The sequence below is a fragment of the Meleagris gallopavo genome, chromosome 4 (assembly GCF_905368555.1).
Source record: "Meleagris gallopavo chromosome 4, MGAL_WU_HG_1.1, whole genome shotgun sequence".
Lineage (NCBI taxonomy): Eukaryota > Metazoa > Chordata > Aves > Galliformes > Phasianidae > Meleagris > Meleagris gallopavo.
The window spans coordinates 24,011,848-24,300,205 of record NC_139407.1 but is presented as its reverse complement, the minus strand read 5'-3'; the positions used below and the strand labels follow the sequence as shown (position 1 = coordinate 24,300,205).

Below are 288,358 nucleotides of genomic sequence, written 5' to 3'. Positions count from 1 at the left end.
AGTCTTCATTTATATTCTTGTTATTGCTTTTTAAATAAGAGACTTAGCAAGGTTGTAGAAGAGCAGAAGGCAGCAATCTCGATACAATATTTTAAAACAAATCTGACGTTTATTAATGCTGCATGTTTATTTGAACATATTTTCATCTCTGCAGTATTTCATGGTTAGTTATTATGTTTACCAATAAATCAGTAGGAATGTGGAAGCTTTTCCCAAGCTTGATTTGCACAATTTTCTTCTGCAGTATTTTGCTTAAAGATTTTTATTCTAATGGAGATGGTACAAGCATTTAGATTTGAATGGTTTTAGCAGCTAGCTGCTGATGTCTCTGTGTGAGGGTAGGGAGATAAGGTGGGTGGAGATGCAATACAGACTTCAGAGTGGGATCTGGCATCACTGAATTTCAGATGTCACTTTAATAATTATTTTAACAGATGTTCTTCAGAGCATTCTATGGGGGAAGGAGAAGATGGAATGAAAGGTGGAAACAAAGTTGATTTCACATTCTGTCTGCATCTTTGTTCTGATAGTTACACATGGACACACACACAAAGTCCAAAGTACATTTATATTTAATGGGTGTAAAGAATTAATTGTTATTTACAATATTACTAGATGTTTTTCTATACAATAGTTAAGTGTCAGGGTTTTCGTTTGTTTTCCTCCTGTTAATTTATGAGTAGGCCAAACCACTGAGAAAAAATCTCATCTATGGAGATAAGGAAGAAAGTTCAAAGGGAACCTTTAATGCAGTCTTCAATAACTTTTTAGGAATTCTGCAACTGCCAGCAGGAGAACTTAATGAATCTTATTTTATTTGAATTAGAGCAACATGAGTACTGGTTCTATAGTAGATAGCGGTGAAAAACTATTGTTATTTTGTAAAAATCAGGTCACTATGATTTCTGAACTCAGTTACTGTTGTACAAAATCCTGTAAAATTCCAAACAATTTGTATATGTTTTTTTAACTTAGTTATTCTCACTAGAAATAAAAACCATAGGGAACAATGTTTGTGAGAATGCACAGAGTGCACATACACACAGAGATTATCAGAGCTTAGCACAAATCATTCTGAAAAAAATATTAGAAGAACAGAGAAAAAAAATGGTGTAAGAAAAAGAACTGAGTGTGAATCATACTATTTAGCACATTTTGTATGATTTCAACATAACAGTAATAGCAAAATAAGTCCTAGACCAAGCCTTAGCATTCATTCCAGACAGAATAAAATCTCTGTCAGTGTCAGAAAGATTCAGAGAGCTACAGGTTTCACGTGAGTAATTGAATTAGCTTCTTTACATTCCCAGTAATTTCTTCTTATGGGTATAAATATCAGTAATTCATAACATACTTAGAAGATGATTCTTTTTTACACGGTCTCAAAACTTAATTTGCAAAATTAATACAAAAAATGGGTATCAGCTTTGCCTGTGATCCTATCAGCAGCAAGTCGTCTATAGGAAAGGCCAGGATCTTCAACAGAAACCACTGGCTGACTCTGGGATTGGGTTGGAGTTAGGGGTTGGGGATAGCATGAGGTAGAGAGATCACTGTGAGTGTTCTTTGTTATTGTTTTTGTCTTTTCTTGAGGGTGGCGAGTCCTGACAATAAATACAAGCTTTTGCATTAAGGACAACTACTTATTCCTAGTGCTAGTAGCCTATCAAGATGAGAACATAATATCCTTTTTCTTCTATAGCAACCTTTTGTACTATGATTCTCTCTGTATTTCTCTTGTGTATGTGTAGCAGCTTGAAATTAATCTGGTTGTATGTAGAGATAATTGAATTTCATATTCTTCAGTTTTATCAGCACTTTTTCAGGCAGGTTTATATCTGTTTTTGGTTTAAATATCAATTTGTTGAAGCCTGTAAACTTACTTGCCAGCTGCTAAAATAAATTGTAAGATATTTAAAAATAAATAATGAAAAAGAGAAAAATATTGAAAATATGGTGAGATGCATCTGTTGCATCATATTATTAAAATCAATATATCAATATTTTGTTCTTTGTGCTATGTAATCATTTATTATAGATGCTTACAGTTAATAATATAACAGCTTTATCTGTAAACAAATCAACTGAAATACAGTCTCTACAGGGGAAGAAGTATTTTCACAGGACATTTCACTTCATTCTGTGCATTATGTTTCTTGCTTTGCTCTATGCATTCCAAAAGCATTCTTATTCACATGGTTTACTCAATAAATGTTGTTATTACATAGGTTCTTGGGCAGATCGCTCACCTCTGCATGAGGCAGCCAGTCAAGGACGTCTTCTTTCTCTAAAGACTTTATTGTCACAGGTGAAGGCTGTGTTCTTAAAATTGCTTAACTTTTTAATGCTACTTAATCTCTCAGCATAGATTATTAATGCAGATTTAGTATGTTTTGAGTTCTTTCTTTTCACCAGAATTTTTGAGAACAATACACATTTACTAATTTTTGTTACAATAAGATATAAATTGATATTTAAAGTATTTTATCTGTATGTTTTAAACTTCATAAAATCAACCTTTATCAAAGCTGTAACTATATGTCTGTCAGTGTTCTCCTGTGAATCAATATACATAAAATCATGGAACATCCTGAGTCAGAAGGGACCCACAGAGATCATTTAGTCCAAATCTCTGCTTCACTCAGAAAAGATAGCTAGCCAGGAAGATACTTGTTTAGAGGGAAGGCACTGAAAAATTCCAGTTCTTTGCATAGTTGTGATTAAAAAAAATTGTTCTGTTAACAGCAAAGGGAGAGACTATAAACCATTGTGTGTTAATATTAGTTTTGTCATATTAGCTCCTACAATAAAGAATAAAATTGATGAATACAATTTTTGAATTGAAACAATACCTACTGCAAAAAAATCCAGTGTTTGATGTTTTTATCAATCCAAGAAGTATTCTCCTTGCTAATATTAAGCTGATGTCTCTAGATATTTCAGCCCCTAAGTCAGAGAACTCTAAGCTTTGGAATCACAGTGCCATTTAAACCCAGAAGCCTTGTTGGATTTTAAAGATTACCAAGCATAAAGATTCCCAAACTTCTCTGCAGACCTGTTCCAGGGTTTCACCATCCCCATACTGAATGATTATATTTTCCCATACAACTAATTGGATTTCACCACATTCCAACTTGTTTCTGTTGCCTTTGTCTGATTATGGTGCATCTCAGGAGTCAGGCTCCATTGTCTTTATATCCTCTTTTGCCCTACTCCAGGATCTAATATTTCTGATTCTTAAAAAAGAAGAACTGACAACTTTGATTCTGCTATCTGTGTTGACTGATGAAAGATTTTTTTTATATGCTCACTAAAGATTTACTTATTCCAAGTAGAGTTTTAAGCCTATTTAGAGTGTTTTGAATTATTCCTTTGAATAGTAAATACTGTGACCTAACAGCTTTCATATGATCTTCATATGTCATTCATATCTTGTTTAGGGTTACAATGTAGACACACTAACTATTGACCAAGTGACTCCACTTCATGAAGCCTGCCTGGGAGATCATGTAGGATGTGCAAGGATCCTTCTTGAAGCAGGAGCAAATGTAAGGGTGTTTTTGTATACGAAGTCCAATGCTAACTTTGGTTTAACTAAAAAGGATATATTCCTTGATTTATTTTTTTACATTAGTATTTCTCTGTACTCTGTTGATGACATTGACTTAATTACAATAAGCTGTCATCTGAAAGCTAGCAAAGGAAAGTTATGGCTCAAAGAAGCATCAGTATAGAGATGCTAGGTTAAATGAAAAAATGAAGTGTGTATGTAAGAGTAGATCTGAAACAGGACAGTAACAGGGAAAACAGATGGGAGTTGGGAAGGAACTGAGATAGCGTAGTCAACTGGAGAGAATCTGCTAGTAGTGTTACCAGAACTTCATTATATTATTTATCTTTTAAACTTCTGAATGCATCTCTCCTTTACTGATTTCCTCTTCCATTGAGTGGCTTCCAGGAGTCTGTTCTTTTAATCTCTGGAATAACTTTTGTCACATTGTGCTAAATGCTCTTAAGATTCTTTGGTCTGAGTACAAAAGAGCACTGACTCTTTTCTGTATTCATGACACAGACTCTCTACCTGTTATCCCAAACAGAAAGTGAGAATTTACAGACCATTTTTACTACAATTTGCGCTGACATCAGATTCACCAACAGTTACAGTTTCCCAGTTATAATTGGTGATATTCCATCTTGGTGATGGAATATTTATTGTCCTTACAATTTACTTTTGGGAAACATCTGGAATATGTGTAAGTAACAGAAAAGAAAAACACAGATGTGTTCCAAACAGCAGTCTCTGTCCACTTTGGCTAGTGCAAGGATTCTATAGATACTACTTACAAATCTACAAGAACAAATTTTATTTTTATATTTCAATTTTTATAGTGCTTTTCATGGTTGGAGTGAGTTTAGAGGATGAACGTAAGAGCATAGGTGAGATTCCCCTCTCCAAATACCTGTGTTCCTTCCTTTAGCATCATCACAATTTTTGCTTCTCATCATTCTCCCTATTAGCCTTGTCTCATTCCATGACTCCATGAGACAACCACTCCAACAGAGAGATTAAAAACACAGAAGGGCAAATAATTCCCGCATTTAATATGAAGCTTGCAGTCTGATAAAGCTACAGAAAGTTCCCATTACTACAATAGATGTGGATTTTTTGTATCGGTGAAAAGAGCCAAGTGCAATTACTTCTGAAAATTAAGTCATTTACTGCCCGATTGATAATATGTGGTCTTCAGCATACCAAGTGCATTTTCTTTCATTCAACATACTTTAATAAGAGCAACAATAAACTGAGGAGTGTGGTGACGGGAGAACAGTAGTGCAAGGACTGAACAGCTAAGCTATTTTATTCTAACCAGTAAGTTTATCACTATTTTCATGCATTTTCTAGCTATATTCTGTTTAAAATTACTTTTCTTTCAATTTTTTTGTTACCTCGATTTTATATATTTTAGGTAAATGCTACAACAATTGATGGAGTGACACCTTTATTTAACGCATGTTCGAGAGGCAGCGCAGCATGCGCTGAGCTCTTGTTAGAGTATGGTGCCAAAGCTCAGTGGGAGTCCTGTCTTCCATCACCAACTCATGAAGCAGCCAGCAGAGGTAAGAAATTACATGCTCAGCAGACAAGCAGTTGACAAATATCTCAATAATGTAGTGTGAGGAAATGAGTCCCATTTCGTCTGAGCCAACTTACTGAAGTCAACCAACTATTATGCTTTGTACTGACAGGACACAGTGAATGTCTGGAGGTACTGATATCCTGGGGTATAGATGTTGACCAAGACCTTCCTCATTTAGGAACACCTCTGTACGTGGCATGTGTGTCACAGCAGATCCATTGTATTCGAAAGCTTCTTTATGCAGGTATGTCATTATTTAAATAAAAGTATTGCTAATTTGTCTAATTAAGCATACTGAGCTTTGAAATAATCTATGCTCAGTTAACAAAACTAGAACCCTTGCTTGCAGGACGCTTGTAACTTTACTGTGATGCATGTTTTCTTACATCAACTTACTGCATCTTTTTTTTTTTTAATTTTTTTGGCATAACAAACATATGAGTAGAAAAGGGATCAAGACTAAAAGGAATGGGCCTTCAAAATATTCAGCACTTACCTCAGCTTAGTAGATACTCATTTTCTGTAGGAAAAAAAAAAAGAAAGTTAAAATTAGCTTTGAGAAAGGTGTTGTTTTTAAAAGTTTTTTATACAGTATGCTTTCAACAGATTTTTTTTTGGAAATCTAGTCCCATTCTTTTTAATCTTCAGTGTACTCTTATCTCAATTTTTTTACAAAGGACAGAGGCTGATTTGCAAAGAAAAGCAGTAAGGTAAAAGGTACTTTATCCTAAACCTTGTTTTATTTAGTTAATCAACAAAAATAGAAGTTAGACATTCAGTCTGTGTCAGCATGAGTCCAGTGACACTATCTGCATAAAGGATTGTTTGCTGTGTTTCAGGTAATGAGATACAGGACTTTGGTGTCCTGCAGAAAAATAAATGAAAAACTATATTTGAATAATTACCACTTTGTTATCATTGCACTTCAGTTGTTTTTCTAGTTAATTGCAGGTTATCAAGAATATAAACAAGCAATTAAAATATTTCTCTTGAAGTCAGTTTTCTAGTTCATAGTTTCTATGTTTAAGGAACCTAGAAATATAACTGGCATGTTTTGAGATTCATAAGCTGGCATAGATTAAAGGCAGTAACAGGATATTCTACATTTGTGATAAAGCAGAGAAGTAAATTGAGAACAGAGGTAGCGACTTACGTCAATCTGAATTTTTTATTTAGAGTTATTTAGAGCTTATTGGAGGTTAAAAGGTAACAGAGAATGAAATAGGCCAGAGAATGACACTGTGGAAGCATTTTTAAAATGCTTGTGCTGGTAAAAGTGACCTATTTAGACTCTGAATCAAATTGCTAGGCCTCTGATATTAAAAAGTCCTTTAACTCAAGTGGGAATTTAAAAGGCAAATAACATTTATTCAGTGCCAAAATATGGTACAGAAACCAATTTTTGGTCTCAAAAGATCAGTATAGTTCTTTTAATAAGTTTCTTTTTTAATAGGATGACTGTTGGAGAAATCCTGTTTGAGGGGAAAGGTTAACAGCTTGCTTATAAAAGTTCTCCTATACTAGCTATTTTTGTTTAACTCCTGTATGAACTTTATTTTATGAATATAAATGCAGCACTGCAAATTAGTTCAGTCCGTTTTAATTTAAAAACTCTATTTTAGCAATTGTTTTTAAAGACTTCAGTAATGGAAGTGTAGTTTACCTGTAGCAATTTTTTTAAACCTATTTTTTTTTTTTTTATAATTAGGGCAACTATAATGCTCACATTACTTAGTTTGCTTTTTTTTTTCCTTCTTCTTCTTCTTTTTATACAGTATTTTCCTTTAAAATCTTGTTGTGCTTTGTAAGAACATCTAGGATAACTATATGATCAAAAGGTTCAGTGACAGGATAAGCTATATTGGTATGTAATAAAATCAATAAAGTGGCTAAATTCACTGTTGCATTCCCAGACAGTGTGGATTTTTACTCAATGTAAAATTACAATTGTAATTAATCTCTTCTTTACATCTCTTTGCCTGCATACCAGGTGCCAATGTGCAGAAAGGAAAGCATTTGGAAACTCCACTGCATGCTGCTGCCCAGCATTCAAGTACAGAGATTGTAAACTTACTCCTTGAATTTGGGGCAGACATAAATGCCAAAAACACAGATTTTGAGAGGCCTGTTGATTTAGCTGCTCCTCGCAGTTTAGTAGAGAGACTGCTGCTCCTCCACGAAGGTAAGCTTTACATATGTTTTTGCAAGTGTATTTTTGTAAACAAACATGCAACAAAAAACCCCCAACAACTGAATATGTTTACTTTCAGTCAAGTTGCTTTTTAACTATAAAAGTAACTAGTAATATTTACTCTCAGGCCACAGCCAGTGCATAGCCAAGCAGCATCAGAATTTATTCAAGCTGAAAAAACATCTTCTTATGTTTATTAAGTGTTAAACTACAATAAAACTTCATTTTTTATTGGCTACATCAGATCATGCAATAAAAAAAAACAGGATACTTCAATTTCAGATTAAAAATGTTTTTAGTTTTTGCCAGCCATCCCAAAATTAAAAAATACATGTGTTCCTAATAAACATGTAAAGCATTTATTTTGAGTGTAGACAAAAAATATGTAAATATTGGAAGTATAATTTTTTTGTTTGAAAGTCTTGTCATACTTCACAAGGTAACGTTATAAACTGTTTCAGCCTATTCCCAGTTAGGCATATGATGTACAAAGAATTTTTAAGATCAAATAATAATGAGTTGTCCGATATGAAATGCTTTATAATGATATACAGTGAAAGACCATAGAGTTTTTTACTTTAGTTGGAATTTAGAAAACATTGCTTACTTTGTAATTACCTGAGAAATAGCAGTTGATACAAATAGTCTCTTATAACTTTTAAAGTCTGAGAGAGGGAGGAAATGAATATATCCCAAAGGGATCTGAATTTGTTCAGGCTGTCTTATGGAAGGGTAAAAATAAGCTATAAGATACAAAGGCCACAAGACGCAGGTGAAGACACAGGTGGAAAGCAAAGAAGTTACTGTCACAGCCAATTGTCATCTCTTTAGAGGTGAGCTGGCATTGTTTCAATGTTTCACTCAAAACAGTCTACTGTTAACAACAACAACAACAAAAAAAGGCAAAAAAAACCAAACCAAAACAAAACAAAACCAATCCACACTAAAACCAACTGGTTTTGTGAACTGGCTATCTAGAGGCCATCAAAGACTAGAGGATTTTTAGAAGCCATAGCAAATATGTCATTTTTTTTTTTTATTGGCTTGAAACTCACCCTTATGTAATTAAACTCCTGTTTTTTTTTTTCTTTTGCAGCCACACCATCTTCTCTTTGTCAGCTTTGTCGACTACGTATCCGAAATTACATAGGAAGGGCTAGACTGCATCTTGTCCCACAACTCCAGTTGCCAACAATACTGAAGAATTTCTTACAGTACAGATAACATAATAATTAACCTTTAGAAAGCTGAATAGCAAGTCTTCTGTTTATTGTAAATTTTACCTAAAGAACTGCTGGGTGGAAAATAAAGCCTTCTGCATATTACTTTAAAAAGACACAAATCTTTGACACTTGGTGTTGGCATGTAATCACAATTGGGAGCCATTCAGCAACTGGTACCAAGGTGCTAACAAGGCTGAATTGAATAAGTGTGCTGATACTCTGGGAAATTATTGTATAGGTTTAGCTTAACACTTACTAATTAGCTTTAGTGCTGTTAATTTTATTTGTATTTATACTTTAAAATCTGTTTGGCACATGGGAACTGCAGCATTTCTTCATTTATATTTGTTAACTTTGTCCATTTGGAGTCATTATTTTATGTGTTTTTAAATTTCTGTTGTTTGTGTACCGAAAAATACTTCGTGGTAGGTGCACTACAAATGATTAAAAAAAAAAATAAATGAATAGATAGCCATTTCTTCTTCCTTTTCTTTATATAGACACTTAATTAATGACAGTGAGAAACTTGCTTCACTCTTCCTCACTGCCTGTGCTGTGAACTGGAGTTTTGTGTTTTGAGCTTTTCTTTTTTTTAGCCATACCTAGTTTACAGATTTTCTGATTAAAAAGTTACAAATAATTTATAAAGATAAAAGTTTACAAATTATAGGGAAGCCTTAATGCTGAAATACTTTCTGATGCCCTCTTGTAACAGAGCATTCTTGGAATCTGTCCTTATAATATATATATTTCTTGGAATCTTTCCTTAACAGTGCTGTATCATAACTTAGGGACATATAAATTATCTATCTCAGAGAAAATTATTGCATGGTACCCACAAGGTTTTTGAAGGCTATTGCATTGTATCATACAACAGCTTGGGTTAGGAGGGACCACAAAGATCCAAACCTCTGCTGTGGGCATGGTTGCCGACCACAGGATAAAGTTGCCCAGAGCCCATCCAACCTGGCCTTGGATGTCTCCAGAGATAGGACGGTCACTGCCTCTCTGGGCAGTCTGTGCCAGGACCTCACCACTCTCTGAGTAAATAATTTCTGCCTAACATCTAACTTAAATCTATCATCTTTTAGTTTAAAGCCATTCCCCCTTGTCCTATCACTATCTACTCATGTAAAAAGTCAGTCCCCCTCCTACTTACAAGCCTAATACTCAGTTGCTAATTTATGTCCACCTAATAAAATCCAGTTTCTGACTTTTATCCTTGTTTAAAGGAATCTTAGTTTATTCTTCTCCTTGCAAAAACTCTAGTGAGAGCCCCTTCTGGAGTCCCTCTAAAGGAAGATCAGATGCAGGTAGGAGAGACTGCTTAGGATTCCATGCTGTGCATAGTCTAAGGATTTAGAGTATGTACTAAGCAAGTTAGGTAGAGTACGGTCTAGACTTTTTTGTTTGATTTTTTTTTTTCCCCACTCAGAAAGAATATGAAAAGAATTTTTTGTTTTCTGTACAATGCCATTACCATTATTACTTCAAGAAACACAGTAGTGCCGAGCCAACGCTGCACAACTGCACTTGTATACACAGAGTAAAATCACTTGGACTCTTACCTTCAGGTGTGCAGAGTGCTTTTCAAACTTGACTTGGGAAAAGCTGCATGAGAAAAAAAGAGGATGTTGGTTTAGCTTTAGACATTAGAGTCCCTGCTGTCTTACATCATCTATGTGGATTTGCACTGTCATGCCATTTGCACTATCTATTCCCACTAATTCGGGCAGTCATCCAAAGAGCAAACAAGATCCTCTTAAGTGGTGCGAGCTACCGGGTACTACTTTCTCCTTAATTCTATGGAGCAGTAGACAAGCAGATTAACCCAGATCCAGCTTGCAGGGGTATTTTTGTGACTTGAATCTTGGGTAATACTTACTTTTAAATCTTAAATCTTTTGCTAACAGATGATAATATGAAAATAGGATCCCTTCAGCAAACTGAGAGAGGTTGGATGGGAACAAACAAAACTGGGAACTCAGGCAGTTGCTGTGGAAGACCACTGTGGAACAGGCCTTCAGATCAGCCCATTCGCATGCCATGTACCAGAAATACTACTAACCAAATAGACAACTTGAGCATTTGGTAAAGCTCTTCCAAAAAACACAATGCCACGCTTAGTCAGAAATTAAAGAACAGATGCTCTGAAAGCAATGCCTCCTATTTACGATGCTGGCACATGAGGTCAGAGACGGATGTTGGTGGTACGGCAGCAGAGGTTGAACCTCCCCACCAATATTCCATGATACATTGTTGCTGCGTGACAGACGGCAGCAGAGGGGCAGCCTGGCACGAGGTGCGACACGGCCATGACTCAGAAGCGTGTCACCAAATTCCTTCATGCGGAAAAGATGGCACCCACTGACATTCATCATCAGAAGGCATTTCTTTTGGAGCAACCTACGATTTCTAAAAGACATAATATATCGCGTAACATCTCCATTTCGCGCTGGAATCCAACTGTGACATCACGCGGGCTTGCCATAAGGCACTGCGGACAAACACAGCCGCTACCACGCGGCGCCTCACACAACCCGCACCACACACGCGCTCCGCCTCCTGCGTGGGCCGCCTCGTGACGGCCGCGCCCGGCAGGAGTGCAGCCCCGCTACGCTATGGCCCTCCGGCAGCCGGAGCTGCCTCGTCCCGTGCTCCGCTGGCTGCTGAGCCTCGGCCTCTCCGTCAGCCCACGGAACTACCGCAGGTCCGCCATGCCGGGCCGGGCCGGGCCGGGCCGGGGAAAGGGAGGGGGGCGTGAGCGGGAGGCGGTGCCAGCGCTTTTCGCGTTGTCTCGACAGGGATTTCTCCAACGGGTACCTGGTGGCGGAGATCCTGTCTCGCCGCTTCCCCGCCCACGTCCAGCCCGACGCCTACAGGAATGGCTGCTCGCTGGCCACCAAACTGAGCAACTGGTCCCGGCTGCGGCGGGTGAGGGCGCCTCGGCGCGCGGGAGCGTCGGTGCGGCTCTGGGGCGGCTGCTGCCCCCCTCAGCGGCCCCGCTCAGCCACGGACCGTGCTCCTTCCTTCATCTTCTAATTTGTAATTGCTTTTTTTTTTTTTTTTTTTTTTCCTTCCTGATGTGTCAAGTTTTTGGTAAAGCAAGAGTTCGACATCGCGCAGGAGCTGATAGACGGAACGATTCACTGTAAGCCCGGAGCGGCAGAGAGCCTGCTGCGAGAGCTCTGCTCCGCGCTGACCAGCAGCCGGTGAGTGGGCGGTGCCCACAGGTGGCCCCTCCTACCCTGCCCCGGCTTGGCAAGTGAAAAAGGTGTTTTGGAGTGAATTTTGAACACGAACAAAAGTTTAGGAAGCTCCAGGTCAGCGGGCTGAACTCAGCCCTGTGTAACAGGTGCTCCTTCCCGCCATCAGCTCGTCCATTGCCTCTCTGCATCACTTTCCCTGAGCTATTTGAGTGCATATGGGCTCCTCTGTTTTCAATATGAAAATAACTATAAAACCATACAAATAGACAGGTACTTAGCTGTTTTTTTTGTTGTTGTTGTTGTAATTAATTCCCAAACAATTTTTTTTTTTTTTAAGAATTGAAGGTCTTCAAGGCAGGCAGGTTGACTTTACAGACTGCTGTTATCAGACACAGTTACCAGTGGCTGCCAGAGCAACAGCTTCCACAGCCATCAAGAGTAACATCAGGTTGACAGAAGTGCTGGTAGAACCCAGCATCTGCATCAATAGACAGAAGGCCGTTGCCATCATTAACATGCACATGGGAATGAGGATGCAAGAGAGGGCAGAGAATCCACGTGAGTGTATTAAATAACTTTCACCATTAACGTTACCAATAAACATTCCCTTCTATTGCTCCTTACCACTGAAAGAAGCCACCCAGTTCCTTAGCTCTTCTAGGCTGAGGCACTCAGCAGGGATGCTAATTTGCCCCCGATGCTCTTGGAAGAAATGCTCGTGGCACACAGGCCCACGGTATTCTTGAACTATCAAGATACAGAGTGAGTGGCTAAGTGATTGATGAGCTGGAGGGAAGATGGTCTGGACCATCGGATCAAATGGACTCTGATCAAAGGGCTGTTCTATACAGTCCAGCTGCGGCCAGTTACAAGTGACCTCCCTCAGCTATCAGTTCTTAGGGCTGCTTAACGTCTTCATTAATGATGTGTACATGGAGAGGGAGGACACTGAGCAAATGGAGGAGTGACTGACACACTGGAGGTCCCTTCAAGTTCAGAGAGATCTCAGCAGGCTGGAAAAAATGACAGGACACAACGCTGAACAAAGAGAAGTCCTGTCCTGGCAACAGAGTAACACACGCACTGCTACGAACTGCAAGCAGCTGGCTGAGAAAGAGCTTTAAACTACCCAGTACAAATTCAATGATTAACATAATACAAGGAGGGCCACCAAGGTAGCTAGAGGGCTAGTGTATATGATGTATGAGGAGTGGAAAAGAACTGAGTTGCTTCAGCTTTAAGAAAAGGTGAAAGGACAATACAAAAGCTGATTATTTCCTCTTTCTGCTTATTAGGATAATTTAACTTATGTGAATACTAGGAGTTGGATCAGTTATCCTCTGTCATTGATACTATCAAAGGATCTTCAACAGTGAAAGACATTTTTAAAATCAATTAGTGACTATAACTCTGTTCATTTTAACATTTGTTACTCTTCTCCAAAATACACTATATGACTTTTACAAGTCCCTCAGTCTTGCAGGCACAACATGCTTTTACATGTATCAGTTCCACTGCAACCAGTTTGCATGTTTTTGAGTCTGAAGAGATCATGAGCCTGTCTACTTTGATCTCAGTTTTGCAAGCCACAGCATTTCACTTGAATTTCTTTATATTCAGCTTTATAACCAACATTACCTAAAGCACGCCCTTTCATGGAGGATGATGCTTCATCTGCAGTAAAAACATGCTGTGGTTTCCAAAATTAAAGTGAGTTCTCTGGTTTGTTTCCATCTTGGAGCCTTTTGCTGCACTCCTGTGAGTTTTCTGTATCCTTCTGAAAATTCTGGCACCAAATTTAAACCTAACATTCCAGTGTCAATCTCTTCTATACCACAGACCAAAGCAAAATATCTTAGATTCTTTACGTATCATGTATTACGCATACTAGGAGTGTATCAACGGTAGTTGTAGGAGTAAATAAAGCTTAAGCAAAGAGAAATTAGATATCTGACTTGATGAAGTTAAAAGACATACTTCTTGATATCAAATGAAAAATTTGCTCTGGATCACCATCAAGATACAAACAGTCAATTTGTGGGGCTTTTTTTTTTTTGCTGTTTAGTTTCATGTTTTCTCCAGTTGAAGACTTTCTTTGCCAAGTAGTAGGTTTAACTGCAGTGACTTGATGATTAGTCTTGAAATATTTTGAAGTTGTTAAAATTGAGCATGTGTGGTTAAGACATACTGTGCTACTGTGCAATCTCAAACATTTTCTTTAATGCTTATTTACAATCTCACGCATTTTAAATAATAAAAAAAATTCATCTTTTTAAACATACAAAAAATATCCTGTTTGAAAAGAAGATATAGTGTACTTTTACCTTACAATATGTTTAATGTTTCCCCTTTGCTTCTGAGTGTATTATTTTTATGCAGCTGCCATATCATCTTAGTATTTAAGTAAAATGGGGGGGCAGGGTAGTAACAGTTTACAGATAAACTGGAGAAGTAAACAACTAACTGATTAGATGCTCAACATACTACTGAAATGAGCAGTGTGGTATTTTTGTCTTAAAGGACGGTTTAACATTAAACCAAGTTTTGGACAGCGTGTGGTTCACCATTTGGATTGCATCACGCCCTCTATGAATACAGCTAGTATCCCAAAGAAGCATTTGTTACCTCATGTAAGTTTGTTTTTTCAGATCGTGTAGGTGTTGTTACAAATTTTTTTTACTTTTGCTATATAAGCAGCCAAGAGATGTGTTTAAAAACTTGGAAGCTACATCTTCTTACAAAATAGGAAACTTGGAGAGGGTTAGCAATGTTAAATTAATTTTTTTTTTTTTTTTTTTTAAGATCAAAGGAGTTTTTCCCTAATATAGCAGCAGTAGCAACTATTCTAATACTTAAAAATGCCTTCCCTTACCTTTCTCAGCACTTTGATTTAGATTGGGTACATTTACTGTGCTGAAATCCTGTTTGGTTCTTCTGCCAATAGTCACAAATTGATCTGATTAATTAGCTTTTGGCCTGTTTGTATATATTCTTCCTTTTTTGCCATCAAGGATAATCTGTGTTGGTTTAAATATAACACCCTCAAAAATGGTACTGCATTGTCTTTATAACGTAAGGCTAAAATGATTTCTTCATAAGGGAAGATGAGATACTTTCAGAGTTTAAACTCAGTCTAGATTTTTATGGTTAAATCTGATTAAAACAACTTTATTAACAGCCATGATTTTTTCCCCACCTGTTTGCATATAGATTCATCAGAAACCAGAGACAAAATATGTTCATTCTAAAGAACTTCAGGGAAAACAGCTGACAACTAGCACCTCACGATAGATATTTAGAACCATCTGGATACTGCTGAAAGGATTAAGCAGAGAGATATGGAACTTTTAAATACAAACACTCTCTCAATCACAATTGTGTTGACTGCATAATCAACAAAGAGAAATCTAAGTTGACCATTAGTTAGCCAAATTAAAAAAAACTAGTTGATATCATGTTCTACAACACAGATTTGTACTGTACAGTACTGTAACTTACTTGTTCATATAATATTGCCTAGCATCCATTTCAGCTTCATTTCTTACTAGAATTGATACGCATCAGTGAAGGTTTCTGACACAGATGGTACTGATAGAAGATCGGAGTCTACAAAGTTAAATATTGTACATGAAATAGATTAAGATATAAAAGATACAGTCTTCACAAGTGCCTTTTTTGGTTCCTTTGTTTTCAGTCATCTTAAGAGCAAAGATTCTGGATTTTCATTCCTACATAACAGCACCCACTGCCTGGCAGTAAGAGACCGCCCCATCCGGAAGGGCCAGATCCCATGACTTCTGTAATGTATAGGGATAGGTGCCTGGAATTGGAGCATTAACATTTTAACTCCCAGTACACTACATGATGTTTTGATGTGGAATACTGAGAACCAAAAACAAAAAAAACATAAAACCATGACACCATGAAAGCTTCAAATTAAAAAAAAAAAAGTAATATCTATTCTGAAAAAGATATCTAAGCTTGTTAGTTTAACTTCATTCATTAGAGAAGTCAAGTACTTTCTTGCATTAGTGTAATGTTAAATTGTTGTAATTCTGGATTTAATATTTTTCACCTATGAAAAATCCATGTTGTTAAACTTCAAGGTATCATATCTCATTTTAAAGGCAGAGTTCATAGCATTACTTTTTTTTCCATATTGTCTTTTAAGCCATCTAGGAAAGTGTGCTTTGAGGATCTCACATTTGGCTACCATCTGTGAAGCTTAAAGATGTCTGCAGTGGTCAGATTCTTTCAACAGAACAAGTTTGATTTTGTATGGATAAAATGACATTAACACCTCAGGCTGAGATTTATAGTTATTAGAAAACACTATTATAGAGCTTGCTAAATTTCTTCATTAAAACAGAAATACTCATTATTACAGAAAAATTGAACAGTGACTTGAAGACAAAAGATTCTTAAATATTAAGGGAAAATACCTGTATTTGACTAGCTGTGCTGGATAATGAAGAACATTTCTTTCCGTCACCACATATGGTTAAAACTGCAGTAGACAAAACACAACCATTTTATTCACAATGACTTATTTTATTTCAACAGTGAAACAATAAGTAACCCTCCCTCTCTAGTTTGAAGAGGGAGTAAAATCTGCCTAAGATTATGTGTTAAGGCACAACTTACTTGCAACAAATTGATGCAATTAAACTACATATTTTTAAGATACTTAAGCTATGAAGTATTGGTAAAAATCCTTACAATGCAAAAAAAATTAGAAATAGAGCAAAGTGCCAGTTGAGCCAGTTCTTCAGATCCTGTCATCAGACATGAGACTGAAATTCAATTCTTAGTTTCGCTCACCAATTTTGTATGAACAGATGTCACACACAAAATTGTATGATTTACGTGGTAAAAGGAAATAATCTTTCATCTTTGAAGCAACCCATCAGATAATGCTGGAAAATTCTGCTACCAACTATGAATTTTTAGTTCTGAAATCTAACTTTGATTCTCCAAACTCCACAAGGTTGAACAAGGGAAAACAATATTCAAACAATACCTGCAAGAAGTAAAATATTATGTTCTAACACATACATATGAACAAACATTTTTGTACACGTAACAAAGCAGCTAATTTTCTTCCCAATAAATTCCTATCCCAGGAATTCTGTAATACAATTCTAGAACAGACAATGAAAAATTATTTTAAAAGAGAAAGAAAAAAATTGAGAATTGTTGATTTTTAACCTCCATAGTACATTTCTGGCATGTTGACATTGTTATCCTTAACTAGATGAGGGCAGTGCTAACAGACCTATTGATAACTGGCTACAGTGTACTAAAAAACACCCTGTGTTACTGCTGGTTTTAAAAGGATTGCTCTAGACATAGTTCTGCCAGTTTCTAATGATAACTTATTGTATTTTAAGTAGCTAGCAGGATTTTCATATTTATTTTAAAGCAGCTGTCAAAACTGTAATGAAGGTCAGGTAAATTTCTGCTTGTGTGCCATCAAGCTGAAAAATAATATAACCAAAGTATGCTTTCTACAGATTAGTAATTCCAATCATAAGACTTCTATGGTTAAATTGCATACAATACACAACTTTAAATAATCTTGGTATTCTATTGCCATAACTTTCTTCCTGTTTGAGCACAGAAATAGTGCCATGATTCCAGCCCTGGTCTGGCCTCATTCTGTGACTAATGGGGTGGAGCTTCCCAATGTGTTGCTGTCCGAAACCCATGGACCATGCTCTGGGAAAAGGGAAGGGAACAAGTATGGAGATGGGCCTAGTTGAGGGGAAAAAAAAACGAAACAGTAACAGTGGTAACAATCTAAGGGAGAAAACTAATTTACTAAATATGATAATGGAATGCAAAACACAAAATAATTGGAATCAAAGCTAATAAAATAAATGAGGGAGTATCTAAAAACTGAATGCCTTACTCTAATCCTGTAGGTGAGACAGCCAGTGAGCACATGGAGCCACCAAGGCAGGCAAAAAGAAAGACAATCTCATGACTTACATTAAGTTTTAGCTTTCCCTCTTAATGGAAAACAGAAATGAAAAAAAGTGAAGTCTTCTGCAAATTGTGGTTCATTCTTCTCTTCCGAGACCAGATCTGCAGCAATAACTCTTTAATTCCCAGTGCACTGCATGATCTTATGATGCAGAATACCAAAAACAAATCACAAAACCATGAGAATCAGTAAATAAAAATCTATGCAGAGTGTTTGTTTCTGGTCCATCACATTACATTTATAACTAATATAAAATGTAAAAAGAATGCATTTGAAGTATACATAAAGAATTTTAATAACATCACTATATTTTCTGTTTGTTCCTTACAAAGGCTGTGTTAAAAAAAAGGTTTTATAAATACATCTTAGCTTTCAGTGAGAGTATACGGGGGGACAAAGTGCCAAAGATGAACTTCTTAGAGAATGTACTATTATAATCTAGACATTCAAACCTCTCTTAACAAAACATTAATAAACATCTTTGAATTACTATTAATGATGCATGTAACTAATGAATGCAAAAGTCACCTATGCACTTTTGAAATTTTACTTTTGCTCTAGAATCCTGTTTAAAAACTAACTAAAAAAGTAGTCACTGTGTGATTACAGTCATTCTAAAACAAGTTGCAGTGGCTATTCATGAAGTCATTAATCCTTTGAAAGTGTTTATGAGTTTCACAGTTTATCTGTATTTTGATAATATCTAAGGTTGCCTATGAGCTTTAAAGGCATTTGTTTATGCAAGTTTAGCTGAAATATGTCTGCGCTAACAACAATTTGTATTAAAAAAAGACATGGCTGTCAATTAAGTTAGGATTTTTTTCTTTGGATTCTCAATAACTACTTCTTTGGATAATCAACAAACATTTCTATAGAAATCTTTTTTTGTTGTTTTCATTTTACAATTTTAAAAGTCCAAGTGCTTGTCTCCCAAGAGAGTTTGACTACCATCTTTCTGTCCTTTCACAATCAGTGTTATTTTAAGAGGAAAATGCTGCATCAAAATGGGTTAAGTCGTATTCCAGTTCCTAGTGGTGAAAATGGATTCACTTTGGCCCACATCAAAGCATCATTCAGTGAAACTGCAGATTTTCCATCCTCAAGGAAGAACACTGGACCCTGGAACATTTGGAGAGAAAGAAAAAGTCAGTCCATGTGCATTGTGTAAAGACTACCACATTTATATCTGAGAAGGGCGTGAAGAACAAGTTTTGGTCTATCATCTAAATTCATATGAAAATATTACCTGGTCAGCTCAAAGCTTTAGTAATACGCACTGTTAAGTGAATAGCCTCTACAATCCAGAAGCTGAAAATTTTGTAGTCATCACATTTTTTATTTCAATAATTGCTGTATTCTGTACATTTGTCAGTTATTTGACAGTTAAATTTTGCCTGATGTCATGTTTTGGATTTCTCCATCTTAAAAACAAAATGAAACCAAAACGGCTCCATGAATAGTTTTAAAACGTGGAGTCCACTACGCAGTATCCAGTACTCACTATGAGAAACATAAAGCACAAAGCACTGATTTACATGATGAGAGAAAGTATCTGCCAGTTTTTTTAATTTGATGAAACACAGTCTCAAAGCTGTAACTCAATTTTAAGTGCATTTTTACAGTGGTGTGCTCTATGAACTTGCCACTTAAAAAACTGTAAAACCAAGTAATTAGGTTACTATACCTTAGTACTTAATGATTTCTGAGCCAATCTGCATGCCTAAAGCAAAGACTCCTAACATTCACTAATCCAGGGAATTAGGATATTATTCATTAATCCAGAGATTAAGATATTGTAGATGACAAATTGGTGACACCATATTTGCTATTCTTGTCAAATGGAGTATAACAGCAGCAGCTTCCTGTAGTTGTTAGCAACCACTAACATGTGGCACATTTTTTTCCACTGAGCCACAGCAGAGATCACTGGTCTCATGCAGAAGTACTGGCAGCAAGTCCTATAGACTTGAGATGGTTGTTAATTCTGTTTACCTGAAAGATCTTACTAGTATTTTGTGATCTCCAGTTCCCAATGCAAAACCATCCCTCTTAATCCCTGAACAACCCCATTACTCTTTGGCCTGGCATCTGGCACTGCACACAGAAAACAGATAGCCTCATATAAAAGAGTAATTTCACACTGAGGCAGTACTTGGAGAAAGTAGCCATACAGAGTAGAATTTTCAAGACCCATCTAGTTTTCCTAGAAATACCAAAAAAGGCATTATAAGTGCAAGCATATTTTGATCTTTAAATCCTATGGAAGTGAAACAAAAATATTTGAATATTCAATTTTTAATATCTGGCTTTAATTAATGAATTTTAACTATTCTGTTGTTATTATTAATCACAATGGAGACACAATGTCAGTATGTGACAAACATGACATTTTTTAATCAAGCTGCAATGAGATAATGATATATGAGATAATTTACAATAAGTATGTGAAAAGACAAAATTTGGCAAAATAAATGCAGCTTTTTTTCCATGAAAACTAAGAAGTTTCAGATTGGTAAACTGGGCAATTATTTGGCTGGACAACTCTTTACATAGCCTTATATAAATAAGGCTATGTATAAATAGCAGATCTCAGCATTTGTCCTTACCTTTAACTTTTGCTACTGTGACAATAAGGAAAATATTTGTCTTTGTACATTATGTTATAGTACTTCAGACTTATGGTAATCTCATCAATACTCACTGCTAACACCATGAGTTACCTTGGCTCTCTGAAACTGTACCTGTATCCTTAGCCCTGTCAAACAAGAGATGTGAACATCTGAATGGCTAGGAAGATTTGATCCAGCGACATAGTCAGGTCCAATCATTCCTTTCAGAGGCTCCTCTTGTATCCGTGATACCAGTATTGAATACACCTTTTTCTGTGACTCAGATGGTGGAGTGGATGGCAATTCATTGGTAGGTCTGTGAAAAAAGAAATTTTTTTTTTTTCCAGCCATACATCCATTTGTTTTGGAAACTAACATCCATAAAATATTATTTTTTTTAAACATTAATATAAAAATTTTATGAAGGAGATAATATTGTATTCATAACAAAACATTTAAATGCTAGTAGAATCTGCATACTAATTTTTTATTTTCCACATACTTGGTTGATTGAGTGAAGGCTCTCCACGCATCTAATTCCTCAGAGAGCTGTTCAATTTTCAACGGTACAGATACTTTCCGTCTTTTTAAAAGCTGGCTGAAAAGGAATGGAATGAAAATAAAGTCCAAATTAATTCTAACAATGCATATTTTCTTGAAAGAAAAAAACACATAATATTCAACTATTTTTGATACAACTTTATCATTTCATCCTTCATGATAGTCACCAACATGAAGCCACAGAAATATTAAATTACTAGATATAAGAAATACCTTTTCTTTTAAACTTGTCTTTAGGCATCTCAATTTATACTTTATTTAAGCTTATCTTTAATTATTTTATTTTCCTACAGCCCCCACCCCCCCTCAAGAGTCCCTTTGATACTTTACGACTTTTATTTCCTAATAATAACAAGCTGATTGAAACTAAGTGTATATAATTGATGTAAAGCAATATCATATCTAGCAAAGGCAAAACAAGCTGCATTGTGAAATCAGTGACATCTTGGACATAGCTTTGTTACCCAACAAGAATAAAATCAAAAAGGTTTGACTGTGCCAAACTGTGAGGGAGATGTTATTGCTAGAAACGGCAATTAGTCAGATGGACAGCAGAGAGGAAGACTAAATAATAGTGGCTACACTTTTGAAGGAGTACCGAAGTACTGAATATAAGCATTTTATTTAGCAGCAGATTAACAGAGATTATTGATCTGAATCCATTCAAGTCAAGTGGATTGACTTAATTCAGTCAAGTCTAAATGAGTCAAGTGAAGACAATTTAGGCTGGGTTAAGTGGTTCAGGCCAAGTGGGGTCTTATCAGGTCAAGCAAGTCAAGTGGTATCAAGTGGGTGAAGTCAAACGGGCCATGTCAGTTAGGGTCAGGTAGGTGGGGCCACGTCAGTGAGGTTAAGCCAAGTCACATCAGATCAAATGCACCAAGTCAAGTCAGCCCAGGTCAACTTGATGAGGTCAAGACAAGCAGGCAAGGCTAAGACAAGTCAAGCTGTGACTGGGTTGGGCAGGACCAAGTGGAGTCAAGTGTGCTAGACCAAGCAAAAAGCTTGCAGATAGGGAATATTAGCTCACTGAGTACCAGAAGGTTTCATGGTGGGAAAGGAAGCAAGTGCACAGATACAAGCTCTGAAGTCACAGCTTGCCCTTCATGCTACTGAGCAAGTCTTCACAAGAGGCCTACACAAGTATGAAATTAGAACAACATACAATCATGCATGGAAGTAATGCTGAATGCTCATCTAAAAAACTAGTTTTTCTTACACAACCAAGTGTTTTACTGAAATCATTAATTCAGAACTTATTTAATTAACTAAAAAACCTGCATTTTCATAATGCACAAGAAGAGTACAGAAGGTTCCACAGCAGGCAAAGGTACACCACTACGTCTTTAACACAGAACAGGGACCTCATGTTTTTTGGTGGAGAAACATGATCTACCTACAGCATATACCATAAAAGGAATTGAGATTTTGACGTGTTACATAAAAGCATAATATTACCTTGTATATTCATAAAGTGCAGGTACAATGCTATTGTACTGTCTTCTGATAGCAAGTAAAGCACCGATGTAACCACACAAAATTAGCAACTCATTCCGAAATCTATAAATGAACAAGTATTAATTATGAACAATAATGATTTCAAGCATTTAAAAAAAACAAAGTCATATACAAATACATAATTTTAAAGCCTATCAGTCCATATTCTGTGAGGAATACGTCTGCTAATTATGTTTAGTTTCTGTGTGATGTAACTCATTACATTTCATCTGCTTTATACTGATATAAAAATCACAGAATCGTGGAATCACCAAGGTTGGAACAGATTTCTACGATCACCCAGTCCAACCATACACCTATTACCTGTATTTCTCACTAAACCAAACCATTATATTTTAGCATATATACATTAATAAGTCCAGTCACATAACGTTACAAAAACAACGGTACTCAAACCTTTCAGTACAATAAAACTTTAAATAAAATTACACCATATTTGTATGGTCTTCAGGACTGTCAATTTTCCCCACAGACAAGAGTTAAGCTTTCTGCTCATTTTAGTTTTTCATATACATCTGTGCAACCATCCAGGCCTAATTTAAACCATCTTTTAATGAATGGTGAAACACAGCAATCTAACTATTTTAGAGTTAATTTTAAGACTGATCGCTTGAATTTCCTTAACACTTTGACACAAAAACACATTGTGTGTGATATCACTGCTCTTCTTTAAAAAACTGAAACAAAAACTAATCAAAGTGAGCTTCTCCAAATAAGACCAATATTGACACACCCACTGTAAATGCCTGAGAAATTAGCAGGCAAATCTCTTTCATTCTTTTTGCAAAACCTTGAAAATTTAGGAGAATTCCACATTCAGTTATCCAGGCTGGAAATTAACCTATTGATTGCAATCTATTTGTACCATTGTTCTTGTCAACTAAAGTGATATCTATAGGTACAAACTGTTAGCATTTTTTTAATTCCAGAATTTTCTTTAAGTGAAACTTCCACTTTTATAAATACGGAAAACATACTCACTGTGTACAGTTACTCAACATTAATTGTTCAGTGCGAATGTAACTTAGAAGGTCAAGGTATGGACATATTGAATCTAAAGTCCAATCTGAGTCACGGAGTTGTTCTGTTCAAAAATAGAAAAAATAATTGAAGAGACAAGCTATACAAATTAATTATGCTTTAAAAAGTTTCTTTATTCAAGTACCTTTCACATACTGAATGCCAATAGGGAGAGCTTTTTCTGGTTCATTGCTTAGCAGATAGTACTTTATTGTTTCAAATATATCACCGAGTGCCTCAGTTGTTTCTGCCAATCGCATACACTCTTCTACATCAGGAAGATTACACTAGAAAACAATGATTTTGCTAAAGGATTATTGTAATATTTAAAGAATTATCTAAAGATGCACAAGAATACATAACATTAAGATCAATCTCTCTCTGAAGAGATGTTGTTTGAAATATATGCCTCCATACACTAGGCATTAGACCAGAGAACAGAAGAGGTGGTTCTCTAACTTTAACACAATTAACATCTGTTTCCGTTGCTAACAATTGTGAACTTGTTACTACTACTTAATAGATGTTGAACATTAAGGAAGTTAGTGGAGTAGACTCCTTCACTACTGAAAAGAGGGGAGGGAGGATTTAAGGAAGTTACAGATCTAAGAAGTAAAACAATTCAGGGCAGTAGATAAAGGTGCCCTACCAAGATCTGGTTAGGCTACACGTAAGTGATGAGGAGGCTATGAACCCTACAGACAAGTAATTCTGATGATCACAAGCTACTTGTGGAAGTAACCTGTGCCATGGAAACAGTGCACAAAATAGAAAGCAAGATTAAGTATACAACATATAAGCCTGTTAGTGACAAAATAATAGAATTTTAATTTGGCCATGGCCTTAAATATTCTGAAATTAAGAAACAAATGAACAAATAAGCTCTCCTAGCATTCAGGTGAATTCTTTTTCAATGTACCTTTTCATGTAGGTCATTTCTTTCAGCTGTGCATCCAGGATAAAAAGCACAAAGTTTTATCAACTGCAGCTTATTATCAGGAATCATCATAAGAAGATCAGCTGCTAAGTCCCTGCATAAGCAACAAGACAACATACAGTTACTCTTAACTGTTTGTAATAAGAGGAAACTCTTTCACATTCTTTCTACTTTACAGAAAAAAACAAACAACACAGCTACTTTCAGATGAGATAGAAACAACAAAGCAACTACATCTGATCTATTTTTGGTGCAATAAACAATAAACAAAGTTACTCTTTCTAGAAAGAAGCAATATACCTGTATCCAAGTGATGGAAAGCTAAAAAGAAGACATTTAAACAGTAATGAACAAATCTTGAACAAATTTGTTTTATTTTCTTACTTTGAATACAGAGAAAATTTTGAATAGGAAATAACTAAATAACAACAGCAAATCCAAGAATCAGGTAAGCCTACTTGAATAACAGAAGAAATTTTTCCAGTGCCTTTATACAACCTAAAAAATCTAATGCCAAAAGATCTTTGGAAGATGCGTTATACTATTGCTATGAAATAGCCATTTTTCCAAGATACAAGAAGGTGTGAGATTATAGCACATTTCACAAATTCAAGATCTCAGAGGGCAGTGAGGTACCGGAACAGGTTGCCAGCAGAAGCTGTGAATGCCCCATCACTAGTGGCATTCAAGGCTGGGTTCAATGGGACCCTGGGCAGTTAGACCTAGTGAGTGGCAACCCTGCTTATGGCAGGGTGACTGGAAAAAATAATCACTTTTATAACAATAACTATTCTAATCAATTTTTTAAAATAGGAATAGCTCAGCTGAAAACTAAAATCAAGTTGTTTGTTAAAAAAATTTCAAGAAACACTCATATAATGGCCTCGAATTGTGTTAGTAGAATATTTTTTAAGAATCAAATTGAGAAGATATTTAGTATGAAGAAAAAAATAAGGTAGCTCTATCAGGTTACACAGAATTCACAGTATTTCAAGTAACATATTGCTTGCCTTCTGAAGAAAGTTCATTTTAACTGTATTTAGGTGCTAAACAAAGTAAAATAAAATGGTATTCATAAACTCTCACTCATTTTCTCTGAACAGTTGCATGTTTTTCCTGTTGCCACAGATTGGGAACGGGCATTCATGTTTAGTTTTGATTTTTTTGTTTGGATTTCATATTTTCAAGCATTTCTAGAAAAAGCATTCCATCAGAAATTGATTTCATTAGCATCAACCTTTTGATATTCCTTGAGGTCTCTACAGTGTTTCTCTGAAATGTTTCCAGCTGGTGGATATCCTTAAAAACAAGAACCTGTGTAAAGAAGTAATCCTCTCAAATAAGCTCAGAGGCTCCCAAGATCCATCTTCCCCATGCACGATCACATGTATACAGAAAACCAAAGGATACTAACCTATGCTGTCAGTATCTCTACTACAAAATATGAAGAGGGTCATGAATCTCTATCTTTTTATTTGCCTGAGCAAATTGTAAGTTTAGAAGCAAAACTGAGGCCCGATTATCTGTTTAAATACATGGTCTATGGAATGTAAATTCTGAAATAACTGTACAGCTGCCAAATTATCTTAGCAACATTTTGTTTTATTGGTAAAGAATAAACAGACCAAAACCACCTTTCCAAGTAAAGCCACTACAAGTAAGAAAAAAATCTAGCAGAGAAATGAAGTTTCCCTGTATGTAACAGAGAAATAACCCACTCTTCCAGCTTAAACATTAATCCTGTTTCATCTTCAAATCTTGTCAGGTACCCTGTATATCCAATATCAGTATATAGTAATTCCTCAGTCTCTTGCGATTTTAAGTTGTCAAACAAGAACTTAGAATCACTTTGCAGATCCTGCTTAAATTTCAGTGTCTTTTGACTTTGTCATTCAATACTAGCCTCACTCTATCCAAAGCAATCACTTTTACTCAGTACAGACTAGGACTTACTACACTAATTAGTGCCCAAATAGATATCTAGCTTTTTCAGTGTTATTTATACTGTAAATGACAACGACTCTTCTCTTGCTGAAAGTTCACACAATGTATTTTGAGGTTAAGGTAGAATGTTTGCATTCTCTGTGCTTCATGGGTGCAATTTTTGTTCTAGCAGAAACCTATCTACTCACAGTGGCCTGGTATATGTAAGTTTCAGTATGAGACACACCATTATTTTTTCCAGGGGAGGGGAATAAACAAATCTTCTTTGGAGTAAAAAATTCTTACCATGTTGTTACTGTCATACATTTTCTTGCTAGTAATTCTAGGGCATAATGTGTTGCTTGCGCTGCACTTTCTCCTAAGACAGTACCCACACTGATTGCCAACTCCAGTTCATTTCCACGAATCAGGTTTGCCATTGCAAGCTTGCTCAATGAAAAAATCGTATAATTAAAGGACACAATCATTTTTGAAGATTCACCATGTTCAGCACATGACATTCATTTACAAGACTGCCTTTTTTCAAAAAGAAATTTTAAAAAATGCATTAATTAAATAAAATTTTTAACATAAAATTTAGGCCTCTTGAATGAGTCAGGAATTACGTACCATGTTTTAATCAGTTTTCAAATAATCTAATAGATTTCATTTTGCAGATACTTCCTTCATTTGATCAAAGAGATTTAACTTCATACGTAAAGGAATCACTATCACGTTAGTTAAGTTCTAGATAAGGACAGGAGTATTTGGAATAAATATTTCACCACCCTTCTTGGTGAAATGGGTCTCAAAAAAAAAAAAACAACAACCCAGGAACGTCTCTCTTGTACATATCCTCTGGGTAACTGGAATTGCTGATAGGGATAGTAGAACATTAAACAGTAAGACAATACAAAACTTCAAACGTGTAATTTGAAATACAGACATTAACTGACAACTCTCTCTTCAGAGAAAGAAGATAAAATTTTACTCATTTGAAGGAACAGAAAAGTTAGCACAAGTTGGATCAGAACCAAAAAAGACAAGAGACCAAGGAAGAGGTAATTTATAAAAATTATAAGAGAACAAAAATCTTACATGTTGCCATTTTTAGGGGCCAAGATTTTTTTTTTTCTATAGACTTTGCTTATATCAAATTTAGTGGAGATCACATTCTTCACAGTACAATGAAGTTTCAGTTCTGAATAGGTATTTTGCATCACAAAAACAGTAAACAATAATGCTGTGAATATGTATATACGCAAGATAACTAGGCACAGTGTATTCTGTTATAAAAAATACACTGCCTTTACTAAAATTCAGTTAAATAACATACTACGAGGGCTGTTTTGAAAGCAATGTCATCTATTTTATTATGCTGTCCCATGACGTCAGAGGCAGATGTTGGTGATACAGCAGTATGAATTTACCATTCCTGCCAATATCCCATGAAACATTTTTGTTGTGTATCAGATGGCAGCAGAGGGGTTGTCTGACAAAATAGCATTTGACATGGAATTGCACGTGAAGCAAAGATGTACAATTTAATTCCTCTATGTGGAAAAAAAAAAAGTGCACCTACTGACATTCTTTGATACTTGCTGCATGTTTATGGAAACCAAACAGCAGATATTAGCACAGTGAAGAGCTGTGTGGGGCTTTTCAGCAGTGGCAACAGCAGGTCACCTCCACTAGTCCAGACTGTTACAAGCATGGCATGCAGGCTCTTGTACATCACTGGAGAAAATGCATAGCTAATGGTAATGACAAATAGTGTTCTGTAGCTGAGAATTCGTTCTATCAAAGTGTTATTGTGCTCTTTGTATCTGTTGTTGTTTCCATAGAAATAAACAGAAAGCATTACTTTTGGAGAAACCTTTGTGTTCATTAGAGAAATCCAGAATTTAAAAAATAAATTAAAAAAAAAAAAAAAAAAATCGGGATTTTGCCACTACTTTCAATATTGTAAAGATCAAGCCTACATATAAAGAAATATAAAGGAAAAACCAAATTTAACTAGTAGAATTTAGAATGCAGCACACACATTTGGAAAAAAAAACAAACAAACCAGATCATTAATATGTGGTGATATAAAAGTCACTGTTGGCCTTTCTGCAAATAAAGAGTTAAAAAAAACAAAGGAGAAATGAGAAGTTACCTCTATGTTTTCAACAGCCAGATGGCAACACGCGGCAAGCACTGCACGGCCATCTTGGAAATACCATTCTGCCAGTTCTTCACTGACTTTCTGAAGAAGCCTGCAGTTAACAATATATGAACTCAGCAAAATCACTTTAAGGTCAGAGTTGTTTGGCTTTAAATTTAAATACAAGTTTGCTTATGTATCCTGAAATTTCTATATCTGAATTACAAATAATGACACTGAAGTCAAACAAGCTACTAGTTTGAACTGAATCCATCTATGCTAATGCACGTTCAAGTGGATTAGTTTCACAAAGTCAACAAAGTACAGAAATGCCTCAGACTGCGGAAAGAGAAATACAGTACATGGATATTCCTCCTGCACTAGTGAATACTGTATAAGTTTCTCTCCAATTGCTTAAAACCTATGAAGGTACATGAAGTAACTACACAGACTCCAAGCTCCTTTTGTTAGCAAACATACAGCTTGATAATGTCATAGAGACTTTTGAGCATTGTTCTGAACAAGGAAAGAAATGTGGCTTGAGGAAAAACACCAAAGCTTTCAGGAGAAGATGCATAAAATACACGGTCTCTCAGATACTACTTAATAATAAAACTTTCTCCACACTTACCAATAGTTCTAATGAAATAAAGCTAAATGTTTAAGGACATATTTAAGCGTGTAAGAATGCTCCTTGCAATAGTAGTACATGTACAATAAAAGATAGCCAGAAAGGGGCAATACACGGGAGATTATACAGTATAGCATCCGTTGGAGGACAACTGGCTTCACGAGATAAATACTAGAAGATGTAATATTTTTTTGTCAAATTCTGTATTGCTGGTTCCAAATTAAACTACTAAGGTTTATTCCACTTGATGATTTTAGTTATAAACTACAACTTACACATTATAATCATCTGTATTGTTTAAATCAGAATTTGAAGATCCACTCATTGTGGAGAACGGTGTATTTCCTTCACAAGCTGCCTAGAAGAGCATAAAGTGACAGATTCATTAAAATGTGAACTATATAACCAATAATGTGATTTTCAATAAGAATAAATCAGAGCTCTCTAAAAATTCTCCTAAAGCCCAAGTATAGCAAAAGAAATGTTTAAATCAACAAACCTATTCATAGCAAAATTTTAGCCTGGTTTTATTCAGCTACACAAGAAATTCTACAGAAGCAAGACATCTTTTCTATGAATTCGTAGACAATTTTTTCAGGTTTTGAATCAGCTTCAAATGGACAGTGAGGGCTGCTAGCTTGGCCCCTAGGAACAAATGGCTGTGACTGGAAGATGAAATTGAAGGACATACTTCAGTAGGTGTACCAGCAAATCCAGAAAAGCCAAAGCAGCAAAAGCAAAGCCTTTTTTGTTTCTTCACAGTTTAAGAACCTGACAGTTTAAGAAGATGTATTAAGCAGGCAAAAATTACTCAGAAAATAAAGGAACAAGGATAAATGGAAATGAATTACCAGTCTCGCATGTTCGCATATCCTTTAACTGGCATTTACACACGTAATTGTGCTGTTTTATTGCATTAATTTAAAAGGTTACCGGAATACAAGTGCTGATTTCCTACATTTATTACTACCGCAGCTGAACAATTCCACCCTAAGATTCTGGAGGAAGAAGTATAACTAAGGCTTTGATGGAAAAACAGGAGAAACTCTAAAAGACTTGAAAGACCAGACTAATAAAAATCAAATTATATATATATTTTTTACTTTAACCTAGCACTAATCATCAGTTTTTATTATAGCTGCCCCTTTGCAATTTAGAAGAATCAGGTTTAAAACCAGTATGAGATACATTTTTTCTGACCTCTTAGTAAAAAGTGGCCAATAGAATACGAAAGTAAAAAGCAGGGTTTCATTATTTAACAATTTTATAAATTGAACAGAGCTAGTCTTAAATATGCTTGTCATCTTCAGAGTCAGAAATGAATAGCTAAATGCTATTACATACACTGGTATATGTAATAATACCTGAGCAACAAGCAGAGCCTCTTTCAGCTGCCCTCTTGAAGTAAAGAAGGCAACTAGTTTCTTCACATCTCCAGTAGCCATACAGTATGGGATGACATCATCACTTTCTTCCTGAATTAACTGATCAGCTCTCCTAATTAAACAAATGAATAAATAATCAAGAAAGATCTACGTATAAAATTGACCACTAAACTTCACAGTATAGGTGTTAGATGAAGTTATATAAAGTTCACTGAAACCCATCTGCATTTACCAATCTCTGAAGATGCAAGCTTTAAGGATACTGCATTCTACCAGACAAAGATTCGAGTTAAACTTGTAGTTTATGCTTAATTTTTAAACTCAATATCCACAAGCACATTTGTTGTTAAAGTCTGACAGTTTCAGGCCAAAGCTTACTGAAATAAATGTAACATTGCTAGAGTGTTGTAAGAGAAGCAAATTAATGCTAATACTAGTATTTCATCTTACTACTTGTTTGTGTTACTTTAAATACAGAAGCTACAACTCAGCACTTTATTTTCATCACTTTACCTTTGCATTAACTTCCTCCAATACTGCATCGATACACCAGGTGCAACTGACAGTGCTTTATCCCACTAGAAGAAAGCAGCAATATGTTTTTCCTGATGACCGTACGTCGGGAAAGTGCAGTATCTTTAATTTTTTTTATATTTCTTCCATTACAATAAATTTGTCAAAATGTTAAAAATATAACGAGCTACGGATTAGTCTTTGTATGTGAAAAACAATGTAACTGCAGCAAGATCGCTTTAAGATTTATTTTGCCTTTTGTTACTATACCAGATGGTTTTCACAAATCTTCTGTATTTCTTTTCAGTAATTTTCTGATATTTTACCTCTCCAAGCTCTACCATCAGTTCACAATATCGCTGAACTTGTCCTAATCTTAAATGTATTTCTGCAGCTTCTTTAAGCGTTTCCTTTTTACTTGGTGCACCAATACCACCTCCAAACTTGGACATTTTTACTGCTGTCAGTTCATGCGCTTCAGACTGATGAAAAAAATAAATTAAGGAAAAGAAGAAATAATCCAGTTAGTTTGCTATGATGAAAACAAGTTTTCTTAAGAATGCATTATAGTCAAACATTACAATGGAATACAAAAGCTATAATTTAAGATAAAAATTCTTCTCAGAATAGCATAGACTTTCCTTGTTATGTCCTTCAATCTTTTACATATTTGTTTCATTCTCCATTCTCTCATACATAACACTACCTCACCTAAATGCCCATTACAAGCATCTCTCTATTTTGAATCTGAAATGTTCCTGGAAGTCATACTTATTATTCTTCCACTGATTTCCATATAAAGAAAGAATAAAGACAGTGGGTTTAATGTTCTGTCACACCCACACAACCAATAAATAACTGGTATTTCTAACAACTGCAATTTGTATTCTGGTTTAAGAGGTAAGAGCAAATCTCTCCATCTGGCAGAGTCTGAGAAAAAAGGATCACAACTAACATTAAAAAGCAAAAATAAACTTCACATTTTATGAATTCTCAATTCTTGAACTCTACCATAAATGCACACGAAAGCACATTTAGCTCTTTATATGCTTATATTTCAACAGTATTGAATGAACTGTGGCCATTCTTTGTAGTTGCAGTTTTTTGTCTACATTACAGTTTACTTTGGCAACGTCAGCTGCTGAGAAAGGCAAACTACCTTGTTTGTTGTTTTGTTTTCAAACCAAACTATCTTACTTTTTGTTACTATGTAGCTGCTATAATTGCAGTTAACATCTGCAATAAAACATTTCTATCACCACAGCCTTATTAAGGAGTAGCCTTACGTATCTTAAGAGCCTTGTGACTTACACACAAGAAACGGCATACAATAGCAAACATCACATAATACCCAGTAGGTATTTAGTCCTTTGAGGTGGCAGTTAAGCATGACCTGATTCGCACAATTAAATCACTTTCCTCTATTTCCAACTCAGTCTTTAGAACATGGGATTGCTTAGTTTCCCTGAGAAGTCCCTGAAAGAACCACATATCTCCATATTCTGTACAAATTGTACGTCTGATTGCATATTCATATATGCACCTACAAATAATTCCTGGTACTGGAATTCCTCATTCATATCTGAATCAGTCTAAAGCTGTGTATCTCCATTAATGACAGGTTCTTGCTTTTCCACTCCTTCCAGACAGCTTACTTCTGCTGCCCCTCCTCTATTTTCACACATGAATATCCCTGTCCCTCATCTGGACACATATAAACTTTGGGTCTATATAACAAAAAAATTTTACTTGACTGAGTATAGAATATAGCTTAGAATTTTAATATAGTATTTATCAAATCACTACAGACTCACCTAGAAGCCCCTGTTCTAACAGATCAGTACTGCATAGAGAACAAATGTTGCAAAATAATATTCAGACATGAAATAAGTTGTGATCCTTTTACAAAACATCACACGCTATTTTAAGAGTGAAATAATAAATTAATTATTAACAATCTTCACATAATATTTGTTTCACTTACCATTCTAAATCTAACAAGATGTTTGACATGCATAATTCCTTTGGAGTAATTTTGTGGAAGCAGACTATCATCCTGTCCTTTTATTACAGCAACTAAATTCCACAAATTTTTGCTGCCTCCTGGAGGCTAAAATTGTTATGGGTGAAAAAGAAAGTTGTATTACAGTAATATTCAAGAAAACGAAACTTGTAAAGACCTTGAAAAAAATGCTTTCCAGTCAATTCCAAGGAATAAAATTCCAGACTTTAATATTAGAATATTTACTATGAAGACAACATTCAAGATAATAAAACTCCTTCATTTCTGAAGACAGAAGATACCATAAGATTAATGAATTTAAGTATTTGCTTATGTGTAGCCTCAGCTGAAAGCTCACCATCAGAGCTTCCTCTTTTGTTTCCAAGTGGATACAAGCTATGTTGTAATTAATGCAGGCATAAAACACTATCTGCTGGATTGCAACAGATATCAAAGAAATTGTTTACTATCTTTTGTGGAAGAAAAGCATGAGCTAGGTAAAAAAAAAAATAAAGTTCACAAAATCAAGTTTACTACACAAAATCCAGTTTACTACATTAAAAAAAAGAGAAGTCTGGAGCATCAGATCACGAATTCTTACAGGCTACAGTGATATTTTTTGATTTTTTTTTTTCCCTAAGATTTTAAACATTTATACTGGTCTAGTATTTCAATATTTCCCTCTGTAAAATAAGGATGTTGGCTTTATATTGAATTAAAACCTGAAGGGAATAAGTAATTAAAAAAGCTTACAAAAAAAAAATCATTAAGCCTTTGACATGAAGGAACTTTTCTAAGAATAACAAAATGACATGTTTAGAAGCCCTGTTATTTCTGAGCCGGTAAAAACCAGAGGAATCTACTCTAGATTCTCTACACTAGTTTAAGCAGGTGCTGGACTCAAAAACTACTGAACACAGCTGATGAGAAATAATTGTTCCCTAAAAATTGTAATACTCTAGAATTAACATAGGACATCAAAATGTATTATTTTCATCAAACAAGGAACTGTATAAGAACATTTTAAAGGAACGGTCAGGAAACTTCAGGATTTGTAATTGAGGAAGTGTGTTTCAGCATCACATCTTAAAATTTAGCCAGAAATCAAAGCATACAAATATTTTGCATGAACTAGGTCTTTGTAGATCAGCGTATTCATTTAAAGAACATCAACACCTCATACAAACTGTAATCCTAAGATATTTTTGCCCTTTTTCTACCTCAATTTCAGCTCCCATGCAGGTTAAGTGCTCACAGGGATTGAAGAGTTGATAATTTTAACTCAACTGCACCAAAAAGCTACAGTGATTTAAAGGAAATTCTACTCTGCAACAAATCAAAATCAACAGATGGACACTGAAGCAAAAATGGTTCACATCTACAGCTACTAGAAGGTAATACAGCAGTTTGGTATTACACAGACTTCAATAGTTTAAACCTTATCCAGCAACCCTATGGTAGATAAAAAAATTCAACGTAGTTTGATATAAAATGTATTTTCATTTTCTTCAACAGAAAATTTTAATTTCTATCCTTATGAAAAATTAACCTATTCCATCTATTTTCCTTTAAGAAAGCTCAGTCTTCACAAATGACAGTTTTTTGAGTTCCCTTCAAGAAAGAGAGCAAAGAACGGTAGAAGAAGAAAACACTTGTTTTGGAAGTTGACTTCAGAGGAGAAAGCAGGACAAACTGCCAACTTTATGTTGTCTAACATCCTTAAGGTGTCGCGATGATCCTTAAGTTTGTAGAATACTTACGGAAAAACATTCTGAAAACCACCTTAGTTTTTCTCCTCGAGGATTTCCTATCGTGTTTTCCACTACTTGCTTAATATCTCTGGAAACTTTACCGCACAGCAAAGGAGGAGCACCAGATTCTACAGCACGATCTAATAAGCATAAAGATTCACAAGTTATATATGCATACATAATTTTAAGTACAGTAACGTGTATAACATCAAAACAATTATACATGCAATTTACTTACCTATATTACCAATAACCTCATCCCAACATCTATCTGCTAAGATATTTATCGGTAGAGGATTTATAAGAGGTGTCAGTGACCAAAGTCTCACAGTAGAGTCACGAGAACAAGATGCCATAGTAAACGGTCGACTAGGATGACATGTTAATCCTAGTAGAGACAGAATTTAAAAGTGTGGTCAAATATTTAAAATTCGTTGCAATACAGAAAATATATTTTAAATATTACCATATACATCCGCTCCATGATCATAAACAGTGTCCAAGCATGTTCCGTCTCTTGTGTCCCAGATTTGAATTGAATAGTCCCAACTGCCAGATACCAGAAGGTATGGAATTTCAGGATTCCACATCAGTCCTCGTACTGGAGCTCTATGTCCACTAAGAATATTTATACAAGCATCCTGTGTATAATCCCATATTCGAACAGTACTGAAACAGGATACAAAAGACCTATGCTCATTAAATCATCTACTGAAATGACTCTCTCTACTTCAGCAATATTCTAAGCTTCAGAATATTTACTTGTAAAATCTTTACAAAAGTAATTATAAAAGAGGCTGGAGTTAATGCCCAGCATTCTGAATCTGACCTACAGAGAGATCTGAATGACTGTGTTATTCCAAGTGGTTCTTGAAGTGCCAGTGGCACCAAGAGTACAGAGCTTAAAAGTCATTTTGACAGCCTTATGCTTGAGATCTTCTAATAGTTCAGAAATACATACCCATCATCAGAGCCACTGCAGAGGATTCCTTCTCTCAGAGGAGACCACCGTACATGAAACACCTTTGCAGTATGTCCAGTAAAAACTTTCAGTGGCTGATCAGAGCTAGTTGCCAAGTAATAAACACGAACATTTTTATCCTCACAACCAGTAGCTATCATATCTCTACAAAAAAAAAATTGTAAATCATTAGTCACTGGAATCATAAGTCTTTATGGTTTTGAGTTTAAATAAATACGATGCATATTTTGCAACTTACTTTTAAAAATAAGTCATTTTGGTGTTTTGTCTCTTTATAATGCCATTACTGATAACCCCATGAAATAGATGAAATCAGAAAAAAAAAAAAAAAGATGAAGACTAGTGTTTGTACAGGAGTCTAATCAAACATATCTGAATATAGCAAGTATATTGTATTCAGAACTCAGAATATAATTATTACGAGATTTAATTACTGCTGCTTTATGATTTAATGAAATACAGAGAAAAAAGAATATGAAAGAAATTTACAAACTGTGAGAGTTCATATTTATCTCAAAACTCAGGTTTCAACTGGGTTTTTATTTCTATATAAAAAGTAGGGGAGAGTGAAACAAGTATTCAAGGAAGGTAAGGCCTAAAACCTTAAGGCAAGAAGAGCCTTTTCTTGCCTCTTCTCCTTTCAGATTTCTTACACACTATTAGAACAAACCTCACATTGGGAAACTCACCAAGAAACAATCTGACAAAATTCAGGGGAGTAGCAAAGAACAGCCTTACTACAGCATTATTTTAAAAATCACTCATGAGAATTCCAACATTAATTAGAACTCAAGTATTCGCAAAGAATTACCAAGTTATTTTTAAAGTCTTATACCAATATATTCAGTTTTTCAAATACAATTTTTTTTTGTCACTGGGGTAAATACTTCCATACATTGTTTATCAATGCTTATTATCAGCTTATAATATTGCATGATGTACAAACATTTAAAATTTTAATAGAAAAGTTTCTTCATGTTCTGCTTTGATTCACCTTCATGCAGTTGCTTTCAAATTGAATATGTAAATCCTTAATTTAAGACCTCGAATAGATACATGGCTCTCATTCAGCTATATTTATTATTTATAATCATAGAATCATTATCAACTATTCTTCAAAGCGTAGACACATTGGGCTCTTTCTAATGACACTTTATAGAATGGCCACAATTCTCTAGATGCTAATTTGTTTGTAACTGCTTATGGATATTTATCTCTATCAAAGTAGCATAAAGTATTCTCAGAACTGGACAGTTGGCAATAATTAGACATGTGTCAGAAATGTATCAAATTTGTTAAATATTAAGTTTTTTTGTGAGAAGGATCTAACAGCATGATTCTACTATATAATGCAGTACCATAGAAGCTGCCAGAACTGAAAGATATTTTGCATTGTAATGGTTTTCCTAGAAATAGTTACCATCTGAGAGACGGAAACTTATTGGCTTAGGTATAATAGTTAGGCATAGTTAGGTGCCCTAGTGGATGTCTAGGGTGTTAAACAGTAGTTTAAGAGATCCTCATGCCTTGTCTAATTGCAATATATACATTTCCCAAACAGGTTACATAATACCTTGTCATACAGGTCTGCCATTAAATAGCATCATACTCAGAGTTTGTTTTTCCTTCTTCTAGTTTAAAGATAGCTTTTTTTAGGAATCTATTAAGGAATCTTTGTAAAAAAAAAAAAAAAAAAAGCATTCTGGGCATTGTTGGTAATCCATTTCAATAGTAAATAATATTAATTATCAGGGTTATTTTCCACTCACTTGTTGTTTTGACTCCAGTCACAGCCAAACACTGCAGCTGGATGTTTGTACTTGTGAAGAACATTGCCATCAATGGTTCGAATAATACTGAAACCAATTACAATAGAATATTATGAGTAGGCTATTCAGAAGTCAACTTTTATTCTATGCAAATAAGCCAGACAGCAACAAAAGCATAAAGAAGCTTTTACTCCTACCCTTCAGCTACAGTACTATAGATTTCCCAGCAAAACATTTAATTGGACTCCATCAACTATGAAACATTCCTCCAGAGGAGCTATAAAATTTTTACACTGTGGTATCTCCATCCCTATAGAATTCTTACAGCCCAGAATCTAAGTCATGGTGATAAAACAGGTACGAACACATCTTTTTAAAAGATTCATTTATTTTTGTATAAAATATGAAGTTTCTCCTCTTCTTGTTAGACTAGAATTGAAAGAAAAAGATTAGAAAGAGCTGAAAGGAAGATTTTTAAAAGTACTGAAACACATTACACACAAAATTCTTCCCTTGCATTTGATAATTTTTTTGCAAATAAACTATTATCCTTCTATAATAATAAAATTGGAAATACTGTTTTGTTCTATAATAGTGATTCCTAATAAAATTAAACAAAAAAAATGAAGACAAAGAGCAATAGCTTTTGAGCAAATCTGCTCTATCTACAGATAGAAAAAAAAAAAAAGAATACACTTAGCTAAATAAAATTTATGGACAGGTTTCAGCATCAAAATGTCAGACACCATTCCTTTTGGAAACAGTTCCTTTATCATATTTTTTTTAGATCATAAAAATATATATCCTAACAAATATAGGAGTTTAGTATATTCCAGATTTTGTCCAGTGAGTATAGTTTTAAAATTAATCACTGATGATGTTGTCAAAGTCTACTGGCTTGAGATGTGCAGTTGTTTTTTTTTTTTCTTCCAGTAACACTCACCAAAATCCATCATCGCTGCAGGTTGCTATTCTTTTGGAATCTTTATGACTCCAGGCAATGCAGAAGATTCCATTCCTTCCATGCTTCAAAAAATGCAAAATACCTATCAATAAGAAATAACTCACCCTTTTCTCTTATCTATTGACTTGTGCTTTTTTTCTTCTCCTATGGGCTTCAGCCCTTTTCTCCCACTGAAGTGTAATGTACAAAACCATATGAAGTCCCAAGTGTGTGAAGTTGTAGTGGGAGACACAGACAGTAGTAAAACTGTCCTAGTCTCCAGGACATGAGACAAAATTGGATTAAGAGAAAGAATAAGCAGTTCGTGAATCTGAAGCTTGAATAAATGCTAGCTACTTTATCAAATATTGAAATTAGTGAGAATGAATAACTGTGAAAACTTAAGTGAGATGTGCATCAGGACCAGAGGTCAAAAACAGTTGTTTAGTAGTAGCAATGTGCGAATCTTCTGATGTGTTAGAATTCTTGAATGGTTGTTTGCTTTATTTTATTAAAGATGTTCTTTTCTACATTTGTCTTCTTAAACAGCAGCCCTTTCCTCTGACACAGATGTAGCCACAGGTAACTATGTCTAACACAAAGACTAGAGCTATATACTGAGAATACAAAAAATAGAGAAAACTACAAAACATTGCATGACGCTTGCATGCTCTTTCAGTCAATAGTAATTATGCTAATGCCCCAGGACACACACAAGCCTGAACAGATTACTGGTAATGTAAGGCAAGATTCCAAATAAGCCATATGTTTCAGCATGTTTCAAAAGGGAGTTTTATTAGTCTAAACTTCAGAGAGTGAAGTTCTTCTCTAGATCTAATGTTTGAAAATCTGGAACACCATCTCACTATTTTATGTTTTGATCCTCAGTTTTGAAGTCTACGTCCATATACATTTACACTTTTAAGAAAGAAACCACATTGCTTTTGCTGTATATCACTATAGAGCCACTTCTAAGATACTAGAGACTATCTGGTTCTTCATTATTCTCAGGCCACAAACATTCTCAGTGGAAGTAAAAAAGACTTCATCGGTCTCACAAATAAGCTAGCACTCACACCTTTCTTTCTACAGGTTTTTGTTATAGGCTATTGTTCACGTGTTTTTTTTTTTTTTTTAAATTGCTACATTTATTTGGTACTAGAGGTAACAGCTAGTTTACATTCAATAGACAAAAAAGAAATAATCTTACTTCACTGAATCGTGTTATTATTTTGCCTCTTGGGACATCCCAGATGAAGCCACCATTTCTGGATGTTGCACCTGCTATGCAGTTCAGATCTCCTTTAGAGAAAGACATTTTTAAGCTATCACAACTAATGTGAAATCAACAATGACACAAAACCAGTAGTTCTTCCACACCTTCAGGCCATTATTTGATATTAAGTAGTAAATATCTGTTTCACGCTTTTTCCTACATTCCTGTTTTGAACAAAGAGTAAACTAAAAGTTGTGTAGTTGAAAAAAGAATTCTCAATGCCTACTGAAAGCTTTGCCATTGAAGTAACAAGAAAATAACGTTCAGTAAAAGCATATGACTCAAACTGAGAAACACATACAACTTCAATGCTTCAAGCTTGAAGTAGATCATTTGCTGTTAAAGTTCCCTGCATACCAATACAAGCAGAATGCTACACTACTTTTGTTTTCCTAAATCTTGCACCAGGCAGCACCTGATGTAACAAGTCTGTACTTGAGTCTGTACTCATACTCTATGAAGTGGGAAATAGGAACATAAGACTCTAATGTGAGAATCTGGAAATCAAGATTCTCCTCACCACAGTGAATGTCTATGCCTGATGTAGCTATAATTTAATTTTACAGATGTGTGTTTTGACTTGCTTTATACTGCAAATACAAGCAAAAAAGGCAATTTCTACAAGGGGAGTATAGATAAAAGGTGCATATGCAGAATGAAAAGAAATTCTGGTGGGACAAAGATGGAAACAGAGTAAGTTCTTTTGAGACCAAAGTTAAGTAATGACAAATACAAGAGTATATTTTATGAATGAAGCTAAAACAAATGTACAAAGCTTGGAAGGCACTTGCTGGGAGTAAGGGATGTGAAAGAAGTTCTGAGATGGACAGCAATGAAGTGTAAGGAACTAAAGTTAGAAGTACACAAGCTAAAGGACATGCTTTCAATTAACCTAAATTTACTAATTTTCATTTTTAATCATACAGAATTCAAATCTTGGAAAAACACCAATTCTACTCCTCCTCACAAACAAGTTATTCTCTTTATTTGAGGTGCTAGTACAAACTAAAATTAGATTTTTAAACAAAGCAACCAAAAAAATGGAACATGTATTTCATACTGTCATAATTTGCACACAGCAATTCAAATCATCTGCGAAGAAGAAAAAGTGTGCAAGAGATGCTCTGATATGAAGTGCCAATTCATTTCATTTATACAGGCTACATTCAACTTCCCATAAAAATATTTCTTGTTAAGAGTTTAAATTCATAGGGAAGTCTGTTAAATTTAAACTTGAGGAAAAAAAAAAATCAATAAAATTGTATCCGCTATTTATCTGCTATTCAGTCACATGAACCCTACTTAACAAGTACTGACATCAGTACCTGTTATCATAAACGTACTCTCAAAATCAGCTAAATAGGTTGCAGACCAGTTCCAACATCAAAATTTCCCACCAACTTCAGTGTCTAAAAAAGAGTAGACATTTAACAAAAAAAAGTCTTTAATATACAGCTCAGTGATTAGAATATCACATAAGGATGAGCCAGAACTAAAAACACATATTCAACTTTTTCAGCATAAAATACAATTCAAACTCTTCTAAACAATTGCCTCCCATGCAAAGGAAGCCTTTTCATCACCTCTATAATGTAACGTTAGAAAAACTGGAGTTTCCTTCCTACAGACTCGGTATGAAATACACAGATCATTCCTCACACAGGTAAATCTCAACAGGTGCTGAAGCACTGTATTCTACAAGACTTAAATGTTACTTTGATTACATTTCAGAACTTTTAAAGATACCCTTCTGTCTAAAATGAATATTTTTGTCACACAAAGTGCTGATAGTCAAGCTGACTCAAGAACTTTTATTCCTTAAGCAAAATATTCTTACCTGGAGCCCATGAAATGGAATAAATAACCCCCTCATTACCAGGAGATGTGTAAACCGCTGTTAAAGTATTTATGTCCCAAACTTTTATTGTACCATCAAATGAAGCTGTAGCAAGAAGATCAGGATTATCAGGTTTGAATTCACAATCAAAGATGGTCTCAATATGTCCCTTAAAAGAAAAAATTGAATCCATTTTTATTACACTTAATGTTTTTTCCCCAGAAGTCCATCTCTAAGTAAACTCTAAAATCAGCTCTATTAAAAAGCAATTAGACCAATTATGAGTTCAAAAACCTCTGCACATTTTGACTATTCAGTTGAAATAACAAGGCATTAAAATAGCTTAGACTGTAATACTTTATCCTTTGAAGAACATTCTTAAGAACAAAAAAATGTTGCCCTAAAACAATAGGATGATGCAATGCCAGGGATGCATTGTCCATTGGAATTGAATTGTTAATAATAATAATTAAAAAAATCTAAACCTAAACAAAAGCAAACAAAAGAAAACTGTAAAACAAATTAATGTTACCTTTCAGGTAAAGAGTATCTGACTGAATTAGTCAAGTTCTGTAGATTATATTCTAAAACATTTTTTAGAATTCCAGCGATTTCTGTGTTCTAAAACCAGATGTTTCTATATTGCAGTTTATACTTCAAACCTTCAGAACTTTCTCATCTTAACTGATTAAAACACTCTTGTGGAACTTAATTTGACAGAAACACGAGAAGCAAATAATATACAAAAAAGTTTTTAAGCCTCATTTGATATACATAAAAAAAAATCAATTAAAAATGAAAACAACATAAGCCTCTATTCAAACACATACTGGAGTACACCTGCAAACTATTTAAGGTTTTCAAGGAAAATTGAATGGAGAAAAGTCCTTTTGAATAACTAACCAATCAGGAAAAAGAGGTTCACTTAGTACGTAATAAACCCAATCACAAACTTCTCCCTCAAAACAAGCCGATACAAGGGCAGCTCCAAAAGTATTATTTCTTAGAAAATCATGAAGTATCAATAAAATTTCAGTTAGAACAAGCAAACAAACTTCATCACCACCAACCAGAAAACTCCTAAATCTTTATTTCTGAATGACAACGAATTTACTGTTATAAGAACAAGCTAGGTAAGCCAAGACATCATTTCAAAACAGAAAAAAAAAAAACCTACCAAATCTCTGAGGAAATTCCACTTTCTGGCTCCCATATCATAAAGGCCAACACCACCATCCATGAAACAACAGACAATATGGCCAGGAGGAAGAGAAAACGCTTGTTTTTGTGATAAAGTCGGAGGAGGAACAGCCTCACTTGTCGAGGATGTATGAGGATATTTAGTAGGAGATGGAAACGAGAATGCTTAATAAAAGAAAAATAGACAAGTGTTTCTATTTTTTATGTAATAATAATTAACAGTTATATAGAGGAAATTGCTTTGTATTCCAGACAGTTTATTTATACATATACACATATGCATGCACACACACACATTATATATAAAGGGGAGTACAAAGCCTGATCTGCTAAAGGACAGCATAAAGGGCTTTATCCCTTACACATGTTTAACTTAGAACCACAGAACAACAAGATTTCAGAGATTGACTTGACTATGCCAAGATGCACAAAAAATATTCTCTTAACTTGCTTGCATCATAATGAATAACAATCAAAAGTATTCTTACACTTCTTCTTTGGAGGAGAACTTAGCACGTGCAAACTATGGAAGCCAGAATTCTTCAATTTTAAATTATCGATAGGCGCTGTACGCGAAACATTCCAAATACGTAACACACCAACTTGAGAATCTGAAGTTACAAATATAAAAATATGTTTTTATTTACTCGGTTTTACTGTATGTATGTTATTTTCATATGCCATGTGCAGAGGGACTTGGGGTCCTGGTGGATGAGAAGCTAGACATGAGCCAGCAGTGTACGCTTGCAGCCTGGAAGGCCAACTGTGTTCTGAGCTGCATTAAAAGAGGAGTGGCCAGCAGGGGAGGGAGGTGATTGCCTCTACTCAGCTCTTATGAGTCCCCATCTGCTGTACTGTGTCCAGGGCCCCCAGCAAAAGAAGGACATGGAGCTCTTGGAACAGGTCCAGCGGAGGACCACTAAGATGACAGAGGGCTGGAGCACCTCTCCTGTCAAGAATGGTTGAGGGAGCTGGGCTTGTTTAACTTAGAGAAGGCTCCAGGGAGACCTCATTGTGGCCTTCCAATACTTTAAAGGAGCATATAAATAGGAGGGGAAACAACTGTTTACAAGGGTGGATAGTGATAGGACAAGGGGGAATGGTTTTAAACTAAGACAGGAGAGGTTTAGGTTAGATATTAGGAGGAAGTTTTTTCACACAGAGGATGGTGACACTGTGGAACAGGTTGCCCAGGGAGGTTGTGGATGCCCCATCCCTGGAGGCATTCAAGGCCAGGCCTGGTCTAGTGATTGGCAACCCCGCACATAACAAGGGCATTGAAATTAGGTGATCACTGGTCCTTTTCAACCCAGGTCAGCCTATGATTCTATTTAAGGACTAAGCGAAGCAAAGAAAACCAAAACCAAAGATGACCCAAGGAATTAAAACTTAGAATCCTAAAAGACCTTGTAGGCAAGCACAGACACCTCTACCATAATTTCACTATTAAAAACAGTAATTAGTCATATTAATTATTTAAAATACAGCAAATATACTCTACAGAATTCCTGTTATAAAGTGTTCTCAAAGTTTAGCTTTCCTTACTCACTGGTTCTTCAACCTTGACGCTAATTTTTAAGGTATAAGAAAGAGGCAGGAAATAGTTTAAAGAACTATAAGCTCCCCAAAAATAGAGAAAGCAGAGGAGAAAGCGATGTGCACTAGCACAACACTTTTTATTCTTATTTCCAAGTAACTTCAGTATTATTGCTGAAGTCTGCATAAGGAAAATATTATTTAGCAGCAATAGTTAGAAGTCACTTCCATGTAAATACATATGCTGTTCAGCATAGTTTTCTATTCTTTTCCATATACATACTTGAGGGGGCTTTTTTGTATAATATATACTCTTCTGTTTGTAGAAATGTTAAGAAGCAGAGATCAAATCTTTGATATCAGTTTTGAAGACTTAAATGTTACATTTATCACTTCTCCATAAATTGGGAAATAAAAGGCTTACCTCCAGTTATAAACATTCCAGGTGCACTAGGAACCCAGGCTAAACACCGAACAGATGCTGCTGCATTGGGAAAATTAAATTTTACAAGACAGAATGCAGATTCTGAATCAACTAGTTGAATGCCATTATGTAAATTTGCAACAAGAAGATAGTTATTTGACAAAGGGTCCCACTCCAGTGCTGTAACTGGATCTTCTTCATCTGCTCCTTTTAGAGATTCTGGTCTTAAGACATGCTTCTGGTTTCGAAAACCTTTAAGAGCACAAGAATACAAGTTATTTCAAAGTGATAACAAATATGTCCTCTGAATACTTTTTCAAATTTCACTTTTGTCTCCCCTGAAATTGTTTGTAGTCTGTTCTTTTGTTTGCTGCACTGAACTCAAGAAAGCTGACTTTGCAATATCTAACCTAAAGTAGTCCTGCAGATGACTTTTTTTAATACAGCAGAAAACAGAAACAGTTGTCAGTTTGATTAATCAATTTATAATGAAAGAAAATATACATTGTCCCAATGACTTCCATGAGTAAAGTGGTATAGATGGCTTATAGAAAGCCTGACAATAAAACAGAACTCTAGAACAATACAGAAGCAAAGTAAGAGACTTGAAAAATTCAAACTAGTCTATGCAGAATAAAAAAAAATTACTGGGAAATACAGTTCAGTAAAATTTTGTGTCTGCTCTCATTCTGTAGCTGGTCAAAAATCTCAGTATTATCACAAAAGAAAGAAGCAACAAAGAAAATGCTGTGCGCTTTTCATTTAAGTAATTTTTGTGATATACAAGAAGTAGATATAGTATAAGTATTGAATGCATGCATGCATTCATAAAAATCTGAATGAAAAAAGTGCAGAACTACATGCATATACAAAAAAAAACATACATACACAACAAAACCATATACGTTGTTTTACCATATCAGTTTTTACCTGGCTGAAAAATAGACAGACTTCCATCAGAGTGTCCAAAGACTACTTTCCCTTTTCTTGTTGGATGCCACCTAAACAGACAGATATCCGACAAGAAACTATGTGCTCCTTCATGTGCCGTTACCACATTGAAAGGTCCTGAGATAGTCCAAATGTACAAGGGACCTCTGTGGGAAACAAACGCAACTGTGTCATCTTCATTCCAGCACCAGCTAAGTGACACAGGAATTCCTGAAACACAGAATAAGGATTTGAAGGACAGTACGTTACTGTCAGGCCCAGTATCAGCAATTGTCTTGAACACCTGTACAAACAATTATACACAAGTGATTAGACTGAAATTTAAAAAACCGTAGGAATACCTTATGGTGTGAAAATAAACTACATATATCCAGAAAGTAGAAATATTTCTCAAATTATCTTAATGCTACTTTGATAGGCTGTAATTTATGATAGCTGTACTTGATTTCATTAGTGCCAAGGACAATCACACACGAGGAAGGAGGATAAGCTTGATCCTATAAAGCATTCCTTTTTTTCCATTCACAATTCCATTCTCTACTATGATTTTTTTTTTAAGCAATTTGCAAAAGTTAATAGCAATATAGTAAATACTAGCTTACAATTTGTATTTTTGCAAAACACAATGAAATTTAAAGATAAGAGACATTACTGTGACTAAACTGAAATAAAAGCAGTCTCTTAATAGTTTACCTTTGTATATCTGGCAGTTTTAATTCAATCACATAACATCTACCAATAGGGTCAGCAGGTTAAGGATTTCAAACTTAGCAACTCCAACACTAATTATCCTTGTAATTTAATGTGTGTCTGAAGGGGTAAACAACAAGACAAACTCCTCAAGCTGAAAATTCGTAACTTCAATAGAGAGTGCGAGTCTGAAAGTATCCTGGAAGAACTTGAGATACTGACTGTTCACAGGCAGCATCTATTTTCCAAGAATGTAAACGTAAAAGACAAACATGGCCAACAAACTGTGTTTCGTAATGAAAATATAAGCAGTTGGCTTTGACTGAATGAATCAGAATTGAGCAAGAAAAGTTGACAGTCTAGACATTTAACACTCTAGATGTCTACTGCACTCTCCTAATCAGTAGTTTTAAGTTCTGAGATATTATGCAGTTGGGCAAGCATTAGAATATTTCAATAAAAACTGTTTTTCAAATTCATGGATATTTTCTATTTGGATCTGTTGACTGCTACATTATTTGCTTTCATTTTCATAAGGTTACCATGAAAACACACGATCTAAGGATTAAATCTTAACTATTAATCCTTTTTATAAGGATAAAAATGTTTGTTTCTGCTCAACAAGAATTCAATGGCAACATAAATTCCTGAATTTGTCAAGTACTTCATTCTTTCTTTTTGAACTGTTTTGAATTTTTGTTCACTTTTACTTTTTTTTTTCCCCCCCACTTTTTGTTGAGAAAAGCTGTATGGAACAAGCAGATCTCCACATCTGAAATACCTTTTGTATCATCCAGTTTGGCCACAACTTTCTGTTCAGTCACATTCCAAATAATTACTAAACTATCTGCGCTGGAACTCGCAAACATGTCAGGATTGTGTGGACACCAAGATATGGCTGTGATTGTCCTCTTATGCTCAGACATAATAGCTCGGAGCTTGAATTCATTGTATTGGTGATCCAGCTAAATGAAAAGTAAAAATTCATCTTAGAAATAAATATTTTGAAAATTCACCTTAAATACTATTGAGTAGGAGAACAGTTCAGGCTTATAGATGGAACTACGATGGATTTAACAATTGACTACTTGATATCTCAATAAGTTAAATTTTTATGTATTTAACTTACACTGAAAATTTATCAAACATTCAATCAGCTCAAACAGTATTAACATACGTTATTATTTTCATTTACAATTACATTCCCTTAGTAACTGCACTCAATTTTTGCATTGTAACTCTAAAGTACATTCTTTATTGGTAATCTGCAAGTGACAGAATACAAAAATGAGTATGAAATTTTTCCTAAACTCAACACAAATTTTTATTCTAATTCCATCAGCAGTTTAACTAACAGAGTTAAAATTAGCTTATCCTGCAGTATTTTTCAGTCTGAACATTCCAAATGACAGCATTTACATTTTTTATTTGCTGGTGTACAGCAACTGGGAATTTTAAAAGACCACACTGCTCTGCAGTTTAGAAACAGTGAAAGTAATAGCTTGTACCAAACAAAAGAAAGGCGGGCCAAGGAATTCACAACTCTGCAGATCCATGTCCAAAGTTCCCCAGAACAGGTTAAAGCTACCTTAAAAGATTACTTTTACATTTCAAATGACATCATATAATTTCTTCATTTCCCTCTCAAAACCTATTCTATTAATGCACTTCATTCATCTCAGGCATTTGCCTGAGTTTGTTTTTTTTATGCAAATAATTCTGGACACATACAACTTGAAATACAACATTCAAATAAGTTTTTTACACCTATTCTAACTAGGAGAAAAAATAATTTGGAAAAGGTATCTTGAATAGGAGGTTGAGTACTACATAGGTACCTTCTCAGCAGCAATCATACTTCCAAACAAAAATATACTGAAAGGGCTCAGTGATATAGACAGTAATGTTAAAAAAAAAAAAAACAAACAACAACTGGTCTGTTAAATAAGAAGTCTTACCTGATATATATAAATAGCAAGTGTAGCACAGTAGGCAAATCTATCCCCACTAGCAGCACAAACATCCTTGTTCCATGGCTGACATCCAGCAGCTAGAAGACCCACTTGCCTAACATGTGACATTTTTGCCTTTAAGACAGAAAATCATTAAAATACAACATGAAAACATGTTACAGAATAGATCAGCACCTTTCTGTTTCCATAAGTAATCCATTCATTTTGTTCACAGGCTCCCTCAGCATTACAAAAGGATGGGATTTCAATGCCCGTCGTAAGAATGTCTTAGAGCTGTGGGATGCAGGGAAGTTGGAAACAGGGAATGAAAACGTGAATTGTTCTTGATTTGCACGAGTTGAAGCTGTTCTTCACTTTCCTCTGTAGTCAGATTTTAACACTTTCAAACTGAACACCTACTGTGTTTGGGTGCCTCATTGCAAGAAAGACATTGAAACCTGCACCAGAATGACTAGAGAAGGGCAGTGGAGCAATGAGGTGTCTGGAGCACAAGTCTTGCAGGGAATGGCTGAGGGAGCTGGGATGGTTTACTCTGGAGAAAGGAGGCATGGGAATACTTTATCACACTCTACAACTATCTGAAAGGAAGTTGTGCTGAGCCTCTTCTCCCACATAACTACAGACCAGACAAGAGGTAATAGCCATAAATTGTTCTTCCAGGGGAGGTTCAGTTTGGATACAAGAAAAAATTTTTCTCAGAAAGCACAGTAATATATTGAAACAGTCTGCTCGGCTCAAGGAGGTGTTCAAGAAATGTGTAGATGTGGCACTGAGGGACATGGTTTAGTGGGCATGGGCTGGACTGGATGATCCTAAGGGGTCTTTTCCAACCTACGTGATTCTATACCACTAGCTTAGTACGAGTATGAATTACTTAACATCACCATCCTTTCAGGAGAAGATAAGTTTCCTTAACTACTGTGAGTTGAGGAAAATAAAAAGCAAAGTTCACTACAGCATTGCTGTATTACTGTTTAGCAATCTATGACTCCAGTGTCTAAAACAAGATTTTCCCCAGATCACCTCTGCTAACTAGCATTAAGTGTCTGCACAAAATCAGTCACTCTAGCTACACATTTTCTCTACTGTGTATGAGGGAAATAATCATTTGCGCAGAATTTAAAAGCTGTAGCAGAAAAGATCCTTGGAAAGGAAATATATATGCATATATATGAGAAACAATATTACCAAAGGAATCTCAAACTACTTGCTCCTCTCTGATTGAGAGGCTAGCTGACTTTAACATAAAAACAGAAGAAATGCTCTGCTGAGCCAGATCAATTACACATCTAGCTCAATATTTGATTAATAATTATATATTAAAAGGCTTCCTAGATTGAGTAAGAGCCTGGTCATTTTTCTATAATCCATTTACACACCAAGAATGCAAACATCTGCAAAGGTAGTGTTTGCTAAAATTTACTTCTCCCTGAAAATTAATTACTTTAACATATTCTCAATTTTATGTTATAACGCACTTCATTCTCACTTGTAAGAGTACAGATTGTTAAAGTGCAGCACCACCCTTAAAACACTTGTTCATCAGTGCAAACATTCAACATATTGAGTACTACTAAGACAAAATATAACAAATTGATACAAACACTTTCAACAAAAACTAACAACATATTAGGATGGATTACCTATCAATAGTCACTTTGCATTAAGACTCAGTTATTTGGCTTAAAAAAAAATAGGGCTTGTGAATATTTTTTTTAATTTCTCTCGTAGAAAACAAAACCTGGCCAGTCATTTAGAAGCTTCACATGCATCTATTTATGGGTAGTTGGGCTATAGTTATCAACAGAAAAGCTACAAGGTACTCCAAGCACATATCCTAACGTCAGAATAGGCACTAGCCTCACACTTTTGAGGAAGTGACAGTTACTAGTAATCTAAGGTTAGTTCACCTTCAGATTTTTATTTATACATATGATTCAGAAATGCAACCATGTCACTGTGGATGAACTATTTTCTGGCATAATTTCAACCACAATTACCTTTATGTACCAAAGCAAATTTGAAGAAGTCATTATGAAACAAAAATTCCAAAGTTCTCTTTTACTACATATGAGGGTACTCATATAATTTAGGCACAAGTTTTGTTATTTATTAAGCACAACCACTTGCTTACTGAATAAAGTTAAAAAATTTCAAATAGGAAGATCAAGACGTATCACTAAGGAGAATTCACTTGAAGTATAAATCCTTATTTAACATATCAACAGAATTTTAGAACTCTCCTTGTATATATGTCAATGAAATGAATTAATACTAAGACCAGGCCCTTCTGGCTAAAAGGAGGCAAAAAGGTATCCTAGAGTGCATCAGAAGTGCTACCAGCAGCTCAAAGGAAGTGATCCTTCCTCTCCACCCAGCATTGGTGAAGCCACACACCTTGACAACTGCATTCTGTTCTGGGCTCCCCATTTCAAGAGAGACCTGGACATAGGACTATTAAGATGACTAAGTGACTGGAGCATCTCGCGTACGAGTGATCATGTACTTTTCTTCTTAAGGTCTGATACTCAAATAAAAGTATCCTCTAAATAAGATTACCATGTGAATGAAAAGGGTTGTGTTGTGATATTCTATCATTGCACAATTTATGCCTAAGAAGCACTAATAAACTTCAATTTCTAGTACAGTTTTTTCCTAGTGTAAAAACACCAACCCACAGAAAAACAAACTACATTACGTATGTAATAAGATATTCTAAGCTGCATTGTAGAAAGCACTCTGAACTCCTTTTAAGTAATTCCACAATCCTTTACAATTATATTTCTTTTCAAAGCATGCGTATCTTGTTAATTCTATTGTTTTTGTATTTGGGAGAAGAAATTGCAATTGTGACATTGACTGCTATGTCTCTCACAAGCATCATGCACCAAAGATCATTTACTACAGATTGTTTTTCAGACATTAGATTTCTGCTGAACATGCTTGTAACACGAGGGAAAAAAAAGCAGTATTCACCTTAGCAATCTGGTGAAAACTACTGAATGCAACTTAAATTAATATTATGTATTACTTCATATGATACAAATTTTTTTTTACACTGTTGAAAAATGCATCCTTTGTTAAAAAATACATTTTATATCAAAATAAATGATATTCAAGTAGTTATATTGGACCCTGAAGTGTATACACTGAAAAAAAACTGTGCATGTAAAAATACATATACTGCCCACAGATATCTAATAAAGGATGCCCAGTTTCCAAGGAGATGAGGGAAAGAGGGAGGACAACAACAACAACAAAAAAACAACCTTCTTTTCCCTCCCAATTGCTATGAGCAGCAACAACATTTCAAGTTGCTAAATACAGGGGGAAAACCACTAAACTGCAATTCTGATCATCACAGAATTAATATTATTTAAAAATAATATTTGGATGGACTAGATACATAGACATGGTTATATAAGGTAATTCCTACCTTAGCCTAAGAACCCTATTTTGTAAACCACTTAAGAGTTTACACGATCATTCCAAGATCTTGCTGCTGTCAAAATGCACAATCTTGTTCTGGTTGTAGAATAAAATGACTTCACTTGACCATGAAGGAACTAAACCTTGACGTTCACGTAACAATGCAGTTACTAAGGAATGCAGGAGAAAAGACTGAGCATTTTGTTGTACAACACTCACACAATGGCAGTGTCAGTAGCCTAGCAACTGCAGGTCTTTAACAGGGACAAATTCAATTTCAGCATTATCCATCTTTTTCTGCTTCTGTCCCCTGCTTCTATTCTTACTGTCTTCCAGTTAAGTTTGTACATTTTCTTATGAGAAAAGCTTGCTGCCACAGCTGTAGGTTTCATATAGAGATATTGTCTTTCATCCATACTATTGCTCCAAGGTCAATGACAACATAACAATTAAAGACCTACTTTAAGATGACTTACCTCAAGGAGACTAAGTCTCCTTAAGAACACTGGGCATATTTCTGGGAAAAGCTGCTGGAGATGAAATGTGACCTGCAAGCTTTAGAGCTTCACTTCTACTACCCTATTTAATCAGACCAGTTTGAAGCATCAGAGAACAAAGAATTCTTCTGGTTAAAAACACGGAGATTTTCAAAACAAGAAGTCTCCATCCTTGCAGATACTGTGCTTGCTTAATATTAAGCAGCACTCTTTCAAAGTGGCTAGAAAACACCAAGCACAGCATAGTCACATTAAGAAATTAAGTTACAGCTGGTAATCTGCCCAGTCCCATCAAATAAAGCATAATTGGAAATATTCCATTATAGACGCAACTTAAAAGTAAATAGACAAATTAAATCTAAGACTAAACAGAGCAATAAAATCTCCCCAAAACTTAAATGATCCTTTCTGAAACATTTAAGCCAGCACATTTTCTAAATTTTATACCATGTTCATAAAGTAGGGAAATACTTCTGAACGCTTACCTGCATGAATAAGTATTTTGCACAATTTTATATCCCTAAGATTAAAATTTAATTGGTGTCTGTTAATTTATACATTTGAAGAACTTCAAAAGTAAAATAAAGCACACAGAAGAAATCTTACACTATGAAAAATGACAAACTGATGAATATTATCTAAGATCACTTGCCATGGATTTAGGCAGATTCGTAAAAAAAGTTAGAAACAAAGAATAGAGGGTCATGTTATTGATCAGAGCTAAGTGCTTAAGACTAGAACTGATACTGATGTCATTTGAGCTGTTACCTTCAAATGAAAATCCTTCCTGCTTTGGAAGGAGTACCACAAAAATCCTGAAAAACTTCTAATTCTTGATACAATCAAAGTGCAGTTGCTAATGTAGGTCTTTAAACAGTCTTACTGAGGATGTATGTGCACTGCTTCAAAGTGAAAGCTTCTCAGCAAAAAGTGAGCTAAAAATGTCTACACAATCACAACAGTGACAAAAGCAGTATAATTATGTAGGTTTATGCATGTACTGCTGTTAAAAGAAATTAAGCATTTCACACTTCTCAGCAGGATTTAACCTAGCTAGTTGACTACTCCTTAAAACGGCAGGTTGATTGCTAGCTTACCACTGACCAGCGTAGACAGCTTGTATGCTTCTCTAAAAAAAAAAAAAAAAAGTTTCTTCTTTCTACTACTTTCTACTTCTGTACACAATAGAACACGTTACCTGCTGCTCCTGGAGTACCAGAAGAATACCCAGAGGTAGAGTGCCACCTTCAGTGTACCAATTTCAGTTGAAAAAGGCTTCCAATTTCAGCACCACTCTTCAAGAACAGCAGAAACCTTGACTAGATTCATCAGCTGCAAACACTGACTGCAAGTTTTCTAACTTATGATTAACTAACAAGTTTAAAATGAGTGCATTTGATTATATGGACACTAACTAGGGAAAAAACACTTACAGAAAAAAATATTTTAAAAGAACAGTATTCTCCTAGTTTTCATAGCTATTTTAAACCTCCACAATACACCCAAAGCTGAAGTACTAGCAGAACTGATTTAACTACAGCACATCTGACTTCACATGGGAAGAAGTCCTAGAAACATTCTGCATCAGGCTGATGTTTGGTTAAGTCTGGATTTAAATCAGATTGAAAGTGCGTAACATTGGACTTTATGGTACAAGCTGTGACTTTAGGACATAAGGCAAAGGAATCAGAAGCCCCACTTAAATACAACCAACCAAGCCTCCTCACAAAGCTCATTTTCATTTCCTGGAAAACATTACGATAGAAAGCAGGGAGGAAAGGAAAAAAAAATATTACCGTCCTTAATGGTTTTAGCTCAGCAAATACACAGAGATTGTTCCATTCACTTGCTCCCCTAATTCCTCGTTTACAGGCAATTACATAATAATCTGTGTAACTTTTGTTAAAATTATCCTTCTGCAGGCTGGTATTTTTGCTCATCTCTGATGACACAATTCTAAGGATATGCAGTAAATACAAAAGAATCTTTGAAACAATTTTAATCAAATGCTTCTCTTTATAAGTATATAATGATATTCAAGGTAACCTACAGTAACAGAATGCTAATTTCAAGGCAAGACATTCAGAAATTAGATAGGAGTTGTTACATTTTTAATTCAGTCACCTTGACTATTTATGAAAGCATCTCTAAGGATAATATTTTTATAAATAAAATTTGAAATTATAATTGCAATCTTCCACAATACAGAAAAACTTCTCAGGAACACAATCATAAGAATATTAAAGCAGGAACAAACTCTTATTTGAAACTGAAAACAAAAACATTAAGATACTATGTTGAAAATGTAACAATAATAATTAACATTACAAAAACCTAAGCTGGAGGGAAATCTTGCAAAGAAGCGTTCTTGACTTCCTTAATACACTACTAGTACAGCTTCACTAAAATATCTTTGAAAGTATGATTTCAACAAGGCAAACTAAATAGAAATACTACAGTTTGAAGCAGACTAAGTCTGGTACTTCTGACAATACATCATCAAGAACCTTGAAGTACATACAATCAACCTGAGACATCATACATAACTGGCAGCAAAACTGAAGGTATTGACCGTTCATCTAGTGCCAGAACTTGAATTTTCAGATACATTATATAGTATGGGGTTGTACGTACTACTTATTACCTCAGCATAAAACATTTAACATCCTCCATTAGAATCTCAGTTTGCAATCCAAAGTTCCCAAAAATCAAAGATAGCTTTTGTGCTGGCTAAGTGCCAAGGTGTTACCTTTAGTACATCTCATCAGTGAATCTCTGATGAACAACTATTAAAAGATTATTCCACTTCTAAGACAGTCTAAGGCAAAAGTCACATGTAATGCTAGAATAGTGCAAGTAGGATTAGGATCCACCTTTTTTTAATATTCATGAGCATATAAGTGATATTACCAGCATGATAAAATTTTAAAAGCTGCTGCCGTTTGCGTTTCAGTAGCATCACCTACACTGTGATTCAATAGCTGAGAATACACTATTAAAATGAGAAATAGAAATTACACATAATTATGTAAAACAACTTGATACAGCGAAAGAAAGCTGATATTCATTTCTCACCCTAAATCTATGAAACATGTAGATCAAGCTTGCCCAAGGCATGCAGTTATAAAAAAAATTCCAGGCTACCCAGCAGATGTTGCTATAGTAACCACACCTTCTCTTCAGAAAAATGCCAGGAAAAAAAAAGCACTGATATCCAAAGTAAAACTTGGAAATGACAGTAGGTGAATTTCTTATCTCCCAAATTTTTTGCTGTTTTATTAAATTAAAATCTCTAATTAGTTTATTCCATGCACAGTATTGTATCACAAGGAATTAATTTAAGTTTGAATACTCAATTTCTATCTTATTAAATATTAAAGAATTCTAGCAATTAAATTATGCAAACTAAAAATGGAAACAGCTGTCTTAACTTCTAATATCATTTATCCATCTAGAAACATTGATTTTCAAATAAAAATCAATTTAGATGTTATATACTATATAGAATCCCATTCAAACTTGCACCATAGAAACATTGATACTAGTTACGTAATAAACAGAAGCTTAAAGAGAAACAAAACTAAAAGGAGAAAAATATTAATTTAAGCAATTCTTACTCGTTGCTGTCCTGCATACCAATCATCTTCATCAAACCAGTGGGAAATGTAAGTCATCCAAGCCATGACTCAATGTGGAAATTAAAAATACAGAATCTGAACACCTGCAAGTACAACGGGTTCCGTGCTAAAATTGACTGAAAACTACAAGCTAATGAAAGATCAGAACTCTCACATGATTCCCTGATAACAAAACTTTAAATTCATATATATAGTCTGAAATACTTTTAGCAGCAATATAAATGTTATCCATATATTGGATTCTGAACTGAAAAAGAAATCAGCATTAAAACTATCAGCAGATTGTGTCCTCCAGTATGTTAAACTAAAGCAGGTTTGTGCTTCAAGATTGCTTTTAGGGTGCTTCTTCCAAGCTCTGGAAATGAGGTACTGTTTGAATCATTCTTATTTGTCTCCAATAATGATTTCTCTTTTTCCCCTAAATATACTGTCTGTAAGAAGAGTGGTTCAGTGCACTAGCTAGCATTAAAATATAAATTAAGTCATGTGGTGTGACGTGCTTTGGTTACATAGGGGGTGCTTTCAGCTGGCAGAGGGAGGAGCAGCTGCAATGACTGTAAATGCTGAACATCTTTTGCTTAACAACATTAAAACAAAAAATAAGCAAACACTGGATCTTCACAGCAGTGTACAGAGCCTGAAGGGCTCAGCTATAGTCACCAGCAGTGGCTGGGAAATTTAGGAAGCCTAATTTTCACTAATTCATCAAAATTCATCTGCTGCTTTCCTCTCCCTCAGGATAGCTTCATATTTTTGACTATTCCTTCTACAGTAAATTTCACATCAGACTTTACAATAAAGAAAAAGAAGTTGAAGTTGTATTATTCATATCATAATGAGAGATCCTTGAGAACCACACAATCCCAATTTATTAATACAGAACCCAGACCACCTGTATCTTTCTAGTCTGAATTGTTTCTCCAAAGCTATTAATAGAATAATTGCAATAGCCTGAACTGTTCTATCAAGGGGAAAAAAAAAACAAAAAAACCCACGACAATAAGTCTGAAATGCCAAATATTAACTTGGAGTTTGTGGTCAACATTATCTATTGTCTCAAAAAAGCTGAATTCCCTCCTCACACCAGTATGCAACTCACTGTCATTACCAGTTCTACTCGAGCATGCTGTTTTCATGAAGACAATCAGGTAAGCAAGTTAAGTCCTCAGACACAGCAGGGAAGAGAAACAGCAACACTTCTACTTTCCAACCTCTTACTGGGGAACTATGATAGTCAAGGGCACAGAAAAATACTCAACCATAGAAAAATTAACATCAAGACACCCAATGCATTTATGGAAAATAGCATTCCCAGATTAACAAAAGATTACTTGGAGTTATATAGCCCTCCAGCTCAACAGATACATACATAAGAACAAAAAGGAGCTTCCCACCACACTGCTGACATTCTTCCAGACTTTAAAGACTTCACGTCAACCATAAACAATGTAAAGCGTGCAATTCTATGCAATATCAAACTACATCAGAAATACAGGTTTATATCAGATGCATCAATTCAAACAACTGAATGAAATGTTCAACAATATCCTTGGTCTATGACTAAATGATAAAGAAGTGCATATGATTCATTAAACATTATTACTGCTTTTCACAACCTAAAAACCAGAGTTCTGAGTATATTAATACCAGCAATTTAGGAAAGCCTGTTTCAGGCTGCTCTGCCTCTTGATAAGGGCACATTGTTCAAGATTTCATATGGCATATAGCTTTATTAGTTCAGCAGTAACTGAGGTATGTTGCTGTTCAAAGCCTACATCAGTTATTTACATTTCATAAATAGCACATAACATGCAGTCAACCAAAAATCCACCTGGCACACTGTAACGCCACAACACAATGGAAAGCACAGTAATGGTAGTAGAGTAGCAAAATCCCAGGCTGCAGCAAGTGAGGATATACCCAAATGTGGCAGCGATGCACACAGAAACAAAGGAAAAAACTTGCTTACCCTTAAGAGGTACACAGGGATCTCCAACAAGATCCCCTTGCCTCCCCTGCCAACCCTTAAATGAAGTCTGGGAAGGGTGGATCCTGGCTCCATCCCTTCTGGTCACTCAAATACATTGCATGCACCTGAGCCCCCCTGGATTGGCCCTGCCTTCCCACTAGGTGCTCAATCACTGGTTCAAGCCATGACTTAGCTACCATGATATCAAAGTACTAATAAAGCATACTGAATTTTTTTCAAGCATTGGATATTAATAAGGCATTTGAGTAGATCAGACCAAAAGAGATATTTTTAAGGCATATATAAAATGTTTTATTTGCATTACTGGAGATGAATTTAGCCTTTAGCCTTGAGAAAAGACGACTGAGAGGGGACCTGATCCAGGTTCATAAATATCTGAGGTGTGGTGGCCATAGCGGTGAGGCCAGTCTCTTTTCAGTGGTACGTGGAGACAGGACGAGGGGAAATGGACATAAGCTGCAGCACAGGAAGTTTCGCACGAATGTGCGTAAGAACTTCTTCACGGTGAGGGTGACGGAGCACTGGAACAGGCTGCCCAGGGAGGTTGTGGAGTCTCCTTCTCTGGAGATATTCAAGTCTCGCCTGGACGCCTACCTGTGCGACCTGGTGTAGGGAACCTGCTTTGGCAGGGGGGTTGGTCTCAATGATCTCTAGAGGTCTCTTCCAACCCCTACAATTCTGTGATTCTGTGAATTACTGGCGCCAGTGTTTAACTGACTAGACATAAATACAAAAAGAAAAACCAGCTAAGAGATAAATGAAGTGATAGTAAATTGTGATCCTAGCACAAAACCACTGTAATGTGTCACTGAAGTTCACAGCTACAAAATTCAAGATCTACAAAACAAATGTTTTTCTTGCAGTGATATCAATGTTGATCTTACTTCTGGTCACTTTACTGCAGGTAACTTTTCACTATGAGACTAAGTTCTTTACAAAGACATATCCTCAAAAGAATCTGAAAGGATAAACTGAAGAGTATTGTGGCCTCAATCTCCAAACACTAAAACATATCCCTAAATATAATATTCCTATATACTTTATCTAAAACACACAGGACAGAATATTACATCCGAAAATCAAGATCTAAATGACATTGAAATTAACAAGCTGACACTATTCTCCCATATTATCTGACAGCTGTTGAAGCCAGCAATTCATTTCAGTTCTGACAAAATATCTTCAAAAACAGATAAGCAGTTACAACTTCTGTATCTTGATTTATCACTTCTCTGATCAGATATTCTATTTTTTAATACACTATGTCAAATCAACTACGTATTACTATTTTTCTCCAAACGCATTTCTAATAACTGCTTGTTTCTGTTTAAAATCTTACTCAGAAATTTTTAGGTATTTGACTATTTAAGAAACAATATGGCCAAGTTTGATGTACTCTTGCTCTAAATCAACATTAAGCAGATTTTGAAAAGAATGATTTTCAAATAACTGGACTTCAGAAATTGGTATTTTCTAAGTTCACTTGGAACTTTTTCACAGAATTATTCTCTGTCAATCCACGTCATAGATATTATTTCATAATATATTCCATAGTATTACTATAAACTATCGGCTAACAATATTTTAAAGTTTGCATTAGTTTGCATTAGTTTTTTTTCCCCCATATATTCTGAAACCACAATATTAACGATAGAAATTAATGATAAAAAGACAAAAAAAAAAAAACTAAAGAACACTAAAAATCCTTAGTTACTAGAGTATAGAAAGCCACTGTTTTTCTTTCATAATATGTATGACATTATGTAAATTCATTATATCAGTATCTGTAGTAAAAAAAACCATCTGATTTTACTTACTAATTTGTGCTTTAGTAACTTTTATAGTGAGAACATGAAATATGTAATGATTATTAATATTCTAAATTAAATCAAAAAATAGGATGCCTACAGCTAGTAGGCAGTAGCTAGTAGTAAAGCTACGCAATAAGCCATAATCAACCTAGGTCTCATGGAGCCTATTATATGAGGTCAGCCAGGAATTAAGTTTTTCCCCCCACTCCTCCCAGACTACTGATAGCACAGAAGCAAGCATGTTGTCTCTCCTTCCCTTCTCCCTTCTCTGCATTTGCTCTTTCCAACAAGTTATATAGATTTATCAAGACAAGATAGCATATAGGATAGCCAGCCACCTCACAGTGATCAGAACAAGCTGTTAGTAACACCCGTGAAACATCATAATCATCACCACCACCACTAGAACAGTGTTGGCACGAGACCTTAGAACAACCTTCCTGTAAGAGTACAAGGACAAAAATGTGGCTAATTTTAAGACTAAGCATTATCAGGTTAAGGAGGAGATTAGGCTTTAGCTGCCAACAATAGCAGTGGATTGGACTTGATCACACATCTTCCTAAGATTATTCTGTGACTGGAGTTTGAAAAACAAATTCAATGAAACTTTCAGTTATATTTTTTTTTCTAAGAAAATAACTTCAACATCTATTAAGAAAAAAAATATGAGTATAATTATGTATGCAGTATCACTGTTACTACTGCTTAGCAGACTTTTCTATTCAAATTCAATGAAGAATTGTTACAACATCGAAGAAAAAGGAAAATTACATATCTTTGATTTTTAAGTTTCTTAATAAAGCAAAAATAGGAAGGCACACTGCTTATGCGTGGAGAAAAATTATAACCTTATCCAAAGCTAATTATATGCTGCAATACTGGTGTCCATTTCATAAGCACAACACATAAATCAAACCTGGATGTAATCAAAACTTTAGTATCCCAGTTTCTGACAGTCAGAAAATAGATAATACGGCAAGAAACATGCTACGTCTGTTTGTTATACCATGCCCATAGAATTTGTCCTGGTGTAGACAGCATGCAAGTTATTTCATTCTAATATGTTTTTCAAAGAAAAAGAAAATAAAAACAACAAGTGAAACTATAAAAATGCAAATCCGTGAAGTGATAAAGAACATCTTTCAAAGAAAATACTTAAATAATCCGTTTTTAAACTGTATTTTGCTGATTTGGATGTTAAGACAATTCCACTTCTTATTCTATATCTGCCATACAAATGCACTGAAATAAAAATTAGATGAGTGTATTTATCTCAACATGTTAAGAATGTAGCAAAAACCAAACAATTTTCAGCATCAGAAGCACAAGTAGGCCCCCAAAGAACATATCTTACAAGTTGGAGAGAAAACTATGACAAAAAGAAATAACCCTGTCTGCTTGTGAAACTCGAGGCAAGTATCTTACACCCCTCAGAGTCCAGCTGCGTCCCTGTGCAATTCATCATTACTGTTGTTATCAGATTTTGGTTAGCTGAGTGAGGTTAAATAGAAAAAAATATGGATGGCTAACTGATAACCCAAATTTGGAAAATAATTAAAGCTGGAAACAGATAAGATAAAAATGACTTTATTAGGAAGAAACAACAGAACACTGCAGCACCTGTCTCCAGCATAATTTTCTGAAACATGGAGATCTTTTGCCCTAAGAATTTTTACAGAACAGTTCGCAGAGTTAACAGTTCACAGGTGGGGCCACATGCTTTAACCACCACAGTATCAACAGAAAATTCCCAAAACAACCCTATTATCAGAAAAGAAAACACTTCATCTGCAACAATATTGCACTCTGTTCTCTGGAAATCTGAACAAGGTACAGCTACTAACCAGCAAGTTAAGAACAAAAAAGATATAGGTTAATAACAAATGACTATGGAGCTCTGCTCAACACTAACCACACACTTCAATATGGTAAGTCTTAATTTGTATAGCTAAGCATATGAACTTATTTATTAAATTTATCTCAGGAATCTCACATATCCTCTTTCATTCCATCATCAGTCTCCCATCACAGCTATTTTGAAAGATTTGGTAGCAACTAAAAAAAGGAATTGAAGAGAGAGAGAGATTAGAGCCCAGGCTACAGTAAGACAGTTCATGTCTCATTAAGAAGCTACAAAATAAGAGGCATGTTGTCTAATGGGAGCAAACAATGCAAACAATTATACCCAAGACAGAAATAAAATTGAGGATCTTAAAACAAAAATCAAAAAGATGAGATAAACTCCATCTCCAAAACTGCAAGAAGAGGTTAGTTTCAGGTAGGGTATTATGAAAAATTTCTTCTCTGTGGTCAAGTACTGGAATGGGCTGCCCAGGGAGGCAGTTGAAACATCGTCCCTGGAGGTGTTCAAGAAACACTTTGATGTTGTACTAAGGGACTTGGTTTAGTGGGGAAATATTGGTGGTAGATGGACAGTTAGACTGGGTGATTTTGGTCTTTTCCAATCCATCATTTTCCAATGATTCACAGGAAATCTTTACTGAGAGGTGGTGAGGCACAGGAACAGGCTGCCCACAGAAGTTGTGTATGCTCCATCCCTGGAGGTATTCAAGGCCAAGCTTGGGTGGGGCCCTGGGCAGCCTGATCTGGTGAGTGGCAACTCTACCCCCAGCAGGGCAATTCAGGGTCCCTTTCAAGCCATTCTATGATTCTAAGACCTTGTCAAGGAAAGCAACTACGACATACATTAACAATAAATCAAAAAGTTAGACAATGCCTGCAAGTTGCCTTCATGTTTTATATTGCTTAAGTTTCTTCATAAGTTCTTTATCATCTTTCCCCCGTATAGGTTACAATTGGCCAGAGTTGACTATGATCTTAACTACATATTTGAACAATTCTGATTTGCAAAACATAAATTAATGTAAACAGAAAAGTTTACATATCTGATTTATGCAAGAAATTTTTTCTCTAACACAGACCTTCGACTACATCTGTAACCTATACAGCTACACTTCCAGCAAAAAAGGAAGCAGGTGAAAAGATATTTGCACACAACCTAATGGTATTTCCATTATTTTAGTGCTATCAAGAATAGGGAGTGCAAAGGTCACCAACTTTAATTTAAAACAACGGAAATTGTAATTTATCATGAATAACAGACAAAATAATACTGTGCTAAATTTGAAGAACATCTGATTGCTTGCCATACATGCTCATTATCAGAAATCTCCACCTTGAATGCCTCTGCTAAAAGCAGGAAGCTGCAGGAGGTCACGACAAAATTTTTAAATGAGGTATTTATAACCAGAAAGCTCTACACTTGTAATAATGAAGAGATTTAAACCCTAGACATAATTATAAAGAGACACAATGGATTCTCTATGATGTCTTTTAGGAACAAATGGATGTCATTCAAAAAATGTATTCTTCAAACAACTGGTTTGGGGGCTGAACACAAGTTTTCAGCTATTTATATTTTATATTATGCTATAGTTAGGACAACTATTAAGAATATGAAGCTCCTTACTGATTTTAAAATCCAGGTTAATGAAGCTTACTACTGCATTCCAAAAAACCCAGACTTGGATTCTACACTTGCTATTTTCAAGCCTTCCAAAGCAGTCTCACAAATCGCACACAGTCATTTCTACATAAAGCAGCATCCCTAAGACAGCAGAGGAATTTATTTAACAGGACTAATTTTAAACACACTTTTTTTTTTTTTCCACAGTGTCAACTGTCTCAAGCTTATCTTCATGAGCTTGTTTGCTCAGACTGTACGTTGCCTTTTTTGTTTGAAAAAAATGGTTAGGGTAGATTTAGACTAGATATTAGAAAGAAATTCTTTACTGTGAGGATGGTGAGACACTGGAACAGGTTGCCCAGAGAGGCTGTGGATGCCTCCTCCCTGGAAGCACTCAAGGCCAGGCTAGATGGGGCTTTGAGCAACCTGTTCTATGGGAGGCGTCCCTGCCTGTAGCAGGGGGTTGGAACAAGATGATCTTCAGGGTCCTTTCCAACCCAAACTATTCTATGATTCTCCGCACTTGTTTTTGTTCCCACTCACCCAGCACGGTAGGCACCTGAAGCACAAACAAGCCCAAAGCTCTCTTCCTGCGGACGACGAGTACTTTCCAGATATACTAGTACTTCTACTCCTACCCCCATATTTAAATACTTACAAGTGCCCATTTCCATATGAGAACGCCTGTAGAGAGGCATAAAACAGAACACTGCCAAACACCACGCCAAAGCCCAGCACCACCCCCCAACACGACCCTACGCACCTCCGCCAGCCGCCCAGCACCCCGGCAGCTCCCCCGGGCGAGGCCGCAGGTAGGAGACAGAACACCGCACACAGACAAACGAGCTCAACCGCCGCTCGCGGCGGGGCAGCGAACACCGAGACGAGGACCAGTCTAACGGCCGTCAGTCCTCACCTGCCTTCCTTCAGCGCAGGGGCAAAGCAACCCCGTCGCCCGAGCAACCCGACGGGCCCGCCCCGCCGCGCGCCGATTGGAGCCACTGATGGCAGCTCGGGAAGAGCCACCGAGGGGCGCGCGGGAGCCTGGCTGTGCCGCTCCGCGTCAGTTGCTCGGCGCGGGTTAGGGGCTTTCCGCTCTTCCTTTATGGCGGCGGTGAGGCACCGCTAGTGTCAGAAGGGAAAGGCAGACTGTGAGCGCTCCCACGATCTCAGGGGAGTGCTGGCCTCACACCCTCAGGCGAAAGAGCCTACAGGTGTTCATTTGTAAGATGACATGAATCTTGAGCCACTGAGCTATCTGTGTTTCGTTTGTGGACACCAAGTTACACACTGAATAGAATCATAGAATCTCTCAGGTTGGAAAAGATCTTAAAGATCACCGAGTCCAACCACAACCTAACCATACCACCCTAACTTTAACAACCCTCCGCTAAATCATGTCTCTGAGCACCACATCCAAGCAGTTTTTAAACACATCCAGGGATGGCAACTCAACCACTTCCCTGGGCAGCCTATTCCAGTGTTTCACAACCTCTTTCTGTAAAGAACCTTTTCCTGATATCCAACCTAAACTTACCCCGGCACAACTTAAGGCCATTTCCCCTCATCCTGTCACCAGTGAGAAGAGACCAACCCCGTTCTCACTGCAATCACCTTTCAGATATTTGAGAGAGATATAAGTTCTCCCCTCAATTTCCTATTTCCATCAGCGAGTCAAAAAATTTGTTCAGCACCTCCTTCCACCACCATGACATCATCAGGTATTTCACATGAACTTTTAAACCACAGATCTTTGCTAGACACTCATTTAATTACACCCCTTTGCATCTGCTCGTTTTTTTCCCCCTCTCCTACTCTTTACTTTCTTCACTTGTTTGTGCAGCTGGATGGTGGCTTTGCAGACTTGTTTACTGAACAAGATACAATTTTCCTCAAATTATTTTTCAGACCAAACTATTTCCTGATTCAATTTACTATATCACCATTACAGTTATTTATATTAGTGCAGTACAAATGATGAGGCAGTAGCCCACAGATTATGAACTACAGCTTCATTCATAGGATCACCGAGGTTGGAAAAGACCTCAGCTCATTCTTCTCCTTACTAGAACTCTGTATTTTCTCCTTCCCCTGTTGTTAAACCAGAACATAAGTTATTCATCCTATATATGAATAACAATAAAAAATATAAATAAAACTTTAAATTGATTCAAGAATGGAATGTCATTTTCCACCACTTGTAGAATCAATCACTTAAAACTTTGGTGACTTTCACTTCATTTCTGTGATGTGACTGACCTCCAGTGAGAGTCAGCAAACAATATTTTACTTTAGTTTTTCACTAGGAATGTTCTATTTCTATGAATGATCATTTGATACCATTATACTGCTGCTTAGCAGTGGTCATGCATTTTTCTTCCTCATGTAGGACTCTGACTGATGATTATTTTTCTGCATTGTTGCTGAGAATTGCATACTGAAAGGTGTCAGAAAAAGAAAATGCTTGAAAGATATTATATTCATTACACCTAGTTTATGCATTTGTTTTGTTAGATGCATAAAGTCTTTGCTATGTCTAAAATAAATAGTTTTAAATAACACAGAATAAGCTCCTTGATAAGAGGTGCCACCTTGGTAGTTACAGCATTATGTCTGCCTGGAATTAGTTCATGGATATTGAGTATTTGTCACAGAATCCAACATTTGTAAACGAGATCAGACCAAGTCAGAAAGCCCCACTTTTCTTAAAGACTTGTACTGGCTAGATTTTGAAAATAGAGGTTCTGCATGACCTAAGGGAGTTCCAAGATGACAGATTCCTTCTGGCTGGTGATTATCAGTAGTTTTCCAATCCTTCCCTCCTTAAAACCATACTCCCTTGTCCTATCACTGTCTACTGTCACAAAAAAATTGGTTCTCCTCCTGTTTATAATCTCCTTTTAAATACTGGAAGGCTACAATGAGATTTCCTCCCAGCCTTCTCTTCTCCAGGCTGAACAAGCCCACCTCCCCTCAGCCTGTTTTATTAATTGGGGAGGTGCTCCAGACCTCTGATCACCTGCCTCTGCAGCTGGAGAAAGGCCTCATCAGTAGGCTTCCTTTGATCAGATGGTCTGTAGTAGATCCCTACCACCAGGTACCCTTTAGTAGTCCTCTGTCCCTAATTCTAACCCACAGGCTCTCAAGCTGCTCCTCAGCATTTCTCAGAGGGAGTTGCTCACAGTCTACCTACTCTTTAAAATAGGGTAACTCCCCTACCCTTCCTACATAGCATATCCTTTCTAAAAAGGTGATACCCCTCCACAGCAGTATTCCAGCAATGGAACCGCATTTCTGTGATAGCAACCAGATCATAATTTTCCAAGTACCTCACTGTTTCCAATTCCCCCTGCTTTTTTCTCCTGCTGCACGCACTGGTGTAAAAGCACTTCAGTTGGGCTTTCTGACACATCATCTTTTTAGAAGAACCCTCCATCAAACTTCCAGGAGAAATATGAAGTTTTCTCTCGCTGCTTCCAAGAGGGGCATGAGAAGGTTAGAGTGACATGAAAAGGTATCTAAACTGCCATTGCAGTGAGTCTCTCACCAGAGTTCCACAAGATCTTTTGCAGTCTCTCACAGAGAACCTGTTTGCTAGGTCCCTTCAGGCTACGCTGTGATGCACTACCCTTTGGCAGAAAGATAAACTCTGCCAGCTTATTTTAACAGGCAGCCTCCACTTGGTACTAGTAGTTATGGCACCTTCATGGCCTTGTTTTCATTAAAATTGCAATGGATATCTTTTCTGTTTAACAGTGGAAATAATTGAGTTGTTTTCTTGTAAGAAAAATCCTATGGTAGCTCAAATAACCAACATGGAGAAACTCTTTCTACAGACAGACTCTGCACAGTGTATTGCTTTGCTGATGGAGACTCATTTGATGAAACTTGGGTTTTGTAGCATCTAAAGGGAGGTAAGATGATCTCTACTATTATTTCTTTATTTTTATTATCTCTAATAAATAACCTTTTAAATGATTCTTTACATACTCTTGGTGCAGATCTTACTGGGATCAATTGAGAAGAAATTCCTCACGTAGAACACCTCTTTTTTGTTGTTCCTCCCCGCCCCTCTTTTTAATTATTAATTTATTGCTCAGAAATATGCGTGGAGTATCTAGCCTATTAGGAAAAAAAAAAAAAAAAAAAGGTAATTTCAGTGTTATGTCGATGCTAATTAAAATGCCTTCAAAACCAAAAAGTGCTGAGGCTGACTTTGTTCCCTTCCCAGTATGGCAGATATGCTGACCCAATTAAGCCTACCTAGCCAGGGCTTCTATGTTAGGCTAAGTGGCTACTGAATGACTCTCCCTCCATATCCTCTGTTACACTGGCATGCAGGTATTGTGGAGGATGTGCAGATGGTCCTATCTGATGTTTTGACCTGTCCTTGTGGACATTTTACACATTTTAGATAACAAATTAGTGGTCGTATTGCGAGGAAAGAGATGAACTTTAGCTGAGAGAGATGTGGTTTATGGGAGAAAAAGGATACAAAAGCACGATAGGCAGCAATGTATGCTGAACCTCTCCATGGATTGGAACTCTTTGCAGCATACCATAGCCACCTTGAAGAGGACTGTCTGATGCTGGCACACTTCAACCATCATTATTCTTACGTTCTAATTATTCAGTAAATAGCATATGACCTCCTATACATATTGAGCCACATTTCTTATTGAGATCCAGAAAGAACATTACAACTGACTTAAAAATTGTTGTGAAGTTGTTCTGAAATATTAGCAGCCATAAGCCATTGTACTGCTGCGAAGCAAAGGAAAGCACAGCAATGACAGCATAGTAACAAAGTCCTAGGCTGCATCAAGTGAGGATATGCTCAAACACATCAGCTGTGGAAAGAAAAAACAAAGAATCTACTTACCCTTGGAAGGCCTCAGGTACACAGGAATCTCCAACAAAATCATAGAATCGCTCAGGTTGGAAAAGACCTTAAAGATCATCAAGTCCAACCGCAACGTAACCATACTACCCTAACTCTAACAACCCTCTGCTAAGTCATGTCCCTGAGCACCACATCCAAATGGTTTTTAAACACATCCAGGACGGTGTCTCAACCACCTCCTTGGGGAACCTATTCCAGTGCTTAATAACCCTTTCTGTAAAGAAGTGTTTTCTGACATCCAACCTAAACTTACCCCGGCACAACTTAAGGCCATTTCCCCTTGTCCTGTCACTAATGAGAAGAGACCAACTGCACTCTTGCTGTAAGTGGTTTTCAGATATTGGAAGAGAGGAAGGTCTCCCCTTAGTCTCCTTTACCCCATACCAAACAGCCCCAATTCCTTCAGTTACTCCTCACAAGACATATTTTTCCAACCTCTTCATAAACTTTGTTGCCCTTGTCCTTGCCTCCCTTGCCAACCCTTAAATAAGGTCTGGGAAGGGGTGGCTCCTGGCTCCACCCCTTCAAGTAACTCAGATGCATTGTATGCACCTGAGCTCTCCAGCATTGGCCCTGCCTTTCTATCAGGTGTTCAGTCACTAGCTCAAGCATTTCTGCTACAACTGTAACCTTCTGTAACCTTCCATCAGTATTCTACAGACTTCAGAATCAGAATTTGTTTAAAAGTAGAAAAAAAAATAAAAAAATAAAAATCATATATACAGAACACTTTTTTCCTATCTTGGAGCTAGTATGAATTCATAGATAAAGAAATCTATGAAGTATCCATTCACTCAGAAGATTTGTTCTGAGTTGTTTATATTTTATAACAACTAAACCCTGATTTTTTTTGGTCTTAGATAATGGCAGAAAACAGGAATAATTTTAGGTCTTTAACAATGCACATTTTTTTTTCTATTCATTCTCAGTAATTCTTTGTAGCTAGAAAGAATGAAAACATATTGTCAGCTCTACTACAATTATCATGCCTTGGCTTAGATTTATCTTTGAGCTGCAAACTCTTATCACTTACAATGAATTTGGGTAACCCCATGATGAGGTCACAAGAAATGAGGGTTGAGGTGCCATGAGACAGGATGAGATGCCAGGGGGCAATATAAGGTGAAGTGCAGTGAGTCTGAACACTGGTGTAGAAGACTGGGGGAAGAGACAGCAAGCCTGGCTGTGCCCTTACAGTCTGTAACCATGGCTACACTCAGATGGCTGTGGGAGGCCACGCCAGCATGGTAGTGACACGTCTTTTCTCAGAACCAGTTTTCAGCTCAAGATAAAATGTCTGGCTGTTATTGCAATTGCTACAGAGGCATTTGCTTGCATTTTAAATCTTGCTTGTATCATGCATTCATATAAGGCAATATTTGAGTGATTATTTAAACATATTTGTACAGGCTGAAGCTACAAATGTTTGAATGTCAGGAATGCACAGGAATGTAATCCGGGCTAAGGCCCAGATCTATCAGTCCGGAGACATAAAGACTGAAGTTACTGCTTTTGCTAGCAAAGTCTTTCTGTCTTGCTCTAACAACCCCAACTGGATCCAAACAGGGTTCATTTAGTGAGCACAGATTCAGTGCCATGGCTAACACTGATTTGTGTGCTCCCTGGGGTGTATAGTGTGTGCAGGGGACACGCAGTGGTGGTGCATTCTTCCATTGCAGAGCTTGTAGCATGTGCAGGGGCAGACCTCACTGCTTCATGAGATTGGAAATTAGCTAGAGTCTGCTTTCCATTTGTTCTAGAGCTTCGTTTTTGAGATAGCCCTATGAGTTCACTGACTGTATATGAGGGAGAGCTAAAGTCTGATCTCTGTCTTGGATCTTGAAGTCATCACTTTACTGTTCCATGTCCTTCCTTATACTTCAGCTATCCCCTACTTTTCTGTTTTCTTGCTAATTCTTTCCTGCCCTATTCTGTTTGTTTTGAGTAGCCTTTCAGGGACCAGGCACACATTCATTTCCAGCCTTCTTGCCTTGCTGTGCTATTTCTAGTGTTTAAATCTAACTTACTGTAGCCCCTCTGGCAGCAGTTCTCTTACTTGATTTATTTTTTTTCCACTTCTATTGTTTTCTCTTAATCACAGGTTGAAACCTGGCAGCTTGGAAATATGGGATAATATTCAACCTGAAGTAATGCAATATCAGGCTATTACAGTTTGATTGAAGAGTCAGAAAAGGAGCTGGAGTTCACACATTCTTCTTATGCGTAGTGCAGTGTTCTAAGAATTAATCCTTCATATGCAGAGAACAAAGTATTAAACAACAATTTCATTTGATACTCATCTCTTTCCAATTTCATTCTTGCTCTCTTTCCCACCACACGTCACCTTAGTGCCACTCAAATCCTTCAGTATTCATTGAATAAAATAGGATATTATATTTCTTGTCAAGTGCTTTCATGCAGGTGTAATTTTTTCATGCTCACTTAATCATTTCTGGAGGCTAAATCAGTGTTTTTCAGGAGAGCAACGCGGTGAGTATAACTGAAACTGAACTAAGTTCGAACGAAGATGTTGTTTTCAAACTGGTAAAATTATGATATCTATATTAAATAAAATGTACTATAACAGTCCTTATAAAGGCATTGCACCTTAAATCTTGCGTTTTAGAAAGCATTATAGTATTTTGATATTGGGTTAATGAATTCTGGCTTTCATTATATCAAGCAAAAGTTTTTTCATTTTCAGTGGGGACAGGACTTCACTTGGAGGTGACTGAAACAGAGATAAATATCAAGGTCAGTTTTGAAGGCACTGTGACTTCAAAGTTTACTGAAACCTCAAATGTACTGTTAGGGAAGCACAGCAGAACTACTGTGGTAGATAAATGCATCATACCATTTCAATTTTAAGTTTTGGAAATTATGTTTTTGAGCTCCAATTAATGAACTCTACTTTTGAGAACTGTCGCAGTAGTTCAGTTTTACTATAATCTAGACATATATATCTGGTTATATCACTGTTTTTATCTATCATGTAATCTTTCATATCTTAAAGCAGAGCAAGGAAAAGGCAAAATTTGTTCAAAACTTGTCTGATATAAGCTAGTTACAGTATTTATGTGCGCAGTTTCTTACCTTTTGAAAGCTTTCGTTTGTGCACAAGCATATCTTAGGTTGATGTATGGCAAACCTAGAATAATAGCTAGTATATTGTGTTTTATATAGCTATATTAATTTTCTTTATATAGTCATCACAAGTTTTTTTTAACTGCAGTGCCAAACTACAGAAGAGTGTGATTCTAAATTACTTAAGTAAAAAGCAAAAGAGAAATTAATGATGAATATTAGAATTGACATGTTAATCATCAACATTAAAGATCAACTGTTAACTTCCCATTAGCTCTTACAAAAAGCCTGAAACCTTAAAAAGCATAGGAAGAATAGCTTCCTTCTTATACGTACAATTTTATAAGAGTAGAAATAATCGATCTGCTTTTGGACTTCTGTGCTGTTGCAGGGAAATGTTGCTTTCATCTGAGCAATTTTAAATGTGGAACCAAAAACCAAGTGACCACAGATCTTATGTATTCTACCTAATCGTATCTACAAACTCAGTCTTATTCATGCATTGGTATTAGTGCAGTTGTGTACTATTTTCCTTCCCCCCCCCCCCCGCCTTTCCCCCCCTTTCTTCCTCCTTCCTTCCCTCCACCCATTCCTTTCTTTCTTCCTCCTTTCCTTCTCTCCCCCCCCTTCCTTTCCTTTCTTATTCCTTGCTACTTTTACTTGTAGCTCTGGAAAAGATAAGCCAAGTGAGTTTTCATTTCAGACTGCAAATCTTGCAGCTTGCAGAATATTATTTTCCAGTAACAAATTCCAAGCTTTTGCCTTGCTGTTGAGAGATCCCATCTCCGAGCCTTATCAGCTCTGCTTCCTGAGGCTAGCTACTTCATTTGGCAGTAAATTTGGCAGTACTGAGAAATGTAGCAAGCAGCAAGATTAATTTGGAGGATGGAGAAACGATTTTTCAGTGCTTTTGGAATCTTAAAGATCAACATAGAAGTTGTTGACTTTGTCTTCTTGTTCCCAGAGGAATAAGTGCACCAGCAAGAGCTATGGGCTGGTTCTGCTTTATTTGTTTTTTTCCTTGATAGATTTTGTTTTCCTGTAAGCTGCCTATGTTACCTCCTCAACAGGATGGTAGTTGGTCCTGTAAAAACATACAAGGTTGATAATATTACTGGCTGCCTATAAGCACCTGTATACCTCATTCTTGTTCATTTATTAGACTGCTGCCCAGTGGGGAGAGTTTCTTTCAGGCCTCCTTTACAGTTTTGTAATGTTCTGTAGCATGGAAATGGAGAATAACAATTGATCTGAGCAGTATTTCAAATCTGTACAAAAAGAAAAAGCTTGCTGAAGCAGTTGATCATTTTCAAAGATAGCTGATGGAAGCTTCTATGCTGTAAGTGCTGTGTAAAGCTGCGGAAAAAAAAAAAATAGTCCCTGAGAGTAGGGGAGTGCTGCAAATGCTCCTTTCTGCTGTCTTTCCCTCTAAGGTTTTGAGACGCCTCCATTTCTTTAGCAAACTCTAGAGGACAGACTGGAGTTCTGCGGTCCCAGGAACTGCCTATTTTGGTATCCTGTAGAGCAGAAGGGAAGCATGGATAGTAGGTTTGTGGCAAGCTCCCCTTTTACAGCAAGAGCTGACAAAATATAATAGAAAGTGTGGCTCTTTGATGCCACTCATTACTAAAAAAATAAAAATAAAAAAAAATACAACCAGCAACAACAGAAAAAAAACCCCACACAACACACAAAAAACGCTCTATTTTCTCTATAACAGCTGACTTTATATTTAAAGCACTAAAAAATAAACACCTACATCCTGCAAGTCCCAGCGTTCTCATCGCCTGTATCCAGGAGACGCGGCTCAGGTTTCCCAGAGCCTCAGCGGGCGGTGCACCCAGCAGAGGGCAATGCGCCTCTGCAAGCCGCTGCGAGCCTTCTGCTGCAGGGTCGGAAGTCTGCCCTTTCGGTTCCAGTTGTACAGATTTTCATAACCTGCTTCCTATTTGTTCATATCTCCCCTTAACTAAGGGGAGCTTTCTCTCACTTAGAATTCATAACAGAGTGCAATTTTCTAGATAGAAAGCATTTAAAAACAGCAGAACAAAATGAAAATGAGAACATTATCTAGAATATTTTTGTTTCTTACCATCCTGCTTTTTCTTCATTACTTTTATTTCTTTCACTTTCCTTAACCTATGGTAGTTACTATTCAAAAAAACAACATAGAAACCAACAATGACTACAACATGTGTTTTTTAGGTGAGTGGAAATACTTTTTCTATGGGGATTTCTTTGAATGAAGCCAGGCTGATTACTGTTTTTCTGAGGACATGGCTGCATGTCCTTGCATCTACCTGCCCACTGTTAAAGAAATGGAGAATAAGATAAATATCTTATAGAGAGCACATTATGGAGATGTTTTTCAAAGGTGCTTTGTCTTAACTTCCACAAACTGAAACATTGTGCTAACTGCTGACTTAAAGTACAGCTTGGTTATACAAATACTCCAAATATTGTGAAATGCATTATTGTTTCTTGATAAGACAAGATCTTTTGTCTTGATACCAGTGCCATCTTACGTGCTTCTTCTACTGAGCTTCCCTTATTTTCTAGCAAGTCTTTTCAAGAGCTTCAGAGCTTTCTCAATCTCATTCTCTCCAAAAACCTCAAGGATGGATTGCTCTTCTCCCCAGTCCTTGGGTCAGCAAGTTTATATACAGTACAGGCTTAGAAAAAGTTTATAGTGTCATAGCTGGCATAAAAAATTAAAACGAAAAGGATGTATGCCACATCATTTTTATTACAGGAGATTTTGACTGTGATGTAATGTGAGACTGTAGTACCGATTACAGTGTACTGAATCAACTTGGGTAAAAATACAAAGTTCTGATAAATGACTGAAGATTGCTTGTAGTGTTAATGACCAGATTTTCAATCAAGGTACAGCTGATTCTGGTTTATTTAGAAATGCTGCGTTGTAAGCTGGGATTTGGGAACTGTAGTCTCTTATTTTCTGAGGACTAGCTCATACATATACCTGTTCTAGGAGACAGTGAAAAAAAAATTGACTTTCCTGTTTGTCAGAGCCTTCAAATCCCAGTTTTGTGTCAAAAATACTGTGTAATAGGGCATTAAATTAGTATCAGTGGGGGAATTCTCTCTCTTCAGTTGGGGAAGAATAACAATTTTCACAAACTAGTAGCTTACCACTCTGTTATTCATTCCTAGACATGCATATAGTTGAAAATTTTGAAGTGGGTTTATCTTCAACTCCACAATAAAGCAACAAAATATTCTCTAACTTTCCAAGCTACCTCTATGGGAATTACTTTCTCTTTTAAATATATTCTGTGAGATGAATTGTTTTCTTAACATCTTTTAGAAGACATGAATTAAAAGTTTTCTCAGATAGTGTTCTGCCAGAAAAATATATTGTCATCAGGAAAATGTAAGCAACTGTAATTACAATGTTGTTCTTACAAGGCCTGTCAGCGATTCTATTTTAAATACAGAATCAGCAATACCCAGAAGAAAAACACAAGTGTAACTCATTAATTTAAGAATTTTCATTTGATTTTTTCTTCTAATTAGAATATTTGTAATTCTTCATTGTGAAGTATGTGGGGAACCTCAAGTACTCAACTATTTCTTTTCATCAGCTAGAAAATAATATCTGTGCACTTGAAAATCATTAATATAACAACACAATCTGGTGTAGCTGCCAAAAATAGAAACTCCTTTTAGATGTAGTAGTGGTTTAAGGTACTGTTGCTGTCATCTCCAAGAGCAGAACCCTAAAAAAAAACAGCTTAAATATTCTCATGCTTATTCTTTATTTTCTGAAATTGTTTCCTTGTAATAAAAGAAATGCACATGTGTTATTGATGTCACATCTGGACTCTTTCCAGTTTCAAGAACGATCTTCTCATGCTGTATTCTGTGCTTCTCAGCCTACATGGAATGATTTCTCTCATGTAGATAAGCTGCTGCTAGTCAGCATACATTGGAAATTGCAAAATGCTAATGTATGCTCTGTACATTTGGTAGAAACAGATTTAAAAAAATGCAGAGGTGATTTGTACAGTGCTTTGAACTTGCACATACTTCCATTAGTATGTACATATTTCTATTATCAGTCATCATAGTCTACATATTCTACATATAGAGCAATAATCCAGTATAAGAGCACATTTTAAACTGCCACTGTGCAGTATTAGAATTGTGCTCAGTAGAGGTAGAGCCATGGTAGAGCGTTCAAATATCACTGTTGATGCTGACTGTTGTGGTCCAGGACTTGCTACAGGTAAGTAGTACTGACTGATACTATGTGCCAGTGGCATTATGCCAACGTATCCTGATTCTTGCCAAGGTTTTTTTTTTTTCCTTAGTTCTGGTAGATAGCTGTTTCTGTTTACTAAGCATGTGAAGCAGTGCAGCATTGCTTCAGACGTTGTTAAGGTGAGTAAGCAGTTACCCAAACTAGCATTAATCATTTTTCAGTTAAAAAAAATAGCGTATCTTACTAGCAGCAAGTGAGAGGGAGTATGTTGGAGTAGAGTGATTCCATAGCGTTGCTTGTGGAATAAGCAGCACTTCAGTTATCTCTGAAAAGATAAATGCTCTGGAATGTGACAAAAAATCCTTTTCATGGTATATTCTTTGACTTCTGTTGAGAAACCTGTTGCTAATAGTGAAACTGGTCAGAGAATTGTCAGAGAATTATCAGATATTCTTTGATACTGAATGAAACAGCTCAGGCAATCATTGAAGTTATTACTGTGGGGAATAGGATAATAAAAACATGAATGAATGAAGGATACTTGTGTAGGAAAAAGTAAATATTTTTGCTAGTGACACTTCTGTTTAGGAGTTCTTTTGATAACCAAGCTGCTAAAATTTTTCAGGTATTCTAGCCAGCTGTAATTTCTTTAACTTAAGTACTAATGCATTTTAGTAATGCATTTTTGTTTCCTTACCTTCCCACATATAAAATTCAGTAGCAACAAACCTGAACTCTGTGAGACAAAATTTTCCCAGTGGCTTCTAAAACTAAAATAATTCCAATATCATTAAAAAAAGAAAAAAAAAAAAAGCAATTTGAGAGATTTCCCATCTTTCAGAGCAAATGATGTATTAGCTATAAGAAACAAATGTGGCTAAACTTTGCACAGATAAAGACTTATCTTCTTCAGTTGTCAAAATACTGTTGCAAAACCAATGGAATTTTATGTTTGTAAGCATCCCCTAAATTGGGAATATGACTGGAGAGTTGGACAGGGAAGAACCTAACAAGGTTTAATCAAGAGCAAGCATAGAGTCTTACACCATGAGAAGAATAACCGAATACATCAATACAGGTTAGGAGATTATCTGCTGGAGATGAGCTCTGCAGAGAAGGACATTGGGGTCCTAGTGGACAACAGGCTGGCCATGAACAACAATGTGCCCTTGTGGCCAAGAATGCCAATGGTATGTTGGGGTGCATTAAAAGGAGCATGGCCAGCAGGTCAAAGGAGGTAATCCTCTCCCTCTATTTTACCCTGATCAGGCCACATTTAGACTACCATATCCAGTTCCGGGTTCCCTAGTTCAAAAAAAGACAAGAATCTCTTAGAAGGTGTGCAGCAAAGGGCCACAGAAATGATGGGCCTGAATTACCTCCCATATGAGGAAAAGCTGAGTGACCTGGGTCTTTTCAGCCTGGAGAAAAGAAAACCAAGAGAGAATCTAATAAATGTTTATGAATATCTAAAGGATGATAGGAGGCTAATCATAGAGTAAATGAGACCAGGCTCTTCTCAGTGGTGCATAGCAATAGGACAAGGAGCAATGGCCTAAAACTCAAACATAGGAAGTTCCATACAAACACGTGGAAGAATTTCTTTACAGTAAAGGTGACAGAACACTGGAATAGGTTGTCTCAAGTCTCCGTAGTCTCCTTCTATGGAGATATCCAAGACCTATCTGGGTGCTTACCAGTGTGACTTATTGCAAGGGATCTGCATTAGCAAGGGAGGTTGGACTTGACAATATCAAGGTCCCTTCCAGCCCCAGCAATTCTGTGAAATTATTACCTACTATTACTGAGAAGGGTATGACTTCAAACGTAGAAAAAACGTTCAGCGTAGTCACTGTGTAGATCACAGAGGTTGAATTTAAAGATGTGTAAGGAAAACTGCTACGATACCAAACTGATATTTTTATGATGGGATACTATGAGATATGGGTTACAGGCTTGTGGTAGCAATGATAATAGGAGGAAGGTTGGACTAGATGATCTTGCAGGTTGTTTCCAACCTTGCAATTCTATGATTCCATGATTGTTGATGAGATTCCACTGAAGTTGCTAGTTCCACCTCCTAGCACAGAGATGCAGCACTGTTAGGTCCTACAGTTGAGGGGAGTTTTGGTAGTTGGAGAAGCACTTTTTGAAGCTAAAAACACAGGCCAAAGCAACAGGAAAGATAAAGATTGAAAAGGCTATGTCCTTTGAAGTGTTACTCTGCATATATTGTTTTATCAAAATTTGCTTTGATGAGGAAAGATGTTTTGGGAGAATGAAGAAACAAACTGATTTCTTGAAAAGTTCTCAGGTCAGTAGATGCCCAGACCTCTATTCCTAGTGTGATAGTTTAAGGGAGAAAAATATTACCTTTCATAGAGGAAAAAAGAGCCAAAAAAAATCAGATAAGTAACATGGGAGAGGCTATTCCCATTTTTTTCTGAAAACATGTGATCACTATGAGGTCTCTAGCAAATGGATAAAGCAAATTGCATACCCACCTTCAAAAAAGGTTGGGAAGGAAGGCTGGGGAACAACATAAAAGCCATCCTCAATTCTTGGTAAGATTATGGAATAAATTTTCCTGGAAACCATTCTTAGGCATAAGGATTTAAAGAAGGAAATTGAGAACAGCCAGCATGGATTACCACGAACAAATCATGCCTGACTAACCTGATTACATTCCATGATGAAAGAGCTGGCTCTGTGGAAAAAGGGAGAACAGCATAGGAAGTTTACCTTGACTTAATCAGATATTTTGACATGATTTCTTGTAGCGCTTTGGTAGCCAGATTGGAGAGAGACAGGCTGGAGGCCCAATGGTTGAGAAAGCCACTGCACTGTATTTTTTAAGTAAACAGCTTGAAGCCTAATTTATGGTTGGTTAAAAATGATGTTCTTCAAGGTTTGCTACTGGTGCAAATATTGCTTAATTGCTTTGGCATTGATGATGGGATGGAAAGTACCATGCTTATGAATGACAGTAAAGTGGGTGAGGAAGAGAGGTGGTCTATACATTGGACTCTATGCAGGGCTACTATTCAGAAGAACCTTGACTAGCTGTAGGATTGAACCAAAAAGGTATTTGGTGACATCTTATGAATACAGGAGCAAAGTCCTGAATCCAGACTGGAATAAACTCATTCAATGGCACAAGCTGGTGAATGACTGCCTAAGGAACAATGCTGTGAAAAATAATCTGAGAGCCCTGATGAGTGGTAGTATTAAATATGAGCCAGTATTTGGTAGTGAAAGCTATCTCTATTCCTAGAAGCCATAGTAACTGTAGCCAGCATAGCAAGGTGGTCCTACTTCCATAAGGAGATTAGTAAACTAGAGAAAGATCAGTAGACGGCTACCAGAATGGCTAACGGGATGGAGTACAATGGAGATTTATGTTCTTGGAACTGTAGATCTCTTACTTTGTAAAGGGATAACTATATAATTAGTTAATACAAAATGATCATTAAAATTATGTGCTTTTAACACCCAAGGCTGTGTGGGCTAAGAAACTAACATGAAAACAGAATCTATGCATTTGATAAGAAGCAGTATTCTTTCCACACATAGAAAGGTTAAGAAAAAGGTAGTATCTACCCTTTGCATTATGGCAAAGATGAAAAATAAACAGATTAGGGGAGTTTTATGATTGGTATAATCAGTATTCTCATTTTAGATGTGTTCTCATGTGCCTTGGTTTCCATAGCTACTAGTTTAATCATGATGCACAGAGCTATTTCTAATTACAGTATATGCCAGCATAAAATTAATTCTTTGAGTATCTTAAGTAACAAACCGCTTACAGCTCGTTCCTCAGCATTCTATTACCACATATACTGAAGTAGCACATTAGCATATTTGACCCATTCAATTTTATTAGAAATAAAATTTTTTAAATATATATCTGCTTTGATCTGTGTCAATGGAGTGTATTTGATGAAGAAATGGAGTGTATCCAAGGCTGATGTATTAATTTTATATGGTATGATTGAGCATCCATTACAATCCATCTAGCTTTCAAACAGTTTTTAATCAATGTGAAGTCTGTAATGTCTTCGTATTCTTTCTATTTTTTCCTGGATGTTAGGAAAAACTTCTCTTAAGAAGTGGCTGGTCACTAGAACAGGCTACCCAAGAAAGTGGTGGAGTCACCATCCCTGAAGACATTCAAGAAACATAGAGATGTAGTACTTCAGCACATAGTTTAGTGGGCAAAATTAGTGATAGGCCGATGGTTGGACTCAGTGATCTTAGAAGTTTTCTTTGATCTTAATGACCCTAATAATTTTTAAGGGAGTACTGGAGAAAAAAAAAAAAAAACACTAACAAAAAATTGAGGAGTCCTAAGCAGGTTCCTGTTGAAAGTTGAATACAATTTTCACACTCAAAAACAGCGTATCTAGTAGAGAAAAGCACAAAAGCTCAATAATATTGTATTTTGTTTAAGACAAGAGAAGAGAGATATAAGCAGTAAGTTCCCATAGACATGAACTCCCCCAACAAACTTGCTTAAGTCATAAAGAAACTATTAAAGTGGGAACTGATAGACTACTGAGGTACAAAATTTGTGTTCAGGAAAAATACAACCATGAAATGTAAAGCTAAATTATTGTGATGTTATTTATTGGACTGTTAATTAATATAGATGAGTAAGAGTCCCCCAATGGGGGACAGAACCAAAACATTACATAGAGTAGAAGAGATTTTTAATCAGTGACTAATTGCAAGAATCAAGTAGAATTCATCTGAGATTACTGAAAGAAACCTGAAAGTGCTTAATTGATAGCAGTAGCATTTAATCTGCAACTAGCTTTGGTACTTTAGCAGCGATACATAACAAAGAATGTACTTTCAAAGTTATCAAAAGGGACTGTAGATATTTTAATATTTTTTTAACATGACAAGAGAGAAATTGTAATATACTTTTTTGTTGTTGTTGTTGTTGTTTCCCCACACAAAGGAGCAGTACTATTTCTGACAAATTCTTAGCAATATCAGGTAAAGCATTGTAGGTAGACTAATAGTCACATATAGAAAAAAAGTCAAACTCACCCAACTGGTAAAGGGTCTCTCTAGCAATGCAGCCTAGGTCCAAAAAACATCTCACTATCTGTGGCTGGCCCTTATATGAACCCAGGTTGTCTCCACACTGGATTCACTCCTTCTGGTCATGCGGGGAGCACAGGTGTGAACAATGTGCCTGTGCTTCCTGGGCCAAGCCATAGCCCTTCACCAGGTGCTCCATCACCAGTTCAAGCACTGACTTAACAGTTCCCATATATGTACCATGCAGAGAATTATGCTTTATTAAGGACTTGTTTGAATCTTTTCTGACAGAGAATAGAGTGAATTTGTATCCTCTATTTCGAGTGAGTACTCCTCAATTGGACTTCAGTGAAAAATATATTTTATATCTTATGTCTTTTGCAGTGAGATCATTATTTCCTGATTTCTGAACAAAAAGTAGTTGGGACAGTTGTATCTGTGGTGTTCCCTGCATAGTCTCAGTATTGTCTATGTATTAGGTGTTCTGTGAGTCTGAGCTACAAAATGTGCCAAATCATTATAGTCCTGTGATACAAAGCATGCCTTTTGTTACAGAAATAGATTGCTCAACAGGAGAGTAGCGTACCCTGACCTTATCTTTTCTTATCTATTCCTTGTGTTAACAGGATGTAGTGGAAATGCTAAGTCATAGCTTGAACCAGTGATAAAGCACCTGATGGGAAGTCAGGGCCAACACAGGGGAGCTCAGGTGCATGTAATGCATCTGAGTGGCCAGAAGGTGTGGAGCCAGGATCCACCCCTTCCGAGATCTTATTTAAGAGCTGGCAGTGGAGGTAAGGGGATTTTGCTGGAGCACTCTACGTACTTGGGGTAATACATTTCTGGAGGTAAGTGTTTCTTTTTCTTTATTTCTGAGCCTTCTGCTGTTGTGTTGAAGCAAGTCCTTATGCACTGTAGTTTCTGGCTTTGTTTTGGTGTTGTTGAGTTTTTCATCATGTTATATGGGGATGCTGTTCTCTGTACTTAGCTCAGCTGTGCCTTAGAGTTTAGATACTTGAAGGGGAGTGTAGACAGTAACTACTAAATATCACTACTTGTAACTAAAGAGAATTCTGTAACAATAATATGATTAAGTAATTCTTTTTAAAAGTCCTTTTTCTGTGGTTTTTTTTTTTTCAGGACTAACAAATTTTAAAATCTCAACAAGTCCTTTATTCTTTAAAGAGAAGTTTTTAGGAATTAATATTACTAATTACTAGAACAGTACCGTAAACAGACTAGTCATTGGTAAGCGATAATGAATGCAAGAATTGCTTTTAAATTACTAAATGAAGTTCTCTTGGTGTATTATGTGTTGTGGAATGTTCTGAGTTTTAATGTAGTTTTCTGTGGTATGTGAGAGGAAATAAGTGCATATGTCAAAACATAATGCTTTAATATCCAAGATAAAGTGTCATGTTTATTTGCATAATTTATTTTGAATGTCTCAAAGTACGAACACTCTTTTCTTTGAGTGGAATTCAGTAAACTGTTGCACTGAAATTGCATTTACATTAGAAATTCTGTTTCAGAGACTACTTGCCTTGAAAGAGTAAGTGTGTTAATTCTAAGTAGTGGGAGTCTGCTAAGTTTATTCCAGGAGTAAAATAGAACTTATTCTTGACTTATTAATATAGTACATGCTGCCTTCCAGGCAATCTAAAATAATCATGTTCTTTCCCAGTGAATCTATTTTTTAATTGTTCCTGCTGTTGCATTCTGAATCCTAAGAAATTCTGTGAAGAGATTTACTCTAAATGTGGTTTAGAGTATCGTCTAGTATTTGAAAATGGATTCGTTTATTTATAAACGTGTATTATGCTGTTTCAAAGGGAGAAAACCATATGGTTTTCAGCATATAGTAGTTCATCTTATAATATCTGTGTATATGCATTTGATATCTCTGTACTGATTTAAAAGAATAATAGATGTACCTGTCTGGAAATATGTGACAGCTGAGACTTTCCTGTTTAAAAACGTGTTGCAAATTCTTTGGAGTACAAAAACTGATATGAATGCTATCAAAAAATTTTTTTTGTCCCTTGCTGGAGACCTTTCCTGGATGCTGTACCTGTTAAAATTATGAATGTCAGTTATTTATCTTACTTTTACACCTGTGCTTAGAACTTTTTCTTTCAGTGTTGTCTGAGAACCTAAAAACTTTGTCCAAAATCTCACTGGACTTATAGTCTGAGTGTCAAAAGCCTAGATTTTGGAACTTAATGGGTTATACAGGCCGGACAGTCTGTTGCTAGGGGGTAGAACTCAGGCTGTGCTCTGTTGCCATTACTCGGTTGTATGTGGTTAGGACAGTTTAAGATCATCAATAGATAAATCTAATGCTAAATGCTACTTGCAAGAGTAGCATGGAGAAGGCACTGGTTGCTGGTAGGTGTTCAATAGTGGTGGAAGGAAAAGGATGGTGGTTGCGAGAAAGTGAAGCTACGTGATCTGCTGAAGCTCACACTATATCATGAGAAAGCCCAATGGTATTCTGGGGTGCGTTAAAAAGAATGTGGCTGGGAGGTGGAATGAGGTTATCCTTACCCTCTCATCTGCCTTGGGAAGGCTAAGTCTAGAGTACTGTGTCTAGAAAGGCAAGAGAGCTGAGGCTGTTCAGTCTGGAGAAGAAAAGACTGAGGGGAGATCTCATCGGTGCTTAATGGATGGAGCAAGGCTCTTTTCAGTGGTGTCCAGTGTCAGAGCAGGGGTTTGTGGTCATGAACTGTAACATAGGAAATTCTATACAAACATGATGATAAAGTTCCATACTTTGAGAGTTACAGAGCACTGGAATATTCTGTCCAGTGAGGTATGTGGAATCTCCTCCTCTCGAGATGTACAAAACCTGACTGGTCACTTTTGTGTGTAACCTGCAGTAAAGAGCCTGTGTTAGCATGGGAGTTGGACTTGATGATCTCCTGACGATCTCTCTTCCAACCCCTGTGATTCTGTGATTATTTTTTTGACAGTATTTATCTTGTTGAATGCTGTCCTTGCTTTGGATTGTGCCTAATTATGGTTTTGTTAAAGAAGGGCAGCCTTCACACTGAGCTTTGTTTCTGTTTGGGTATTTTGCTTTTGCCTAATGTTAATGGTTTGGCTACTTTTTTTTCTTTTCCCTTGAGGTAGGGTACCATGTGTTCTCTTGTGAAATCTCCTAATTTCTAGGTGTATGCAGTAGTATTGAGACATGAACCAGCCCTAGGCATATCAGTCTCCTTAACTTCCTCATAAATCTGAGATGCAGATACTTACTGGAACAAGGTATCAAAATTATTCATTTGTAGGAAATATATTAGATGGAATTTACTGATTAAAAATCATAAGTAAACATGAAAGCTGCCTAATTCCAAATCCCTTTTGCTAAATAAATGTTCTTTTTAACATATGCCAGGGTAACTTCTAGTCTTCATGGCTTGACTAGAGTTCTTGTGTCTGTATCATAGGCCTGTAGGCCTTATCCTTTCCAGGAACAGTCTTCAGACTACAGCTGCTTTATGTAGCTGGATTATGAGGAAACAGATGGCTGATTGCAAAAGGAAAATATAAGAATGCATAGAAATATTTGAGATGTTCTACTGCTGCTTAACACAAGATCATTCCATGCTTTTCTTATCCAGATCTTTGCTGAAGATATGCTGTGTGTTGTAAAATTCTTAATTCTCCACCCTTAATGTCTGATGAATGACTGAATAATGCTTGTGAAAGTTAGAATTCTATCATGAAGTGTGCAGAGGCAGAAGGGAACTGGGGAAGCCTAAAAAAGGAAGATCAACTTCAGATTAAGCAATGTTATTTTAATTCTGTCTTGATTCAGTGGGTCAGTTCAAACCAGTGGATTTTAAAGAAAATCTCTGCCACACAGTTCATGAAGTGCATCTGATGCAACATAATATTGAGCAGAGGTTTATCATTCCAGGAAGCTGTTTACTAGTTGGGAGTAACCCAGCTTTGTTGATTCTTAAGGGATAGAGTTCTTACTTTTAATGAGCTTGAAGATCTTTGTGCTTAATTGATTAGGCAGACTTTAAAGTAGTAGCACATGACTTACGTAGCTTGGGAAGTTATTTCTGTCAAGGATGTTATCTTTGCATCTCCTGCTGTGTTCAGTTGAGGATACTTTTCATTATATGGAATTCCACAATATTAATATTTTGTCTTGAAGACCATTGTAATTTGAATTAGTGGTTTGAATTAGACTTCAACTATTCCAAACATCAGCAGATGGCAAATAGGGTAAAATGAGGGTCTTTCACTGTGGCTGATATCACTTGATGTTGAATATCAGCTGGCTCTCAAATTGGAATTCTGCATTTGACATCAAGGGTAGTCAATATTGATATCTTGTTCTGTGGTCTATGGGAATAAAGTGAAATGGCTGGTTTTTTTTTTTTCTGACTTGCTCCAATTTAGTCATGACTAGCTCTCCTAAAATCAGATAGAAGATAGACAACGATAAAAATCAGTGGTGCATGTGTGCCAGAGTAAAGAACAACACCATTTATGACTGTGAATTTCCAGTGTTATTTCTGCAGCCCAGTACTTCAAATTTTATTGTCACCTGGAGCATCACTGTGGTGTCAGTAAAACTCTCTGTAGCAGCTCCATGCCTGGCTAGATTATAATAATCAAATAATTTTGAGAAGTAGTCAACAGAAGGCCTTGTTATGGCCCCTATCCCAGCATGCATAACCAAAACTAATCTGTCTCCTCTGTCTGCCTGCTGCAATGATTGTCTTCCAAGATTCTTGGTATCTGCTCAAGGTCATGTGTTTTATTTATTTTCTTATTTTAGACATTAAAAAGCCCAGTTTACTAAGAGATTCTTGAGTACCTGAATTAGTAGATTCAATGCCAATGTAAGCAAAAGCTTCCATGAAGTCTCAAGGAATGTGTAACACTTATTTCATTTTATGTATGTGAGACTGTTGTTTGAGTTTATGGTTTCCTTGGCCTAATATTGCTGGGGAATATAGTCATCTGGTTTAGCAGAGAAAAATAGATGATTTTCTAAGATGCTGTGGCCAATTGTTGCAAAATATATTTTCCACTTGAAGATCTGCTAGATCCTTTGGAAATAGTAGTTTGTAGATTTTGAGTCTTCAAAGCAGCTATACTTTAGGACTGAATTTTTGAAAGTTCCTCAATATATCTAATGTACTTTAGAGAAACAGCTGGTTTTCAGTTCCATAAATCTGTGCATTCTCTATATACTATATCTAGTTTAATCTTAATCCCAATGCTCTAATTTTTTGAGCAAGTATAATGAAGGAATGTGAACTTTTTATTTTTGTGAAGTTTATAGTTAAACACACAACTTTAAATTTTGAATATAACAAACATTGTGTTTTCCTTAAAAATGTTGTCATGATGAAAATATCTTTCAGATACTCCGTGAGAAGAGAATGATAGTAAAGGCCTTGAAGTGTAATCAAGTCTTTTATTTTCAGTGTCGTTATCAAGTAGCTCAGGTTCTTTCCAAATGATGTTGATGTGGTTGAGGTTGAGTTTAAAAAAAAAAAAAAGAGGTTCACAGTGAGGGAGAGATGCTCATGTATAACAGTTAGGTTCCTGAGATGGAGGAAGATGGAGTGTAGTTCCCCTTAATGAAAGAACAAGGAGATTTTTTGGCATTTTTTAAAAGGAAGCTCCATCACAAACGTATGGGTAAAGTTCGATGTCCTCCCTGTACATTTTGGAAACAAGAAATCTTACTGGTAAGTAACTCTTTCAGGCACAATTGCTTATTCACAAGTTATTATAGGAACATGATTTTAGACAGTCGAGGAGAAAATAAAAAGAGAACTTGCTGTATGTTACTTTCTGACTGATGTCCTTTAATGCTTTGCATCTTGATGTCATCTGGACATTATTATTCCGCTAAACTATATAGGTCTCTTCTAAAATATGTTTTTAAACTATCTTCAGAAATAAACGCTGAGTACAATAAACTAATGCAATGCTGAATGAAGTGGTACTCTGCAGGGAGTGGGTCATTCACAACAATAACTAAAGGCATAATAATGGATCTCTCATCATGCTTTTATGTATGTTAAAAATATGCTTGTAAAAAATCCTGCATGCAATTAAGGTAAATTGTCAAATAACAATTCTGGAAATTAACTGTACCAAATTTTATTTTAAGTGTAATAGTGGCTTTAATTTAGACTTCTGATTGGAGATGGTGTTTGACTCTGTTTTCAAAGTTAATGGATATTTGCTTAGGTTATATTGATTATCAAATGGATAGTAGTACTGAGTCTGGTTCCTGGTGTTCAGGTATGAGGACTGGTACTGAGAAATGTTGAACTGTTTAATCATCAAGAGGATGATATATTTAAGTATTAAAAGTAGAGGGGGAAAAAATAAGCCAAAGCCTGTGTCAGTGAGAGATGTACAGGGAAAGTAATGATAGATTAATGGGAAATGAAAATTTAATGGACCTTAAAAAACAAAGTGAAAACACAAGTGAAGTATACCAGAGAACTTAATTTGTTAGTAGGAAGCATTCTCTAGGTATTATAGACTTCATATTAATTTGCTCTTAATGCTGTTGTCCAGCTGTGACCTGAAACAGAAATCCAGCAGCTTCAAAAGAGATCTGTTCTTCCTGTTGGGTAACTACTGCCTTTTTACATGTTATATGTCAGACAAACTGTACTCTGTTACGCTTTGAATGATCTCCTGCTTTGTGTGTGTCTGTATTGCAGATTCTAGTATGGTACTTTCTTGATCAGGACTCTTGAGACCTGATCCTTCCTCTTCTGTGCATCTCAGACTTCCACCCTGACTGTCATCATTTTGAGACTTAATAAAAGTACAAGGCTTTTCAGTTAAAGAAATGTTATAAATTGTTCATAACATCTCATTTTAGGATACTACTTTTTATTTCTATTTTATTTGATTTTTTTTAAAAGCCTTGTCATAGCATGTTTCCTTTCTTATAAACAGTGAAGGGATGAAGTAGGATGAAGAGATTAAGCTGAATTCATTTTCTTAATTAAGATCAAGGGTTGTTGATATGTAAGGGTGTAAGTATTACAGATATGACAGATGGGAAGAGTCTTCATAGATAAATGGAAATTCTGACTGTACAAGAATGTTTCTTATTATAGACTGTGCTCTTGACTTGTTGAGTGTGAACTTGTGTATCTCAGTTAAAGGCACCCAAGAGTGCTGTTTCAATGGGTGTGAAGGGGATGTAATAGTAGAAACTATTGTGTGAGTGCTGAGTGCGGGAGACTTGGATGTAAAATAAAGGACACTCGAGCTGTCGTTAGGAGATTTCTGAATAGTCCAGAAAGGGAAGGAAAGAGAACTATCTAGTTTGCGAGGACAGCTTGCAAAGGGTGTGTTACCTTTAAACTGGGTAATATATGGCAATCATGAGGCAAAATTAAAAAAAAAAATCTGAGAGAAAATGGAGTTTGGGGAAGAAGGGATACATTTTATAAAGGCTGGCAAGTATCGCCCCCACTGAAGTACAAAATTAATTTTAGGAATCTTTATCGAACCGGGTAGATGAAGCCAAACTCTCATACCTAGCAGCAAAGTGATCTTCAAAAGCTATAGAGGAGGTAAGAGACAATAAATATCTCTGGGTGAAATAGTAGCAGAACCCAGAATATTTCCTTAATTTATAGGGGATGTACCAAGCATGGTTGTAGGAATCTGTTGTTTGTAACTGAAAAAATTAGTAAGAGAAATAGCTTTGTTTTGATCCTGACAGCCAAATGGTGAACTTTCCTGAACTGAAAAATTGAGTTAGAATTTAGCTGAATGCAAGTCAGAATTCATAACTTAAAAATAAAAGTGATGAATGAGTGCCAAAAGACTTCAGCAAACTTAAGAAGTTCATGAGGTGGTCATCCATAGGAAAGCAACAATGCAGAAGATCTAGTTACGAATGAAATTGTGAACTGCGGCTATCCTGATAAGGAGAGATGACAAAATAACTTTTCACAGAATGTCAGGGACTGGAAAGGATCCTGAAAGACCATCTAGTGCCTTCCCTCTGCGGGAGCTGGAACAAAAATAATATAGTAATGATATCAGTAGTGATCAGTGACCCTGAACCAGAAACATCGAAAACATTTGAATGTTATGGAATGATTTATTAAAATGTAGAACAAAGGAAACAAATACTCAGAGTATGAAGCAATATAAAAATGATGAGGCTGATAAGGTTAAGATAGGAAAATGAGTTGCAATAACTGATGAATAGAACAGGGGTGTGGTTTTTCTGTTTTTTTTTACTTGTTTTTCAAAAAAGGAAGTGCTTATAGCAGTAATTGTTTGATGTGGAAAAAGTATTTAAACTACAGTCTACTCAAACAAGCTCACTTATTGGGTGCTTATCCTTAAACAAACAAACAAAAAATAACCATATCAAAAACAGTAGTGCAGGGGAGCTAAAGGCTGAAGGCATTTGCGTCTGTGGTGCCCTAGTACTGTGCTAACAAATTTACTACCTGATGTGGGGAGTTTGAGATGGATAGGGGAAGCCTTATGAGAGGCAACATGCAGTCTGTACTACTGAAATGTCAGGTCAACAAGTATTTATCTTTGCAGTAGATTTTGTTTGTGAGGGTAACATGGCTAGCAGACAGAAGAAACAGCACATCCAAGTAGAACTGTACTGACATTTTAATACTGTCTCATACATCATGGTAGAGTGAGGGATAGACTATTAGAGGAGTAGAGATTAGTTTAGCCATAAGACCACTGCGCCAATAGCTGACAAGTTCTATTCAAAATAGATAAAAAGTAGCTCTGCTTTATGTATGCTGACTTGCTCTTTGAGGAAAGAATGTTTTTTTTCAGACCTCCATTGCCTTTTTTTTCCTGTGGTGTCTTATTTCAGCTAGATAGTCTCTTAAAGTACATAGTGTAAACTAAGAGCAAACCAATAAAACACCATCTGGTACATATATGCATCTCTTTTAAAATTTCAGTAGTTTTTTGAAGCCCATTATTTGAATCCTATCAGGAAGGAGAGTAACAACCTTCTGCTTCAGTTCCTTAGGGACTTTATTGTAGCATAATAAAGTCAGTGACATGAAAACCCTTTTAGTATCTTGGAACACAAATAATTGTTTGAGATCAGTTTACTCCTTAAAAGTTCTAACTAAAATGATCTGAATTGGTATTCTAACTACATATGGTTATGTAATGAGAACATCAGACTGTTTCTCTTTCTGGGTGGATAATACAAGTGGGGCATTTTTGTTGATAAAAGTTGTCTTTCCCAAGTTTCCTTTCAAGTCCTTCAGCACTTTTCCTCTCATTTGCTTCTCATTCTTTTTTCACCCTTTTCTTTGAATTCTTAAGAGATTGCATGAAACTGATTGAGAGGAGGATGTTTTACTTATTCTGATTATGCTTTTTTTTTTTCCTCGCCCCTCATTTTATTCACTTTCTCAGCTAGTCTAAGCAGTATAGCCACTATTTCATTTATCTTTTGTGCTGTTTTACCACATACCTGCTCAGGTAGACTGCAGTCAATTCTGTCCACCTTGTCTAGAGAGTCAGTAAAAGCCATTGTTACTTAGCCAAACCATGAAATAAGGATTAGACCTTAATCCTTGACAGTGCAGTCTAGCCTTCTCAGGAGAGAGGCTGAGATTTACATTTTAAAGATTTAAATGAACTAGGAGTTTCAAAGGCAGTCTGTAGTGACCTGGTTAATTTTTAATGCTTTTTTTTCCTTTAGACTTCATTAAATTTCCTCAGTGCAAGTGTGGGTGATAAATTTTAAGGAATATGGTGTGATTCCCGGAAGATGTTGCTTTCTGTGGCAGTTTCTCAAGGTAATACAGAAGACAGTAAGCTAAACATGTCTTTTCTGTACTTCCTTGCTCTTCTTTGTAACTCATCTAAAATCTAATTTTGTGGAACTGCCCTTTACAACTTCTTTCTTTGGCTAGGTATCTGGTGTAGGCAGAAGAGTGGTGATGGTGGAGAGTAGTGCCAATCTGGATTACCATCCTGCAGCCAGACAAGATGTGGGTTGCTACTTCCTGTTGCTGAGGAGCTGGCAGTCTGATAAACATCTAGATGAGTTCACCTGGCCCCAGTGCACAAGGACAAACTTAAGATTTCTGAAAACTTGAGAGTAAATTTGCTGCTTTTTTACAAGATCTGGCAGGATGAGAATACATACTTCATGTTCTAAAATCTAGATACAGCCTCCAGGAATGTCACAGAAGTTGAATCTAGGGGAAAAATAAACTGTGTAGGATGTGCTGCGTAGAAAAGCAAACGTTATACCTCAATAAATAAATTACCACTGTCTTTCTGATACTGTCCCTTGCCTAAACGATCTCCATACATGAAAACTGAAGTGTTTCTGGATGTTCTAGTTCTTACTGTGGCTTTGTTCTGTGACTTTTGATTTGTTAGTGTTGAGCTGTTGCACAAAAGCAAACCTTTGTTCTACTAAAATAGTATATGCTCCATTACAGTAGTGTGTGCTCTATATAGTGTATCTTGCTTCCTAAAAATGAGTAGATACTAGCTGTGTTATCAATACAACCCTGTTGTCTAAAATAGGATACTTTGCCATGAATTCTTGCCTTCAGTTTTGGTTTTTGGCTTGTAATTTTTTTTACAGTGAGTAAGGTGATAGGTTCAAGGAATATTACTTGGATAATATTTTAAGATTATTAACAACTAGATCAGTGTAATTAGACCTTGAAAATATTTCTAGTTTCTGGAACCATTCAGTTATTTTCATTGACAGAGCATGATTTGATGAAAATTAAAATCATAAAGGGTGTACTTCTGCTCTTACTCAGTTCATTTAGTGTTTTCTGAAAGCTGCTCATGGTTCCAAGAACTACTTTGCTTTTTATATTACTGGCTTTAATTCTAAGTTATTTTTCCATTGCAAGGATTGACATCAACTCTAGTTGGATTATATATGACTGTATATAAATTATAAATACCACCAACAAAAAGCAAGAACCTATTATGTACCTTTGAGGAAAATATTTTTTTTTTAAATGGGACATTATTTTACTTGCTACATTGAATCTGCCTTGTCCTCCCACTTCCAGTTACTGTGGCTTACTTCCTGGTAATTACAGTGACATAATGGATTGTTTTCCCCCCTAGAGTTTGGTGTCCTTGATATACTAGTGTGTACTGATAACCTTCAGTTCAAGTCTGTAGTGTTTCATTGTAGCTCTTCATTATTTTCCTTGATGCAATAGAATGGTAGGTGGCTGGCTTAGATTATATGTTGTGTTTAATAAAGCTAATAAATCAGTGAATCAGGTTGTTAATCACGATCACCTCTGGGAGAGAACTAGAAATTGGAAGGACTGCTCAGTTGGAAACTGAAGACCTGAAGATTCATCAATGATATACATACTGTATCATAATTCCATGTAGCAGTTCAGACTAATATAATAACTTAAGCTCTCTAATTTGTATGACTTGTTATCTTCCACGTGTTAATGTCCATCACTACTGCAAAAAATAGTATACCCTAAGATCCCGGAAGCTGCTGTATGCTTTGCCAGAAAAATTGCACCTGGTAACTTCTGGAATAATAAATGAGAGTCATTAGAGAGTGTAGTTTTAATGCATAGTGAGATTCCTACTGTGGGTAAAAGGCAACTCCTTATGTTGCCTTCTAGAATATGAGGGATGGATGTAGCTGAGTGGAAAGTGAGCTGATTAATCTTCTGGTATTGGTATACAGTAGTGGAAGCAGATTGTTAGCTAGATGCTTAAAGCATCTAGCATAGGAGATTAATAGTAAAACTCCTGTTTCAGATCTTCACCAAAGTGAACTTATCTAGACCAATAATAAACTAGCAACTTGTCTGAATAATAACTGAATTGAAATAACAAAAACAACTATTGTTGCAAAGTGGGTGAAAATGTATCATAACTCCTGATACCAACTGACATACAGGTGTTTAGTGATAGTTCTATCAAAAGAGAATCAAGATTAACACAGGAGTCCACACTTTTATTATTATTAGTAATTAGAATTAGTAAAAAAAAAAGTCTCTAGTCATCACTAGATGAAGATATAACAGCTTAGGATTCAGACTGATTGCTAGGACCACAACAGTATCTTTTTTTTTTTTGTATTAAAAGCTTTGCTTCATGCAAATGATACTTAAGCTTACCAAAGACATGCAGAGAAAAGAATTAACAGACTATGAATGGTTACAATCTGCATTGCAGAATATTTGTCTTGATTCAAGACCAGGTTGGATGGGGCCCTAGGCAAGCTGATCTAGTGCCTGATTTAGTGGTTGTCAGCCCTGTGTAGGGAGGGGCTAATTAAAACTTGATTGGATATATTCTCTGGTTTTTGTAGTGATGCACGTAAAATAGATGGCCTCCTCAGGTTAGAAAAAAATGGGGTGAGCTTGTAGATGCCAAAGGGTAGGGTTCTATATGGAGACTCCTATGGAACAGTTGTATTTCTTAGAAATAGTGATGTTGAATCTCACTGTATATTTTTTCTACAATATGTTTGCAAAGTTTATTTGTGGTACAATTTACAGAAATGATGAGTGTAGAAAGGTCAGAGAAAGTGTTCAAATGTTTTCGCCTAAGATTTTCTGTAATAGCACCAAGAGTTTGTGTTCTTCATGATATTAAAGCATAAATGATCTAAAAATGTTCTATTCATTCTTACTCAACAGTTTTATCGCTGGAATGTTATAACAATTCTGAATGAGGCTTTTTGGCTGTAAATTATCATACGTCAATGTAACGTAATATTTGTACATTATGTACATTATGAATACATGCATGAAAAACAAAAAACTTCCATTCAGAGGGCATACAATTCCAGTCCTAATTGATTAGGAGAAAATTCCACAGGTAGCTCTACTTGGTGTAGAGACATAAGGAAGTACAGAATTCAAGCCTGTAATTTCAGTGTTATTTTTGCACTAGCCAGCCTAGCTAGTCACCAAATCATAAACGAGTGTACCTCAAGGTGTAATAACACCAATTCATATGACGAGGATATTTGTTAGGTCAGTGATTTCTCTTGAAAATAGAACTCAATAAAAATGAATGAAATTGTGATTTTGCATGGATTTTTATCACGGTATCAAAGTGGTCTGAAGGCTAAGAGCCTACTACATATCATAGTAAAATACGAATATCAAACCTATGTTCCTAATGCTCAGAGGTTTTTTCTAATTCTTTTTCTGCCTTATGTCCTCTTGAACTACCTCCCAGTTCTTTTCTTGGCCTTTTATTTTTAGAACTATTTCAGGGGATATGTAAATAGCTCTACTTATTCTGCAACAGGATTTGGTTTACTAGTTGAGATAAAAGCTTTCTGGTATGTGACTTGTGTCTTTAATTTTTCTCATTCCACAGTACATGGCACTGAAGATCTGTGGTACTTCACTAAATTACTAGGCATCAGCCCAGTATTGCAATATGTATTGCGGTTCACTTTCACTTCGTATGTAATTAGTATTCCTGGTTCAACAGGAGATTATATTGTGTACATCTCAAATGCAGTATATGGATTTTAAGGAAAAAGATGAAATAAGAAGTATATGTCTATCAATATTATTATAGAAAGCTGTACATATACTCAAATACATATGTACATATGTTATGTATACTGAAAATGGGATCATTGAGTTGTGCTAATTAGTACATAAGATACTGCTCACATTACAACTCCATGAGAAGGAAAATGTTGAGTTTTTTTCACAGGTTATGCAATGTGTCCTCACTTTATTTAGTGATGATTAGCATTAACTTTTAATTCTTTTCATGTCCAGAATACCTAAACCCCTTTATTTTGTATGCCTTCTAAATCGTTAGCCTAATTAAGAGCTCAGCAGAAAACTGCATATTAATTGCTTGGCCTCTTTTAATAACGTGCTAATTTTATTAGGTTTAAAATTATGCTGTAATGCTTCAAGAAATGGAGCTTCTGTAGTTTTTCTGTGGTGTATCTGTATTGTCAGAAATATCAGCAGCTATCACCCAACATTCTTACTGAGTTAAATATGTGGTGTCTACTCAGGAACAGAGACTTAATTTTCTTCCTGCTTATTTCTTACAGTGTTTCTTCTTTGCAGCAATGTCAGCTGCATAATGTTGACCTCCTTCAAAAAGAGGTCTTTCTATTACTCTGTGGTTTAGCCTGTCATTTTGCTTCAGGAAATATGAGAGAGTATATGTGTGCTTTTGAAATTAATTTCCAATCCCTCAAAACTTCTCTTGTTTATAATTGCATTACCTAGAAAAGTAATTTATTTTTGGTGTTTGTATTGTTTATTTACTGTTTACTATTGAAGAGAGTACAGGAAGTACGTGATTTCATTTTTGAAATAGTATCTTGAATGCTATTTATCACATTATTAATTCAATAACACAGTTGCAAAAAGTCTTTTCATTGTGCATCAATAAAGTAACATGGTTGTGTGAATGGCTTGATCAAAAACAGTTGGGCTGGTCAAACACTTAAACATATGATATGCTTTAAATACCTTCATATTTCAGGGCTGATTTGTACTTATTAAAGTACGTTGTCAGAAGAGCTGAGTGACTGCACTGGGTAAACTGGCCAGGAAACATGGTGCAACTTATAAAAGACAGGGAAGATTCTAAGAGCTTGTAAACTTTGGCAGGAGAGTTGGTAGAACAATTGTTATTCTGCAGTTGGATGTTTCTGAAAATGCAACGTGTTGCTTTCAAACTATTTCATATACTGAGAATGTTTCTTTTATTGATATTCAAGTAGTCTGAGCAAAAGGTGAGCTTTTGGCCTATCTGTCCAAGCCGTAGTAATAACTTCAGTTTTTAAGAATTCATACCATGATTGTAGTTTTATTCTCCATGCTTGGAGGTGGTGATATTCAGAGACCTTCCTTATTGTCAAAGTGTGCATCATTTTTTGCAATTTCTCTTATGAGAGATGAAATAGCCTGCAAAAAGCCTTGTTTCCTAAAAATGAGAATGATAAACTCTTACTAGTAGCTTCTGAAAACAATAATGTTAAAGCTGTTTCAATACTGAAAAAGAAATAAGTGAAAGAAATTAATATTTGCATTCTTACCAGTGTGATACTGATCCCAGGCAAGAGATTAAATGATTCTTAGGAGAGTTGGTTAATCAGAAACTGAAAGAATATAATCTAATTAATGCAGTCAGCTGGGATAAATGGTAAGTAGATCTTGTTTGACAAAAGAAATGTTGTAAGGACATTTAAAAGCAGATAGGGGACCCTGAAAATCAGAATCAATTTTTTTAGTACATGACATTTCGATTAAAGAAATGTGATACAAATTTAAAATGGTACACTTCAAATAGAATAGGGATTGGCTGATGGCTCCCGAATTAATTCTGAAGGTGGTATAGTCACCCATGTGCTCTGTTTTAAGCAAGAAATCAAATACTTTGATTATATACTGCTTAACGTTTTAATCAGGAATCTGGAGCAAAATATAAAATCATGAATTATAAAGAAACATAGCAAGAATGCAGAACACCATTTATCTATAAAGAGGTTCTGAGATGACCTAGTCACAAAGTATGATATAATAAAAACTATAAAATAGAGAAGTGATTCAGTGTAGTCAATCAAGTTTTGGTATTTTGGTTTTAATGTTGAAAAAACTCTGAACTGATACTGAAGTAGATAGAACTTTAATGCTGCAGACGGTTTTGCACTGGGACAACTTCCTAGCAGGTACTGTGTTGCTTGCTTGACTTATCCATGTGGACTGCGTCATGATGGAGTTTGTATAAGTTGAATTATACAGTAAGAAAGTCTGATGCTTTCTAAATGTTAACAAGTTGAGGCTTGCCAATGTTTTTTTGCTTTTTTTTTTTCAGTTTGCTATGTGGAAACTTCTGTTGAAGTGACTTTTTACTTTTAGGATATTGTCAGAGCTGTAACTTTAACGTCTACTACTGTCCTAGTTATCATGTCTATTCTGGCCCAAAATACTTGCAAGGAAGAAAATACTTTCATATTCTTTCCATCTCACTCCCTTACAAGGCTCTCATTTTGTCTCTTATAGACCTATGTTCTCATGTTGAAAACTGAGGAACAAATAGGAAAGTTCTAGTTATATTCTTAATGCCAAAAAAGATTCTATTTCACTCATCTTGTACTCTACTTTTCAAGTAAGGAATTACAGCTAATAACTTTCCAAATCCAAAGAATTCAGGTGCCTATCTATGTAAATTTCTCAAGTAGCTTGTAGCAACACACACAATCCCTGCAAAGTTTGGAATATATTGTGCCCAAATAGTTTAATGCCTTTGCCAAAGCAAAAATACCTTTGGTTTTTCTTTTAGATATTGCATTATGTCAAACAGGAATTCCAGAATTTGTCATAACTACTGAAGGAAAAGTATGTAATTCAGAAAAGTCTTTGTAGATATTTTTTCAGAGTTTTGTTTGAGACACTGGAGACACAAAAAATATTCACTTCTTTACCTGAAAATATTTGTCACAATAAGGTTTAGAATTTCCAGACCACAAACATTTTCATGAAACAAACTGCAAGTCAGATTTTTCAGTTATTTTGCAGCTTTTCCATGCAACAACATTTTGACTGAATTAAGGCTTTCTACACTTTATAGGGAAGTAAGAAAAGACAGTAATTTCATTGTTATTCTACAACTCATGTGATTTATGGTCTCAATTAAATAATAGGAATGACATAAACATCTAATTGTAAGAATCAAAGACTACTTTCTGATGAACTGTTGTGATAAACAGATGGGTTATAGGAGTGAGGTGAACAGGAGTGTTATTGGCATTTGATATAGTGGAGTTATTCTTAGTCCTTCTGCTGATGGAAATATACTTTCAAGTCTTCAGCAGAAAAATATCATTCTCTACACTTTATTTAAATCAGTTTTGGTTTCCAGTAAAGTGAGTTGAAATTAGTGGAACTATAGATTGAGAGGAAAGATATGTGATGGATAAAACCTATGGCAATGACAAGTGTAACGCAAAGTAAATTTAGGAAATAAATAGGATATTTTTTCTTCAGCCTAAATGTTGAAGATAGTTTTTTGAGGCTGTTTTTTTCCTTACAGTTAGCCTGATATTAACTACCTAGAAAGGAAATACTGAGTGAGATACATTTAAAGAATGGATACTACATTGGACATCAAGCACCTTGTTTTGAAGGAATTTGAATGCATAATTTGGTTTTCTCTGAGAGTTCTGGGTATCTTACTATTGGTAGGAAGATATTTAGCCTAGAAATGCAAGCTATGTGTTATTTAGATGAGTTATGTAAGGTAAAAGAGTGCTCTGCATATGACTGAATATCTGAAAATTCAAGAGGCAAAATCTAGAATTTGAAGGTGTAAACTATTCAGTCTAGGAGTGTTTGCAGCACCATGGTCTCCCTGAGCAATCCCAGCCTTTGTATTTAGTCTTCTAATAGATCTGTCTACAATGGCACTATATTGTTAGCAAGGAGACTGTCTTCCAATTCACTGTTCTGAAAATGTTCAGTAGCCACTGAAAAAAAGACTTTGGGAATTCAAAATTTTTCAGTATATTTCTCAAATATGAATTATCCCTATTTTCATCTGCTATCTGTTATCCTCCTTTTCATTGCATAAGAATTATATCACTGTAGAATACTAGCTAAGGCAAGTTTGGAAGTCCCTAGAAGCAGTGATTTTTTTTTTTTTTTTGGAATGATGATTCTCCTCTTCCTCTGGAGGAACCATTTTTGTTACTACTTCCCACTGCTGTAGTAAAAAAGGGTCCTGAGACTTGTCTTAATCTAAGGCATTGGAGAATGCAATATTTTTTTTTTCTATTAATCAGAAGGGCTCTACAGCACTGTGTGCAAGTAAATTAGCTTGGGTTTTACTGTTAGTGGCACTTCCCTTCTACAAAAGTGAATTCAGGAAAATTACACCTGATTTAATAAAACAACATATCTATATATAAATTTGTATTGGAGGATTTAACCTTGTGTGTATATGTAAATGTTGAATTTTGACTGGGTATGGTGAAATAGAACTTGTAAGATTTCACAGATACATGTGAAAAGGAAGTAAAGATCAAATTAAGAGTGGATGAACACACATCTAATTGATACTGTTAAAGTAAATCAACGATGCAGTGATTATCTCAGCCTTAAATTAAATGTATGTCAATGCAATGCAAGCACTTTTTCACTGTGTGGAATTTCAGAGAACTCCTGATCATACATTACTTTCAGCACTCTTAATTTATTCTTTGAACTTAATACTCATAATTTCCTTCAGACCATAGAGCTGTAATGGATGTTCCAGTTCTCTTAGAACTCCGTAAGTATGCAATGTACATTCAGGACTTTCGCCATTTTTTAGCATATTTACTTGGACTACCACATAGCTAAGTAAATAGTTTATTCATGAGTAGTTTAGCTCTGAAGACTAGTAGTTTAGATGAAGCCTAGTAATTGTGTTTTTAAGGTTAGAGGGTTATTCTGACTCTGAAGGAGAAGTTGTATGTGCATTATACATAACACTGGTGAAGAATAGGATAGCTGTCAGTCTGGATTACAATCTAGAGATGTTCCTACAGAGCTCTTCACATTAGTGTGTGACCTCTGTCAACCTCCCTTTATCACTTCTCCCTGATGTCAGTGGGAAGGAGTGAAAGAATGTTTATTCATTTCTTATAGCAATACTCCCAAATGCAAGTCTTCAGGATCTTGCTGCTTTTTCAAAGTAATAATTGACTAAGCTTCAGTAGTTACTTCTTGATTGTATTTTCAAGCTACTATACTATACTAGATTTAATGACATTCTTTCCTTTCATAGTAGAAGTACAACAGAAAATGTAACTGTCATGCTGTAAGAAATCACTAACAGTAAGCAAGGCAATGACGGGACTGCGAGATGGCTGTACACACTGGCAGTCATTTCAGGTGACCAAGTATAGAAAGAAAGTACTGCTGGAACCCAACCCTTTGTGAGAGGTACCTGTCAGTCCTTCACAGATCAGAAGAGGGTTTTCATGTAATTCATGCTATTCTTTTTAATGTCTTATTTCAGAAAAATAGTTGCAGAAAGGTGTCAAATGAGCATCTTTTCCCTGCTGGCCAAATGCCTTGGCTTTGACCCTGTTGCCATTCATAGAACCATTGGAATTTCTGTTGCTTTTTCTGTAACAGGAAAACAAAAGATCTAGAATTAAGCTTTTAGTAGTAGAATTGCTCCCTATTATGGTAAATGATTTTAATTTAAGTGAAATAAAACATTGAAATGCTTTTTATTTAGTAGTTAAATGTGTTTTCTCAATGTTTTTCTGCAGTATTTCCTTTCTACTTTCCTTTTTCTAGTCCCATTCAATTTTTATGTGGAAAATATCTTGTATAAGAAATGAGGTGGAAAAGATGTTAAGAAATAACTAAAGATTTCTCCCTCTCATTCACCAGAGCCCGGAGATGTTGTAAATGGAGAAATGAAGAGTCAGATCATAGCAGTAATGACAGAGATTTCACTTAAAAGATAGACGCATGCCAAGGCCAGTCGTTTGACTTAGGTGTATTGCTCTGAAACATGGTCTTTTGCTATTAAAGAGGAACTGGAAAGATACTCTGAGATCAGTTAGGCCACCCCTTTTTTCAGGAAGCAGATACATTTAACTTAGGAATGTTAAGCAGAGAAGAAAGACTTCTTGCTTGCTATGATGATTTTCTTTATACCCCCTAATACAATGACTATCTCTTTCTTTATGCTATCCTTTCTGGTGCACTAGTTTGTGACATGCAAATGTAACTAGTGTAATTTCTATTTCATTATGCTGTTATTGATTAAAATGTTAATGAAAAGGCATCAATTAAAGCTTCAGACAAGTTTTTAAACATTTCTGAGCTCAGATGAAGAAACGATAACTCCTGGCAATTTGTTAAAAAGGGGTTTGTTTTAGAGGGTTATAAGTTTAGGCATTGGATATCAAGGAGCTGATGCCTATTTGTGAGTGGGCAGGTGTGTATATGAAGGAATTACTTGGATGTGGAGGATCACTTGTTCACTTCTTCAGTTATGTTTGATTTTCTTTGTCAGCACATCACTTCCTTAAAGTGCATACACCAAACATTTATAAATGTAAAGATATATTTGACATTTAGCTTTTGTCAAAAGCTAAAATATTGTAATTTATGAAATAGGAAGTCAGATCTGTTGGGCATTATAGTTTGGGGTGAAAATCTATGATGGAGCCTTTCTTCATCCTGCTTTGCTAGTACAGCATCTTTCAAGGGTATTCTTGGTTGCAGTAAGTAGTACAGTCCCTTCTGGGTTTCCTGGGCAAAGCTTTCAGTAATTTCAAAGGCTGGCCTGGCAGTATGCTCTGTTCTCTTTTCTAGGTTCCCTTGATGCTTACCCTGGCAGCTTCCCTGCCTGCCTTGTTTCACAGCCACAGCTTGCCCCATTGTGCACTATGTAAACATTTGCCAAATGAAGGTTCACGAGTACTTTTTGAAGCAATCTTTTGCCCTCCAAAAAGCACATTTTGTCCCCATTAGCAGCAGCAAGCGCAAGGCAAATAGATTACCTCCTCTCTACAGCTCAGCTGTACTGATAAAGTAGACCTTATAGTTGGTGAGTGACGAACCAATAACTGAAGCAGACACTATATATTGCGGTGTCTTCAATGCATCAGCAGGCTCAAGAATGCAGTGTTATTTAACAGTTGGGGGGGCATCAGTGGGACTGAACAAGTGCTCAGAAACAGCAGAAATCTAGGTGTTGAGTGCACAGCTAAAAGCCTGCTTTGCTGGACAAGAATGCTCAAGAGCCAAGCCAGACTGGACAGTCAAACAAGAAGTTTGCAACTAACACTGTGCTGCTGTGAGCATTTCACAGAGCGCTGCTATAGAAAGGAGCTTTCCAGAGTAACCAGATGATAGCTTGTTTTGACAATTCTTCTGTAAAGATGGCTGCAGGCACTGTCCTAGTCAGTCAAGGAAATTGGGACTATATTTTGAAAAAAGAGAGGATGATATTGGGCTGTCCTTACAAATATGAAGTGGCAAAGAAATGCCCTGAAGGTACTCATATAGCTCCTGCACCTTAAACCATTTAAATAAGAGAAAATAAAGATTTGTAGATTATCAGGCTTGACTTGTAATTTTGTGGTTGCATATGTGTTTAAAAAAAGAAGTGTAGAGAGAATTAGTAAAATAGCTACTTAAGTCTAAATAGAACTTTGCAATGTTTATGAAAACATTTAAACAGATCTGGAAGACTTGTATCTACCTACCTACTTGTGTGTGCAACTCTAGCTGCCACCATTGCTGGTTCAGTGCTTTATGCTCTTTTTTCAAGAAAAGGCAAAAAAAATATTTGTCTTCAGTATTTTAGTACTATTCGTATATGTGATAAACTAAAAAATGATAGCAAGGAACACAGAAGGGTGTGCATGCCCTCAAAGGGATGAAACTCCCACACCTGAAAGGACTGAATGTATGATTGCTAATCATATGAAATTACATACTTGTAATTATTTCATTTAAATAAGGCTTGAATAACTCTTCAGTTTTGCTGCTTTTTCTCTGACCTCAGTGTTTCTTCTCAGTGTGGAACCTGTTTCTCTGTTTCAAAGAGCTATTTCATGCCTTTACTGTATTCCAGAAAAACTTACATAGACTTTTTAGTAGATGGTCATTATTATTCATCATTACTTTTAACACAGTGATACATATGTATCATCATATGTATTATACCACTCAAAAGTTAAAATCTTCTGCTGTTTTACAGTGGATAGTATATCTTTTATCTTGTTTAATCAAGATCGTTTCCCTTTGACATCGGAATATAATTTGAATGAATAAAACAGGCACTCTTATTTCCCAGAAAGCTTGCAGTGTCAGTAGTGACAGACTAGTGTTAGGTAATCTAAATGCTGGTGCTAACAGATGTCTTATGAATTCTGGACTTTTATAATGTACTGTTGTGTGGCAGTCTGATTTGGTTCCAAAAGTTGTCATGTATCAAACATTGATCATATATATTGATAAAGCATGCTAACAACTCTAACCTACAGTACACTGTTTTATAAGTTTAGGACCGTACTTTCCCAGGATGTTTTAAGTGTCTATATTCTATGATTGTTTATCAGTATCTTAGAGTAGTAGAAGTTCTTATTTTTATTAAGACTGAAAGGCAGGGAAAAAATTAGAAGCAGTCAGTTCACATGGAAAAGAGAAATAAATTCTAGAATTACTTGTTTTTGTGTAAGAAATCTAAAGAAGAAAACGTGGAAAAACTATGGAGTGAGAAGTTTTTCTGGATGATATTGATAAAATGAAAATCACTGGTAGTGGTGAAGTTGGATTGGGTCCTGAATTATGGTACTAGAAGAAAAAATTGGGAAACTTTAATTGTTAAGCTAGTGAATCTAGTAAAATTTTGTGATTTTTTTTTTTATGTGGAAGAAGTTAGGGAGAATAACAAGATAGAAACAACATTAGGATGAAGGGTGTTTTTTTAGCAATATAAAGGAATATGTTTCTAAGTAAATTATAAAAGATCATTTTTGTTCAGAATGGGAATCTATATGATGTGACTGTATAGGTACAGTTAATATGTAGTAGGAAGGCAGCTATACTTTCCTATTCAGGGAAGACTGATTGTGTTTGTTTTCATCTGCACTTAACTAAATGAGTAAAATGTTGGGCCATATTGTGATGATATGGTGGCTGTGCATGATAATGAATGAAGAGAAAGGAAACTGACAGAGCTGTAGATAACAATGAACAATAGTTTCTTAGTAGCAACACTATACTAACCTGTTAAATAAATGAACTGTATGAGAATTCTGTTGCAGTTTTAACTGATGGGCTTCTGCAAAGAAAATGTTCACTGTTGTTCACAGTAACTGTTTCTTACCTTTAAGTGAAATATGGCTTTCTTACTTACGTATCCAAAAAAACCGTTTCTCTTGTTCCCTTATCAATTTGTTTATGGAAAGTTTCCAGAGGAGAAACTTTTCTGTTTAAAAAATAAATAAAAACACAGTGTATGCTCTGATAAAACAAATCCTTTTGAAATGTTCTGGCCCTTGATGATGTGCTTCCGTTGCCATGGGAAAAGAGGCTTTTATTTTTTTTCAAGTTGGTTTATTTGTTCTACTTTGCTTTTCAGTCTTCTCATCATAAGTTTGGTGTTGTACTAGCAGTGGTGTACTTCATGGAAGAGCAGCTATCCTTTCTTTTATTTCTCTTTTATGTGCTTTAGGATTTGATGTTGAAAAGAAGAAACAAATATTGGAAGATACAAATATACTAAGAGTGTACTTCATCACACTGAGGCAGTAGTCTCAGTATGTCAGGAAAAAAAAAAGAGGTTATGTTTACAGGAAGAATGAAAAAATTAAAAAAATAAAATTAAAAACAAAAACAGTAACAAAACTGAATAACAAAAAAAAGTAGTCCTTTCCTTTACATGTAAATGCAAATTGAAGAGTTAAGCTATGCAGGAAGGTCATGAAAACAATGCAGTCTTTCTGTGAATTGTTGTTGTTGACTTAAGAAAAGATATTTGCTGCTACAAATTTTTTTGTCCATGAAGACATTTTGAGTTTGTTTCTGCCTTTTATTTTGTGCTGGGTCTTCTTGGATCTCAGTAAGGAAGATATCTCAAACACATAGGTAGTTAATTCTATTTACTGAATAGAAAGTGAGAGTAATGATTTAACCTCAGGGCCCTTCAGAGCCAAGATGGCATGAGGTGTGTCAGCATCAGACAGTCCTCTTCAAGGTGGCCATGGCATCTGCAAAGTTCTGATCTGTGAAGAGGTTCAGCACACCTTCCCTGCCACAGTTCTGTATCTTTTTTCCTCCCTATAAACCACATCTCTCTTAGCTGAGGTCTTTTTTTTCCCTGGCAATGCTACCGCTAATTTTTTATCTGAAGAGTGTAGAATGTCTGCAGAGGACAGGTCATATGCCAGAACATCAGATAGGACCACATGTACACCCTCCACAATACCTGCTAACAAGCATAACAGACATGGAGGGGGGGGGGTCACTCAGCAGATACTTAGCCTAATATAGGAGCACTGGCTAGGGAGGCTTATTTGGGACTACATCTCTGGACCACTAACTCCTCATATCTTCCTGCATGGTTTGTGCTATAATAGCTTTTTCTGCGTGTATATATGAAAATGATTCACTGCAAGTATGTGATCTGCAAAAATAAACAAGTGTGCATATTTTTCTACTGATTCAGAAGGAGAGGGAACATGTTTCAGACAGCATAATTTGTGCCTCTACTCTGGAGATATGTGCTACTTCTGAGAAAGGATCATACTTCAGAAATAAATTACATAGTGTCTTCCTGTTGGATGTTGCTTTAGCTCTAATATGGTATTTTAACCTCTCTTATAAGTTTCATATGATAATAGTAGTTGTAAAATGACAACTACAGCTGAGTTCTGTGAGGTAGATCCCCATTCCCACATTCCTTGGAGGAAGGTAAATGTGGGGAAATACATGCTAGTAATAACTTGAAAAGGTGTGCTAGTAAGTTAGTGTTGCCTTAAACTTGTCCTTCAAAGTTGGTTGTGAAGGTGATGATTTTGTACTTGAACACCTCAGATTACTGCTTTTAGGTACTGCCTGGTGAGTACATGAGATAGTTTGGAAATGACTAGAAAAGAGTTTGTGAAGTAGATAAGCACTCCTAGAATCTACAGTGTTAACAGAAATTCAGGAAGACTCAAGAATCTTCATGTTCATAATGTATTGCATGATTTAGGAAAGAGTAATTGAGTTACTATATCTGCATTTGAAGTATTGATTTAAAAAACAATCTCATCTGCTAGGAGGATAGATGTCACATGGTAATGATGCGTAATATTTTTAATTTTTCAGCCATTTTTTCTTAAAATTATTCTTTAGACCATATGTTGAGACACAGGCCAGTAAAACTTAAAGGTTTGTAATTATAAAAAAAAAAGTATGAAGTTATTGTACTTACCATGAATTTGTGAAAAATTATTTTTGATTCTTTATTTGGCTAAATTTCTACACTGCAGATTGCAATTCCAGCCTTGTTTAAACACTACAGTTTAGTATATGCAAGGGGGAGGCATAGGGATATCTGGTATCTAAAATATTCTTTTTCACAGTAAAGATAGCAGTTCAGGAAATGTGGTTTGATTTGCTGTGTGTTTGTTTATCACTTTTTTTTTGGATGGGGGAAGGGTCATCTGAAAACTAATCTGCAATCCATTTATGTGACTTAATTTTCCAGATTAGGAAGATCTTTTAATCGTGTTGTATTAAGCAAATTACCAGTAGAGTTTGTAAAGGAATCTTAAATCGAATATCACCTAAAATGTACTGCTTAAAGGAAAATGTTTTCTTTATCTTGTTTCCTCCAACCTGTGCTGTTACAGTGTAGCTGTGTAATAATGACATTGTATGCTACTTTGATCCTTTCAAAGGCACTAAGTATATAACAGATTAAAAAAGGGATTATAGGATCCAGTGAGTTTGCTGAACCAGCATCATTACATCAGTGCTCCTGAAGGTATTTATAAACTGCCCTTTTGTAGCCTATGGCTGCACAGTCCATTTCAGTTATGATTTTAACTTTTTTTTCCTTATGAGTGGTAAGGGGTTAGGGTGAGAGATGCAGTACAACACTTATTGTGTGTTCTGCTAGGACATGATTTATGGGCCTTGTGTCTGTTGCTGGGCATCCATATTGCTGGAAGCTTTCATTTGTTGAATACTTTGCAGGCAAATAGAATTACATAGGAGTATGTCTATGATTCTGTGTGGTTTGTGTGTGTATATAGATACAAATAAAATTATAAAACCTTCATATCTATATATATCATACATGTGTATGTGCATGCATATATGAAACATGCAGAGGTATGTGGGAGAGCTTTATTTCTAGCAACCTTTTTTTCTGACAGAAACAAGAAAAAACAGATTGCATACTCGTGAAAGCTTATCACTTGCTTAAGAAAGTTAGGTGTTGTTTACTCTTGATGTAAATGTTACTTTAGGAAAATATCTGTTTAAGATTTACATTTTGCATGTGTAGACCATCACAGGGAGTGATGCGTTGCTTGTTAGAAGATATACTAAGGAGTAAAAAGCTTGCTAGTGAATTGCTGTAAGTGTAGTTCAACTTGTGTTATTTTATGAAAGATTTGTGATCTCTCCAGTTGTAAGCAGTAAACACAGGCAATTGAACTTGACATTAGAATAAGTGTTAAACATCTATGATTTTTGTCAGCTGCTCAATTCTCTGTTAGTCTTGAGCTTTCTGTGCCAGTGGGAAGACCCACCCAGCAGGCTTTTATTTCTTTTTTCACTTGACTGATAGTCTCCCCTTTTTTGGGGGCTGTTTTTCTTCTGTATTCCTTTCAGAACTTGGATGAAATAAGTGCAGTTTGAGAAAATGTAGCTGGCATCTACACAAAGCATCTACTGTAGTTGCTTCCTAAACAGACCTTCAAGTAAAGAGTCCACAGTCGGGCATCTCAACTTGTTAGCAACCAAGTGTTCACTTCCACTGCAAGAATATCTTTTCTGGTTGTATTTTTTCCTTCTGTAGCTTTAATTTAGAAAAAATTCTGCATTAGCTGACATGAAACTTCTCTGAAGTCATATGATCTTAGTACCTTGCCTGTGCCTCCCAAGCAGTTCATGGTGTGTGGATGGTCTTAAAAGCATAATTTTCAATAGTGTTTTTATCTGGTTAATTAGAAGGCATGGAGTGCTTTTCATGAGAAAATCAGAACTATATATTACACAGTCTCAAAACTGTATTTTCAAATGTATAGTTTTGTCTTTGCAGTTCTAAAAAGCAACAGTTTAAGGTCTGAATGTTCTCAGGTATTTTTTCACTTCTGAGTTTCTGTTGAGAATAAGTGTCAGCTGTGTGTGAAATAGTTTCCCTTCTATGGACTTCTATTTTAGGATTTGGCTGTTTCATTGACAGTTTTATTTTGCTCTCATATTACTTTATGTTACTTTTCACTCCAGAATGTGAAAAGCTAAGCACTGGTAATTCCTTATTATACTTAACAACAAAAGTTTATAAGGACTGTTTCTGTACCAAATTAAGTGTGAATAAAGTGCCTAAATTACAAATTATAAAATGGCAGAGATAACTTCAACTGATCTGGCTACTGCGGGTAGTCTGAGTAGTTTGCTGTTCTGTGGTTTCTCTTTACGTGTGCAGAAATCTGTTTTTCCTTCTGTATTATCATTTCAGCAGAGAAAGTGTAGAAGATGAAGTGTAAAGCAGAGGGAAAGGTACTTCAGTACTTGAATATTTTGTAGATTAATCGTTTGAATTTTGTAGGTCATGAGGTCAAGTCATAAGTTTGAGTTATTTGGAGTTATAAAAATCATTAGCTTACAGCATATACCCCACATCACAAAGTGATTTATATTAATCAATAGAGAGACTTAAGTAAACATTCTGCTTACAAGATTCAAATGGAAAAGATAATTTAAACTTATTTGTTAAAAGAGCTGTGAGGTAAAATTTAAATGGGAATTGTTTTGGTGCTGGTTTAATTTTTGTTGTTTGCACTTATACACACCAAACTACAATGACAATGAAGTAGCATGTATTCAGCTGGAAAGATGTGATGTTTTCTTTTCCTCTGAAGTGGCATCTCTTATAGGATGATGTTGTTTCCCAAGGGGGAGTCGAACCTTTCTTTCTCTCTTGTTTATACTTACCAGACATTTCTGAATATGAGGACTGTTTTGAAAAAGATCCATTCTTGTCTGTCCATTTTCTCATTTCCTTGCTCTTTGCTTCTGTACTTATCCATTCTTGCTACTTTAATTGCATGTTGTTTGTGTTGCATGTTCTTCTGTACCTAGCTGTCTTTTTATAGTTGTCTCATAATTTGAGACAAATGTAGTTTTCATCAAGCCAAGTTAGACCAAATTCAACCATTTGAAAGCATTAATATGTACTTTCAGAAGTCTAAGGCTTTGAATGTGAGAGAGACTTTATCTAGCTGAAGAGATGCTTGAAGTATTTAATAGATTGATACCACTTGTAGAACAGTGGCATGCGCAGTTAGATGTGGGTGAATAACATCTTGGATCACAGTGTATTGGAAACTTGCTCCAAAAGAAGGGTGGGAAGGGAAGAAAAAGCAAAGGTGTTGGTGGTTACTTACATCAGACCTCTACATTTTTTTTAAAGCTATTTCAATGCAGACTATATATAGATTACAGAAGTAAAAGGAATCTCTGCACATTAAGATATGGAATCTCTCAGCAAACATAATTACAGCATTAATGTAATGATTAGAAAGCCAGAAGGGAATAGTGTGGTCATCTAGTTCAAACTCCCAGATATTGTGAGAACCAATGAGAGAATTCCTGTGACCTAATTAAACTAAAATGACTACAAAAATAAGGTTTTCTTATTTATTTTTTCCTACAGGATCTAATCTTGACAAATTTCTCTGGTATTTTAAACAAAACTGAATGTAATATTTTTATGAATTTGTCTAGATCCAAATTCCAGCAATATTGGTTAACATGAACAGTTTCCATTAAGTCAATATCCTTGTAAATAATTTAATTAAAAAGGTGCTTGCTAACATGTTTTGTTAAATTTACTAGACCAATTATCTTAAGGTTCCTAAGTGAAAACATGTTTCATTTAACTGTGCGGCTATTTTTTGGAAGTATCTTAACTTTTTTTAGCAGCATTTTCATATTGCTTGGAATATTTCAATAATAGTAACACCAGTAGGAAATCACAGAACACAGTCGTGGTATGATGTAGTTGGATGAAGACTTCCAGAGATTTTTCTGATCAAGTCCCCTGATAAAAGCAGGGTCAGCTAGAACAGGAGCGTATACTACCCTGTGAAATGTTCTTTGTGTATCACAGAAACATGTTGCTGTCACAGAAACATGGTGGGATAAATTGAACAGCTGGAGTACTTTAATTTAGAGGTACTAACTTTTCAGAAGGGGTAGGGAGAGTAACAAGAGAGAGAGCTTTGTTGGTTAAAATTAAGGAGCAGACCTATAAAGGACATCTGGTGGCTACCAATCAGGCTACCTGATTGAGGAGAACCTGACAAGGCCTTCTTGCTTTGGCTGCAAGAGATATTGCATCTGCGGGCTCTCTTCCTGATGGAGGATGGTGCAGATAGAACTGAACTTGGCAGGGATGTAAAAATAGCAAGAAGGGATTCAATAGGTACATTCTTTAGAAGAGACAGGTGAAGGAGAGTTACTCCTGGTAAATGAGATGGAGAACTGGTTGCAGCAATCACTGAGAAAGCTGAGATGCTCAGCTTGTGTGCATCCCTTGCACTGTGATAGAGCAAGTCCAAGACTGCCTCATGAGACGAATGCGTACAAATCTGTGGGCCAGATGGTATGCATCCCAGGGTCCTAAAGGAACTGACTGATGTTGCCAAGCCACTCCCCATCTCCCCATCTGAATTACTGTGTCCATGCCTGGGGGCCTCAGCACTAGACAGATTCCAAGCTGTTGGAGCAGGTCATTAGAAAAGCCGCAAAGATGATTGTAGATGGCTGGAGCACTTCTGTGAAGAAAGATTGTTGGAGATGTTTTTATTATTATTATTATTATTATTATTATTATTATTATTATTATTTTTAGTTTGGAGAAGAGAAGACCCTGGGGAGACCTCATTGTGCTCTTCCAGTACTTGAAGGGAGCTTATAAACAAGAGCGAGATTGACTTTTTATCACAGGTAGGCAGTGATAGGACAAGGGACAATGGCTTTAAACTAAAAAATGGGAGATTTAGGCTAAGTAATTAGTTCCCAATGTCTACTCAGTGGGTGTGAGACACTTGGAACAGGTTACCCAGAGAAGTTGTGGAAGCCCCATCCCTGGAGGTGCTCAATGTCAGATTAGGTGGGGCTCTCAGCAGTCTGATCTAATGGTTGGCAGCCCTGCTGACAACAGGGGATTTGGACCTAGATGATCTTCAAGCTCTCTTTCAACACAAGCCATTGTGTGATTCTATGATATCCAATCCATCCAGTAAGGGGGAAAGCGCTCTCCTGGTGGATGGCAATGCTGTGCTTATGGGATGACCTCCAGTATTCAAAGGGGATGCCAGCAGCCAGCTGATGTTGGATTGTAGCGCTTACATGCCAATTCACATATGAATCAGATTTAGTGTCTGTGTTGGAAAATCTAGCCAAGCAATTTACTGTGCCTTATGTTTAAATGCAATAAGTGTGGGAGGTTTCCCTGAATTCTCTTGTGTAACATTCTGTAACATGTTCTGTCCTCCATCACCTTCTTTGCCAGTATCCTTTGGTAATGTGTCTATTCTTGCTCCAAAGGCTTTATTTAACACTTGACCAATTAAAAAACAGCATAATTTCCTTATTTTTATCTAATGAAGTAATAAAGTGAGTCAAGGTCTTAAGAATTTTGGGGGATAACATTAGCAGTGTTATCTCTATTTAATTTTGGAATTTTTACCTATTTCAAAAACAAATCCTTACTGATAATTGTCATAGAACATGCAGTCAAAACTGAGTTTTAAGTGATAGGTAATACTGTTAATAGTTACAGATAATAGACTTCCAGACTATTAAGTGTGGTATTCTAAATTAAAGGTCCTATTAATCAGTCTTATTATAATTCTCCTCTTGGTTAATACTGCATGTGGAAAAGATGTATTTGAGTATTGAAAGGAGCAAGTTCTTATCTATTGTAAGGCTGGATATCTTATACAGTAGTGGAAAGTTTCTCAGTAAAGAGTTTTTTAACCAGACAAAAATTTCTCAGGTGTTAGTTTTTTCCTGATAGTTGTGTAATAGCTCTTAGTGTAGGACTTAAGAGCATTCCCTTCACGCTTCCCTCTTCAATAAAATTTCTTTTTATTAGAACTGTTAATTTATGGAAAGATTTAAAAGTAAATGTGAATAAATTAAAATGTAAAGACAAAAAAGGTAGTACTGTCAGTTGTAACTCAAGCAAAATAGGAATGTAATAACCTCTTTAAACTCATTTATAACATTCTGCATTTGTATGTCACTTGTTTCTCTCTGTTTGGCAGTCAGTAATGGATATTAGTCAGACTCAATATTTCTTTAAGTAGCAATAGACACAAATCAAGCGAAGTTCTATTCAGAAATAGCTTTATATGACCATCCTGCCATTTCTTTGGTAATAGTTTGATTTAAATTGCTGCTCTGTTCCTTGAGCTGACAACATATTCATCTAGTAATTTTTAAATTTATTTTGATTAACGGAATTATGCACATCCCATCACTAAGATGAACAACACTCAACCAAAGTTACATTTTAGCTTCCATTTCCTTCCTTTCTCTGCTAATTTACCATTTCTCTGCTAATTCTGATAATTTGTCATGTCATTAAGCATTTCTCCTTTCCCCAAGACACTTTGATGAATGTATGGCATGGACTCTGTGATGGACTGTTTATTATTTGACAAGCATAATGTAAAGCTGTAGGTAAGGAATTTGCATTCTAGAACATGTAATCAGGCAGATTTTCAGTGCTTCAATTAAATCTATTTGGATTTCTTGTTCTGGTATTTTATAGTTAAATTTTGAATGTAAAAATATAAACATTAATTGTGGAGCACTCTAAATACCAAATTTGATAATCTAATTTAAGTTTTCTCAGATTTCCCTAATCTACTGCTTAACTTTGATAAAAAAAATTACGGCAGGTTGGTTTTGGTTTGTATCAGGAGTGAGTGTACAAAACATCACAATTTTTCCCAGCTGCTGTGTTTTGGTTTGCATCATGAGATGTTCTCTGAGAACATAAAATTGTTCTTCCAATAAAGCAATTAGAACATACTTTCTAGGAGCATGCCTAATGCACCTGACAGGACAGTGAATCCATGGGACCAAACTGGAGTTAGCTTGAAATGAGTTCCCCTAAAATAAGCAGCACCAGTATTGCTTCCATCTTCACATCCACCCAGCTAAGCTTCACTACTTGTTCATGCACTCATTGCAGCAAAGTGCTCAGGTAATTCTGGCTGGCTTTGATTTTCCTTTCAGTTGTTGAGACACAATGTTATTTTTCTATTTTTAAGTAATGTTTTCCTGTGCTGATCAAGACATCATTGCACCACAACATTATTTTTATTATGTAATTGAAAACAGTAGTATAGAAGGATGGAATGGTAAACTGACTTGAAGGCCTTATAAAACAAGGAGTAAAAGTCAGGTGTTTTGTCATACTGTTTAAAGCCCTAAGTGCTCAACCACATTTCATAATATCGTAATGGATACCAGGGGATCTGTTAATGTCATCAGCTTCCAATTATTCTCTTGATTAACTGTTTATTTATTCATTATACAGTTGGATGTTCTGTCTTGCTTTGCTACTTACAAATGGCATTGTTATCCAATGATCATTTGCACCAATAATCTCATCTTGTTTTATGAGGGAATTTTAGGCTGTCGTATGCAGCTTGTACTAAAACAACTTATTCCTGTGTTAGAAACGTGCCCAGCAAGAGTTTAGCAGCTTTGGGAGGTTATAACTTTAATGGAGATTTGTATCATGGAATAATAGACTGGCCTGGGTTGAGAAGGACCACAGTGATCATCTAGTTTCAACCCCCCTGCTATGTGCAGAGTTGCCAACCACCAGACCACGCTGCCCAGAGCCACATCCAGCCTGGCCTTGAATGCCTCCAGGGATGGGGCATCCACAACCTCTTGGGCAACCTCTTCCAGTATGTCACTGGTATCAAATACTTTTCATAGTGTACTAAAGAATGGAAACCTCAACAGTTGCATCCTGAAAAATAATATAAGATGGCATTTCTTGTTTTTTCTTGTTACTTACAATGTTTGCAGAATTTTGTAATTGTAAATTGATTTAGGATTAACATCTGCTTGTAATTTCATCTGCAAAGGCTTTCAGAATAAACTGAGAGGCAGATATGTTTTACTGTAAGCATGTCAATAAAATGCAGCAAAATATGAAGGAAAGTGATGTAAAATCTGTGTGCATGTGGTGCCAATTAATAATACCTGAAACTAATCCAAGCTCTCTTAAGAAGAAATTTCAACACTTAAGTAGTTTTTGTTTAACAGGTGAAGCTGTTATACCTTCATTAAAGCAATATCTGCACAGAAAAAAATAGACCATTACAAGGAAAAACAAAACAAAACACATCTCTAAAAAAATCTCTAAGCAATTGTTTGGCAGTTTTCAACTTCATTTCACTGGTCCCTGAGATTTCACCTTAATTTTTGACATATGAATGTATTCATCTTCTGGAAGTTAAAATCCCATCATTAAAATCAAAGTGTGTTTGAACCTGGCATGAAGATGACCTTCCTGGATGAGATCAACTATTCACAGAACCCAGAATCTTATCTCTTTGTGTCCCAAAGCAGATGTTCCTGGAAGCAGGACAAGATTTAAAAAAACAAAAAACTTCAAAATATTCCTTACCATTCAATAGTTTGTTACTCAGGGGTCTCCTGATGTAAATGGACATCTTCAGATCTGTGAATTTTCATGTGATCCAGATTCTCTTTCTCATTTATTTTTCCCCTTTACAGGATCCAGTTGAAACAATGTTCACAGCTTAACTACTTATTGTATTACTATGCATTTTCATCTTCTAGGCCTCCTTTCTTTACAGCCCTCTCCCTTTGAAATAACTGGTAAGAAACTTTATTTATTCACCCTTTCATGATTAAAATTCACCACACAATTGTCTAGATGTAAGCTGTAACCTCTTCGAATTATCTATTTCCAGCCTATTTTCTATTTTGTGTATTACTTGTATTTAAAAATAATATATTTGTATGATTGTTTTAAGAAATGAGGTCACTTGGTGCCATAAGGAGCCTACAGATTCATGTCTTGAAGACAACCCTGTTAATGCAGTCAGTTACTTTAATTTTGATACTACCCAGAGGAAACAAACTATAGAAGCAAGAGACAGCCTAAAAAACACCTTGGTGTTTTTGTTTGATTTTTGTTAAATATGAAGAATATATAAGAAAATAAGTTGAGAATAAAGTATAAATAACAATGTTTAATAGTGGCTAAGGATGCAATGCAGAGAAGACAACAGACCTAGGTTGTGTTCCAGGCTTTTTTCACTGGTGATATCATCTATGTTCCTGTACAGAATTCCTTCACATTTTTTCCAAACTCAGGATCTTGTTAGATCATTTTACATATATGTATGTCTCCTCCCTTTCCATTTTTTCCCCCCTTTCTCCAGAAGAGATTGTGGGGCTGGAATGATTGAGGTAGATGTCACTTCTACAGCAGAAGTGACTTACACAGGAGATGGCTGTGTATTAAAGGATCTATTTCTTTTTTTATTTATTTTATTTGCCTGAAGAGGTAATTCCTAGAAAGGTGAATGACAATGAGAGGCTGTGATGTCAGAGCACTTCCATGTGTACAGGTAGTCTTTGAGACAGATCTGAGAATTAAAACTGCATGTCACATTTCTTTTGTTCTTCTGGAAAAGAGAATCCTAGAAGGGTAAATAAAAATGAGGAAAAATGATTTCTTAAATGTGCATTCAGTTATTAAAATATATAATTTTAAATTCATACATAGTAGTTATCCTGGTGTGATTCTGGTTTGAGCAGTTTTATATGGAAGATATATAAACTTTGTGTTTGGTGATATAGATTGATCTCTTGTTTCCTTCTTTTTAGACAGTATAAAGAAAATAAACATTATCATTTACATGTAAAGTAAGAATTTTCAGCCATAGTAGATTTTAGTTGTATGCAAGTATGTCACATTATTCTGAGAATGAGAAGTGAAAATTATAAAAAAAAAAAAAAGTATGATCTAACTGCAGTTTTGGTGAAATGATGAATCTCTTGAAATGATTCTACGTCACCCATAGACTAAGGTACAAAATGCTAATTTACTGCTAGACTGCAGCGTCTGATTTGCATTCCAAATCAGACTGCAGAGCTCCCCAAATGACTGTGTGCCCTCATAGTGTATTTAACCTATGCTTTTCCTGAGTAAATCTGTTAGTGTGTGTGTGTATACATGAGGAAGCCAGTACAAGCATGTCCTGCTTTACCGTTTTCAGATATCTACTTTTTAAAATGGGGAATAGAAGCATAGAGATAAATTTGGATACTAGCAATCAGATAAGGAATAGATACAATGATTGTTTTAAAGCTCTGTACTGCCCCTGAGTTCCTGTTTATTGTGACACTGACAGCAGATAATGTATAGGGTGTGTATCATTTGCAGTGATTAATATGATGTATTAAATTCTACTTGTGTATGCATAAACATGCATGTGCATACATAAATGTTTGCTGTAAATGTTTTCTAGTATAATCTAAATGTGTGTGTATTTGTTAGCTCCAAACGATACAGATACATGAGAAGGAGGGAAATGAAGATTTGTATTATTCTTAAATGTGCTGAGGGAGAGAGAAAGAGGGAGGGAGCGAGGGAGGGAGAGAGACAAGTAATACAGCATAAAGAACCCACAGGCATCTGGGCTTTCCCACTTCAGTAGCAAATAGGGGGAATTATGGGTTGGTGGTCTGCTGCACATTAAGAGGACACCCCTGCATCTGTTTTCAGTACAGCCTGTTTCCAATTTAAAACACAGATTTCAGTACAAATCTCAATTTTTTCTCTCCATTTTATATGCAAAGTAAGGCTTATGAATTGGTGTCATTGCCATAAGGGCTCAGACCAAATTTCCCCCCAAAAATTCACAGGCTGTTCATTTGAATACCTGCTTACAGTGGTACACAATGGGCAGCTTTGAGAAGAAAAATTGATAATCTTCACGGAAGAGTAATTTGAATGAAATTACACTTGACAGCCTGTCTCCAAGCAAACAAGGAGAGTGAGGGAGCCTTGCTAAGCTCTGAGGACTTGCCTAAGCCTCTGCTGTTGGAGCTTCCCAGGGAAAAAAAAATCCACACTTTTTCCTACATCTGACTGAAACCTTTGATTAATTCTCTGTAGCTGTTTCTAGTGAAGAAAGGTAGCCATGGAAGAGAATATGGAAGAGGGACAAACACAGAAAGGTATTGTGATAATTGCTTTCTGTTTGCAAAGAGATAATGATTTTGCAGTTCCTTATTTGCTTTAGCAGCATGCTGTAAGGTTAGTGAATGTCCTTATGCGGCAGATGGGAAAGATTTTTTTCCTTTCTGTACTGCTTTCATTCATTTGTTTCTCTGCAGCAGCAATTAGTATTAAGATAGTGATTGTTGTATGATGCTTAATATTAAAGGGATCTAAACAGTGAATTTTACGTTTATACTTAGAATACTGCAAGCATTTAATGCAGGCTGCTTCCCAGACCAGTCTTTGTTAGCCTTCATTTATTTCATGTTTTCACGCTTGTCTAGCTGGGTCAAGGGAGCTGAGTGTGAACTATGAGAGAGCTACTCACACAGTATTTGAAGCTGGTTGCTGTTGGACATTTAACAATGTAGCCAGTATTTACACCTTGAATGAGACTGAACAAAGACATGGGGATATATTTTGTATATATTCAGGAAGCACTGGTATCTTTTGGTGTTTTCCTTTTTTCCTGTGCTTTATGTTGAAGTAATCTTACTATTTACACTGTTCAGATTTGGATCTTGTTGAATTTTGTTCTGCATGTAGCAGCTGAAATTGCTTTAGCAAGATGTACACAGTATGTTCTGAACATCTAAGGTTTCTGGATAAGTTGAAAACGTAAGTGTGCTAGCACTTAAAGATGCAACACAAGATGATTGCTGACTGTTTGTTGATTTCTGAATCTCTGAAAAATGCAGTGTTTATAAAGTCCTCGCACTCATGCTATTCTGTATAAGTGACATTACAGCAGTGAGAGGAATCAAGGATTTTTTCATTTTACTGCAAGCACAAAGAATAATCCTGGGGAATATTAGCCATGTTAAATAATGTATACTCTTAATTCTGTATTTATTGCCATTTTTTGAGAAGGAATGAGAAACTCACCAAGTTTGTTAATGTAAATTGCCTGCAATGGCATATTTTTCTGAGTTGATGCCATATTCTGTTTTCTGCTCCCTGATCAATCTGCTTGCTACATGTAAATGTCATGCTTGCTCATTGTAAGTGACCCATTTAGACTGAATACAGCTTAGGATTGTTTATGGTCCTCATTTTGTCTAGAAACATAGTATATAATCATGAGAAGACTAAAGGAAGATATATGACCACCTTCTGTGTGCATATGTATTATCATATATAAAAAGATTATAATTTGTTGGTGATTTAGCAGTTTCTTGAAATAAATTTTATTATTTGCAGAGGGCAGAAATAATGGGAAAGTACAAGAGTTTTTTCTGAATGTAAAATCAATATTTTCATTGCCTGATCTGTGTGTTACTTACATTTAGAAATTAAAGACATCCTTTCTCTTAGAGCTAGAGTAAATTGAACTGTTTGGTCCCTGAATCAAAATGCTTCATTGTTATTGCCTAAAAAACTATGAAATTCAAAATCCCCAAATGCTTACTAGAGAAGAAAAAAAAAACACAAAGAAACCCAAAAAAAAAACAAAACAAAAAAAAAACAAACAGGGAAAGGTGAATCTGTTTCTATTTTAAAAGCACACATTGTTATTGATGAGCTGTGTTCTCATTGTTCATATGGTAAGCAGCTGAATGACCAACAGCCACTCAAAATGGTGTGATTAATAGTCTGATTACAGCAGCTAACACTACTTATTCCCCTCACCCTCTTCCCGTTTACAATGCAATATTTTTGGCCTTTTTTTCCTTTAGTGGTACCCAGCTGTCCTTGTGGGCAGTGACAAGAGAATATTAAAAGCTGACAAATTATATTTATTTTTTCCTGATTGGTGTGGAAGGGGGGGAGCTGCTTAGATGCTGTCACCATGTTTGTTAAACTGTTATCTCAACTTGTTGTGTTCCTACTTTGGATTCTGATGACTTGAAAAATGTATTTGGAGTTTGAAGAAAGCATCTACTTTAGGAGCAAAATGAAAAAAAATCTTTATTTTTTTGTGAGTTCTTGAATGCAGATCTAGGAATTTTAGCAAAATGCTTTGGAAGTAGGGAAGATAATGAAATGATGGATCTGTTTAAGGTTTGCACTTCTGCATTTGAAAAGTGTTGGCTATTATCAGTCTGACTGGATATTCCTCTTTTATAATGCCTGTTTTTTGCTCTATTGAATGTTTTACTGATATCGACAATATAGTTCCAGTTAATCTGGACTAATTTTTCTAACTATAGTGCCCCAGCAACTTCATTTGTAATATCTATGCTCTGATTTTCATATTTTTCTCCCATTTCTTACAAAATCAATGGGAGTGTAAATTCTCACTGCTTACCAACTCCAGTGCTCTTTACAGCAGCTTTGAACCTCCCACTGAACAGCATTACGTCTTGCTAGCAGCCATGATGGAATTGGATAGTTTCATAGTGATGCATTTCATAAATATGATAATGATATCTCTAATAACAAGAATACCAAAACTGCAAGCCTCTTATTTTAGAGACTGTTATGCAATAAGTTACTGAGAAGTGCAAATGGAATTCTTACCGTAGAGATTCTATTAAGATTGTGTAAGACTCAGTCTCTAATCCACACATTCTAATGTTTAACAAGGTTTGTTTATGGCTTTAACTTGGAATATTGTCAGAGCATATCACATCTGGTTTCTGAAATTAATGCATTATTAAAACTATATAGCTCGAATTAATGATTGGAGATTAGAAACTTAATAAATCAATATTTTCTTACTGAATGGTTTCTATTTGATGTAATTATCCTTTTTTAATAAATGGAGCTACTGCTATTGCCCAGTGGATTTCATTTGTAAAAATCTAAACCAAGAATAATTTGTTTACTCTTTCTGTTTTAAACTACTGGAATAATTTTTTTCTATTTTTATTGTGCAGTTGTCTTTGTTCACACTCTGTTACTTAAGCTTTTAAGCCAGTGCAGGCTAGGCTGTATGCTTCAATCACATTTGCTATACAATTGTTTGTAGCTGACCAAGAACTGAAGCTGTGCAGAAAACCTGGCTGGAGTATCTACAACTGAATGCCTAAAATACATTCTAAGAAATATCAGCTTGCTAACAATTTCTATAACAATGGCATTGTACTATATGCCTGGAAACTATAACTTTCTATACCTTCGATTGTAAATTTGCAGTCTGGAAAAGCCAGGATAACTAAAGCCTGTGATTTAAGAGATTGATAAACTTTAAAATGATCAGCTGCACTTAGAAGTGTAAGTTTTCTTGATGTCCGTAGGGATGCATGCTAATTGTGAAATCCTTATGCATAAATTAGCATGTGTGTTAGTGGTAGGTCTCAACTGCCAGTATTTGAAAGACGGTGACGTCAAAAGTTACAGCTCCTGCAGCACAGGTCCTCTCTCCATGAAAGCACTGAGATTGCAATGATAACTCCCAGTTATTCACCCTCATTAAAAAAAAAACTTTCTAGAGGGCAGGCACTGTAAATTTTGTATTGTGTGAGACATAGCAGAGTGGAGTTTCGAATACTCATACAATGTACCCATTTAAAACAAACAAACAATTCTGTACCACAGCAAGACAAATTTACACCATTTGAAAATATTTTTTTCATGGTGTACTGGTTTGAATTCCTTTCTAAAATAAGCTATTGTGAATGGATAGAGCAATTGTTTGTGCAACAGAAAGTGCTGTGAATAACTGATTATCTTTTAGCTCTCTTGGCTGTAGTATGCCTGACAAATATAGGCAAGGTTCCAGTGGTAGCAAAATATATCTATTTTGTGACAGGTAGTGGTTGAATACTAGAGTTAATGAGTTAGCACTTGGTTTGCATTAGTGATCTTGATGGGTCTAGTCTATTTACCAAAGTATAAAAAGGAAGATTTATGCTGCCTAGGATGCTATCAGCAGTGTGCACACAGACTCTGCTCAGACTCTGCTTCTTCAGATGTGAGAGATTGAATTGCTTCCTTTTACTCTGGAAGTAGATAATAGTCTAATATGGAGTAGATAAAACTGATCTTGATTTCGTATTCAGAAATGAAATAACAGCTAGAATATTGCAAACATTGCTGGCACTTTTTGCATTCTTCTAAATCTTTTTCTTTACCACTAAAAGAGAACAATTGTTTCTAAATCTTGTTAGGAAATTTATTGAAATAAAAAGGAGCAAATCGTACACTTTTGCACTTTGATTTTCTTGGTGACACTATTTGTAAATTTATTTCCTTTACTTAAAATACAAATAATAAGTGTGAGCTGTGTTTGTATCTTTAACTGGATTCTTGAATTGTTAGCACTTCAGCCCTCTAGGACCCCTGAATTATAATCAGTTTTCTGAGCAATTTGGGACCTTTAAATTTAGCTTTATAATTAGTAAGTAGTGGAGTTTTGCCAGCTGATATTCTTCATTCTGAATCCGTATTTTTCAAAGCTTTCTTCTTAAAGCCTGATGTACAGAGGTCAATGTAAAATCTTACTTGAAAATTGGAGAACTACTAGCAGAGTAATTTTTCTTTCTTAATCAGTGTTAAGTATGGAAGTAAATTTTAGTATCTGGCAAAGTCTCTCACTCTATTGCCTGCTTAATACTTCTTTGTTAATCAATACGTTTATCAAAGAAAAATCCCATAACATCATTCAATTTGAAATTAATTGTTCTAACACTGTATATTATTCATATTTATGTAGTAACAACAGACTAAATTACTTAAAATTCTTACATTAGGATCTGTAATTTGAACATCTGTTATTATTCAATATATTATGCTCTTATTCAGACAAAGATGCAAATTTCATCTTTCTTGTTTATTTAATCTTTAACATTGAAAAGTCTGTCTTAAGAAACACTGTTTTCTACTATTGCAGGCTTAATGTCATACTAGTTATAGGCATGAAAAACCAGCTTCAGTATGACCAATATAAATTCTTACAGGACAAAAACTATTCTAGCTGCCCTAGGGCAGGATTCTCAGTTAAATGTGTGAGAATTGAAGTCTGTATGGTAATTTCAACACCTGTGTCAACTTTATAAACTATTTTTGTAAAAAGATTTCATAAATAAGCTATGTAAATATTTAGGGAAAAACATTGAATATATTACGAATGTTTATATCAGTTATTTAAAAATACATTATCAAAATAGTGCTATAAATTTGTACCAAGATTTTTGTATGATTTGTGAAAGTATAAGTTCATTTGGTAGGGAAAACTACTATTTTTCTGATTACTCTGAAAAAATCAACAGTTAGGACAAAAATCTGCAGATATGGTGAAAATAATTTACATTCAATTTAGTGGTTAGGCTCTAAGAGGGACTTAGACATCTGAAAATTTATTCTTAAGTATAACCATGCATTTTTTCTAAGTACCTTACACAATTTTGTCAATGTACTTTTTAACCTGTTTGATCTGCAATGGGTTAGAGAATGTGTTCCTTCCTGTTAATATTTCGTATGCAGTACGAAATATCAAAAAAAAAAAAAAAAGGAAAAATAGTTCTTCTGGTTGTTCTGCCACAAGTTGTGGACACTGGGTACAATTATACAAATGCATCTGAATCCAAACAGAAAAAAATCAATGGTGAATATGATCCTATATCAAATATTTTGCCAGTTAATTTTTGGTCTGACAATTCTATGTTACAAAATCTTCAGTCCAGACCACTGTGATGCATAATTCCTGCTAATTGATCATCAGGTGACTGATTTCTGAGATGTGCCAGCAAGCTCCACGTTAATATGTGGGGAGTCCTTTCCTCACAGGGGAAAAAGAAAAAAGGTATAGGGACTTAAATTTCATTGTGTAAGGAATGTAAGAATTCTTGCCATTTTCTTTTGTGGAGTGATCAGAATAAGTATCAGAACAAAAAAGTATGGCATGAAACATTTTCCAGAGGGATTCAGAATTTTAAAACTGCTATGGAAAGAGAGAAAAATATTTGATTTAAAATAATGAAATATACAGTTGACCTTTCATGTAAGACCTACAGAGGGCCAACCACCTCACTGGGCAACCTGTTCCAGTGCCTAGCCACTCTTTCAGAGTGAAAATTTTAATGGAAGTGTTGGCATTTTCTTTATGCACAAAATCTATGTTTTGAAGTAGGGTGTTTTTCAAATGGCTTCCAAATCTTTGTCTTCTGCCTTTCAAGGAAAAAATCTGTTTAGGTGTTAATATAATGATTACAGGTTCAATAATCTTAAATTTGAAAACAAAACAACACACAGGGGTGCTTTGAGAAGAATAATACTAGATTGATATTGAGTGGTCAGGTGCTGGTACAGGCTGCCCACAGTGGTGGAGTCACCATCCCTGGAGTGTTTAGGAAACATTTAGATTTTGTGCTGAGGGACATGGTTTAGTGGGAGAATATTGGTGGTAAATGGATGGTTGAACTAGATGATCTTAGATGTCTTTTCCTATCTTGGTGTTTCTACATTTGTGCTATGTTCTATACTATGTGAAGTACAATACTTGAAAAATGTTACACACAAAAGAGTAAGTCCAGATTCCTTTTTCAAAACAATGCACCAGTAACTTTTTTTCCCCTGAGGAAACATTCAACAGGCTACATTCATGGCACCTACATCTATGGTAGTATTGCAATTATGAGCAGTATCTAAGCATTTCAAAGCTACGCTTTGGTAATTGAAAGAGGGAGAGCAAGTTTGGTTTCACCTTAATGAAAGCAATGAGTGATAGGAAAGTTTTCATGCTCCAAAAAGTCGAGTATACATTCTCCTTTCACTGGAAAGTTCTCCCAATAGACCTATTGGCCTAGTTTTAATGGTGAGGGAAACTGTGTATGCTGCTTAGCAAGGTGATGTAGCCAGTCTGGGAAACTCCTCTAGCCTAGTGACACCATCTTCTACTAGTGAATCAGCTTAGCTTTGTTTTTTGTGTGTATGTGTGAATTCATTAAAATTTGTCACACCCTGTATTTCCACCAAATCTTCTTATTGTTATGCTATATGCAATACTAAGCAGCTAGCATAATTTTGGATCAGTTTAAAAGCCTTTTGGAAATCTACCATGGGAAGAGCTTGTGGTATCTTTCTATAGCTTTCAAGTGAGCTATCTGAAATGTGGTTTGGTAATAGCTAAGAATTTGGGCTTGCAGTTTTTCATACAGGAAAGAAAAATGACTTGCTTCCCATCTCCTCTACCCTTCTGCAAATCTTATCTCAAACAGCTCTTCACCTTCAAAACTCTTTTATGAAGTGCAGGTTACCAACAATACCTTGGATGCTTTGGTTTGCCTTAGTAATTAAAAGCTAGTATCTGCATGCTGAAGTTGATAGTTGTTTGTAATTGTTATACTGTTCCTGTTCTGTCAGTAAATAAGCCCTAACTCTTTAAGGCTATTCTTTAACATTTAATTCACGCTAGTAAGTATCTAGGGTCTTAGATGTTTTAATTTCTTATAAAAAACAAAGTCCAGGCTCTAGATATGATGGTGTATGAAGCACCAAAGGAACTTGCATCTTTGTTAGCTTGTAGAAGAATGCCACAGAGGCTGATATGTTGTAAAATCTGATGTTTCAGATTTTACCTGGTTGTAATTTTTGTCTTTTAGCAAAAATTAGGTCACAAGTTTTTAACTTATTATTCCCTGAGAATATGATGCAAAAATCACAGAATCACCAAGGTTGGAAAAGATCTACAAGATCATCCAGTCCAACCATCCACCTATCACCAATAGTTCTCACTAAACCATATCCCTCAACACTATGTCCAAATGTTCCTTGAACACCTCCAGGGTCGGTGACTCCACGTACATACTCCAAATGTAAGGAATACCTTGAATTTTATGGCATAGTAGGTGTGCTGCCAAAGACATCTACATAGTCTATTGACAGAGCCCTCCCTAAATGTTTTTTTACATGCTGTTGTGGTTCTGATAATGTTTTGGTTATGCTAACTGGAACTGTAGACTTTGCATGAGACATTCCTGTCAGATAAGGGGAATTAAATACACAGTTCCAGTGATATCAAACTTAGTACCTACCCTTCATTATAAATATGAGAGACATTTATTAGAGATGCAGAAGAACATTTGCTCCAGCAGCAGGCAATACTCATGATCTTATTTGAGAGATTGTTTATCTGTCGCATAACTAGCTGTTAAGTTGTTCACTGAAGTATTGCATTGCCTGTTGGTGAGTGGCAATGAACATTAACCGTCCTGGTAAATTAATCTTTTGATTTTGCCTGTTAAATGTATAATTGCATCCTTGAATCATATATATGACGTGATTAATATTGAGCAACTTCTTTCTTGGTACTGACCTGCTTGTTCTTTGTCCATAGTCAAAATTACATTTACAACTCTGTTTTACCATGGCTCATAGGGCAGCCTGAAGGTTGAGCTTGGTCTCTGGGATGCTTATATCTAACATGCTCCCTTTTTATGGGGAGACAGACCAACAGATCAGAAGGTGCTGCTGACATTCTGAGCAGACAAATGCATCTGAGCCTTACCTGTGTGCAGTGTCAGGGCAGATAGCTGCTGTAAAAGAAAATGGGTTGCTGTAGCTGTTCCCATGCATTGTGAAACCAATTCAGCCTCTCTGGTTGTTGAATTGGTCAATTGTGGAATAATCTTAACTGAGCAGACTTTTATTTTTACTGATAATGGTAATAGTAAATAAGTACCTTTTTGAATCCTGTGTGTGGCACAGAAGAACTGAAAACTTTAATGTAGTAGCATTTAAAATAAAGACTATACCAACAACAAGCATGTACTTTATGAGGATAAAATAATAAATAGCAACTTGATATGCATTGTTGATGGTGAAAGCAAATGTTTGAAATTTCCTTGAGATGGCTGGCCACTGTGTTGCTCATAAAGATATATTCAATCATTTTATTGAATGCTCTTATTTCTTTAAACAGAGTAGTTTTAGCACAATGCTTCCCTCTTAATGTGGTTTGCTTTTGTCTATGCCTTGATAAAAAACACAAGTATATAGAAAGGGAATCCTACATTTCTAGCTCAGTGACATAAATAGTGACTTACTTTTCCAAGAAACTAAGTATGTTAATACTTTTTCCTATTTGTTGTGATGCTTCAATATATGTCTTTAGGTATTTTCTCAGCCTTCTAATTTTCTCATTGAGAAACTGATAGCTACCTGAAATCAAATAGTTAATCTGATCTTACTCATATTCTTGGTAGACTATAAACAAGCATATCCATGCTGCTCTCCCGTCTTGGTTTTCTCTTAGTAGGTTGTAATTCTTTATTTAAAAAAAAAACAAAACAAACCTGTAGATTATCTTTTTGGTTCTTATGATTTTCAAAAGCATCTTATTACCATGTAGCCTCAGTAGATTGCTGTACTAGACTGGAACAGGGAACAATCTGTTGTTTTCAATGTGTTCCTACAGAACTAGTTTGAGATCTGCTTCTCTTTGAGCCATATGATATTCATTCAATTTAGTTTTCTGCAGCAATCAAACTTCCCCTTTGCTGGAAGATCAATTGTCCAAGTAAGTATTAAGGATCACTTTCATTTACACTAGCTACCACTTGTAAAAATGAGTAGCATTTGCTTGTAAATTCATACATTGCCATTGATGTTAGTGTAACATAATGCAACTGACATACTAGACCTGTGTAACTTTGATGTTTTGAAAATCAGTAACCAGGGCTCTGATCCTTAGAAGACTTGCATGCGTGCTTTTGCTGTCATGCACTGTCAGTAATCCTATAGGTTTTATTCAGATTATTAGTTTATGCAAAAATGAAGCATTTGCGCAGTCTTAGAACCTAGCATTGCAATGGAGTAATTTACTGTCAGGTTTTGGGCTGGGAATCTGTGAGAGGACATGATGATGCAATTAAATGGGATCTGAGTGGAGACTGGAAGGAAGGTTGAATGGAGTCTCAGATTTTTTTGTTTGCATAATATCACAGCAAATTAATATGTTCCTGTCTGTCTACAGGAGGGTCTGTTTTCAAGAAATATTGCTTTTTTTTTTTCTTGGCTGGTTTGATTTTTTTTTTTGAGTTTTGGTGGGGTAAACTGGACCTTGTATTAGCAGTACTGAAATATATTGCTGGTGTGTTTTGTTCACATGCTTAAGCCATGCTGATCGTCAAATTTACCATGCAGAAGGAATTTTTCCCCAGGGCGGACTGTGAGTGACCTTCTTTTTACCTTTCTCCCATAACATGACTATGGTATGCTTTCTAAGATTATCTGGGAGTTTAATTTCCTAAGTCCTGCTGCTAGTGCAAGGACATATTGATATTATCCTACTTGTTATCATCCTATAATGAATTATAGTTGAAATTTTAGTTTTTTATTGCAGATCTGATGGAGAGTGCTAGTTAGTTACCTGTGTTTTGTTGCAAAGAGTAATGCCTTCTGAGTGGAGTGTCTATTACGTGGTTGTCTATGATTACTGGACTTTGATAGTGTCTGATGTGAACGCAGAAAATGGATGCTTGTTTTAGAGTTTTTTTCTTGCCATACTAAGCTGTACTATTAATAAAGGATACAATATTCAGCCATTTTTAGAGTTAGCAGGAATAACTTCCAGTTTTATAACACTGTTCAGTTACACAGAAAATTAATCAGAAAATGTTTCTGACTGTGGCTAAAATATGAATTTACTAAAACGTGTATGCTGTAATCACATCCATAGCATATGGTGCAAAGGCCAGAAAATAAAAGCAAATTGTTCAACAGCATATGGACGCTATGATTTGTCAAAGATGCAATCTTTCAAAATTATTCTAGTTTTATGAACAGTGTTCACTTATGAAAACACTGGAGTAATTATAACCTACTGGTGATTAAGCCTTTCAGGTCAGCTGTGTTTATGCTATTGGTTCAGACAATATATGTGTTTTGCCCAACCCATCTGCCACAGTCATTAAATATTTAAGACATGGGGGAACCTATTATGTACATTTGGGGTCCTTTCTCAGCTTTGAGGATGTGTTTTTGCACATGGGAGACTTCTGCTGTTAGTTTTTTTCATTGTTCTGGTCTGTTATATATGACCCATACTTTCTGCAATGCCTCTGCTTGCAGCAAATATCTTTCCATTGTTATGCATCACATCCCATGTGAGATGAAAACATATATTTTTTTTAATGTATGTATTGGCAACCGTACTACTTGTAGAATCCATCTCAAGCACTTCTATGTTTCCTGAATGCTACTGGAATATGGAGATTTGAAGACTTTAAAGTACCTGCAGCTATCTCTTCACATATTTTGTGAGTTTTATGCGCATACAGAGTAGTGAAATATCACATTCTTTCCTGTTAGAAACTGTGGTTACGTCTGTATTTGTGGAGTTACCTTCTAATCCATAGTTACTCCTATTTGTCTTCCTTGATTCATTTCTTACATAGGTTTTTATAACCTTTTAACATAGACTCAATTAGATTTAATGTAGATGCTGCAGTTGCTAAATCTTGTGGTGTTCTCTGGCATCTCAGTTTTCTCTTTTGATTGTTCTTGCCCTCATAATTCCTGGTCTTTTTGGAGTGCCTACAAACTTGGTAGTTCAAGCTGACAAGACAGACCTTCTGCTATGAGAGCTTTGAAAGTACTGCTACTCAGGAATGGCTGATTGGTAATAATTCCTGTAATAATTCAGTGTTGCTACAGAATACCATTGTTTTACTTCTAAAGAGATAATTTTACTAGGATTTTGTAGTTGTACCAGGACAGTGAATTACACAGGTCCCAGATGTTAACAAACATCATAAAAGTAGGTCACTAAACTAAAATTTAGTCATCTTTATTGTCCATAATCTGCTTTTTTTCCCCATAGCAAACTCAGTGTGATAAACTGTGTAACTCAAACTCTGTCCTTCAGAAATGTGGTGAGTAGTAATTTGGTTAGAGCTATTAGTGGATAATCATTCTGCAGATCTTTTTCAGGTAGGCATGGTCACGAATTCTGTAGTAAATTCAGGTAGTATAAAGAAAAATAAAAAAATACCTGCATGGGATGAATATAAAGAAACTTACTCTTTTCAAGTGGGAAAGTATGTTAGAAACCTTCGTGTGAAATTGTTCATTACTGTCAGAATATTAAAAAAAAAAATCCTATCTTTTTCATTTTAATGACATGTAAAAAGAGGTAAATTATTTTTGTTAGCTTTACTCAATTACTTTACTTTTTTAGTCTTTGTCCATTATGACTAGTTTTCTGAAATTATTTTGCCTTTCTTAACAAAAAATAAAGAAACACTATTTTGAGTGCTTTTATGGATAGAGCAGCAGTTGCTCTGTCAGTGTCAGTGTTTATTTTAGTTTCTGAATTAATTTTCTTGGTTGCTAGGCAATTCTACTTCATAGTTTTAATGAAGATGACTAATTCAGGGTGCTCTCATTCCACAATCTGTGATTTTTTGAAACTAGATTTTTGATATAATGCTTGACAAATACTCTTATCAATGTATGGTTCTAGAATTATGGTTAATAAATGCCTATATTTAGAATTAATAAAATGTTTATGCTGATCGTTAGTCCCTGTAATCCTTGCCCATTCCAACAAAGCCACTGTAAATCCAAGGTATTCAAAAAAGACAGAACTGGGCTTTTTATATGTATGTAGAGGGGGTTGTGTAGTATGTGTTTAGAGCTGGGCCTTCTTAACTTTACAATGGCAGTGGTATAATAAAATGTGCACGTCTAAGTTACCTAGCTTGCAGATACAATAAACAAATCTTGCTTATTTAACAGTGCAGGGAAATTAAAAAAAAGAAAGTATGAATATTCCAAGTATTGATAACCATATTGCTAAATTAAAATTCTTAAAAGATTGCAGTTCTGGAGTTACTTTTCATACTGGAATATATAATAAATGAGGACAGTTTGTTTAATGCTTTCTGATATATCCTTTTTGAAGGACAAATACAGGGGAAAAATAACCTGGTATTTCACAGAGCCCTCAGTATTGGAATAGAGCAGAAATACGGGCTTTGTTTATTTTGTTTCCATCATCTATACTTTCATTTTTTATGATCTATTTGCTAGTAAAGCATGCTCTTTTGGCTTACCTCTGTGCTATTCTTATGTTTTTGTGCAAGTGAACTGCCCAGCTTAGAAATGATTGAAACTGACCCCACTTCCTCGTTAAGAAGTTCCTTGTTGCGTGGGCCTAGAATGCCAATGACATCTTTTAGGCTCTGTGTTTCCAGCGTTGTTTCAAGGTTTGGCAGCTAAGTTTCTTTACCCTTACAGCATCATTCTGGCTCCTTAATTGTTATGTTTTCCTTTTTTTTTTTTTTTTTTAATTTATAATAAGACCATCTTCTGAATTGTGGCAACCTTCTTGGCATAGTTAGTTGCACTGAGGACTGCAGCTGATGTGCTTTATTTAAATGATTTGTTGCTATGAAAGTGTCTAACTTTGTTCAGCTCAAAAAAATCTGTTATCAAGACAGTATGCAGATGCGTATATTAATGATTTTTGCTTTAAATATACAATCTTTCTTACTATTAATGCAACTAACCTCTGGAAGAATTTCCCAATTGCTATCTTTCATCTTGAATTGGAACTGAGGTTGGTGTTAAATAGCACAGAATTGTTACTTACTTTAGAGTTCTCTTAATGGGATTTGAGGGAAAAACTAACTTCCAAAAGAAATCACACAATTCTAAAGGTTTTCAAGACTTTTCAAAAGGATACAGCCAAATAAATCACAGGTCATTTAGCTTGTATGCCTCATAGCTGAGTGAGAGAATGTTGTTGAACTTGCTGTACATAAGGTAGTAAGGTGGGTAGGTATAGCAGAATGTGTGTGATTGTAATTATAGCGTGCAATGAAAGAAGTTGGATTTGTTATTTTCAATATCTGTTGGATTCTTAGAGACCTAACTTTTTTGTAGTTCAGAGATAGAATGTGCAGCCAAAACAGTACTGAGATGACAGTTTCCAGTTTGTGAAATTGGTTATGAATTTCCTGCAAAGGCATTAAAATGGATGAAAGTGAGCTTGTAGGGCAGATTACTTACACTTTTTAACAAACAGGCTATTTACTTTGTATAACGGAATAATTGCTGGATAAACTTATTCTAAAAACAACTGTTCCGTTGCAGGAGTTTTTGCAAAATATCCACAATTGCATTTTTACAAATAACATTAAAAAAAGTCAAAATAAAAATCCCATAAAGGACCTTCTACCAGGTAATTCCAGTAGTATGGAAGTAGGTAAAAAAAAAAAAATTGGACCTTCATCCAGAGTGAGTTCTCAGTAGGAGTAAACTATTAAAAATGGGAAAACATCACAGCTACAATTTTCATGGTGCTTGATAATACTCGTGAATAAAATCGTGCTAAGGGAATCAAACTTTTATTATTGGATTAACAAGTAAGCTATCAAGCAGTAATTTAAAAATTAATGTTTCAGAGATAATGTTTTCAGAAAATTGTTACTATATCCTTAAAATTCTGGATCAAGGTATGATACATATGAAATTATTTATCTTTTGCACTTTTCAGTTTGACCTGTGGAAATTACTACCAAATTGTGCCTTAGAAAACTCTCACTGTGCCTCAATTTCCCACTTGTCAAAAGCCATCTAGGACAGTTTTTAATTTCTTCCACCCATGTGGAATTTTCTACTGGTTTATTGGGTTTTAGTATTTATACTTCAACAGTGAGAGTCTTATTTTAGCTATGATCTGTAGATGCTACAGGAAAATAAAGAATTCAAGGGAATACTTACTCATTTGTTAAAATGCTTTCAGCCATCAAGTAGTGCTTTCTGCTTTTAAAGGTGAAATAAAATGTAATTTGGGTATGCCTCACTTTAGAGTCTTTAATTTTAGAATTTTTTATGTAAGAGAAAAATGGTAAAGGAGTTTAAGTTGTCATGGTTATGGCAAATGTGGTGTTAAAATTAAGAGTGACAGACCTTTGATTTTTAGCAGTGACAATCTAAGGAAGAATGGTATGATGTACATATGGTGGATGTCTGCTCAGTATGTCAAAGGAAGGAACAGTTTAGGAAATTGTAACTTCAGTCTCTTTCAGTAGAACTCAATGTCTTGGTGATAATAAACATGTAATATGGAAGTCAAGGACAAATATTATTATACTAGGTATTAATCTGAATTTGTACTCATTTCATAGAACTGATGCCTGACAGTGACTAATTGGCTTTTGTTTGCTTGTTTGTTTAATAAAAACTTCAGAATATTTTTTTAGGAAGATGATCACAGTATTTTTATACAACGAGGTTTTTGATAGAATGTAACTCTATAGAGAACTTAAGACTGAAATAAGGTTACTGAACTCTTATTAGAAATATCCTTGAAAGACTGTTTTTGTATTCAAAGGAAGCAGATAAATCCACTTGGTACTGCCTGCACAGGAACAGATGCTGAGCATCTTCTCTGATTGTTTCCAGTCCAAATTACTCTTACTGAAGTCATGAGATAAGAAAATTGTGGCAGTTGCATTTCAGACTTCATGATTTCAAAGGGAAAAATTCTTTAATTTACGTATTTGTCACATTCCATCGGTAAGATGTGTTACCTGGAGGTTTTGACAATGCTGTTGACATACATATGCCCTACTCTCATTTTTCATTTGCATGCTTCCAAATAGCTTGAAATGCTGTTTTTGTTTTGTTGTGATGTATAAGGGTAGCCTTCAGGGTTTTGTATTTCAGTTTAGTTTTAGAGTCAAAGCACATGACGGACCTAGCCTTTGCAGCTAACATGTTGAATAACAATGGCAAGCAATTCCATCTTCCTTGGGGTCTGACTGCCCACAACAAACATGACAGAATACAGTGTCAAACAATTATCTGCCTCCTGATATATATAAAAGAGGAAGGATTTATTCAGAGGTAACAGAATAAAGTGCATGAAGGTCTCTGAAATAGGGCTCTCTTGTATGAGGCTTGAGGAAAAGAGCATGGAATTAGGTGTTCAACATCTAACCAAGAATTTTAAGAGCGGAAGAAGCTCACTAGAGAGTAATAATGATAATGCTAAGAAGTCAGCCTAATAAATCACCAATCTGTGCCACATCTGTGATGAAATAGACTGTCTGGTTTTGTCACAAGTCTGTATTTTCTAATGCTTTTAACAGCATTTTTATTTTAACAAAAACAGCTTTTAAAAGGTGCATATTTTATTAGGGAAAAATCAAATAATGGCTTTATTTCTGATGCTACTGATTAGTTGTCTTTGAGTGTCAAAGGAAAGTGATTTCTCCAGTTTTCCGCAGAAGGTGATAGATTCCCTCTTCCTGCTGTTTCATTTGACTGCAAATTTTCTTTGTAATTTTTCTTAGTCCAAAAGCATTCATTTCCTTGAATGATAGGGAAGGATTTAGGAAACAAACAAAAAGAAACAACAAGCAAAGCTAAAAAGCAGAGTTTTTATTATAATTCATTATTAAAATGTAGACTAGTCATAATATATCAGTGCACTTGTCACTGCTCACAGTGATTATCTGAAAGTTGATCCAATCACTTTCAGGGTGATCTCTTTGAATTAGTATCTTGGTGACAATAGAAAGATCAAGCCTGTTTAAATCCTGCACATCACCAGAAAATGTGAAGAAATTGCAATGACTGAAAGACAGATTACCAAAAGCAAGCAAAAGAAAGGCCTTAGTGCTGTGGATTTTGAATTATTCTTTGCTCACAAACACTAGAACCACAAGATATTAGGCCATGCTAGATGACTTGAAGCAATGAAGTGATATTCATCAACTGTTTGTAATGTGTCACATACAATATGAATATGAATACTAATAATTCCAAGGAAAATTTGCCAGACTTTGCCTTCCAAAAAAGTGAGCTCCACAAAATTAGCTTTTTTTCTTAAAAATACTTTTTTTGCCATGTATTCAAAATCTTCAAATATAGAGATAACATAAACATCCTTCATGACTCCCAAGAAGTGTTTGAGTATGCATAAATTACAATGAATTTTAAATGATAGTATCCTGAAATGCTATACAAACTAAATGTTTGATTATGCTAGAAATTGGAAGGGAAGGGTGATGGGAGTGGGAGAGGAAGTGGAAGTGTCCTATTCCTGAGTATGTATGTAGTTGTTTATTTTCCCTCAGTATTAATATTCCTACTTGTATTAATTTGTTGCAAAGTTACGGACTTGCAACTAGCAATTCAAAATATTTAGAAAAATATGATTTTCAAAATTCTATCTAATCTTATGGCAGTTCCTTGGGTGTGCTGGAAGTTATATATTTTAATTTTTTTCTGTATGTAAGTAGTGCATTCTTTATGTCATGACAGAAAACTGTTATTTGTCAGAGGCTGTAAACATACAGTAGATTAACTTACTCATAAAAGCATTACTGCTTTTTATGACTCCTGAACAGAGGCAGATGGAGAAGCAAAAGGTGTCAATTTTATCATTCACCATGTGTTGATTAGCTGATGCTCCTAATGAATGGTCTGAAGATGCAGCTGATGGGGATGCAAAGGGAGAAGAATGGAAAATGAGGGTTGTGTGGTGAGAGGCAACAAGGATTAATATTTAACTGGGAGACCAAATGGAAAGAAGCCACTATTCAAAATAGAAAGTGTAGTTGCTAATATATATCTGGTAAGATTTTCTCTTCTGCCATGAGAGAAATAGAAGACAAAGTTCTCTTTGTGTCATGTCTCAACCTTGAATGATTTGGTATTTCTCCATTTTGAGACCTTGTTAATTGCCATTAATGTGGAGACATTGTGGCTTATTAGATTAAGATACTACTTAATAGTAAAAGATTGGGAGTGCAAAATCAATCTTTTCTGAGGCTGTTCAGATGTCAGACACAGGCCTAGATAAAAAATGGTATTCTTGTTTTTCATGCACTGAACCTATTTCTTTGTTATTCTGATAGACTTCAAACTTTGTCAGAGATCGTGCTGATGTTCCATTTTACTTCACTAAGCTTGCTGCTATTTCTGAACAATTTTAAGTAACATACAGGAGCCTGTAAATAATGGTGTTCTCCAGCAGTTGGTGCTGGATCTGATCTTGTTCAAATATTCATCAACAACTTGGATGAAAGGATAGAGCCACCCTTAGAAAGTTTGCTGGAGATATGAATCTGGGAGGAGTAGATAGCCCACTGGAAAGTTGTGCTGCCTTTTGGTGAGAACTGGATGGATTGGTGAGCTGGGCAGAGAGGAACCAGCTGAAGATCATTAAGAGCAAGTGCAGAATCTTGTGTCTGGGAGAAATAATCACGTGTTCCACATAGGTGAGGACCTGAGTGTCCTGGTGGATACTCTTATCCACCAGGCCATGAACCAGCAGTGTGCTCTTTTGGCCAAGATGGCCAGTGATACCCTGGAGTGCATTAGAGCATGGCTGGCAGGTTGAGGGGGATGATCCTCTCCATCTATACTGCCCTGCTGAGGCCACATCTGGAATACTGTGTTGAGTTTTGGGCTTCCCAGTTCAAAAAATAGGGATCTCCTGGAAAGAATCCAGTGGATGGCAACAAAGATGATTAAGGGCCTGGAGTATCTCCTGCATGAGAGAAGGCTGAGAGGCCTGAGACTGTTCAGTCTAGAGAGGAATAAGCTGAGGAGGGAATCTCATAACCATTTTTAAATATCTCAAGTGTGGGAGTCAAGTCAATGGGGGCAGACTTGTCAGTGGAGTGCAGCAATGGAGTAAGTGGCAATGGGCAGAAACTGGAACATGAGAAGTTGCATACTATTGCAAGGAGGAACTTCTTTACTATCTGAGTGACAGCACTGAAACAAGCTGCCCAGAGAGGTTGTAGAGTGTCCTTCTTTGAAGATTTCAAGAACAGTCTAGATACAGTCTAGATACCTACTTATGCAAACTGCTGTAGGGAACCTGCATTGGCAGTGGGGTTGGACTCTATGATCTCCATAGATCCCTTCCAACTCCTACAACTTTGTGAATCTGTGATTCTGTCTTTATTACATGCCATGGCATGATTTCTGTTTGATTTCATTAAAGGAAATATTGTTCTGCATCTCACTAGTAAGAAAAACTCTTTGGTGATGTGTCTCTTGAGCTACAGGCTATGTTAAGTTAGGTAGAACTAGCTGTAACAACTGTACAACTCTACAACTACTTGTCACTAGAACTATACTGCTGTTGCCAGAAAACCAGTGCATACAAGTTTTGCAGAACAATTTGAGTTTTCTCAGTTCTGCAGCACAAAGACCAATAAATGATAATGAGTGCAGCTTCAGGAAAATATATTCAGGAAACTGCACTTCTGTTGAGTACCTGCCTTTCTTTTGAAGCAAGCATTAGTCCATCATGCTTGGTCTTCTGATATCATAATTCAGAAACAAGGTTTCCTGTACAAGTAGCATGCGTGAAGCAGAGTTGAATGTTGGTATTCCTTGCCAAGTGAAATTAGGAGAGAGGAAAATGGAAAGTGACTACAGCTTTCCCATGTTGCACTGTTCAGTGGAGCCAAGGTCTAGGGCTGAGCTAATCTGGAAGAAAGAAATGATTGCCATTATTATCACTGGAGAGAAAAGGAACAACAGCATGAATAGGAGTTTAATTGTGGAGTTTTGAGCAGCTATGTAGTACACAAGGTAACTGATGCCTGAAGTTTTATGGCATGTCTGCTTAAGCTTACAAAATTTCTAGGTGCTGCGTAATAGGGATTAAATGCAAAGACTAGTCTTAATGTCATAAATATAGAAAACATACTGAAAATATGAAGTGGATGCATTGTGAGGGTTCAGGAATGAGAAAATGAAGGAAAACAAGCAATCTTATCCTTCTTTTAAAGTAAGAAAAAATTAAGTGTTCAGCATCCAATTCGGGGACCCGGCATATGGCGCCCAATTTTCCTGCCTTTGTAGTTTAAGGAAAATAATGTAGTCCTAAAGATAATTAGTTTACAACAGCAAAGCCTGTGAGCTTACAACAGCTGCTGCTTGAGTGAGAGCTGTCCTTCAGTTATTCCTTTCTCTGAGCCATGGACTTCTGTTAGTGAAATAGGCAATAACAGGGCTGTTCAGAGTCAGAGCTCCGACTGTGTGTCTAGGAGAGCTGTGAAATGCAGTTTGTAGATAAATACTAGGTATACAAAATTAGGTCACTACATCAGTTCAGTGAAGCACCTCCATGCTTGCAGGAGCCTTGTGTTTGACAGATCAGATACTGCCTGGGTTGGATGGTGTTAACATGATTGAGAGCGAACTGCTGGAGTTTCCAGTGGCTGCCAGATATTATGTATAGATGGGATAGGAATGTTCAGTTTCAAAGGGAGGCATTAAGCTGGGAGAGTCTCTTATTCTGTATCTAGAGTGTGATATGATAACTGCATGATACTTTACTTATGCTAGTTGTTATCAAAATTAAAAGGGAGCCGGAATCACTCTTCAGCTGGAAGGTTATGCTGAATCTGTGCAAAGTAGTGGCAGGTGGTGCTGGCACCATGGCTTTAGCCACAGAGGAAGCCTTGTGGACTTCAGCATTTCCCCCAGGCAATAACAAAAGTGAGACAGAAAATGCTGACTGCTGCTAGCTGGAGAGTTCCCATGAACTCTTAGCCCTGTATCACTAGTTACTTTGCTGAAGCCTAGGATGCACGTTAATTTTTACTAAAATGTTGCTTTGCTTTGAGCAGTAACTCTCAAATATAGGCCAATGATAAAGCTTTTTTTTTTTTTTGGAGATACTTTCCGAAAGCTGAGTGCAGCATGTGTAATCAGTCGTAAAGTGTTTCTCTAGTATAAAAGAATGAATTACCTCATTTTTACTGCCCTCAGTCTTTGGCTTTGGGAAATACAACACAGTGTCAGGAAGTATTTGTTATTGGTGAATGTATTTTGCTGCTGTTTCTCATGGAGGTAGGAGACATTGGACTGAGGTCTGCTGGGAGTTTTTCTCTGTGCTGTTATCTAGGAAGAAGGACCAGAATTGCATAGGAGTCAGGAAAATGTTTCCTAGCAGTATAGGCAGACGGTAGTCTGGCTCTCCTTAGAGGTAGCTTGAAGCGGGGACAAAGCTCCAGTAGTACTTAATTCTGCTCCCAAGCATTCCTTTAGGTGATGATGCCAAGTAAAATTTGTGAAGCTTGGTTACCACAGAGGCAAAAAAAAAATAAAAAATAAAAAAATAAAAAAATCCCAAATTGTTCTCTGATTCTCCATTAGAGATATGTTAAGGAGAAACCAAAGGTGCCTGCTTTTAGACAGTGGCAGAGGAAAAGCATGTGATCTTGAGGGGGGAAAAAAAAAGTGGAAGCTTAACTTGTTCTGTAGCCAAGGACAGCAGATAAGGGTGTGCAAATTCCTATCAAACTGATGAGAACTGGAAATCATGGTGACTTTCTAATTAATGCTAGATATTCCCTCTTTACCAGAGCTTTGAATGTGATTGTTCAGGGTAATTTTTCCAATTACCCATTTTACAGAGATGCAAGAGAAACAGTGATGGGCCACAACAGACACAGACTGGACTCTTGACAGCATTTCTTGCAGAAACAGCAAGAATGCTGAGTATGTACGTGTGTATGTGTACCCCACATATTTCATGGCACACTTCTGAGGAGCTTCTTAGGAACACTTCAGAAAGCACATCTCTGATACAAAATCTGTCCTCTTGCTATTTTCAAGTCCCTCCTGTAAAGCCTAGAGGAGATCCTAAAGCTGTCCAAAGAAGGGCTTGCTAGTTTTTGTGTGGTGTTTTTTTTTTTTTAAGTTTAAAAAATGTACACAGATAGTGAACCACTCACACCTCTTTCACTTTCAGCCACCCATCCCACACACATTCCATCTGTCTCATGCTACTGAGCAAATTCATTTGGGGGCAAATTAATATACTTACCTTTAATTTCACTCTTTGGAAAAGCAGGAGGGTTTTTTGCCTGAAACTTTACAGACTTCAGCCTAGAGGGACATCTTACACAAATAGTCTCATCTCTAAGCATTAGTTTAGAAAAATGAGGAAATAAATCCAGTATTTTTACCATGAAAAATATTGGCATAATGACAAATCCCTCAACTCTGAGAAAAAAATCAGTGTAAAAATGAGAGGAAAAGAATGGAAATGAACACAGGTGTGTATTCATTTTGCTGTGTATAACGTTTGTGTGGAATGAGACATAAATTTGATTAAAAATGTTATTAAATACTTACATAACATATTTTTACCAAACACTATAACAACATTCTGACATTTTAAACAGCAAACATGAAGATGACTGTGTGGTATAGAGAACAAGACAAGATTATAGACTAAAATAATCCTCCTGGGAAACAGAAAGTAAAGCCTGTGTCTTACTTTTGCATGGCACAGTAGCATGTGCCTAGGCAGTTCTTTGAAGATATGCCAGATTCTGGAAAAAAAGGGAATTGGAGGAGTCCAGAGGAAGGACTGAGTGCTCAGTAGCATGAGACAGAAGGAATGTGTGTGGGATGGGTGGCTGAAAGTGAAAGAGGTGTGAGTGGTTCACTATCTGTGTACATTTTTTAAACTTAAAAAAAAAAACAAAAAAAAAAACCACAACACAAAAACACCACAAAAAAGAGGTTTCAGGTTTGGGAAAAATCAGCTTAGGATTTGAAGGGAACTCCACTCATTCAGAAAATAGCATGTTCTATAACATACGGCAGAATGCTGCAGATCTATTTTTCTCTCTGCATGGCTCCTCAGATAATTCCATTTGTTAACTGGTGAAAAATACCTTAAAATAAAAATAAAAAAAAGGCTAAATTAGAGTCACAGAACTAAGAAACAGTCAGAACAAATGTATTACAATGGAGCATTACCTCCTTGTAGCTGGAAGGAGCATTTGTATGTGCTAATCTGGACAATTCTGGCAAAGAACATAATAGAAAAGAAGCATTTATTGAATTAGATTTGTGAGTGTAGTTAAAAGATGAACATGCAGATAATGAATGTGGATAACAGTGGCGGAGTTTCCCCCCATAAAGCCCCAGACACACAGGGGATTAGGAAGCATTAGGGCTAGCTGTTGGTAAGAGTCCAGCCCCTTGTCATGGCGTCTGCCCTGCGGGAACTGGGTCACAGTGTGTCCCTCCACATGTGCGCTGATGTGCACCATGTTATCAGCCCTGTCTGTCCATCTGTCTGTGCTGTCCCTCAACAGTCAGAGACGGGATAGGGAACTGAAAGGGAGAGCTACCCTCTCTTACTGACACAAGAAAGGAGAGGCAATCTCTAAGCTTCCAATTTTGGTGTATTTCTGTTCTATTTACGATGAGTGCTTTTGAGATGTTTTTTGCTGGTTTTTGTTGATGAAAGGAAAGGATTAGTGTGACTGATCAGTGTGCAGCCACTGAATTTCTCAAGATCTGATTTCACTTCAAAATGTCTTACTTTAAGGAATTTTATCGTTATAGATTGAATCACAGATTTGTTGGCTTAAATACAAAAATTTACTCTCAATAGTTTAAGTCTTTTTAGAGTGAATTATAAGAATGGTATACTATTCTGTAGTACAGTCATTAATGCTAGTATTAGTAGTATTAGAATATTAGTACCATGTACTGCTATTATCAATTATTACTTTCATAGTCATGCTGTAATATGTTCTTGAGGAGGCATGATGTAGCTGCATCCTCTGTAGATGTCTTGAAAATGTTATTTACTTCAATATATAATTGTTAGAAAGTTATTTCAAAATAACACTGAAAATGAGTCAGAAAGCTGGGATTAAAGATTTTCTTCAGTGTTTGTAGGGGCATGGTCTTGATATACCTGGTGACAGCTGCTAAATCACCAGCTAAGTAAAAATAACCTGTGCCAGTCAGCTTTATTTATAGTCACCACAAGATGGATTCTACATGTCTGCATAATTAACAAGTGACGTTTAAAGCGAGTGGAGTTATGTATGACTTAAGTTAAATAAATAAGTTTTTGCCTACTTAAGGATCAGAAGTGAGGAAAGAAACCCCTTTTTCTCTTACTGAAGACAATTTCTTCTCTGTCCTACCAATATATCTAGGACTGTGAAATGTGAAATTAGTTGGAGATTTCAAAAACACAATTGATAAAATGCTTCTCGATAAAAAATAATTTACATTATTTGAAATAATTATTTTCAGACACTCTTGAACCAGTTTTGTTTTCATTTAAACAACTAGAAATGTGTGAGAAATGCATTTATACTGCATAGTACGGATGCTTCTCTCTCCGTAAGTTAGGAATCTTCACTAGCATATAAAGAAGATAAAAATAAGCAGAGCTGTTCATCATTGCTTTAGTATCTTTTCTCAAAGGCACGAAAGACTCTAAACTTCTCAGGTAGAATATAAATTGCTAGCACTTTCTATTTATTATTAGCGTTTACAAAACTGGCTATTTTGATTTAGCAAGAAGAGCCCAGAGTAGGAAGAATTGACATTTTATCTTGTCTAGTTTAAACAATCATCCAACATTCAAAAGAGATCAGTGATAATTGAATTCATTTTCCTAAAAGTAGTTCAAGTGCCAAGGAAACAGACTTTAACATCCACAAGTTCATGGTTGATCTAATTAACTGATTTCTGCAGTTGGAGGTGAAGACTGAATATTAGCACTAGAAGGCTTTGCAAGAGAAGGGCTATGAAGGGAAAAGGAAGGAGTTTTATAATTGAATGGAGATTGAAATCTTTCCCTTGACCATCAATGAAAATCTCGCTTCTGCAGGAAAATAGCTTTCTTAACAACGCTCTTCCATTGGCTACTTGTACATCTGCTATGGTGGAGTTGCTGATAAATGCAAGTGAGGATGATTCAACTGTTAACATGATGGGGACAGCTAATATCATAAAAGCATTGTAGTGAACTGAGGGGCACATTTTCTGTAGCTGTGAATGTTTTTCATTTTATTTATTTTTAATGAAATAAGGTAGGAATTGCCATAATTAGTATTCTCATGACAGTAGTTACAGCGCTGATTACAGTTGCAGCAGCTTTGTAGTATCATTCCCACTCATACAAGGAGCCTGGCTCCCTTGTATCTTTTGCATAAGTCTCAGATATTCAAATACGCTGTTGACTCCAGTGTGATAGTGTTGCACATCTTTACAGAGAGACTTTACAGAGTGTGAAACTCTCTTCACCCTCACAACTCCTGTGCTTCACATCCCCATCAGCTGTTCAATATCACTTGCTTTTGCTGAAGAGCTAACTCACACTGCATTGCAAACACTTCACACTTGGGGCTGTAGTTGTTTCAGAAGTAGCATTAAAAAAAATATATTGTGGAACCCTGTCATATATTAACAAAATTGAAACTACTTTGGGATTTCAGAGGAGTTCTAAAATATCTCAAACTGCATACTCAAACATTTCATTACAATGAAATGGCGCACTGGAGAAATAAGGAGATATGTTCCAACTCAAAATAGCTGAAAATGGAGGCTGAAGAGATATTTATAAAATTTTAAAACTGAGGGTGGATGAACACTGAGTCATGATCTGGTGCAATGCCACTTATGCTCTGCATATATTTTAGACAGAAGTGGAAAAAGTGGTGCTAACAAGTCTTGGTCTTCTCAGTACTGTTCTCCTTGCTTTCTTATAAACAATCCCTGTCTGACTCTGTTCTTGCACTGCAGAGTTAAAATAAACCAACATTTGAATAGTTTTAAAATTAGTTGATTATTATATTTTAATGAGAAAAAGCCTTAGTGAGAGGGACAGTAGAGTTTTTGTTAATGTAATTTAAGCTTTCCATCTAATTAAATTGCTTGTTTTTAACATTTCACTTTTACTGCATCATTATTTCCTTGGCAATTAAAGATCTTAGTGTAAGCTACCATACATGGGCATTTTTAAAATCTAGTGTATGTATATTAGCTTGTTTCCCTTGATCAAAAGAGCATAGGAAACGCTTCTCATTCATTTTGGGTGCATGTTTTGGAGGAACTCCGTGTCCTTTGAGATAATTAACTATTCCTAGAATAAAAGAAAATAAATCTTTTCCAGCTTTTTACTACTGTTTTTATAAAAGATTTTCTTTTTTCCATAGGTAGATTTTATTTTCAGTAGATTCTTTTCTTTAATATTTTCTGTTTGTCTTTCCTGAGTAAATTAGGCAGACGTACTGCTCTTCTGTGTAATTCAAGTAGTCCTGGACTATTTTGCTCTTGTGGCTAAGAGCTCAGTGCAGTTTTCACTGAAATGTGTGTTGAAACTGCACGGACTTCAGGGTTTTATAGTCAGACCTTAAATTATCTACCCCTGCAGTGCTTTGAATTTCTTCAGTCCAAGAATAAATACATCATATTTAATTGGAAGAAGTTAAAGAATGTGAGGGACAGAGATGCAAAAAGGTCGGAACAGTAAATAAAACGTGCCAAAACTCCAGTATTCTGCATGAGGGCCTCAGACTTTTAGAGGATGTGATTAAGAAGTTTATGTTCAAGTGGATGCACAAGATATTGGAGAACATATGGCATAGTCTTAAATGTCACAGCATCTCTACCTTTTATTTCAAGTTTGTAGCAATATATCTTCCAATATGTTACATATTTTCAAAATGAACTCTTGATGAACAGAGGACTTGGGAATTTGATTTTGTTCACCGATAGCAATGTAATTTACTCCTCTTTCAACATACACATAGTATTTGTTTTAATGAGTGTGCAGCAGTGACTGTACATGAAGCTGGTATCAGCTGCCAATTAACAATGAGCATACATGATGCTGTTAGCTCCCAGTAAGTAAGACCTCTTAGGGATAAGGATATTTTAAGATGTTAAGGAAAATAGCATTTCCCACAATAAAAATGCCCAGGTGTCCCAAACTAAATAAGCCTAAAAATCCTAGCACATTGATTTTTGACAAGTAATTTACTGTGTACTTAAAATATGTATATTTTTTCAAAACAAGGACAGCATTTTCATATGAGATTGTGATTAATTTAAAAAAAAGTTATTTTGATGTTTTTAAGTCATGATGAAGTGCTTTTTTAATCTGATTATTATGTCTTTTCAATAGATATCTTTTTAATAACCTACTAGGAATGAAAGGTAAACCAGAGAAGAAACTGAAAGCACTGTGGAAGAGATTTGGAAGCTCTTTCTTTGTACTGGGATTTGGCAGGGCAGGTTGTCTTTTTACAGAGTGTTTTCCATTTCTATTTATTGGTGGTTTTAAAAGTGTTAGATGAGACTCCTGCTTAGTTCTTGAGAAAATAGCCCACAGCCCAATGGACCTAAACATCACAGGGACTAAAGAATCTCTCTCCTCATTTCTTATTTGCACAGTAAGTAGAATATTACTGAAAATATCACACAGTTGTCTTTCATTTTAAAGCTTCCTTGGAAACTCAAAGATGTCTCTTTCATTTCTGTTCTGTCACAGGACAAAATAAAAAAAGAAGCAAAAAATGTGAAAGGAATAGAAGAACAACTAACTTTTGTTTTTGAGATACCTTTCTGGAATGGGGAAGCTGGTGCTTGACCATAATTTCTTCAGTTCATATGCAGAAGATAGTGGAAATATTCATAAAATTATGTAGTCTTAATCCAAAAAAGCTTAACAAGAGGTTAATTTTAGTGAATATCTATCTAGGATAAATAAAAGCTATTTGTACTCCTTACAAAAGCAAATATAGGTATACAAGCTATTTGATACCAACAAGATCTAAGACTTCTGACTGTATTGTTTGATTTCTTTTTTCCATTCTCATCTTCTCAAACTTTCCTAGATGTTTGTCCCTGGGTGGCCTCCCACAACTTGGCATTGGATTTAACTGGTGGGAAGGCTTCTTGGAATCTGTTGCAGTAGTTAAATTAGGCTGTGTTGGACAGTAGCACTGTATTTTTAGGTTCACAGCCTGAATCTCCTGCAGTTGTCCATGTAAAACAAGAGAATGATTCAAGATTCATCCAAATGGGACTTTGAATGTACTGTTTAAATTTCTAATCCTTGCTAAAGATTTTGTCTCATTCTGAGGACTTCTGAAATCTATATTTACCCAAATATCTAAGCTGCATTAGAGACATCCTGAAAGTGGTTTAGCAGGTTTCACATCTTTGTGTAGTTCACGTACTTGCAGGGTTGTAAAGGACCATCAAGGGTGTTGCTTTGCTTGTGTGCACTTAGAGTTTTTAGCTTGTTAAGTGTGATCTGAAAATGCATCAGAGTTGGGGAGTGCTAAGTTAATGGCTAGAGATCAATTTTTTTCTTATTCACACCTCCTATAGGTCCTTGAATGTGTTCTAACAATCCAGTTGTAGGTCAGGCTGAAATAGAGACCCTTCCCATCTCTCCTGAAACTGTTGGATTTTACCAAAAATGATTTTATATTCAGTGGATTAAAAGGAAAAACAAAACAAAACAAAAAAACTGTAAAGAGTGTGTGATCATGAAGCCAGTGTTTGCATGCATATTTTATGTAAACTGTCATGAAATTAATTATTGAAGTCAGAATTTCCAAGACTGCTTTTTGTGCTGGGTTCTTCTATGATGATCTCCCACTTGCAATTCATGTGATTCTTGTCCTAGCCCTGTGTGGGGAAAATGCATCTCCAGAGGATTTGGGGGTACTGTAAAATAGATGAAATAACAAGGCTTGTTTTGGACTTGTATCTTGGTGTAAGTCCAGACACCTGAACTAAAAAAATCCGTTACTTTCAATTGTAATGTAGGATTACTAGCCAATGTGTATTTGTAATAAAGGTATTCTGAGATTGCTTTTTGAAAAATGCAAGATGATGAATGTGGAGATCTCTAAAAATACTTCTGGTACTCTCAGATGCCCAGCTTCTGCACTTGTTACTCCTTTAATCCTTTAAAATTTTTACGGGAGGGTTCATTTTAGCATGCTCAACTAGATTCACTCTTTTTTATAACATCAGGACACACAGGACAATGCATTCCACATCTTAATGCATTTTGCATATATTATTAAAGCACTTTCAATCTGGCCAAATATGTAATAAAATGTAACCTCTTGCCTAAACAGCTTAAATCTTAAATGATGCTGTAAATTAAAAATGTAAGATGAAGATGAAATGTGTAGTTGACACTTTCCCCACGCAAATAATAGGCACTTTAATATTTTAAGCGTTTTTCTTTGATGTAATTGTAGAAAAATAGTAGTAGTTCATAGTATTTAATTGAAGATTTTTTTAAGATGAATGTGCTGAGAGAAAAACAAAGCTTATATAATGGGTGAGACACAGCAAATGAAACAGTGCAAATCTGCAAATCTTTCTTGTTATATCTTCCATGTGCAGTTGTTTTATTTAGAGCTCATTGTTAAAGTATTCATAAGAGAGGCTTGAATGGTTCTGTGAAATGTAATGAAGAAACAAAGTTCAATAAAGCTTAAATTGTTCTTATTCTGTCATTGTCTAGGTCTTTTTTTTTTTTTATTAAAGTGCATTCCAAATCACATTGAGTCTTTTTCAATTACTGGACTCAAGAAAATGGCCTAGTAAAAATCCAAAATAATTCATTGTGAGCTTATAAAAGAAGCGAACCAATGTAGAAAAGGGAAGGTATCTCAAATACTTGAGTTTATAATTATTATTACGCTATGCTTACCAGTTTTCTGATGGTCTGAGAAGATGTGTAGCTAATTCATTCAAGTGTAATCCTCATCACCTGGATTCATACTGCTCTTTGACTTTCCTGTGATCTGAATTTATTTTGTGTTTATTAGTGAAGTTCAATGATGCAGATCATTATTTCTATCAGAAATTTAAAAATTATAGTCTCATTTTACTGGAAGTGTCCACAAAATAGAAATAAGTACTTCAGTTTAATTAAACTGAAGATGGTTAGTTTACCAGAGGGAAAAATGCATAAGATTGCATAGTACAGTTTTTCCAAAGTATAGGATGATTTGCTGAATGTGCACTGAAAGCACTTTATTCCCACCTCATCATCTTTACATAGCAAGAAAAATTGTAAATCATATTAATGATCAGTTTGCAGGCTGCCTGACGTTTGTCTAATGTGACTCACAGAAGCATAGTACATTCTTGAATGGATTTGTGTGTAGCTGCTGGTTTGTATAGCTAGAAAATGTGAACTTCTAAACAAGCTGTGCGAAGTCAGTGTCTTACAAGAAGTGACATAATTAACATTAGTTATGACTGTCGTGTATTTCCTGATTTGTTATTTAACTTATGCTATTAGTAACTGCATTTTCATTCTTTGCAATTCTTCATTAGACTATGATTTTCATCTTCATTTTATCTGAATTTGCTGATGTGAGCATGCTGCAGAAGAAGCTGGCCTCAATCAACTTAGATGATGGAAATAAAGAATTACTGGTAGAGTTTTTTAATGCACAAGACTAAATTATAGAATTATCAAGACAAAAAATTTAAGCAACCTTCAAATCAAACATACCCCTTTAAAAATAGCGTTTGTATGCATATATTGCTTTGCTTCATTTGTTGCTGTTATTAAAAGGTTATCTATGTAAATAAAATGGGGCTCAATGAAGTATGATGAGAAATTGGCCCTTTAAATGAACAAAAGAATGTTAGCATGTGTCAAAACTAGTGGAAAAGCCATTGTTGTATTTACTATATCTTACATTATTAAGCCAAAATTTGCAAGTACTTATTAGATGGTTCAACAATACACTCACTGTTATTTGGCTTGTTAGATCTACTTAGATTTTGATGTTTTGAGACAGTTATGCAGATATGACTGCTTTTTCCCAAGCCTTTGAGCAGTCTGTAATGTTAACCATGGTTGATTTAATCACCCAGCTTTAGCTTGCAGTGTTTTTTTGTTTACTGGCATACTTTGTTGATCTGGTCTGCTAAAACAGGTAAGTTCCTCAGGAATTTACTCAGCTAAGTCTTTTTTTTTTTTATTAAATTTTTTTTTGAGTCTTTTTTTTTTTTTCTGATTGTCTTGATCTCAGTGTTAGCTGATACAAACAACTAATACAGAAAAGCATACTGCCCTTCACATCTTGTAGAGTCCATCCTTGTACTCTTTGTTGATTTAATCTCACTTGCATCAGGACATCAAAGTCCCCAAACTGTTCCTTAACCCAGTCTATTTATTCAGAGCCATGCAATTCATATCAGAGGGAGCCTATGTTTCTTGTTTTCCTTAATAACTTAAAAAAGCCATCAGACAAATAATATTAATCTTTGTCATATTTTATAATGCTCTTGACACAGACTTCAATCACCCTTAAGATGACTAATGGAGATATCACTAGCTGGTTTGTTTGAAGAGTTTAGATAAAATCTGTGGCTTAAATAAGTCTTCTGGTTTTCAATTTTTCAAAATTGTGCAGTGAAAATGTGGTAAAATCATAGTAAATTTTATTATGTCTTCACAACTATTGCAATAGTTGCTCAATGGCAAAAGCAGGATATTTTTTAATTTAGCTGATTTAAGCTTAAAAATACTGTAGTCCAATCTGGTTGTTCCTTGGAAATCTGGACCTGGAGATCTTACATTGATTTATTCTCTAACTGGATTAATTTTTTTTTTAATACTTGGCATTTAGTGGTTCTCATACATTTATATGATTCAATTTAATTTTCTCTAAGTGTGCCTCAGTGTAGAGATATGATACACATGTTGATATCTAGACTGGCATACTTGCGTGATGTTTGGTAAAGAGATGTCTTGTAGACTTCCAGGTTTGTATATTTTTCTGAAGAAGCTTGAATCATCTTTTTCAACTGAAACTTCCCTTGTACTTATCAGTATGAAGCTACTGCACCAGTGATGGTGAAACTATGGATTTGTACTTGTAGAGGAAGAATCAAAGCATTTGTTAATGTGCTTTTCCTGTTGATATGGTCTTCTACTTTAAGACAACGTATCATGATTTTGTGTTATGGCTACACAGTAAATTATACTGGCAGTGGTTGTTTCTAGCTTCAAAATTCCTCTGTTTTTGAGATTGTTGCCAATTTATTTCCAGTATTATAAGACTGGCTAGTTAAATTTTACTGGTTTCTTACTGCATTTACTCTGAGATACTTGTTTCTTCAGTAAAATAAAGTTACTTTGAATTAGCTACTTTAAAACTCTGAGTAAACGTATGCTGTAGGATTTTTGATTTATTAATTGTCTTAAACTTTAAGATATCGAAGCTTTTGTTACTGGTAATGAGTTCTTTTAACTTAAACTGTTAAGTAGTAAATACAAAAGGTGACTTTGAAAAACTTTGTTTAAGAGGAATAGATAAGCCTGTTTTTCTTTCCAAATGGGTATGCAAACTTATACACCTTATCCCAGGCATCTATACAGAGGTCCTTGAGAGCAGCCCTGCAGAGAAGGACCTGGGGGTCCTGGTGGATGAAAAGCTTAACATGAGCCAGCAGTGTGCTCTTGCAGCTCAGAAAGCAAATGGTATCCTGGGCTCCATCAGAAGAGGGGTGGCCAGCAGGGACAGGGAGGGGATTGTCCCCCACTACTCTGCTCTTGTGAGGTCCCATCTGGAGTACTGTGTCCAGGTCTGGAGCTCCCAGTACAAGAAAGCTGATGGAAGAGGGTCCGTTGGAGCGCCACAAAGATGATTAGAGGACTGGAGCACCTCCCCTGTGAAGACAGGATGAGGGAGCTGGGCTTGTTCAGCCTGGAGAAAAGAAGGCTGTGGGATGACCTCACTGCAGACTTTTAGTACCAGAATCAACTCTTTGAAAGGGTATTTAAAACCATTTCCCCTTGTCCTGCTGTTAAGTTGAGGGAGGGAAGATTCAGATTGGATGTCAGGGGGAAGCTCTTTATTGTGAGAGTGGTGAGGTACTGGAACAGGCTGCCCAGAGAGGTTGTGGATGCCTCGTCCCTGGAGGTGTTCAAGGCCAGATTGGATGGGGCCCTGGGCAGCCTGGTCTAGTATTAAACGGGGAGGTTGGTGACTCTGCATGTGGGAGGGGTGTTGAAGATTCATGATCCTTGAGGTTCCTTCCAACCCTGTCCATTCTGCGATTCCGTGAAACTCAGAAGTTATACATCTTGCTAGCCGTAAATTTCTGTAGGCTTCTATACACACAGTTTTGTATTTAAGTAACTGCTGAAATATGTGGAAATACTTGGGTTTGTAAAGCAGTACATATCTCAACTTGTTATGTCTAATCTGTTCTGGACACTTAAAAATGTTGATAGCTCAAGAAAACATGGAACTAGATAAATAATCATGGCTTAGAGCATGGAACATCTTGTTGCATGTCAAAACAGTCCTGTTCTTCAGCAACTTCCAAAGTTCAATTTGTGTGTTTAATCCTAAGGAGATAATATTAAATTTGTTTGTCAGTAATGAAATTGTAATGAAACAAATCGGTCAACAGAAGTGATATGCCTTTGTTTCATTCAGGAAGAGAGCAAAATGACTTAAAATGCTAAGAATTAGGACATTCATTGTTTGAGGGAAACTCAAATTGCTAAGTGAATTTAAGTGCATTGAAATTTTGAGCTTAAGTTTTTGCCTATTTAACCAATAGCATTTGCTGAAATCAATCTAATTTCACAAATTCTTTTAATCCTAGAAAACTAATTTCATGTACATCAGGAATATGCAAAAAGTGTTTAGCTGTTCTTGGGGTGCATATCTGTTATAAAGGCATAAATGACTTTTTGATCTGTTCTCTCATGATTGCTGGGGGCAAACCTCTGAAGTGTCTGGTATACTCAGGCAATGGGTGCAGCCTTCTGAGATACCTGCGCACACTTAGACATTCTGCCTGTCTGCATAATTAGATCCTGCTGTAATTTAAATGTGAAAGCAAATGTAGAGAATCAAGGCAAGGAAGTTCTTTAAATCTTGCAACTTTATTATTTCGTTTAGTAACTTCTCAATATTGAGGAAGAATACTGATCTCTGCATCTCGAGGGAACATACCGGACACTGTCTTATCACGCACTGTGGTAGCCTTGGATCTGCCACACTCTAAATGTAGCTGCTCGTCTGTTTCCTGAGGCAGGTGGCATTCTGCCGCCTACCAGGAGTATCAAGCATTCCGCTCACAGAGGATATGTTTGTCCTGTAAATCAGTTGGAAAAAATACTTCTATGATGAAAGGAAAGAGTATTAATACACTGGAAATAGAGCATTACATACAACTGACTTCTCATTAATACAGCTAGATATTTGGCCATGGAAAGTAAAAAGCAGTTAGCATATAGAAGGAAGTATAGAAAGATGTATGAATGCATCAAGGTACAGTGTGCTCAGATTTACGTTTTTGTTCCAACACTGACATGGAGATGGAGTGGGGGAGAGGATTGGAAAAAAATCTACCTGTAGAGTCTTTGGAAAAATTGAGAAATTTCAGCATATACTTAAAAACTATAGTTTTAGCAAGAGAAATCTGTTTGTTGAGAAGAGGTTAAAGCTGACTTTATTTTGTCTTAAGAAAAAAGGATGTGCAAAGTGACTTGAAATCTTGTCCGGTCCTTCTTTCTGTGATCTTATAGCTACTGACAGAATAAGCAAGATTATCCAGTTTTTTAAATGTCTTTACAAATAAGAAAAGCTGTATTTCTATGTATGTGTTAAAATATTCTATCCATTTAAGTAATAACTATAGTTTCTTGGGGGTATTTATAGTCAAGCTCCTAAAGGTCTGTTCTTGTGACACTGACTGTTTAGAGAATCTTTTTGTGTGGGACTAAAAAAAAAAACAAAAAACAAAACAACAACAACAACAACAAAAAAAACAAAAATAACAGATCCATGGAATTAAAACTGATAAAAGCTTGTTTTAAAAACACAACCCAACCAAAAACCTACTAAGTATTATTAAATAATCAAGTGTTGAATACTGGAAATATTGTTGGAAGAATGAAAAGTATGGTGCTACCATTAAATTTAATACCAAAAGGTAGCATACGCTTCCTTTGAGGCGATTAATGTAACCATGGTTTGAAATTCAGGGGACTGAACATTAAAGATTTTGGTCAGCACTGTAATATGACCAATCCTCAGGGAGCGTTAGTTTTCAAATACTTGAATTTCAGTCATGTCAAGTATAAATTGAAGTCATTGGCTCAAAAGATGAGTTCAGACTCACAATTTGAAATATTAATAGCTTAGAAACAGTACTGTAGGGAAACTGCTGTAGCTGGTGGGATGGACTTGATGATCCCCAGAGGTCTCTTCCAACCCCTAAAAATGATTCTGTGATTGTGTAATTTTAGTATCTTTTGCTGCTGCTTCTTATTGTGTGCTTAACCACACAACATGACTCTGCTTTGTGAGTTCGTAGAGGAATGGTATTTGCAAGATGTGCTTCATCTGCAGCTTTGTTACTATAGAAACTGTTGCCTTTTTCTCTTATATCTTACGGTAATCTAAGTTCCGTGGACAGAATGGTCCAATTAATTCAATTTAATGTTTTTTTTTGAATGAATACAATTAATTTTTAGCTCCAACAATTATTGGCACAACATTGCAGACAAATGTTTCTGAACTGCTGTTACAAACGCACTTGGGCTGGAGAAAGTCAAAGGGAGTCAAGAAGGGACAAGGATGTGGCAGCTCCAGTGTAATTTCTGTTACCCTGCATAAAACATAAAAACCAGGGGAAGTTCCTCTACTTTGTTTCCAAATTTTCTGTTCTGAGGTGCCAATAGTAGTTTGTATAGCTCATGCCTTGGGATCTCTGACCTGAATTAAACAAGGACATTTGTAAAATAATCTCGAATAAATAGGATGTTTGCTTGCTTTGATTTCTATGCAAATAATCCAGAATTTTGTGTTTTAAAACATTTTTTTTTAAAGCTGGCTGAATTTTTTTTATGTATGGCTTTTAGATCCATGTCGGTACGGAAACTTAATATATTCCATTGGATTTTCCTCATAACCCCATTCAAGTTTCAAGTTCAATTGCCAGTTATTGACACCATGTCTTTTCAGACTAGTTTTTCACGTTCCTTTATAGACAAGCTGACCAAGTTTATTTCAGAATGGATTTTAGTAACAGACCAAGGATGCTAAAGCTACTGAACCTCAACCTCTTTCTTCAGTGTGCAATGCATTTATAACTCAGAGAGAGATGAAATTCATTTTAGAAAAATTTATTACAAATTTTGAGAATATTTTATTTACTATTGCAATAATGGATAATTGATTTTTAGTGCGTGCTGTAAGATTGATTCTCTTGTGACTTCTTTCTGTACCATAACTTCTTGAAAGCAGAGCATGTTTTTCTGACAAGTACCTATTTGTCAAGTTTCTCTGCCCTTCACATTCACGTGCAGGAATCTTGATGTTGTGGCTCCGTTTTCTAGACAGTCAGTGACAGAAGCCTTTTTTGCTTCCTGCTTTCTGTGGAATAAAATAGTGGAGTGCAAAGAAGGCACTGATGCTGTTTGCCTTAATGAGTTTCTATATTTCTCTGGAAGCTTGTTCACAGTGCCTGGATTGATGCATGAGGCCTCCCTAAATTTTGGATCTTCGGGTTCTGTTTTAGAAGTTTTCTTTTTCTTGCAAAGAAGAGTATGAGATTAAATTAATGTCCTAAGGCATCAGGCATGTCTCTGTAGAATAAAAGCCATTGCTTCAAGGCCATTCATATGATCTTGATTTTTTTCTTTTTTTTTTTTTTAGCTGAGACCATCAGGTACATGCAATACCCGTTGCATTTTTTTCCTCGGTGCTCTGAAAGAAAACAAAAGCTGCATATGTAATCTCAATATCTAAGAAATAGTATTTTCATTTAACTAGCTTTCAAAAAGGAGCACTTACAAAAAAGGCCTTTTGTTCTCACAGGAGATATGAAATGGATAACTGGGGAAATAGCCAACAAAAAATCTACAGAAGTAGTGAAAAACAAAGAATTCAGAAAATTCAGAACTTTATGATAAAGAGCAAAAACTTGACAATAATAATAATAAAAAAACTGCAGTGTGTTAACTGTGTTAATGATTTTTTGTTTTAAAAAGATATTTACCAATCATGTGTATAATTCTGCATAACAGAAGGACTTGATGAATATACTGACGGTTTGCAGAACAGTATTGAGAATTAGATGGCCATCTTGGGACAAAAGATGTTTGCTTGTGAGCACTGAAATCCTTATTAGTTATATAGATACTCCTCCTATGTCCTGTAAGAACATACAGTAGCCTCTAAGGAAAAACATATCTATTAATATGCTCCAAAGCAGTTTTATGTGCCCCTGCATCCTTTTTTTGTGACTTGACTGATTGGATAAAGAGGGAAATTTATGTGCATCATCAACAAGAACTGGCACAATTGAATCAGATTGAAATCTGGCTTTGTCCTAATGAGAACTCTTCGTATTTGCTATAGCAATATCCCACAGGAGATGTTTGGTTTTGGTTTGTTTTTTTTTAGTGAATTTTTTTAAGCATTGCACATCAAAATCAGTTAAATTTTTAGGTAGAAAAGCTAGCGTACAACATAATTCTGTTGTTTTGTTTTTTGTTTTTTGCATTTTTGTCCCAACTTAATTATTTACACTAGTTATTTTGCCTTCAGCTTAGAATTGTCACTACCTTCACATAGGCTGAAATAGCCCAATTGCATTGTAGCATGTGATGCTGGCATGCTAAGATTTAGGTTCCTCTACTAAAAGGGTATATTTTTTAGTGAGAGAGATATAAATATGGGGTAAAGGCCTCAACAGCATATTAACTTCATCCCCTTAAGAAAGTGGCAGTTCATTTTCAGGATTTCTTTCAGCTTTTGCACTGGAAAATGGGCTGGAAATTTTAATAAGTATCTTTGTATAATACATGCATTATGACAGTTGGTGAACGTGCATTAAGAGATCATCTTCCTGTCCCCCACAGGAGATCACCTCCACAACAACATATGCAGCATTTATTTGCCAAAATTCAGAAGTCTTTTGAATCAAGCATTAAAAAAAATAAATAATCTTCCATCTGGAGCTCTTAGTGTTTTCAAGAGATTCCAGAAACTCTTCCAAAAGAAATTCTGGAGTGTTTCAGGGCCTACAGTTAAGCTGATATATTTGTTTTAAAAGGAAAGTTCCTTTAAGAATTGTGAAGGATATCCTTTGAAAGCTGTGTTTATAAGTGTATGTGCTTTTATGCATCTAGTACTGTTAAGCTCTTTATGTGCATACAAAAGCCTGTTATTATATCAATATGTTAATATATAAATACGTTACATTAATATATAGATACGTTATAAACGTGTAGGAATGGACTGTAGTACTGTAGCCTTTTTTCTAAGTTGTGAAGAGGTCGGTGTCCAGGACAGATGTCAAAAAGTCTGATGTATACTCCCTGAGAGATTTAATTTGCGATGCTTTCAGCATGTTGCTCTTCTGTTAGTAATACTGATTCCAAATTTTTAGTATTGGCAAGTGAAAACTTCATGATGACTTAAGATGAGAGAATTTGAGAAAGAGAAACGAAGATAGAAAGAGAAAATAAATGTAAACTCAGAGCCTTTATTCTTCCCAGACTGTTCTTTTTGGTTAACATACTCAGGATCTAGCTCCCTGGCTGCCTGAACAGAGTAAGTAGGGGAAGAAGTGATATTATGAATACTAAACAATCTCTTCAGTTCAGCTTTGTGGCTGGGAAAAAAATAACCTTTTTTTTGCTAGCTCTGCAGAAGTATTCCACTGGTGCTCAGCACTGCATACTGAGGAACGGTGGGTAGGGGAAAGGAACCGCTGAACTGCTGAGATTTTTTTTTTTTTAAAGTTTCCTAGATTGTAGACTATTTATTTTCAGTGCTAATAATTTGGGTAATGGCAGTTGAAGTCTGTGAATGTTGACCATTATCACAGTCTGCAAGTAGCTTTAATTGAAATTAATAAGTAATTTGAAAGCTGCATCATATCAACTGACTTGTTTAGCCAAAGGCTGATTTTGTAGAGTACTTGTTTCTTAACAGGTTTTGACAATCTGATTTTTAGAAATGGTTGTCTTGGTAACCCACTTTTTTGGTTACATCTATGAAAAAGCAAGTGAGGAAACAGTGACCTGACTAGAATTGTTCCTTAAATTTTTAGCGCTTATCTTCATTTTCATGCTAGGTAATTCAAAACCTGGAACCTACAGTAATGTAAATATGTAATAAAGAACACTGAATCATGTTGTCTGTGTAGCTCACAGGCAGATAGATGCACTGCCCTCACTTACTCAGTATATAATTCACAGGGGGTTTAATTATAAGCTCTTCAAGGCAGTGACCTCATTTTCAAAGACATCTGTAAAGTGCCGAGCACAGTAACGGTGCTATCTGAATAATAACAGGAAAGCTCTACAAAAACAAGTTTATGGAACTGGAGTTGAATTTTTATGTATAATGTTTTTAATGTTATGATTTTTTTACTTGCATTTTTAGTATTTATACATTGTCTTTGAATTCAGTTTTTATTTTTATATCATGTTTATGATCTAATGTTGCCAGCGTGTATACTAGGATTATATATTTGTTGTATGAATTGTTGTATTTGTTTATTTATTTGCTTACTCATTTAAATTCCAGTATTCCGAGGGTTTTAAACTCCATTGGAGAACTTAATTACAATAAATGTGAATAACAAGAATACTATTGAAAATTATTATAAAAGAAAGCATTATAATCACTTGAAATGGTATGAAATTGGGAGACATAATTACTGTATTTACAATAATTCTGAATTCAACCTGGAAATGAAGGCTACAATAGCATATGGCCACACAAGAATTTTAGAATCTGAGAAAGCAAATATGAAAGGCATTGAGGAATTCAATTAGTAAAGTAAAAAATCAGAAAATTCTACAAAATGGAACACAGTTGAGTAGTCTTAAAAAGTGCACTGGTTAAGGCATGACTGATCACATCTTTAAGTGAACAGAATGAAAGCAGGAAAAAAGCCAAGTGCCTTCATGATACTTTTTAATGATGTAAGGCTGAGAGAAAAAATAGCTCCTGAAAGAAAAGGGAAGCAACCAAGTAACAATAAAAATAATGTCAGCATGAGTTAAATTGGAAAGGAAAAAAAAAAAAGAGAGAATAAAAGCAGAATGATTTCATTTCAGTGAAAAAGTAAGGGGACATACGAAAAGCTTTTAGAAAAGGAAGGATGGATAAAGAGAAAATAGAACTTAGATTAAATAATGGATATAGTTTATGATCTTTTATTTAAAAATGAAATGATAGAGTTCCAAATAGTAAGATATTAATCTTGAATTTGACAAAAACTTTTTCATTTTAAAATGAAGTCTTTTTTCTCCCCTTTCTCCCTTCTCCCCACCAATCCCATAGAGATGATAACTCATAATATTTAAAATTGACATCTTAGCTCAGAATTTTTGTTTTGTTTTAATAGGGCTGACTGTTAGAAATGCCCATTCTTTTTCCTTTTTTAATGCCAGTTCCAAAACCCTTCTATTCCAAACCAATGGAACCAGAAGAACACTAGGAAAAGTGTTGAAGAACCATAATCTATTCATTGGTGGTGGTTTTATAATTAATTTATAATACACTTTCCATTATTCTGAATACAGCAAGCCAAAACAAAAATTCTTTTTTTAATGAAGAACCTGTTGTACCTATGTGGTTCAACTTCCTGACTAGCTCATGGATTGATTACTGTCCCCTTAATCCTGTTCTGTCCCCTTGGCACTTGAGATTCTAGAATGTATTCCAGCTTCTTATTGAATGGCAAAGGTTCTGAAACCTTATCTGAATCCCTTTTGCTTCTCTGATTCCTGCTATATTATCTCATGCCTGTCCAGTGCAGCTCCAGCAGGGCCCTGCTTTGCTACCTGTTTGATACTGTGGAGATTGTGCTGAGAATAGAAGGCATTTAAGATTTTTAAATTCTCCATGTCCTTTTGTGAGAATTTACTTGCTATTATCCATTTCCTGAAATCATATTTAACTCAAACCAAAATAAATAAAAATGCAACTATAAGCATGTACAGCACTTAACACAGGCAGAACAAATGATTATAAGATGTTTAGATAAACATAACAGAAACTACAGTTGATCTGTCAGTGCAGCTGTGCAAAAGGCTCTTCCTACTTCATCTTGCTTTACTTGCTTCCTGACTAAATGGTGGCATGTATTTCACCATTTTTTTTAATGTATTTTTGTCTCTTGAAGTGATTAGCTTTTTATAGGCAGTCTGACCTTTCAAGTCTTCTGAGAGGTCTTGACTGGTTTCTTCTGTTTTCCTGAAATTGGTTCATTTCTTTCCGTCAGTAGGAGATAGTTGTTTAGCATAGTAAGAAATTTGAGCAGCTTTTCCCTAATTCTCTTTTGTGATAAACTCCCTCTGTTAGTGAAAATCATACTGCCATTGTCATTGCTGCGGCATGGAGTGTTTGAAGTCCTTTATTTCTCTGCTCTGTATACCCTCCTTCTTTTGATGTGTCCCTAAAAGGCATCAGCACTCTTAAGATTGCTGTGGGCATACAAGTCATGTATGAATGCTGTGCATAGCTGTCTGGGTGTCCAAAGTCATTGGTCTGTGCCTTTGCTGAACAGCAGAAGGTCCTGTTGCCTGGGCACATGGCTATGCATTGCACTGTGATAAGATCTTGACTTTCTTTGTGTGAACACAAACATTTTATCTTTTAAAATTGTCAAGATAATTCTATAATTAGACAAATAAGGTGACATGCAACGGGTTAAACTTACTCATTTAGAAAGATAATGAGTACTCTGTAAGACAGCAGGCTGACAATCTTTACGTGACTACTTCTTATATATTATCTAATGTATATGTGTACATTGTGTTTATTATCTAATTTTTCCCCTTAACGGAACAGAATTTCCAGTAGAACCATGTTTTTATGAGCAACCAGAAATATAAAATAGGCCTGTGATTTTGATACCTTTCTTTCTGGTATGCATTTTAGTTTCAAAAGGATTTTCACGAGTAAACAAACACATCTGTAGTTCTGTAGTGCTTTCCAGTCACTTAAAAGAATATGATAATCTCATCCCTTTCACACAGCTATTTGCCTCCCAAAATATAAAGGAGTGTTCATTCTGCATACAGGATAGATTGCTGAATTTACTGTTTAAAAGATCATCACAAGAACATTAAGGCTATAGAAATAGTGTCCCAAGTGCCTCACATAACTTCCTAGGTTATTCTGTACTCAAAGAGATATTTGGCCTGAGATTATAGTAATGATGATAATGCTATTGATAATATAATGATGATACTGATAATAATAATAAAAGTTGTGCTCTGGACTGTATTTATTACTGCTTGTGTGACTGATAAATATCTCATGACTGAGTCCTTACTTCCTTTGCTTGTCTTGTAACTATACAAAGATCATGAGATACCATATGAATAGTAGTCTTTTTTTTCTCTGTTGTAAATTCACTTAATGGATATAGAAAACGTTTTCTCTCTGAGTAAGGTTAATTGCTGAATGGGGAAGTCATTGATGTCTGTAAATTCCTTACACTCCACTATTTTTTTTCCATGTTAAGGGTATATGACTGTAAATAATGTGAGCTGAATTGCTATCTGGTTCTAATGACCTTTCATCAAGAAACTTGATAAGAGAAATCCCAAGTTGAAGTTATCTGAATATGAATGACATAGGCAGCCTTAGAGGGGTTTTGTTGCGTGTGTATGAAATAGCTTAAAATTTTTATGTACTTAAATGCTGCTACATCCTGTTGTGGTTTCAGGGCAACTTCTGTAGAGGAAAAAAAAAAGCTTACATGTTCCATTTTTGCATTCCGTTTATATCATCTTTATGTAAGCCAGAATGAATTCAGCTTATTCCAACCACATGAAGCATCACTGTTGGCTCTCTTAGTTGCATGGCTGTCATCTGTCAAGATTTTGGAGTTGTAGCACAGTGTGATTTCTTCTGGATCTATCAATGCTCTCCCTTAGTTGGCACGCACTTTTAATGCAGGGAGACTTCCAGGGCCTCAAGGACAAAATAATTGCCTTTCTGTAATATTTGCGCTTACAAATACATGCAGAATTGAATTGGTTATTCAAATGAAAATTTTCTCTAGAATGATTTTGTGTTTACTGGATTGGGTGCACTTCTACACCATGCAGATACTTCCAGAATGTCTATGCCACTAGCCTCAAAGGACTGACAATTGTATGAGGGTGCCCCTAATGCTTCCCCAAAGATTCAACCAGCAGTAGGCAGCCTGAGCTAGCTTAGTGTCTGATGGAAACCAATTGCTAGTCCCAAGGGTATACACATTACACAGCTGGTTTTTGGAAAAGGTCTGGCAGATGACTTTATCTCAATGTATCTGGGGAATGTAAGACTGGGGAATGAAACTTTGTTTCTGAAAATTTGTCCTTCTACTCTCATAGGCAAATTTGGCTTGCACTCACAATGAGCAGATATGATCTGTGCATTTCAGTAAAGGTACACAGCATGGAAGAATGTGACCAAAGGTTTTGTGGTGTGTGTGTGTGTGTGTGTGTGTGTGTGTGTGTGTGTGTGTGTGTGTGTGTAGACCTAAGCAAAGTTAATCTTAATCTAGCCTTTCAGGTCAGAATTTATTAACAGAATTTTACTAATCCTCTGTTTGCTGTATCTAAATCTTCTAGAAGGTGTGAGAGTTATTTTAATTGCACTGAGAGTGTCACTCAAATATTGTAAGTCCAGTACGTGCTGAATTTCAAGAATTGTGATGTGTATTGGCAGTGAAGACCTCCTAGGACTAAGTTTCCTGTGATTGAGATTATATAATAATATAAATTGTGGTTAGTTTTGTTTAAATCTTGTGGGTTTGATATTTAATTCTATATTTGAACAGTACATGGCTCTTCGTGGTTTTAAGTGTCATACTAGTTATGCATTTAAGGGACACGTTAGAGGGTCAGTTATGCAACCATCTAGAGGTGGGCAAGTTATCTTTTGCACATACATTAGAGCAAAACATGCCATAACAGACACCTGTGGTCATATATCCCTATCATATTTGCTGATGTTTGAGCTGAGTGAGGAGATGGTAACTGATGAGAATAAAAATGAAGTGAACAGATTGGCATCTACTGGTTCTCTTAGCTAGTGTACATTTAGTTCCCAGGTTTACGCAATAAAAATAATTCCTAAAGTAATGAAATTGGTATGAATTTCTGTTACTTCTGTTTGTGGATTTTTTATTTCAAATGCTTGTAGGCATGTGGTAGCAAGGAAAATGGCTATTGACTGATATGTAGATGTCACTGTCTGAAGATTGTGCAGAAATTGTTTACACAGAGGTTTTATTGCATGTCTAGAATCACCAGTCTTGAAAGTAATGCCAATTTACAGCAGAAATCCTCCCAGTAGCCACAATCACTGGTAATAAAAAATATCTTTCCTAATAACAATCTCAGGAACCCTGTTTCAATTATTTCCAAAAGAATCTCTGCTTAGTGTGGCTGTACATTGCAGATTTCTGGTCTTTTTTACAGCTGTGGGAGCTTAGAAAAAAAAATAAAAAAAATAAAATAAAAAAAATCTGCAAATAAAGAGCAGGAAACCAGAGCAGCAAGTGTATCTGACTAGAATCCTAATAAGGCTTGAGTTCTAATTTTTCCCCAATGTTCTGTTTTCTTATTTCATGCTGAAGTGTTTATATAAGGGGAAATTGGTAAGTAAAGTATGATTACTGTGGTATGGGACTAAAGCACATCTCAATATGTATGTTAGAATTCCCTGATGGTAAGACAGAAAGCATAGGGCTTTTTTATTTCACATCACTTTATAGTTCTGATTATTTTCATTAATGATTCACATCAGCATACACATTTTGTTGTTGAAATTTCTTGCATCTAAAAAAACCCACCACGCCTGTAAATGTATATTCATGTTAGATATTACTGATATCATAATCGTAAAATACATATCGTGCCAAAATTATTAGGTGAGACAATGGAAACAACCCATCATGGATCTATGTAAAAGGACTTAATTGAGAGCCAACAGGACTAGAACTTTCCCCGTGTATGATCATCGCACATCCTTGCTTACTCAGGTGTCACATCCATCTCACTATCTTCCAACACAAAACAAACAAAACATTTTTGTCCTAGTTTCTTGTGTATGTAAAAATAAAATGTTGGAGTTTTTCTTTTCATGTTATGTAAGAAATATAAATATTTAATAAAACACTGGTTGTATGTTAATGTGTTTTATAGACTCAGAATAAGCTGCATTCATTTATATCAGATGAGATCTTTATAAGGTACATATATCCTTTGAATCTTCCATAGCTGCATGTCCTTGTGTATTTGGCAATATGCATTTATAAATGCTTTAATGAATGCTTTGGTGCATTAAAAAAAAAAAAAAGCCTCAAAGATTTATGCAGAAGAGCCCACTGATAGTGAGTTTGAGTGTATCTTTGTGATTATTTTTCACAGTCAATACTTCATTAGAAATCTATTTATTTATTTTAACCACTGTAATAGGACTTGCTCCTGAATTCTAATTTTCAAGAAAAGATAGCCTTGCAGGAAAAGCTCATACAAGTAGGTTGTGTTAGAGAGAATTAATATTCTATTCATATCCCTAGTGACAGCTGAAGTGAAGCCAGTCAAATGATTTCAGGAACAAAGCTGTACTACTTACAGCTTGTCCATGAATTTAGCTATTAGGAAATTGTGTATAAAGAGAGATGACTACTGCTTCCGAATTTTTGTGTAGTAAGCATAGGAAGATGATGTATTTGAATAAATGAGCATGAAAAACAAATAAAAAGATCTGCCTATTCTTATTTTTTTCTTAAATCGTGATCCAAAACAATTACAATTTTATTCTTTTTTTATTGATGCTCTTTAAGAAAGTCCTAGTGATCACAAATATTTATAACCTCTTTGGAAGATTTATTTTGGGCTGAAGGACTTAGTTTTGTTTTGTACAGATTCCTGTGTATTATACAGCATGTGTCAGATAGACACAAGTAGGAAATAAATATATTCAGGAACGTTTTAGTGTTAGCAATATCTGGGATTATTGTCAGATGTTCTTTGAAGTTTCTGTGAAAGTAGTTGCAGAAATATATTGATGCCAGATATGCGATGAACTTGTGGAGTGAATGAAGTCAAAGCAGCTGGCATCAGAATTAAAATATTTTGTTACCTGTTGAATGCTGGATTCTGTTTCTCATTATTTAGAAAGTGCTTAATTTCTGGAAATTAATTTCAAGACATTCTGGAAAATGTCTAGGAAAAAAATTATCTTAAATCATTTGGGTGCAATACAGATTTATTTCTCACAGCTGCAATTTACAGTTAATTGAGGCATTTTATTATTGTAGCAATTTCTCTTAACAGGAGGGACAGAATATTCATTAGTAGGGGGTTTTGTGATCAGCCTAATAAAGCTAATATGAGTAGGTTAGGTATGACTGGTTTCTCTGTGATTGTAGAAATAGTCTAGATGGCTTCTGCAGGTAGGTATTCTTTTTCTCTCATTTACTATTTTAGGATAGAAACTTACTAATTTTTTTTTTTTTTAACTATTACTCATTTACTATTTTAGGGTAGAAGTGAAAATCTCCTTTTCTGAAATACACTATACTCAGAGTTGATGTTTCATACAACTCTTGTTTCTTTCGTGCTAGGGAGAGAAAAAAAAAATCAGCATGTGTTACTTGTTCTCTCTGTGTCTCATGACATGTAGTAGTATTTCAGTGTTCTGTGCCATCAGTATGTTTGCACTGGAAATAACCTATACCTTGTACTAGCTTGGTAGGTCATTGTTTCTTTTAACTGTGTGAAGAAGTAAAAAGCTAGCACAAAATCTGCTCTTCACAGTTTGTGAAATGCCAGGAACCTGATTGCTTTTATAGCTGTTATGGCTGTGAAAGCAAAAAAGGCATCTACTGAGATATAATATGGCCTATTCATCTATGACCAATAGAATTGTTTTGAGTGGTAAAACTGTTAAATCTTTTGGACAAGAAGTTTGACAAAATGGTGAAATGAAGAATAAAACAGAATCAGCTTTACAAGGGAAAAGTGAGGTGTCACAACTAGAAATCCACACAAGTTGAAATTTGACATAATTTCTCAGTTGGAAGTCCTGGAATGTTGTTAGGCTATTATCTTTAAAATCAGTATCTACCCTACTGATTTCTAATGGTATCTGAGAAACTTAGTGTTCTACTTGTGTAGTAGAGGACATGTATAATTGATTGCCTCAAAGCAAATAGTAAGATGAGGAAATCTATCAATATGGCAATGAAATATGACAAGGAATAAAATTTTTTAAAAGTCTCTTTATTTGTGGGAAAGCACTCGATCCCCCAAACTCCCTTCCCTCCACCAGATGATGGAAATGGACTATTGTTCAGATTCCTTTCTTGTGCAAGACTTTGTGCTCTTTAAAATCTTGTACAGATTATTCCAGGTTGATGCCAATGATATGTCTTATGTAGCCAAATTCTGCAGTGACCTGGCTTTGTGATCATCAAGACACATATTTTGTGGAAGAAATCCGTAGGCATCTTTTAAGGGGCTCCCTGACTATACCCAGTACATAAAAATATAACAAACAGGAAAAGGAAATTTTGGTGGAATTCTGAAAAAGCTTTATTAACAGATCATTGATTGAAAATAAGTCAGCTAAGCCAGCTCATCATTTAGTCTTGAATAGAATAATGCTTTTATCAAGTTAAAAACCAAAACCAAAATCCCTTAACTGTTGTCAGTAAAAGAAGAAAAATTATTTTTTCCATTTCTAGAACAAAGCTACTTTTAATATTGTCCTTCATAGACAAGAAAAAATAATGCCCTTTGGTGTCTTCAAAAGAAAACTTAAGATGCTGTATTTACATATGCCAAACAGGTCCATGAAATTTGTGGTTGTTTGTGGGTTTTTTTTTTTTGCAGACATCCAAGAAAGCTGCATTTCTGAAGTATACTGACAGAGAAGACTGTCTTTACACAAGTACTAAGGCAGAACAAGTCTGATAGTGATCACAGAACATAATTTCCCTGTTAATTTTGATATTAAATATACAAAAAGTTATTCCTTTTACTTGTTGAAATTCTCAATAAACTGTTTCTTAGAGAAATTTTTTTTTTTACAATAGACTTCCTTAGATTTTTTCCATTCTGAATGTCATCTTTTTCCTAAGGTGTGGAGAATGTTTTGATCAGTTTCGTACACATTTACTTTCTGAATAAATGTCCAAGGGCAATTATGTTCTTATATTTATTTTTCACTGTATTTGACTGAAAACTTGTTTGAATAATCCAAACTTTTAAAAATAAGACTTTAAAAAATATACTGTACATGGCTTTGAAGTCACTGTGTATTAAAAAATGCAGACTTCTATTTTTGTGAATTCGTTACAGGCCTGAAGTATATGTTCCCCATGAAAATTTAAAGTTGTTGAAAGTTGTTTCTGATGTTCAAAACTGTGCTTTAGAAATACGGTTCTCATGAAAGTTGTTAGATGACCATTCATTTCTTTTCTATACTTGGAGATATAATTCTTGAGATTCCTAAATATGTTTGCTAGTGTGCTATCAGGAAATGACCATGCATTTTGTCTGAATGCTTATATGATGCCTATAATTTAGTAGTAGTTCTATCTTGGTGTTGACATTCAGATTAAACAGATTTTTTTTAACTTCCCTTTTGTTATTTGTAAACCACAGCTCCTTAAGTGGATGGAAATCAGCTACATAAATGTATTTAATGGTTTTGTGAAATCCTGTGTGTGGTTTATATTTGGTTATAATTTACTCCCTAGCAAGTCTTATAATAAAAAGTATTATAATAAAAAAAAAAGAAATAGGCAGTAGGTTATTGCTTCTAAAATTCATCTCTTCATATGTTTTTCTGGTGCATAGTTTTTTTTCTTATACTTAATTTTTTCCCCTAGGCTTTGTTGTCCTCTTGTGTCAGGTTATGAATTCCCTATAGAGAGGAGAAACAGTGAAAATCATAAATAGGGAAATCAGTAAAAAAAAAAAAAAAAAAAATTATTTATGAGCAGAACGAGTTAACTCTTGTAAGTTCTTTGGATGTTATTTTCAAATACATGTTTTTATTTGTGTGCAATATAGAATTTTTGTAAGGTTAACTTGCATTGAAACGTTATCAGTTTTCTGCTATTGATTATCGTAATACTTTCATGCATGAATACTGATGGTGGAATTTTTTGAGAATTTCATGACTTAAAATATATTAATATCTAGTAAGTCTTTTTGAATTAAGATTTTCAAAGCTTGCTAGCTTCCTTGCATCTTATCCCACACTAATCTATAGCAAAATGCTACACATGCAGAGTACCAAAATAAAGATTGTGTTCCTCCCTCATACACTCACACACACACATGCATAGACTTTGGCTGAGTTCTACTCAATTCTTTGTGTTCTAGAAACAAACAAAAACTATTGACAGCAATTTTAACCTGTACTTTACTGGGAACAAATGCGTTGGCAAGAGGCCATTAGAACAGATTTTCTGGGTGACGTGCTCATTCTATTGTCATCATGCCAAAGCTTGGCATTTGAGATAGCTTCCTTTTCAAGAGCAGGTGTTCATTTATTCCACATTATTCTGCAACCTTGGCAGATGAGCTAAAATTCAGAAACAGTAGGAAAGCAGTACTTTACATCTCCATAGAAAGAAAATCCTAATACTTGAGCTCGAAGGAAAAAATTCAGAAAAAGAAATATAGATGTGTGAAGTTGGGTTGTAACTGGATGGAGGTAGGAAAGAATAGTGAATTATAAATTAATGTGTTACGTGAACTCGTCTGGGTTCTGCATGTTTAAAGAAATATCATAATTCTTTGTCATATCATAATTCTTTGTCTATTCAATTACTTGTTTAAATCATTTATGTGCTGATAGTATTTGTCTGGATGGGAATCATAAAGTAACACTAAGAGTCACTTAGAATCACTTTACAGTAGTTCCTTGACTAAAACATCGACTGAATAGTTATTTTTCAGACTGCAATAGTTTTCTTTGTTCTCTTCTTTTAGGAGGTACAGTTTAGTTTGAACATCTGGATTTTGTCAACATCATTTTGATTAGACATAACGTAAACCATCAAAATTATCACTTGTGCAAAACATAATGCATATAAACAACTGAGATCTAATAGCAAATCTGTGCTTGAGAACTATAGATAGATTAAAAAAAAAAAAAACCCTTTGCTCTATCAATAGCAAAATTAGATCTTTTTGTTTCCTGAGACAGAAAATAAGCTTGTTATAAAAGTGACAGGGTATGTGTTAAAAAAAAAAAAAAATCAAATTGAGCCTCCTGACTGATGCACCTGCTTTGTGGACTGCAGACTTTCTGTGATGATGCACAATTTTCTTGTACATGATTTTCTTGAATCTATAAATGATTATAAGTTTCAGGGGAAGAAGAAACAAGAAGTTAAAATATAACTAACTCTGGGAGTCATTTCTGATTGTGCTTCATGCAGGAATAATGATAAATTCTTACTGCAAATAATGTAGACCAACTAACCAACTAATTAAATGGATCTCTCTTGAATATTATGGACTTTGTGTTGCTACATGTTGACCATACCTGTAATATATTTCTGCGTCAGTTAAAATTACTGCAATACCACAGTTTACAGCTATTGAACTCTTGCACTCTGAATGCTGTTCTATTATTACTATTTGCAACTTGGACAACACTTGATTTTTTTAGAAGAATGAAGCAGGGAGCAAGTTTTCTACTCTTCAGAAATTGGGACTCAAAAATTATTCAGGTAAAAGCTAAATTAAAAAAAAAAAAACAAAAAACAAAAAACCTCGTGAGTAGTAAATACCTGCCATTTGAAAAAGATTCACATTTTCATATTACCAGTTGTCTGCAGTTACCATACTTTTCAGCCAATGTTCCAGTCTAGAAATGACAGAAGGAAATTTTTTAAAATAAATTTAATTAAACAAATATATTCCTGCAAAATATTTATAACCATTGAACTGGCCTTTTTTGAATGATTTTTTAGCGGAAAAAATCTTTATTGGGTTTTCAACTACATTGAATTTAGCTTGTGACCTTGGCACAAAATTTGCTTTTAGGGAAGAATTATATTTGAAACATTCTAACAAAGTTTTGTATAGTGGATGTTAAGTGTATGTAATCCTCCTAAAAATTTATTAAGAATATATGTTCCCTTTCATGTCTTTCTCTTATATTCTTGTCCAGACTTTTTACCTTTCTGGTTCTAAAACAGGTCATGAGGTCTTGAACCACAGGGTTTCGCTAAAAGACAGGACCTGAAATTTAACTTGCATCATCTTGTTTTCATTCTTGTTCTCTCACCACTTATTCTTCTTGTGTAAGTACAGTAAGGCTTTTCCTTCAATCCCTGGCTGTGTCCTACTTTCTTCACAGTCCTTTCACTTTCTTTCTTTAGTACATTGGTTCAGAATGTACATAATCCATGGAAAACAGCTGTGTCGATAAACAAGATAATCAGGGATATTGGAGAAGCTGGACACTGTGAATTTATTTATGAGGACTCTCCAGATGAAAGGAGGGAGCCCTAGCTGAAAGGCACCTGAGGTTAGGGGAATGGTAAAAATAGAATAGCTATGATCTGATGAAAGAGCACTATTATTATCTTTATTCTATTGCATGAATATGAAATATATTGTCAAATAACCATGCCTTTGTTATAAAATTAGTTTCATTAGCCTAAATAATAAAAACCGTGAAAACACTTGTCTGCATTGCAACAGAGAAAATCATGGTGACATACTTAGCCTGGTTTTCTCTGTTAGGACTTTTTTTTTTTAAGGTAATCCCATCTGCAAGTAAATTCTTACTAGAGCATCAGAATAAAACTGAGTTTCAATGGAAACTTACTAGTGAATCTTCTAGATTATGCTGCTCCTAGGAACTCTTGGTGCTACACATCATTTTCTTACCTACAGTTGTCACAAAAATCCCTATGGCTTGCAATGTATGTATTGCAGTGAAGTACAAGAGTATAGACCTGGAAATGAAAACTGCAGGAATAAAATAGAAACATTGTTTTAACTGTTTTTGGCATTGGGCCATCTCATGTGTTTTGGCCAGTGTTGTTGTAACCTTGTTTTGTTTTAGAAGTCTTCCTTAATGATAGTAAATACAAGTTTATGTTATGTTTGGCAGCCCTTAGAAATTAGACCATTTTTTCTTTGCATCAAGTGCATTATCTGTCCAGGAAGACCTTCACCTTAATGGAAAACATGATGAGTCTACTTCCTTGAGAAATGCTGCTATTCACCTGTATTTTGTTGACATTTGATTTTTTTTTTTCCAGCAAAGTGAAATGGATGTGTCTGTGTTTCAGAGTTTGTAAAACTACATCAATCACCACAGGGAAAGATGAGATCAGGAATGAAGATGGATTTTTAGGGCAGTTAGGATTCTTCCCTCTCCTTCCTTCAAATATTCGTGCTTACCTTGTTGTATGAGAAGTATTTGTATTCCTCAGAACGAGTAGCGATGATGCCATAAAAAAGAAAAACCAAGTCTCCATTTCATCTATGTTATCTGGATTCTGCATTATTTCATTGCTTGGTTTATTTAAGGGCTCCTTCAGATTCTGCTTCAGGTATTGATATCCTACTCATGGATGTGTGAAAACAGTGGGTGTTTCTATCTTAATGCTAGCAGTTGAGTTCTGTTGATTTTTGGCTGCCTCTGTATCACAAAAAAAAAAAACCCTCACGAATTTGTGAATTTCAAGGAGAAATTAAAGGAGTGTTTGGTAAAGCATATAGAATATTCCTTTATTGTTCCTGTCAAATGCTACCGCGGCCTTGAAGTAACTTCCTCTGCTTTGGAACCCTGAAGAATTGGGGCTCCCTGTACTGCAGTGCAAGAGAACAAACAAGGTAAATATCTCTCAGAAGTCATTCTAGAGACTCTAATGATGAGTCTCACTATTGCAGTGACTAATGCACTTGGGATAATTCACGACTCCTGCGTTTTTATTTTTATTTTGAATTTTCGTAAATGTTTTGTGACACAGTCATCACTGTCTCTCTAAGGAAAAGATATAATTTGCATACTTTAGCTCAGATTATTTTGGCTGTTTGAAAATTTGAATTTTGTGAACATGTCTTAAAAAAAAAATCCCTATGATTTTGAATAACTTACTGTATAGCTCAGTCCACTAATATTAGCCTGAACTGTCAGATTTCTAAGTTTGATGGAAAAAAAAAGGTGGTATTACAGATTCAGAAAAGCAAGTAATTTGAGGGTTGTTTTTTTTTTTTTTTCTGGCTATATATACCTTCTCTTGATGTGAAACACTGAAATAAAGATAAGTGAAGACGTGAGAAATTATGTAACCGTAGAAAAGAAAAGGCTTTGCCTCTAGCGTATATACTTGTTTGTATATAACTTACATATGTTTGTGTGCTCAATGTAAAAGCTAATTTTGAATCTTTGTTAGTAGTTATTTTTAAGGTAAAATTGTAGTATTGCTGGTACTCCAAATATTTACATTTCAAGATAGTCTGTACCTATGCAACTGCCTCCCTGACCATGGGTCCTGCAGCCACCCTGAAACATGCCCACTAGGAACTGGATATCTATTCAAAAAGTGACTCTACTCTGGCTGTTGTGTGGTGGCATCATTTACCACAAATTGATTTTTTTTCCATCATCTGGATGAATTTTGTTAGGTCAGGAAGCTGATTAAATCCCTGGAGGCAGCTGAATTCTTGTTCCCTGTTCTAGTGGCTTGAACCTTGCTCAATTAAAATCAATCCATGACTGAAAAACAATTCACAGAAACCTTTCTGCCATTGCACATAACATACTGATCTGTTCCCTGAGTTAAAATGAAATTGAATATTGGATTTCAATTTTTTAAGAATGCAGTGGAACGACTAATAATGAAGATAATTGTGAAAATTTCCCATGATGTTTATCTGCAGCATGTGAATTGTAGACAATTATAGTTGTTACAGCAGCAGCTAGAGCAATTTTCTCGAGTGTTCCCCAGTGATGTTTGCCTGCAGCACATACAGCTCTGAAATCTTTGTATAGGGAAGAGATCATTGGCTTTGGAAAGAACTTGCATTCTTCAACCCCCAGGTGCTCTTAGATTGGCTGTGTGTAATGGAAAGGGCTAAGGATTTACATTTAGTAAACATGGTAATAACGGTATAAATCATAGAAAGTTACTTTTACTAATACTTCAAACATTATTTGCAGTTTACTTTTTTGTCCTAGTTTTCATACATAACTTTCCATTTTCAATAGTATCCTGTACATACAATGGAAATTCTCATATCAAGTGTTTCAAAAAATTCAATAGAAAATTTGTTTACAGATTTGTCTTGTCGTCTTTGACATTTTGTTGAAATATAAATTTCATTAACTTGTCTTATTCTCTTAAGCATAGTTTTTTGCTTGTTAGTATGTTCTCACTGCTGTTGATACCTAATCAGAATAACTACACTTCTTTGAAAATTCAAGAAAAAATTCTGTTACTTTTAAAGAAGAACCTTCCTCCAGCCAACCCCCCAAAATATTGATAACTTGACTTAATAGCAATTTCTTGAAGGTAACATTTAGTGTCACTATCTTTGCTTTTTCCAAACACAAGATGCCTTTCAGCAATGGTCTATAACATTGTTTATTGATGGATTCAAAAGTTTGTGATGTTAAATGAGATTAAAAGCATTAATATACAGAGGTGTAAATAAACATTTAAATGTATCACACATTCACATACTTATTTTGAAAAACATACAAGATGGCATTCATTACTTGTCATGGAATGGTCTTCCTCAAAACTAGTCACACAACATGAGTGGGTAATCTAGATCCTCCTAGAGGATGACAGTTGCCTGCCCCATCATTGCCTATTTTCTTCATCCTTTTTCTCTCTGAGGTGTTGAAATGAGAGACATATATAAAATAATGCATTCCTTCCATTAAAGGACTATGGTTTTATTTCCAGACTGAAATGTTCAAAATAGGTAGGAGCTTTCTATTCTTTCTTTTTTTCTGTTTTATTAGAAATTATTCTGCTCTTATGGGTAATAAGTTGTGCATGCTTGTTTCCTTGAGTATCTTGGTGCCCTTGAGAAATATGGAATTTGGTAGACAAAGATTTCAGGGGAAGAGGGAGGTGAAACTGTGTTCCCACTGCTCATCCCACACAGCAGATGAGCTTGCTCTCTCTCAGCTTTGAAGAGGATGAGCAAGATTGTTGTTTGTCTCTCAGGCAAATATGCATTCACGGGGATAGAAGTAGCCAGGGTGGAAACAGCCTACAAATGAAGGGAAAAGAAAAAGCCAAAAAGAGGCTTTTAAGATAAAAGCAATGGAAAACATGGGATTGGAAGTTGCATGAGATGTGGAATAAAGATGGTGATACCAAGGAAAAGAAAGTTTTAGTTATTAACTTATCGAAGGTCCTAGGATTTTTCAGTTTGAGTTTTCCACTACTGTCAGCTAACAGTTACACAGCCTACGCACCCTATCCCTGACAGAGTTTGTAAGGAAACAGATCATTTAAGGCAGCTGAATATTTTGTATTGTCTTCAGATACCTCTTTCCTGTATGTCCTGAACAGCTGCTGAGAACAAAGCATTCAAAAATTTTCTAACTGTATTTTCATGATTTCTAAGTGTTAAGCACACATGACTGCAAGTGACATCAATAAAGTGTGTTTTGATTATATACATACATATTATATAAAAATAGATATTCTGAGAAGTCATGCTATCTGGAATGTAAGAATGGAAGCTCATTTGCAAGTTACCTGTTTATCTCTCTGTTTTGCTACCCAAAAAAGGGAGATGCTACCTTTGCTAAAATGAGAAAATTTTAAATACATAAAAGGTTTGTGGACTATTCCTATTAAACAGATGACTGCACAGAAAATTCACAGAGGAATTTTTTTTTGAGGTGCAAGATCTGGATAATGCACTAAAAAAAGAAGTGGCTTAAAGTCCAGTGGAACTCAGCCTATTTGTGAATGAGGGGAGAAGAGATGCTGCAGGATTACATTTCATTACATTTTTTTTGTAGTAGTTTTCCATTTGTGAGAAACAGCTTTGCTCAAGGATGAGGAGGTGGAGTGAGTTTTATGAATTCCAGAAGAGAGGGATGAAAAGGATACTTTTTTAGTCGTTGGATCTCTAACATTACTCTCATTTTAAAGCTAGTGGTACAATTCGATATGTTGTTTTGAATTAATGCTCTTACAAACTGTTATTGTTTCAAGCAGATCAAAAACATGGTTATAGCCACTTATATCAGATTCAATCATCATGCATGCATTATTGACACATATATTAAATATTTATAATCTATTTATCAATAATAATAAATTAATAATTTATTCATCATTCAAATCCAAATTACATGACATAAAACATAGGCAAAACATTTGAAATAACTGCTATATTTTATTAGTGTAAGAATTTAACCAAATATTTCTTTGTGTCATATTTATGGAATTACTTTTTTTCATTCCTGTATCTTTAACTTTAGAATGATTTTGAAGGATGTGATGGATGTCTCTGGTAACTCAGCTGGCAATATTTTTTTGAAGGTAACAAAGACTGACTACATTATGCCTGACTGGTTTGTATTTCAAGAAAGGACTGCTCTGTGTCAATAACTTGAATGCTTATGAACTGTTAGATTAAGATTTGCTTAATTAAGCAGCAATAAACCTAATGTACTGAGAAGTACATACTAGCTAATCACAACACTGTTTTCTCTACATTGGAGTAATACAGATCTGAATGGTGAACTATTTGGTGGATATGGAATTAATTGAATGGTGGCAGTTAGAAAGTTGTGGTCAATGGATCTGTGTCTGAGTAGAGGCTGGTAATGAGTGGTGTCCCCCACAGATCTTTCTTGGGACTGTCCTTCTTCAATATCTTTATCAATGACGGACAGTAGGATTGAGTGTACTATCATCAAGTTTGCTGATGGCACCAAGTTTTGTGGTGCTATTGTGACAATAGAGGGGAGGGACACCATACAGAGGGACCTGGACACTTGAAAAATGGGCACACAGAAATCTAATGAGGTTTAACAAGGCCAAGCATAAGATGTTGCGCTTGGGTTGAGGCAATCCCACATACAAGTAATGACCAAGAGAACTACATGAGAACAACCCTATGGAGAAGGGCTTAGGGATCCTGGTAGATGAAAAGCTGGATGTGAGCCACAAGTATGCTCTTGCAGCCTGCAAGGCTGACACTATCCTGGGCTGCACCAAAAGAGGATTAGAGAGAGGGCAGTGATTGTCCTCCTCTGTTCTGCCTCTTTTGAGGCCACATCTGGAGGTATCGTGTCCCAGCCCCTCTACAGGCGAGATGTGAAGATGTTGGAGTGGGTCCAGAGGAGGGCCACAGAGATGATCAGGAGGCTGAAGCACCTCTTCTATGAAGAAAGATCAAGGGAGTTGGAAAGAGAAGGCCCCGAGGAGACCTTGATGTGGCTTTCCAATACTTGAAGGGAGCTTATAAGCAAGAGGGACACCAACTTTTTATACAGTCTGATAGTGATAGGAAAAGGGGGGAATGGCTTTAAACTAGAAGAGAGGAGGATCAGATTAAACATTAGGAAGGAATTTTTTACTCAGAAAGTGGTGAGGTATTGGAACAGGTTGTCCAGAGAATCTATGGATACCCCAACCCTGGAGGTGTTCAAGGCCAGGTTGGATGGGATTCTGGGCAGTCTGATCTAGTGGTCAACAACCCTGCCTGCAGAAGGGAGTTGGAAGTAAATGATCTTTAAGGTCCCTTCCGGCTTCAGCCATTCCATGATTCCCTAAGGAACAGCAGCAACAATTGTGGTTGAGGAGATGGGAAGTGTTTTATAAGGAGCCTGAACTAGTACTGCTTATTCTTGCTTATACTAGTGGGACTTCACTGCTTAAGTGTTTTCTGAGGTGTTTACTCAAAAATACAATGAATTCAAGTTTCAGATGAGACCATAGTATTTGGAAATATTTGTGGTGTGATGTCACCTCCTGATCTCTATCTCCTATTCTGCATATTTTATTGAATTTATAGCGTTAATTTCCTTTTAAATTGATGAGACAGGCCATGGTTACAGTCAAGCATGTACCCATTTTCTTACATAACAAATCCTCGTGTAGGGGCATAAATGAGCCAATTTTCTTGACAAGCTGTGAGATGTGAAGCCAGGAGCTTTAACTTAAATTAGCACTTCGTTAGAGCTACAATTGACAGTGTTGGGAAAGGTGGCACAGATACCTAGAAGGAAGTATGCAGTGCACATAGGATGATCATTTATCTGTCCATCAAATAATAATATGAACAAAATTAAGTAGTGAAAAGAAAGGCTAATTTCCTGTCTGACTAGCAAGGGTAATAAAATGTTTTGCTTTAAACAGTTCAGTTCAGGATAGTTTCGTTATGTTGTTGAGACCTGTGGAGTAGGGAAGTGATGCAAAGTAGTTGTTTAGTATATATTATAAAGTAAAAGATCAAATTTGCCATCAGTACGTGAAATTAGATCTTTGGGCATTTCTCGTAATAAGATTTTACTGCCAACTTGTTGATTCTCTACTATCACAATAGCTTAGATCTGTGTTTTGCTATAAGGGACAAATTATGTAGCTTGTTTCAATATGGTACTGTTTTGTTAATGTTTTGCTATCAAGTAATTCTCATAATTTGATAGAAAATTGTCATATATGTTAAAAGAAACATGAGACCTGTGTTGGATTACTTTGGTGCAATAGGGGAAGACAACAAGCTATTTACTCACTGATAAAAGAGTGCAGGCTATTATGAGAGTACATGAATTTTTGTACTCACATAATTGATTGTTGCTGAAGTATGGCTAAGACAAAAAAAAAGAGGAGTTGAAATTGTTGTATGTGCTGGTTAATTCTTGTTTCTTTTTTGTAGTATATTCAATGCTAATTTTTTCATTTTTTCAATTTAATGTCGAGTGCTGTGATGTGTGTATCAGTTTCCCAGGAAAAGATATAGGTGGCTTTTGTTTTTCTCAGATTCAGAAGTATGAAGCACAACAGAAGCATGTTTGGTGTCTGGGCTAAGTAAGGATATATATGTGACTTCTAATCTAGAACAAATAAAGGATCTCCTCTTACTTGATGTGAAAGTGGCCATGCTGCATGCTTTGAAAAGATTGAAGACATGTTTACTTATGTTAGATATGTCTTCAAATTTAGTTGAAAACCTTTTTGTATTTGTTTTAATATCAGTTAGCCCAGATACAAAACTTATTTTTAATTTGTCTCTCAGAGATTATTATATCAGAGAGTAGAAACACAGAAATTATACATCTCTCTGCCAGGTGGATTTGCTAAATATAGTTGTTTGAATTGCACAGTGTTATTCTATTGCAGGATTCTTGAAATAGTATTTCTTCTCTAGGAAGCTTATTTCATGTTAATATCACAGTACATTAAAACTTAGAAGCAGGAGGAGGACTGACTTTTCACATGGTCTGATAGTGATAGGACAAGGGGGAATGGATTTAAACTAGAAAAGGATGAATTTATATTTGATGTTAGGTGGAAGTTCTTTACTCAGAAGGTGGTGAGGCATGGGAACAGATTGCCCAGAGAAGTTGTGGATCTCTATCCTGGAGGTGCTCTAGGCCAGGTTGGATGGGATCCTGAGCAGCCTGATCTAATGCTTCTCAATCCTGCCAACTGCAGGGGGTTGGAACTAAGATACTTCCTTTGGTCCCTTCCAACTGAAGCAACTCTACGATTTTATGATTTAAGCAGTGTACAAAAATTACAAATTCTGTTGTCCTTGTTAAATTTTAATTACCATTATTCATGACTCAGAGTAAGAGTCTATCATTGTAAGTAAGGCAGGGAGAGTTCTTTTGTTTGTTGGGTTTTTTTTGTTTGTTTTATGCTAATAGTATTATTGAAACATGCTATAGTCTGCAGTGCTCCATACTGTCCAATGAAAATAATCATGAACAGAAAGAAATTCACAGCTTGTGTATGCATTCAGAATAAAAAAAGGTGTTCTTAAATGGGTTTGTAAGGCAGTTATTTGAACGTCATAATAGTGATTGTGCTACTGTTTTCCCACTGAAAAAAAAAAAATGCTTTCCAGTGCATTTTTTTTTTCTATCTAAAGAAGTTGGTGCTTCCACAAGAAGACCTTGCAAACTAAAGAAAAAAATCTTCCATTTTATGGAACATATGAGTTTGCATCGGACTCCTGGCCTACGTTGGTCTTAATTCTCAAATCTGTAACTAAAATATCTGAAAATCTGACTTAAAGCCTTTGTCAAAACTGTGACACCTAGCAATTTAAGGTGAGTTCATCTAAAATACTAAAATGTGTATTATATTATTTAGATTTTGTTATGTATGCATGTATGTAGCAATGTAACTGCGAGCCTTTACTTTTCCAGTAAAAATGCAGAACAATCTTATGTTGGTATAAGGTAGAGAAAATAAGAGCTGACTATTTCATTTTTATTTCCTTGAGACTACTAAAAATAAAACAACACTAGAACTGAGCTGAAATAAAAACTAAGCTGATAAATTGACTCCTTTTGTTGTGATTACTGTAGACAAGTTCCCATATATCTTCTGGAATTCAAGTCAGATGAATGGCCAACTATATCACCTCTGCCTCTTCAATTGCAATTTTTTCAGCATTTAGCCCCCTAAGAAAACATCATGTTAATAAAATGATGTTGCTTTTGTCGCCAGAGGAGTCCTCATTTATGCATTCAATTTGTGCATCTCAAACACCCTAATTTTAGACTAATGTGTTCTATTTTTCCCCCCTTTTTCCTTTGAAATGGGTTTTATGGTTTTTCCTTGTTGCTGAACATTTTATTTGTAATCTGAAGACTAAACATAGTGATAAACATGATGGAAAAGCCTGGATTTGTACACTGCAATATTATCATTGTTGAGGCCTGTGCAAGGGAACTTTCCACATTTATGCTGAGATAATCCCAACATCATTCAAATAACTTAAGTCATATTCTTTGGATGATTAGAGCTTTCAACAAGCCAGAGAGCCAGAGCACAGTCAATTAAGAAAATAAATCTTTTGTTCCTTTTTTTTGTTCTTGAGAGATTAATTTCATAAGAATTCATCTGATGAGAGTTTGCAGAGATGTTGATTCTTAATATAGTTCTCTGTTTAATCAAGTTATCCTAACCAGTGCACAAAGGTTATTTCTAGAAATATATTTTATGCCAGTTAATCTAAAGATACATTTCAAAAAAGTAGCTACCTTCAATGTTCAGCATATCCTGATTATAGCTCCACTGCTTGAAGTTGTCTTTTAGGCCAAATGGGTTCTTAAAAGCAAAATGTATTGGAATAACTGTGAAGGAACGCACATTTTTAGGTATCTCAATCTATTTCTAAAAATTCTAAATAAACAAGGGTCTCTTCACAATTCCTAAGCCTTTGTCCCATTTTAAGTGTAGCAGCTGCTCTCTGTAGAATGACTTAAAAAGTCTCAATGATAATATTTTGAATTTTTACATTAGATAATTCCTGATAAGCTAAGATCCAGTATCCCTTAGTAGATAAGTCAAAGTAGATCCAGTAATACTACAGAACTCAAAGTGCAAGAGAAAACCTGTATTTTCTTTTAATTATTTCTCTTTTTCTTAAAAATACTTTTGAGATTTTCTGTGCATGTTATTCTTACTTTTCTAGAGATCAAGTTGCTTATAACAGTTTGAACAAAACACTGGTTTTAAAAAAATGTATTATGTCTGGTCAGTGTTTGGACCTGTCTTGTTAAATGACTTAATTGATGACCTGGACAACGGGATTGAGTACACTCTCAGTAAGTTTGCAGATGACACCAGGCTGGGAGGAAGTGTTGATCTAACTGGGGGATAGGTAATTCTTTAACAGTAAATATTCTTATAGAAACAAAATTTAAAGGAGAAGCCATCTCTGGGCTCAGATGAGGAAAAGTACTCAAGTTATTAGTGTTTGATATGGCAAGATGATCAACTTTTCTTCTCTTTTACTGTAGCTGTAGTATAATGGTGAGAGTGTGATGCGCCTTATTCACAGTTAGAACACAGTTATGCAGGATGTGCCTGCAGCACAGGTTTTCCAGATAGCAGTACAAGAATGGTCTTTTTTTAGTGGTTCTGAAATGTTGCTTTCTCATATTTGCAGCTTTGCTAAGCTTCTTCTCAGATGCCTTGTCTATCCTCTGTAGCTGGGACAGCATCAGGAGAGTTAGATTGTTTCTGCCTGTTGTTCTCTCCTGTGATGTGTTTAGAGCTTTCATGCCAGCAGGTTCTTTTTTTCTTAAGTGAAATTAGAACAAAATTTGAATGGAAACCAAAGGAAGATTTATTGACAAAATATGAAATACAGTTAAAAATTTCAAATACTATGTGCTGCTTCAAGCAAACAGTTTGATCACACAACTTGAAGACGAAGAAGTGAAGATACAGTTTGCGTCATATGAAAATCTGTATTTATTTTTATCATGAGTGGTACTCATATTCCTCGTTACTCAGTGTCTCACTTCAATTTATAGGAGAGAGATGAGGTTCTTTTAATATATGTATACCCGGCATGAGATTAAGAAACAACGGTTAGTCCAACCAGTCTATTACAAATCCTAATCAGAGACATGGGGAAGGGAAGGAGGGCAATAGAAAAGATCGGAGAGAAGCAAGAATCGCATAAAGCGGAGATAGTCACCACCAGGATCCAGCAGCGGTCCCGTTGCACGACGTTTTGAAGGTCCGAGGAGAAAGCAGCAGGAGGGGAGAGCAGCAGTGTGGCTGGCCTTGGGCAGCAAGCATGTAGCAGGAAGAAGTTGCATGTAGCAGGTGGAAGCAGCGGGGCTCAGGTAGCAGGCCCAGGAGAGTCCGTCAGCATGCAGGAATTCTGTATTGAGGAATCTGATGGTAGACACCTTGGTTCTTTTTTAGCATCGTGGTAGAGTGCAGAGCAAGTCCAGGAGGGAGAGAGGCAGGTCATGAGGCTTCTCGTGGCAGAAACATCCTCTTCCTGAGGAATCTGTTGCCAGCAAACCTCAACCTCATGATTGTAGGTCCCCTTTTTATTCTTCTTCTTCTGCTAACATGGCATTCCTGGGCGCTTGGGTAAGAGCCATGGGCAGCACCTCCTCAGATGGCCATCTTCCTTGAGATAAGCCCACACAAAAGACTGCTTCACGGCCATTGATCTGCAGCTTATCTCTCTCTTGTTGCCCCTGGTCTTGTCCATCTGTGTCCCACAGACAAAGGATTTCACAACCCTTGCCTAGGGCTTGTCCATCAGTGTTCTCCAGACAAAAGATTTCTCAACCCTTGCCCAGGACTTGCTTGGACTTAATCATCTGTGTCCCCAGCAAGCTTTGAGACAATGATGTAAAAGAATAATCTCTTACCATCAGCAGAACGTTTTTTCTTCCTTACAGTTATATCAACTGAATGTGTAAATAATATCTACTTTATTTACATATGTGGCTAATGTTAAAACTGATTTTAGATCCCGAGTTCTGAAAACATACACGTCCATGCGCTTGATGAACATGTAATTTAATTTACTTCACTGTTGCACAGAATCACAAGATGGTTGAAGTTGGAAGGAATGACTTAACTAGTCCAACCCCCCTGCTATAAAATGTGTTGACTCTTTTTTTCAGAGGTATGTGTTTTGATGGGTCAAGTCAAATATGACATAACATAGCCTTAGTTCATGAGATTAAGGTTAGATTAGCAAAATTCAGAACTAAATCTGCATTGTTTTATGATGATCTGATGAACTATATTTGAGTTTGTCATGAAAGCTGCATGTCTAGTGGTACAGGATTCACTTACTCTGCTATCCTGCTTTCTAATATTAGATAGAAAATTATTTAAGACATATAGATAAATAAAAATGTCATGTAAGTGTTATATGATCATCTAGAGTACTTGCTAATTTTGGAGATGTAGTTACCTGTGATAAGTAATGAATTCTTGTTAAAGTTCTATCTGAAAATGTCTTGTGAAGGAGAAATGAAACAAATCTGAAAGATCTTTCTGTACTGTTTTTTTTTTTCTTCTGTTTATTTTTTCCATAAAATTCTGGGTTGATTGAGTTTTCTATAACAGTTTATTTAGAAGATAGTAACATAATTGCATTCTGAATCTGGTTATACTACTGATCTAAATTTCACTTTCACAAATGTATGCGGTAAAAGACATGTCCTAAATCTCTTTTATCTGTCTACCTGTCTGTCTATCTGTTTATTTAATGTACTGGCCAGAAATAAAATTTTTGTTTTATCCATCAGTTATGGATGCTGCCTGCGGTGAAAGAATTCACATATAACTAAGACAAAAACAAAGAGATGGTTATGGTAGTGGGATCTGTGTATAATTAGTATGTAAATCACAATCATAACCTCATCTTATGCTTAAGATCTTAATACTTTCCTTTCTTAATGTAGAGAAGAGATCATATAAACAGACAAGGTGAAGTTATGTTTGGCTGGTGTTCCTGAATACATTAGAATATTTGCCTGATAAAAGCAACAATACAAAGTGGAAGAATTGTGAATGGTTTGTCTGAACAAAGACAGTACAAAGAAAGTTTTATAAGCCTTTTAAAGCAGAATTTTTTTCTTTTATTGAGAAAAATTACTGATAATGGACAGTAAGGATTGTACTAAGAGGAGATGAGGTGGTTGTGTGTGAGACCTTTGCTGACTGAAAAGTAAATACATGAAAAGCAACCTTAATAAGCACTATTTGGATACCTAAATGTAGTCAGTATTTGGATTTTGACTTTATCCACATAACATAAGATTCCTTGTCTTGCCATCTTTGTTATTTTCTCTGTGCAGTGACTTATCAAAAAATGTGATTTGATGCAGTTCTTCATATTGGAAGTTTCAAAGAAGAATGCTAATTTGAATTACTTCCTATGGCTTATGTAGAAATATATAGTTCCACCAGATCTAGACTTCTGCCTGAGGGAGAATATTGGAAAACATCATAATAAGAGTAAATGCTGACATTTGAGATTAAATAGGTTTATTTTGTAGAGTGAGCTGTTTGAAAGTGCTTATGTCTTTATTTCCAGAGGAAAACAAACATCAAAGCAGTGTGCACTTTTTTTTTTATCTTTCCTAGTAATTATTTCTGTGTCTGTGTGTTCTAGCTATCTTGTGAAGATGATGTTCAGAGCCCTGAATGACTGTCTCTCTCACACAGACATATACTATACACACGTGGTACAGCTGAGTCACATTCTGTACTGGTTCAATAGTATTGTGCTAGTTAAAATAGCATTTCTATTGTTCTGTTACTAAACATCTATTTTTACATTCTGAATAGCTGAAATAAAGAATCAGAGGAAATGTAACCTGAAGCACATTACCTTTTGTGGTGTATGATTGATGAGCAATATCCATTTTAACGTCTTAGTCCTGACACACTGCTTTTCTTTAGTTTTTATTTGGTTTGACAACATTGAAAACTCTAGCATTACTCATGAAGTAAGTAGTTAGAAAGGTAATAGACATGAGGAAGAGCTGAATAAGTTAAAAAGGTTTTAAAGGATAAACAATTATTTGAAAGCTACATGTTTAAAGGAAATTTTCTGATGATTCCTCAGTTAGAAACAAATTCTTGAATTGGTAAAATAGACTGTTATAGAAGTTTCTGTCAAAGGCTTACAAGTGTGAGAAATGGTGAGATAGGAACAGAAGCAATTTTTCTAATTCACAAATTATAATTTTTTCAGTTACCTTTTAAAATTTAAACAATTTTAAAAATATTGATTTAATTTCTGATAAAATTTAGAAAGCACTTTATTACATCTATTTTTGCTCATCTCTACTAGTCACTATAATATATCACTCTGCTATGCCATATATATCACTTTGCTATGCTATTTCATGGTAATATATGTTTTACTGTAATAGAGCCAAAGTAATATTATTTACATGAGATTTTTTATGCAGTTTATGGGATCAGATTCTGTCAGCTGTCACTGGACTGGTGGGTCAGATTCAGCAGCTTCAGGAGGCAGCGCGAAGATGACTGTTTCCAGATAACAATACTCATAGTACTAATATAGCACTCGTACCTGACTAATTTAGCAGTCGTATCTCAATCATGTTTATTCTAATTCAGAATATTAGCTGGTTTTGTTCCTATCTTGTCATTTCTTTAGCTTTCTCACTCCCATTTTTCCTGTTTCTGAAGATGAAAAAGAAATCTTTTGGAAATTAATTTCTTCCTCCTTGCCTCACACCACTGCAATATTAAGGAATACTCTCTAAAGTCCATGTGTCCCTGTAAATGTTTAGGTACAGCTTACTTTTTCATTTTTAACATTTCAGGCCCTAGTACCTCATTCCCAGTGTCACTCTACTTACTGTCATCTCTCCCTCATTACTATTTCTTACAATGCTGAGCGGTATAAAGTACTAATTTCCAAAGGTTTTTTCTGCCCTTATGCTGTGCTGAAAATTGCAATGGGCATTTTTCATTAATCTCAGCAATCAAACATCTATCTATTTCCCTGTCTTCCTTGCTCTCTCTCTCTCTATATATATTGAATATGTATTTCTTATTTTCTATGTCTATTAGACAGTAGATTAGCCAGTGCAGGATCCACAAACAGTATTTGTGTTGGATTTTAAACTCTGAGGAACTAGTTATAGGTATTGTTTGTTTACCTGCCAAGCAGCTAAACATGACTTGCTAGGACAAAAAAATGAAGAGAAATAACAGTAATGATAATATATATACACATACACATATATAATCACGTGTGCATATACACAAAACAAGTGATGCACAACACTGTTGCTCTCCACTTACCACATGATCCCCAGCCACTCCTTGAGTAGAGGCTGTCCCTTTGGCCAACTCACCTTGATGTTTGGTTTGGTGGGTTTTTTTTGTTTGTTTGTTTTTTTGCGTGATTTCATATGGAATGGAATATCTCTTTGACCCATTTGGATCAACTGTCCTGGTTCTGTTCCCTCTGATCTCAGTGAGCCTCCCCAGCTCCCTCACTGGCAGGGCAATAAGAGAAGCTTAGAAAATGTCCTTGGCTCTGTGCAACACCGCTCAACAGCAACTAAAACATTGCTGTGTAATTAACGTTTTTCTCCTAAAGCCAAAACAAAGCATCATACCAGACTCTATGAAGGAAAATCAACACTGTCTCTGCTGAAATCAGGACAACTGTTCAGAGATTTTGATGTGTATAAACAGCTGCTAAATATATATATGATAAACAGATTGTCATTTGTTCATTAAGAGCAGAAAATGAATGTTTGAACAGACAGAGGAAATGACTATTTTGATTATCTGGACTAAAAGAAACAAGAATCTGCATGATAAAATACAGAATTACATGTAGAAGCTACATGTACTTTAAGGTAGACATATTTTATTTAAAAAATGTCTTTTTGCACTTATGTTGTTGCTGTTTCACTATAACTCTGGTATTCCTATAATTTAACCTGAGGTTTTGGGAGCATCTTAAAATACACTGACTCACACCTGCTGAACATCATATATATAATCTTTAATTGGCAATCGTTGACACATCCATTTAAAATCTATAAGCCTCCTCCTGTTTTCCATCTAAATCTTTTGTGGCACAAGCTAGCAATTATTAGGAGAAAATAAAGCTTCTAGCTATTGAGTCAGTGCCTTTCTTCAGGATTTTCTCCTGTTCCAGATCAGCTTCCTTAATACCTACAATTCTGTCTGCCCTCTCCCTGCTATAGGTTCCTGCCTTTTCTGTCCTTCCAAAAGTTAACAGGCAGGGCTTTATAGGATGTGAAAGTTGTTATGGGATTGCTGAGATTTGACAGGACAAGAGATTGCTGCATTTGTGAAACTTATTGTCAAGTAAGGCAAGGTAGTGCCAAAAACTTGAGAGCCCTTGGTCCAAAGTGAGCATTGGCTTAGAACTTGATGGAGGGAGGAAAGATTGGCCTGGTATAATCAAAGGGCAATTGCTCCCACTCTAGAAACATTGCACGGGGTAAAATAAGTTGGGAGATAATTCAGCTTCTACAATTATTCTGTACTTTTTTAGTGGTGTTGTAATCTGTGCCTTTTTAATGTGGTATCTTCCTCTATTATTATTAAATATCTTAGTGACATATGAAGAGTTGGTTGCATCCTCAAAATGGTGCTATGGGGTGGAAAAATTCTGTTGTCACTATCTGCAGATGAAAAAAATGTTTGGTGATGGAGGGAACTGAATTGGATGCTCCCTGTGGTTTTCCCATTATTGAGGATCCTTCTCAGAAATCCGATAGCAACAGGAGTTGTGAATATTGGAGTAACCTGGAATTGACTCTGTAATCTGCTCTGAATCAAAGTATGGAACTATACAAGGAATAATACAGTATTGAACATTCCGTGTTAATCAGCTGGCCTGTCTATATTTAATAGGCCACATAGAAACTAAGAAAGTTCAAAAGTTGAATTAACCTGTGTCCTCTCACAGATTTTATGAAATTATGGGTTTTTATACCTGATCTAATCTGTCTTTGGCCTGCCACCTTCAATTTACGCATTTCTCAAGATGAAAAAAAATTTTTTTTCTTTTCCTTGATATATCAACAAAAAACTTTTCTTTTTTTGTAGGATGCTTTGAGTGTTGCATCAAATGCCTGGGAGGCATTCCCTATGCATCTTTGATTGCTACCATACTGCTGTATGCTGGTGTTGCACTGTTCTGTGGTTGTGGACATGAAGCACTTTCAGGAACTGTCAACATTCTGCAAACCTACTTTGAGATGACAAGAGCTGCAGGAGATGTTATTGATGTCTTCACTATGTAAGTTACTACCTTCTTTTAATTGTTTCCTTTTAAAACTGCTGAAAAATTCTAGAGAGGGATATGAATTTGAGTTAAGAAATGTGTTACAGTATAAAAATCATAGAAAATTTGAGTAAGCTTACTGGATAGAATTCTGATAGAGCTGATATTTTTATTGATTACAAACCATTTATAATGCTTTTTAATATCATTTAAGACCAAAATTACTTCATATACTATTAGGCCTTTTCAATATGCTTGTTTTCATCTTGTGAAAACTTCTTCTCTGAAATGTGTAAAATTTTCCTCTTTGCAGTTCAAATAGATGCAGAAGGAGTGTGTCACATGTAGCAGATTACTTCTCTGAATAAATGCAGTAAGGAAGTAACTGAAGTGCTCTATAGAACTTCAGTTCTTGAAGTGTTAAATGTTTTCCCTGGTTTTCCTAGAATTCATATTTTGAAGGGGTCATGCTCTACTCCTGAAAAACTTATTACCAGAAAATCTTCGTAAAAAGTTTGCAATACTACTTTTGTCAGGAGTCTCCTTCAGTTTAGTAAATTAACTATATTTAATAATGAAGTAAATTATAAATAAAATTTATAATCTTGTTCCCTCTTTATAATATTTTTATCTTGGATATTTGAATTCCAAAATCCTATCTAGCTCATACTCCTAACTGAAACTGAAGAATCTTATCCACAATTCTTTAAACCTTTTCTTTCTAAATGTTTTTTGAAGAAGTGTTTTGATCATCCATTGCACTGAGTGACAGCACCACACATTGCTACAGGTTTATGGATAGAGTGGCTGTATGGAGGAAAAGGATCTGGAGATATCAGTCAGCAACCAGCTGACCAGGAGCCAGCCATATGCCTAGGTGGCCAAGTAGACTAATGATATCCTGGCTTGAATTAGAAATAACAGTACAAGAGTAGTGTGTTTAGTTTTGGGCCTCTCACTGCAAGGTGGACATTAAAGCCCTCTAGCATGTCCAAAGAGGGGCTGTGAAGGATCTGGAGCACAGGTCTTATAAGTAGCAGCTGAAGGAACTGGGATTGTTCAGTCTGGAGAAGAGGAGGCTTGGGGAAGAACTTATTACTCTCTGCAAACTCCCTTAAAGGCAGTCATAATGAGGAGGAGATCAGCCTCTTTTCCCGGGTAACAGAGGATGAAAGGTAATGGCCTTAAATTGTGCCACAGAATGTTCAGGTTGGAGAATAGAAAAAATTTCTTGGAAAGAGTGATGAGGTATTGGAACAAGCTTCCCAGCGAGCGATGAGGTCACAGTCCCTGGAGACTTTCAGAAAGTGGCACTTAGGTGTGGCGCTTAGGAACGTGGTTTAGTGGACATGGGTTGAGAGTTGGAGTAGACTGTCTTAGAGGTCTTTTCCAACTTTAATGATTCTATGATTCACAGTGTATGTAAGGATAAACTGTTTCTCTCTTCCACTATGGAGGAAGAGATGGTATCAGAGGAAACTAGTAGGTGTCAGATTCAAAAGGCACTACCAGTGATGTTTTTTTCAATTAAGTAGCAGACTTATCCAGCCTAGGAAGTCCCAAAGGCTGGAGGAGCATTGGAAGTTGAACTACTGACTTCTGTGTTCTTAGTCTTTTACATCTATTTTTTGAGATACGAAATTGAACTAGAAAATTGTGCAATCTGACTTGGTGCCACTATTTTCACAACATTTCATGTGTTTCATGAATCTGAAATCTTGTGTGGTGCTGTATCATCAACATCCTCCCCAGAACTTGTCAGAATGTTAGCAGTTTTGTTTCTGAAATTAGTCAGAAGGGAGAATTTACCAAATAAGTATGTCTTGCTTCACCGCATAAAAATTTATTCTCCTTAGGACTGAGAAATTTAAATGTTCTTGTATGATAATATATTAGGTTCATGGGAAGTATGTGACTTCTGCTTTGAGCTTTTTGTCTTGTCACTTAGAATAATGGGTCTGACTTAACTTGGCAGCTAAGGTTCATTGTTATCCTAAATAAAAGGTCAGTCTTTTTATTAGGCTCTAACTTACTTTATTAGTCCCTAAGGAAGCCATTAGTGTGGAACAGCCACAAGTCAGTGCTTTCTCTTCATGGCAAATTTTCCAGCTTCCCTCTGTCAAATTCTTAAGTGAAAATATATCAGTCAGGAAGCCTCATTGTTCAAATGCAGACAATTCACTGAAATGACTAAGGAGCTGCAGATGAGATTATTATTTTTTTTTCATCTGTTCATTTACTTAAATACATCCTAAAGCTAATTATTTCCTTGGAAGACCTATTAGGGTCAAAAGTTCTGTTCATTGAATAGTGAGAGATATCTCTGAAATTATGTCTTAAAGTTGTTTAAAGTGGATAAACTGTGTGATTCTCAAAGATGTTGGCATATCAATTTTCCACATACTAAAAGGGATAGTACTCTAACTTTTAAAATAATCTTGTATGCTGAAACAGTTCTTGATGTTTTGTCATAATTATTGATTGAGTTACAGTTGGCAATACAAAAGTTCTATGGTAATTATATTCCTTTGAAAGACCAAAAAGCAGAGAAAAAAATATGTAATCAGAACAAGCAGTGTAGTTTCTACATTCTTAAAACTGTGTATGCCAAAATGGACATCTAACACAGTTGTTTATTTTTCTGATTTCAAATAATAAGAATGAAAAGATACAGTGGGGTGTTCTGCTAAATTACTGCTGGACTATTTAAGATATTTTGGCTCTTAAAGTTTCTGCTACTCTGAAGCTGCCCTGGAGTCTGTCCCTTGGTGATGAATGTGTGCGGGTAATGTCCCAGTGGAATGAAGTGTGTTCTGTTTCATCACATCTATGATTGCTATCTATATTTTTATTAGCCTGCTGGATTTTGAATGCTATTCAATATAAAATTCAATTCATATCCTAGAACTACTTATGCAGGTGGTGAGAGACAAAGGCTTTCTTAGCCACACTTAGAACTACTGCATTTGTTCTGAGCTCAAATAACACAGTTCACAAGGCATTTTTTATAGTTACTCATTGCAATTTAAAAGGAGTAAGCCCCTATAGAGAATGCAACTTCTCTCCAAAGAATAAACAAAGGAGGTCTGAAGCACCCTTTATGTTCCTGAAAATGAAACCCAAAGTACCTAAATCCAACAAAGCCATTCAGAAATGTCCACATCACAGCAGCAGCAGAAAAATTTTTATATCAGAGCCGTGAGGGACTGCTATCCATTACTGTCCTCACAAGGCCTCCTCTGGGACCTCCCACACCCTGCTCAATTCAGTCAGTCCTTATCTATCACAGTTATGGGCCTGGAGATGCCCCAGCTGCCCTGGCCATGAGGTTTAGCCTTACCAGCCCCGTGGCCCACATCCTACACAGCACTCTGATGCGTAGGGAGGCCCGAATTCATTAATGATCTACAATGAGTGTCTCAAGTCCCCTCTGAGTGATCTGCCCTTGGGGGTTCAGCCAAGAATATTAATAAGTAGTAAATTTTCACAATTTGGAAAAAAAGGAGTATGAGTTTTGCAACTTGTTTTAAAATTCCTTAAATGTGAGACAGTGAAATTAATTTCCTCAAATTTGTGACTTTGTTTCCAAGTTGAAATATGGAACATCACTGTCAATACTTCTTAGACCTTTGAGACATCCTGCAGAGACATTGGGTGGGGTGGAGATAGTGCTTTTAGAGCAACGAGTTACGGTAATGCATGATCTTTTGATTGCTTATTTGGAAAACAAACAAGAAATCTTTGCCTATAATGTGCTAAAAACAATAGGTTCTAAAAACATTATGTTCTAAAAATCAATAAAGATTTTATTAAGAGAACTTTGTCTCTGAAGTACTGGCTTGCAGCCTGGCTTAAGCTACTTCAGGGTGTTGTGGGCAAAACAGATATCTATGCTCTGTTCTAAGCTGTGTTTGGGGTGTGAATTCCTTCAAACTGATATGGAGTGACTATTTCAGTTTCTTGTGATTCGAAGAGATTCTCAGAAAATAAATAAATAAATAATATATATATATAAAAAAAATATTATGTATATAAGGTGGCTTAATTTATCCTGAAAATTGCTTTTATAGTATTCTAACCATAAGAGGTCAATGGTTTATGTTGCATACTTTGTCAGTTAACAGTTCTGCAGACTTCACTGAGGCTGAATAACGTACTTCAGGTAGGTATGGTATTCAGTTGTTACTCTAATAACTTAATAACCTGCAGTGGACAGTATATCTACAAAGCAATGGGTACTTGGTTCACTATATCACTGACTTAGACAAGATTCCAAAGTCAGGAGAAATTGGTGGACAATTGTCAAACATATATTTTTTGAACTCCATTGTTACATTTTTCTGATGGTTGGAGCAAATTTTAGAAGCCAGTCTTTAGGCAATCAACAGCACAAGGTACATTTGGTGTATTTCCCAACAGCATATTTTCACAGTTCTTTTTTCACTGTGCAAGGCCAGTTAGTACCATCTGTCACATATTCGCGAAACATAGGCCATGAAACAAGGGAATTAAGCTCTTAGAGTAGAAAATGAAGAAACCTTCCTGGTAGAAATGATAACCTTTTCCTACTATAGTTAGTGCTACTTCAGGTCGTGGCAAATTCACTTCATTTTAAAGCTGTGACAACAAGTAGTTAACTAAATGAAATTACTATTCGTAAATCCACTGTTACTATCCTTGGTGTTGTATGCGCTGTGGATGCTCCACGGAATCCATCTTACAGATAAAAAAATTCTTTTAAAAATACTAAAGCCTCTGGTTTGTATTCTGAAGCATCCGGGTTTGATGCTTGCTGATAACCTTCCTGTCAGTTGGAATGTATTCATGATTCATTAAAAGGGTATTATTTAATAAAAGATGTGTTTGTGCAGCTGCTTTGATTTGAAGAAAAAGAAGAACATTCAAAGAAGCTTTTATATCCCCCTACCATGTTCTCATACTGTTTGAAAACAGAGTTTAGGAAGGTAAATGAATGGATGTTATTCTGATCTTTTGTTTTTCTTCATTTGTGTTGATTTTGCAGTTATCAAAAGTTAAATATTGGTACAACTAAAAATAGCCTTTTTATTATTAATATTGCATTAATATTAATGGCATTCTGTGAAAGGTATTACAATATTTGTAGTAAAGGCTAACTGATATGAAATACAATATTTATAAATATTTGAATTAGATCATGTGATATTTCTGTTTTAGTCATCTACCTGGTATACAATAGTACTGTATGTGTTCATTCTTTTACAGAAGTCTGTTTTTCTACAAATGTGAACATTTAAACACTCCATACTATCGGAAATGAAAGTTGTAAGGCTCTGTCAGGATTATCAATTGCAAGCTTATGCAATTCTGTTTCATAATATGTTTAGAAACAATAGTTCAAAGACTGGGGAGGTACCAGTAAAAATGTGTTCATTTCATGAAGTAGACTAATAAGTTCGTGAGCACATATGAATGTCAGCAGAATGGTCTTATGTAAATAATATCTAGTCTTTGTGCAAATACAGTCCATTACTTTTAGGCAGGCAAATATATTATTTAATATATATGAATCAGCTTTCTTTCTTAGTTATGTGGAATTTTAGATTGTCTGTAATCACTGTGTGCCTTTTTCAGCAGGCAGTTCATTTTCATCTGATTTTTTTTTCCCATCCTAGTTTAGTTTACACAGTTTAAGCATGTGAAATGGAAAGCATATATTCCTATGTAATGTACATATCTCTAAATACTTTTCATGTGCTATGTGAATCTAAGATAACCGGTCTTTAAACAGAATGTCTGAAGAGGATAGAATTAACTATTACCAATCCCAATCTGGAGTTTTAGTATCAAGTAATGGCATAGTCTTTATGCTATTACTATTAACTATGTGCAACTCCAAGTTTACATTTATAGTAATGAAATAATAATTCTGCGGTAGGCTTTTGCGCTACATCATTATAATACATATTCCTATTGAAAGCTGACTGGAAATTCAGTTACCCACAGTGCACAACACTATCATGTAATTCTGCTGGACATCTGAACTCTGCTGTGCACTAATTCCAGTCTATTTTTGGTCTTCTATAGGCAAAGAGGGTTGAAGATTTCTTCTGTAATTATTATTTAAAAAAATATTTTCAAGAAAGCAGTTTTTCCGGAGGGAAGACAGAACAAGCCTAGATTATCAGAAATAGCATTGAGAGACCACCTAATCCACATAATAGTGGATATTCTTAAATACACTTTCCTATTCCAAGAGTGTTTGTTTTTGCTGCTATTGCACAAACTCTAGTGTTTGTGCAATACTTTACTATTCCATTAGATTGTGAATTCTCTGCTGGTTTTAGAAATGCTCCATAATCTCAGCTCAACTGTCCTGTGCCTGGGAAGGATGCAACCATCACAGTTTTAAAGGAGATTGACTTAAGTTAGAATTCTGCATTTTTATATAGTTGTATACCACAAAAGAATCTGTTAAAAATAGTGGGAACATATGTGATATTATCTGCTGCTGAGAGTAAAAGAACAAAATGCAGAATACAACATCTTGCATCCTATAATACAGTAATCTTTTCATTGTATAATCCCAGCAGTCTGACTTCAGTATGAAGCAAATGTTTGTATGCTTATTTACACAACTTATTTCAGAAATACAGAGCCAGAGTATGGCTCTGTCAACTGTTTTCATTTGTAGTACATTTCTTTTACGATTTAACAAAAAAAAAAAAAAAAAAACAAGAAACAAACCACCTTTGGGCCTTCATTGTTCTTATCATTCATCTATTTTTCATTCTTTCTCCATTTATCATTTTCCCACAAAATTTAATTGAACACTCTGTACTCTGATATGTTTATTTCCCACCTGTGTTTTAGAAGTTTAGATTCTGTATTAAATTAATCTCTGAAAAATCCCCTATGGAGCTATGCTGACATTTTTTCTGGTCTCATTTTTCTTTTCTCTATATTGAGAATATTTTAGTCTCTTTTCACCTCAAGTATTGTGTTACCTAGAGTTTTTTACTCACTTTGCTGTGTACAATTGTTAATCCCCCTTTTTCCCTGCTGGCTGTATCTTTTCCTTCTGAAGTTTGTCCCTGCTTGTCTCTCCCCTCTTTCTTAACGACACCCCTGTGCTTAGCACCAAAACCTCTTTCCTCAAACCATTTAAGTGAATAGCATCATGAACTTACCTCAATAAATTGTTCCCAGCTGGTGTGCAGGAGAGGCTAAGCACTTTTCAAAACTTCCCTGGGACATGACTTCTGCAGATCCCGTACAAAACTTCTTGCTTACAAATAGCTCTCTATACGTTGTTTATCTAAAACAAACAAACAACAACAACAAAAAACAACCACAAATCAAACACTGCAAAACTGTTTCTGAGATGTTGAGATAGCTTGAGAGAGCAAAAAGCTTTCTCAGTCTCTTAGCAACCTCTGAGGATCTGTCTCTCAGGGGGTGAACGAATCATCATAAAGGCATTTACCATTGATTATTTCCTTGTGATGAGAAAGCAAAATATGAAGAGAAAAAGAAAACAGCAAAGCTGATCTTAACCAGTGGTGATGATTACATTCATTATTCTATGCTAGTCATAAAGAAATTATAATTGTAAATGAGAATTTTTACTGTGATAATCTAACTAGCTTTGTATTTGATAGTGTTGGTGTTGTATTTATCTTTGAATTTATCTTTTACTTTTAATATTGTTATTTTTACTCTTGGGTATAGCTATAATTGCCTGAATTTACTTGCACACTGAGAAATATGGGTGTGGATTGATGGCAATTATCTGCTATTCAACACCTGTCGTATCCAAATGACATTATCTGTATTTGGAGAAGTTATGTTATAAAGTCAGGAAGAGAACTTTGAAGTAGAAATATAAGGGCTGAAAAACTGCTTCCATACAAATATCTGGTATACTGGTGGATTAGACCAACCCAAACCTCTATGATATGTTCAGCATGAAAAGTACACATTGTCCAGATAGAAAAGTTTTCTGGGAAACATGACAATAACATGTCACAGGGAAAACAATATTTTTGTTGTTATTATTTTGGTTGCTGTTGCTGCTAATTGCAAATAATTGTCTGTAATGCAGTCATATTTTAATGGAGTTAAATAAAAATATTCCTAGATAATATGTTGATTGTTCCAAAAGAATATTAATTTTGATAGAAATGTGTATGTTGGTATGTCTTAGGTAAATGTCAATCTTCAGCACTGAAAGTAGAAAGATTACTGTTATTAGACTAATAAAGTTTACATATCTCAGAGTTCCTACAGTTTGTAATTCCTTTTTGGAATAGATAAAAGGTCAAAGGTAAAAGTTCTTTTTGGTTTATCTGTTTGTGTAGTAAATACGTTATTATCTTAGAGCAATACTGATTTACTCCAATGAAACAAGGAGATCTTCAAGCTCAAAGCATTGTTACTTTAAGAAACAGTATTTAGCAGAAGCTAATTTTGAATATTGAAATACATTCAAAACAGGATGAAATAGTTACCAGTCCAATTGTCTGAAAGAGTGTCAAAGAAAATTAATAGCTATTTTATTAAAACACTCTTCCCCAAACTGTGCTATGAATAGACATGATCATCCAGCAATTAATCTTATTGCTTGTTGATTTTTTTTTTTTTCTATCCTTCTATTTGCAAAGCACCACAAAAATGCACAGCAGGGAATCTACAACTTTCATCTCACTCAAAGAGAATATTTTCACTCACCTCTGACTTGTCTGCTGGGATAGTCTACTTTGTACTCAGCTACAGCCTGTTAAGATGTTAGCACTGATGGCTTCCATCAGCAGCTTCAGCTAGTGAAAGAAAGTGTTTTCACTACAGCTATTTTAACATTCATATGGTTGGATAGAATCCAGATTCAGATTAATGAACTAGAAAGTATGCTTAATACAGAATGATTAGTGTCCCAGCAGTAGACAAGTAAATGAAAGATCAACTTGATTTAAATTACAAATTGAAAGATGTCATGTTTGTATTTGTTAGTATTTCAGAATACAGTGTAATGAGTACCTCGGGTCTGGACCCTACAACAGCCTCTTCCAGACACAGACAATATGTGAAATACATTTTAGATTATTCTGTTAATAATAATAATAATGAAAACTTCTAATTTCAGGATTTCATTATTTCATCAGCTTTTCATTATTAAGTTGTGTTTACATAATTCAACAGCTTATTCGATCCAGCAACCTACATTAATATGTGAAGACGGCACTATCAGTTTGAATTTGTAATCTTAATTTGCTATCTTTTAGCAGAAATGTTTCATGACTGTGAATGTATCGTTATGTAATGTCCTCAGGACTCCTGCATTTAGTGAATAACTATTTAAGACTTCTTATTGTTCCTCCCATTTGGAGTAGCCTCAGTTTTCACCTAATGTGTATCTTTCCAGTCCCATCAGAGGTACAGAATTTACCTCTTTAATTTTCTCTCTGCTTCCTTTGCTGCTTAGGCATCTCTTTCCACCCACTCCAGCCTGCACAAGTGTAAGCCCTGTTTGTCCTTCTGCTGTGCCCTTGTCCCCCTTGTCCATTGGCTCCTGTTCATTGCTCCTTCTGCTATTCAGTTACCTCCCTGGCTGCTCTGGTGCTCTGTCTGCAGCATTTGAGACTTTACTGAAACACAGATGGCAATTAATCTCTCTGAGTTCATTCACGGAGAATTAAATTTTATTTTTAGAGAATGTCAATCTCTGTTTTACAAGGCCTATATTTTATTATCTATTATAATTTCATTGGAAGATCAAAGTTTATGTGAAATTTATAGATGCTGTAGAATAATGCCAATAATATCTTCAAAACTACATGTGATTAAAAGGCAACGATTGTAATATATCTTCTTTAAATATAGTGTACTTAGTAGATATATTGCAATACAATTCTCTCTGATATCCTAAAAGGTAGTGAAATTATTGTTTCACTATTTTTGCTTCTTACTCTTTGCATTATGCAAGATCCATTCTCCTTGCATTAAGTCTGCCTATTTCATTTCGTGTAGCCAGTCTAGCAGAAATTTCTCTTCTTAGTGTGTGATGGGAGCGTATGAGGAATACATATTTGGTTAGTATATATATATATATAATATGAATATATATTAGTTAGTATATATATTATATGAATATATATTATATATTTGGTTGGAGTTTATCTCTTTATATTTTCCTTGTAAAAAGATTAATGAAAGCTATTCCTTTGGTTACACATAAGGCTGAGGAAAAAACAGAGTTGGTACCCTACTTGATATGAGCAGCTCAGTGGGAGGCTCAGCACAGATGGTTTAAAGAGCTGTTGCAAGGGCTGTAATAGTCTCTGGACTTTCCAAAAGCCTTAATCCCTTCGGGGCAATGATAGCTTCTAATTTCTACAGCACTGAGCACACTGAGGTCTGTGAGGAGCTGCTGTTGATATAACTCCCACACTTCAGCCACTGGCAGAGCTTGTGCTTTATAAGGTGTATAATGTAGGAGGGGCAGTGTATCCTATGGCATGATAACAAAGTTGTCTGTTGCCTATAATACGTTTATTTTTATCACTAATGGCAAGATAGGCTCAAAAGATCATTTTCCTGTTAAAACAGTGTTATGCTGAGTGAATTACTACAAAATTAGGAAGATGTGATTTTTACAAGATAATCAGTTATTATATCTATTAAAATAAATGTCCTCTTTGCACTACCTAATATTGTATACAGTGCTAGATTTATTTTACCATTGTGAACAGTTTGTGTATCTCTTCCATACAAGTTTCAATTTGCATTATTTTTCACTTGGCTATGAAATAAAGGGTGATATGGAAAGAAACAAAGAGGACTTTGTTATTTGGATGTAAGAGAGAAAGTATATTCATTTTCATTCCCAGGACACTTCCATCATTGCCCTGCGAAAAATGCTACAACATGCTTATTGCATTAATTTATTACACATTCCATCCCTCACCCTCTCAGCTAGGTCATAAGTTTAGCTGAATTTTTATGAGAATAATGCAAGCTTAAAATAAATTCAGTGATGCTGTTGACACACTGGTACATCTTAAACATCAGCTGTAAATTTGAATCTGACTTTGAGTCTCTTGCAAAAAATTCAAATTCAAAGATATGTTAATGGGCTGTTGAGCCTTGTTATTGTCAACTGTGAATTGAGAGTTCATTTTTGGGTGACAATTAAAAGTGTGAACCTAAAGAAATGTTATTAAATATTCCTTTTCATAATAATAGAGGTATCAACATTGGTGTCCTGAGGGTGGAACTTACTAACACCTGAAACCTACACATTAGCTTCTTCTGAAAACATTTAGGAGACAGTATCTCCTTGCCAGCACTATTGAGTTTGCAGAGAGTGCTGGGCAGGCCAACCACAGCACAGCCCATTGAATCTTTTTAATCACTTCAGTCTTCTGGGGTCTGCATGTTACAAACCATTGTTTGATTTCTTGACTTTTGGGTTTATAAAATGATGCTTTTAAACTCTACTATAGAAAATCTCTGGATGATCTGTCTTTGTTGCTTTTGTTTGAGAAGTATATCTTTCTGGTTTTAAGCTAGAGACCTCTTCTGAAGATTTTGCTGTTATGTGTCAGACACTTTGATCATTGAAGAATAAGCAGAAAAATAATAATGAGGAGATGATAACAGTGACTGATATTGCAACTTGAGAACTACCTGCATATATAGATTTATTGAAGATTATAACAAAATACCTCATCTCTAATGAAGTGAAACCTCAGTGTTAGGTGCAATGTGTTACTCAGGGGATGTGTAACCTTTTTCTGTTTTTTCTTTGCCATTTAATCTAGATGAAAAATGAAATGAATTTGATGTGATTTTCAAATTTTTCTGACATATTGAGCTCTCTTACCTGCACAAATCAATGTTTAGTTTTTCTTTCAATTAAATGGACCAATATTTTTATATTGATGCTGTTTTATTCAAAAGTTCACTCTTGTATTCAGCTTCAGCTGTTATAGTATATCAACACTTAAGCTAACTCCAGAGTAGAAACTTTGATGCTGAATCTAATTATCTCACCATGAAATTTCAGAATCAGCTTTAAATAGTTATGCGGATAAGTAACTTTTGTTCTTCCCATACAGGATTGACATCTTCAAGTACGTGATATATGGTGTAGCAGCTGCATTCTTTGTATATGGCATTTTGCTGATGGTGGAGGGATTCTTTACAACTGGTGCCATCAAAGATCTCTATGGGGATTTCAAAATCACCACTTGTGGCAGATGTGTCAGTGCCTGGGTAAGCAGATAAGATTTTGTAGTTTTAGTACAATTTGTATGTTTGTAATGCATTGTGATGTTTTTATTATTTTTTTCTTTAATATTTTCTGATACTTCAATGATTAAAAATCCCAGCAAAGTATAATAGACTATTCAAAATGTTCTCCATGTCAGTTAATCACAAAATAACTAGGAAGAAAGTAATTCTACCATCTGAATGGGAAAGCTTATTGTCTCAGCAAAATAAGTTCTTTGACCAAAAAGACCAAAAGATTATAACGCCTTCAGCTGCACTAGGCAAGAAATACTTTTCTTACTATTTTCACATGTGCTTAGAAATCTTACCCGTTCCAGTTTTGGGACAAGATGAGTTCTCTCATCAGGTTTTGTTTTGTTTCATTTTTAAATGAGAAACAGCCCATTATTTATTCCTACATTATTTCTGGTTTGAAGAGTCAATTCACTTATTACACTGGAAAAGATAGATTAAGAGAATTCTGATTTATACAGGGATTTAATCAGAGGTTTCTCATAGTGAAATTCCTGACTTTTTGGGGCTGGGATCAAAACTCATTTTGCGATCTTAGCACTTTGGCTGTGAATAGTTTTAAAGTCATTAATATTATCTTCTGTGTATTTAGTGCTAAGGAACCTTGTATTTTACTGAATGAAAGGGGTTTTTCTGCCTTTGAAAATTGTATTGGTTACCTGAATACCTATGTTCTATTTTATTCATGATTCCCAAGTTCTTAAAGTAAAACTTGAAATGTCCAAAGCATCTACCAATTTATTATTATTATTATTATTATTATTATTTTGCAAGGAAAATCATGAAAGCTTCACAAATGCCTTGAAAAAAATACATCTGAGGGGTGTGGACTTATCATTTCATCTTGTCCTTACCGAAGCAGTTATTTCAGAGGCAGCAAAACTGCATCATGATGGCATTTGATTCTTTGTGTAAAAGGAACAGAGTTCAGTGCAGACTCAGGTGGCTTTCCCACCCAAACAGGTGCATCTTATCTAAATGCTAGAAATGAAACTCATTTCTCAAAGTCAGATACCATACGTGGATTTTCAGGTGACAAAACGCTGAGCTGAGAAACAGAGGTCTCAGTTCTTCTGGTTGAATAGAATCTGAGGAACCCAAATACTATTGCCCCTTCATGTTAGAGAACCTTTTGCTCCAGAAAGAAGATGTATTTGTGAGTCTAAACTGCCTTAATCCAATGTTCCATACAGAAAGCATTTAACAAAATTCCTGTCCTGATACATGCTAAATGGTAAATACCTTAAACGGTTTATCTACTGACAAGAAAAGTGATCAAGATGAGCTTCATATGGTGCTCTGACCTTTCAGATTGCATAATTCATAGAATTATTGTTCCAAATGACCTAGAAGCTAGCAAAGAAATCTTAGCAAGTTTGGCCAGTTGTACATAGTACGTAGAAGGTAATACTTCTCAGAAGTCTGAATGGTCACATGTTTAGAATCTACCATATGGTTAATGGCCAAATCACTAATTTTCACTGAAAATCCATATCTCTTGATTCAGACTCAAGTTTATGTGTTTTGCAAACATCACTGAAAAGAAATAGAAAGGGAGGAGGAAAATTTTGAGAGTAAGTATATGCATTTTGAGGCAAAGAACTTCCAAATTTCAAATGGACAATGAGAAAGAGATATTTTGAAAACATCAGTGTGTTAGAAAAAATAAATTAATTTAAAACAATCCTATCTGGAAGACTTTAAAATTAGATGGAAAATTCTGTTAGTGTTAAATACCAGATAAGATTTAAAGACTTTTGTCTTGCTTAAAAACGTGGAATACTGAATGTCAAAGGTGTTATGCAGCCTAATGCTACGAAACCAGCAACATCATAAACAAAATTCAGAAATAAAATATGGAGTATGGTTGGTTTACAAGAAGGTATCAGATAAACTTAAAAATCTTCAGGGAAAACCTATTCATCTGTCATTATAAAGACATATTCTTCAAACTGAGTGTCTCATAGTTAGTGGATTTCAAAATTTCAATTTTTTTTTTTAATTTTTCTATTTAATTTCAAAAAATTGGTTAATTAATCTTTATAGTGTATTTGTAATGCAGCTGTGAAAATCTCCTCCCCTACCGCTGCCAATAAATTAATTCACAGTAAATCAGAAAGTTAAACGGTTGTTTTATAGGCTCGTAACTATATTTCAGTTTGTCAGATCACATATAGAATATCAGCCTTGAAAGGCACATCTAACGGAATTTTAGAAAAATACACATTTAAATGAAAAGAGAACAGTAATGATGATCATTGCTTTTAATTTTAGCAAGATGAGTTTTTCATCCATTTAAACTATCCATAAAAGTTAAATGTTAAAAATAAAAAACAAAAACAAAACAAAACAAAAAAAAACAGTTCCTTAAAACAAATGCTTCAAAAGTTTAAATTTCAAGGATTTCATCATTCTCTGGTAACAGTTTTTAAGAATATAGAGAATGTCTCCTTGGTTAGTATTTAGTATGTAAATGAATCACAATTAGGCAAACTTGAGAAGTTATTTTGACTGTTACAGTCTGTCCTGCTATTAAGAGAAATTTGGACCAATATTGTAATATTATTGGCTTTCTTTTTCTCTTGAAGCAGTTGACTTGAATGCCAGCCAAGAAGAATTAACCACAGAACAGTAATAACATAGCATGAAATGTATCCATGTTTCAACAAGAGTCTTGGAGCTGTGCCTAGGAATATAACATGTCAGAGAGAGAGAGAGAGAGAGAGGACGAACATGTTTTGTAGAGGCAATAATAAAGACCAACAAGTTAGTGCTAGGAGTAGTGAGTGTAATATTCTAGACCTAGCAGAAAAGTCTTTACAAGTGTGTGTTTTCTTTGATTTGTAGCAAATTTAGTAGTAATGTATGAACATCAGACTCTTTCTTCCAGCAGTGTTGTTTGTAAAACAAGAGAGGTTGAAAAATGTATGTTTCATCATTTACTTCTGTCCAGGAATGGGGCATGAGGTATGAATGTAGGAGATGCTAGTTAGAACAGATCCAAGAATGCAAGAGGAGAGTCCCTTTGGTTGTGATCTACTTATAAATGTCCTTCTTTTATTATGTTTATCTTTCAAACTGGGTGTAAGAAGAGAAAATGAGGATGCCTAGGATGACAAAGGATGATTTGTGACCACTTAAGCACTGATATATCAGTTAGTTTAAAGATATCTGTATGGTGAGGTTATATTAGCAATGAAATAAAATCTATAGGTAGTCCAATTCTAATGTGATGTTATAGAGATAGAACATTTTAGGAAGAAGTTGAGATCTTCCTGTTCATGCTACTGAGTTGCCATCAAAAGAAAACTGCAGATGATAATTTCTGAGTCTGGGAAGAATTTTGGAAGGAATGCCTTAGCTTGTCAACCTGAAAATAAAAAACAAAATATTAAGTATGTGTCACAGTAGATAATAAATGTAAATTAGATACAAACAGTGCAAAATGTACTTCTTTTCATAACTCTGTGGTAAAGCTTATGTCAGGGAGTTCATATAAAACAAGAATATGAGTGGTTTGAAACAGATGAAATCACATGGCACCATAAGCTTTTTAAGAGTTAAGTATATTTTCAGGCACTTCTGAATTTATTGCTATATTCCCATATGTATATATATAATAGGTAGCAGAAATTTCTTCATGCAATAAAATGACTAGAGTAACGGTTGGAGTTCACTATTTCCATTTCAATTCATCTTTTTGTAGTAACAGAACTTCTAAACATGATTTTGCAGTGTCTGTCTCCACGGTGACAGTCATAAAATGTTGTTTTAAAAGTACTAAAATATTTATAACAAAACTAAAATAAGAACAGTATTAGAAAGTCAATCAAAGTGCTTTTCATGGGACCAGTATCCATACGTTTTAAAAAGAAAGCAGTAACTGAAATCTTGATCTTATTAAAACAGAAGAGTTTGGTAATATTTTCAATAGAAACAGGATTTTACCCAGCTGTGACTGTCACAAAAGCTGTTCTGCCATATATGTGTTATTTTAGAATGTACAATGAAATCTCTGCTTCCTGATGCTGATCTGTGAAACAGATTTTATCATAAAAGCCTTTGAAAAGGGTTAGTGGCTTGATTACTTTGATGCATCATGATTCAAGACAGCCCTTGTTGCCTATGAAAAGCTTGTAAAATCTGGCAGGAAGGTATTACTAGCCACAGAGCAAGAACTTGGTGCAAGAATTTAACTGCTACATTAAATATCTGTTTTGCTGAAACTATTATCTAGTTAAATGAATTTCTCCATCAATTCCACTTTGTTTTGTATGTTTGCCTTCTTACAGAGACAATTGACATGACCAGAGAACCACATCATCACTATCAATACAATGCACAGAGTAGTAAAGAACAAACTGTGCTACCTCTTTAAGATGTTGTACTGCTATTTCACAAATCTTTGGCTTGTCACATAGCGGAATGCTATTTCAAAGCAGAATGATCCCTTTGAATCTCTGGAGACTAAGTTCTGAATTTAATTCCTGCAGTGAACAGGCTCCTTAAGCATTTCTTACAAGCTGTCTGCAGCAGAGGGTAGATTGTCATAGCATAGAAAAATTATTTTTAAAAATACTTTAGTCCTTCACCTATGGTTTTCAAACAAATATATTTGCATTTTCACCCCATTATAAAAGGAATTTGTAACATTTCCTGTTGCCAGAAAGAAATAACTTGTTGAGCAAGGTTAACTTTTTGGTTTTTACTTCCACTAGATCAGAAATTTTTTTCATGTCCAGATCACAAAGCTTGCCTCACAGATGTCAGTAATAGCATCTTCCAGGGATAACTGTTAATTACCATGATTTAACATGATTTTTTTGCATTTCAGTTATTCTGTGAAACGAAGGAAATTTATCTATCTTTTCCCAGTCCTTTGAGTATTATGACAAAAATTGGAGCACATAACTGACCACTGGCTCCTCAGTCAAAGCTGGCAGGAAGGAAAAAATGAAGTTCTTCTTTTTTCTAAATTATTTCTTAAAATTAAATCAGCATTTGATTCCCTTTTTTTGACCACTAAAGCAAGTAATCGTGTCTTTAAAAGAAAATCCCTTCCACAAACAAGCGGACATTGCTCTCTGAGTTAGTAGCTCCTATGACTCCCAGCCATCATCTGACAGATTTCTGCTGCTCTTATTCTATGCCCCAGGCAGAGGCAGGCTGTTTTTTTTTTTTTTTTTTTTTTTTTTTTTATTAGAGGCTAATGAGCTCTGTTTTTTCCTCTTTGCTATACCGATGCTTTGTGTTATCTAAGCGCAGATTTTTAAGCAGGCTTCCTATTCTACGCTACAGAGTGATCCACTCCTTCTACAGATCAAAAGATTCACAAATATTAAACAAAGATTGTAATGCTCATACTAAGGCTGATCTTTTTCCTCCCTGTCCTCTCTGTTAAATTGTTATACATTACTACACTGAGCACTATGCTAAATGTTTAAAATGTTGATTAGTTCACAAGATCTGGAAAGAGGCTCTAAAAGTATGGCCACAGATTTAGCTGTGTTTGGCACACTCATAGAATATATACTAAGGAAGCTGTACTTACCTTTAACATGCTTCCAGAAAACAGTGATCTGTAGAATATAAAATAGTAAATGGAGACTTTTAAGGCTGTTCTGAGAACACACAGGGAACATTTTTTCTTATTGGTTGTTTCTGCTTTACAAAACCTGCATGTAACTCTTTAGCATGATAATAAATGAGGACCAGGCATAGCATTTTAGTTGGAAATTCATAGTCCGTAAATGAATCTACATTTCCAAGTAATTTTCCGAGTAGCTATTTGTAAATAAATGACGAAGATTCAAACAGATGTTGCCTCATCAGCTTTAAGACTCTAAGATGGAGCAAAGAAAAAAATGTTTCTCTCCATTGTTCCACTTTACCTTATAGTTTCTTGAATCCTTCCATGTTGTTGGGCTTTTTTTTTTTTTTGTGGCTTTGTTTGTTTTTTTGTTTTGTTTTGTTTTTTTTGCTATGGTAAGCAGCTCAAAAAATGTGCTGAATATTTTTTTGTTTCAGCAGTGTGTTTAGATTCATCAACCTTTCTGAAACCATCAAATCTTGAGACTATTTGGATTCAACATTTAGAGGTTGACTTTCTCCCACGTTTAGCAGTGTAGCATCTTCATATCCTTTCCACGGCATAAAATGAAAAACTTACTGATGAATGTCTTCTAGTTGTCTGAGGTGGAATATATTTATTTATTTTATATGTCATGCTTTGTGCCAGTATAACTACCTGCCCTGGAGGCAAATAGAGTTCAGTGCTTCCTACAAGCGTATTGCTATACAAGAAATGAATGCCATATTCTCAAGGCTCAGGGCTAAAAAAGGAAATGTGTTGAGCCTTTGGGAAATGTGTTACAAAACATGTAGTTTAATTCCTTGCTAACAGAGGTAAGCACCCTAGTTTTTTCACAATGATGAATTCCCTTGTATTTCTTTTGATCTCAAATTTCTTTAAAGTAATAACAAAATGACAGATAGATGGTCTCATTGATTCAGTACCAGTGAAATTTTGCAGTAGCTATGGATTAGGACTTGTTTTTTTTTTTTTTAAGACTTGGATTTTAATAGCAAAAGCAAGCACAGCATATAGTATTACACTGTATATATATTTATTATTGAGAACAATAGTAGTAAAACCAATCACTGTTGCCTCTTGTTTTAACTAAAGATTAGTGGTGATGAGGGAGAGGTAGAGATATTCTTCAGAAAGTGTGCAGCACTATCAGTACTTCAGGTGGGATGCTTTGCAACAAACACAGACCCAAGAGTGACAGGAATGTGTGGAGTAAGCTTGTATTTCTGAACACGTAACTGCTCTGTTTTTCTAATGAGACCAAAATCATAATACTAACAAAGACAGAAAGAGACAAAAACAATCAAATTCTCTCTCTCTCTCTCTTTCTCTTTCTCTTTCTCTTTCTCCCTCTCTCTTCTAATTTCTCAGTGGTTCTTTTTCTTGCGTTTGAATATCAGTTAAATTCTGACTTACTTGTTTTTCCCTCTTTTATTACAGTTTATTATGCTGACATACATCTTTATGTTGGCTTGGCTTGGAGTTACAGCCTTCACTTCTCTGCCTGTTTACATGTACTTCAATCTATGGACCATTTGCCGAAATGCCACCTTAGTGGATGGAACTAATCTCTGCTTGGATCTTCGCCAGTATGGTATGTGAGTGAGGGATACTAAATACAGCAAGATTTCACAACAGAAAATGTCATGTTGCTTTGTTTCCAAGTATCTGAATGTTTCCAACCAGTGTTTCAAACAAACAAACAAAAAAACCAACCGTATCTATGGTATTGCCTACAAGTCAAGGCAGTTTATCAGAGATTTGCTGCATTATTAAGCCTTGTGAAAGTGAAGAGCAATACAAATAGGAACTTTCTAAGAGGCTTCTGGAGAAAGAATCTGGGGCTTCACGGTGAGCTCCAGAAAAAAATTTGGAAATATATTTGTTTTTTGAAGGATGGAGAATTTAGACATAAAGTGGTTTGGAATTTTATAAAAGTCTGAGAATTCTTGGATTTGATATTGATTCCTTTCTTTCATAAGACTGATTTGAGACTAGATACTCTGGACTCTATGGTTTCTCAGCCCACAGAGCCTTGGGTAATATTACTTCTCTTGGACACTTCTCTGAATCTCATTCCTTTGTCTCCTTAGCCAAATATGAACATGTACTATGTTTTTTATTGCAGCCTTAAGATAGAAAAAATGCTGCACTCAATAGGAGTGAAAGAGTTTGATATATGTTGAATATTTAACGTAAACTGAAACAAAATATTTCACCTTATTGTTTTCAGGGGTGATCTATTTTAAAAAAAATCCCCCCCCACAGCATGATAGGCAATTTGAAAGGACAGTTATCTGTACAGATCTCAGCAAAGTATTAATTCTTCCTTCTCTTAGCTTTTGTTTTGCTAATATTTATTTTGTTCATACTTATTTTTATTTAAAATGTGCATACAGCATGAGCATGTAAAATGTATATTCTGTGAATATATCTGTTTCCTATAAATTCCATTTTAAAACTATTTGTTTCTAATAAGAAAGAACATCATTGTTTTTCAGGATAAATGATTTATAGGGATTTTCTTCAAGCTGTCTTTGGTTTAGTACTTCAACATTAGTTGAAGCAAGCAGTGTAAATTCTGGTTATTCTTGCTGATAGAAACCATCATTACAATCAAATATGTGTTTGAGTAATACTTGGTTATAACTTTTGGAAAAAGCTTTGTACCAGATCAACACATCTAAATACAATATACAGCACAGTTCTCAACATGAGGGAAGAGAATATTTATGAATATCCAGCATGATGTGTACACACTGGTTGAAAATTATTTCCTAATGTTTCAATTATTGTGCTGAGTAAAATGTAGAATATTTTTTTTTAATGGCACAAAAATCATTGCCCACATGTTTCCTAGTAGAATTTTTACTAAGATGATGATGTGTTTGTTTTTTCGATGACTGAAATTAGGAAAAAATGATTTTAACTTTTTAACTAGATTTCTATGTAGGAGGCAAAAATTGGTATTTCTTAGCTTTCCTGGCTCACATAAAGTAGACTGCTATGTACTAGGAGAACTAAATAGTGTGAATATTTTTTCTGCTTTAGGTATTGTAACAATTGGAGAGGAAAAGAAGGTTTGTACTACATCAGAAAGTTTCATCAAGATGTGTGACTCAAATGAGGTGAGTAAATTGATGATATTTTGTCAAATCCATGAAATACATTATAATAGGAGTAACTGGTGTGTGTTTTTTCTTCTTACTCTTTGTGTTCTGATTCTAGCTAGAGTGATAAAATGGTGTGGAAAGTGGAAAATACTGTGATCAGTACCTTACCTGCTCTTCTACCAATACTGCATTTAGCCACTGCATCTTCTCTGGCCATTGTTTTTCTAAACATACTTGTATTTTGTTTTTGTTAAGAAATAAACAAGGTGCATGTGTTTTTGAATGCTAATGCATTTTGCTGCACAATGAAGAAGACTATATATAGAATTACTGTTTGAAGATCTCAGTCCCTGTTGTGACAGGGGAATAAAGTTTTCAAATGGATTAGAGCAAATTTTACGGCGCATTAGGATAAATGTACCTCTTTTTAATTTTTTTTCCTCAGGCAAAGAGCACAATTTCAGTACAGCTGAGATCTTTGGTTCTGTTTTTAAATGATAAAGGTAGAAAACAGTGCAAAGAAAATGTCTATCTAAAACTATAATAGAGGATAAAATCTTGATCAATGTGAAGTCAGAGGGTGCTTCATTAAATGTATCACAGGTCTTACTCTGTTTCATAAATCTTCCTAGAATGCAGTTACCCAATCACCCTTCTTTATATTGAAAAACATCTAAGAAAATGCAACCCTTGCTGTACAGTCAGTACAGTGAGTGTAAACCAGATCACTGGTCTGAAAAACAGATGTAATCATTTAGTTTGGGATAGAGTGGGGAAGATAGCTTGGATTACTTAAATAACTTTGTTTATATTATATCACTGTGAACAATTTTTATTGGCAAAATTTGGAGGAAAATAAATCTGCATATGAGCATATGAAAAGCTACAGATGGCAAAGGGAAACAAATTCTTATGCTCTCTCTGCCCCTAGAGAAACTAAAGTTTTGAAGAGCTAGTTAGATAGTATAATAATCACTATCATAGAGGGTATCACCGCAAATGTAAACTATTTTTTGAGTCCTGCTAATTTTTAAATATTTGTTTTCATTTATTTATTTTGTCCTTAATATGAGTATTGTAACAACAATATCATGTTCTAATTTCAATCTTTTGATAAAAAGTAATAGTAATCACCAGTTTTGTAGAACAGTGGTACCAGGGTGGCAATCTTTTGTTCTGTATTATTCAGGCTTTTTGTTCTGTTTCCATTTAGTATTAAATGCATAAAAATCCCTTTGTCCCTTTTTGCAGCTAAACATGACATTCCACTTGTTCATTGTGGCACTCGCTGGAGCAGGAGCAGCAGTCATTGCTATGGTAAGCTCCCCAACACCATTTTGTTTTATTTTATTTTATTTATTTTATTTTATTCTATTCTATTTTTGTCATTTAAATCACTAGTATGTTCTAATTGTTACTTATTCGGTTTGTGTGCCTATTGATATAATATAATTCTGTAATTCAATACTACTACCTATATGTAAGTTTAAATTTTATTGCTGGATTACCTTCTAAATAGAATGTCATGATTACTTTGAATAAGATTCACCTTTGGGTACCTAATAGGAATTTTTACCATTCTATTGCTATATTCAGACAAGTGTAGGAACTTGTGTGTCTTTCTTATGACCAAAATAATATCCATTTATGATCTATGCCTTTCTGGGTATTCACAAATTTATCATGCTGCTATTTTATGAACTATGTCTACTTGTCTGCTCTGTGCTTATATGTGAATATTTTCATTTCTCTTTTCGGACATGTTTTTACTACTTTCATAATAAAGATTACTTTCAATTTTTGCCAATGAGAATGTTCCAAGGAATAAAAAAAGTGTGTGAGATAGTGCCCTGCTTTTCTGCCTTTTGCTTGCTGTGTCTGTCCAAATATCAAGATATTTTTAGAGTGGGGATTCTGTACTGTATTCCCTGTACTGATGTATACTCTACTGTAACCTTGATAAAAATTGGTATAGAGAATGAAAAATGACTATTACTTGGTACTGATGCATTCCCTTAGAGAATTTTTACTGATGGTGTTTGTTTTACAAGTGCAACTAATATTTTGTCACTGAATACTACAGCCATACTTTGGTTTTTTTGTTTGTTTGCTCTCAGAATCACTTTCACGATTCTGTTGTTGCAGAGCAGTGGTTGTACTAAGTCAAAGACATTTCAGCTTCTCATACTGGCCTGCCAGTGAGGAACTGGAGATACGCAAGGAACTGGGGGGGGAAGGAGGAGCAGAACCAGCTGACCCCATATACAAAACATGCAAAACAATAATATTAAAAGAGCTGGCCAGGGGGATTGAGCTTTTCTTTTTTTTTTTTTTCCTTTTAATTTTTTTCCTTCATTTCTCTCCCCAACCATCTTGGGGAGTGTGACTGAACAGCTGTTTGATGCTTAGCTGCTAAACCACAACAAGGAGGTAAAAATGGTAAAAATGTACTTTCTGTCTAAATGTAATGTCTAAATGTCTATATGTACGAAGAAAGATCCTGTGTTCCAAATCAGAAGGTGTTGATAGTGGGCTAGGGTACAAAAAACGTATACAGAGGTAATTTAAGTCACCTGGAGAATCAACATCCTTCTTCATATGTGCTACTGTGAAAAGAATTAGAACAATGCTAAGTTGGTGAAGTTAGCCTAGTGTCTTTGTACGATTCCATAATAGTAGCAAAACTCTACATTTGTGAAATTTAATTCTTCTTAACAGAAAAATGAGATCAAAATATTAGTCCTTTACAAAGGAGAAAGCTTATGAATTCATTGCAGGTTGAAAACACTTATTAGACATTTTCTTTAAAATAGAGTACTCCATCTGACTGAAGTAGTAAGCAGTTTGTATTGTTACCATTCAGTAATAGCACTATTTTATCCGTGAGATTGTTGAACAATTGAAATGGTAAAATCACCTCTTTTAAATGACATTTTGATCATTCCATTGATATGCTTCACTTTATCACTTCTGGAGGTACACTTGCAAGACCCAAATTAGTTGATATATGTAAATTCTTTAAAGTTGTCAAAGTGTCATGAAATTTTCCAGAGGAAGCAGTTTGTTTATACATGTCAGGACCATCTGTGATTTCAGATTAATCTTTAATTTCATTAATCTGGATTAGAAACATATATGCAGTAGAGAAATGTAAGCACTTATTGCAAAAACAAAAAATTGTTAGAATTTGCAAAACCATGTGGTCACAAGTCATGTTTTTCCCATAGCTATTACTTTAATCTCTCTTTTGGTCTCAGGTTTGTACATGGATGTTGATTTTTTTTTTTAATTTTATTTTATTTTCAATAAATTAGCTGTCTAGTTTCCAAAAGGAAATGCTCTCTGGGGTTCAAATAGTATATAAATTAGTGTTGGAGCATAGAAAAATTCATATACTTTCAGGATTACATGGCAGGGAAAACGTGATTTTACAGAGAAGGAAAATGTCAAACAAGAGTCAGGGAAATACGTAAGCGGGCTTGTTCCTGTAGCCAAATAGAACTGTGTTCTTTTGAAGGATGTTAGATGCAGGTAAGAGAAGAAAAGCAAATTCTTCAGACATCTACCCTGCTGAGATCATGAAATGTCCCAAAAGGAAAAAAAAACAAACAAACAAACAAACAAACAAAAAAATCCGTTCCAAATTCTACAGATCTGAAAGCTCAAAATATACTTTCTTCTTAGAAAATTAATCAGGAATGTTTCATAGACTACGGAAAGACCCTGCAATATCTTGCATATGCCTGTAATTGAAACGTCCCGAGGCAAACTGAGGAAGCTTTCCTATTTCAATTTGAATAAGCCTTGACAGGGCCCCATTGGCTTCAGGCTATTCGGGTCAGGAAAGTGTGAAATGCAATTAGACAGCCACTTAAAGATGACCTCCTCCCTGTGTCAATGTTATCTGGGAACTTGGTGTGAAATTAAAAAAAAAAAAAAAAAAAAAAAAAGGTGGTGGATTCTTTAACTAATATGTAATTATGTAGCATAAATATTTGAGATTTTGTTCTTTATAGATGCTAAATTAGTTACTTCCAGGATACTCATCCTACTTACAGTGAGTGTGACATCCAAGAGATTTCACAGCTATGCGAGAACTTTGATTCTTTAACTTTTTTTAGAGAAAAAAGAGAGAAAAACTGGAGTTAAATGAATGCCGGACTGTGCACAATGTATCTTAAGAGTAGTTTCTCTGGTTTTTAGTACTTTTAAAAAGCCAAGTAAAATGCCATGTGAAAATGCAAGACTCTAGCATTATAGTAGAATGTTACCAAATATTTTGTGTCAAGAAATCAGGGCCTATATGGTCCCATTTTCATCACATAATCTTCAGCTGTGAGGTTTTCTGGCTTATGGATTTAAAAAGTCAGGTAGTTGTAAGAATACTGCTCAGATAGCCTCCGCTTCTAGGATTCTCATCTGTCTACCTGGTCAGATATTATTTTTGAGAGGTTCAGATTATATTTTTTAACTAAAATGGTACTCTCCAAAGAATAGCAATGGTCTAATTGTCTGAGATGACAAAATGATTAGAACTTCCAGTCACATTCTTTGAATTTTGCCAAGAATTTTATACTGGGAGAAGAAATAAATAAATAAATAAATGAAAGGTAAAGCATTTAATTCATCTGAATGGAGATAATGGAAATTTGATATCATCATCTCTTATTTGATCTACTAATCCCAGACCTGGATACTACTCATGGTGCCAGATTTTGGATTAATTTACTTAGATTTCTTTTTCCTATGTACTAAATGATGACCAGTAAGTGTTTCAGAGTAACACGATCAACAACAAAATCAGCCCTGTAATTTCTAAAGTTTGAACGTGAATCTGATAAGGTCTGTTGATGCTTAACTCCATGTTACTTCTCTTACAGGTCCATTATCTCATGGTCTTGTCTGCTAACTGGGCCTATGTGAAAGATGCCTGCAGAATGCAAAAATATGAGGATATTAAATCAAAGGAGGAGCAAGAGCTTCATGACATTCACTCTACTCGCTCTAAAGAGCGGCTCAATGCTTACACATAAAAGAAACCTTGTCTTACTTTCTAACACGTGAATGCTTTGTTGTTTAACTAAAGGCCATCCAACCATTTCAAAAACAATTGAAAGTGCTTCTCACAAAAGATAGTTTGGGTGACTTACATATCACCCATGTGCAATTCTTGGTTGTCTAGCACTTGGTTTCTAAATTAGTTTTTACTTTTTGTGATCATTCTCTACCACAGAGCTCCTAAATAGCCTTTCCTGAATCCTTTTAAGCTAATTAGTTCTGCTAGATGAAGGATACTAAACTACTGTCAAATACAAATATGTGTTTGATTTTTTTAATCACTTTGTATGTGTTATGCATAACACCTTTTGCATTGTTTCTTATATGTTTTTGAAAAAAGGTAGCTTTTTATACTTTTTAGTTTTGAGTTCAATAACTACTTTAACTACAGGTATACTTCAAAGGGACCATTGTACATGATGTACAATATATAAAGAAAACACTGATGACTTTCCTTTATATTTGGAAATCTTGCCAGACAGACCCTCATCAACTTGAATGAAGGTCCTAAGAACATTTTAAACGATCAAAGGTGCAATTTCTAAATTTGTAATAGTGGGTAAAAAAAAAAAAAAAAAGGAAAAAAAAAGAAAAAAGAAAAAAGAAAAAAAAAGAAAAAAGTGCTTCTTATCTTTGTTAACATTGTATTATTATTGATGTTTTTAAAGAATATTCTCTTGTTCCAAGTTCCATGGGTGATAATTCCTGTTTGTATTGTGAGCATGCCGACCGTGGTGCTAACAATGCATGGACACTTGCCTTTTGAAGGAGTTCAATACCACGGTTACCTGTTAAAGAGTTATGGTATATAGACAATTGTTACTTAAGTGATATAGTTATCCATAGTTTTTTACAGAATGATTTCTCTTTAATTCAATGATGGTTATGCTAAATTGGAGTTGTTCATGTGATGATGTGAGAAATTATTGCTTAGCTACATTTATGAAAGTAATATATCAAAAATACAGTGATCGTAGGAATCAGAAGTCTTTTTACCTGCTTTAAAAATTTAAATGGATTGCACCTGTCTGAACTGTACAAGATATATTAAAGGAGACTTCCATAAATGTTGTAGCTTGGCTTCTAGCTTTCCTACGCATATTGGTTTACCTGTATTACGTTAAAGTTAGGTGAAAGACCACTACAGAGCTTATTATTTGAAAGTGTAGTAATATATTTGAGCATTTATTTTGATAGGAAAATTTTATCAGAAAGATAAGTCATCTTGATTTGAAAGAATTTCCTGTATCAAAAACAAAAGCAAGCAACCAACCAAACAAAAAACCCTACTTAAACTAAATCAGTTTTATCAGACCAAATTTGGTGAATTTTTTTTAATAACTTTTATTTTTTTGCCTATTTCTAATGCTACAAGAATGCTGTAAAGTGTCTTTTAAAGTGATGTAGCCTGACAAGACATTTTTGTCAGTGTTAAAAACTTAGGTAGTTTGTGCACTTATTGGACCATTGTGAATTCTCTCTCAGTGTAAGTGCATTTCTAATAAAACTTCTTGAGTAAAACTCTTCTTTGTACTATTACTAGTCATGCATCATCAGTAATTTTTAACAATTCTTGTAGTAAGTAGAGGGTATTACTATAGTTATTTGTGTGGCATGATAATGCATTAAGTAGTATTAGTTGATTATTTTTCTTTTGCTTGTTTTGGGGATTTTTGGTTGTGGTTTTGATTTGGCTTTTTTTTTTTTTTTAACTTTTTCTTTTTTCTTTTTTCTTTTCTTTTTTTTTTTTTTTACACTTAGGCTGTCCTACAGGGTCAACAGTTTTCTCATAATGTGCAGTACCAGTATTACAGTTCTGCAAAAAGTATTAGGAACCTCTTTTGGATTCTATATTGTAGTGTTTCAGTTTTGTGTCTTAAAACGTTTGTGCTGATTTTTAAAACTATGTCTTTTAAACTCATGTAATGATGTTAATGCTTTTGGCTCTTCTCTGGTATTAGAGTTTGTATTTTCACAAAGAATGCTTTGTAGCAGGCATTACAATTAATCTGTTTTGTACATAAATGTGCCAACAGCTTGATGGTGGCGTTTTTGAAATGTAGAACAAAGTGCTTGCAAAAATGTAATAAACACACTTGTGTACTTTGTGTACTTATTAATTGTTCACGCTGTGTAGTTTTTTCTTTGCCTGTACTTAACCAAGTCATTCACACCAAAAACAACTAGAAGGTCCTGTTCATTCAGTTGCCCTTGCTATTGGAGCAATGCTCATGGTCTCATGTATTTTTTGTACAGCCCAGAAGATAAATCCTTTAGTAGAAATTATGAGAACAAAAACTAGAATTAGAAAAAATAAAATGGAGGTGTTATATGAATTATAGATCATGTCTCTGTCAAATATGTGATTAAAAAAATAATATTGCAGTGAAAAGTGACAAAGAAAATCTAAAACTAAGAGTAAAATTTTTATCCCCTATCATGATTCTGAGTTACCAATGGACTGTATCTCTCACAAATCACAAATGGGTAAAAATAAAATAAGCAGCTTTTCCATGAGATGAGATTCAATTATGAGTAGCATGAGTGCTGCATTAAAACTCACAATCACTGCCAGTGTGTACATTACTTCAAATCTGTGTCTTCAATAACATTTACAATCAGAAATGATATATCCTAAGAATAAGAGAGTAAAAGATTTCTACAAGTAGAATTCATAGCCTGGGAAAAGCAAGGTAGCATGGATATACTTGCTACAATTTTTTACCTGTAAGTCATGAGAAGAGATACACAAAGTTGGTGTTACTTTGATCTCATTTGGGACAGTTTGCCAGAAGCTGGGCTGGTATCAGCTTGAAGAGTGCTGAAGATGCGGGTACCTGAATATTACAACAGCTATTACTTTAAAACTATGATAACAATACATTACTTATATGCATGTAATGTAATTTAAATTGTTAATACAAATCTATTGATATGTCAATTAGCATGATAGCGCTAAGGAAAAATAGGTATAATATAAATCCAAAATGTGTTTGCTTCTCATTTGACTAACTGTTATATAGCTCTTTGTGTGCAGTTGATGAGAACACGTGCCATAATGGCAAGAGATTTTCCATCAGCAGCACAAGCCCAGGGAGCAGCAGAGGTTCTCAAAGCTCAGCACATCAGCCAGAACTGATTCACTTCAAATTCTGCATATATTTAGTATCTATCAGTTTAGTCTGTCAACAAACACTCTTTTCTCTTTGTTGACAGCGTAAGCTGATTTATATTGAGGTAGGTTGCATGGGTCTTCATTATTATAGACACTGCTGTGCTTAGTCGAACTGTGACTTGTGCTTTTCAGAAGCAAGAAAATCAATTGTAGGTAAATTTTTGGTACAAGATTTTTATTTGCTTATTTATTCGTTTATTGCTGCAGGAAAGGCAGGTTCAGTGAAGACTAGTTTAAAAGTTCCCAGCCCTTGATCCTTAGTTTCCATTTTTCTTCAGTTTGCTCTTACTCATCAATAGTACTAAAAGCATGTTACAAAACAGATACAAAACCTCTTTGAGTTACGAAATCTTCCTACCTGTTTGCCCTTATTCTTACACTTATTTATTTATTTATTTTTGTGCAAGATACTTTATATCCCAGCAGGATGCTATTGATGTCTCTGCTTTCAGCACAGCCAAACAAACCAAATCAGCATGATTTCGGCAATGGCAGAAGGCACTGCAGATGTGCGGATGAATGTCTGCAGCGGGAGTAGATGGAAAGAGAAATTTTAAAACCAGTCTTATTCCCAAGGTCAATTTATCACGTAGTTTGGCTGTAAAGTTGAAAAGAGGAGACACTGGAATTATTTGCTAATTTCATTTTAGTAGAACAAGAGTAATGGCAAAAACTGCAAAATGAAAAACAGCTCTTAAGTGTTATTTCTCAGATTTTCTTATACTATTAAGGTATAAGTTATAAGGTATAAGTTAATTTATAAAATCAATTATCCCTTTAGTCGGACAGATCTTAAGGGATAATAATTTGACTTCACTTATTGATCAAAATTATCTGTTGATCCATGGCTGCAATGCACCTAAAGTTGGCACTGTAAATTTTAGGGGAGAACTTCTCTGTACTGTACTTACCATAATAATCAGTGACAGAATATTATATAGTTCTTTCCACAGTTAAGTTCCAGTGTATTTTTCTAATTAGTCATTTCTGCATTACCACAATTGATGGTTTAGCTGATTTTCTGAAGAACATATATTCAATTCAACTAAGCCATAAAAGAACAGACTATAATGCATTTCATACCAGTAGAGGAAGGGCATTACTTAAACAAACTCTCTTTTAAATATAAGCAGCATTTTATTTCCACTGAATTGCACCAAATGCTGCAAACAGATACTATTTATGCAGCATTTATGTCTCCTGGAGATATCCCTTTTCAGCACCACTGACATTTTGCGTTGATGTTCGTTGAAAAGAACAGCATTCAATATATTTAGCAGATTTTCCTGTCCCACGTGATTTTTTTCTAACTTGTATTCTTTGCAAAGGAGGAACTCAACCATTTCTGAAAGTTTTCAACTATAGTTTCTTGTTCTTTCAGATATCTAGAGAGAATTCCAACACTTCAGAGACTTCTTCCGGCAATAAACAGGTATTAGTAATGATGGCAACAGGTAAGTGATGCCTGCTAGTATGATGATTACTTGGTTAGCAGTGGATCTTTTTTGACTGAGCATCAGCCAAGAACTTGGTAGCTATTTTGCAGAGAGATCTGTTCTGACAAGAAGGTTCTGCCCAAATTGTGCAATCTGTTGTGGACTTCTCCCCCTCATGTCATGCTGAGTCTGTCCAGATCATCCAGGAAAGATTATCTTGGTTCCTTGTTGAATTCAGCATTTCTGATCTGTCTGCTTTTCTTTGATGTTGCTGAACTTTCCCTGTTTGGAAGAAATAGCTTGAGGATGGGTGTATCTCCTCTAAAAGTGGTGAGGCCATGTCAAACTAAAGCTCTTTTTACAGCAGCTGCCACAGGTTTAGCAATAACACAGCAACAACTGAAATTTTGCCACTAAATCCCAGTCATGCTATAAAAAAAGATGACCTGAAGAAGTAAGAAGCCTGCTTGAATATTCTGTGATTCTGCATGTTGAGTTCAAGCCAGAAATACTGCATAGACCAGAAAAACAATGAAAAGGTGTTTTCCAAACCATCTATCTAAATGGTTTTCTTACTTAGCTGTCCAAGAAAAAAGGATACATATGTGTGAGTCATTTTCATAGAGTTAATAGGGAGTATTTTGTTCTCTGAGGCTGTTGGTCCTGTATCTTCTAAAAAGCTTTACTCAGAGCTGACTGATTTTCTTCTTGAAGATAAGCATTAAGAGTGAAACTCACTGGGGAGCAAATTATCCTGAGAAAGTCCATGTCCCAGTTAAAACATGCAAACCATCTCCTGGAATTTTCTAATTCTGTCTGTTTTATTTGCATGTACAATCAAGAAGGCAGTCTTGAACCCCTATCACTGAGACCATACTTTTATGATAGGAGACAAAAAGTAACATGTTGAGCAGGAATACCTCATTAAGGTACTTTTTTATGGCTAGGTTCTCCTTTCACTATTTGTTTTTCTCCTTGATGTGCTGCTCTTCGTACCATAATTTTAAGTGGAACCAAAGTAACATAAAACAGGGATGAGGGCAGTGAAAAAGAGTAAGAGAAAAATGCAGAAATGCAAGAATTTTCCTTTATAGTAGCCATAGCAGTACACTAATAATCTGGCTCAGAACATCTGTCTTAAAACAGTTTTACATACGTATGCCTTACACAGCTCAAGGACTAGTGCAGGCATATCCAACCCATGATCTGCAGACCTCATGAGGCCCCAGCACACCTCTCAATGTGGCAACTCAGATTGGTGTGTTAGTTTCACAAAAACAAGGTCACATATCCCACTAGTTTTGTTTTTGCTCATCTCTCTTTTTCTCTTAATATTTTAAGACAAACAATTTAAATTAAAATGTTTCGTTACTTACATAGTAATGATATTGTATATTTTGCAAAGGCTGCTCTGAAAGTAATGCTTCCTATTTCATGACATTGGCCCATGACATCAGAGGCAAATGGTGGCAGTAGTACAGCGGTAGAGCTCGAACCTTCCCACCATATTCCATTATATGTTGTTGCTGTGTTACAGATGGCAGCAGAGGGGCAATCTGACTGCGTGGTGTCTGATATGGAAATGCATATGAAGCAAAGATGTATCATTGAATTACTCCATATGGAAAGATTTGCACCCACTGACATTTGCCAACACTTGCTTATGGAGACCAAAGAGTGAATATGAGCACAGTGAGGTGTTGGGTGTTTCAGTAGTGGTGATAGTGGGTCACATTTGCTGGTGCAGATTGTTATGATCACTGCTTGCAGGCTCTTGTTCATTGCTGGCAAAAATGCATAGCTATTGGTGATAACTATGTTGAAAAATAGGGTTTGTTTGTGATTTTTTTTTTTCCCCTTGTATCAATTAATGTTATTGTGCTCTTTGTAGCTGTTATCTTTTCTATGGAAATAAAATAGGAGGCATTACTTTTGGAGCAGCATATTTACATGTTTCCTTTTCATTAAATGCTGCCAAAGCAAGCCAAAAGGTTGGACATCCCAGGACTAGTGAGAGTTTCCTACAAGGTACAAAATTCAAATGCTATCTAGAAAACCTGAATTTTGAGCAGTTCCAAAGCATATTTCTCCTTAGAAGAATTCAAGAGGAACAGATAGCTGAGAGAAACCTGTAGTTACATGTTCACTTCAATTGTCGCAGTAGGATCAAGTAGCTGATGGTGTGGACATGAGCTCTTGCTTTGCCCTCCCAGCATGAGTAGCATGACGGTATGGCAGATGTACTGCATGTGCAGCAGCATGGAACAGTCAGGTAGTCATTTATGGCTGCTTGAAGGCGCAGATGCAGAAGAGGACAGAGCCTTGCTGCACAGACAGAAGCTTGACCCCCTCTATTTCAAGGTTGCATTTCACTCACAGAAATGAAGAAAGCCAGAATTTCAGAGTCAACAATCTGGAAAATTGGATGCTTTTACCATTTGCTGAAAAAACAAATGAAAAATGTTAGGATTTTTGCAATGTAATAGTTAAAGTTAATTGATTACATTTTCGTATTAGTCATACGAACTCAATATAGATATAGTCTGATAAAACACTGGCTTGTTTATTATTTTTTGTTGTTTCTTGTTTGGTTTTTGTTAATATGCAATTAACCGGTGCTCAGTTATCTGAAATTGTACCATACAGACTGGGCAGACTGTTTTGGTATCCTGCAGGACTGTAAGCCATAGTTTTTATTCAGTTATTTCTCTTAGAAACCTCAGTAAAAAGCAATACAATTAATGAGTACCTGAGTAAACTAAATACACTTGAGAATACACAAAATGACTTTTACAAATGGAAATCTATAAGGAAAACTATTGGATGGTGTCAGCAGCTATGTGGATATTGACAGTACAGTATATTTATGATTTATTTTTTTAAAGATTCACATTGTTTCTTGCTGAAGGATTTTAAGTTTAATCAACCATAGGAAAATTCTTATATAGGTTAAAAAAAAAAAAAGTGTTGGGTAACATTATAAATATGACTGTTTATACACTGGAGATAGGTTGTTTTTGGACTTTAAGTTCTAGACTCTCAACCTTGAGCATGGTTAATCCTGCAACTGCATGGACACATCCATCCCTCTCAGAAAGAATATTTTGTCATTTCTGTGGAGTTGGACTTCTCTGTCTTTTCCTAATCTGAATTTATCTTGTCTTTGCTATTAGTGATTCAGGGGAATGTGACTCAGGGACTTTATGACCATGATAATTCTCCTTACCTCTTTGGCACCTGCTGTACTGAACATAGATCTTCTTAGATTTTTATAGCAGCTGCATTTCTGGAAAATATACTTCCATGCTACGTTAATGTTAGAGCCATCTTTAAGGGAAAATAAGATATTCAATGATAAGGTGAAGTATTTTTCATATTTAAAATTACAGTTACTATATCATAATCTTTGTAAAGGTGATAAGATAGTCTATGAAAATAATACCAGCTTTGGCTGCTTTTAATGGATTTAATCACCTTAGTTTGATTTCTATTAATAAGAGGCCTCTGTACCTTTGTTTGCTTTTTTTTTTTTTTTTCCTCTTCAACTACATAAGCATAACAGGACATGGGATTTCTCCCAGAATTTAACATGTGCATAAACAGGATTTTTTGTCATACTTTAACAAGCTAAATACTGTTCTTCCCCTTCCTGCACAGTCTCTGGAAGGCTACCTTGTGTGCTGGAGCTTCATGTTTGCTTTCCCCCAACTCTTTTCCTAATAGATCCTTCACCAATGCATCACCGTCCCCAGGCAAACCATTGCTGTGCCCCCCTTCCACATTCTCTCTGCAGGTCAGGTCTGCTCGAGCTGTGAGCAACCGAGTGGCACTGGGACTGATGTTACCTGACTGAGCAAACGTGAGGCTGTACCCAGTTAAGTCCCTGCCACGATTATTCATCACGCTTCTTCTACCACATCCTCATCCTGACTGCCTAACTTTGAGGAATATGCTGAGTATAGCAAAGGCACGTACCAAGAAAAGCCAAGGTACCCGGAAAGGCTATGGAGAAGATGTTAGCTAAGGAGAAAAATCTGAGCCCCATAAAACAACTTTTATTGTCCCGTAAAAATATGTACTGTAAAAATATGGTAAAATCAGGAAGGGGGGAAACTTACATACCTGCTGTGTCATGTTACCTTAGATGATATGTAAATTTGTGCTATGTGATACTTATCAGGTGGTGTACAAGATTCATTTTTGTTTTTCTTTTTTACATTGTTTTGTATGATTTTGTTTGATCTGACAAAAGAATATTTTGGTAAGTCTTGGTAAGAGATTCAACTGGGACAAAGCAGTTGATAATTGAAGCAGCAAATACCTATTTCATGAAAAAGGGTGAAAGTCACAATGTGAGTTTATGCCACAAGATATATGATGCGGTTCTGTGAACAGAAGTTGTTTCTAGGAAAAAAAAAATAAACATAAGAAGAAAAATCTCCTCATTTAAAGAGCAAGAATGGTTAAGAGTGTTCAGGAATGATACATATGTTTTCACAAGTGGTGTGGAAATTGGTGTTTTTTCATTTTGGCAATAAATACGTAGATTAATAGATCTGTTTGTATTTACTTTCATTAAAATAGGATAGAGAGCCATGTGCACGGAGGAAGCCATTGAAGTCTGTGAAAGTCTTCTCTTCCCTAAGTTTCCCTGTATGGCATGGGCAGCTGGTTGTCTCATGCATTCATCTCTTTAACTGGGTTAAATTCTTGAGGAAAAAATCCATTCGCCTCCTGGACTTGTACATGGGTCAGACCTGTAGAACAGATACTTATGAACAGACATGCAGACAATTTGATTTGTTATGGTCCAGAACTTAAGATTGCATACAAATAAACAATTTGGTGTGTTAAGAAGAAAATTGGAGTTAAATCTGTGTCTCAGATTTTCCCAGGAGGTTAACTCCTGAGAGAGTTACAGTTACTTTACAACTTCTAATGACAATGAGTTGGTGGAAGGGGAAGATTGTTAAATTTGATGCCAGCATTTGCATAATACTGACATCTGGTGGAAAAAAATACTTATAGCAGAAAGTTGTGCTCAGCTGATGATGATTGCTTGCATAGCGACTCAAAATAACCACTTTCAGACAATTATTCCAATCTGTTCCTTTTCCAGTTTTGCATATTGGGAAACTATTATGTTTGTAACTTAAGCATTTCAAAACAGTCCTTCATTATACAAGTACGTAGGTATCCCTTAAATCTTAGTAATAATTGGTAAATTTAGAAGTGAATAATGAAGGAATTTCAGCAGCAAACTTAATTACTTCTGAATGTATTTTCTGCCACCTAATTTAAAAAAGGCATCTGTTAATAATTCTTGTTGCAAGGAAATACTCACTCTGAATTAAAAAAAAAAAAAAAAAAAAAAAAAAAAAAAAAAAAACCTGCTACTAATGTATATGGGATGATTTTCAAACAGGCCATATCTCCCACCTGTAGCCCCATACCATTTATATGAAAGCATACAAAATCTACATTTTCTCCAGTGTTTTGGCTGTGGCTTTTCAGCACAGGATAGAACACAGAGACAACCCTGTTGCTGCTTCTGACTCAGCCTCCAGCCTGGGCTCCTTGGCAAGAAGACACTGCAGGCAAACCCATCTGTGGCTTCACAGCTTCCCAGCCCAAGGAACAGTACGTACATGCACTGCATGTGTAGCATTGCTCTCAAAATTAGCACTTCCTCTTTCCAGGACACGATAATGCAGATATGAATTAATGTGGAATTATCAATTAAGGGTGTTGAATTTTAAAATGTGGGAAACTAGTTAATAAAATGAGAATATTATTAATAAAAGTTATTAATAAAGGGTTGTTTTTTAAGAAAGATGAGAACTCTAACGCTTTATGGTCTGGTGCCTTCATAAAGCAGAATTACTCAATGACTGAAATTGAAAATATTTATTAAATTTAGGATCAAGGAAAAAGACTTAAAAAAAATGTGAATTCAGTGAAATGAATGTTTCATAAATTCAGTCATTATCAAAGCAAAATTTTATGAAGAGGAGCAAAACCTTTGAAAATAAATATTTGAGTTAAGTGCATTCCCATGCATGTGATTCTCTTAGTTTTCCCTTAGTGCCATTTAACAATGAATATTTCCTTGCAAGAAAGAAGCTTATAGGTTAGAACATAAATCATGTTCCAAATAAAATTTTTCAAATGTCTTGTATTTTTTAGCATGACAAATGCACCTTGGCCATTGATTAATTTTAAGAGATTCATAAATTTTCTTTCAGACAGGTAAAGTGTAGATGATAGTAGCTGGCATATTAGTTTCTTGTTTGATAGAATCAGTTGTTGAGGAATTGAGACATTCCTCCAAAAAACATTTTTACTGCCTCAGAATGATGAAGCACGAAGAACTTCCTTGTTGGCAATAAGGATGTAGCTATCACTTCTGCTCGCTTCAGGTGATTAATCAGAGGTTCAGGCCGTGATTCAGCAGCCCCATACAATGGGACAATATTTGTAAGGTTTTTTAAGGAGAACTAAAAGCCTGAAGTGAAATGAAACGTTATGCTGGGAAATAGAGCTGCAAAGATAAACTCCATCCCACAGTTTTCATGCAAAGTGCATAGGGAAGAGGAGGTTTCCTGACAGCCACATGTGAAAAAGCAGAAAAACATAGAAGCAAAAAGTAAGAGGCCAAAATGTTGAAGTTTAGGTACTCTGTACTAGAGGAAAGAAGTTCCATCTGAAACAAAGCAGGACTTGGGTTGCAGGAACTTGCAGAGAGAACTTGGGTTTATACAGTTCAAGCAGGAGAGGTAGCTGGAAATAGGACTTAGTGAATCTGGGGGTGAAACAGGAGTCCTATCTGGGTTCCCGAGCCCTGTATTTTTCTTCTGAAGTCTGTTGAGACATAGGCCTCTTGGCAAATCTCCTCTCTTAAAAGTAATTAAAAACTGGCTGTAGAAGGCATGCTTTTAAGTACAGGATAAGGCACCAAAGTAAGGGACTGAGCAAATTAAAAGGCAAAATATCTCCAGTTAAGTTTCTAGTTAAAGTGGAAATCTTGGCAGAATTTAAAAGTGTGCTCGATGATTTCACTATCATAACAAATATGTGAAATATCTTCTTGTTCTGCCTTTGATGTTAATTCTGGCAGCATCTGCATTCAGGGGAGAGGTCTGGAGCTTAAATGCAGGTAAAGAGACCTTCAGTGCGTAGTTTTAAAATATTATTATCAAGCATTTTATTTGGTTCATTACACTTTCCATGTGTTAATATTTCTGATGGAGACAGTGTCTCCTTATCTGTCACATAACCACATGTACGTCTGCATGTACTGTTGATATTTTGCTAATTTGTGTAGGCCTCTGTTGGAGCTGGTCTTGGGAGAGGAGCTGGTGGACAGTGCTGTTTTGCACTGGTGGAGGGAAAGAACTGGATGGATATGTAAAGCAAATGATGAAAAAATGGGTGAATGCGTATTGCTAGTGTGGCAAAGAGGATGTGGAGAAGCAAGGCAAAATGAAGAGTGACAGGGTGAAAAAACTAAGGGCCTTAAGGGGATGTTGATGAATTAGAAGTTGATGCAATGCAGCAAGGAACCATGAGAGTGAACACAGAGCAGAGACAGGTCACATCCAGAATAAGGGACAGAGTACAAACCCAGCCACAGGGGTGCTAATTGCCATCTGATAGGAGGCTGGAGGGCAGCTGTGAGTGATTGGGAAAGAAGGGGAAAAATCTAGGTTTGGATGAGACATGTAGAACTGTTTAGCATTCTTCGCAGATCTCAGGTGTGAGTCCAGAAAGACAGGGCCAGTAAACAATTTACAAATACAGGCCTTGGAATAAGAAATAAAGAACTCATTTTTAGCCATAAGCACCACTTGACAGTAAGACATAATTATTTCCATGAAAATGTAGATTTTCTTTATACTTTTGTTTGACTAGTCTCCTGTAGCCTGCATTTCTGCCCCATGGCTTTAGAAATGGAAAATATCTTGCTTGACAGAGGCTGAGTGTTCATATTTCTAACTCCTACTGATGCACCACTGAACACTAAAGGCTGTGTGATTACCTTTGGGACTCCTTGCTGATAACGAAAAATAGCAATAGTAATGAAAAAGTTAAGTCCAACAGAAACAAGGAAACTAAGCTTTCAGGTTGAAAGTGTGATACATTCATATTGCTGGCAAGACATACTGTTTATGGAAAATGAATTTGTCTACAGTGCTACTCAACCAGGAGAAAAGTAAGGATAACCGTACTCTCAGGAAACATACAGATTCTCCAGCTTTCAGCTGCAGCTAGCACTGCTGCTTTTGGCCAGTGCCAAAATCTTCCAGCTTCACCTGAGGAATCTTTTTGATATGAAGTAAAGGCCAAAGAAAAGGCAGTAGTTCTCTTTCAGTATCTGCTTGTTTTGTTATCTAATCATTCTAGTTGTCCTAATCTTACTCTGTTTTGTCTTTTGTTAATTGTTTGGGATGATAACAATTGTCTTGTATGTTCCTTGTCTGTGGAAATTCTCATTCAAGGAGGATGGTTCTCTGATTACCTCTAGACAAGGCATGGAGCCTTGGACTGCTAGTAATGCAGCCCCACAAAGCTATAAACTTTTAATATTATTCTGTGATTTTTAGTAATACTTTTCATGAATTGAATGAGTATAGCTCAAGCACGGACTACATAGGCAAGAATGGAATGCTGTGGAGGAGTGGGCACAGTACAGTGCTTACTGTACCTCTCCTGCCCACAACACACACCCTGTAGAAATTATGTGGTGAGTGACTGATGATAATATTATTTCGAATTAAAGGTGGCTAATTCAGAGTAAAATGTTGAAAAGATTTTATGATTTGAGCAACAAGATCAATTTCATTGACTATGAAATCTAAAGGAAAATTTTTGACAGAACTAGAAGATTAAACATGGTTCACAGATTTATCATTTTTGGTCAATTTTACTGCTCATTTTAATGAGATAAACATTTGTCTTGAAAGAAAAAATAAACTTTATATTTTGTACCATACAGTGTTCAAAATGGAAGACCTATCTTATAAGAGAAAAATATCCCTCACTTCACAGCCACGCCTTTGCTTTTTGGCAGTGTGTATATTTGGGAAGAACTGCTTTTAAGGATGAAGAGCAGGAGGATTAAAATTTCATAAAAAGCCTTTGACAAACACCTTAAAACCAGATTGATGCATTGGTTTCACACTAGTTTCATGTTTTTGTTGCTCTCCTTTTTAAATGTTTTAATAAAAAATAAATTAAGTTCCTATAAACATTAAGCATAGTATTTACCTAAATGTGGCCCAAGAAAATTCATCTTCACTCAGTGTGGCCCAGGCAAGCCAGAAAGTTAGACACTCATGCTCTAGACAGTAATGTGCCCACAGCCTCTCCCATTGGCTAGTCTCATTTCCTATCTTCCATCTGTTGCTTCTTTTTTTCTACAAAATTATGCCTTTTTTTATACTATGTTTGCCTAGCAATAAACGCAAAAGGGTGCTGTATGATAACAAAATTATGAAATCTCGCTTAGCATCTTACAGGTGTTTCTGGTCTATTCTTTAATGACTCTCAGTTTAGTTGTGGGAATACTGAAATAAGCAGAGAGAAATGGTAGCTAGAAAGACATGGTGTAACTCAGTCTTGGCTGACAGGGCTACTTGACCTACGATATGGAGATTCAAACAGCATTTGGAGCCTCCAGGAGCTTAGCTGAAGAGACTGTAAAGGAGAAGATGCCCACTGCTACTTCCCCAAATATCTAATCTAAGGAAATGAATTTGGTGTTTTTGAATTTGTAAAAATAAAAAAGAATCAGTTTGAAATGAAACATGTCAGGTAGCTTTGTGTTAGGTGGGACTAATTGAAGCCAAAACTTTTCAGCTTCAATCAAAAATTTAGGGGGAATATTTTCTCAGATAACTTGATTTTCAAGAAAGGTGTTTTGTTTTCAGGAAAAATGCAACTCCAGTGGAAGCAGTTGGTTACCTACAGCATTGGTGCTTTGGAACCACTGTTTATTATTGAATGCTAAAAACAGAGCTCGTGCTGCCATCTGCTGTTGTTACACAGAGAGGCTCATAGCTACAGGTCCATATCTGCGCTGTAACATTGTACTTTCTAAGCAGTCTTTAAACAAGGAGAAAGTATTTCGTTTTTAAATGAGTACAGGGCATTTTGTTTTCAGAAGTAGAAGAGTATTTCAATCCCCGTCCTCTGACTGATTTAATGGTGATGTAAAATGACAATTATATACTAACTGTACTGTCTTTCAACTTGTGCAGACACTTGTGAGAAAGGATTTATTGGGTTTGATGCTAAAACAAAATATCAGCTGAAGATCCATTCAGATTTCTGTCCAAAATGTGACTTCACACCTGACACTTCCCAAAGTTCTACCTCTCCTGGGTAGCAATGTAGGAAATAAAATATCTGATTAAACGTGCATTTTTTTAATTAAATGTCCCTTCATATACACATAAATACAGCTATTAAAAATATATTGACTACTGTTTCAGGTTTTTTCATTTTTTTAATTTACATGCCTAGCAAAAGCAATTTTTTGTGTAGACTTGAAAATGAATAATAATATTTTTACTACAAATATTAGAGCTCGGGGGAAGATAAGAATTTGAGAAAAAGTAATCTATCCTGGACATATCACACTCAGGCAGGGTGGGCAGTTTTTGAAGAACTGTTGTGTAGTTATGATAACTAAGAATAAATATTTTAATTTTTTACCAGAGAACAGCAATATTGCAAGGGACTGGTAAGGTCTTAGCTAAAACACTCTAAAAGTTTAAAGAAAAGGAAATGACTCCAGAAAAAAAATGCATGGAAATGCTTCATAGATGAAGAGACTGACATATTCAGTCAAGCAGAAGAAAAGCTGAGGAGATATAAGAGAACTGTATGCTGAACACCTGGGATGGAGAAATAGTTGCTTAACCTAAGAGCTAACGCTAAAAAGAATAAATAGAAGAGGGAGAGAAAAAAAAAGCAGAAATACCTAAAAGTTAACCATTATTTTTTCAAGATGGAAATTAAGAGACTTTGAACTATTAATGGAAATTATTTCTGTAACAACCTTCTAATATGGAAGTATTAAAATAGAACTTAACAGTGTTTTTAAAATAAGCTTTGTTTGTTTTTTTAATAACAGTAAAGATGCAAATGCAATTGTCCCAGTGATCACTCTAGGTCTGCTTTTCTGCCTTCATTTTCAAACCATTAAATGGCAGAGGAAAATATGTTCTGGGAGTCAGAAGTACAGCTGAAGAAGAGGGTTTCACAGGGAAACTGCCACTTCAGTTTTACAGCCAGACTCTCACCTTCTGAGCAAGGTAAGATTGTTTTTTTAATCATTTATCTGTGTTCCTGATTTCTTTCTCCTGAAATGATCTCTTCAGTGCTTCAGTGAATTTTTTTGAGGCTGAATAAGATTAGTGCTCAGAAATACAGTGGTATTTTAAATATCTCACAATATCAGTTCAGCACAGTTGAGCACATTGTAGTTTTGTTTCATATTCAGCTTTGCATGCAATGATCTTTGAAACAAATCTTGAGTCTTAATTTTGAGCTGTTCCAATACTGATATTTGCCCTCCTTACCTCTTATCCTTTCTGGTGAGTCTCATAGACAGTTTCAGGCTCATCTAACAGAGAACCTACTTTTGGAGCAGTAAAGAACATGACAAGACAAATTTAAGAGGATCTGTGAATATACTGAGTTCTACAGCTACATTACTGGAAAGATTTGGATCACATCAAGAAACTCATTTTTATACAAAATATAGTGTATGCAGAAGATTTCCACAAGATGGAGATGAAATAATGTTTCATAACAAGGTTTGTACAGGACATAGTCTGTACTCCTTTACAAAGGTTATGGTATAGATATTTCACTGTATAATTCAAGGATTCAAATAAAATATTCATGAAACACAGTATGTTTTCACAGTGATGTATGATATAATACAGACATACAGATATAATAGCTTGAATAGTCTAACCCTACAGATTATTAAACTCAGGTTCTGAGAGTTTGGTTCAATATTTTTCCCTTTGTTTTAAATTGTTTTTGATTTAAATCTGATCCTATGCTTTGTCTAAAATTTGTTACCCTTGAAATTAAACTCTAACATTTTAGTTTTCTAATTATGGAAAAATCTGTTGTGCTACATACACAAAAGGTCATCTTGTAATGCTGAACCCAAATAAGAATTCTTTTTTTATTCTTTTTATTCTTTTGCAGAATAATATGAGAGAAAATTAAATTCTAAATAATAATACATGTAAATCATAACTAAGGAAATTATGATTTCTTTAAAATATTCATGGCACTAATGAGTTCTTTTACTGTGCTTAGGCCTAGTATTTGGGTAGTACTCTTATTTCAGAAGGGACACAAAAAATTTCAGACTGAATCCACTTGCTGTTTCGATAGTGGTTTTTATTAGAGGAAGATAAGCACTGTCATGATCAAGAGCTACATATAATTATAAATGAAGTAGAAAACTCATAGCATCAGGACCAGAGCTCTAATCAATCACGTTAATTTAACTGTGCACTGTATTGCAAACCATCTAGAAATAGAAGAAATATAGTGACTTAAGATGAAGAGACATGTGCATCAATCAAATAAAGAGGAGGCTTGCATAAATTTGCTTGCCTGCAAACTAAGCACAGAGATATCCAGTCTCCATTATTTCTACATAAATGTGTCAAGTTATATCAGGACCCAATACTCTCTGTTGAGAATCTGTTAGATTTTTCACATGTGGAGCTCTTAATGCTTTAATACCAAAAGTACCAAAATAATACTATATTTCTAATAGTATGTAATTTTTAATAGCAAAAGGGTGCATTCCTATGCAATTTCAGCAATTTATTCTCTTAATGGAGATTGATTGTAGGTGGCAGAGTACTTTCATTATCAGTAAGACATAAAGACATTGATTAAAACTATTTAATTGCATGCATTACTTAATACTTTTATTAGCTCTTAGCACTTCCATGAACACTACTGGTTCATTAACTTTGATACAACAGACAAGTGCAATGTAGTTGTAAACAAGAAAGTAATAATAGGGATAGTTTGTGTACCACAGGACAATTTACAAAGGCAATCAAGTCTCATGACTCATTCAAACTTTACTCTTAAAAGTTCCCTTTAGATTATGACATCAAACATGTCAAGATATTAAAATGTAAGATGTAGATGTGCTTCTGTGATGGCAACACATGCTGTCCCATCAATGAAATAGGAGTAGTCAAATCCTTCTAAGAAACATGTTTTGTGATATTCTGTTAAAAGTCGCTCAAGTTAAAAGTAGTTTCCAAGGTGGTTTTTTTTGTTTTGTTTTGTTTTGTTTTTTCAGTAGAGCAAATGAAGGCATGGTTGAAATGAAATATAAAATGTTCTAAGAAAAATTGAGCATACATATAGTATTTCACTTAGAGTTTAGAATTTAATATTCTGCATAAATTACTTATTTTAAAAGGTTTTTTTTTTCCTTATGAAGAACAAGAGTATGATTTTCTTCTGTTTTATAGAATCACCCATGATATAGCACATAAGGCAGTGATGGTGGAGTGTTAATTCAGACTTTCAACTCCCAGTACACACCACAGTTATCCATTTATGCTATGAATTTGTTCCTTCACTGAAGAATATTTTGGAGCACGTCAGCAAGTTTAAGGTAAATTTCACTTTTTTTGTTCTTACAGCAGAAGATCCAACGGCTTGGATTTTAGTTCAAGATAAAGTTAAGTCCAAATAAGAATTTGTGAACTTACCTTCTTTTCCCTCTGTGTATGTTAGATTTGGCACGTGTTCTCTTATCAGAAAAAAAAGTCAGTGAGACTGTGAGATCCCACTGCTCAGATCAAACTTGAAAATGAAATTTTCAAACTCAAAATGAAGGCATTGATCCATGTCTTATCCAGTATTTTTGGAGCTTCTGTCGTTGATTAAGATTCTTGCAAAAGGTTAGAATGACATGAAGTGGTAGAACTTGAATAGTACATGCATTACAATCAATAGATATAAGGCTGCTTTCTAAGGACTTGTACGTTTTAAGATTGGAAGGAGGTGCTGAACTGTAGAATACAGGGAGGTGTCCTGAGGAAGATTTCTTACAATTTTGGGTGTTTTGAAAGAAATATTCTCAAGGATTGAGGAATAAACAGAAATGGCTTAACGATGTGTTCTGTTTATGATCTTGACCTGTTTTTACCTAACTAAAATGAAAAACAAAATAAAAAAATCAACCTTGAAAAAATATCAGAAATGCAGAAATGTCTTCTCAAGTATATGCTATGGAAGTATCATTATGGCTATGGCTCTCATATTCTTGCCTAGATTCAACAAGAATCACACAAGGAATGCTTTGCACAGTAGAAATCTGGATAAGTGACTTGGTAGGTTTGACAATCCCATATTGTCCCCCCTGCCCTTCCTGCCCTTCTTTTTTCTTTTAAATATGCTGCTAGTCCTTCTCTTCAACAGCAACAGTAATCCAGTTCCATGCTCTTTCCCGCTTGACTGCATTGGGATCCCAAATCATTCCTTCATCTAAATCTCACTTCCAACATTTACCACCTCAACAACACAATACTGGCTCCCTTGGTCCTGTCCCAGCTTCCTGAGGGGGTCTCAAGTTCAGGACTGCCTGCATTCTTTGGTTAGACCTTATGATCTTCCTTTGGGTGGGAATGCTAGTAGCTTCCAATGAGCTGATCGGTGTTACCTACTAGTCCACTGCCAGTAACAACGTATTGTGCAGCAAACCAAAACAGCATATGTTCAATTAGTGCCAAGACCCGCCTGATCTTCTGCCCATTTGTGTCTGTCTAGAGTCTAGCTGCATGTGACTGATTTGAAAAACCTGCATTAGGCTGTTCTGCAAAAGGGGGCTTTTCTTCTGCCTAATCAATTTGAAATAAATTCTTTGCTGTATGTCAGTGTGCTAAGAATGCATATTGATTCAGTTTCCTTAGGGAACCAGGGTGCAGTACTTTTCACTTCCTGAATTTCGAAGTACCTCAGGCAATGGATTCCTACCTCTGCCAATAGAGTGGCACCTTCTGGCATATGCAATAGCAGAATTTCAAGTACTTTAATGAAGAGTGTCAGCAGATATCTAAAGTGTCTCCCAGTGTAGAGTTAGACAAACGTTGCTCTACATTCATTCTTTTTGGATGCCAGTTTACATAAATAAATAAGAAATGCTGTACTCGTGACCTAGTATAAAAAGACCTGTGTGTGATTGCTCATTGCCTGACCTATGAGCTACACAATTTTAGCAGAAATAGAGTAAACTGAGAAACCCAAGTTAACTGCAAGGGCATGAGCAATGAATTATTAGCTAAATTCTAAGGAAACAAAAATACAGCTATCACTGAAATTGTTCACTTTTGAAGCTAGAAATCACTGCAGAAAAAGAAGTGGAGCCTGAATTTGCATATCATTCCTATGTTCAGCTTTCCTTTACCTACAGTTCCTTTAAAAATGCTGCAGACTTTAACTGTATCAGCTTTTGAAAGTATTAAGTCTTGCTGTCATATCACTTGGTATAGTGCCACTTTCACAGGACATGACCTATGCAAAAAGTTAAGTAGTTGGTCTCCCACTACACAGAAAAATGGAAGAGATGCAGTGGTTGCTCATGAGACAGGAAGACCTGCTGTTGTAGGTGGATGGCTTATACAGACTTGATACCAAGTTTAACTTTTTTTGTGCAAGAAAGTCTTCTGGGAAATTCAGTGGAAAATTTTACTACTCAAAAATTTTTCACTGGTCCAAAGTAGCCACAAGATGTCATTGTGGGTCTGATGAGATAAATACCATTAGGGCTGCAAAAAAAAAAAAAAAAAAAAGTATGAAAAGAAAACATAGCTAATTTCCTATTTCATAAAACCATCTACAATAAAAATATAAGCAATTACTTTATTGTATATTCAAAAATACATTGGAATATTTTAAAAACAGATCTCTAGTCACTTTGGAACATAAAAATTTAGATACATAAGTTCTTTATACCAGTGCTTCAACAGTGTCAGCCTTTTGAAAGGCGTTCATGGCCAGATTAAAAACTATTTGGGGTGAGGTGAAACATATGGTTATGTGAGAAAAGTTGACAAATAAAGAAAGCATTCTAAGAAAAAAAGTGGAATTCAGTGAAATTCTAGAAACAATTAGGAGTTGAAAATCATTATTTGCGTAAAGTCTTGAATCTTACTTAGCTCTTCTAGAAGGAATCCTGCACTTGGAAAAATAACATTTGTTTTATATTGTATGCAGTTCTTGAAAGCAGAGACTTGCATTCCTTGTAAGTATGAGGATGTAATAAGGGCTTTTTTTTTTTTCTTAACAGCTGTATTAATTTTCCCAATATATGAAGATTAAGAAATATAATAAAGGTTATTAAAATTATTTTTTGGTACAGTAAGTTAAAACTCTAAGACCTGGCTGCTTTTAGTTGAGTTCTCAAGATCAAGATATTTATGATTCTAAAGACTTGCAAAGAATCTTGGGCTATTTGATGGAAAATGAATGGGTCATGACTTAGGTGCTATGATATTTAAAATTTACTTTTAGAAATCTTGCCTATTAGAAAAATTCCAATATACAGTGCTTGGGAATTATAGGTTTTTAGGATACGGATTCATACTAAATGTTGAATCACTGAAATGTAGAAAATAGCAATAAGTAAGGCATCAGCATGTTTCTGAGAGTACCTTCCTGTTGGACTCAGGAAGGTAGCTAATCAGAGGTTCACAGTTGTTAGCTCCTTCTGAGTGTTAGTGTTCTCCAAAGTATTATGTGAAGATCACTGTTGGGGCTTGCAAAGCAGTTAATGGAGTGAAGAAAAGATATTTATACATTTATTGGGCATACATTTAGCATGTTTGTTTTGAAAAGGAACATTAGCAACACACTGACCTACAGTGATCTGTGTTCAAAGCCCAAAGCTGGAATGTATAGAAGAAGGGTAATTTATTTGGAGACACTGTAATACTTCTCTACTATGTATTTTGATTCTATGAAAAATTATGACATTTCAGATTTTCTTACTATGGAAAACTATGTACAGCTCCTATTAAAAAAAATTGCCTTTTTGTTCTAATATCACAGACATTTCTGATCTAATTGCTCTGATACGAATGATGCTGGTGTTTTCCTAAGTCAACTCGCGTTCTCTCATGAATTATATAGACTTCTATTTGCAGGATTGAATGACCTTCACATTTTGTGGTCTGACTTCCAACACAATAATTAGGAGAACATACAAACAGCACGCTGACTTTAAATATAAGGCTTTTTTTTCTGATTAAATCAATATACATTTGTTGAACATTTCTTAGCCATTTTATGAACTTCAATCAGGATTAGTTTGGCTATGTGAAAAAGAAATGTGATTGTGAAAAGAAAAATATAAGCAATGTTTTGTTACTTGCAGTAACACAATTATCTTAGCGTTGGTAGGATTGAGATATGGTTATTGCTCTTTCCTCTTGAATGTAAAAATGCTATCATAACAGTGACATAGTTTTAGCATTGTACTAAAGAACATCTCAGCTTTCTGTATATGGCACTGTTATATGTTTTTTGGAGAAAAATCTTTTGCAAAGTAATTATTCTTATGTATGACAGATCTCAGTTTTCTAGTTTAACTTGTAATAATCTAACAAAAATGAAAAAAATATCAGGAAGAATGTGGCAAAGCTGTAGCCATGAGGCACTTAAAATTTACACTTGAAATGTGACATACAGAAATGTTCTTATAGGAACAAAAAGTATCTGTTGAATTGTTTTAATTATTAAATTTTAAAATTTTGCTTATATATATTTTAGGGTCCAGAGGAAATATTAATTCTTACTTATTTTATTATTTTATTTTTTGCTATGTTTTTGTCCAGATTTTTCACCAGTATGTTTGTATTTCAACAGAGGTAAGGCTGAGATCTTAGAGCCTGAACTAAGCTAAGGTTTTGACTAGATAATAAGCATTTGTAAATGTATGCAGGCTCAAGATATATTCAGTAGAAGAGTAATGAGTCCTCAGAAGACAGTCGTAATTTTATGGAAAATTATTCATTAAAAATATCTGAGAAAACTGTAAGGGAAAGAATGTTCAAACAAAAACATCAAAGAGTCTGTTGTCATGGTAGGAACCCCTGTTGCTATGATGATGAGATACAGGGTGGTGGTATACACTGATGTTTTGCCAGTTGAGACATTTAAAGCAGTGGTATTGAAAGAATTGCTCTGATGACAGACTGCTTTCCTGTTGTGCAGAAAGTATTCCTGTCCTCCAAGTATGAATTAGTAACTTTCTTTGAAAAAATGTACCTGTAGTGAAATAGTTCTGTGCATAAATTATAACTTACCCAAATAGAGGAATAATTATTGTCAGGATTTTAACATGTGGCACTGCTCTCTATTCTATTTCAGCTATTTTCCGCTAGGGGTACAAAACAGTATAAAGCTCCTAGGTTTTTCTCTGTTTGGTTTAGAGCAAAGTTGATTCAGAGATCAAAAATGTCTTTTCAACTCAGAGCCATTTTTTAAAGACAGATTAATTTGTGCCTGGCTCATTGGCTTGCTGTTTCTTTTCCTCCCTCCTTATCAGTCTCAGGCTTTCTCATGCTAATGTGCTTTTGCAATAGAAATGATAGCTGATTCTAGCTAAGAATTTTAGGCATGGTAGCTTTACTTAAAAATATACAAGCAACACCAGGTGTTCTCTGTGGAAACAGCTTTCCAATGGAAAACCCATTGTGCACAAATGAAATGTTGTCCTTCTACTTTGTACTTTCTACCAAAATTACAACATTTCTCCAGTGAAAAAAAAAAAAAAACCATCAGCAGTAGTCTTGTGTGATCTACTGTGTGAATTTAATCTGCAGTGTTTATATAGCATTCATATGTTTATGTAAACATGTAGAGCATGGGCACTCTGGATTGAAATTACTTGGATTGAAAAAAACCAATACATAACCATGGGAATCATGGATAAGTAATTAATAACTTAGCATTTAACAAAGGATTCCCCCCCCCCCAATTTATCAGTTGTAGTAGCAATTGCAAATTGCAATGGTAACATCATAAACTATTGTATTTATTATTTGAGAATTACATAGCTTCAAAAAAAAAAAAAAAGTAAGTTTTGATTGATATACACAAATGCTATTTTCAACCATCAAGTATCCTGAAAGACATCAACTTCAGTTTTCATTGATTCCAGTGCAGAATTTTAGTTGAGTAGAAAGGGACAAATGCCTGGAATATAGAAGGGAGGGTTATCATTTATGTACATACAGATATTTTTTACTGAAAGTACAGTAGTTAAGGTAAAAATAGGTGTCCTGGAAGTGGTCATTCCTTAAACCATTCTAGAAACACTTAAAGCTCATTCTCACCATCCCAGTACTTTGTTCTCATCTACACTGCATAACTCAGCTAGATAAGCTAGTGTCACTAATAGAAGTATTATGCTAATTTCTAATGATATTCAGTATATATGAGTGCCTACATAGTTGATGTGAAAATTTATCCTCTGAAAAATATGAATGCCAATCATTTGCATCAGTTCAAGGTCTTATATTATAGTCCCATACTCAAAGCTATAGATTATACATGTCCAACCCCCTACTTTCATGTTTTTGTGTCAGTGTTTTTTATGTTTTAATAAAAAAATATAAATGATATTTAAGTTTTGATACTTACATTCATTAACAGCATTATTTATTTCATGTGAGGCAATTCCGTAGGCAATTCCTCTTCACTTACCCAGACAAGACAAAATATTGGACACTTCTGCACAATCCTCTGTCTCTCTGAAGAAAAAATAGGTGAAATGAAAGTCTTATGATTTGCTTTTACATCCTGATACTATTTAAAATCTGAATTCTTTAAATTAAAACTAAAAAAAATGTTTACTGTAGTGGCATTTTGGACTTTTCTCACATGATATTACTTGTATACACATTTAGGACATTTTTACTTTAACAAACCAAATCATGAGATGATGTTGATCAGCATTATAACAATAATAAGGTAGTATGATGAAAACAAAAATTTCTGGATTTGATGACACAATTGAAGAATACACAATTAGATATATAGAATTCTTAATATAAGACTTGGCCAATTGATAGTTCTGTGAGTTTAATTGATAAATAGAAATGAAAAACAATAAAAATCATTCTATTGAGAAGTATGATAGTATTTGGTGAAATCTAAACCTCTTCTTTCTGTAATACAAGTTTGTTTGTGATATAATTAAATCTTTTAGGTATGTAGTGATACTGATGGGATGATTTTTAGATAAGGACTATGAAGAATTATGTTTACTTCCCATGTAATTTGTTTTAATATATTTTGCAAAATAAAACTTGCTCTGATTTTTAACATTTCAAATGCTCTAGATATAAGTTTCTCTTCATTTTTGAAGTTTTTCTTCTTCCAGAAATCAAAAAGTAGCAAGTCCAATGAACAGTGATAAAAATAGAAAGGACAGTGCTGAAAGAAGGCATATTAAGAGTATCTATGTCTCGTAACTTCTGTAAAAACAAGTCAGTGAACTTTTCCAGTTGTGACAATCTGTGGTAGTGTGTCTGGTTTCAGAAACAGCATAAATATTGCACAGCACTCCAGCAGCAGTTACTGTAGCAAAGACACCATTTAAAATATTGGAGGGGTGCAGATCACCACATTTTGGGCTGCAACTTGAGTTCCTTCCTACTTCTTTCCTGGTATTCTATACTTCAAACAAGCTAAACTGCAAATAATGTCAGAAAATTCACATGATAGGAAAGGTAAGAGGAGAAATGAATAACGAAATCAATAATGGAACTGATATGAGGTGATTTACAAGGGCATAAAAAATGTGATTTTTTAAATTTTTTTTTTTTTTTTTTTTTTTTTTTTTTTTTTTTTTTAAGTTTCTGGAGTCTCTGTGGGATGAGGACTTCAGTAGTGTTTGACACACTGGGTGTTCTTATTTACGTGCTAAGCAGAAGTGATATGCAAAAGCACTGAGTGAAGTGAGTAAAAGAGAAAATAGAAGGAACTCATGGAAGGCCACTGGCCTAGCTGTGAACAGGGTCAAGGTCAGTGCCTCTGTGCAGTGGCCTTTCTGCTGAACATTTTTTGGCTGTTCTCACATTGCATTGTTAAAAGAAACGTGGAGGGGAGAGAGAGAGAGAGAGAGAGAGAAGAAAAAAACAAACAGAAAACTCAATGAAGATACTTTATTTTATTAGTTCATTTTCTACATTATTTTCAGTATAGTTTGACAAATGTGCTTCACCTGACATATGAAAGGATTTGTTTACCCCATATAGTGCATCAGCTAGTTAGGAAACTGTGAGAGAAGCATACAGTGATGTCTTAATGAGCAGAGAAAGCTATGAATGTATGTGAAAAGCAGATTCCTGGGAGGGGGGGAGAGAAGATTGTAATTAAAATATCCTGTTTAAACCAATGCCTTTGGAATTATACGTGTATACATCACTAACAGAAAGTGGAAAGCCATCACACACAGAGTGAGCAACAACCATTTGATCTATAAAAGAAAGGGTACTTTACTCAGCACTTATAAAGTAAAGAGTATATATTTCCTTCAGCACTGCAATATCCAAATTAACTGGAGATATTGCATTCTAAATAGAGATTAGAACACAACTGAATTCAGCAGAAATTGAGAAGGAAGCTATGGAATTTTAAGCAATCTGGTGATACTGCAGCCTTTGTGGCTGCTGTGAAGATTTGTTATCCCTAATGAATATTGCACAGAGTACAGTTTCTTTCAAGGGAATAACAGGCTCTATAATGATAACTTTGAAGGGAGTTACAATGTACCTGCCTAAAGTGGAGGGAAAAAAAACTAGCACATTATCAAGTGAAATTGTATGAGCTCGGGGGAAAAAAAAAAAAAAAAAAAAAAGCAAGCAGCTTACAGTTCATTGTCTTAGTTTCCAGTTATCCTACCTTTGTTTCTGCTTTAAAAATATGGTACTTCCCATGCTAAAAAAAAAAGAAAATAATAATTTTGTACCTCAGCAGATCAATCCATTTCTTTTTCTTTCAATATTGAAGTAAAAAGGCAAGTGATAAATTGTCAAAATATTCCACCGAAAGATATATTCAACATGCTACTCACCAAGAATAGAAATAAGTAGAATATTGACTTTATTTCTTATTTTTCTTTGTCTTTTCTTTTTTCTTTTTTTCTTTTTCTTTTTTTTTTTTAATTTATTAGCTTTCAATTCAGTGAAGACATTGCTTGAATGTATTTATTGTTGCGTGTTACTGTTGACACATGTAATTTGTAATTTTGCCTATAATGCACGGATGGTGTGCATTCTCAGCAAAATTACAATGTGTCAGAAAAGTAAAATTAAGGAGAATCAATGTCTGTTGAGTTTAATGTGAAGAGTTCTATTCATCTGTAAAAAGCTAAAGGCTCTTCAGTAGCTTCATTGCTTATGTGTGTCATAACACAGTAGAGAAGGGAATGCAGTTTATAGCATCATTCTGTAAGGATTCAGAATAGCAGCACAATTCCTGAGAAATCTGGAAAACTGAAAGATTGTCTGCTTGTGCAGGATTGACCCAAATACTGCATGGTTCTGAGTGAGTGAGCAGAACTGGATGTCAAGTACTTTAATGTAAAAATTATGACTTGCTTTGGTTTTGTAACTCACATGGTAAGAAGCAGGTGGACAGTGCATTGAAATGCTGTTAGAAATGTATGCTGAATGAATGATAGAGCTCTTAAGAGGCCAAAAGCCAAATTTATGCCCTCTTTTCGGTGTTGCATGTGTATCATCTTGTGTGATCAGATTCCACCACCAACTGGATTGACGTACAAGCAGGAATAGGCCCATTGAAACCACTGGTTAAACCGGAGTTGGAGTTAGACTCAGACTTGTAACATACCAGCAGAAAGGAAGAGGATGAAGCAATATTTTGTTTAGAAGCACTCTTCCAACTTCAAAGGGCTCCAATAAAGCATTGCTTTCCAATTCAGTTCCTGCACACTGTCCCTTCATTTTTAAAAAAGCTGTAAATGATCTAAAAATAATTGTTGATTGCTTGATTTGTCAAAACAGAGACAATTCTGCCCACAATAATGGCTTTGCTAAAGTGTGCAGGAAGAAGCCTAGTTCTTACACAACTTACTTCAGCTGAGTACAGTGTCTTCTCTGTAATCATGTAGTAACTGGGGCTTATAGCAAATGGTTAGAATCCACTATCCCAGCTTTGATGTTCATGCTTCATCACATTCATGGGGATCTGGGCCACCTTACAGTCAATGAACATTTATTTCATACTCTGTCAGGAATGTGCATCTTAAACTATCATTCTGTCAGTTCTTTTTCTTCAGATTTATCGATCACAGTTTCTACAGGACAAGTTCTGATAAATATTTGAGTAAATCTTTATTATAAGAATTTGTGATGTGTAGGCTGTTATGCAATTCACTTTGTTCCAAATGTCAGATGTAAGAATTTTTGAGGCTTACTGAAACAGTCTGTTCATCAGTCTTATGTTTATCAGCTCGGTGATAACAAACTATAACTGCTGAATATAAGTGATAATATTCCTCATTATGTACATATGTATACTAGTGGTATGTCCATACATAAAGAAAAGTCACAAACATGTAGCGATGTGTAACTACATATCTTATCACTGACTACATTTTCCAGCTAGACAAATACTTCTCCAGAGCTTTTTTGGTTCACATTGTTTGGTTTTGTTTTTCCATTGAAATGTCATTTTATTGCTAAATACTGGGAGGTAAGCTCCATATAATGTAGCTTTGTGTCAACATCTCGTTTTTTCAATATTTAATTCCTAAAAGTTTTGGCTATTTCTGTAACTTTAAACAGAAGTTATTATCAGCAGACATATTTCATAAATGTACATATTGGAGTGAATGCATTTTGCCTGCTTTCTAAGCCACTCAAAATAGTAAATACAGAATTTGTAGTGGATAATTTAGTCTTCTTGCTTGTTTTAATTAATATTTTACATTTATAACAATTTATGATGTTTCTTATTCAAGGACCACTGTGTTTATTTGTTTGTTTTCCTAGCTTTCTGTTGCCTTTCCTTGACATATTAGTTATGCTCAGAAAAAATCTGAAAACCTGTACCAGTTTGAGCATGGAGCTAAACAGAATTGGGTTCCTATGCTGTTCCAGCTACAACATTAGACTTCTGCTGGTATAGCAGTAGTTGCAGGAACAGTTTCAGTTACAGGTTTGCAGAAGAAGCGAATATTATTTCAACTCAAATATGGCATGGTTTTATGGGAGTTTAAACGAATGGAAGCTACTCTTCTGATTAGCTGAGTAGACATCAGCACTCACTTTGCATCCCTTTGAGTTTAAAATTTCATTTAGCAAGTATAGCCAATATGTGGGACTTCAGAGACAGCAATATTGCCGATATATAATATTCTAAAAATATTAGTGACTGCTTCTCTTCAAAAAGATATTGAAAAGCATAGCATTACAATACTTTAAGCAATCAAGTTGCAAGTGTAAACTATGCAGAGCAGCACAACACCAGATATATAATTCTAGATCACTAGTCTTGCTTTCAGAACACTATAATATATTTTGTCTGTCTGGGCCTTTATTGGTTCAATTTATTCAGCTAACTGCTTGTACACAGACTGAGTCTCAAGTCTTTCAATAAATATCACACAGTTTACTATCTGTAAAGTAAGGATATTGTATGGCTTTCCTTTCTTAACCATCCTCTCTGTTTCCTATTTAACTATTTGTATAGCAGCTGACTAAATCAGGCTCCATTTTCTTCTACATATCAGTGTGCTGCAATAATAAGAAAGGAAAAGAGTCTGATCTTTCTAAGAAATGACTTTGTATATTTATTTCATGGAAATGACACTGGAATATTTTGAAGTTAGTTGTGTAACTGTAAATGGTGATTGTCAAATCACCATTATAAAAACAGAAAATCTAGGCACATAGTAGACAAGTACAATCTAAGAATCTGCTACCATGCTGATAATCAAGGCCATATGAAATCTTTTTTCATATATATATATTTTTCATATATATATATATATATATATACATACACTTCTGCTCATTCTCCTTCCTCCCCAAAGAATCTATTTTATTGAAGTACTATTACATTTACACGTTTAAAAAACCCTCAATCTATTATTTTCCTACTGCTCTTAAAAAAAAAAAATAGAGAGAGAGACAGAAAGAAAAAGGAAGAAATATACCTACAAATATAATGAATTTTTTAAAAAAATCAACAAGAAAATTAAACACTGGTCTGAAGTGGAGGCAACTTTTGGGCCATCCTCTTTTTTTTTTTTTTTTTTTAGAAGATCCTAGAAGCAATTATCTTCATTTTATGCGGAATTTCTACTTGATGGGCAGCCAGTTTTTTCGCAGCAGCATCTTATACCAGGTGTCAGTGTGCCAGGATTGCTTAGTACTGTTTGAACAAAGCTGGGTTTGTTTTCTTGCCAGCAACTGGGCCAGTGAGCTGTAGTGAGGGGAATTTGCATCATCTGTTCCACAGAAAACACAGCAGAGTGACTCAGAACAGGTTATAAATGTTCCACATTTGCATCATGAATTTTTTAAGGCAAAGACCTTTCATTTTAGGTAAAAAATTGTTATTTCTATGACTCATCAATAAAACTTCATGGCTAGCTGGTCAACAAGAAACTGTTCTTTGCTGCACAGTACATGCTAAGAAGTGTGAATACATAAAGCTTTTGGGACGGTGATTTTCTAGAAAAGTAGCCAGACTGGTATAGCTGCCAATGGGAAAGCCTTCTTATTTTGTTTAATAAGCTTAGCTACTGAATTATGCCGAGCCTTACAAAATACTGGGCTTTGCCAGGCATGTTTCTTAATCGTAAAATAAAAAGAGAAACTCTGCAATCTCACTTCCACTTATAGTTTACTAATTAAATGAGGAGTAACCAAGCAGATGAGATACACATCCTAGCTGCATTGCACTCTGCTTGGATCAGGACAATACTAACTCTATCAATTTATATAAAAAATTAGAGCAGTAACTTAGGAAGACATAAGCACAAGTAATTCCTCTTGTTGAGTTGACAGTGAGAATGGCTAAGCAGCATACTCTAACACTTCTTCCTTATCAAGCTTCAGATTTGGAATTGTGTGCAGCTATAGACAGATGGTAAATATTTTTGGTTATTTGGGTTAAATGACTGTGTAACTGTGTAACTGACAACAGTTAATTGAAAACAGCTTGGGATGCCCCCAAATGCTTTTAACTACTTTAGTGTAATTTAAAAATTCTGTAATGGTGCAGTCTGGTATATAGGGAAAGTGTAGGGCAGTTCAAAGAAAATTAACAGATATTTCAGGGATGGGTGCAGTGAAAAATGTTTTTGAATGCTCATATCTTATGAGGTGAGCAGAGCAGTCTTCGACGGATTTCATCTGAGTATCCAGGAGAGCCTCTCTGACTTCAAGCTGGCACAAATGATAAGAACTAAAGCGATGCTTCCATAACCCCCACTTTTGACACAAGGAATAAGCTGGACTTTCCAACTTGAAATGAAAACTCATGGTATGCCATTTTCTTACACACTCCCTATAGTGACCTTTTCTGGAAATGAACAGTCTTATTTTCTATGTGTATGAAAATCATTTTATACTTTTGTTTATTGTCTTTTTTTTCTGGCCTTGTCATGCCTTTCCTTGAGATAGGGTATGAAAATTTCATGCTCAACAAGCAATTGTACCATGGATATATACCTTTGCACATTTATTTTTCCTGTTGTCTGTTTTTTTGGTTTTGTTTTTTTGTTTTTTGTTTTTGTTTTTTTTTTCCCTGTGACTCTTAAGATTTTTTTTTCTTTTCTGATGCTGAATAAACAAAACATAAATATTTTTTTGTAGCAAATTCTAAACTAAAACAGATGCATCTGATTTATAACCCACTTGAATATTATCTGTAATGCTCACACTAAAATGATTTTGCAGCAGCAGATTTTCAAGAAGCATATAAAGTATTGACTACTGTAGTGTAGTAAATTGGTTTTGGGTAATGTTGGGACTACTGGATTTTAGGAATGCTGGTACTTCTACATCTCTCTTCTATCAGATTTATGCTACTGCTGCTGCTGACATTGGTATATAATACAAAAACTGTAATAATATACAGTTTGTTAATGGTATTTTTTACTGTGTTTATACAGTTTTATAAAATTTAGAGGTTTTCAGTGGATCCACATAGACCAGAAAACATAACACAGCAGTTGTTTTTTCTTAGAAAGTAAAGAGAAAATGAATAATCTTTCTAACCAATATAATCCTTTTGGATAAGTCCTTTTACTTTTATCACTAAGGAATTACAGCCTTCTATAATTAGATTAGAAGAGATATCCTCATAACAGCTGTACCCTAAAATTTTTTCATTATTATTGTTTTCAGCTTTTCTCAGAAACAGATTTCTATGGTTTTATTTTGAGTAGGACAAAGATTTTGTTTGGAACATAGCTTTTATTGCTATTTATAAGGTGCACTGATATAAAGGGAAGCCTTACAAGATACAGTGGTTTGTAGATGTGCTTTTCTGAAGAAATATGACGTTTATGGAGGGATTTTGGGAAGCCATTCTAAAGAGAAGGATGGTGCCATTCCTTTTCTCCCAGTCTTTTTGAAAATTTGCTCTTGAGTTGGAGTGACCCAACCTATTTTCTATCATTCTCCATACACATCTGGCAAAGAAGATGAGAGGGAAAGGGAAACTCTTTTCTCTGCAATTACAATTTGTCTGACTCCTAGCACAGCCAGGCAAGCCTTTGCTCTAGCATGATGGGTATCAACACCCTAGCCTGGAAAACACTGTGTGCTGTAGAAGTGCAACCCTGGACAGGGATGTGCTGTAGTTCAACTCTCTGGAATAGAAAAAGGGGCAGAGAATGAGAGCCTGTTGGTGGGACTGCACCAGTGGGAAGGCAGCTGAACTGCCCACTTCTTTGGAAGGAATGGGGCTGCTGAAGAAAACCCGGACTGGAAGAGTAAAGAAATGAAGGAACATCTTGTGGGGCTTATCATGAAGGTGGAAAGTTATGACTTGTTCATCTGCCCTATTCCAACTCTTTCATATATCATTTAATTCTTCCAGACTTTCATATTTTAATTCTCAAATATTTTAAGACTAATTTGTACTAGCAGAAGCATATGTCTGGATTTCTTCTTCTCTCTATATTTGCTTACTTGTGCAATTTATTTTAGGGGTGCATTTTTGCACTGGTGACTTTTCACCAGTTAGTACTTCTCATGAAGAACTAATAGAAATGGCGTAAGGGTAAAAGCAGATGCTTCCATCTGTGAGTTACACACTTGTTTGATTTATCTTTGTATTAAATAGTCAAAAGGCAGAGTAAAACAGCAGATGTACAAGCTGTTATTTCTTTGTGCATGTTATTCTTCATCATTCTTTTTAACCCTTTTGCAAATAGTAATATCGAAATGAAAGATACTTCTTCTCCTAAGTAATGCCACCATTCTAAATACTGTTGTAATTCCAGTAAGGAAACATACACCATAGCAAATTAACAGTCACTGCAGTTTCCTAACCTGCATCTACAACTGACAGTTTTTTCAGCAACTTAGGTAACAGCATCATGAAGTGGCCACCTCTGGAGCATACTCTGCCTCTTCTGACAGAAAGTGGCCTACAGATGTGCTGAGGAATACTTTACCACTTTTTATTACTTTAATTAATTAACTGTACAGGTTCTCTCCATCTTGAGTCCTGCTCTGTCTCAGTGGCATTTCCTGACAGTTAATTCCTCAATAAGGCACTATTTTTTAAATTTGAGTATTTTATATCCTCCCATTTATATAACTCTCAGAAGGTCATAGACTATCTCAGGCAGGTCAAATATTAATATTTAATTCAGTTTTCTTCTCTTATCCGATATTTTAACAGCCACTGGACAGTCCGCACAAGTCAGTCAGCACTATTTTATTTTTGTCAAATAATAATAACAATATATCTGGAATATTACACCTAGAACATGATTTCATATATTAGGAGAACTATTGGTTTAGGAACTTCTGCTGCCAGCTTTGTGTTTTGAAATGGAGCTTGTTAGTTTTTGTCAATGATAGACTGTAAACTATGTTTCAACGAGGAAAGCTGTTTGTGTCTTCTGGATGTATGCTGGCTGTTTGTTTTTCAGTTTAGAAAGGAAATTTATTTGTTTTTTTTTTTTTAAAGACAATGAAGTCTTTGAACTCTGTGCTTCCATTCTGAAAAGAAACAGGTTTGTCCTTGTTTGGGTGCTTTTATTCAGATGTTAGTAAATGGGCAATGCCTTGAAAGCACCCAGGAGAAACTTCAGAGAGCTTTGCAGAAATTGCTGTTGCTAGGAAACCAATTTTCTTTGTTTATCTTCAAACCTGCTGGAGTGTTTTATATTTGGCTTCAAAGAGAAACAAGAAGATGAGAGCAGGAAGAAATACTTGTATGTTTTAAATGTTTCACATGCTCTTCCCCTTTTTCCCAGCATGTGGACAGCAATCAGTTAATGCTGTTTGGTGAGATTCACTAGAATATATGAATAAATGATGTAAGAGGCTGAGTAGCATTAAAGCTCATGTGTATGTGCATCGTATGAAGTTGGATATTTGGGTGCTTAATTTTTGTAAATAATAGAAGATTGTAATATATTTGCTGAAACATCCACTACTTAATTATCTTGATGTGTAGTTAATTCTGGAATTAAGATGAACCTGATTAGACTAACTTACCCCATTCTTGTCCAATATAACCAGATATCTGAGAATTGAATAATATCACTTCAAACATTTTTTTAAACCTCTTCCAAATATATTAGGTAAGTAACAACACTCTTTACTTTTGTTGTTACTTTTTTAAACTACTGAAACCGAAATACACACATGCTGTATACAGTACATACAATCATTTGGATTCTTTTGTGCATGTACAATTCCTTCATAATATATCTGTCTAGAGACTAAGACGCATGGATAAGACTTTCAAAATCTACAGAAAGAACAGATTTGTGTTCTCAAAAGCACAGATTTAAGTACTCAAAATGTAACGCCTGTTAACATTTGCTTGTCAAGAGCAGATTATATCTTTAAAAGCAAAGCTAAATCTTTCATCTGCATTTCTGCACCTGTATTCTGTAGCTGTTTTAATTATCACTGTATTACATGGAGCATAATACGTGTATTACACTTCTACATACATGCACATTTACTGATCAGCTCTTTTCCACTCTTGCTCCACATACTCACTCTTCAAAAGTCATGTAGATTTTTATTCCTGTTTTAGGTTGTTTTATCCAGAAAACATTAATTATCAGAATTATTTGAGCTGGAAGGGACCCCTAAAGGTCATCTAGTTCAACTCCCCTGCAGTGAGCAGGGACACCTACAACTAGATCAGGTTGCTCATAGGCCAATCCAGCCTGACCTTGAGTGTCTCCAGGGTCATCGCATCCACCACCTCTCTGGGCAACCTGTGCCAGTGCCTCATTACTCTTATTATAAAACACTCCTTCCTTATATCCCATTTAAATCTCCCCACTTTTAGTTTGAAACCATTTCCCTTTGTCCCGTGACAACAGATCCTGCAGAAGAGTCTACCGTCTTCTGTCTTATAGCCCTCTCTATTTACTGAAAAGTCATTATCAGGTGTCCCTGGAATCTTTTATTCTCCAGGCTGAACAGCCCCAGTTCTCTTAAGCTTGGGTAGCATCTGTATTTAGACTGATACTTTTACAATGAATTTCTGTAACAATATATTAGATTCATTTTTAAAATTATGTTCTACATTCAATACATGGATTGAGTCTCTTCTTACTAGTTTTTAACAAGTACGTGTTTATACTAGAGACAGAAGGATTTCATTCATGTCCGTTGTAGCTCATCTGTCAAGACTTGCTGATATCTCAGCATTAAGCAGATTTGCATTTTTGGTAGAAGATGAAATCATGATTTATTTACAATAATAAATTTTATTTACAACACCATGCTAAGAAACAGATATCCAGTGTTTTGTTCCACAGCTCTGGTTGCTTGGCAAGCTAAATACTTCTTCCAAAATATTCAAGCGTTTAGAGACATGCAGAGGGGCAGTATTGCAGGGTAATATTTTCTCCTTAGATTATACTCTTCTTTTTCACTGGATAACATTTGTCTCTCAAAGCCATGACAGATCACAAAGAGTCATACCTCGGTGTAAACAGAGAAACTCGTTTTTACAACTTCAACACAGGCAAACAAATATTCTTACACTGTTGTATACATTAAAGACATTTCCCCACTTCAGCTAGATTAAATAGTCTAAGACAGTGGCTTAAGATCAGTGAGAAAAGAGCGTATGTTTTCTTTTGGGCAGTGCTGGAGACTGATGGTTAATTCAGAGTTGAGGAGTTCCTGTTGCCTTCTATGAACCAGGTATGATGATGTATAATTCTGAATCTAATGAGAGAAGGCGTTGCTGTTTCTGAAACCTAGGTAGATTTTGAGAAAAGCAGAATAATATGCAGCATTTGGGGGATAAAACAAGCAGTAAAAGCCTTTTGTCTTGTTGATGCTATGTGATTTATTTCGTAAACCAATGCAATTTAGGAGCTACTGTTTGCCACAGGAAACTTTTTCTGACTGACCACATATCATTCTTGTTAATATCAGCGTGGCTTAAGTCGTCACCCCAGGAGAGAATCTTTAATTCTGTTACCTGTAGTTCAAATGATTGTTGGTGAGGCTCGGAAAATAGGTTTCTCTGCAATCCGTGTTGCTATGGAATTTTCTTGAGACTGTTGGTTTATCTGTTGCATGTCTCAGCAAATTCTTTCCTGCTATTTTTAAATTTTTAGGAGCAGGATGGTTCTAATCTTTTTAGAATTATGAGGAATTGTCTCCTTGGTTTCCAAAGCATTACACAATTCAATTACATTGAATTGAATTTAGTGATTGTTGTACTTGTTTGTATATGATAGTTATTGGAATTAGGCTCTGCTTTTATATTGTGGAATTTTAAAGCAGTCTTTGGTTTGACTGACTTAGCAGATATTCTGTCTGTGACAAAATTAGCAACATCAGAACTGAGGCATGTATCTTCCGGCACTGTATACACAAAATGTTCAATTTACTGTATCACTTATAAACTACCACAATTCTAAAATCACTTAGTGAAAATTCAGAAGCAGCTAATAAGGAAGAATGAGGAAAAGCCCACCAAAGAAAAATAACAATCATTAAAACAACGTGTAAGCAGACTCTCAGTCTATCACTTCTTTCAAAACACTTTCTGAAATGATCAAAACCATAGTTGAAAATAACAAGGTAAGAGTACTCAGGGACAAATTGTTTATGTGGCTTCTATTAACATTTTCTGCCAAAGTTCTGTGAGTATATCCCACTACCTTTATTACCCTAGTTTCTCTACTCTAAACTTCTAGCAAAATACAGTTCCTGTAATGTAAATCATAGGAAATTCTAGAAGAAAGGTGGAACATAGAAAAGTGATATAGAACATAACTGGAGATGAATTTTACTGTGAAGTACTGGAAAAAGGAAAATAAGACTTGCATGTAGTCTGCTGAATATTCCATATAATTAAGATACATTAGAACTGTGCTTTTTTTGCTTTCAGAAAATGTGATATTCTGCACAAATTAGTATTCTAGAATTCTGTTACTTTTGTAACTTCTTACTTAGGTACTTTTGTATTTTACTTCACTGTCATCTCACTTGTCTGCTTTGAGATTGGATAGTCCACTTTTTTTTTTTTTTTCACTTTTGCTTCAGATATACAAATATTTTCAAAGAATATAAAAAAAAGATTTATTGATCTCTGTTATCTAAACAAACTCTACTGTTATCAACTTGCTGCAAGTCAACTGTAAACATGTAGGCAGACTATCGTGTAAGCAGTGCATTAACTATACTATCTTTGGTTTCCCTGAAGTAAAAAAAATGTGGGACAATGGCTTATTATGGCAATTAAAACAAATAGTATTTGTTGAACATACATGTGATGGTGATGATGATGTTGGTTTTTGATTACAAAAAGTCAAGTGAAGAGTTTTGGCTTTTCAAAACAATTGTGTCAAGCTAGCAGTATCTGGGGAATATGGGCTTTGGCTTCATTTAGATGGATATGTATGATGGATATGCACCAAGTCTGGTACAGAATAACAATAACTAGAAAAATGAGCACCAAGTAAGCTTTAGAAATTTAATAATGTTCTTATACTCTCAGATGCATCAGCTATTAAAAGTGTTTCAGCTTGCTGAGAGAATGTCTTGTGCTTTTGTGAAGCAAATAAATTATAACAGAGTTGGTACTAATTGGAGTCCATTTTCTATTTTGTAGTGGTTTTCTTTTTTTCCCCAAAGAAATTCCTTAATCATTGAAATTGCCTCTGCTTATTTCCCAGGAATTTAGGAACAAACAGTCTGTGATGTATTTAGTCTGTAAAATCAATTCAGTATGAAAAGCTTTTATCTTGGGATGTCTAAGAATTCTGAAGAGGCAAGATGCGTCAAAAACTATGCTAGAAGTAAATCATTTTTTATGGAAACTTCTTACAAGAGATTTTTTTTTCAGCAACAGACTAGTCTGTGAGCTAATGTAGGTAAAACACTTAGAAAATTAAAAAGAAACAAAACAAAAGGAGTAAAAACTTGATGGTAGTTGATAAATAAACTTCCAGTTTACCTCTTCCAGTTTGAAATAACTTTTCTGTTCATTTCATACTATTTATTCATTTATTTATTTATTTATTTATTTAATAATTTCCCAAGGACAAATAACCACACTGACTCTTTTACCAGAATATTTCAGCAGCTCCTCTCAATGTTACATTGCTAAGCATCATGTCCAAGGGCTGACATTATGCTCTGCAGCTTGAAAAAGATCAATAACTTGTTCAATAAATGTATGCCCCTTTCACCATCTGGAAATTTTCTGAGATACATTAACATTAAAATTATTTATAATAAAAAATATAATAAAAAATAATTGATTCTTCTAGCAAATAATTCTTGTACTGCAGATCAGTTGTGCAAACTTCTTAGGATTCCTGAAGTCTTACTTCAGTGGTTAATTAGCCAAATCACCTTATGTTCCTGTTTTTGTCTAAGATAACAACATTGACGTTCAAATTCGGAACTTTTCCCACCTGATGGCTATAAGGATGTTGGTCTAGACATTCCAAAACTTACTCTCTAAAACTAGGCTTATTAGAGACATTCATACTGCTATTTTTACATTCAGAGGAATACTTCAAAGGATCTTGCTTTCATGAACTATTTCTTCTCTTCTAGAGGTGCTAAAGTAAGGAGAAGTAGAAAGAATTTGAATGAGTCTTGTTCTTGTTCCATTGCTAGATATGAATGTTCTTACAAAGATTTTTGCTTGTCCTAAGTTAAATAGTTATTTAATATGGAGTTATAACTTATTAATATGGAGTTTTAACTTAATTGCAAGTCACCTTGGCAGATTATCATATTACTGAAGAAAATGGTAAACCATGCTGTTAACATTCATTCTCTCCCTTACCTTTTTAGCTATACAGATGAAGTTGGAGGGAAAAGTGAATAAGCTTATTTGATTTTCCCAGGTTTTATGAAGAATGACTATATTTATTACCTTTTTAACATATATATTTTTCTTCCTCTTTCAACAATACTGAGGCAATTAATATTTTTCTTGTAAGAGGTGTATAAAAATCCTACTTTTCACATGAAATTGCTTCATTTCCCTTTTTTTTTTTCATTCTGTTTTCACTGTGCCATATTCAGTAAAATGAGAAAAATTGTTAGTTCATAAATACGAAGTCTCTAGTACAAGGAAGATTTCATAGACATTAGAAGTTTGAGCTGTTGTTATTCATGATGGTCAGCAGTGTTTAGATTGGCATGGCCTTGAATATTTTCTTTCCATGTTAACTAGAATTACAGTAAATATCTGGAAAATAAATGAAATCTGGTTATTTTCTGCCAAAAAATTCTTCCTGATAATATGAGTAATTTTTGTTACTGACTTGAACAGCAATGTTCTCCCTAGGTCCGTAAAGCCTTCCTTAGGTCTCAAAAAAAAGAATATTTGCCTGATACTTGATTTGTCAGGACTTGGATAATTTGATGTTAGATATTTCTTTTTCTTGTTCTTTCTCAACGCAGCATTGTTCCCAGCACATTAAGTCAAGAAAATGTGGCAATTTTCATCCATTCATTGTTAGGAGAAAAAAATTGCTATCAGGTGCTACAAAAAAATCACGTAACACTTCATACTGAAGACTTTTACTGGAAGATATATTGATCATTTACAAAGCATGGTGACACTACTCAAAAATAGCAAGACAGAAGAAAAATTACAGATCTTCATTATTTCATAGAACTATAAATATATCATGAGGCATTTGTTATTATTACTGATATGACTGCAAGATCTGGAATGGTATCAATTTGTTATTTACAGAGCTGAAACTACCATCCTTCAGGGCAAGTCTTCTAAAACACCATTTCTTCTATACTTCACATATTCTTGATATCCTAAGACATTGATCATTTACCCTGACTTGTGAATAAAGAAATGAGTTTATCAGAATCTTAGAGAACCAATGTTTCTATTCTTATTAGTTCTGTAGTAGATCATCATTTTATTTACTTTGTAATACAGCAAATGCCTATCTTTTGCAAGGTCAAACTAAGTCATTCTGATTTTCTTCTGCAATTTCTTTTCTCTTCTTCCTTAAAAGACTTTTTTTTCCACTTCTACTAGAAGTGTGATTACAGGTAATACTGCAGCACTATGTCAGTTTTTAGCATGTTAGCATGGGTGACTATGCAAATGAGCTTATATAATACTAATATGGAAACAAATAGGAGATGTGAATAATATAACAGAAGTATAGATTTGCAAACAAAAAAATTAATGACAATAAGCATAGTTATGGAGGTAAGAGTACTAATAACTTCGTTACTTTAAATGTTTATACTTAACATGAGAGGGGGTGAGAAGTGTTCTAATGCAGGCAGGTGTTTTGACTAATGCATTTGTAAAAGAAATGTATGTATTTCACTTTTGTATGCAAACTTTACCAGTGAGCAAACCCATTGGGCTGCTTTCTTACACAGTTTTTGCAGAGCAGTTATTCGATCGTTCTGACAGATACTGAAACTAATATAGGTCAGCATAGACATTATACAGGTATCCCTTGTATCTTCTCAATAACTCAAATGCCATCTTCAATAATATTTCCTTTTTTTATTTTTTTATTTTTTTATAATAATGAGCCTAGAGGCTGAATGAAGAAAAATAATTTTCCCAGAGTAATGCAGCATCTTTGTGCACATTTGCTTGGAGAATGTCAGACACATAGGTCAGGGAAAACAAAGAATTCCCATGGGAGTAATGATCCAGCTAGCTGTAACATGATGGCCTTATGTGAGAAAACTACTAGATTAATGCTACAGAAATTAATTTAATTTCTATAATTTAAACAATATATATTATTAGTATAATTCAAACTGTATGCATCTTTCTGTGAAACAGTAATATCATATTGTCTGTTAAATATTGTTTTGTTTTGTTTTGTTTTTATTTGGTTGTATTTTTCCCCCCTTTTGACCTGAAGTCTCACTAAGTACGTGAAAAATGCCTACAGCAGTGGAGGCAAAAAAAGTTGTTTATGATTCCATGAACATTAAGTAAAATTACATTCTGATATAAAAGGATGTCAAGTATCAACGATACCTATTGGTACTGCACCGAGAAGGTTTTTTTCTTTAATGTAGACACACTGGGGTTGTTCCTTCTTGGGGACACTCACATTGCAGAGGCAAGTGTGACCTAATTCAGTCTTTCTGTCCTCATTCATTGTTCCACTGATTCCAGTTCCTCCCTATCTCTCTCTCTTCCTCCCTCTTCTATGTTTTTTTACACCACTGTATGATGAAAAGGCTTGACCTTCATCTGCAATACCAGGAACATGAACCTGTTGTGGATCTCTTGCTTAGCACCCTTCCTACTCAGACTCCCAGTCGCTGCTTATATTAGCCAGTAGCCTATGCAAGATATTTATCTGTGCAGCAAGTGCTTTCCCACATAGAATCAACATTTCTGAATGCTCTAACAGAGCATTTAAATAATAAAATGTAATGGAATATTGGGGGGAAGGTTCTACCTCTACTAACATACCACCAACATCTGCCTGTGACATCATTGGCCAACATCACAAAATGAGAGGTATTACTTTTAGAGCAGGCCTCATAATAAACTGGAACTTCAGACTGTTAATATCATAATAGTTGTGAGTTAATGTTCCTCATTGTTTTCCCAAGTGCCAATTGTATTGTCACTGATCATTTAATATCCTGCTTTATTACAATAGCACTAAAGTGTTCAGTTACTAGAAAAAAAAAAAAAGAAATTATGGGAAAAATGAGTGTTTAAAGCTCTCAAGGCAAATGTATTTTCTGAAATTAGTGCAGTAAGCTTTATATTTAGAGACAGTTGCTTTAAGCAAAAATGTGCTCCAGTTTTTAATATTGTTGAGATTTTTTTTCTTGAGGACTGGAAAGGCATATAGAGATTTGAAGCAGTATAGCTAGCAACTGATTGAGCTTCTTGTAGATAGAAGGAAATTTAAGTTGTCATTAATGTGTCTAAGCACATTTAAAATGAAAGAAGAAAAAAAAAAAAAAAAAAGGGATTCCAAACTACTACATTGACTACATTGGAGGGATTCTATAGTGATAGATCTATGAGCTCAGGCAAACCAAGAAACATTCATGGATTGTATTAATCTCAGATACACACACACACACACAACTAACAAACAAACGAAATACAATGTAAGACTGTTGAAAGGAAATGTATGATGTTAGTTATTTGTCAGGCAAATTATTTTAAATACTTTAGGTTGCAGAGTGATTTTAAAGCTGAATATTTGCAGATACAACTATCATATATGCAGGAGAGAGGAGTCAAGGATTGAACTAGGGTAAGAGCAGGAGACACTCAGTGAGGGCGTATTAATACGTGGATTTTAAATTAAAATTGTACAAAACAATGAAAACTCGCTTTTTAAAAAAATATTTTACTGTGTCATATCCAATAACATTTTTTGTTTTAAAAGACTTTTTTTCTTTTTCCCCTGAAATGAAACTAATGTATTATCTGATAGGCATACACATAAATGCACAATTTGATGGGTAATATTGGTAAAGCAACCTCAGACTCTCAAATTTCCTTTTATTTTCTTACTGTAGAATGAATGGCAAAAATGAAAATATTTTGATTCTATACTTTTTTTTTGAAAATATCAATAAATATATATATAAATAAATATACTCTACACTTAGAATTTTACAATAATTTCTGTTTATATATACTTTTTCATATAAAAGCTACAGCTTTTCAAATTGCCACATGCTTCTTATGACATTTTGGGAAGCACAACAATGCTGAAAAATTGTTAGGCACTCATAAACTGCATTGAAAACATGAAATTTGATAATTACTGATTTAACTGTATTGGAAAAGATGTCAGCAGATTTACTAGTTAAGAAGTTTTTAAAATTACATGGTCTTATTCTAAAATTTTCCCTTTACATAAAAATAAGAGACTGTATTCCTAGTCAATATATTCTGAAGGCAATCATTTTTGTTACTGCATATTTATTAAGAGAATGACAAAGAAAGTGAGTTGTCATGAGCATATGGAGTAGCAAGCAAGATCCTCATATCTGGTTGTGCCTTACAAAATGTGACCATGGTGTTCACAGTGGAAGTCTCATTTTTGGGCAACTGCTTCTCTCACCCTTCTGCACAGATCTTGACAGAAAGTGAAGGAAAATGGCTCTGCTCTGTGACATTACTTCTGGAACTTCATTTATTAACTTTTGACTTTGCATGGGAGCACAAAACTTCCACAGAGCATGAGAATGAGGTTTGTGTTCCACGGTGGTAGGGAGCACAAAGATTCAAAAAGTTTCATTGAAAGTTCTGGACTTCATAGTATTTAGATGAGTCAGCATTGAATCCAAGTGTTATTAGATCTCCCAAATTAGATCTTTTCTATGCTCTAGCAATGGATATGGAAGAGCTGTCCTTAAGCAATGACTGTAGAAATGTGATTGAGATATTACATACAATTGCTGTTGATGCTTTCTAAAACACGCTGGGATTGACAAAATGTGCTCTGCCATCCTTGGGTACAGTCTGTTCAGCAATAACCTATTTCCTTATGGTATAGAAAGCAACTGATTTCTGATTCTGTTTCACAATAAACCTTAGCCAGAACTAAAGAATTTTCAAACGTGGTCGTGGTAATATAAAACATATAGGCTAACACCTATCTAACAAAACTATCTGATGTCAACAGATGTAATACAGGGAGGAGGGCATAGGTCAACTGAGACGCTAAGTCAGTTGAGAAACTGTTACAGTACCCATGATTTGAGTGGATGACTGCAAAATTGGAAACTTACGTGGCCCTCTTTTTGGTTAGATGGTCACTGGGAAATGAATGAAGGCCAAGATAAGTACATGGAATCAATAAATTAAGATTTAGATTCAAAATGAGAAGTCCAAACTCAGCAGTGGAATCGAGAATTAAAAAGGAAACAAAGGGCTTATTTTAAAGATATCCAGACATCACTGAAAAAGGAAAATGACAGAAAAACAACCCGCTGGAGAAGAAAATAACAAACTCAAAAAATTCTTCCATAAGAGTTCCACAATTAACTTGTTGTGAAAGTTGCTGGTGTAATATCTTTCACAGTAATAAATTTAAATATAGAAAATTTCTGTTTAAGAGAACTAAACATCATGTCACACTTGCTTGGACATGTCTTATTACGTCAACTAGCATGAGAAAGGCAACCATTAATCTCATAGGTTTATTAGAATCAGCTCAGGAGGTAACTTGAGAATGAATAATTTTTATTAGGAAAAAAACAGAGTAAAGAGACAATCTTCCAAATCTGGAGTATAAATTAGTCATAAATACTAACAGGGAGGGAGATTAGTCACTGGAGAAACAACAAAATGGAAATGTAGAATTTTCTGCCTTTTGTTAACAAATATAGATAACTGTCTTTCCAAAGATGCCTTTTATCTAAACAAAAGTTATTCAGATCAATAACAAGATAATTGGCTGAAAGTTGGTACCCTGAATCATAGAAAAAGTGAGGCTAGAATGAATACTCTTATCAGTGCCATGAATCATGGATATAAATGCCAGGAAGTTTTTGCCTGTGGCTTGCATACATTTTCCATTTCATAATCATCTTTCATTGTGCTACACTAGAACAACTTTTGTTATCCTGAGTAGTATTTTCCTTACAATCAGAAGTATAGAACTTATCTTACTTTTCAGTCAGCATTATTTTTTTAATGGAAAATACTATTTCAGTATTTGGGGATATTATCAAGTAAAAAAAAAAAAGGAAAATTTAGTCAGTAGAGAGTTTGAGCTTTGACACTTTTTATGAAATAAATGTTGATGGCAGTTGATGGTATTTTATTTTTATTTGCTTTATATTAAAGAGAAATTTTAATTCTATTCCTGTTTTCTGTATTGGTCAAATCTGAATGCTTTCAGATAACTGCTGCCTATTATCATAGCTGCTATACTCCTGGAATACATGGATTTGTTATTATTTAACTACAAATCAATAGTGTAACTTGATCATATCTTGCACTTAAATCCTAACTCTTCAGATTAAGAGCCTATCTAGAATTTTAGTGTTTATTTTCTAAAGGAATTTCCTATCCCTTGGACTCTGAAAAAAGGCTTTAAACTAAGCAAGTGGTGTCTGGGCATTTCAGATATTTTAAAATATTTTTCTGAACCCACTCACATGAAGTTAGACATCTCTAAGTGCTCCCTCTGACCTGAGCTGTGATTTTTAGGTTTTCAAACATCCTGCTGAAGTGAGAATGATTTAATACTTATTTCACACCATGAATAAATCCTTAGCTTAACAGACCACAAGAGACCCAGCTAAGTTTGAGAAAATTAAAATTTTCAGCCTTCCTGTTGCAGAGCTGAAGTCCAAGACCTGATTAGAGACTGAACTTCCAGGACTGAAATTTGGTCTCCTTTAGAAGGATAAAACTGAGAACGGAGAGAAATTGAGATTTTCCAATTACTCTAGGAGACACCTTGGCTGGAAACAAGTAAATATCTTGATGACAATCCACAAGAGGAAACATTTAAGAAAATGCCCCAGCATTTGTGTTTTACCAAGTCACTTTATTTAGCCAGAAAATTCCAGCCTCCTAATGCTTTCAGCTTTGTGTTCTAAAGTGCAAATGTGTAACTAATCCTCTATTTCTTTTTCTTAACAAACCTAGACCACTTTCAGTATTTGAAATAGAGCAAGATATGTATGAAAACAAAAGTGTGTGAGATACACACACACACAAACAAAAATATACCTATATATGTCTATACACACTTCCATGTAAATTTTTACAAGTGCAAGGAGAAAAACTGCAGAGTCAGACCTATGAACACAAGAGCTGAATTTTAATCTACAGTTGGGTACTTTCATAAGTTGGTCTGAACGTAATGTAGAAATTAAGTTCAGTGAATTTACTTAAGATTCTACATATATAGAAGGCTAACACATTTTTTCTACCTTACAGACTGGGATACTAAAGACATAGATGGCTTTAATGTTGCACTGTTTTAAAAACCTTCTTGCTCAGAATGACTTCAAAAAAAGTCATGAGGAAGTAAATAAGAAGTAAAAACTGAGGCAAGGTGAATGATTTAAATGCAATTAAGCCTTCTAGGGTAGGGAACTAAATTCTCAGAGAAAGAATATACCTGAGAAAACATAATCCCCGTGGTGTGGATGTATTACACATCACTTAGTTATGTGTGCATTTCTTAGCAGCATGTAACGTAGTGACAATAATGAGAATAAATTATTTCCTATCTTCTGTGAGATAAAATCTAATCACCCTTGTAGTGGCAATGCTAAGTCACATCTTGAACCAGTGATTGAACACCTGGTGAGAAGGCAGGGCCAATCCAAGAGAGCACAGGTGTGTGCGATCCACCAGAGCGACCAGAAGGGGTGTAGCCAGGATCCACCCATTCCCAGACCTCATTTAAGGGTTGGCAGAGGAGATAAGGGCTTTTCTCCTCTGGAGATCCCTGCCTACTTGAGGACCTTACGGGCCTTCTAAAAGTAAGCAGTTTCTTCTTATTATTTCTGTGCCTGCTCCTGTTGTATTTGAATGAATCACTGCTGCCTGTGATCATGCTTCTCTGCTGTCATTGTGTGCTTTCCATCTGGTTACAACTCTTCTTCATGATACTATGTCACTATTTTTGAAGGAGTGAGATTATAATAGGTCTTGAAGTTATATAACTTCTGTTATCTTTGTAAGAAATGAGTTAATGCTCTGAGATGAAGGTTAATCAGCCAAGACCTGATTCCATATGTTACTATGTGTGTGTATTGCCTGTTAAGATAGTGATTTATTGCATGAAAGTAAAAAGGACCAATCAGTGATGTGTTCAGCATGCAACATTCTGTAAAGAAGGAGCAGTATGACTGGTTTTGAGTACACAAACATTGTTGGCTCTGCTTGCCTTCTGGAAGCCATGTAACTGGACCCATTTAGTGTAAGTTTTCCAAGGTGTCTTATTACACTGCTGGTAGACTGAATATCAAAGCTAACTAGCGACGCATTTGAGTACACATATGCATTAGCTTACTTGTGAAATGCACAGAACTGGGCAATAAAAAAGGAAAAATAATTTTCACCTTCACTGTTCAATGAAATGTTCTGTCAGTTCTCCCTGTAGAGCTTATATTTCCTAGATATCTCCTGATGGAAGCAAATACTTGATTCTTTTTTATATGTGTGATTTTTCTCTGCAGATTTCAAACTTTAATTCTGGACAGTTTCTTAAGGTAGTGATGGTATGAAGACCAGTTAGTTAGGAGACAACATAAAAGAGCTATGTAGTAACATACAACAAGTTGTCATAACCATAAATTTTGATTGAACTTGTTATAGATGTTGATCAAAGTCCAAAAAAAATATATGATTATATTAGGACTTGCTGCTGTCTGATAATTGTATTTGGTTTGGATGGTCAAAGTAGCTGTTAAAAATACAAGAAGCAGTCTTGTATTTTGATGTTTACTTGATAAATAAATCACAACTGCTTAATGATAATTTTTTTTTTTTTTTTTTGCTATCAAGTATGATTTAGGAGTGAAGTAAACTCAGATAAAGAAGTTGAGCTGCAAAACAAGTAAAGCTTAACTTTATTATGTGCTTTATTCATTTATCTGACTTAAGCCAGAGTATTTCCACCCATTCAGAACAAGTACTCTGAATTTAAATGGCAAGAAATAATCTTGGTAGAACTGGGCATGCAGTGTATTTTTTTCTCTTTAAAAAAAATACGTTGATTGGAACACAAATACGTTAAACTAGAGATCATCTTTTACGTCTTCCATAGTTTGGCAAAAGATTAATCTTCTAATACTACCCTAGCTGGCAGGTTCTGCCTAGAGGAGTAGCTAGATAGAAAGTAAAGCAATGAAATCTTCCCAATCTATTATTCATCCTGTAATAGCCATGTTATTTTGAGACTGTCATGGAAATAAAGCCAAGAAATTAGCTTGGCTAATTCTTAGGACTCGAATGGGAGAATGCCAGAGGAAATAATACTGTGGAGCATGATAATAGTGTCTGAGAAAGAATTAATCTGAAAATGAAGTCATAACCTGAACTCTTTCTCTGCTATTTTAAAGTTAGATGGGGGAAGAATACTTAAGATGAGAGACTGATTGTTGAAACTATGATGTAGCTAAATTGATTGTCAAATTTAGTCATGACCTTTTGATCTTCAAAATAGAGTCCAGATTATGCTAAACATAGTCTGAGGAAACTGCTACCCTAATGATATACATGCAGCCTTTTGCTTTTGATAGTGTTTCAAATTTTTTCTTTTGGGACGATTAATTATAATAATAATTATTTAGCAACAATTTCTATCTAGTTATGCTAACAAATGGGAGAAAAGAAGTCGAGGAGCTTGAGGGTTGCAGCTGAGCCAGTGGTTGAATGTATGATATTGAATTAATATAGCTTAGAGGTAGTTTTTATAGAAGTGTATATATAGTATAGAACAAAAATAGTAATTAAAACAGAATTGTCAAATTTTATATTTCCTTTGCTATATTCTGCCAGCTGGCAGCCTTGAAACTTTGTTCTTTCTCCTTCACTGAGAGAATACAAAACATTTTTTAATGTATTTTTTGACATTTTTTGAATTTAAATGGGAGATATCCTAATTGCACAGATATTTTGTGCAGGGAAGAGTGTGCCTTCTGAACGTAGATTTCTGTCAACCATTGAAATGAAATCGGACTTAATTCATTAACTTGTTTGTCTTATCTGAAGAATATAAATTTGGATCTATTTGTTGACTCAAATGTATTAGTGCAGAACTGCTGTTTTAATGAAGTCCTTGAAAATAACCAGTCTTTAACAAGTAGGTTGATTTCATATGGTCTTATCAGGAGTTGTTACCTGATGAAAATGTTCCATACTAGGAACATTCTTTTTAAAATATATTCAAAGTAATTTTATTATGTGTAGTTTTCCAAACTCTTTAAGTACTGTGACTCATTTTTAAAATTTACTTATTTCCTCTTTTGTTGTTCTTTCATTCTGTGAATACTGTTACAAAGTATTAAAGAATGAATACTGAAGGTCATACATATTCTTACAGAAACTAAGTGGGGAAAAAATACATCTTTCTGAGTATGTTATATTTTTGCTTACATTGCTGGATTTCAGAAGTCATTAATTAGAATGATTACTCTTATTAAAACTTCTAAAATCTGTTTTAATTCACATGAGAGCTGATTCATTTCAGTTTCTATACATGAAATTGTTTTGTGCTCTTTAGTATTGACTCAGTCCTTCAGCAAAACACCTCTAGATGTAATGTTATCACCTTTATTGCATCTGGAAATGTCATTAACTTCTCAGATATGCAGCCCACGTGTTTTCTAGAAGGCAGAGGTGGTCTGTGATAGTCTAAAAACTTTGGGCCATTTCATAGTGCTAACAGCTTCTAATTTGGGGGAAAAATACGTAAAATGCTAAAAATCAAACCAACAACAAAATAAAAAGTAGGCACGTGTGGTTGTGGAGTTCTTATTCTATTTTGCGAATTCAAATATTTGGTGTTTATTATCACTGAATGCTTTTTCTCTAATTTTTTTTGTTCTTTCTTACTGAAACATTCTTTTCCTTAATGTACTTCTTATATATTCCACATGCTATCTCTATTTTTGTTTTAATATTCCCATGTTAGAAAGAAAAGGTAACTTCTGCAAATCTATTTGGCAGCCATCTCCTCATTACAAGCATGAGTCTTCCAGATCCAGAGCAGATAGCTAGATAATGTGATTCACGTTAAAAAAATAAAAAGTGCTGATTGGAATCTGTGATAATTCCATGTATGTACTTCTCAGATGGTCTGTACTTCTCAAATTCTCTCTGTAATTCTTTCCAAAATATGCTAAATAAAGACTACCTCTTAATTATCTAAGCTTAGTGATTACAGCTGACTCCCATAATCTCATACACATAATTCTTACAGTGTGGATTATGTATCAATTTTAAGGATAACTGCTTTCTGTAACCAAACATATGGTGCAGCATCTGCAAACTAATCTACACTGTAAGCATCTGTCAAGTGAGGACACCTGCTCTAAAATCTTACTTTCTTTAATATGACAAAGCCTGTCTTCACTGCCAGCCCCTTTCACTTCATGCCATGCTTCATTATAGTTTGTTAAAACAAGTATTGATAGATCTTGATTTTGGTAAATCTTGAAAATAATTAAAATGTGGAGTTCTTTCTCCTGTGACATTCTTCACTGGGAGATGGCAGAAAAAAAGTACTATCAGCACTATATAATAAGACCGTTTATCCTTTCATTCAGAAGTTCTGTTCTGGAAGTTTAGTTAAGTAGGAGCGAGTTAATCTTTTTCACTCTACAGTAAATCTTAACGAATATGGTAGAAACGAACTACTAATAATTGAATTCTACTTCAAATTTATGCAGCTCCATAATTTACAATTGAAATTGCTCCAGTTAGAAATGTTGTCCAATTTTAGTAAGATCAATTATCTTTTAATTAAAAAATATTCTATTAGAAACTGTTTTTTCTTCCACTTAAAGAATCTTTCAGGTCATAAGAAAAGAGGAGGATAATCAATCAGTTGTCAATTTTCCTATCTGCTTTTGTGCTGATTTTTTTTTTTTTCTTCTATCATTTTCACTTGTATTCCTTGATGTATTTGCTACCTCTTCTATTTCTTTTTAAAATTATTATTTATTAAAACAAACCTCTTTCATTGTAATATCTCTTAAAAGATCTTAAAGAATCAGGCATCTTTGAGGCCTGGTGAAGATGGAAGATAAACTTAACACGTTTCTGATCAAAGTACTTTTTTATTACCTAGCATAAACTAAACAGATTTTGTGTGCTGATGGAAGATAAGATAATTTTATGTAGACATTGACTTCTTAATGAAATAGTTTGGTCATTGGAGTGTGGTTTTATGCTTTGAGAACCTTGTGGCAGAGCTGACTTGAGAGTTTTCAAAACCACTGTCTGCCTTAGAAACCTGTTTTAAAGGAGGTCAGAAATGCCAGATTTGAGCTCACCGGTAAATTCAGCTGTAACACTCTGTAACTCTCTACTTATACAAATGCAATGTTTTCAGCCTGCTGATATAAATTATTTACTAGAAAAGGTAGAAAGTACGAAGTATATCTTGAAGGTTCTCTACTGTGTGACAATGACTAGAAATTCCTTGATTTATTATTTTTGTCGATAATTAAATTTGATCTTCACTAAGGATGCTTTGCAGCCAATACTCACATTTTTAAAGATCAGCACCTATAAACAGCATAAACTGAAAATTGCAGCAAGAAAATCTCTTTACAGTACAAAATGCTGTTAACAATTTCTGAAGATATGTTTTACATCTTCACAGTTTTCTCATTTATTACAGTGAGAAATCCTGTGCTGGGTGGAAGAATAAGAGTAGAATGATTGATACCTCTGTTCTTTGTTGTGAGATCACGAAAGTGTTACGTTTTAGGTACAGCAGTTATCTGCTTCTGACATCTGCAACTTCCTGGTTCTTTGCCAGAGGGAAATTGTTTTCAGTTGAAATGCTCAGCTGTACTGAACCTAATCTACCTTGAGACTTAGTTACAAACATCAGTGATGTAAATACCATTCAACCACCAGCTGTAAGTGGGATGTGAGAAACATTGATACAGAAATCATTCAGGGAGAGCAAAAGAGACACAGAGAAAAGAAAACAAACAAACAAACAAAAAAAGCAAGCATTTCCAAACCTGCTGGCCATCCATGAAATTTTCTTCCTCTTCAGATTATGTGCATCTGTTTTGAGCTCAATGCTTAAGGACATACAAGCAGATTCTGTACTTAAGCTTGAAGGCATTCTGAATACTCTGCAAGGCTATAAGATTATAAATAATTTTCTGCAGGTAGAAGATAGAAAAATATGGAAGTGCTTCTCTTATAGGAGTTGAATATTTCTTCTAGATAGCAGTACTCAGCTTTTAGAGAAACTCTAAGGATTATCCTTTTTTTTTCCTCTTGTTTGTAATGTGGTCAAGAAATCAAAACTGGAGAGCAGCTTAAGTAGATAATAGATATTATCTACTTGTATATTTCCAAGCAAAACAAAACAGGGAGGGTTCTTGTTTGTTTTCTGTTGTTGTTTTCAGAACAAAATGTTAATGAAGAGTATTTTCTTCGGGACTCTGCCAGTTTAGCTGTTTTGAATTTAGCTGTTGCCTGGAGATATTTGATAACTCATAATATTTCAACATTAAATAATAATTAAAAAATCTACCTAAGAAAACAGTGTTGCATTATCCTAAAGGAAATGCAATGTGTTGATCTTCTAACTGCTGCTTGAATGCATGAACATTAATCTCTCTTGTTTCTTTCAGAATGGTGATCCTTTTAACAGGATACAAAGTCTGACTCTCATTCTGTAACTTACCTATAATATTCAGAAAATTATTAGTACTTTACAGAACAGTGCTGATCAGTACAAAGGCTCATTCACTGTATTTATTTACTGAGTAAATTCAGAGCTGAAGATGAAGTTTATGGCAAAATAAAACAATTCTATATATAGAATTTTAACAAGTTTATATCCCTTTAATTGTTTGTAGGATCTTAACAATGACTACTTGTAGTGTTGTTCAGACTGAAAATTACTGAACTAAATAATAAGAATAAATAAGGTAAGAAATCTTAGATTAACATGAAAGGGAAAACTCTGCTCTGTCCAAAGGCTAAAGGTAACCATCCTATTGAATGACATTGATGTTTTACAGGAAAGGCTTTTATATTCTTCCAGAAGTTAAGCATCTGATATTCATAACTATCTGAAATAACCTCATCGCTAAATAGAATTAACACTTTCCTATAGGTTCACATAGCTTGATGCAACACTTCAGTTGTATTCAAAAATTATTGTGAAATCATTTTTAAGTATTTTGCTTTGTAGATAGTTTTCTAAGTTTTCCTGGCTGATTGCATAAAAGTGGTGTCTGGAATTCCCACTAGAAGCTACCCTCTATTAATGGAGAGATGAAAATCAGTCTGAAATGTTATGTTTATTTTTTCCCTGGTACTGTTCAAACAATAGATGATACTGTATGAAACACATACAAGACTGTTATGGAAAAATAAGTAGGTATGCTCTGCCAAACAAATTACAGTGGGCACTTCAAGCAAATTTAACAAGTAGGTGGAATAAATATGGTGCCATATCATAAATATTTGATGAGACCACAGGCCCTTACATACTACTTCATAAATTTTTAAATGTGTGCAATTTTCCACTCCAATAATTGAATATGAAAAATGTTTACCTTTAGAGGAAATTAGTTAAAGCACTGAAAAAATGTTATAAGAATAATAAAAATAAAAAGATTTCTTTGAATATAAAACCAATTTACATAATGTTGTTAAGTGCTTTCTTGAAGTAGAAAAGTATGCATGCAATCAAGAAGTGCAAATTCCTCAATTAGGACTTCTTGAATTGCATTGACGTTTTAGGAAATGCTTCCCACTGGTAACAAAATGTATTTAAGTAGGAGTTCTGAAAATACTGAAAAGACAGAGGTCCTGAAAATACAAAGCACGTCAAGACTTTCACTGACTGAATGTAATAGAATTCAGTGAAAAGCAAGCTGAAATGGCTGGTTGATGCCTCCAATATTGTGAAAGAGTTTTATGTATTTCCAACTTCATGTACTTATATCAGAAACAGATAGTGATGGGCCTATATAAAAAGTTTATTCTCCTTGGTGGAAGTAATTTTTTTATAACTTAAGAAGTGGAGAGACAGTAATCACTTTCCATTTACTAATGTAACAAATTTTTATAAGAAATTGATTAGATATTATATTGCAGATTTGATTTCTCTCTTTAAGAGAAAGTAAGGATTGTCTTAAGATAGTGAGCATCTTACATCTGAGAGCTGATGTAGAACTTGAAGAGTTTGTAGTACCTGTCTGTGAAATTACAGAGAGAGTAGGGGTCATGGGAGCAATCAGTACTGGTTGGCTATGTAAACAATTGTCAGTACGTCAGACCTGAAAGTTTAAGTAGAGTTCAAGTGAGAATAATTAGTTACATCAGTGTGTGAGAAAACAGAGAAGAACCTGAAAATGTAAAATCCTAAAGCAGTTCAGGGTGGAAGGAGTGCTTTGAGGCCCTCAAGCCCAACCTCCCTTATGAACGTCTGCTGGTAACTTGTTCTAGAAATTAAGGAAATTTTGAAAGAATTTTGCTGAATTAAGGTATGCTGGTTGCAGGAAGGGTCTAGCCCTTCTAGTAAAGACAAGTTTTTTAAAATTCAGTGTAAAAAAAAAAAAAAAAAAAAAAAAAAACCTGAAAGAATGCAGAGGAGTAGATACGTGGTTGAGTGAGTGGACTAGAAACTGATTCTTACTGAATCACCTTGAAAGGATAGAAAACAATTTACTCACTGTTTGGCAGTACCAGACACTGTAGTTTTCAAAGTATGAAATGCGGAGATGGACAGAGGCATACATTAGTGGTAATGTGCCAAAAGGTCTACAGTGGGTGGTGGAAGTATAGCCTGATGGTCAGAGGAGTGACATTACAAACAGTGATTGGGAAAGTATTAGGGATCATTGCGGAGTCCGCAAGATTGGTCATGTTCACCTTCAGGTAATGTCTAGACTATGTGAGGACTTATCGCAGGCAGAAAGTAAGATGTCACGTGAGTGACCTAAGTAGCATGTAAAAGCTTACAGATCATACTTCAAAATCTTGTCCTAATGGAATTTATTGCTTAGATTTTTTTTTTGAATGATAATTTTCCTGCTCTGTGGTAGAACTAATAATTAAAAGTTTGACATAGGTATGAAATATTTTTTCAACTCTATCAACTAATGAAATGCAAGGATTGAGAAACAGCTCTGAAGTTTAGCACATACTATTCCATTAAAGTATGAGATTATTCAAGAGTTTTGAATAGCTCTTGAAAAGAGCTACTTTTTTGTTTTTCCTACAAGTCTATATACTTCCAGCTCATGATTTAAGTCTGTGGCATGTGAAGGTCAGATGCACTGACTGCATGTCCATTGTGACATATAGTTAGTTGATGATAGTGACTATTGACTCAAAAATATTTCCAGTACATGATTTCATCAAGAGAAATCTGTAGATTTCTTTATTGTTTTATTTTGTCAAGAACAGATAGAATTTGGATTTTTTTATATCCTCTTGGAAAATGTGAAAAAAATGAGGATTTCCTTTAAAAAATTACACTTCTAAGAAATGTGAATTATACTGCATGTGTGTATATATAAATAACTATATTCCTATCTATTTTTTTCCACTATTATGCTAGCTAACAGCTTAAATCTATTTGCAGGTAAATGATGAATAAGTAGGCATTTTTTTGCAAAGGAGTTAGTATATCTTGCATAAGAAGTTTATATATTACTGCTACAAATGTTTAAAAGTTGAGGAAAAAAATAAAACAGGAAGACTTCTTTTAATGTTTAGAGAAGGATTAGGACATAAATATTATATTAAAATTAGTAAAGTTAGTACAAAATATTATACTAATATTTTACTTTTATTCATTTTAAGGGACATAGCTTCAATTGTTTCTACTTTTAAGATTGGTGAACAAATGAATAAAATACTACTATGTTTTGTGATACTTGTATTAGCCTATTTCAGGTGTCTTTTGTGTTATATCTTCTATGATGTTCAAGCTGCTTCTATTAGTTCTCTGATTTCAGTTTAAAAAAAAAATAACTTTTTGAGTTCAATATAGCATCTGGCAACTGTTGCACATTTGAAAACATGAACAGAATGTTTTTGACCTTCCTATGAAAGCAGCAAAATACCATCTGCAGAGAGCAAAAATAGTTATTCTTTCATCCCTAGCAATAGGTTTCATCAGGACATATGGATTGCTAACAGCCCTCAAAGCTGTGAAAGAAGTAGTATTTGAAGGTTTTTTAAGTTTGGGAATTTGATGAACAGATGAATGTTTGTTTGTTACTTTCAATAAATACTGTCTTGGCTTGCTGTTTTATCTGATTACACTATAAATCAGATGGTAGGCATGACAATCTTTGCTTTCTTTTATTTTTATATTGTTTTATTACTATTATTTATTGGCAGAATTACTAATAATCAAACTCAATAGATGATCACTCTTAGTCTGTGATTCTGTTCATATAATCCACATTAACATAAAATGTCCAGAGATAAATTACAAGTCCTACCATCTGCAATGGGCAGTAACCAACCCATGTGAAAGAAATCAATACAGTTGCCTTGCTTCCTTCATGGTTTTTAAAAGTGATTCAGTTAAAAAAAAAAAAAAAAAAAAAAAAAAAGATTCAAATGTTTTCAAGCATGCATGCCTCATAGTGGATGGCAAGCGGCATTGTTTCTATTCTAATATTTTCCTTTGTTTTTGCAACACCCTACTAGAGCTAGCTTAATAGCTAACTTAGTTCCTGCCTGATGTCTCATCCTTATTCACAGTATTCACTTGACAGAATTCTACACCGTAGTATTTTTTGAGTGGTCCTATTAGAAATCTACCATATTCTTTCTACCTAGACTACTTATGGTAGATTATGACAATACCCCGAGTCTCTATCCTAGTTTCAGCTGGGAAAGAATTGATTTTACTTTCATAGTGTGTGGTATGATGCTATGTTTTAACGAGAAGAAAAACATTGTTGATAATAGACCAAGGTTCTAGTTGTTTGTGAGCTATACAGAGACAAGCATTGCTGACTTAAACTGACCAAAAGGATATTCCATACTATATGACATTGTGCAAAACAAATAAATTCAAATAACAATATTAATAGGTGCTTTTATTGGAATACACATTTTTACTTTTCCCTGAAAAGGCCATGGCCTTCAGCCTACTGAAGCTGACAATTCCTAGAGTCTTTGGCTCTGAAATGCAAGTGAAAACAGAAACATCTTTTTAATTTCTTTAAGTAAAATCTTTCTTTTAGTGCCACTCAAATTAAAGGCATCTCTACATTTGAGTGGTTTACTGCTGGGAAAATGCAGTTTTAAAATAAATTAGCTCCATGGCTTTGGTGTTTGTTATTTTTAAGACTCCCTTTCCACCAGTGCTTACAAGGGTTCTGATAATAACAAGTGACTGGAGAGGTTGTTTACAGGAATATCAATAAGAAATAAAATGGGCATGAATATTCATATTTTTAAAATCTACTAATTATAAGCATACAGAAACAAATGTTAGGCTTTCTTATTTGAATATTAAAATTAAACTGCTATGACACATCTAAGTTAAACTTTCCAACTGGCAGCCAAAACGCTCCATCAATAAGATATTTGTTTGTTTTTTTCCTTCATCTAGGATTACTTTGTCCAGTACAGTCACTCCAGTGGTGTCCTCTTGTGTTTTACTGAAGTGTTTCAAAGTCCTGGTTTCTAAGCACCTAACTTCAGAAGAACTTCCATTTGATCTAACTTTCAACTGTAAAAACATGAGGGGAAAAAATGCCTGGCCTATAAATATATTTGAAATAAATATGTCAACTAAATCTTAGCTGACAAAGGCTTATGTTTATTTCATTTACTCTGGTGTCAACAAGTTAATTGTTAAAGTTTTATAAGCACATTCATTTACTTATACAGAATTACATCTTCGTGCTGTGTTTGTCAGAAAACTATGTGAAGCTTACAGTGCGCAAAATCATATATTCTGACAGCATTTCTAACTTTCTTAATGAGATATGTACAGCTTTATGTCCTAGTAGAACAGGCTAAGATGCCTTTCTTGCCATCGTCCCTTAGTTTAAAACCTTGTGTGCTGGCTCTCCTGTTAAGAGATCTGGGCTAAGTCTTCTGTGAAGAAGCTATCATTGTTTCTCTAATTGCTGCTTATGCAGCAGAGGTTGAGAATTTTCTTTACACTGAGTTTGGATGTGGGTTGCCAAAATTTCCAGCGATTCCTCTTTATGCTGAACAGGAATGTTTATACAAGCAAATCAAATGATACTCAAAAATATGTGGTGCACTATAGCAATCCTCTCACAGATGAACATGTTATTTGCAAAATTCTGATTGTTAGCCTTTTCATAGCTAAAAAAATAACTAAAAAGCAGAGTCAATCAAGGATAAAGATTTACAAAATGCAGTGTAGTCTATACTTTCAATACTGTATATTCTCCATTTCTCTATTGCTCTCAATATTTATCATTAAAGTTCATTTTTTGGATACACGCCGTTGTCCTTCACATGTATTCTTCTGTGATGTTTGAATGCTTCAACTTATTTTCAATAGATGGAGAAGTTCAGAATTTATTTATTTATTTATTTTAGGAACTCCAACAGCCTACATATGTACTGACCACTTTCAGCAAGTCAGTAGTGTCTTATGTACTTTGACAGAAGAACTGCAATACTGATGGTTTCTTCATATAAATACAATAACCTATAAGAAGCTGCTTTTACAAGTTGTTAACAGATTTTATGTTTTGCTGTCTCTTCCTTTGTTCACTTTGCTGTCCATGGCATGTGTTACATAGAATCACAGAATAGTGTTGCTATCTTTGTTATCCCCAGAACAGTTTTGACTCATCTCCAAGTGTTGTATTCTTTTGACTAATGGCTGACTTGTAGGAAGTAGCACAGTTCAATTTAGAACTTCTCGATCTTGGTTAGCAACCTGTGATTGTACACAAACTGCTCCTGCTATTATCCCCCTTCTGTATTCACCTACCTTGTGCTTTATGCCACAATCAAATGTGGTTCATTCTGCATGTGATGAATAGTTGCAATCACTTGTCATGTCCTACAAACCTTGTGTATAAAAGGAGATGTTACAGCATATACTTGTACTAAGCTAAAGACAAGCTAAAACAAATTTGGCAGTAATCACTAGTGTGTTAGTTGCTATTACAAGCTAAATCAGTTTCAGATTGTTGAAGACAAGCCTAGACAACATCTAATACAGCCGGAGGCTCACAGTACTCAATAACAAGCTCGTACCAGGTATAAGCAGTGTTTATTGGAAAACAAAGTGTTTTGTTATTTTTCTTGCTTTCTGTGATCTTGTCTTATCTTGCATTATTAAGCCCCCTTAATAACATGGTTAGTAATAGAGCAAAATAAGAATCTTTCATGTCAAGAACTGACACCTCTTATTTCTTGTTGCTTTAGTTGAAATCTAAGCGAACTGTTGTAGTGTCATCAATCTCAGTGTTGATTTGTGTTGCTCTCTACCTATTACACAATTAATTGCTGTTGAAGCTATTAGAAACTCAGATTTTGGCATTGTTCAGATAAATTAGCAAGAGGTTATAGCTGTCTCCAAGTATTTTTTTTTTTTTTTTAGACCGCTGCTCTGTACAGAGTGACTCAATGATTATCACAGCTGTTACTGACCTTAATTTTCTGTAAAGGATTCAGTATGTTAAAATATACTGAATAAAGTTGTTATAAATACAAGTAAGGTATTATTACAGAAGCTCTAACTACAGTCACTGTGATTTATTTATTTATTGATCGTTGGATTATCAAGTCAGCATAACCTTTAGACTTGTTTTGCTTTTTTGCCCCTTTTTTTTTTTTTTTTTTAAACATAAACTCTAATCACAAGATTACTGTAGGAAGCAGCAAAAGGTTCAGAGGACCCTGCCTCTGCTGTGCCTGCTGTGAAGCCCAGTTGTTAAGGTAAACTTGGAACTGTTTCAAGTGTTTGATTGTTGTTTTAAATCGAGACATTAATCACTGAGAAAAACTATGAACAGAGGCAATGCTGTATGCAAAGGTAGCTCCTTTGTATATCTCTTCTATACTTCAATCCTTTTTCCTTGTCTCTAGTAACTCAGATGACTTTGATAGTTACTTAATAGATTTTTTCCTTTTAGAACTTCATTTCTTCTTTGTGAAAAATCACTTGAACTTTTCCTGCAGGGGAAGATTTTCTTTTATTTACTCTCTTACCTGATGACAAAGCAGGGCATTTTCATTTAATTTCTTTTTTTCTTACTGCTCTCTGGGGATACATTTGGATTGAACCCCACAGATTTACAGGATCTTAGGAGCAACAGTTTGAGAATAACAGTTTAGGCTTTTTTTTCTTAAATAGTGTAAGCTGATTTTACTTCCCTTATGTCAAGATCATCATCTGTACAACTTTCACGTATGACATCATAGCAATTTCCTGTTGATCATGTTTTCTCCTCTGGACTTCAGACACAGAGTGGCCTTCTGTTTATGTAACTGCAACTAATCTGCTGTGAAACAGTTGAAGAATAAATGGGGAATAACAACTGTGTGGGAACTGGTTGCCTAGGAGTAGAAAAGAGAACACAGTTGCTAAGAGTTAGTGGCAAGACAGATCTTGCTTCTATCTAACATGGATAAACTTGATTGATAACTTTAAAGTGCTTATAATTGCTCTCATCTAATGTTTACGGATAATGAATATTTTATATGTAGCAAGATATGTGTTTTTAGTCTGTTTTCATAAAGCAGAAAGATTCCAGGGAATACAAAACACACTAGATACTCTCTTGTCCTCATGTTTGCATCCAGATACAGAAACAAAGCAAGGAGAATATAATAGCAAGTTTGGCGTAGATTTCAAGCCTGAATTCATGCTATACTCAGTGTGTGCGTTTTGTTTTGGTATATGGAAATAATCATTTGAAAAAACAGTGCTGTTAGGCCTTCGTTAATATATTTTTATTTGGGGCTAACAGTATGAATCATTATATCTATAAAGTAGCTTTAAAGGCTTGCTATGAACTGAAAGTAGCACAGTGTATAATCAGACACTTTGGGGATTATTCCCTTTACTTAAAAGTTTCAGAACAAGGAAATGGACTCTATTTTAAGATGATGATAGAAGACAGAGCAACAAACAGGTTATCACTATCCCAAGAATGCGGCTGGTTCTGTGCATCTAAACCAGCCTGACGTGTTTTCTTAGTCACAGAATTGTGTTAAGACAGAGTGGCTAAGCAGACTTGATTGTAAAAGGAATTCCAGCTATCAAGGGAATGCTCGCATGGGAATGTTTGGCTTTTCTTTTTCTATTCAGGTGGTTCAAATAGCTCTACAGTGTAGATTCATATTGCACTGATTCCTTTTGAGAAGGAGTATTTGAACTTCTGATCAATATTATAGACTAGGGAAAGCATTCCTGTTTTATCTTCATTCAGCAACATTTAATAACTATTTCTAGACTGCTATTCTATTAACCCTACGTTGAAACCTCATGCTGGCAGCAGTTCCTACAGAGTATTCACCTTCGTGTATGATGATTTATTTTAACATTACAAGGAGGCGTTTTCAAGTTGTCTCATTGTGTAAGAATTTAATGTACTAACAAGTAGATAAGATTTTTATTTAGGACACTGTCGACCTAATGTATTCGGGAAAAATAAGTAGGGACTTTAAAAAATGTGGCTTTTAAAGAAAAGGATAATACATTCAATCATAGAATGGCTTGGGTTGAAGGGACCTTTATGATCATCTAGTTCCAACTCCCCTGCTATAGGTAGGGGCACCTACCACAAGACCAGATTGCTCAAAGCCCCATCCAGCCTGCATTTAATGATTTGTACAAACTGTTTTTGAGAAAATCTTATAGTAACATATGCACCATTTAACATCTAATACTCTAAAAATATGGATGTAATGCAAAACAAATATGTAAAGATGTATACATTCTTGGAAAACAGAATCTCAGTTAAGTATAAGGAGTAAGGGAAAGATGACCTGTTTCACAAGGTCATACAACTGATTGCTGTGTGATGCCTTCGTCAGATCAGGGAGCTCCCCTCCAAAGCAGGAGCAATATTGTTGGACTTTGCAGTTTTGAAAAGTACTAGTAATAGGAAAGGTGGACAATTTTAGGAAACTGAGACACAAGGATATAAAACCCACTTTTAAAAAGCGGGTTTTATATGAATATTGCAATTAAAAGAATTAGTGTTACAAAATTTTTTATTGTATAGGGAAGCAGGCAGAGATGTTTTTTTTTTTTTTTTTTTTTTTTATTGTATGCTTGCATTACAAAATACAGTTACGAAGACATGCTCACGTGACTGAAGAGGAGTTATCTGAAAAATTTATATGTGTATACATAAAGACTGTTAAAGAGACTTCTATGAAATGTGTGATCTGAATGAATCAAAGTAATATGTTGTCAATCTCACCTGCTGTCAAAGTGATGTAAGTTTAAAATCTTGACGGTGGTTTCTGTGGCAAAGCAAAACCCAACATGGTTTCTGTTTAGGGCAGATTAAATTAAAAAAATCAGTATATAACTATTTTCCAGAAGAAAGTGCATGGTCCACAAAATATGGCTATAGAATGTGGCACAGGATGGACAGAGGATAATGGGCACAGGATGGTGGAGAGACGAAGTTTTGAGGAGAAGAATATATGACGGTGGGCACTTGTATAGCAGGACTACTTCAGGTTGGGAAAGCCCGGAGGGGGCTCTGGAAAGTGAATGCAATGATAGTTGGAGAAGAATGTGGAGTTAGCTCTGAGCAGGAGCATCCAGAGAAGTTGAAACAACAATCATCAATTTGAATTTATTTTGTGTATTATCACAGCGAAAAAACTTTGCGTCAGCTTTTTTGTGTTCTATATATTCTGTGTATTTTCACACGTAATTACTTTGGCCCTAGGATCACTAAGAGATACAGTGAAAATGAAGAATGGAATAGCAAAAAGTCAGAATATAATCAAGGCTCAACCACTCAAAATCCAAGAGGAAATTTAGAAGCCAACACACAAAACATTATCAATCTAAAGGAAGTCTGTACCCAAACCAGAACAAGATGCCTCTGGGTCTCCCTAGTCATAACAAGAGAGTATTTGCATTCCTTATAGGCTCTGCTGTACCAATGCCTTTGCTGATGTTCATTTGAGGTGACAAGCATCAATGTTACTTCAGGTCAGTGTAGTTTAGATTTTGTAGATCTTTGAAAGTCTCAACCCAGGCAACAATGTTTGACGTATGTTCATCCCTAATGAAATGAAAACTGAGTTGACCTGATACAGACTGACTCTAAATGAATCAGAAGCATATGAGTTTGGAGCAAGACCTAACTAATTTTCATAAAAATAATTCCCATTTGTAATCTCACTTCTAATCCTTGTGTGAATTTTCATGGTGATGAAACGTAATGAAACAGTAAGTATTTTGAGAGACTTTTCTGATAATGTGTTAATGTTGGTTCTAGTGATATATAGTTTATATATCAAATTACTAAGAGGAGCATTTCATACTAGCTGTAAATTGCTTAAAATATTCTTTGGACTTCAAAGACCTTGGATACATTTTGGCATGGATTCGAAAGAATCTGTTTATGAACATTTAGTAGTATCCATTCTAAAGGCAAGAAATAAAGCTTTATTGTATCATAGGAGAAGAAAGGGAATAAATCCATAAACAAAGCAACAACAACAACAAAAAACAAAACAAGAACCTCTTGAGGTGACAGATATTCTAAAATTTCATGCATTTTTTGCGCTATTGTAATTAGCTGTTACACTGTGTCTCTTTGTAATGAATTTACTCTCTTTTTACATGTAGGGGATTGCAATAAACTAGAGGACACATTAGAACATCCCAGATGTCCTACTTTGCCTATTTTTATAATCAAGAGTGCAAAATTTTCAAAAGTTGCATTACCGGCTGATCTGGTTTGCCCTTCGCTAGCCAGAGATCACACTCCAGTCACTGGCACCACAGTACAGGGACTGTACGCCATTAAGTGCACACAGAGAACGAGCACACACAGGCACACAGCCGGGACAGAGTTAAGAAAAGATTTATTCAAAATTCCAAAATCCTTGAGTTGGCAGCAGCCATCTGCAGGGAGCTGCCTGGTGCCAGCAGCCTCATAACTCTTCCTCCTCCTGTCCCTTGATGCAGCTGCAGGTGAAACCTCTGCTCAGAGACCAGAGTGCCATCCTGGCAGAGGTGGGCCATCAGCATCATTGGCACCTAGAACGACCTGAGAAGTGACATCAGCTGTAGCACCATCCTCTGCTGTCTGGTTTGCTTGCAGGAACATGAAGGGATAGTCCTCAATTGGCAGAGGCTGTCTCCCTTCCCTGAGACTCTGCACTCCCTGACACGCCCTGGCAGCCAGCCTGCTACAGCAGTGCTCAGCTTGCGAGGCTCCACCCCACCATGCACGCTCTGGACCCTGCCACCATTTCAACCCTGCGGCCAACCACGTGTGTCTTCCTTACCTGGTGCTGTTGGGTTTGCAGCCACACCAGAAGCCAAAGGCTTGGCCTCTGCCTCACCAGATTAGGCTCCAGACATGCTTGCTGGATGTTGGCTGCCTCAGCTGCTCTGTTTTACTCAGGGCTGTCTTCTCAATTGTCCCGTAGGAAAAAAGCACAGGCTTGTGGTCTCCTAAGCCACTTTGCAGTGAGGTGGGACTAGGTGCGTGGTGCCCCCCACACCTGGTATGTGCAGTGTTCTCATTGGGACTTCAGCTTCCCCTGCTGCAGCATCTCTCTCAGGGCTTCCTTCCAACTCTTCTTGACATCCTTTTGAACAACATAGTTGCATTTGCAAAGACTGCAGGACAGGTACGCATGCACTCTAATAAGGGAGAGTGGCCTATAGCACATGTATCTGACACCCGGCATATTCTGAGAAGGGCCTGCCTCTGGCACCATCATCTGCTGCCTGTTGTGCTGTGAGGGAACATGAGGTAGAAGCCCCATCATCGTCTCTTCTGCCCTCCTGAGCACTGGGACCTGGTCTCTTATCTGTGGGGCCACTCCCAGCCTTGGAGGTCAGCACCCAGGCAGTTCTTCTTGTTCCCAGAGTGCAGGTGGGCGCGCCTTGCTGTGGACCTGCTGGTTTCTGGCTGGGTTTTGGTCTTCTGGCTACCGGACGTCCACAATATGCCAACTCAAGTGACTTTTGTGTGGCACGTGCAGGCAGGATTGGGGGTGCAGGAACAAAGAGAGATGCTCCAGAAGTTGACTGAGGCTGTCTCCCTTCCTTGGGGACTGCTGCAGGCCAGTGCCTCCCTGAGCTCCAGCTTGTCCGCCTGCAAGAGAAATGGAGGAGAAAAGCTAATTTAGCAGGACCCTGTCTTTTCACACCGCACGTGTACCTGCTGGACAGGCTTCCAGAAAGCCCTGCAGAGAGCCCCAAGGGTAGCATTGAGCCCCTGGTCACAGCTGCCATGCTTCCTGGAGCTGCACGGGCTTCATACTGCTCCCCACGTAGCACCCCCTACACAAAAGCCACCCCCTCTCAGCATTTGCTGACACATCCTGGCAGCCGGCCCACTACACTAGGGTGCAGGTGGGTGGGCCTTGCTGTAGACCTGCCGGTTTCTGGCAGGGTTTTGGTCTTGCGGCTACTGGCTTCTGGCAAATTCTTGGCATTGCAGCTACTGGTTGCCTAAGATGTGCCAACGCCAGCGACTTGGTTGTTTTGCGTGCTGGTTGGAGTGGGGACACAGGGACTAGCATATCTGCCTCCCAGCTCTCGGCCCTCACTGCCATATCCTGCTGCTGAGCATTGCCTGGAGGACATGGAACAAGTGCAGGCAGTCTGCAAGCTGTAGATCCCATGGCATGGTGACTGCTTCTCGGGGAGTGCATGGAGGTTGGTGCTTGCAGAGCGGGCAATTTGTGAACTCCTGTACGTGCAGAAGCTGCATGCCAGGGTGCACCTGCCAGTGGCACTGCCTGCCTTGGCGAAGGTTGCTATCTGCCCTCCCTGGAGTCACTGCTGTGGGGTGGTGCCTATCTGAGCTTCTTCCTGCCCGCCTGCAAGAGAAAACAGAGGAGAAATGCTAAGTTAGAGGAGTCCTTTCCCTTTGTGCTCCACATGTCCGTACTGGAAGGGCTCTCAAGAGGTCCTGCGGGGAACTCTGAGGGCAGCGCTCAGCCCTGTGGCCTCTGCTGCCCTGCTCCCTGAATTCAGGAAGATGTTCTGCCCAGTTTCCCCTAGGCTACTGTATAATCAATGGATATACACACGGTATGGTATATCCAGGAGCTTGGCTAATGTAATTGTTATATTGGAGAAAGTAAACGAAGTCACTCACCCTATCCTAGGCTTGCAAGATGGACTCCAGTGGAGCAGATCTCCAGAGAGATCCTTCCTCACTGGCAGTCAGCTCTTAAATGGCTCTAGGAGAGGTGGAGCCAGACTCCACCCCTTCCTGCAGCACAGGTGAATTGCCTTCACCTGTGCTCCGTGGCTGACTCATTGCTGACCTCAGTTAATTAATCAGAGGTTCAAGCTGTGATTCAGCAGCCCCATACAGCTCCCTACCTGTGCACTGTGAGTCCCAGGGGCATGAGCGCTCTCCAGGTGGGGTAGTGACGGCAGATGAACCTCACGGAGGGATGATTCCTGGTTCCAGCTGCCTGGCAGCACTGCTTGCTGTGGCCTGCGGCCCACCTGTGGGAAGAAGAAGGTGCATGGGATGCAGCTGGCCACATTGCCACCAGCGTCTCCCCAGCAGTGCTGACACTCCTGAACCCCATTAGGAGGCAGCTCCTGGACACAAACAGCCCAGCTGAGCTCAGTGTGCTGCTGGACACAGCACTGCTGGGCTTGCATGTGCCTAGGCTGGCCTAGGAGCTGGCATATCCCCAGGAAATGCTCCAGAGCAGAAGAGGTGCACTGGCCAGAGGCGCTTAGGGCCAGCCATGTCACCCAGCTACTTTGTTCCACACTATGGCTCTTTTGGTGCCATGTTGTCCCTCTCCTTCCCACCATGCCCAGTACCTGGCAGCGTTCCCATATGCTCGGCAGCCCTTTGTCGAGCTGAGAACAGTTCTTCTCCTGTTCCTTGGACATCTCCATCTCCTCTCTCAGAAACGGAAGCACACAGGGGAGCTGCTACCTCCTCACAGAGCTGCTCTCCTGAGAGTGAGCAGCATGGGGACTCTGGACCCTAAAGGCACAGTAATGCCCCCCTGTGTCACAGTGGCCTTTGGGCATGGTTGCTCCCTATATCACAAAGCCCCATCCATTGCCATGGAGGCCCCATACCCCTCTGCTGGCCGCCCCCACAGAGTCTGGTGCTGAAACAGATTGCCCAGAGAGGTTGAGGATGCCTCATCCCTAGAGGCGTTCTAGACCAGATTGGGTGGGGCCCTGGGCAGCCTGGTCTAGTATTAAATGGGAAGATTGGTGGCCTTTCATGTGGCGGGGGGGGGGGTAGGAGATTCGTGACCCTCGAGGTCCTCCCAACCCTGGCCATTCTGTGATTCTGTGATACAGCCAAATGCACGTCAGGAGGTGCCTCTGGGCTCCCCTACTCATAGAATAACAGAATCAGAGGATCACTGGGGCTGGAAGGGACCTCTGGAGATCACCTAGTTCAATCCCCTTGCTACAGCAGGATCCCTACGCTAGGTTGCCTGGGAAAGCATCCAGGCAGGTTTTGAATGTCTCCAGAGGAGACTCCACAACTTCTCTGGGCAACCTGTTCCAGTGCTGGACACCATCAAAAAGAGCTTGGCCTCATCCTCTTGACTCCCGCCCTTTGCGTATTTAGAATCATCAAATCATTATGGTTGGAAAAGACCTTTCAGATCATCAAGTCCAGCTGTCAATCCATCAACACCAGGCCCATTAAACCATGTCCCTGTGGTGCCATATCTACGCCTTAACTGAACACCTCCAGGGACAGTCACTCCATCACCCCTCTGTGCTGCCTGTTCCAAGGCTGGATCGCTCTACCGGAAAGGAAGTTTTTCCTAATATCCAATCTGGTGCAACTTGAGGCCCTTACCTCTCATCCTATTGCCATTTACCTGGGAGAAGAGATCGGCCCCCGCCTCGCTACGACCTGCTTTCAAGTAGTTGTAAAGAGCAACAGAGTCTCTCCCCTGAGCCTCCTTTTCTCCCAACTGAACAATCCCAGTCTGCAGAATCACAGAATCATTTGAGTTGGAAGGGACCCTTAATGGTCATGGAGGGAAAGGATTTTTGCACAAGTTAGCAGAACTGAACACAGAATAAAAAGTAGCACAGAAATATTATTTTATGAAATTGTGAACAAGAAACAGGTTAGCATATTGAGATACCATTAAAATTTTTTATTGTATATGAAGGTAAAGGTATCCAAACAAGTATTGGCACTCTGAAGGTACAATAATAATAGTAATAATAATAATATAAAGCTTAATAGTATAGACAATCAATCTGTAGTTGACTAGTGTGATCTGAAAAGGAGCAGTAGTCAGACAGAGAAATGAAGTACTGAAGCTCCGTTATTGCAAAAAGGTGAGGAAGAATTTGTGATTAGTACAAACAATTGACCTTGAAAGTTGAAAGTTGAACATGTAATAAATGCATTCAAAGTGCACAGATATTATTTCCTAATGATCATGCTAAAAATCCAATACTGACATAAAAGAAAGGTTATTTTCCTGTCATCTTGAAATCCTTAACTTTGTCCTGCATATGTAAGCACACTGATACTGTAAACACAATTGTATGCTGAGGTTTCCCCTTTACGTTTTTCTCACCATTGCCATGTTCAGTTCAAAATATAAATGCACATAATGATTTAAGTTTATCTGTGAACTAAGCAGTTAGATTTCTACATTATTTCTCTAAGGATATGTCCTAAACGAGGCAGAAAATTGTTTAAGAAGTGAGGAGTTCATAATTAAGGCAAGAATTTATGTTGCTTTGGAGTACTGAATCCTGTCTATGCTTGTGACCCATTATAGAAAAGGGTTGTTTGATGGTCACTTAAACAAAACTTTCAGGTCAGTACTTCTGTGCTGGGCACAGATAATGTAATCAGGCATCCAGAAAATGTCATCCTGGGGGCCTAATGTGCAGAACTGAAGAACACAGAGATAAACTTTAGTTAAATGTACTCTGAACACGTATCTGTCAGCTTTATACTCTGACATATTAGACTCATTCTTTATTTATCTCAAGCTAAGCATTTGTTAAAATATGCTTTAATCAATGTGATTTTATGTGTATTTCTAGGCTTCCCTGAAGATTATTTTTAATTATTGCTATCTATTTTAATCTTTTAGTTTATCATTTGGTGGCAGAGCATCTCTGCCTGTAAAATGAGAAGAACTGGCAGTCAAATAGCTGTTCCTATCATGACTTAGTTGTGTACGTGCATGCATAGAAAACTGGAAGTGCTTTTAACTTAACGTATTTATTTACAGTATCAGTTACTAGTTGCACTGCAAAGTGCAATGAATTATTCAGAAGCTTAAAAAACTAAACAAAAAAAAACAACAAAAAAAAACAAAAAAACCCCACAAAACATTGCAGTTGTGTTAATACACACATTTCCAACCATGTGTGGTCTTGGTTGGGAAAGAAAAAAACAAAAATAAGGAAAGAAAAAGAAACACAGGCTACTTATCTCTAGAGAACAGATTATGCCAAGACTCAGTTTTCTCTATAAAACTGCTTCTTCAAGGGGAAGCAAAGTGAACACTACGTTTAAAACCGCAAGGGGACACACAACCAAAAGCAAAGGAGCCTGGAGAGCCTTCTCAGATTTTCCTATTTGTGCTCAATGGTCAACAAGCAGTGATGAAAAGAGATTGGAAATATTTATTCTTAAAAAAAAAAAAAAAAAAAAAAAATAAAAAAAAAAATCAGTGAATCTTCTTTTAAAAAAGTGTTTTCAAGCCTTACATTTTTTTAACCATCTCAAAAAGGGGAAAAAAGGAAACAACACTATAGGGAACAATGACAACTTGCTTAAGTTTAAGAAAGAAGGTGATAGAAAACTAATAGTCAGTGGAGACGAAAAAAAAAAAAAAAACCTGCAAGTCTAAGAGTAAGCATGTGAATTTTAACAATTCAAGGGATGTGAAGCAGTAAAGAGAAACCTGAGAGAAGATAGTTACATGTTCATAGTTAGAGTTATTCTCAGGTGGCAGGAGAATTCAAGATATGACACCTTGGATACAAAAGGACTGGAGTTCAAGCAAAGGCTTGGGATGCTACATGGATTTTTCAACCCACTTTGTAGCAGCAAACTAAATTTCCCTAAGCGCAGCTTGTCTTTATTTAAAAATATTAGCTGTGTGTAACCTTTAATTTGACTCATAAACTAGAAAAAATGCTAACATAAAAAAAGTAAAATATTGAAGAAACAGTACTGACTTGCACTTTTCCATTGGTGTTATGGATATTGAAAGTAGTGATGAGTCAGTCACAATCTACGTTCAGCTCTTTGTCAGCCTCTTTCATGAATGTCTCGAGATGGTGAGCAAGCTTCGCTCAGAGTGCTATTAGCATAATGGAAGAATGCTGTTGTCTTCTGGGATTTAAGCTTACGAGTTCACAGATGAAAAGTAAACACAAATTAACTCTCTAACACACAAGACACAGTCCCTCTGAGCTGATCTATAACCAGAGTGCCATTTCACAGTGCCTTCTGTACTCTTCAAAACCTACCTTTCTTCACTCTTGGTCTCAGTGTTAAATTTTAAGAAAACTATGTGTGGGCTTACCTTTGAAAACTTGACCAAGTTTAATTTCTCTGCATCTTTAAATTCTTCCTGCTCTTTTATGACTCTCAGCTGTTTAACCACTTGCTTGTAGAAAAAAGACTTGATTATGGGCCCTAGGGGAAGATATAACTTTTCTGTAATCTTCTATATAAGTGATGTAATACTGTTTTGATGATAGCATTATTTAAAAATTAATGCCTGATGAAATACAATGCTGCAGCATGATAGTTGTTTTCCAGTAGGATGTCAAAACCAAACAGTAAGTGCTCAGCACTTTCTTCCCCCCCCCCCAGAGAAGACTACAAATGTGGTACTGCAAAGTACTGCTGCAAACGCATGTTCAAGAAAAAACAACAAGAAAAGCATTTAAAAATGGCACTGGAGGTTCACACATCATCTTCATGTGATAACAGGGGGGGGAGGAGGGGAAGTAGTAAAACAATACCCGTGTTTATAGAGGAGCACCCGTGGTGATATCTTTCCAGTAATTGCTTTGAGCCTGCTCTAGCTACATGTTTAGTATCTTTCTTTTCCATTTTGAAAACAGTTCCACACATCTTACAGGTGAATACAGATATCTTCCTTTGGTTTCCAGCAGTTAAGCATCAGAGAACTTGGATCAGCAGTCAGAATGTGTTGTAGGAAACTGGTACTTTGAACAGTTGCGCACATGGTAAATCAATACCAAGTAAAACATTATTTGCCAGGATTAATGGCTTGTCTGAATCAGATGATGCATTTACCTCCTATACAGAAAAACTTAAAAAAATAAAAATAAAAATAAAAAAATTGAGGTTTACAGTCTTCTAATTCTATAAGGCTTGTAAATGCTACCAGAAATTAATACACCACTGCTTTAATTTTTCTTTTTAATATCAGCAGTCTTCCATTAAAAAAAAAAAAAAAGTGACAAAAACAGATGGCCTCTTTGGAGGGGTAATGGTAATTTTTATTTTTAGTTTACATGTTTTTATTTTGGGTATGATAACTTGTTACAGTTATACACATTTTGAATTGTGACTTCAGGGTCTTTACCGTAGAAAGCAGAAAGTGGTATTTTAAGGCTCTTTAGTTCATTTAACTAGTATTACACTGTTTTATTTTCTGAGGACAAGAATTTTAGAAAATGGGTGCTGCTTTAACAGCCATATTTTCGTTTTATTACAATTATGTTTAGAACAATGAATGTATGTTTTCTACCCATTATTCAAATGACTAATATTTTACTCAGTAAAACATGTTGAAGAGAAGGGTCAAAAAAGGATTGAAAAACTGATCTAATTGCTGTCGCTCCAAGAATTATGTTCTTAATAAGGATATTAGATCAGATGGTGCATTGTTCTAGTTGGTAGTTAATATTTCCTTCCTCTTTCAGGAGTTTTGTCCCTTCCTGCTCCTCAGACCTATTTCAGCATTCTTGCAGGTACTTTCATTTCAGTTCTGTCCGTTAGAGTCTCTCAACTTTTTGCATAGAGCTCTAGCTGCTTCACCCTCAACAGATTCAATAGCACCTTACATTATCCATTATCCAGTAGCAGTCCTACCTATATACACTGCCTGCTTATTTTTCTGTGGAAGCACTGCTTCTCTTAGTTCCATGTAATCGTTCTATACCCAAGATGCTCAGTTCCTAACATATCCTATCTTTGGTTCCTAAGCTTATCTTCTGTTTTCTGAAGGGGGGAGGGGGCGGGCAGGGAAAGACTTCTGCCATAAGTCCAGGATTTCCATGTTGTCAGTATCTTGACTAGACAAATAGCTATTAGAAAAAAAAAAAATCCAGCTCACTACTTACAAATGAAGTGGGCTTCTGGTGTTTTCATCTGCTAGCTTTGAATCGCTTTCACAGTACAGTAACACTCACAGTGATGTCCCACATTCACTGTAGATGGCCACAAAGTCTTATATAGCTTTATACCCATCTCTCTTTCACATGGAAGGAAGGTATGAAAAAGTCAGGCTTGTGGCATAATGGTTTCTACCTTACAGTCAACAGTTGATAAGTTTCCATTCTATCTTATTATTCTATCTTATTTCTGTTAGTTAGGTTAACCACATTTAAAAGCTAGTAACCTATGAATCTCTGCAAAATCTAGTGAAATACAATAATTACTAAGGAATATCAATATCAGCAAATAACTAACTTGGTTACCACTTCTTCCATCACTTTCTCAGTTGCAGATGCCAACTATTTGTGAGTTACTTAAGGTTACCACTACCTGATTTTATCTTACCTGATTTATTCAGTACCTTGAGATGGACTGTGCTAAACAGACAAAACATTTTGACGGAAGTAGTTTAAAGAAAACCACTTATGTTTATGTAAGCGAGGGCATGGGGAAGGACAGAAGATAGATCGTATACATTAAAAGAGTAGCATGTAGTATTTTACAGGTTTATAGTTAGAAAGATTGTTGTAGTAGAAAGAGACAATCAAAAATGAAATGCTCACCAGTCTCCTAAGCTTGCAGTAGAAAACTCCAGAAGGAGAGATCTCCAGAAAGACATCCTTCCCCAGTGCTAGTCAGCCCTCAAATGGGGTCTAGGAGAGGTGGAGCCAAGCTCTCTTGGTCACACAGCTGAATTGCCTCCACCTGTGCTCCCAGGGCTGATTTAGTCCTTGCCTCAGGTAATCAATCAGTGGCTAAGGCTGTGACTCAACAGTTCCCATACAATCAAGACCCCCGAGAATAAGGACTTAGCAAATTCCTCACTGGAATCAACACAATAAAATCTCTCAAACTTTATGTAATGAAGTTATAAGAGTAAATGGATACATACAGTATTTGAAAAAACTAATTATGTTGCTTTTTGGAAGTTTAGAAATTACAGATCCAAGACTGGCTGAAAAAAAAAAATCCACTTCAGAATTTTCAGAAGAATATAACATAGAGTAGATTGGAAAATATTAAAGTACCAAAAACCTTACACTTTTACTGGGGAAGCAATTTAAACTTCTAAAGCAAAAACAGCATATGTATGCAAATATACTGTGCTTTCATAAATAAGTACATAAAAAAACTGTTTCTGGAAATGTTTGCACTATAGCTTATATTTAGGTACACTACAGCAAAAAAAACAAAACAAAACAAAAAAAAAACAACAAAAGAGAAACTTTCATAGACTCTTCTCTTGTCATGCAGATATGGGACATACTGTCCTTACTTGTTACATGGCAGATTCTGGCTTTAAACAGTATCTTCCCAGAACTAAACATTTCTAACATTCTTATCCAGTCCTAATCTGAATTCACATGACTTCCTGAAAACTCTAGCACCCTGTGTGAAGTCCTCAAGGTCCTAACACTGGTATTAGACCTACTAAATTCTACTTTAACATGATACTGTTTCATTTTGTGGTGCAAGAAGCAAGAAATTCCTATGTATGTCTGTCATATTTAATAGACTGCTTTCATATCTTCTGCTAGTTGGAACTGAAAAATTCCCAGCATATTTCAGTTTACTTTTTTTTTTTTTTTTAAAAAAAAAAGGAAGATATTCCATATACTACTGATGCATTTATTATTTAAAGATCAGTAAAAAGTCACAGCTGTATTCACTAACGTGGTTTTCTTCGTTTCTCGTCCTTTCATAGTTACTCCTAAATTTTATTACTTTTTTTAAACAAATTGAAGATCATGCTTCCATTTCCTACTACATGCAACTTTGCGTTTGAAAGCTCTGTGATAGCTTCTTGGTGTTCTTATACTACTATTTCATAAGGAAGTTCCACATTGCACACTAACAAATGTGATAAAAAACACTTGCAGAAAAAACAAATACTGAAGTCATACAATGTGAAATGACCTCTCTAAAATCTAGGATATAAAATCTGTCTGAAAAACATTTTTATATGTATGACACACATATACATACATACGCATATAAATGCACACAATTGCACAGCTCCTGCTATTGTTCTGTACCAAAGCCTCCATGACTGTCACTTTGATTCTTCACATGTCTAACCTCTGGCAAAAATAAGATTTTAAAGAAGTGTACGCATCTGATTATCTGCTTTGACTGATAAATGCAGAGTTGTATGGGGCAAAATATCACCAGGTATAATTCCATGCACTCTAGTAGTTCCGTGCTATGCACAAAATTTGTCCTCATACGTCCTCTTCACCAAGGGCAGGTCCTGTCTGACCAACATTGTTGCTTTTTATGATAGTATAGCTGCATCAGTGGACAAGGGAAGAGCCACTGATGTCATCTATCTGGACTTCAGTAAGGCCAACAACAAAAAACCCTACAACATTCTTGTCTCCAAATTGGAAAGATATGGATTTGATGGGTGGACTGTTTGATGGATGAGGAACTGTTTATGAGATTGTACCTAGAGAGTGATGGTCAATGGCTCAATGTCTGCCTAGAGGTCAGCAACAAGTCGTGCCTCTCAAAGGTCAGTGTTGGGATTGATGCCCTTTAACATCTTCATCAAAGACATCAGCAGTGGTGTTGAGTGCACCCTCCGCAAGTTTGCAGATGACACCAAGATGTGGTGTGTGTCCAACATACCTGACAGACAGGATGCACCAGGGGAGATTCAGGCTAAACGTTAGGAAATACTACTTCTGTGAAAGAATGGGCTGCCCAGGGAGGTGGTGGAGTCACCAACCCTGGAGGTGTTCAAGGAACATCTGGATGTTGTGTTGAGGGATATGGTTTAGAGAGAACTAATGGTGATAGTTGGATGGTTGGACTGGATGATGATCTTGTAGGTCTTTTCCAACCTTGGTGATTCAGTGATTCTGTGATGCTATCCAGAGGGACCTGGGCAGGCTGTGGGCATAGGAGGACTTGGAAGTTCAACAAATCCAAGTGCACAGTCTCGCGCCAGGGTCATGGCAATCTCCACTATCAATACAAGCTGGTGGATGAAATGATTGAGCACAACTCTGCCAAAAAGAACCTAGGGACACTGGTGGATGGTAAGCTGGACATGTGAAAGCGAACAATATCTTGGGCTGCGTCAAAGGAAGCGTGGCCATCATGTTGAGGAAGGTGATCCTAATAGTGGCCATTCAGTATCTAAAGAGGGCTATAAGACAGAAGGGAACAGATTCTTTAACAGCATGTTTGGTGATAGGACAAGAGAAAAAGCTTTCAAACTAAAAAATATGAGATTTAAATTGGATATTATGAAGAAGTTTTTACAGTAAGAGTGGTGAAGCAGTGGAATGGGTTGCCCAGAGATGGGTGGAGTTGCTCTTCATGTGACAGAGTAAGTAGAATGCATTGAGCTCCACCTGGGGGTGAATGGTGAAAAAATGGAGAGCTTGTGGGCAAGAATTAAGGAGTGGGCTAACATAGGTGACACTGCTGTGGATGTGTACTGTAGGCCACCTGATCAGGAGGAAGAAATTGATGACGCTTTCTAAAAACAGCTGGAAGTAGCCTTGTGATTCCCAGCACTGGTTCTTATGGGGGTGGTTGATAGCAGTGGAGCAAGTTAGCATCTTTGCTCCAGATAAAAATGTCTTCCACTCAAAAAAAAACCAACAAAAATCAAGCCCAACAACAAAAATCAAGCCAAACAACCACCACAAAAGTAGTCAAAAAAGAAGTTTAGGCAAGCAGAATTTATTGCTCTGCCTAGCATTTTTAGACCATCCTCTGAGATGGCTCATCCTTCATTGAACTACTGACATGGCTTTATCCCATTTTATTATTTATTAGACAGGAAAAATCCCAAACTTTCAGATAAAAATTGGATACAAAAATAAGACTGAAAACTAGAGGTGTCTCATCCATTAATTCTCTAACATATATTTTTTTAGATACAGATATGGCAAAATAGGCACATAAAGTTTGTGAATTTGGGGTTGGCTGCAGTTATTCGTTAATTAAATAATTGACCAGAAGAATCTTCTGCTGAATGAGTCTAGAAGCCTTCTAGAAATATGACAGTATGATGGAAACAGTGAAACTGATTTTTGGAAGACAAGATCTGATTTATCACTTTGCCTATTGATTTAACATCAGCAAATAAAGTAAAAAGAATTAGGAACACTCTTCTGTATTCATCTGTGTGTACAGTAATCACTGACCTAAAAAAAACAAGCAACATATGTTGCAGGAAAAGCTTCACGCAACATCAGCATCACTGTGTAAATTTCATAAAACATCTGTTAAGCAAGTCTCAATTATGGAAATGACAACAGACATGATATCAGTACTATTTTTATCAGGACAAATTTATTTCTTACAAATTTTTTTTGTTTGTGAACACATATGCTTATACTGCAAACTCTTACCTTCTACTCTACTGTAAAGCAGTAGAGTAGTTCCCATTTCCACCCTATTTATGTCAATAGATGCAGCTGAGATATTTCTCATTCCCAGTTGAGTGAGGTAATGACTGGGAACTTGCATTGTGATTTCCTTGTGTTGATATACTCTATATTTCCAGAAAAGTTAGATGGAAGGATAGCACACGCGTACAAATTCCAAAGCAGGATTTTTGTTCACTTAAAAACATATCCTAAATCATCTGTTATTTTTACTCTTATTTTCAAATGCAAGTTTGTTGAAAACAATAAAAGCAATAGCATTTGAGGAAAAACATTAAAATTTAAGTAATTTTAAAAGGATTTTGTGAAT

At 35.5% G+C, this 288,358-nt stretch overlaps 4 protein-coding genes and 1 long non-coding RNA gene across 12 annotated transcripts in view; 3 read left to right on the top strand and 2 right to left on the bottom strand.

Annotated features, from left to right (window-relative positions):
• ASB5 (ankyrin repeat and SOCS box containing 5) overlaps positions 1-9,027 on the top strand; it is a 25,548-nt gene extending 16,521 nt beyond the window's left edge. For all 4 annotated transcript variants that reach the window (XM_085222494.1, XM_085222492.1, XM_010709750.4 and 1 more), the window contains 6 exons: positions 2,229-2,308; positions 3,441-3,548; positions 4,968-5,118; positions 5,248-5,382; positions 7,129-7,320; positions 8,426-9,027. In XM_085222494.1, the coding sequence (XP_085078620.1) occupies positions 2,229-2,308; positions 3,441-3,548; positions 4,968-5,118; positions 5,248-5,382; positions 7,129-7,320; positions 8,426-8,553 (794 nt within the window). In that variant the 3' untranslated portion in view covers positions 8,554-9,027. The remainder of the gene's footprint in view (positions 1-2,228; positions 2,309-3,440; positions 3,549-4,967; positions 5,119-5,247; positions 5,383-7,128; positions 7,321-8,425) is intronic.
• Positions 1-11,836, bottom strand: part of LOC109367235 (uncharacterized) — a 13,799-nt gene extending 1,963 nt beyond the window's left edge. Inside the window, exons 1-4 of the long non-coding RNA XR_014882927.1 lie at positions 11,376-11,836; positions 10,121-10,163; positions 5,635-5,658; positions 1-451 (exon numbers count right to left, since the gene is read on the bottom strand). The exon at positions 1-451 is cut by the window's left edge and continues 1,963 nt beyond it. This is a non-coding gene — a long non-coding RNA (uncharacterized LOC109367235). The remainder of the gene's footprint in view (positions 452-5,634; positions 5,659-10,120; positions 10,164-11,375) is intronic.
• On the top strand, positions 9,179-16,429 carry SPATA4 (spermatogenesis associated 4). Its single transcript, XM_085222495.1, has 6 exons — positions 9,179-11,262; positions 11,357-11,486; positions 11,646-11,764; positions 12,099-12,319; positions 14,282-14,391; positions 14,972-16,429. The coding sequence occupies exons 1-6, from the start codon at positions 11,174-11,176 to the stop codon at positions 15,050-15,052; spliced, it is 750 nt and encodes a 249-aa protein (XP_085078621.1). The 5' UTR covers positions 9,179-11,173; the 3' UTR covers positions 15,053-16,429.
• WDR17 (WD repeat domain 17) lies at positions 16,292-64,215 on the bottom strand. 5 transcript variants are annotated; one of them, XM_085222487.1, is made up of 29 exons: positions 64,093-64,215; positions 48,310-48,438; positions 47,133-47,316; positions 45,641-45,871; positions 44,711-44,962; positions 43,239-43,361; positions 42,728-42,915; positions 41,551-41,719; positions 39,648-39,739; positions 38,438-38,520; positions 37,495-37,581; positions 35,705-35,869; positions 35,210-35,412; positions 34,982-35,131; positions 34,753-34,883; positions 32,975-33,100; positions 31,317-31,472; positions 30,991-31,055; positions 30,457-30,589; positions 29,368-29,450; positions 28,474-28,573; positions 26,622-26,761; positions 24,375-24,486; positions 23,601-23,742; positions 23,417-23,519; positions 22,376-22,477; positions 20,859-20,954; positions 20,489-20,672; positions 16,292-18,866 (listed from the first exon to the last, which is right to left on the bottom strand). In XM_085222487.1, the coding sequence occupies exons 2-29, from the start codon at positions 48,430-48,432 to the stop codon at positions 18,747-18,749; spliced, it is 3,843 nt and encodes a 1,280-aa protein (XP_085078613.1). In that variant the 5' UTR covers positions 48,433-48,438; positions 64,093-64,215; the 3' UTR covers positions 16,292-18,746. The 5 variants fall into 5 exon arrangements, 4 of the variants coding, with proteins under 4 accessions (XP_085078613.1, XP_085078612.1, XP_085078611.1 ...); XM_085222486.1 differs by having other exon boundaries at positions 63,940-64,136; XM_085222485.1 differs by lacking the exon at positions 64,093-64,215 and adding an exon at positions 55,868-55,971 and having other exon boundaries at positions 39,648-39,721.
• Positions 64,216-75,351: 11,136 nt separating this feature from the next.
• GPM6A (glycoprotein M6A) lies at positions 75,352-213,115 on the top strand. Its single transcript, XM_085221941.1, has 7 exons — positions 75,352-75,412; positions 184,775-184,967; positions 197,048-197,204; positions 204,265-204,418; positions 205,876-205,952; positions 207,189-207,254; positions 210,818-213,115. Exons 1-7 carry the CDS (start codon positions 75,352-75,354, stop codon positions 210,968-210,970), a joined length of 861 nt encoding a protein of 286 aa, XP_085078067.1. The 3' UTR covers positions 210,971-213,115.
• The last annotated feature ends 75,243 nt before the right edge of the window (positions 213,116-288,358 follow it).

Bases quoted from the DNA above. Each gene is read 5' to 3' on its own strand.
- SPATA4 (XM_085222495.1), top strand. From the start codon at position 11,174: ATGGCCCTCCGGCAGCCGGAGCTGCCTCGTCCCGTGCTCCGCTGGCTG. The intron at 11,263-11,356 runs GTCCGCCATGCC...TTGTCTCGACAG, and splicing joins AGCCCACGGAACTACCGCAG to GGATTTCTCCAACGGGTACC. The intron at 14,392-14,971 runs GTAAGTTTGTTT...GTTTGCATATAG, and splicing joins AGAAGCATTTGTTACCTCAT to ATTCATCAGAAACCAGAGAC.
- WDR17 (XM_010709754.4), bottom strand. From the start codon at position 55,933: ATGGCTTGGATGACTTACATTTCCCACTGGTTTGATGAAGATGATTGG. The intron at 26,762-28,473 runs GTAACTTCTCAT...TCATTGAGCAAG, and splicing joins TGGCTGTTGAAAACATAGAG to CTTGCAATGGCAAACCTGAT. The intron at 23,520-23,600 runs GTACTTGAATAA...ATTTTTGAACAG, and splicing joins TGGCATTCAGTATGTGAAAG to AACAACTCCGTGACTCAGAT.
- GPM6A (XM_085221941.1), top strand. From the start codon at position 75,352: ATGGTAGAGCGTTCAAATATCACTGTTGATGCTGACTGTTGTGGTCCA. The intron at 204,419-205,875 runs GTATGTGAGTGA...TTTCTGCTTTAG, and splicing joins CTTGGATCTTCGCCAGTATG to GTATTGTAACAATTGGAGAG. The intron at 205,953-207,188 runs GTGAGTAAATTG...CCCTTTTTGCAG, and splicing joins AGATGTGTGACTCAAATGAG to CTAAACATGACATTCCACTT.